At 38.4% G+C, this 258,706-nt stretch overlaps 1 long non-coding RNA gene across 3 annotated transcripts; it reads right to left on the reverse strand.

The window, feature by feature from the left end:
- Positions 1-13,350: 13,350 nt before the first annotated feature.
- Positions 13,351-215,098, reverse strand: LOC139073358 (uncharacterized). Of its 3 annotated transcripts, XR_011522011.1 has the most exons (5): positions 213,594-214,175; positions 148,889-148,984; positions 41,102-41,244; positions 22,821-22,958; positions 13,351-16,027 (listed from the first exon to the last, which is right to left on the reverse strand). It is a non-coding gene; the product is annotated as an uncharacterized lncRNA (long non-coding RNA). The 3 variants fall into 3 exon arrangements; XR_011522010.1 differs by lacking the exon at positions 148,889-148,984 and having other exon boundaries at positions 213,594-214,133; XR_011522009.1 differs by lacking the exons at positions 41,102-41,244; positions 148,889-148,984 and having other exon boundaries at positions 213,594-215,098.
- Positions 215,099-258,706: the final 43,608 nt, after the last annotated feature.

Here is a 258,706-nt window from a genome sequence, read left to right on the forward strand (position 1 = left end):
AAATTTTTAAGACTCTCCAGGCAGGACTCTAATTAGACTTATTTGCCAATCAACTACAGCCAGGAAGGATGGGGTCATGGGGACAGGGCCCAGGATGGCCTCTCGAAGCCCCCTTCCTTGTATGGGCACTGTTCTCAGAGAGGGAACACCACAACAAGCTGGGTAGACATTCCACATAGTGTGTACCACAAAATAGAACTTTCATGGCGTAACTGTACTTTTTAAAAAAGGTCTTAGTGTTTACTCTTTCTGTAGCAAATTTTCCAAGATGGCAAAATCCATAACTGGAATAGTTACCATACTTAGGTGCTTTTTTGTAACCAGCTAAAGCATTTAATCATCTACTTTTAAGCAGAAATCATTTGCCTAAAACATAAATTAATTCAAGTAATGAGATATGCAAAACAGAGGAGAAAAGCGTAGATATTTATAAGGTTCACTTTTAAAATTGGCAAAAATAATGAATCTTTATGTCTGCAGTGATAAAGTTGGACTCCTCTCCTCTTAGTATCTCCATCTTCTGTTAGATTGCTTGCAGATCCACTGAAATTAGATGTCAGTGTAAATTATGGTGCAGGCTGACTTACTAGCCAAGGCTATGAAGGGTAGACGCATAAAAACAAGGTGCTATTGAGTGTAATTGCTTCTGATCTTAAAATTCGTAAGTGACAAAATTGATGCTGATGTGATATTTGCATCAGGTAGTCCCTTTAATTGACACTGACTCACTTGGAGACCTTTTTTTTCTGAGTGGTTTTATTTTTTTTCTTCCTAATTCTTAAGTTCCTGAACAGGAAAGTCAGCAACTTATAACTTGGATAGATCAGAGACGGAATGACAATATGTGACCGCAGATAGAAAAAAAACGGAGATCTCCAAACTCCTTCTACGGCCTGTGGCCCTGGAAAGTCTGAAGTGAGAAAATGAATCTGTGCAAAGAGCACTTGGAGATAATCCTTGAGAAGGAGTGAGCACTCTCTTGAACCTTGCTAAATTAAGAAGAAAGACCCATTTGCAAACATTTCCATTTTTGTCTACTTCAATAAGGAGAACGATGAAAAAGCACGACGCACAGGGCTCCCCGATGAAGGAGATGCATGGCTCTGTCTGCTCATTTAAATACTTAACAAGCCACAGGGAAAAAAGAAGACATCCCATTCCACTGCCCATAACATATGTCAGTAAGTCATAAAAATAAATCATACCGAGGACGGCTTGTGAACATCGCTCGGCCTCCTGCGAGACATTAGCGCTTGTTCTTGAGCCAAAAAAGCAAACAGTCCAACTGTCTATCTAATATTTGTTCTTCCCCTGCCATGAGAAACAGTTTCCAGAAAACAGAGAGGACAATTAGTTCGTTCTTCCCCTGCCTTTATGGCAAAGTTATAATGTTCCCTCCAAGTAATAACTTTGTTATCTTATAGAACTTCTTTGAATTAAAGGAGGATATGTCAGTAATATTTTTAGGTTTAGCAAAACTCTAACTTCGGAAGGAAACGATAAGACACTGCCTTTATACTTTGTACGTATCAAATTAATAAATATTGCCTAAGAGGAAGCTCTCTGGAATGTAATATTAAGTAGTAGGCCATTTGTTGGATGAAAACATAGTGAATGAGGGTTTTTTTCTGCTCTGTCATGGTTAAATTTGACTAAAACTGCAGAGCAATGTGTTTTCAAATAGTTCCTAAAATCTGTCTAACTGGCTACTTGGGGAAATATTTGTTTAGACTGGAGTTTAGTCCCAGAGGCAGAAAATGAGTCCTTTGTGAGAAATTGGAAACTTTGAAGCAGGGGTTTTGCTCCTGAATCTTCCAGAGGCTGTGGCTCAACTGCAAGGAATTTTGTGCCTGTTCCCACCCAAAATATGAGAAGTGCCTGCTCATCGATGTTGCACAGAATATATTTCTCTGGTTCTCTCCAGTCTGATGAAGGATAAGAGGGGCAGAAAGGAGATAGCCAGGGGTAAAATCAAGTTACATTAGGGGCCAGCCCAGTGGCATAGTGGTTAAGTTCTCGCAGCTCACTTTGCGCAGCCCGGGGTTCATGGTTCAGATTCTGGGTGCAGACCTACACACCCCTCATCAAGCAATGCTGCGGCAGCGTCCCACATACTAAATAGAGCAAGAGTGGCACAGATATTAGCTCAGGGCCAATCTTCCTCACACACAAAAAAAAGAAAAAGAAATCAAGTTACACTAAAACAATACGATATTGTTTGGCTCTAGGACTCAGGCATTACTGTCTGCCAAGTAGCCCTCTAACCTCCATCTCACTCCACCCCACCCCCAATTATTGCTAGCACTCCTGAGGAAAGGTCCCATATATTTGGAAATAAGCCCTCTGGACCACCAAGGGGCGTTTGACCTTTCCTCCTCCCCTGCTCCCACTCTCTTGAGAATATGTTTAAGGTCTGTGTAGCCCCGTCTGCTGCCTAAGGTTTCTGACACGGAAGGCACTGAACAGCGTCCGAGCCCCACAAGGGACTAAGCCAACAACTTGACAGAATCTCTGAGGCATTGCTTTGCCCCGAGCCTTGTCTCAACTGCTGCTACCTCATGTAACTGCCATAGACAATGAGGGCTCTGAGTTCTGTGCAGGGGTGATGCTTTGTGCAACTTCCAGAGGTACCAGCAGCATCTCTTAAAGATGGTAGTGACTTTAGTGCTTGTTCTGCTGGGCCTAGAAACTGGCTGCTACTGTGGCCTGGTCATGCCAATATGGGACTGCATCACTTCCAGGAGGCTGGACTATTAATGTGCTGCAGCCATGCTGTGTTCTCAGGAGTGCCTGAATACACAGAACCGTGCTGGGTCTGCCCACCAGTGCAATGACGTCCTCTACCCCTACGTTGGTGCTGTGTTATGTCTCTACCAAAACAGAGTTGTTTCGTGTTTCCAATATTTTACTTGCCGAGAAGTGGTCAGGGAAGGCACAGAGCTAACATCTCATTACCCCTCACCACCAACCCCCGAGCATTGTTATTACAGCAAGCTCTGAGACACTGACACTCCACTGAGAAACAGGTTTTTCCGTTGAAAGTCCTTTATCCGCCATAGGACAAATGCAGGCTGACTCCTTTTGGTTCCTGTGCCAGAATACCATATCGGAAACCCCATGGGAAATGTAGCTTAGGCTTCATCCACAGACCTGAAGAAAATGCTCCATGATCCACTTTAAATTCAGTATTTTAAAATTTAAAAAAAAAGAATCCATATCCTCTTACTGTACACGTGCAGAAAAACACAAACAATGAAGGGCTCATAAGAAACTAACTAAAAAGAAAAAAACCTAGTTAAACAAAAAGGAAATCTGAAGAACAAAGTTTCAACGCAGGAAGAATGGAATCCTGGGCTTCTTCAAACAAGTGTGTATAAACCAACAATATCCTCATAATCTCTCTCTATTACACACTATCACTCTCTCTATTACACACACACAAACATTTGGCTAAATTCACCCAAAACCATTTCTAAGCATGCCTGATATTTATTTCCGTGTTTTTTTCTTTTCCATTCAAGCCATTCCTTTTTTGTACTTCCAACAACAAGAAAAATCAACTACGGCTGTTTCTCATTTCCCACCCTCTCCCTTTTCCCATTCAAAATAACACCTTTTACTTCATTCGTCTGCTTGTAAGGTACAGATACTCTATTAAACGATCAGGAAGTAAAAGATAAAATGCTTCAAAGTAAGCTTCAAAGCGCTAAAAACATCACAACAAAGAAATGAAAATGTTAAACATCAAAGAATTCCATATGGTCACTAAAACTGAGGAAAGGGGCTGATTATATTGACATCTTTTGGGAGGGGAGGAGGCCTGGCAATGTGAAAATTGTTCTGCTTCAGGAATAACTGAAAATTAAGTAATTATGTTTTGAAAGACAGAGTTGTAAATAGGATGTGTTGTTCGCATTTGCTTCTTCGGGCTAGCTGGTTTTTTCCCATCATATATATACATAACTAAAGTCTTAAGAGCTTGTGCACACCTCCACTTGCTTTCTCTAAAAATGCCTGCCTCCATCTTAGTCATTTAAGTCAGGCATGCGTTTTGCCACACAGGATGGTTGAAGCACGAGTGAAAGACTGGGCATTCAGTGACCTGAGATGGGTGCCCTCTTTCTGCAGGGTATAATACAGTTTCTTCAAACTGATAATTGTTGCCAGAAGGAATCACACTAAAAACATAATCTTGCTCCAAAATTCTCTCGGTAAAAGCCTATAATTTGTGCAACCTGATGTATCCAACTGTCAGGAACAGATATATTAGCCTCACCTGCTCCTGTCACAGAGGACACTGGCCTATTCCATCGTTTTTGTCTCTTGCTTTAATGATTAGGACGATTTCCATCATCTCCTTCCACTCTTTGCTTCAAACATCCTACTGCTGTCATTTATCTAAAAGCTGAATACTAACAAAGAAATGTGATTCATGCTGAATTTGAGTTTCCTTTGGGATTTTGACCACCACAACTGAATCTTTCTGTCTTTCTCCCCTCCCTGTTTTCAATCTTACCACCTCGGTTATATTAAATTTTCCAGCAGAGCTTAGTGATCACAGTTATAAAACTGATACCAAAAGATAAATAGGCAGACAAAGCATTCCCAGGAGATCCCATGGCAGAGGACCCCCAAGCTCAATGCCAGTTTAATTCCAGTTGGAACAGTTGGAACAGTGGCCCCACTTTGGAAATTAGGAACAAGTCCATGGGGTCAAATCCACTCCCAGTTACCAACCAGTGACTAAACTAACATTTTTCATGGAGCAATTTATTGTCTGTCATGGACCTTTGCCAAAGGCCAGACTAAAAAGACCAAAAAAAAAAGGAAAACCTGAAAACATTCCCAGTGTTGTTTATATTCAAGTCGGTTTAGCCATCAGCAATGGATGTAATGTTGCAGAGGAGCCGAGGAATACAGCTTCGAGAAGGGGAAGAGGAAAGAAAGGAGAAAGGCAGGTAAAGAAAGAAAAATTGCCCATTTAACCAGCACACTGGTTGTGCCACCGCGTGAAGAAGGAAGGAAGTCAGAGAAGTCCACGACAAAAAGGAAAGAAAAAAAGAGAAGAGATTCCTTGAGACAGGACTGAAAATAAAACTAAACCTAATAAAATCAGTATTTCAAGAGAATCAACCTGAGTTACTTAATTCTTTTAGAAGTTTTAATTCAATGTAAAAGCTACAATTCCATGTTCACAAATATGTTCTAGTGTATTTTTCTTTCGTTTACAGCTGCAAAAATTTTAGATCACTTACTCACTATCACATTCAATCCTTTCATAACCTTAGGAAGCAAGCAAGATAAATTTCTAATGAAAATTGACAATAAAAACGTATATTTGTTAAGTATCTGTTACAAAATATGACACAAAAGTGGCTCAACAAACACATTATTACACTGAACTTCAATAAAACTTTTCTATATTTAAGATTTAAAACACTATTGACGGCCGTGCTTTTTCTGGCAGCAAACGTAACTGGAAACGTTCGGTGACAAAATCAGCTGTAGAGAAGACTGAGTCTCCTCCTTGAAGAGATTAATTCTCCTCACATGGAAATACCTACAATATCTAAATGTCACTCAATGGTATATAAGCTTCAGTGGCCCATAAAAATATCACTTTCCTATGAAGGAAAAACAGGATTAAGATCAAAGAATAAAGGCCATATTTTTAGAACTTAGAGATAAATTATTTAAAAATATGTGAGTTGAATAAGCCAAGTGAAAAAAAGAAAGTTACTCATCTATTCTTGGCTTGGAATATGTATATGTTGTATTGTGCACTATATATTTGCTATTACATTTTTAAATATCAACTCAATTTCTACACTTTTAGCTATTTAGAATTTAATGACAATTAGATACTTTGATATAATCTCATTTTGTTGCTGATTCCCTAGGCTAGCGACCACATTTCTAAGAAGTAAAGTTAGGGCTTTAATAAATAATCTTTGGACTTCTGGTAAATGAATGAAGTAAAAAGGAATTTCAATTATGTAAGACATTCTCTGATAATGTGATCATAGATCATGAAGAAGTACAGCACTGCCTGACGAAAAGCAAAGCTTCTGAAGTCAGACCGGGTTCAGGTTCTCTGTGTGCCACTCACTAACTGCGTGGCAGGACCAAGTCAGGTCTCCTCTCTGAGACTGGTTTCCCTCATCTGTAAAACTGGAATAATAATTCCTACTTTGCAGGATATTTTAAGGATAAGGGATAATATGCCAAGTGGCCAACACTATGCCTGGCACTGAGGTAGATTCTTAAAGGATAAGAAAGAATATCCCTGATTATCACCATCGTCTTTTAAGATTATGTTCTACAAAAGTAAAGCCAAATTCTGATTGCTTGACTTGGTTGGTTAAATGCGAAATTAAACAGAAGGATGTTGCTTTTATTAACTCTTAGAAGAACAAAGCAATGTTTGGAACATTGTCATCACCACATCATCAATTCAGAACCATTAAAAATCAGCATTTTTCAGCACTTCAAACACAGGGGTAACACCCCCCAAATCTGTTTAATAGAGAAAGCCTCAAATAAGTCATAAAACTTAATAAGTCTCAAGATGCACCAGTTAATATTGCCATATGCTGGGCAAAAAGTAGACTTCATTAAATCTAGGAATTGTGAATTGTTTAGCTATATCCTCAGAGTTTTGTACACTTTCCATCACATAGGAGGTGCTCAATAACAGTGTCTTGTTGAATTAACTAGGAGCAGGAATTCAAAACTACAGAATATCAGAAATATGTACGTCACTGGTTTAATAACTTCGTGTTAAACAATGATTTTATTTTTAGTATTTCATGGATTCAACAATCAACAAATATTTGCTGAAAGCCTGCTATGTGTAAGGCACTGCCCCAGGCACTGGGGATACAGAAGTGAACAAGAAAGACAAGGTCTTATATGAGACAACGACAGAGAAATAACACAGTGTCTAATACATAGTAAGCTCCCCGGAAATGAGAGAGCAGAGGAAGTCACAAAACAGGCATGGAGAGGACCATGGCAGCCTCTCTCTCTGTCTCTCTCTCTATATATATATGGCAGATATATACACATGGCACGTGTATAAATGGCGCACACACACCTAGAAATCTTTAATGTCTAACTCTATTACCCAGAAATTCACATGAAAAACATGAACATTTGTCAAAGTATCTTTTGTTGTATTTTTTCCTCAAACAATTGGCTATTCATAAAATAGCCTTTCAAATTAATTTTAAAAAAAGTAGTTGCTGCCATCAAAGAATCTCCAAGAATCTTCAAACTTTCTGTAAATTGACAGCATTCTGCTCAAGCTGTTTATTCTCACAGAAGCGAGTCTTCGACGTTGACAACATGTTCGTGGACAAAGCAATAGTTTGCTAAAAAAAACCATTACTTTTGTTTTACTCAAGACCGAGGTAAGCCTGATTTGGAAAGAACAAAGCTTCAGTTTCCAAAAACGTTGCCAGGTCACTGCAAGACAGGCTCCTCCCCACTGCATGACCTCCAGAGGCTCCCCACGCAGCTGCTGAAAGATACAGATCTCTGCCACTCGTCTGTCCTGTCTTGGGTCGTTGAGGATAAGGCAAAGCTACTCTGTTGAAATATCACGAGCCAAGACAATGAACACACACTCCCCTCCCATGAGCATGCCTTGGGAAGCAATGCAAAGTTAAGTGTGTGAGCTCAGGAGGCATCAGACTTCAAGACTCCAAGACTGGGCATCAACTTTATATTGATAACAATATTAATAGCTACCATTTATTGTGTGCTTCTAAGTGCCAGACATTGTACCAAGTGCTTTATATTCATTATCTTACTGACATACTAGACAGAATGCCAGTGTATACCAATGACTGGATCTGCTTCACCGCTTAGCAGCTTGTCAGGGAAAACATTTGTTCTTGCCGTTTCCTTCCACCTGGAGGGATTTAATTAGCTTTATCCTCCGCGCTTCTCTCCATTGCCTCACTCAACCCTGGGAATGGATGGCATATCTGGTTGGTGAATTCAGTAGGGGAAAGTGAGATTTCAAGGCCAAACTCTTGCTCTTTTTCACTTTCAGGAAGGGCCCGCCAACAGAGAGCACATCTTCTCTGCTCCATCATGCCCTACCTCTTACAGAACACCACCCCCATTTAGAGAGGCCTGCTTAGGCTAGCAAGGCTATGCCTGAGGTTTGTTCTTAGCAAGTTCTACTGCCCACAGAAATAAGCCACATTCCAATATGTTAGTCATAAACGTGGTGGGGTTTTGATTTTCCAATAGCTGACATCTTGGCTTCCTTTTCAACTGGTTCAGAATTTGAGAAAGGAGAATCAGTGACACCTCAGAAGACATTCTCTGAAGTTATATAACCTTTCAGTGCCTTAATTTTCTTGTCTGTAAAATGAGAATAATAGTACGTATCTCATAGACTCATTGTGACAAATAATGAGATAATACCTATAGAGTACATAAAAGGCACATATGGTAAGCACATAATAAATATTAGCAATTATAATTACTGATATTGTTGTCATTATTATTTTTATTATTTGACTAAATGGTCTGCCAGATCTATTCCTCTTCTGATAATCTACAGATTTCTGTTAATATCACAGTTACTTTATGTTTAAGCAGGTCACTTTCTAAGACTCAAAAATAATAATAATAGTATCCGGATCACAGAGGGTACATGAGAATTATATATAAGAAAATACATGTTTTGTGCTTAGCACAGTGTCTGGTATATAAGTGCTCAATAAATTATTAGTATTATTACTATTGGTATTATTTTATTTTTATTATAGATCATCTCATTCTTCTCCCTCTCATTGCTGCTGTGTCTATTGTGTAACAGTATTTAATTAATCTGGTTTCTCATAAGTTACACGTGTATTTTTTCTTATACTGATATGGTTATTATTTTCATTTAAATCCCCAAAATTTACTCTCCATTTGCCTAATTTTATTTTTTTGAGAAAGATTAGCCCTGAGCTAACATCTACTGCCAATCTTCCTCTTTTTGCTGAGGAAGTCTGGCCCTGAGCTAACATCTGTGCCCATCTTCCTCTATTTTATATGTAGGACACCTGCCACAGCATGGCTTGACAAGCGGTGCATAGGTCTGCACCTGGGATCCGAACCGGCGAACCCCAGGCCACCGAAGCAGAATGTGTGAACTTAACCGCCGCACCATGGGACCAGCCCCACCATATGTCTAATTTTAATAAAGCATAGCATTGCCCTTTTTTTCAGTAAAGAAATGTAGAATGTTTGCTTCAAAGAAAAGAAGACAATAACGAATTACATATACTTTACATTGACAGCATAGCTTCACATGCCAAGCAGATACTTTCTATTAGATTATGGCCACCAACACCCAACAGATAATAAAGAAAGAAAGAAAAAATATGTATGGACATCAAGTACGTAAAAGACAAAGTAATTCAGAAAGCCAAGTTTCCTCTCTCATTTCATCAGAATAATTTGTCTGAGGTCTTGACATTTTAAGCCTTTTTAAAGACATTTAAGCCTTTTCTAGCTTTCTAGTTTTGACTCAGTGCGAAAGGCAGCACAGCTTTTTATTTCTTGCTGATAAATAAAAAGGATGATGAATATTTTTGACACTCAGTATAGTCATTATGAGATATAGCACATACACAAATATACAGAAAAGGAAAGCATGTTCTCTTTGAATTGAATCAAACCAAAGGACATGTATATGTAGCAATTCTGTAGAAAGTACACTAAATCTTCAAAACACAGAAGAGGAGATAAATATCCTATCAATTCTGACTGAAAAAAGTTTGAACTCAAGCTAAAGGTTTTATTACGATTTCAACACTATAAACTCATGTTGGTCTTCAACGATACATGTTCAAATGGAAATCATAATCATCCAAGTTGACTTTTCCACTTTAAAAGAACAAAAATTTTAGGTAAATTGGAAAAACGTTATATTTTCAGTGTAAAAATATTTCCATGGCTAATCACAAACTAATCACAGTTTCCATTACTATGAATACTTTGTGAGGGTTTGCTTCAAAGAAGAGTTATTTTAAATATAGACTATTAACACATTTAACAAACTCAAACTCTGTGACAATATATATGTGAGGAATTCCCTCATCAGTGACTGGTAAATTGTGCCAGACTGTAATCACAGGATTAATTCATGTAATTCATGTAATTCATGCTATTCTAACGATAAGAAAGTCTTTCGAGACAAAGTAAAAAGTAACATAACACAAAACTTAATACCTCCATGTTCAGTCATTTTGAAAATAGATTGGTTAGCCACGTCACCTTTATGTGTTTACTCTTCCCAGTCATTGCTGTTCCCTCAAAGAAAACAACAGACACATCTCTATCAGTCTACAGACATAACTTTAGTTAAGAGACCCTTTTTGTAGACCAGAGGAAAACTATTTGGAAGTAAGCCAGGAATTTTTTCTTTTCCCTCAAATTGATTCTATCCATGAAATGATATGACAAAAGAAATTTTCTCCATATTAATTTAAAGAATAACCAATATTCCCTAAATATCTGGCTGGGATTTTTCTTTAATGTTACAAAATAATTCTAAAGTTTATCTGGGAGAATAAATAGATCATAAATATAGCTAAGAGATTTTACAATTTGAGTAATAATGACACACACGGCTTAACAGACATCAAATCTCTTACAGAGCTACAATAATTAAGACCATTAGATACAAGAGCAAAAAGGAGAATGATAATACAACATATTATATATTCCTCAAAACATATTATAGTATGTAAAAAGTTAAATACACAGTAAGTTAAACAGCAAAAATCAGTAAGAATATTGATATTTTTGTTTCGATAAATAAAGGAAGAAACGTTTAGATACCAGTCACAAAATAAATTGCACATGACAGAAATTCAACCACATAAAACTGAGCCAGCAAAAAAAATAAAAAGGAAACAAGGAGCAAAATGGATGTAAAGTTTTCTATGCCAGCTTCCACCCCTGGCTATGACAGAGTGATCAGTCTCAGACATGCTCTCCTACCATAAAGCGCTTAAAACTTGGCAAAATAGATGAGGTAAAGGTTTCTAGGCATTGGACAACAAGTAATACAAACCTACGATTCTGGAAGAACGGGAACATATGGTCTGAGCCTCATAGTCGCCTCTGCTTTCCGCCTCGGGGCAGAATATGGAGGTGGAGTGAAGGCAGAAGGCAGCAGATCCTTTGAGAGAAGGAAGCAGAGATGACAGTTTGCAGATTCTGAAGAAGATATGATTCACAGGGCACATTACCAGAAGGGTAGTAGGTAGGCAAAGATGTCTCCCAAAATTCTGTTCAGGGTTCTTCAGAGATCCTTAGCTGAGGGCTGAGCTATAAAGGCCAGGGGCTCTGCAAAGCCTACACGTTGTGTGGGACTGAGAGCTGAGTGGGTACACCAGAGGCTACACGATCCTGGTAGTTATGGGAGGTCTGGCCCAGCCAGGTTGGAGAGGCCTTCCTGAGAAATCACAAATTCCTTGAGACTCCAGAAAGGCCATTTCTTGGAATAAGAATCATTTATAGAAAAAGGGAAATGTCACAGGATTTAGGACAAAACCAAACAACCCACTCTAACAAAGAAAAACTAAAATCTGACCAAATAGAAGGGATTCAACAGAGATTTCACTCCAAGCCAGAAGAAAATTGGGTACTCTTTAAAGGAAGACAACATAATTCCAGCTTCCCACAACTATCACCAAAAATGTCTAGCATATGATCCAAATTGACTAGATCTGCAGAGAAGCAGGAAAATGTGATCCCTAATCAAGGAAAACAAAAACACTCAATGGAGACAAAAAGAAGGAAGCCAAGATTGCCCAGGCGTTAGAATTAGCAACGAAGACTTTAAAACAACTCTTATTAATGTGTTCAAATATGTAAGATTGGCATAAAAAGTGAATAGATAAATAATCTCAAAAAAAATTTTTAAAGAACTAAATAAAAATTCTAGAACTGTAAAATACAATCTCTGAAATGAAAAATGCAATGGATGGGCCAAAAATTAGGTTGAAGGTTGTACAATAAGTGCTAGTGACCATGAAGAGTGATCTATAGAAATTACTCAATCTAAAAAAGAGAAGGAAAAATAGTGAAAAAAATAAAGAGCATAAGTGACCTGTTCATTATGCATCCTAACTCATATACCCAATTTTGACAGGTATGTGGTGATATTCATGGTTTTAATTTGTGTTTCTCTAATGGCTAATTATGGTGAAATCTTTTCATGTGGTTTTTTGGTATCTATATGTCATCTTTGATCACTTCATGTCTTTCACCTATTTTTTAATTAGATTGGTGTTTCACTGTTGACTATTGCGAGTTCTTGATATAGTCTAGATACTAGTCCTTTGTCAGATATGTGATTTGCAGACATTTTCTCCTAGTATACAGGTTGTCTTTTTATCATCTTACCAGAATCTTTTGCAGATCATAATATTTTTCATTGTGATGAAGCTCAATTTACCAATTTTGCCTTTTATGAATTGTTCTTTTAGCGTCAAGTCTAAGAACTCTTTGCTTGCCCCCAAATACTCATTTTCTCCTATGTTGTCTCTAAAAGTTTTATAACTTTACATTTTACATTTAAGCCCATGATCCATTTGAGATAATATTTGTATAAGGTGTGAGACTTAGGTCAGCTTTCACTTTTCTGCCTGTGGATATCCAATTGCTCCAGCAGCGTGTGTTCAAATGGCTATCTTTTCTTCATTGAATTGGTTAAGCATCTACATCAAACGGAAGTTGGGTATTTTTTGTGGATTGATTTCTGAGTTCTCTATTCTTTTCTCTTGATCTATCCCTTACCAATGTCACAGAGTCTTGATTACTATAACTACATAATGAGTCTTGAAGTCAGGCAGGGATTTTGATAAGAATTGCATTGAACCGGTACATCAATTTGGGAAGAATTGACTTCGTTACTATGTCGAGTCTTCCAATCAATCGATGAACAGTTTTCTTTCTATTTATTTAGGTCTTCCTTGATTTCCTACATCAGCATTTCATAATTTTCAGCATCTACGTCTTGTACATATTTTGCTAGATTAACACCTATTTCATTTTCTGTGGCATTTTGATGAAATAGAGCTATCATTGTTTAAAAATTTTCTGTCTTGATCAGCTGCCCTTTTCCTGGTCTTTCAGCTAGAGAGTGAGGTTTTGTTGTTTTTATTGTCTGTGCCCATGGGACTTTCTGGGTTTCTCATTTCTTCAGTTCCAAGTGTTGAACATATGTGGCCAAAATAAAATGCCTATGGACATCACCACAGTGTCATTCCTTGGCCTTGAGGTCCCTGGTTGGTATGCCTTCTTTTCTCCTCCTTTCGGAATCTTCTTGTATTTGTTTTTTTATTAAATGTTCAGGGTTGTTAGTTGTACTTAGTGGGAGGACTAGGGCAAATGGTATCAAGTCCATCTTCTCAGAAATGGAGTTCTCCAAAAATAATCTTTTAAAATGAGAGCAAAATTAGATGACACGCTACCCGATATCAGGACTTACTATAAAACTATAGTAATCAAGATGGTGTGGTATTGACAGAAAGGTATATAATGTATCAATGGAACAAATTAGGGAGTCTAGAAATAGACCCACACATACACCAAAAAATTGACTTTTGACAAAGACATCATGGGAATTCAGTGGAGAAAGAAAACTTTTTAACAATGGTGATGGAACACCCAGATACACACACGAAATATAATGAAACCTGATCCCTGCCTCAGGGCTTGCACAAGATTAATTTAAGATGGATCACAGATCTAAATGTGAAAGGTAAAACTAAAAAGCTTGTAGAAGAAAACATAAGAGAAAATTTTAATCACGTTGTGGAAGACAAAGATTTCCTTGAGACAGAAATAGCATAAATCCTTAAAGAAAAAAATAAATTGAACTTAATAAAAATTAAGAACTCCTCCTTTTCAAAAGTCACAATTAGGAAAATGAAAGGCAAGCCAGAGACAAAGAGATGCCGTTCACAAAACATATATCTGACAAATGACTCGAGTTCAGAATATTTTAATGTTTCCCATAAATTAAGAATAAACAACCCAATAAAAAGTGTGCAGGATATTTAAACATACACCTAACAAAACAAGGTAACTGGCGAATAACACATGAAAAGGTATTTAATGCCATTACACACCATGGAAATGCAAATTAATACTACAGTCGGAAGCCATTTTTCCTGCACTAGAATGACTATCATGGGGGAAAGAAAAGAAATCTAGTGTTCCAGGGTTGAGGCAAACAGAGCATTATATCTATCTCTTGAAAAGTCGTAAGTTATGAAAAATTCTGCTACAACAGAAACCCGTTTAATGTTGCCTAACCCACCTTAGCCCAAACTCAATTGACACAAAGAACACACAATAGGAAATAGTAGTATATTACATAAATATTAAGTTATTTTACAAAATTTTTTAATATGGAAAATGTGTTATAAAATACACACAAAATTGGAATTTAAAAGGCATCAGATAAAAATGTAAATAGAACTTCTAACATTTCTGTTCCAAGCCCCAGATTATTAATTTTCATATGCCCTGGAGTTTCCCCATTTCTCCATGGAAACCATGGCTTTCCTGAAAAATGACCATTTAAAGTATGTAACCCCCACCACCACCATCAGTATAATGTAAACTTCATGAGAAAGGGCCATTGTCTATCTTATTTACAGCTGTATCTCTAATGCCTAGAAAAGTTCTTAGCTAATATTAAATACATTGTTGAACAAATGAGTGAACTTATGTATGAAAGATTAAATGAATGAACGAATGAGTTGCTAATATAATAGAGGTTTTGTTATTTCATAGGAAAGGTATATAACGGGACAGTGAAATCTGCTTTGGGGAGATGTTTCTGGGCTAAGATTGAATAGTAAACAACCAGTAAATAGACAAAGGAGAAAACAGGTAGCTTCGAGGAAGGGGGAGCAGCCTGGGAGAGATTTGGAGTAATTGTGAGTTAAAGAGAAATCAATGTGAATAGAGAATGGGCTACTTGGTGAGGTCAGCAATAGCGAAATTGAAAGGACAAAGTTTAGATGAGAAAAGATCATACGTGCCATGATAAGGAGTTGAGATTTTTCAATTTAGAAAAATTCTCTTGGCAGCAAGGTCTAAAGTGAGAAACAAAACTGGAGGCAGGAAGGCCAATAATTTCACTGAACCATGTGAGAAATAAACGGAGAATGACTTAAGGCATTGGCTGTATGAATAGAAAGGAGGAGGTGCTTACAGATAGAATAAGGCAAAAATGAGGGACTTTCATCACATGTTGAATATAAAAGATTAAGAAAGGAAAGAAAATGTTATGTCCTAAAAATCTCAGTAGACGTTGGTGTTATACAATAAGAAGGGAATAATAACTACCACAAGTGAACATATGAATCTTGGCCTCTATTCCTTGAGTGCCTGTCACAGAAGCAAGTATGAGGCACGAGGACTGCCTCTTCCTCTTCTCATGCCCAGCTTGGACATCAAGACCAATCACAAATCCCTTTCCTGATAAGCTGGGACAGTGCTTCATAATCCTTCCCAGCAGAGCACTCCAATAATCACATCCATCAGAGTCAACCCGCCTTAGTCCATTATATTTCCAACACCCAAATGAAATCTTTGCATATATAACCTTTAGTAATCCTTGCAACATGGTTTATAAGTACTATTGGGTTCATTTTCAAATGATGAAACTGACGTTTAGTGTAGTAAGTATAGAAGCAAAGTATAACCTCAGGTCTCTCAGACTCTATTGCTTACACACACACACTCCTCCCCTTAAAATCCACTCTGTACAGTCGCACACCTGCTCTTGGAAAGCAGCAGGTGACAGTCTATATAATGAAGCTTTCCCAATATCTAGTACCTCTGGGACATCCGGTAAAGATTTCTCGTGGGCAGTTTCACACATATGGCTGTGGTTCAGGAATACTACAGGAACTCCAAAGGTAGACTTGAGAGTCATGAGCATGCAGGTGGTAGTTGAAGTTATAGGTCAGATGTGATCACCAAGGGTCAGCTATAGAGAGAGAAGACAGGACAGGAGAGCAGAAGAAAGCAGAGTGAGGAGTATGATGTGCACATGACCATTTAACTGGAGTTCAAGGACTTGTCTGGGAGCTTCTGGGAAGAGAGGCTCTTTTCCACTGAGTTTGGACCAGACGTCGGCATGTGGAGCCTGGGCTTGAGGCCACTGCCCTGGAAAGCAGGCCCAAGATATGAAGAGATCCAGTGCTGCATCCAGACCTACCCCTGGATTTTTCAAGTATGTGAGCCCATAACTTTTGCTTTTTTATCTAAGTCAACGAGAGTGGGGATTTCTGATACTTACGCCTGAAGATCCTGACCCTTTCTCACCAAGATGTTGAAAGTATCAGATGATAAAACCAATGAGAAAGAAACTATATGAATTTCTGTCATATGGGTTTTCCATCATCTTTAGTTAACACTTCTTCAATGACCCTTCAAGTTGTGAATTGCAGGCTTTCTGCCCACTGTAACACCATCTTAAACTGGCTATGCAAGAACCATTTGGGTACTATTTTTCTTTCCTATACAGATCATGTCCTGTGCAGCTGGAGGATGTTGAAGATTATCTTATGTTATCAGACCATAAACAGCTTGAGGGAAGGGCCCACAGTTTAAGCATTTTATTCATGTTATCACAGACTGAGTGTATTACTGACAGTATCCAGCACATTGCAGGAGCACCATACATGCTTGTAGAGTGAACATGACATCAGAAGTTGTTCCTTATGTGCTGCACACATTGTCTGTTTAAGATTAGATTTCCAGGCCCCAAAGGAAAGCCCTGATACTTTTGCAGACAGACTTCCTAGTGCTTCACATGGCTTGGACTGATGCCAATGTTTTCATACATTATACTTAGATTGTTTGACATAACTGCATAAATAAGCCATTATAGAAGCTAGAATTGAGGATTTGAAACATCCCTCAGATCTCAATGTCTTAAATGAAACTGTGATTCATCTTGCTTGGAAAGAAAGGGAAATTTTTTCTGAAAAATTTGTTTCACTATCCGTGATAGATGCCGTGGAGTTTCAATTTTCCAATCTCACCAAGCCTGGTGATTTCCTTTTGCTCTTTTACGTTGCTGCCAATATGTGTGCTAAAGTCTTTTATGATATACTGCTTGCCAGGTGCAGCTGAGTTAATTTTGTAAAAATTTCAGAATTGTTCTTTCTCTCATTGGCATTCATTATAATGAACACCTACAATCTGTGTTAATTTTCAGTTCCCTAGGTAGAATTTTTCACTGTTATAAGGTGAACCTAATTCCATAGGTGGCCATTAAACACCTGTGCTTAAATCATAGGCTCCTTCCCTCTTCCCTCTCCCAAATAAATTCTGGATTAGTGTTACCTTCTGAATATCCTGAATTTTATGTGATATCTAACCTCATGATCTCAACAGTTACTAACCAAACAAGCAGCCTTTGGCATTAAGATTGAATGAAGCTGAGTGATAAGTAACAATGTCAACAGATTTCTTTCTTTTGGGCGACACAAAACTAAATGCATCCATGCTCACTAAGACGTACTGTTTGATCAGGAAGAAGGCAAAAAGCACTCTAATCTTTCATCACAATGCCCTTCAGAAACATCAGCGTGTGTGAATGCATATGCTGTTATCTTTTGAAACTAATAAAAATCAGTCAGTGAGGAAATGTAGTAACATCCATTAAAGGCAGAGCTGTGCACAGTCTGTGATGCTCCATGAGCAGAGATGCACCCGGAGGAAAAACTTACCAGGTGGAACCCATGGACTATAGAATCTGCTTCACGAAAGCTGAAAAAACCAGTTTTTGGACAATGTGACATTTCATAGAACACATTCAAGTTAGTACTCTCATGAGAGGAAAAGCCCATAAACCAAAAGTTGCAAGCAGAGCGTGACTGTGCAAAGAAGAGGGAATAGTAAACTTCATTCTATGGGATGCAGTAATGTCTCTTCCAACACGAAATTATAGGTCATATCGCTAAATGAACATCAATACAAGGGAGAGAGAAATTTTATTAGATTAAGAAAATGGAAATGACTTTGTACTTTTCCCAATAAAATATGAATTATTAAAAATCCTATGAATTTATTAATGTCTTTATCTGAATTTCAGATACTAAGAAAATTCAGAAGCAATATTTTAAAATTAAATTTCACACTTTCCTGGAAAATTCACTTGGTGCAAATGAAGTCTGGGTCTGTATCTTCTTGTGTGGGTTTCCTACGCTGACTAGCACACAATGGGCTGCATGTAGTAAATGTTACATACAGATGCAATGATAATTGATTGATTAAAAGACCCATTCCAAATGTCAACTCTGCCATGAAGTCCTCCCTCATTCCACTTTCTTCACTTCAAAGATTCTATAGCACAACCCTGGCTTCTCTCATTGGTCATGTTCTAGAACTGTGCTTGGACCAAGATTCTACCTTCTTCATCTTTGCATTAGCACAACTACACGCCAGAGGTACAGACTCAGTACATGAAGGCAGAAATCACTGAATAAAAAACCATAATCCTCACCTATTTATATTTAAATTTTAATTTCCATTTTCTCATAAGTTGATACTCCCAATGCTTCTGAAAGTTATCTCTGGAAGAGGGAAATAGGAGGAAAAGGAACATACTAAAGAGAACACTAGAGGAAGGCTCTACCGCAGGCATCATTGCTAACCACTACCCAGCAGTATTATTTTACAGATAAATAAACTGAGGGCCAGAAAATTTAAGTAGCTTATCCCAAGCTACTCAACAGCAGCTCCAGAATGGGACCCAGTGCTCTGACTGCTATGTGGGGGCACTTTTCACTCTACTCTGCTGATGCTGAAAAATGTCAATCTTATTAGGACTTGGAATGTGTATTTTCTTTTATTTATTTTGTATCATTTGCTTGCCACCCGTATTTGATTCCTTGGTATGTGACCGTTTCCCAAACTCTATACACAGAGCAACACATACACTGGAAACAGAAAAAAGTAAAACAAGAAAAGAATGAAAAAATGAGTGACATGGAAATGAATGCTGTTTTGTAAGTAAGTTCTTCTTGGTATTCCTTTAAAATGTTCTCTTATTTTTAAGCTTTTCACAAGACTGTATACACCTTGTCTCTCCAACTAGTGGAAAACGGGGGCAATGTCATATACTCGTTTCTATCACTGTATCAGCTGGCACTAACATGTCTCCAGGACTGTTCTAGGCACTGAGGGTCATAAATGAATTTCATAGAAGGCGAATTAATCACATATTGAATACATTAGCTAAGGGGGGAATTAAAAATAAGTAAACTTCAACTTTGAGGAAATTACTTATATTTTGGCCATCAGAAAAATCGGAAAACTAAAAAAAAGGAAACAATGAATTTCAGTATTTATGAAAGTTTTATGCCTTTGAGCTTAATTTACCCTTCTTCTTTAAAAAAAAAATGAATTACATATATTAAAGAGTAGGAGATGAAACACTGTAAACTTTCTCAGTGCCAAGGGCCTCTGGAGATTTTAATCCTGCTACGCGGAGGCATAAAAGAACAATGGTCAAGAAGACCACACAAGACATTACATGAATGTGCTGTGAATAACGTCTGGCACAAAGCAGTCTTTCAATACATGTTAACCATTATGAGAGACCAAGGGTGAACAAGACAAGCACAATCTTAGACCTCACAGAGCTCAAATGTTTCTGCATGTTTAACTAATTTTAACTTGGAAATTCAAGGTTAAATCAAATGTAGTATTACTCTTTACTTTATGTTTAAAACTAAAAGGCATAGAAAGGAAATAAATAAGAAAAACAAGGTAGGTGGATTATAATTTCATTTAAAAAGAAAAGAAACATATTTGGCATTATCATTTTCTGATCTCTGAGTAAATTTCCACTTTTTAAAAAATAGATTCAAAACTTTAACAACCTCTAAATTTCATCTAGGGGGAAAAATCAATCTTCTCACCAATGCAAAGCATAATATATTTTAAAATGTGAAATTCTTGCAATTATATACACCTAAGTTTTACCACACAGACACAAACACAATCACAAACACACACACACGGGAATATGTAGATGATTCTGACTCAAGCTGTTTCTGTAAGATGTTGAAACAGTTAGTGATTTTGGTATGTTCATTGGCAAATATATAGTGAAGAAAGAGACTTATTTACTATAAAAGACTTTTAATTATAGAAACTGCTTTAAATTATAGAAAGTGTAGAAATTCCTTGTAAGCATTTGCTATCATAATTGGTTTTTTTCAAAATTGCATTCAACTTTCTTAAAACTTGTTATGGGCTAAGATAACGAAGAAATATGGGAAAATTGCACAGGTTTGGTGGTGCTCTGTGTGATTTTCTCTCTTTTCTTTATAAGACAGTTCTGCAATAACCAAAAGTGAGCAAATAAAAATGCCCCATGTGTCTTAACTCAGTTTGCAAATTCACTTTTTGAAAAACCAGAATTTGTAGCCAACTTTTTCTAAATCAGATCACTCATCTTTCAAAGCAAACCACTTCTCTAAACAATTTAAACCTAGCAATTTTGCCACTTTCACTGTCAGCAAATGCTTCTACAGAAATGCTGTGAACGTTTGTTGGGTGTGGGATTTTTTTTCCTTAAGTTTATGAAGTTGTTTAAACGACAAAGTATTCCAATTTATGCGTGAGTGTCCCATAGGGTTTAGCGTGTATAACCACAGCCAGAGATGTCCCTATTTAGTATTCTAAACCGCAACTTCCTCTTCCAGCACAAATGGACACGTTTTCCTCCCACATGAATGAATTTATAGGGTAGCAGTGTGGCCACTCCAGGTGGTGTGGTTGTCTGCAGATCACCACCCTCGGAGAATGCCTCCACCTCTCAGAGGGGATGATCACCAGATCTGTCATGCCTCCTGCTTCCGTACACGCTGATGGCAGCCACCAGAAACATTTGTGAAGCTTGAGCAGCATACAGAATTTACGTGCATTGCCCATTTGTTAATTACAAAAGCCACTAACACTGTTGGCAAGGCTGTGTACACTTCTATACTGTCATCATAATTACAAAGTTTTAGTATGAGGTTTTGTGCTGTGACACCATCGATCAAAGTCCATTTCCTGACATGTGTAGCAGGGGCAATATGTTTCACATAGGTCGTTTCTGTACTTGTATTACTTACTGTATTAGAGTCCTGTCATATAGCACTATTGCACACACTTTACCAAGCCTGCTGCAGCTGCCTGGGCTGCGTCCACTTTTATACCCTCTCAAGCATGCGCAAAATAGGGCGATGGGGTGCAGAAGAGAATATTTTTTAGCAATTCTATTTTATTGACCAACAGGTACAAATCTAAATTTGGTTCCCTGGATAGAGTTTAAATATTAACACCTCAATCTTCTAAACCTCTTCATTCATTTAGAACACATGCCTGACATAACCAGCCTTCAGAAGACCAAAATAGTTTGTGCATTTCCTTTCATGATTTACTTCACAACAAAAAAAACCTCTGGGCAATATAAATTGTTTACTTTTTAAGAGAGATGCAATGTCTATTGTTCACTGCTCCTCAAAACATGCTTTGGGCAGGAGACAGTCCTCGTGGAAGCAGAAAAACGTCTTTAAAAAAGAAAGGACAGAAAGATGAAACGATTTCTTTTCTGCATTTAATTCCATATTGAATTTGGACAAGTATTTCAAAGTCAGAATGGGGGTTGAAACGGAAACTGATAAAAGGATAAAATAAGTTGGTTAGAATTTAACAAAAATTAGAGTACCCTTAAGTGATGCTAAAGAAAGCAATGTGTATTTTGCACATGAAGCATAACAAGGAGAGTTTTCTCTAATTGCAAGGAGAAAGAAATCCCAACTATTGCCAAATTTAATTTCTTTCCCAGAATTTAACTAGCTGTGTGAGATTTGACATGCTACATCAGTGCATTAGGAAAATCAGCTACAATTACTGTCAAATGCACAATGTTCTGCTCTAAAACGCTTTTGAATTAGACCTATTTCAAAATATAGCAAGGAAACTGACCTGGCACATATTTATATCATGGGATATGTTGTTTGAAAAAAATCTTTTGCTATCATAGTCTTCATATTTGGAAAGCTGAGGAATTGAATGTGTAAATTCATTCATTTCTAATCAGCTTCAACACAAAGGGAAATCCCAAAATTAGCAGAAAAGAGGCAGAGACAACAGGAATAACTTTAACGTGTACTTTCACCTTTTGTAAGATGGTTAAATTTATTATAGTTGTTATCCAACAGAAATGCAATAGAATATTGTCCTTTTAAGTGTTTTTAATATTAATTTTAACATAAGCTAATGGTGCATATATGTGTATAAATAGATTCAAAATTATCTATAAAAGAGGATAGACAGATTAGATAGATAGAGATGATAGATGATAGATAGATAGACAGACAGACAGACAGACTAACTATGTTTCTCAAGGCAAAAAGGCCCACAACATAATTGCAAATGACGGAATATGAGATCAAGTCAGCAGGCCAACTATTTATGTCGATGCATAAACTGTAGTTAAGTTTACACAGCATTTTATTCTAAAACTAAGTCAAATTTTCACTGATGTGTGTTCTTTTTCTAAGGTCTAACTGAAGCTATATAACTTTATTACATATATTCCCACTCTATTAACCCAAATTTTCTATCTTTAATTAAAAATTTCTAAAGATACTTGTTACTTCCTTGGGAAATAGGCCAGAGGTCCATTCTCTAACTACAATGTTTCATCTGTCAGGAGGAGAAGTGTGGAAAGATATAATCACTAAAAATATTATAACTAGAAATTAGAATACCTGTTATTCATCTTAATAGAATCACCAGCTCATAGATGACTTTCAGGTCCATTATCGTGGCATCTGAAGAGTTCATGATTCCGGAGAGGAAGCCAAATCGTAAAAATATGCATCCTAGAGAGTGCTTGACAGTACGACCTTTGTGAAATAACGGGAGAAAGAATTATAATCACTTTTGCAGAATGTCATGGCTCAAAAGAAAGATGTGACAGTGGGATAGATTGCTCCAGAGACTTGGAAGGTGACGTTAACTCTCTCACATGCATATCAGTTCATCAGAGAGCAAAAGGTATTCCTATCTGAAAGTAGCTGCACAGATCTTTGTGTAAATTAATGGTTTTAAACCATTTTCAGTGGTCTCCATCACATCATAACAATTTGCATTAATTAGGACCTTTATTTGTAGACTGGTCAGAGAACCTAAGGAATAAACAGACACACATACACACACACACATATCCCACACACCCAGAACTATCTACCTTCTATAGACACAACTCTCTGAGCCAAGTGCTACTGCCATAAACATATCTTACTTACACTTCATTTTAAGTCAGTATGTTTATGTTAATTTATGAGGACTTAGAGGACCAGAATCCCTTCTATATATGCCTGTCGGTAAAGCATCAACATAACGTCACAAATGTTAGGTATTTTGTAAGTGAATTTTTATGGTGGTGGTGATGGTGGTTCTTTTAAGATCTTCCCTAACCCACTCAGTTTGGTTGAGCTGCTCCTTCTCTGTGCTCCCACAATGGCCAGTGAATATATGAGTCACTGCTCTTACAAAAGTCTTTTATATTAATGTATCTGCCTCTTTTTCTGGATTCGGACCTCCTTGAAGACACAAATTATGTCTTACTCATTTCTGGATATCCAACATCTAGTGTGTAGCCACCATTTGTACTTAATGCATGTGGTTAATTGGTTGTTCACTCCATCGGCCCCTCCACGATGTTGCCTCCCATAATGCCCATCTACCTTCAGCCTTTACAAAGTGAAGTTAAGATGAATACACTTAAATGCTTGGCTTTTGTCAATCATTCTTTGTATTAGAAATATAACTTCAAATAGGGCTCTCTTGCAAGGCCAGGAGCAGTTGAAAGAAGCAATGGAAGGAGAAAGTCTTTGGATCACTCTCAAGGCATTAACTGTGTGGCTAAACCAGGAAGCTAGCACACGATTCAGAAAGGCCACACTTCAAATGTAAGCTCCTCAGCCAGCCACTATGACACACACAGAGTTACAGTGTCAAGCTCATTCTTCTTCTACCTCCTATTTTCCTTATCTTGAACTTTGGTCCATCTTCTGATCCCCTTATATTGATGGAATAGTAGGGCTGACGGTTACATCTGTATTTCAGATTCACTGCAGCTTTCTCCAGAGAACACAGATAAGGACCACTGGTAAGAGGAGAAGGAATAGCCACATATAATTTTGTACAGTCACTCACAAGGTTAGTGGCCTTGTTGCCTCTTTTCATTAAGGATCTTGGAAGAAAGGATTGTGGAGTAGATAGGAGTCTTATTTATAGTAAGGTACACAAATGTGCCCTGCATACACGGCTGAAGTTCTTCATTCTCCACCTGATTGGAATATAAAAATTATAGCCTCATAGAGTAAGACTAATTTTTTTGTCTTTATAATTTCCGGTACTCCTAATACACTACCTTATCTGCCATGTATCCTGAGTCCTGAATGTCTGTGCCAATAAACACTTCCAGATGTATTTATCATTACCTCACATCCCGCTGAGGCAGACACAGCAGTGTTGTTTGGAGTTTCGAAAACTTGGCATAGAAGTCTAAAAGGACGTCTCCCAGTTTAGGTGACCCCCATTTTTATGCTACCTAACTGCAAACCATAAAATACGTGGATGCTTGGAACGGAAAGTTTCTTTACCTAGATTGGCTTCAGGGGCTCCAGAAATGCACTGAAGTTTGTACAAAACCCTGCCCCTATGTGTAGTTCTCTTTTTTCTGGCTAAAAATCCTCATCAGATTTTGAAAAGGAACTATGCCCAAAAAGTTCAGAACCAAGAGAACCGATACATCATAAAGGAGATTTTTCATTCATTCCTCTAGTCAAATATTTTCTAAGCGTTGCTGTCGTAAAAATATCTCTCCTATGCCAAGGGGAATACATGGCAAATGTGACAGCTAAGACTCCCCCAGAGGTTTACAGCCTAGTAGGAAGAAAAGGAACATACAAAAATGGCCACAAACAAGGCAATAAATAGTTTTTATGTGAGTGGTCCAAAGGCCCTGTGAAATTTCAGAAAAGGGACATCCCTTTTGTTTGGGCACTTAAAGTGCAAAGTGGCAGTCAAGCCCAGCCTTGGTGCTATATAAGATTTCTATGGACATGGATAGGAGCGAGGAAGAGGGAGATGCATGGCATTCACACCCTAAGAAAGAAATAATCAAAGCAGGAAGGTGAGACAGAAATAACTTTGAACGTTGAAAAGACGTTGGAAGAAATTAATTTGACTCCAGCTTTTGTGGCATGGCAGTAGAAAATAAGTTTGGAAATATTGTGGTAGATTTGAAAATGAGGGAAAAAAATTGGACTATAATACACAAAACAAAAGAAGTCACGTAAAGTTCTCAGGGCCAGAAAGTTCATTATCAAAGCAATATTTTAGGAAGAATAACCCTGAGTAAGTACGCGTACTGTATTGTTGAGGGGAGGAAGGTAGGTCTGGAGGAAAGATGACCAGTTCAAGATTGGGGTAATACCCATATAAACTACCACTGCTAATAGCATTGACAGAAGGGATGGATAAGGGCGAGTTTGTGACCAAGAAATCAAAGGACTGCATGATTGATTGGGTCTCTAACCATAAAGTGGGGATAACAATGAATAGCTACGTCACAGTTTAAGTATTTAAATGAGATAATTCATGTAAAAACTTAGAACACTTTCGGATATATAGTAATAGTAGAATAAGCATTAATTATCATTGTTATTCAATATATGAAAGATAGGGAGAAATCAAATTCTACTGAAATTGGAGCCCAGTTATCTGATATACTTGTAAGAGCATTAAAAAAATAGGAGGGTTAAAAGGAGGAGGAGATTTAGGCAAAGACAGGGATATATATGTGCAGACCATAAGATTGGCTACAGAAATATAGGGTTGAGGTGGAAACAATCAGCTGACAAATAAAAGCAAGGCACTGCATGATAGGTTCTGGGAGAGAGCCCAGATTCCAGAATCATCCAGCCAACAATCACAAACTATGGGAGTGGGTGGGATTTCTAAAGAGTGAGAGCGGGAAGTGAAGAGATACAATGAAAGGTTCAGGACCTTTCCGAGTACCAGAGTTTAGCAGACAAAAGGAGGAGGAGCCTGCAGACAGATAAAAAGAGAACTCAGAGAGAAAGGAAAAGAACCAGAAAAATGCTGCTCTCAGAAGGCCACAGAAATGGAATTCATTCGATCAAAGGTTAAGGTCCAAGCCTTCCAGGCAAATGAAGGAAAAAATCAATGAATATGATGATGCAGAGATGACTTAACATAATGCTTCTTCAGGATACGGGCATACAGGGCACCCCCAGAAGAAAGTGGAGGTCAGATTGGATCTGCAGGTGGTGTAAGGACTAGAAAATGTGAAGCCAAGTTTGAAATGAGACAGTGCTCAGGGGCAAAACAGAAAGTCATACAGACAGACCAGCCGGGACAGCAAGCCCAAGAGGGTCGTCAAAGGCAGAATCCAAAGAGATATTGTGTAGAAAAACTGAAGCGAAATGGAAGCAGTGCTGTTAGTGGTTTGATCACTTGTAACTAGAGTCAGACTGGATGCCTTATACTTGAGCTCTGCAGCCTCGAGGAAGTTCCATGCATCTGTGGGTCTAACGCTCATCGTGGGGAAAATAATAAGACCCACTGCAGTGTTATTGTGATGAGATAAACGAGATAAAGGAGATAATGATGGAAAGCGGCAAGTGCAATGACAGGCACATTATAAATGCTCAAAAACTGTTAGCAATTATTATTAACAATGGATAAGAGGTTCTCTGACAGGCTAGACACCGTAATTGCAGGTGCATTTTAGTAGAAACCCAAAGCTAAGACCAGGAGAGTCCACCTAGGGAATTAGATTCACCAGCCTGTTTGAGAAAGACCTTGCATATCAGTGTGACATGTAGCCATTGTTCTTTAGGAAATGGAAGGCCATTTATGTTGTTTTATCAATATAGCAACATGATTAAAATATACTTAAGAGTTAATCTTGAAGTTGTTTTCAGGAGGGTTTGGACAGAAGAACATCTTGTAAAATTCATTTCCCATTGCTAATTTTTAAAAAAGAGAGCAGTTTGGTTGTTTTAGTTGTCTGACATTTGCCCCTGAGTATTCACTCCCCATGGACAATCCCTCTGTTGTTATGTGTCATTGTGACCCCTTCCACTGGGTATATATCGAAGGGTTTTAAAAAATTATTTATCTTCATCTATATCTTCATTTGTTCTTTATCTTTTTCTATTTATTATTTATCTTAAACTCTACTAAGGGTTAAGATTTAAAATGGCTAAATTGTTGAATCATAGAAAAATGAGAGAATAACTGTACATGTTGCAATTGTCTCAGACACATCCGCTTTAACTCCATCATACTTAAAGCCAGTTTACTGTGCATAAACTGTTAGAACAGGACACATATAAAACATTAATGGTTTCCAGAAATGACAAGTATATTCTGCAAGTGAAAACTCAGTCTGTGACCCCCCTTTCCCTTCCCTGTGTGTCTAGAGGCTCACCACATGCCAGGAATACAGCAAGCAAGTCTCACATTTGCTAAAAAATAATTGCTATTCTTCTCTGTCTGTTCAGGCATGATGTTCTGAAATAAAGTACAACGCACAGCAGCTTCAATTAACAAATACAACTACAATATTCTTCAATTCTATGTAGATTCATTTTACCCCAAGGATATTAGAACACATCACAAAGTTGAATATTATTCCTATAACATCTGTCATCAAAACCAAAATCATATAGTTAGATCCACATGAATCAGAGCAAACGCGCCATCCCGCAGCAAGAGTCAAACATCGCCCTATGCTACAGCCTTCAAAATATTGAGATAATTGATGGCTAGTCTTCTTTTCTTGTCTCATCACCAAGGTTTCACTTCAGAACAATACCACATGATGAGTCCACTTTTTTGATGCTAACATGTGAATATTGTTTTCATAATTTAGTATGCAGCGTGCTGGTCTGAATCGACATATTTGTAAGGGATTCCATCACGTCAAACAGAGAAGGGAAAATCTGACAGCAGGCATTTGTCAGATATGGGCAAATCTCTGTTGGATCCTGCCTTCACTGCACAGTCCCTGAAGCATGTAAAACTTATTCCACTTTTATAAAGCCAGGCAGGCATGAACTGAGGGTGGAATTTCAAGCAGAAATTCATGACTTAGTAAAAATGTGTATAATTTCCCCATATAAAAGAGAAATGGAAGGCACACCAAGAAAACATTGTTCCTGTGCAAGGTGATTAAAAATTCAAGAGCCCTTTTTGAAGTCAAAACCTCACAGAGCTCATCAAATTTGTTTAAAGGTAGACATCTTCAATAAGGAAAATTGCACACGAGAATTAAGTGGCGGCATTTTGGAGGTGCTGTGGTTCTTCTGTTTGTCTGCATTTAATACAGGAAAAAAACACTAAAACAGAGTGGAAACAGGTAGATTTACTTGGTAGATTAGCAAATACGTGTGCTTTTCAAAGAAGGGCAATAGTTGCAACAATTTTATATGGAAATGCTGTCTTTAGAGACAAAGTCTTGGTTTTTTTATACCCCAAATTCAATGGCTGGATAACTAGATCTTCTGTGTTTTTGAAGTCACATTTCTTAATAAGCTGTTACTGGGACCCTGGAAAAATACTGATGTATTTATAACTGAACCTAGTGGAGAAAAATTTCAAACAAAGGAAATAAGATCAAATTACAATGGGATGAAGGCTCTTCATGATTTCACTAAAGAAAGTGGCTCACGTTAAGTATGATTTTAACTAGCTCAATAATTGAGTTACTTGTCAGTTCATACAATTTCATTGCTCTGAAATTGTGCTGTGTGGTTAAGAGCAAGGGCTGCGGAGTCAGTCTGCCTGGGCTCAAATCCCAGCTTTACCCCCTAGTAACTGTGCATGTCACTTATCAACCTGAGTCATGATTTCTTCATTTGTAAAATGCAGTCAATAACAGTGCCTACATCACATGGTTCTGATGAGGATTAAGTGACTTAATACATAAGGAAGGCTGGGTACATGGGAAGCATTACGTAACTTCAAATATAATACACCCTCAGTAAAACCCATATACTTGAAGGTTCTTGTCACCATCTCTGTCTCTCCTTTATCCATCTGTCTTTCCTGTGATTCTACATTCATTCCTACTCTTTTGATCAGACCTTATCTCCATTATCATAACCAGTTCTGTATTTTTAGAGAGCCACCCCTAATGGTGACTCATCTTGGAGCAAAGTGAGAGAAATAATTATTTTTATCCTAATATATCCTAAAGAAATGTCTTATAATTATGTATTTTTGCTTTCTCAGGTTAGTGTGTGGGAAAATATTTCATGAAACTGATACTGTGTATCATATTGATAAAGAACACCACTCTGGAGCAGACCATTGGAGACGGAGAGATGAATCGCAGCCCTTGTTCTCAAAATATTTATGATATAATGGGAAAGGCAGACTAGCAAACCATTTCCACCCAAGCTGATTTGTGCCTATGATGTGGGGGAATTCTGAGTGGCAGCACCCATCAAAGACTGAGGCAGGGTTGGGGGAGGAAAAACTTCTTAGAGGAGCAAGAGAAAAACAGAATGATGACTTTCAAAGAAGGATGAACTTAGGGATAAGAAAAGTGGAGGAGGATGGGGACTTTGCAGAGAAAACTTAGAGATGTGACATAAGGACATTGGAGAACTGTGAGTTTTCTGGAATGGCTGAAACTTGGGTATCTGGGAGCATTAAAACTCAAAACTACTAGAGAGGAAAAGCCATAATAAGAGAAACAGGAGCGAAAGGATACTAGAGGAATAAGGTTCTCAAATAAATGAACGTAACTCAAAAATGAAATTACCCTTTCCCTAAGTCCATGGAAGGAAGGGTATTGGAGATTAATCTGGATGTAGCAACACTGGATGCATGTTTCAATGCAAGGTGACACACAGACAGTTCCTGCCTGATGATCTCTATTTTCTTGGTGAAGAAGGAATTGATGAGACCATCTATGAGAATAGGAGTGGGGATGGCAGACTGGGGATTGAAGAGAAAAGTGAGAGTTTGACACAGCTGTGGAGGAGAATGAAGGAGAGAGCTTCCTTGGTACATAAGAAGGATCAACTGGTAGTATTAGAGCCTAGAAGTAGTTGGAGAATATTTTTATGTGATGTGCACGTGGTGAAGTGATGTTTTTTCTGGTAGTATTCTATAGCCAAGATGCTTGAACCAGATGAAGTAGATGTTTGGCTTTCTCCAGTTTTAGGGTTTTTCTAGGTACAAGTAAGAGAAGCTGAAAGGGCCAATAAAGGAGGTAAGACAAGAGCAATTTATGTCATAAATAACGTGAGAATAATAAATAATCCAAGTGATTAAAAATATAAGTAAAGCCAAGAAAAGATGATTGAAAGAAAAAATGGTGTAGGTGTCAGGAGGAACAGTCAGGAGAAGAAAATAAAGAAATACTTCTGAATGCCTGCTATTTTCTTTTCTTTTCTTTTCTTTTTTTTATTGTGGTAAGAACACTTAACTTGAGAGGTACCCTTTTAACAAATTTGTAAGTGCACAATACACTATCGTTAACTATAGTACAATGTTGTACAACAGATCTCTACAACTTATTCATCTTGTATGACTGAAACTTTATTCCCATTGAATAGCATGTCATTTTCCTTTTTTTTAAATTGAGGTATAATCGGCATACAACATTATATTAGTTTCAGGTGTACAACATAATGATTTGATATTTGTGTATATTGCAAAATTATCACCACAATAAGTCTAGTTAACATCTATCACCATACATAGTTACAGAATTTTTTTTCCTTGTGGTGAGAACTTTTAAGATTTACTTTCTTAACAACTTCCAGTAAGCAATACAGTATTACTAGCAATAGTCACCATGCTGTACATTACATCCCCATGGCTTATTTATTTTATAACTGGAAGTTGGTACATTTTGACCACCTTCTCTGTTTCACCCGCCCTCCACTCCCCAGCCTCTGGCAACCACCAATCTGTTCTCTGTATCTATAAGCTTGTTTTTTTTTTTTTTTTTTTTTTTTTTTTTAAAGATTTTATTTTTTTCCTTTTTCTCCCCAAAGCCCCCCGGTAGATAGTTGTGTATTCTTCGTTGTGGGTTCCTCTAGTTGTGGCATGTGGGACGCTGCCTCAGCGTGGTCTGACGAGCAGAGCCATGTCCGCACCCAGGATTCGAACCGACGAAACACTGGGCTGCCTGCAGCGGAGCGCGCGAACTTAACCACTCGGCCACGGGGCCAGCCCCTATAAGCTTGTTTTTTTATTTTTTCAGGTTCCACATATAGTGAGATCATACTGCATTTGTCACTCTCTGACTGACTTAATTTCACTTAGCATAATGTCTTCAATATCCATCCATGTTATCACAAATGGCAAGATTTCATTCTTTCTTATGGTTGAGTAATATTCCATTGTATATATATATATATACATATATACCACATTTTCTTTATCCATTCATCCATCCATGGACACTTGGGTTGCCTCTATATCTTGGCTATTGTAAATAATGCTGCAGTCAACACGGGGATGCATATGTCTTTTTGAGTTAGTGTTTTCATTTTCTTCAGTTAAATACTGAGAAGTGAAATTGCCGGATCATCTGGCAGATCTATTTTTTATTTTTTGAGGAACCTCCATATTGTTTTCCATAGCAGCTGCATCAATTTACATTCCCACCAACAGTGCACAAGGGTTCCCTTTTCTCCACATCCTTGCCAGCATTTGTTATCTCTTGTCTTTTTGATAATAGCCATTCTAACAGGCATGGGGCTATATCTCATTGTGGTTTTTATTTGCATTTCCCTGATGATTAGTAACGTTGAGCATCTTTTCATGTGTCTGTTGCCCATCTGTATGTCTTCCTTGGAAAAATGTCTATTCAGATCTTCTGCCCATTTTTTAATCAGTTTATTTCTCTTTTTGCTACTGAGTTGTATGAGCTCTTTAAATCCATTTTCTTTTAAAAGCAAAAAGATGGCAGAAAATTCAGTAATTTGCCAATCACTTGATCATCTCAACTTTGGCTAATGGTAGAAGTTTCTATCAAGGCTAATAAAAACATTTAAGTAAGGTGGCCATAAACTAAGAGTGAAGGGAGCTGCTATTAGTAATTACAGCAGTATAATAGTCATAAACCCAAAGTGCTAGGTGGTTAGAGGGGTAGGGTCACTCTACTCTTAGTGGCTTACAAAAAGCATTTTGAGGGGCAAGGGCAGGAGGACGTAATAGAGGGTCAGAAAGACAAGATAGAAAACTCCAGCATAACTTTAGCCTACTTCACAAGTTTGTTTCCAACCAATTCTATGAGCAATTGTCCCTCATTGCAATAACTTTTAACAAGTTAATATCTCTTGTGAATAAAAATATTTCACAATTACGTGAAAATTAAGTTTCTTAATTAGCCCTATTTTATACCTTCGTTAGGTATAGAATAGGTCGAACCAATTTGGATTCTTTGTTTTCAAGAAAAAGAAACAGACTCCACTTATCTTAAGAAAATTCTAAAAGGGTAAAAGACTGTTTCTCCTGTTTCAAGAAGGGGACGGGACGTATCAGGTTGCAGCTCCTGGGGCTTCTGTGGCAGGAATTCAGGGATATGTTACCATTAGTTGGTTTCCACCACCTTCCATCCTTTCTTACCATTCTGGAGCTCAATTCCTGTGTGAGCGAGATTCTGGTCATCTCAATTTGGATCAGCCATCTCCTGCTGTGGTCATGGGAGTGGGATCATGCATTGAAAGCCTACCAGAGCGAATGCTGAGCAAATGAACCCCTGAGGTCCATTACATATGATTTAAATAGTCCTTGTTAAATGAGTAACTCCTGTAAATGGAATGCTAATTTGAATTCCCATCCTACAACCACTGGCCAATACTATGTCTCTGATTCAACTTCTTGTGCTCCAAACCTCAAAATGGCTACACTTCAGTCAGGACCTCTTTAGTAGACAAGAATTTCATCAAAATACCACTAATACATTTGGAGATTTCTACTGTTAGCAACCAAAGAAGCCAGGATCAGAAAATCTTCATGTGCAACACAGGTGCTCTGGAAAGTATATTTCCAAATGATCTTTCAGATTGACATACTCCTCTTCGGATAAAAGATCCAACAGTTTTTAATGTCACCTAAATGAACTACAACTACCAGATGAATACAAGAAAGAAATGCTCGTGGCAGGAGCCAATGGGAGAACTTGATTCACCAGTTTTACATGAGTAAAACTCATCAGCTATTCATTGTTACAGTTAATATACAAATGCCTACTCTATTCCTGTGGTCAGTTGGAGATGACAGTCAAACACATCTTTTTCAATGCCTGAGAAGACCACTCAAGCTGTTCCTATACCATAAAGATTTCCATAAATCCATTTTTACTCTAAAATGATGATGTCTTGCCAGTAATTAAAAGTAAAATCTTCAAAATATGAAATTGCACCTCCACTTTAGTTATTAAATACATTTGAAACTCAATTATCCATAGCATCAATTTGTAATCAGCCATTTGCATCTTTAACAAATTAAGATAAGGTCTCTGCACCATTTATTTCAAAGTATGTGTATACACCTAATTCTTCTTGACTTATGACTTGCTTCTTGTAATATACTTTTACATGGAAAAGAAAAAGAATTCATACTCAGAGCATAAGTCAGTTGGAGGCCTGTTCAGGAAAGTGAAATAGTTTTAAAATGTACAATGCCCAGAAGCAGGGTTAAATAAGATTGGGCTGTGTGCTGGGAGATGTTAGTGTTATGACCCGAGGATTTCAGACTCCAGAGAAATACCCAGGTCCAATTTCTAGCTGGCTAAAGAGCAACATTAGCATTGATTGTAGCACTGGCCGCAAGCCTTCAGTCTTGCCTTGTGGCTAAAACTGGGTCCTTGGTGGTAACACCAACTATAAAGCAAAAAAAGAAATGCAGAAATAATACAGAATGTTGATTTAACCTTTTGAACAACTAAAAACACATCAAAGGCTTGAACATTTGTTTAGATGTGGAGCTTGAATAATTTTTAGAGCCTGCAAATCTGTCCTAAAAAAATGTCTTATAAGAACAGTATTTCTTATGTGATTTCTGGTGCTCAATTTACTGTTGTTCTAAAAATCACCAGAGTAGCTATCTTCCAGTAACAGGTTTTTCTGTTTGATAAAATAAGAAAATTGAGAAAAGCAAATTGGAAAAAAAAGAAAAAACAGGGTGAGGAAATTTTAGAACTCTGATAATTTTCAGTTAAAGACAATTTTGTGTTTGCAATTCAAACTTGAACACACGCATCCCTTAATATCCAAAATAATTCCCTTTGACTGACTGTCCTTTTTTTCTCTCATCTGTTCTCTTCTTCCTTCTCCCATCATCCTTTAAATGAAAACATCATTGTATAAAAGCATTCTCAGTTTCCCTTCTGTCCTTATACTCTGAGGTAGTACAGGCTTTTTCTCTGGAATGTTTTTCTCTAGACAACTAAGCAGTGTATAAAGCAAAGAGTTAGAGTTTTTCAACACCATAAAGAAAATAACTAAAATGCAGAGATCCAGAGATACCTGCAAGACACTTAACAAAGACCCAAAAGAACTGGGTTCAAATTCCTCGTTCATTACGTCCCATGTGTGTGACCTTGGCCAAGTCATTTTTCCTCTCTATTTCTCAGTGCTCTCATTTGTAGAAATGTGATCATAATATCTTCAAAAGTTTTGTTTGTTTGAGTGGAGTTGAATTTAAAAATGTATTGCTGGGGCTGGCCCCGTGGCCGAGTGGTTAAGTTCGCACGCTCCGCTGTAGGCGGCCCAGTGTTTTGTCGGTTCGAATCCTGGGCGCGGACATGGCACTGCTCGTCAGACCACGCTGAGGCAGCGTCCCACATGCCACAACTAGAGGAACCCACAACGAAGAATACACAACTATGTACCGGGGGGCTTTGGGGAGAAAAAGGAAAAAATAAAATCTTAAAAAAAAAAAATACTTTTATAAAAAAAAAATGTATTGCTAAGTATTATATAAAATTTCAGTGCTATAAAAATGGCAACTATAATTGGATTAGAATAATTATAATCAAAACCCCAGGGAAGCCCTATGAGTGGGCTAGACCAAAGCTAAGGCAAGTCAGAGGTGACATGGCAAGCTTTCACAGTCATGATCATCAAATATGCTGAGTGACAGTACACATATAAGATGCTGTACTTGAGATCTCTAGTTTAGTCCTTTGTGCAGTCAACATTTATGTGCCAGATATACTTCTAAACGCTGAATAAACAAGAGATATGGATGCAGCCCATCGAGCCAGGGTCTTAATATATAGTGGAAGAGTTCAATAGGTAACCTGACAACTACTGAACAGTTCAGTGGTGCTGTTATGGATGTCTGGACAAGCACAACAAGGACACCAAAGAGCGCCCCAAACTCAGTCTGGGGGAGAAGAGGCAGATCACAGAGACTCGTCGGGAGAGACAGCTCCTAGCTTGCCAGAAGGAGGGGTGGACCAAGCGGTCAAGCAAAATCCAAGAGGCGGTAAGAGTGCAGGGCATAGCTGGACACCTGCAAGTTTCAGCACTGCTGGAGACCAGAAAAGATGGGAAAAGCCAAAATCCTGTACTACCTCAGGGTATAAAGGTTAGCAGAAGTCAAATCAGAAAGGGTATTTTGTGTCATATTAAGACTTCAAGATGTCATTCTTGGAAGCAATAGGGAATTGTTAAGGAATTCTAAGCAAGGGAGAGGCATAACAAGATTTGCTTTTTGAAAAGATGTGGCAATAATGTAGAACACTAGAGGAAGGTATGCTAGATAAAGATTTAATGCAATCATCAAACGAAGAGACACAAGAAACTGATTCAGGGAACGTGGTGTTTGGGTTGGGAAAAAAGAGAAATTGGAGAGAGATTTATGAGCAAGGAGCATCCCAATCTGGCAAGGATTCAACATGGTAGAAGGGCAAGAAGAAAGATTCAAGAGTGATTCCCACAGAGCTGCTTTACCAACTTAATTGGTGGTGGCACCATCCATGGACCACGAAATGCAGGAGGAAGAATAGGATTGTTAGAGGGAGGGGTGGTTGAAGTAGGGATCCTAGTGAAGAGAGGCAGGAGATGATGAGGTTCAGTTTGGAATATCTTCAAGTTGCATTGGACATCTGAGCACAAATGACTATAAGGCAAGTCTGGAGCTCAGAAGGAAGATCTGGATTCAAGATACAGATTCAGAAGTCTCTATAAAAATAGTAGAAGAAATAGTAACAGATAGAGTAGCACAGTAGAGTGAGAAAGGGAAATGGGTTAGAGACACTGGATATAGTAAATCAGATAAAAGTAGAGGAAAGAAAGATGGTTATTGCTAGCAAGACAAAGTCTGAGATAATCTAAAGATCATATATTTATTGTACATTACATTCTTCTCAATTCAATGAAAATTTATATTAATAAGTTTGAACCAAGTTATAGAGGCCTCAATAAAATTATACTATCAGTAGCCAAAAAAATAGTCCAAAGCCTAGCAAGATGTATAGAAAGAATACTAGAATGAGACCCTCAGGCCCCTATAAATTAGAACTATCTCTGCTTCTAGCCATATAATCTTGGACTAGTTTCCTAAACTTCCTGAGTTTTAAGTTCTCAATATTCAAAGTAAAGAAATTCAACTTGACCATTGAAGTTTGCTTTCAGCTGCAACAGTCTGTGATTCCACTACACCATGCTCTGCTTTCTCAGTAATTCACAATCCCTTGCCCCATCAACCATATAGTCATCCAATGCTATGTTTGTTCATTCATTCTTTAAACAAATATTTACTGAGCACCTATTATGTGATAAGCACTCTTCAAAGTGCACAGGATAGAGCAATGAACAAAACAGCAGAGGCATGCTTGGCGTCCTCAAAGCGTCTCAAGAGATCTGCTGTGGCTTGGGCAGGTGGAGAATGCTGGAGATTGGAGAGGTTGCATAAGTAGTAGGAAGTCAGGAACCCCCTTGAAGATGTCAAATAGGTGGCAGTTAAATACGTGAGTATGGACTAGATATATACATGTGGTTGCTGTTATGTACTGAAGGTTGATGTCTCCCCAAAATTCAAATGCTGAGGCCCTAACTTCCAATGTGAAGGTATTTGGAGATGGGGTCTTCCGGAGGTAATCAGGTTTAGATGAGGTCATGATTAGGAGCCACTGGTATGAGATTAGTGTCCTTACAAGAGTAATAAGAGAGATCAGAGCTTGCTCTCTCAGCCATGTGAGCACACAGCAAGAAGGCCGCCATCTCAAGCCAAGAAGAGGGCTTTCACCAAGAAACAAATATGCAAGCACCTTGATCTTGGGTTTCTCAGCCTCTATGACTGTGAGAAATAAATACCTGTTGTTCAAGCCACCCAGTCTATGGTATTTCCTTATAGCAGCCCAGGCAGACTAAGAGAGGAAGCATCAATCTGAATAAGGCACTAAGGGAGTGAGCATTGCTAGTAAAGACAAGAGGTCCAAGGACACAGCCTGAAGTGCTCTCACCAAGGTTGAGGAGAAAGTGACCCAGCATAGGAGATTGAGTAGGAGCAGTCATTCAGGACAGAGGAGGGCAGGAGAGAGCTGAATCCCAAAAATCTAGTGCTGAGAGTGTTTCAAGGAGGAAGGATGATCAATCGTGGAAAGTGCAGCTGGTAGACTGCATTAATGAGAATGCTACTTAGCAGTTAGCAGTAACCTTGACATGAGCTCTTTCAGGGGTGTGGTGTGGACAGAAACCTTATCTAAACACAAAAGAAATGAAATGGAGGCAGTGAGAGGAGACAGTGCTTTCTAGGAGTAAGGGTTTTGCTATTAATGGGGACAGAGATATGATTCAGTGGCTTGAGGAGAATGTGGAGAAAAAGGTCTTTCTTAATGGAAGATATTATATTTGTATTGATAAAGCTTCATACAGAGAGTAATATTGATGATACAAAGAGATAAATCATCTTTGGGGTAGAACCCTTGACACAAGGGGATGATCCAGTGCTCAAAATAGGTTAGAGCCTCAGACAGTCCATTGGTTACATAAAAAAGGAAATGCACAGTATATGGATACGGGCAATTTGGCATATTTTGTGAGGGGTATGTGGAAGTTTTCTTCTATGCTTCTATTTTCTCAGTGAAATAAAAAACTCATCAGCTGAGAGTGAAAGATAGTGGGGATATTAGAGGTTAAGAAAAGAAGTATAAAATCCTTTATTCAGTGAATTGCTGGGGAAAGGTGGTAGGATCCTTGAGCAAAACTAAAAACGTCCCTGAGATTTGCGGCCATAAACTGAATCCAATCATTATGGTTGTGTGTTTTTCTTCAGCTCTGTCCAGCTGCTTGGAGGCAGCCTTGGGGTAGGGTGAGATTAGGTACATATTGAGCACCCACTATATTAAAGGCCCAGGATTAGGGATAAAAAGTAAGTAGGACATCAAGGAATTCACAGTCTTTTGGAAACTGGAGTAAAATACATAATCAAAAAAAAAAGGCATTACAAAATACAGAATAATGATTAGAGAACATACAGAGAGAGGTGACTACATTCATGGCAGGGCAGCGTCAAAGAAGGCTGCCTGGAGAAGGCTGCCATAACCTCTCTCTCTAATTCGTGCACCAGGTGATTGCTCACCTTCTTGGGCTTTGTAACTAACTGAGAGAATGATTTGGTCATAGTAGTGACTTGTCGCAATGGCTATAATCCCAATTCAATCCACAAAGGTTGCCAACTGAGTGAACTCCTCTCTCTCCCAGTCCTAGACTACGTGCTTGTGGACATCCTGAGATAAAAGGAAGTGAAGCAACATGAATCTACTGATGTTTCTTCTTTTACACTGACCATCAGCAAATGAGAGGGAGAAATACCAGGTCTGCCACTTCCCAGATATGGTATATCCTGTTTAGGTATAAAAAATTAAGTAAATACCTTTTTCTTTGTTCCCTTTTTCAGCTCTACTGAGGTTTCGACTAAGAACCTCAATCTGGGATGGTCAGTGACAACTGCACACATCCCAGATTGCAGCCTACTGCACTCAGAGTGGGCAGGCACATCCATCTTAGTGGATTGCCACATCATTATAGTATGAGGAGTTTTTGATGTCCTGTGCTACCTCATTTTGAGTTTGTGAATTCCTCTATCAAAAACCTTGATGCTATTGATTTCCTCCCAAGGAAGTACAAATATTATGTTTTAGTGACCTAGATTCCTCAAGGAACCAGGATATTTGCTTCCCATCATATCTCCTTGACATTAGCTGATGTTCAATGACTCGTTTTTTCATTTCTCTCATACTCTTACCTGTGTTTGTATTGCAAGAATTTGTTTTTCAGATGGCAAAGACTATTTTTAAAACATTATTTAAACTTGAGTGTACCAACTTACGTCATTTTATTTCTCATCATTATGATCCCTTCGAAAGTAACATACAAAATGTGTATTGAAAGATGAAAAAATATTTTCCTAGCAAAAAATTGAGAATGGAATTTTCAGGCCAGAAGAGAAGCATATACAGAAGCAGTAGAGTAAGAGACGAGTAAATCCCACAAGAAAAGACACCATTCTCCACAAGATATGTGCAGCAAGAAAGGAGGGCTCTAGCCCCAGCTCCAGAGGAGGCGGTGTTTTCTGACTAGCCCAATCCAGTCATGATGATTTCCTTTTCCTTGCCAGTGATTAACTAGGCATGAACATGTGAAACAATTCTGGCCAATGACACATGAGGAGAACTCTGGAGGGGGAGGCCGTGCTATTGGTTTTCTTACTCATACGAAGAGACATACTGTCTCTCTTCTTTTGCTGGCCATAGTCATGTTTTCATATTTCCATGGAACTGTCACAGCTATCTTGCAAATAGAAGGGGCGCTAACCAAAAACAAGTCAATATGCTGAGGAAAGGAGAGTGAAAATTTGACAAGAATGTGAGTTCCAAATGATGTCATCATTGAATGGCTGAATCAACCAACCCAGAAGCTGCTCTCTCGGGACTTCTTTTTCTGTGATTTATTAAACCTAATTTTTAGAAGGGGAGGGAAGGAAAGAGGGAGGCAGCGGAGTAGGGAAGGAAGGAAGGAGAAGGAATAACTAAAATAACTATAGAATTTTGAAACTTTAAAAAACATTTTTAAGTGACAGGCAAGAGTGAGCTTTTAACAACAATCGTTAATATGTTTTTCTTATTCAGGTTATCCATTTCTCCTTGAATTAGTTTGTTCATATTTTTCCTAAAGATTTTTACATTTCTTCTGAGTTTTGAAATATATAGGCATAAAGTTTCTTAATGGACATTCTTATGATTATTGAATCTCTACTTACATCTTATAGTTGGGCTTATCCCCTTTTCTGCAGACAATATTTGGGCCTGTGCTGTTTATCTTTTTATATCAAATTTGACAGATGTTTATTTATTTCATTGTTCTTTTAAGGAAACTCTTTAATTTTGTTAATTATTTTTATTTTGTGGTCTTTTGTCTATTTCATTAACTTCTGTTTCCATCTCTTTAATTTGCTTCCATCTAAATTATTCCGTTTCTCTTTTTTTCATTTTATCCTGATTTTGACAATGACTTTATATTTTCAAATATTTATGTTGTCCTAATATAGAAATTTAGAATATCAATTGCTCCCTAGGATCCACATTAACTGTATCTTCTAAGTTTTGATACACAGTGCTTTAATATTTATTCCGTTCTAAATATTTTCTGATTTCTAATTAATTTCCTCTTTAACCCACAAATTGTTTGTAAGTATAATCTCCCCTTAAATCATCATGCAGGATAGGCAGGAAGAAAAGATTTTAAAATTTTTCCAATTTCTAAAATATGATTACACTGTGGTTGAGAATGTTGTTTTCATGATGTTGAGATTTTTTAAATTGGTTGTTTCCACTATAGCCTTCCACAAGTAAATTTTTTAAAATAATCTGTGTGTACTTGAAATAGTGTTCATTTCCTGTGTTGGCTACAAGCTTGTATAGATATTTAATCAATTGAGCTTTCAATGGGTTATTTAAATTTCCAATTCTTACTCTCTGCAGTTCTACTGGCTGTTTGTTCTGTGCTTCAGGAAGAAGTATATCAAACCTCTTTCTATGTTTGTAGGTGTGCCAGTCTCTCTTTGTTGATCTTCTTTACGTCTTTCTTTCAATCCTTTGTGGTTAGGAGCTTTGACCTGGGGAGATTAAAACATGAATCAGGAGTTCATGGACCAGCAGGAGAGACCAATGGGGATGCTTAGAACAGTGAAACCCAAGGCCTCATGCAAGTGATATAAGAGAAAGAAACAAAGTTCTATAAGTCTGACAAGAAATGGGCCCATTTATTTTTATGAATCATCTCTATCTAATTTTTAAACACCTCTGAAGGATGTGAACTCTCTTCTTTTAAATCTGTAAAATATTTTCAGGGGAAGCTGTGGAGAGAGAATCTTAGACTCCCTTTATTTGTGTTTCCTTTCCTCCCTTCCCTTACTAGCTCTGTCTCTTCATGGTCAAAGACTTCCTCTGTCTCTCTAACACTCCCTTTCAGATTAGCTTCTCATTTTCTCTATTGCCCTTTCTATCTTTTCCCTTAAATATTTCCATTTTTATTTTCTCTTTTCTGTCTCTGTTAATTGATCAGAAAGTGAAACTCTAGGATTCTTATTTGTTTCATTTATTGAATAATGCTATGTTTATGCTATTAAAAATAATATTCATTCCATTCAAACATACATAAATTTTTGAAGAAAAAAAGAAGTGTCAGGTTTTTCTCCTTAACTTCTAAGATAATCATTATAATGTTTTTTACATTTATAGTTTTACAATGGATTTTCCCCGCTTTGGTTCAGCAACTAATGGTGGTTGGTTTTTTTTTTTATTCTTTTTACAACCTCATATTCCTATTCCACCCATTTTTTAATGAGCAGCAGAATTTGCAATATCATCTCCTTTTACTAAAAGATTCTGTGAAATACGTATGATTTTTTGACCTTTGAGATTATGTTGTAATTGTAGAATAGTTAAAGGAGAGCATGTGTGGCTAAGTTTTTTCAAAGATTATAAAAAGTGTTTTCAATGACAACAGAAGATTGCGTCTGGAAAGGCAACTGGCCTAATTGGTGCAAGACCAGGCTGCTAAAATGCAACACTTAATTATCACAGAGCCACGATACAAAAGAAGGTTATCACTGAAATGTAAAATAGCATATTAAATTCAAATAGTATGAGCATCTCCGAGGTTGCCTTGTCTTTGTAGTAGCATGGCAATGATGGATGCTTTGTTAAAGCTATAAATAACTTTGGCATTTACAGCTTTATCAAAGAGTAATTATGACATAAATAAAAAGGAATATACCTGCCTCTAGAATTTCCATACTCTTCTTATGGAATTTTCAAGTTATATTGAGCATACATACACATTCACACACATACATATTGTCATTTTTTTCCCCACGATCAAGAGATTACATGAAAAGACTATAGTTGGACATCATAGTAATCCCTACAAGGCTGCTTAAGGGATAGTTTATACATTTTGTGCAGTTTTCTGTCAAGGTGATTTCTATGGTAACCTCTATTTACATTCATTCAAATGATGGTAAAATCTGACACATCCCATTAAATATTGATAGCAATGTTTCATCCCCTCTATCCACTCTTAAGCCCACTTGGGAATTCTCCATTTTATCTACTGACTGAAACCATTCTCCTATGTTATCAAGGCATCAAGCTTTTTACTGTTAAAATGTTAATTAGATTTTTATAACCATTTTTATAGTTCTGCTCTTCATCTCGATTGCTACAAACATATTTATTTACAATTCCATAATGTTCTCATTAATATGCTATGGAAATCTGCCACAGTGCACAGAAGTTAGCTTAATAACAAGCTGCAGAAATATATCCTTAAAGACATCTGTGAAACATCTGTAGAATTATAATGATGCAAAATAACTTTTCAGCAAATGAGATAATAAGCAGATAATACTTAAGGTCAGCATTTTTTATGACCATAGCCTGACTGCTAGTATGACTATTTCACGCATTTAATAGCACCGATACCACTACCTATTAATGGTTATTTGCTAAATTCCATGCCCATTAAAAGTGATACACATATAGCCCAGGAAATCCTGATGTCTAAAGTAATAGACACAATCATAGCATTTATTTGTAAACATTTTCCTCCAAGACATGACATGGAGTGTTACCCCTGTCTTGCTCATCCTTGGACTATCCACTTAAACATTTATTTCTCATTTCACAGAAAACATAGATGCTAAATGGCTTGCTTATATTCATATAACAGATAGGAAATGACAATGGAATTTCAAGTTACATCCGAACAGATATCCAACTGAATGTAATATGCCATCTTCTAAGAGTTTCTAGTGGAAATAGCCCTGAGTTTGTAGTGAGAAGATTATTTGTGTTACCTTGGGCAAGTCATTTATTTTATCAGAATATCACTACTTTTTTATTTGGAAATGGGAATAAAAGTAACCACCTCAAAGTGTCCAGTAAGGAATACATATTATTTTATGAACCTAATTTCCCCAAAGCCTAGAAAAGATCATAGTAAGCACGATTAAACAACATGTGGCTGAATGAATGTAGGTGGATGGATATATATGACCTCCTCCACACCAGCCCTATCGGATTAGGGCCCCACCTTATCTTTATCACCTCCTCACAAGCCCTTTCTCCAATATAGTCACATTGGGGCTTAAGGCCTCAATATATGAATTTGAGGGGATGCAAACATTCCGTCCATAACATCCAAAGTACTCACATAAAGACAGACATATAGACCAATGGAACAGAATAGAGAACTCAAAAATAAACCCACATGCATACAGTCAAGTGACCTCCAACAAGAGTGCCAAGTCTACACAATGGGGAAAGGAAAGGCTTTTCAATTAATTTTGGGAAAACTAGATATCCACATGCAAAAGAATGAAGTTGTACCCTTACCTTCCACTATATACAAAAATTAACTCAAAATGAATTAAAGGCAAAACATAAGACCTGAAACTGTAAAACTCCTAGAAGAAAACATAGGAGAAAACTTTATGACATAGAACTTTGCAATATTTTCTTGGATATGACCCCTAAAGCACAGGCAACAAAAAGCAAAAGTTGATAAAAGGGACTACATAAAACTTAAAAACTTATATGCAGCAAAAGAAACAATCAACAGAGTGAAAAGCAACCTATGGAATGGGAGAAAATATTTGCAAGCCATATCACTGCCCATGGGTCCTGTCCCCATGCCTACAGCTCTCACTGCCCATGGGTCCTGTCCCCGTGCTGCAGCTCTTCACTGGCCATGGGTCCTGTCCCCATGCCTACAGCTCTTCACTGCCCATGGGTCCTGTCCCCATGCTATTCTCTGAATAAAGGAGCACTACTACCAGACCTTAAGAGTCCAAGAAATCTTTCTTTCCACTCCTCGGCTTTCCGAGCCCACATCAATACTAGCAGCATTTCAAGAATTCAACAGTCACATACCTGTGACTGGTTGACTACTCTTATGGACAGCACAGATGTAGAATACTTTTGTCATCGCAGAAAGTTTTGTTGGTCTAAAGTAAAAAGCACATGGCACATATTATATGTATAACACGTATGTAAACACCATGCAAATTTATACTAATTACTTTATGTAATTACATTTAGTTCTTTGGTTCTCCTATTTTTTACATGCCACATTTCTCATGTTTAAATAGTATATTATATCTATTTATTCAGCTCATTTCAGGACTGTTTAATTTATCCATGATTGTGAACAGAAACAGGGATTAAGTCAAACTGTTGAGATATGGCAAATCAATTGACAGCATTTCTTTTGTTCTTTAAAAACTGAAAGGTAAAAAGTCTCTAGACGTGGTGATAATAGGAAATGAGGATAGCTCAGGGAGTTTTCAACACTTAGTTCCTTCACAAGAATTTTAAGATAGGCAACATAGCTATATCACCCACCAAGCTTCGAGAGACAATTTGACCCCATAAAAGGGTGGGAAAATCTTGGCTCTCCAGAATCTTGCCAAGAGGACAAGATAGAAACCAGGTATCTTGGGACCCTGCAGTCTGAATCGAAGTTGCTAAAATTAGGTTGGGAACTCACATACCTTCTTAGCAGCTCCAGATAGTCCTGGGAATAAGACAATTAATATTCCCTTCCTTCCATGTTCTGACCTTTCTTCACATACTTCTTCCTCTACTCAAGGGGATGATGCTTATATGGACAAGGACTCAATGGACCCATCAGGAGCATGTGATGGGGCCAACAGGGCAGTGCTTCTGTTTTCATATTCCACTTTTAATTTCTCCATTCTTCTATCTTAATCAGAGATTAAATTTCCAGTTACATAATATAGTATTTGATTTTCCTAGCTGATGAGTAGAATGCTATTGGAGTATTTACAGATAAACTCCATGCTCACTTCATGCAGTTCAGGCAGCATTTCTTTTATCAAAAGATATTGGTTCATTTTCAGTTCCCTTCTACTACAAAGGCTTCTGAATATTCCCTGAGGAGCTTGTCTGTCATCATTGGAAAGAAGAGAAAGAATAGAGATTATGCCAAAAGGAGTAAAATAGCATTACTTACATAATTCACCTTTATGTCATGTAACCACACTAGCACAAAAGAAGATACAGAGAACAAAGACCCGGATGACACTTCCACTAGTTGGTGAGAATTTAATCTCAGATTTCCGTAAAAGCCTTTTATCTTCTCCCACCCCTACCTTTTTTCCCCTAACTGACCCAATTTAATGCTACACAATCAGGTTAACTCAGCTGGAGATCCAGAAGGCAGAAAAACAGATTACTGTTCTTTCAAAAGGAGAGAGAAAGCCAGGAACCTAAGAGCTAAAGTTGAAAACTTGGGAGAAATGATTTTAAAGGTAGGGGAAAAAAATAAAGAATGCTAGAAATAAATTAAAGTCAGAATACTCATTTTTCTTTTGGGATCAAAGAAAAAAACATTTCTGTTATATTTTTTGTGGTATCTACATGCACAGCACTTGAATTAATTACAAGTTACCCTTGCCACATTAATAATAGCTAACATAAATTGAGGGCTTAGTATTTGCCAGCACCATATTTAGCATTTTCAATAAATTAAGGAACTAAATCCGCACGAAAATCCCTTATCCCCACCCTTCCTTGTAGAAATTAGAAAACTGAGTGTAAGCAACATGCCCACAGCTAGAGGACTTAGGATCACCAGCCCAGACTACTCAATTTCTCAGCCTATGCCCTTAACAGCTTTACCATCCTTCTTCCCATTGCTACAAACCATTGTTTTCAAAAAATCATCCATGGACCATGTCCATCAGAATTACTTAGAACTGTTGTTAAAAATAGCTTCCTGATACCCATCCCAGGCCAACCGAATCAGAACTCTTAGGAATGGGAACCAGAAATCCACATTATTACAAACTCTCCAAGTGTTTCTGAAACACTCATAAGTATATATTTAAAAGTTTAGAGCTCTTAACAGACAGTATTTAGTAGATTCAAAAGCAGAGGCACCTGGTTAAAAGCCAGGATACCTGGGTTCAAATCTCCCCTCTGCCATTCACTAGTTGTGTGACTTGAACAAGTTACTTACTCTCTCTGTGGCTCAGTTTCCACAGAGGCATTATCTAATGGGTTTAAGAGGCACCTGTCTCTTTACAGTGATAGTATTATTCAATGAATTCATTTTTCACATTTATAGGAGAAGCCAAAGGATGAATGTTCTAAAGGATACAGACAATACTAAAATAATTAATGTTACACTTTGGATGTACTACATTTGAATACTAATTTGATATTCTATTAACTTAGTCAAACAAACAATAACCAAAACAACAAATGGTGCCACATTGTGAAAAACTTGATTTTGAAAATGCAAGGAAATTATCTGGTTTCTTTTCCTTGATTCTATCTGAAACATATTTCTTCCCCTGTCTTACCGCTCAGCTATTTCTCATAAAATACAATATGCTGGTATACTCTCCTCTCTCACACTGACACTCTTTAACTCTATCCCATTTCTGCTATAGAACTTCTGGGGAGATTGAGATGAAAGGTAGAGGAAGAGAAGGGAAAAAAGAGACAGATAAGAATTCAAAAGAAATATTTGGGTAGCAAATTACTTCAATGTATACAAAGAAGATCAAGTTTAAAGAGTCTATTAAACCAATGCTTATCTGAAATAGGTTTAGCTATAATACAATGGAAGGTAAGATTTGCCGCAAAATACGGATAATCAGCCCAGAGATAGGGTGGAATTTTGATTGTCAAATAACTCTGAATCTGATCCTTCTTAGTACTAGAAAACTCAGCCCGTTTGAGGCCCTGAATTGTGAAGGTTGTTGGGGGAAAAAAGCAAAGAGGATATTCAGTGCTTGAAAAATAATATTTACTATAAAATGCTAAAGAAGTATTTTCCCCAAATAACTTTTATCCTTGAAAAGAAAAGTCAAGTGTGGGCCGAAATTCAGTAGATGCACAAAGACCACACCTGGACACTTTCAAGAATCTTCCGATTGTCCGACAATACTATGTAGCTCTTCAATAGAGCTGCTCATTTCATAATAATCAAAAGAAAACAGCAAAGTCTTATAAGGATAGGAGGCCAAGCAATGAGCTCCGCTTCTGTATCTGCTAAATGAATCCCTCCACACAAGAGTCTTGCAAAGAGCTTAACTCAAATTCCTGCTTCATCGGAATGATGTGTCATTACTACGATGTTAAATTCCACAAGAACAGGAACCTCTTCTATTTTATTTACTCTTATATCCCCATCTTCCAGGGCAGCGGCTGGTGCAGAAAAGGAATTCAATAATTGTTAAATTGCTTGTTAAGTTGCTGAATTAATACCGTAGGTAGGTCATGGACTTCTGCAGTTGTCCTTAAATAGTCAAAGTTGCAAATGCTAACTCTTTAGGTGTCAGTATAAATAAATAACGTCTCCTCCTTTAACCAACTTCACACCTGCAAGCTTGTGAGGGAAATTAGAAATGATTAAGATTGAATTTATCACTTTCTCCAAAGAAGACATACAAGTAGCCAAGAGATATGCGTAAGGGTGATCGACAGCACTAATCATCAGGGAAATGAAAATCACCTCACACCTGTTAGGATGGCCACTATCCAAAAAAAAAAAAAACAAGTGTTGGCAAGGAGGTGGAGAAAAGGAAACCCTGGCATGCTGTTGAAGAGGATGTAAGTAGGTACAGCCGTTATGGAAAACAGTATGAAGGTTCCTCAAAAAGTTAAAAACAGAACTACTATATGATCCAGCAATTCTACTTCTGGGTATTGATACAAAGGAACTGCAAACAGGATCTCGAAGAGATATTTCCACTCTCATATCCATTGCAGCATTATTAACAATAACCAAGATATGGAAACAACCTAAATGCCCATTGACAGATGAATGGATAAAGAAAATGTGGTATATACTCACAATGGAATATTATTCAGCCTTAAAAAAAGAAAAAGAAAAAGAGATCTTGCCATTTGTGACAACATGGATGGACCTGGAGGATTTATGCTAAGTGAAATAAGTCAGAGACAGAAAGACAAATATTACATGATCTCACTTACATGTGGAATCTAAAATAGTCAAACTCATAGAAGCAGAGAGTAGAATGGTGGTTGCCAGGGGCTGGGAGGAAGGGGAAATGGATGGGTGATGGCCAAAGGGTACAAATTTTCAGTTATGCAAGCTAAATTAGATCTACTACAGAGCATAGTGCCTATAGCTAAGGATATTATATTATATTCTTAAAATTTGCTAAGAGGGTAGATCTTATGTTAAGTGTTCATACCACAAGTACATACACAGACACACACACAAATCATCATCATCATCATCATCATCATCATCATCATCATTATCAATGGGGCAGCAGGAATATTTGGGAGATAATGGATATGTCTATAGCCTTGATGGTGATGATGGTTTTATGGGTGTATACTTATCCCCAAACTCATCAAGTTATATACACTAAATATGTACAGCTTTTTATGTGTCGGTCATACTTCAATAAAGTCATTTTAAAAAAATGATTTTAATTAGTTTGATCACAAGTAAACATCCAAGTCTGTACTTCAATGTGCTAAGGAAGTAACTCAAAATTTCTCAAAACAGGAAAAAGACAGCTGTGGCTTTGCAATCAGTGGGCAAGCGGCAATCATTTGGGACCCCATTGCCTTTGGGGATAGTTCATTGCTCTCTGACTGTCTCCTTGCCCATCTGCAAACATTCTAAGTTTCCCTTTGAGCTATGTGACTAAGGCCTGTATGTCACTTTATTTTCTCTCATTTTGCCCACCCTGATTTTTTCTCAGCCCTTGGTTAATTTTTAACTCACTCTGAACAGGAAGGTCATCAAACAAGTGACCAAAGGAGCCTGAGGAATTGTACCCTTCAGACCCCTTCAGCCAGAGGTCCCTAAGACAAGATAAGCGATCCTTTGCAAGGAGCAACCTGAAATTGCAGACGTGCCTCTGGACCAGTTTCACCTCAGGACTGGATGTGACACTTCGCAGAGCACGTCTGTTTTATTATGCAGAAGCCACTTTCCCCTCCATTTACTCAGCGCTCCATCTAAACGGAATCACAAAACCAAACCGCATTGGGCCATCAGGAAGCGCTACATTTTTCCAGCGGAACATTAACAGTCTCAGGGAGCACATCTTTAACAAAGCACTATTATTATTTGCCTAAATTGCACGCTGATAATAAAGCACTTTGCGTCTGTGCTGAAAGATTTCATTTACGGTTTATTTATACCCGTGGACAGATAGAACCACTGTGTAGCATCCTTGTCAGACGGCTCAGGAATATAAATGAGAGCTGGTGGGGAAAGGGGAGCCTGCCTGAGCGTTCTTCCCTGGCCAGGGGCGCTGCTGACTTCTCCTCCTGGCGCTGAGCAAGAGCACAGCCTAAATCAATCAAGGAAGGGCCGCGAGGCATGGTGCGGAGCTAAACCTTATATTCTGATTTAATCCAAACAAAGTAATGCCAAAGCAAAGCTGAACCTGTGGAATTAGGAGACCACACGGTTTATGTGAGGCTGAAGCGCTGGGTTAGTCTCTTGAAAATTCCCTCCTGAAAGAGAACAAAGTAGAGGAAAGGGGGCTGGTCTTTACAACTACAGCAGGTACCTGTGCTCCACACCAAAAGCCCTCGGCTCCCTGAGGTCAGTTTCTAAACGATATTGTGGCTAAACTATGACTCCTGAGTTTGCCTATAGACATGTCTGATGGATATGTGAGAGGATTCAATGCTTGCAAATTTTTTTAAGAATAAAAAGCCACAGCAATCTAGGTTTTGTTAAAAACTACAAGCTGTTCTGTTTGGCCATTGGAGCACCTCCTGCTCAGGGTTTATCATCGCTGCTGAACAGGTACACAGACTGCAGCTGAATGAAGGCGAGTCTGAAGCTCGACCATTCACGACTGTGTTAGAAAGCTTTGCGATAGGACCCGGCCAGGAGCCGTTATCTTTATTGTGCAGAATGACTGAGTTCGACTTCTGGATCACTGGGTTTGGGTGATACTTTTGCAAAGAAGCAAACGGTGCTATTGGAAGTCCCAGCAGCTTAGGTGTTAGATTTGAAACAATAGAGGGGTTGGGGAAAGAGATGCTTGTCAAGTGATGCAGATAATGGAGAAAGGTAAGGCTAGATCATAAATCAGCTTGCAGCTACCACCTATGGCTTTGAAAGGGCACCATTGTTTCTTACTGTATCACCAGCTCATTAATAGGAGTCGGCAGTCATTACAGATGGTACAAGAGAGAGCTAAATTTACATTTTAAGTAGTTCATCGTGGATTCCTCAGCATTCCGATTTCAAGTGCATGCCTTTCTAAAACACTTCAAGGGCACAGTTCAGGTTCATGTCGATACATTAAAGTTTTCCTTCTGTCTATAAAAAGGATGCTTGTTAAAAGTTGTGATTTCAGTACAATTGCTCAAGCTGTTTCACTAAGTGAACCTGTGACCCTTTGTCTGAAAGTGGAGATGGGAACATTTCCAACACGAATGATTATTCCCACTGACATTTGATGAAGTTAATGGACACAATTTACATGAAGGGCTGTATCTGAGAGTTCTCAGTAGGGGTGGCTGTGAATATTAAATTTGTAATGCAAAACCATAAGAATCAATTAAATTTATTATCACCATAAATAAAATTATATTAATAAAATCCTCTTATTTTGAAAATTTTATGGCTACCAGGATGGTTGGATGACTTTTCAAGGTCCACATCTTTCTACTCTTGATTGTCACGAATAACTGCACTGCCAGCAGGGTAAAAGGAGGACAGGTTCGGGGAAGAGTTTGTTGATAAACCAGAACAGGGCCTGTGGTTGCACAGTTGTAATTACGGTAGAGGTAGTTAGATCTGGTCTGTTAATAAATTCTTTCCTAAAAAAGCAAGTTCCAATAATAAACTTCTTGGCACATGGCAGAGCAGAATGATTGTGGAATAGCTAGTGGTTCTCTGCGGGAGGAACCAGTTCAACAGGTCCTCTCCTTTTCCAAAAACAGATTTATCCCACCATCTGTAAGACACTCAGTGGACTTCCCCATGGAGCAGAATGTATAGCTGAGAAAAATACGCCGTAAGAGTGACATTCAGGAGCCTTGATTAGGACGATACTAGAGGATTTTTAAATACATTTATTTTTCTCGTTATTAAAGTAACATTATTTTAAAGCAGTACATTATTCAGGATTGTGAAAATAGGAAAAATCCATATGAAACTAACACACAGCCACTGTTAACCTTTTGGTGCTTGCTTTAGAGGACTTTTTCCTACTTATCTTAGAATTATCTCTAACAGTTGTTTATTCTTTCAGGAACATTGAGGAAATGATGTATGCTATAGTACTCCATTTTTAATGGAAAATGTGGAGGATGGAACAATAGGTTTGTTTTAATAAACAACATCAAAGGATTTTGGGGTGTTTGGAGAATTCTTCATGTGTGTAACCAATATGTGTTAATCGCTATGATCACAAGATTAATGAATGCTAGATGATTATTTAGAGGTCATTAACTGCAAGCCCTGCATGAGGGAGAATTCTGCAAATATTTTCAACTAGGATCTGGAATCTTACCAGAGTCTATTTTTTTCCACACCCCTGAAAACATATACTTGCTTATTAGCCCAACATCAAAGTCTCCGTTTCTGCACCATTTGCAAAAGAAAAGCTGCCTATTCCTCTCTCGTGCTCTCCCTGTTTGCTGATGTTGGTATACTCCTACCCACACTGTTTCTGTTCTGTCTCCACATCCATTCGTTTAAACCACTGTGTACTGAAAGCTCAGTCAAGCCCTGTGCTAGGCACCAAGACTATCAACCTCAATAAGAATCAACAACTCCTTGCCTTTCCCTACATTTCAGAAGAGCTTCCAATTTGAATACGGTTGAAGAAACAAGATCTTAGGCTAGTTTTAAGGACTTCTTCATTTGATTTCAGGACTTTTTCTCAATTTTAATTGACTTGGTACATTGCTGAGGAGATGTGAAAAGCAAGTAACTCACACCTATAATCACAGTGTCCTTAGGATTTGAAAAAGTAATTTGAACTCTGAGATACTTGTGTGACCTGTAGGACACCCAGAAAGGAACTCGCCCTATTGCGGTTTGGTTTTGTGATGGAGGCTACTTATCTAGTCAGCTCTCTTGGAAGTCAAAGCTGATGGCATTCCCATTTGGGACCACCTAGACCAAACATCTATGTCAACACCTGGAGGAATGCTTCTACTTAAGACATTGCAAAGGAAACAGAGGGACTGATTTAGATTAGTTGGATCCATATGTAATGAAAGTTCTGCCTAATTAACTGTAAAATTGACTTCAGCTTTAAAATAAATATGTGACTGTAAAGTCCAACATCTCTTCTCTTGGGGGTCAAGGCCTTCCCGGCCACTTGGATGCTTCAGATGAGTAAAGTATTGGTTAACAATTTATTTATATTCTTAGTCCAATAAAAGAACTAAGGAGAAAATTAAATTCATGCCTAGGGACTTCTTAAACCCCATTCCCAAATATAAAGGAATATAGTATATACACTTATATGAAAGAATATGTGTATATATACTCGGCCCAGTAAAAAATCCTTGACAAAATAGCAATACTCTAAATTTTTTTTTCAGAAATTGGCAAGCCTCTTCAAAGTGATGGGAAAGACATTAATATTTGGTGAGGAATTCTACATAGTAGGGATAGTTAACGTGACCTTTATAAGGCTTACAGAGTTTAAAGCATTTTTCTGAAGTCACATGGCTGGTAATGGGTCCAAGTGAGTTTCAAAACCAGGTCTGGGGCCAGCCCAGGGGCACAGCGGTTATGTTCGCACGTTCCGCTTCTCGGAAGCCCGGGGTTCGCCGGTTCAGATCCCAGGTGCTGACATGGCACCACTTGTCAAGCCATGCTGTGGCAGGTGTCCCACGTATAAAGTAGAGGAAGATGGGCACGGATGTTAGCTCAGGGTCAGTCTTCCTCAGCAAAAAGAGGAGGATTGGCAGCAGATGTTATCTCATGGCTAATCTTCCTCAAAAAAAATAAAAAATAAATTAAAAAAAAAAAAAACAGGTCTGCATGACACTGAAATCCTTGCTCTTTCTACACATCAAACCGCCTTAGAAAAGGCAGTTCCCTGGCCTGAATCCCACACCATTCCCATCCTATGAAGATCTTTTTTTCTTCATTCACATCACAAACTTTTATTTAGCGCCTGTCACCCAAATGTTGTGATAAGTGTTGAAACCATTGTTTAACAATAATTGTAGGTAATTATCTTTATGGTGACCATTATTCAAAATTAAGATTTTAATAGTATTTTTATTTATGAAATATTCTGTCGTAATGAATTACATTAGCTAATTTAATAGACAATCTTATCATCCAGATTTAGCATGCAGAAATATCGTGCCACATCAATTTTCTCTTATTCGTTAAGAACTAGAATCTTGCGGCTCCCCCAACTTACATCCCTTTTCCTTCCTCTTTCCTTAGAGTTAGCCACTACCTAGAAGTTGGTGTGTATGATTTGCATGCAGCATGTTTTTATACCTTTATTACATATGTATCTCTAAAGGTCCAGTTTTTTCTGTTCTTCGTAGTATAGACCTATGGAGGTCTAAGCCTTTCTAACCCTCTAACCCTTCATGCAAAACATTGGTCACCAGCTCCATTTTTGTGATGGAATAATGAGTGTCTGTTTAGCTGGTTCTACAGACACCATTGTCTCTCTATAGTGAGCACTGTGAAATCAGAGATTGCTATGAGACTGGATTTATACACTTGGTGCCTAGGGAGTAGGGAGAAAAGATTATAGAAGACTAACAGGCCCCTGGTTTGTTTTTTATGTTTTGTGATGCCATTGACTGAGACAGAATTGCTAAAATAGGACAGGTTTTGAGGGAGAGGAACCAGGCTTTGGTGACAAAGAGACTTGTAGATAGAAATAGTTGAATTGTGAAATATATTACAGAAGAGAAGTGTACAGTGTATCTGTGTATGTGTGTGTGTAAGAACCATAGATTTAATTCATATTCATATTACAACCTGAATGAACATATAAAATGCAGTTTCCTTATTTAGTCTAAATTTCAATAGGCCTTATTCACAAGTCCTATTTACTAAGCGGAGAGTGTGGGAGTAACTAAATGGCACCTCTGGTTTCGAGTTTTCTGATCACTAAACACTCCTTTAAAATTAATTCTCTAGGCTCTCTTATTTCCAGCTACCTCTCCCATAACCCCTTCACTATGTATCATGGGTGTGGGAGTGGAGTGTTCACCTGACTTCATGGCAGGAGAGTGAAGGGAGTCCTCAGATCCATATGGTATTCTCTGGACCTTAGTGGTCCTGATAGCAAAAGACCAGTTGGCTGTCCTCTGAAGTACAGTTGGTTAAGTTATGCACATTTATACCTTCTGTTGACATCTGTAATTTATAGAATCCATTTCTTGTCTGGTCCCTCTCTTGCTTTAGTCACAGCCTGACGGCCCCCTCTCTGCTGGCATCGTCTCTCCTTGTTACTTTATAGCTGTAGATGCCTTGGAGTCATGTTACTGTTCTCCACTTGGCCCTTCATGTCCAGAGTCATCCACTTCCAGTCTCTGCTATGAACCTACAACAGCATGCCCCAGGGCAGGTCCCAGCTCCAAACTCAGAGTCTGCACCAAGGTAGCTTTAGCAGAGCAAAGAAGTCTCTTCTCCCACTTGATCATGGGGCTCTGCCTGCCTATATTGAGACCACTAACATGTTGGTGAAGGGCCACCTTACGTAGCAGTCTTCTCCTAAAGTTTCCAACAGGGATGGGGTAAGCCTGTCTGCCCTGGTTGATCTCTTTCATTCGAGACCTGGGTGGGGAAACTAGAATACACATATGACAATCTTGCTTACTTCCTCTCTTTTGCTTTTCTTTGCTTAACAAGCTCTGAGGAGCAGAAGACATATTTTAAAAAAAAAAAAAGAGTCCTGTCTATTATCCTCCTTCCCGGCTCAGCCTCCTGCCTAAGCCTTAGGAATAGATGAGGTATGTTTGCAATACCAGAGGGAAAACTCAATGATTTGAATCCTTTAGGTTTAACCATTTATGTATTTAATGGAGAACTAAAGAAATTTAGCAAATCTACCCTTTCTACCTATATCTTGGCTTTTAAATCCATTTGCATGCAAATACATCAAGTACCAGCCCCCTTTTTCCAATGGGCCACAGGAAAATAAGCTGCCACTCCATTCACAACTGGAAGTGTTTGAAAAAGATTGCTATATAAGAATGACTCTCCCTCATTATCAAAATGGCTTTGGCATCATCAGAATGGCAGAGCAAAGTTCATGACTGAATGGTGAAAATCAAAATGCCTTCGTTCAGTGTTGCAAAATAATATCTTTACTCCATGCAGATTTGGAATCCTGACTGAATAAGCAACAACTGATGGAATCTCTAAGAAAAGAGAGATGCAAGAGTTTAGAGGCAGAGAAAACCAAATAGTGAGGAACATCAACATTTGAGCCACAAATGGTAGAAGAGAGGCCAAATAAAAAGCAAAAGCTTTAGGGAAAAGAAAGAAGGAAAAGAATGAGAAGTGAATGATACCATGGAAAGTTTCTAAAAGTCAGCAGTGCTACATGCTACACAAGGTCACGTAAGGTAATAAAATCAGTCCACTGCGTCTGAAAATTAAGTGGTCACTGGCAGGTTTAGCAAGAATGGTTCTGATGAAGTTGTGGGGTCAGAAAATATTTAATAGGGCTAAGGAATCAAAGAGAAGTGAAAAAGTTAAAGTAAATTACTTTCAAGAAAATTAGTTGTTATGCGAAGAATAAATGTAGTATAAGAGAATGTAAGCACAGTCTCAGAAAGGATACTTTTAAGAAGGAAATTGTGTCTGTCAGGATAGGTTAGGTACTACTGCAGTAATAAACAATCTCAAAACTTTGAAGCTATATTTCCTCTGCATGTGACATGCCCAATGCATGTCATCAAGGGCCTGCTATGTCCATCAGAGTCATTCGGGAGCCCAGAAGAGAAGAGGACTTATCACTTGTACTCTTCGGAGCTTCCAGCCATCAGTGAAGCTCATCACTTGTCATTAGCCAAAGCAAGTCACACGACCATATTTAACTTCAAGGAGAAGAGAGAAATGTAACCATATAGGGTGAATGGATAGAAAATAGCATTCTTTGTGAATAGACTTATTGGCTACTGTGGGCAAGAGTGACTTGCCCACACCAAAGCAAGTTAGTCAGCAGAGAGGGAGAAGGAGAGGTTGAAAACAGACCAGAAGCAGAGAATTATTGAAAGAACATGGTCCTAGAGAGAAGAGGGAGAGGAGAATGTAGAGCGTGAGTTGATGGGAGAGCTTGTGTGGAAGGGCTACTTGTTCTTAGAGACAGGCAGGAAGGAAGTGAGGATGGTCATGGATGAAGATGGGTCTGTCCAGTTCATTTTTGGTAGCATCTGGTTTTTTACGTGAATTAGGAGGCAACATCAATGACTGGGTATGAGAATGTCAGGGTTAGAGTGAGAGCAGAGAAATTTGATGCAAGTTTAGAATTATTACTCTAGCAAATGGGAGACGAAGCTGCTCAAGAACTGCATGAGTAATTTCTGGTTCACAGCGTGAGTTCACATGTTTTCAGTAGGAATGTTTAAATTGCACCAATTTGAATGGTTGTCTAATTTTCTCCAGCAGTGAGAGGAAAGGAAGGTGATCTGAGATGGGTGGATCATTCAGTGTTTGGCACTTTGCAGGCCATGTGCAACAGACGGTTGAGAGAATGAGGATGTTAAGGGCATTGGCAAAAGAAGCTGAGGGCAAAAAACAGGAAAGTAGCTTGTCAACTTGGAGGAAGAAGTGTTGACCAAGTTCTTTTTCCTAATGAAAATTATGACTTGTTAGACTCCCTGATAAAGCAAATCCCTTGGAAATATAATGGCAGCTGTTTATAGGAGTCCAATTAAATCAAGTAAGATTTGCGTGGTCTCCATGGTAAACTTCTCAGAAGAGATTTCTAACAGAACTACTCTGTCACTGGGAGTTACTGCTATGCAGGTGGCTAATAAATCTACCCCTTTTGATGAACACATGAATGTGTCATGGGAGCCTAATATATTTTATCCAGCAAGAAAAGATGGATTCTAGTAAACTTGGTTTGCAATTCTGAAGACATAAATCACCTTAAGAACGATCATTAGGACTAAAGACATCAACATAATAGAAAGCCTGGAACCACTTAAGGAAAACTTTTATTAGAACGAAGGAAGAAATATAAATTCAGAATTTATCTTTTTAGAATATACTTCTTTGAGATAAATACTAAACTGGGGGACATTACCTTTAGGAATATTTACTTCCCTAGTTTAAAATTTCCAGATAGAGCTAGCTATTGAAAAGCTATCAAATCTAGCATGCTGACATCCCACTGCTTTACATTTACATATCCAAGAATGTGAGGATTATTTCTGTCGGGAAAGTTGGAAAGCTGAAATGACTTTATGCTCTTCTTCCCATCATTTTTTTTTCCTTGGGTCACAGGTTATTTTCTTTGCTGCTTCAATTCCGAACTCAACTTGAATTGGACACACTTTTTATTATCTTGTATCTCTTAAATTAGGAGAAGCAGTATTATCTGGTGATAAAAATAGACCAGAAAAGGCATTATATAAAAAGGCCAGGTTGGTCTGATTCTGAAAACGTCAACCAAAAATGTAACCTGTGCTTTAGTTATTAGCAGTAAAGACTGGATCAAGTCCAGAAGAAGATAGTTTTAATCAATTGTTTTTAGGAGGAGAGTCTATAACCTACTGGCTCAAAAATCTTTGAACACTAAGTCTTGTAGAGATATAGCAGACTTGCCAAAATTGCATTACCGCTTCAAACCATCACAAATTACACTGCACTTTAAGTTTTATTACCAAGTAAGACAGCACACAAATTCATTTCCATGTCTGTTACCAATTTAAATGAATGGCTGGCTCCTGCCAGCTCAGGAAGACACCAGAGGAAATGTTGCACAGATCATCGGTGCATGGAATAAATGATAGAAGGCCCCTTGGTCATTTAATTTCACAGCAAAATTTATATTTTAAGTAGGCTTTAAAAATATAATGTGAATTATGCTCTATGAGGGTAATAACTCAAAAAAGCAACCATATTAAATGCCTACTATGTACTCAGAACCATTCTAGAAATGTGGATGATACAGAATTAAAAGATAAAAGCTCTCTTCTCAGAACTTCCTCCGTGATTAGCCAAAGTAAACTAACATACGGGAAGATACTTAAGACTCTACGTAATTAGGGTTAAATTGCTAGGTGCGTCCAATGCTGTGAGAAGTCAAAGAAATGGAAGATTGGTAGAAAACTAGAATAGTCATAGGAGACAAGTTCTTGAAGCTCTGAAAGAGAAAAGAAAAATGAATGTCCCAAGCAAAGAAACAATACGGACAACAGCAAGAAGTTAGGAATTGGGTTTGCAAATGTATGGGAGTCATGGGATTCATTTGACTAAAGGAGGTTTGATTAATGGAGGACTGTTGGAGGTGTTGAACATGGCCAAAGCAGGGAAGAACTTAAAAACCCAGCAGAGGCACTAAATATTGAGCAGTGAGCAGTTGTAGTGTATTATTGTTGTTTCTTCCCCCAAGTCAGACCCCAAACAGTCCTGTTAACGTGGAGGGGTCATATATTCATTTGTGATCTACGTAGGCTAGGAGTACTATTTTCCAGATTGAGTTGGGTTAGAAATAAAACCATTCTGGAGGCTAAAAAGCAGCTCAAAAGAGAATGACTGGGAAATGGCCAAAAGAATTGGAAAGTAGTCCCAAAGTCCCTCGGGAAAGAGGAGGGATAAGACCAAGACAGAAGCTAAAATGTGGACGAGAGCAAAGGGAGGAAGACATTAACTTTTAAAAAAGATAAAATTAATGGTCATAGGATAAAGGCTAAAAGGATTAGGAAGCTTGTGAAATAAGAAATGAAGTCTATAAACTGATAAAAACCAAAAAGGGAAACACAGAGAAAGTGGAAGAGAAAATAAAATCAACTTTAGGGAGAAGGCAAAGGAATAAAGTGTGGAAATAATAAGAGAAGGAAAAAACAGCAGGAGCCTAAGGCAAATATATCATGAAGTGACAAGGAGAAATGACAGCAGGTGAAAGGGAAGAGGCTGTGAAAAAAAGAGAGAGGGGGTGAAAAGTAGATAAACGTGCTGAGAGAATATTAAGACATCATGGGTAAATATACTGGAGAAGATAGGGTGGGGGGAGAAGACAGAAAAATAACATCTGGGAAACAGAAGACATTCAACATTGCTTTTCCTGCCGTCTCCTTCCCCTGAACCAGCACTGCCAGTCGCAAAGCTCAAGTGAACGCCACCAGTACGACAGACTCCTGCCTAGCTCCCGCCCTCCTCCAGACTTCCTAGGGGTGTTAGATAATGTTAAGGCTTCACATTTAGACTCCAGAACCTCCCTTACAAGAGCTTGCCACTCAGTATTTTTTATTCATTTTTAACTTTCTATGAGCTTTCCCACAGTCCAACTCCTAAAATTTCTCTCCCCACAAGCCCTCAAAACTACCCCTTCTGCGGATCCTCTGACCTCCCCGTGCCTGTTTCCTCCACTTCTCTTCTCATGACTGTGAGATCTCACTGCATCTTCACTCAGTTTCTCAATTTCTTCTCTTACCCAGCCTTCTTTTGAGAAAAAGAAAGAGAGGACAGAAAGGAGACAAAGTAAGAAAAAAGGAAAGAAAGATTTCCCATTCTCTCTCGAAGGTTACTCCTTCCACGCACGCTCCCTTGCACCTCCTCACAGACCTTGTTTGATCTAGTACCCTGCCTCCCTAAATGTTCAAATTTTCTTTAGGTCTCTCTCCCACAAACTTCAGTCTTACTCAAAGTCTCTTTGCTTCAAAACATTTTGCTCTTCAAAACTTGGTTATCTGGCTTCTGCCTCCATAACAGTATGAACACTATTATCCATCGTGAACAAAAACTCAGAGGACTGCACCTCCTTCCTGAAACTCTCCCCTCTCTCTTCTACATCAGGATTCCTAGCTGCAAGCATTGAAAGTTAACTCTGGAGAATAAAGTAAAAAAGGGGTTTATTAAAAGGTTAGTGAGTGGCTGACAGAATCTTTGGAAGGGCTCAAAAATCAGGCTTGTGGGCAGAGCTTCCAGAAATAGGGCCCCAGACTAGCCTTTAAGAACAGCCTAAGACTGCTGCTCCTGCCATTGCCTCTACTGAGCAGTGTGCACTCCAGTTTAGATTCCTGCCAAGAACTCAACTCTCCTATGAGGACATTACTGCCAATGCCAACGCCATTTCTGACAAGAGACAAAGTCTTGCAGCCACTGCTGTCTGCAAAACCCCACTGTCTTTTTTCCCTCCTTTGCCACAAAAATGGATGCACACAAACTTCTTCCTCCATATTGCTCACTTCAGAACTGAAATCTCACACATGTGCAACTGATGAGCAGAGCCCAATGGTACTCAGTGCATATTAGTGTGTGAAAGAAGGAAAAATACAAATAATGGGAGATATAAATTAGAATCACAATCATTAACCCTTGACCAAAGAGTAAGTTACTCTGTCTTTGTCTCCATTTGAATTACAGACACACCCAGGGACCAACATGTCTGTGGCTCCATTACTGCTGTGCACTTCCAGGATGAGCAAAGAAAATTCTATCAGCTATCAACTGGCACACATCGATTAGAATTTTTTTTTTAAACTGATGCCCAAGTCAGCTTGCTCCATGCTACACCCATATGTTACCCCAGATGTTGTGCCTGTTTCGTTTGAGAGGCTATTATGCCTGCGTCATCTTTGCTTCTAGAACATCTACGCCTACACAGTAATAATTCCTGCAGTCAGAGACATTTGAAAAGTTCTATAACTGTGAAAGGATGGTTTTTAAAATTTTCATAAGTCATATCCATTCATGGCTGATGTTTTCCTTAAGAAACTTTCTACATTAGCATCAAACCAATGCAATAAAAACTCATTAATCCAAGCCCCACTCATTTTAAACTCAGTCCCCACTGATGACTCCTTGTTTCTGCTTCTGTTTCTTTCCTTTCACCTAGAATGCCTTTTTCATTCAACTCTTTTACGTCTATCAACTCCTTCCAAACTGAATTCAAGATTACCTACCTCAAAAGCCTTCTTCCATTAAATGCACCTGATTCGGATCTCTCCAGGGTGCTGCACCCTATCAGAACTTATGAACTCTGTTCTTCACTTTTGCAGTTGTGAAAAAGATAATTTTATTGGTTTTATGTCAATTTCCATGTATATATTCTCTTCCCAGCTAAGGGGATAGCTCCCAGGGAGAAGGGGCCACATCTTCTGCTTCCTGTATGTACCCCCCATCTCAGAGCCTACCTCTGAACTACCCCTGAAGTAGGTGTCTAGGGCATTCCCCCAGAGGAAAGGGATAGACTCAGGGTAAAGGCAGAAAGTACAAAATGTAATCCATTCACTTGATAATCATTTCAAACCTTAATCTCACCAACAGAAGTCTGCCATGAGGAGCTACCAATATCTCACAATGTCATCTTTAAAGATGATGAGAAATGATGGAGCCACATAGGCAGCAGGCAACAGCTGAATTATTTAAACAGAAAGAAACTGTGTGGAGGGATTTTGGCACCGAATCTCTGTTGTGATCTATGACAGGAAACGTACTGCACATCTTGATGAACTGTCATAACCCAAGTTACTAAGAGAATAAGATACAGAATATTTCATCCCACAAACACAAAGAAATAATGTGTTCACTTTGTGGGGCTGAAATTTTAAAAGAGCTAAGGATTTTGTAAATTATCTGTTTGGCAACTTTTCATTATATATAATTTGTAACTTCTTTTCAAAACAAACTGTAAAAATGACATTTTTAAGAGGCAATATGAAATTTGAACTCTGAGAAGATATTTGATGATTTTAAGAGCTTTTTGTGAATTTGGAGGACTGTAATAATGGTATTACAGCTGTATTTGAGTAAGAGTTCTTATCTTTTAGAAATATATACTGAAATACTTATGAATGAAATAATATCTGTGATTTATTTCAAGATCATAAAACAATACTTTACATACATTAGTTTAATTATCACAACACCTTGTAAAGTAGATGCTGTTCTGCTCATTTTACAGATGAGGAAATTTCCGCCTAATGTCACATAGTTAATAATTGACAAAGTCAGAATCCAAACTGAGAACTATTTGATACCAAATACCATGTTCATAAGCACAAAAACATGCTGCCTGTCTTAACACAACCCAAAAATAAGATATTCCTTTGTTGCAAAAGGAAATTTTTATTAAACAATCCACAGTTACAATTTGATGTCATGGCCCTTGCATTAAAGGCTATTCAAGGAAATGGAATTTATTTAAGAAGACAAAATATTCAGAAAATATACCAATCATCTGTGACTAATAAGATATTGCAAAAGGGAAAAAAGTTTATATTTATATCATTCATTGCTAGTCATATCATATTATATGAAAGATTTCTGGCTAGGGTTCATCATCTCACTATTTCCCAGAACCATTCAGCTGGTGAATATACACTGCTTAGAAAAATGGTTAAAAAATCAATTTAATTAAGCAAATATTTATTTAATAACTTTTACATTTCCAGCCCTGTATGTGAATCTAAAAGTCTAGTATATGAGTTAGATATTGCCTTTTCCTACCTCTCATACCTCCTAAAGAGCTTAGTTACTTAGAAAGGCTATAAAAATGACCAGAAAACAAAGTGTAATAAGTGCTGTGAGAAAAGAGCAAATTTCTATTGGAGTTCAAAAGATAGAGATTACTTTGAGTTGGGAGAATGACAAAAGTTTCATGGACAAGATAATATTAGATATTAATAAGACCTCAGCATTGTATTAGTCAGGGTATAGACTGAGCTTCTATAACATAGAGCTCTCAAAATACAGGAGCTTAAACAAAATTGTTTATTTCTCCCTCCTAAGAGTCCATAGGTGAGGGTCCATGACTAACAGGGCAACTCCATCACCTTCATTCATGGATTCATGGTTGCTCCAGTCTTTGTCATTTTTCAGCCAGTGGGAAGGAGGAAGAAGAAGTCCACAGTAAAAAATTCTTTTCAAGTGGTAACCTTAAAGTTGTACTATCACTTCCACTCACATCCCATTGCCCAGAACTCAGTCACATGGCTGCCTCTAGCTGCAAGGGAGGCTAGGAAAAGTAGTCTCTCATTCTGTGCAACCACGTGCCCAGCAAAAACACAGTTGTTGAGAAAAGGAAAAAGTAGAGAATCAACACTGAGTGCTCTCAGTAGCCCCCTGGCCAACCAAGTATCCATGTTCACCATTCTTCTTACATATAGAATGCACTCACCCCCTGCTCAAAGGAGGCAACCCAAAGCCCATTCTGACATTGCAGGCAGATCAGAGTCAGGATCTTGGAGGACATGCTGTCCTTCTTGTAATATCTAGATATGGCTCCACAAAACCCAGTGACCTATGAAACAATTAACAGGTTATCTGCTCCTCAACAGGTAATAAGCAAATGGAAAGCAGAAATAGGATCACCACAATAGTCACTCCCACCTGGGAAGAGGAAGAATGTAGGGAATCACCAATCATGGCAACCATCAAATCCTCCTGGACAGGAACCACAAATACTCTCAGCAACAGCAGTGGAGCAGGTTCCTTGATTAGTTCATCTCAGTGCCCTTGTTTGCTCTTTAGGAGTAACTTGGTCATTTTCAAAGGGCTTTGCCCTCTGGGAGACAGGGTGTCAAAGATTTTTCTTAATAGGGCCATAAAACAACTTTTTGTGGTCTACATATGATATCTGTTGCATATTTTTCTTTTCTGTTATTGTTGGTGTTTTCTATTTTACAATTCCTTATAAATGTAAAACAGGTGGAAATGTAAACTGGTACAGCCATTATGGAAAACAGTATGGCATTTCCTCAAAAAATTAAAAATACAACTACCACATGATCCAGCAATTCCACTTCTGGGTATTTATACAAAGGAAATCAAATGACTATCTCAAAGTGGTATCAGCACTCCCATGTTTATTGCAGCATTATTCACAATAGCCAAGATATGAAAACAAACTAGGTGTCCATCAATGGGTGAATGGATAAAGAAAATGTGATTGAGAAAACACACACACACACACACACACACACTGGAATATTATTCAGCCTTTAAAAAGAAGAAAATCCTGCCATTTGTAGCAACATGGATGAATCTGGAGAGCATTATGCTGAGTGAAATAAGTCAGACATACCAAGACAAATACTGTCTGGTATCACTTATATGCAGAATCTTTAAAAAAAGAGTCAAACTCATAGAAACAGAGAGTAGAATGGTGGTTGCCAGAGGCTGTTGGGGTGGGGAGAATGAATGAGGAGATGTTGGTCAAAGGATAGAAGCTTTCAGTTACAAGATGAATAAGTTCTAAGGATCTAATATCCATCACGGTGACTATAGTTAATAATTCTGTATTGTATACCTGAAATCTGCTAAGAGAACAGATCTTAAGCCTTCTCATGCAAAAAAAGGTAATTATGTTGTGAAGTGATAGATAGTAAATTACCTTGACTGTGGTAATCATTTCACAGTGTATACATACATGAAATCATCATGTTGTACATTTTAAATATATTACAATTTGATTTATCAATTATACTTCAATAGAGCTGGAAAAATAAATTTGATTTAAAAAATAAAACTAAAAAAAAGAAAGCAGGACATGTAAAAAGTAATATTCTGTAAAACACAATTTAATTTTTTATTAAATAAATAAATAATAAAAATGTAAAACAATTCTTAGCTCCTAGGCCATAGAAAATAGGTTATAGACTGAATTTAGCCTGAGCGTTGCAGTTGGCCAACCTCTGCTCTAGGAATTTTTGTTGGTCCATTTCCATCCATGTCTCCATCTGAATAGGGTGTTGGAGCATAAGCTCTGCTTGGGAGCCAGCCGCACAGCTCCTGCTGGTGTAGTTTAGGAAAGCCATGAGTCACGTTAGGTATTGAAACATTAAAGCATGTCCAGGCCCATCACTGGTTGCTTTGGCAACACAATTTCCCCGCAAATGTACTAGCTTTCTTATCTATTTGCCTCCAGTCAGTTCTATGTAAAAGTAACCACAGCCAGAGCTCTCTTCTGGTTATGAGTTTTCAGCTTGCCACTCTCCTCTGTTAGCCACTGGCTTCTGTGTTCATCTTCCTCAACTTCATGACAGCTGCCTCACTGTCATCTGACACGACATGCTGGGTGCACTCTTAACCTGATCTTCAGTGCTCGAAATCCCTGGGCAACGGTCTGCTTTCTTGCTGTTTGGTGGACAGAAGAAGTTGGTTTGTTCAGTCTCATGAGGCCCAAAACGGAGCTCCAACTCATTTTAGATTGTGGGCCATAGGCAAAGAGAGCCTCCCTTAGCAAACTTCTCTACCTCCCATGTCTACTTGCAAACTGGCCAATCCCTGCCTGAACTTGGCTTTCTCATGCAGTAATTTTTAAAAGGACCAAGGGAAGATTTTCAGTATAGGAGAAAGGTGTCCCATACTAGAAGACAAAGAAAACAGTCTTGAAGACTAAAGAAATGGGAAATGTAGATAAAGGAAGAGTTAATTAATGGATAAATTTGAAACAAAGGAAAAAGGAAACAAGATTAAGAGATTGGAGAGAAAGACTTGCCCATGAAAGAGGAAGAACATGTGTTAAGAAGAGATGAAAGTGAAGACAGATAGAGATCAAGCTCTTCAGGTAAACAGGAGGAAAGCTGAAAGAGCTCATATCAAATGGTCTCAATGATCTTATCAGAAGAAGCAAGGTCTTCCATTAAAAATAAGGAAGTGTGTCTGAGCAAGGGTCTGAAAGGAGTGGAGAAGAATGGAAACACTTGGTATAGGGATTTCCGTCAGAAATGATTCTCCAATTTCAATGTGCACACAAATCACCTTGGGTTCTTGTTAAAATGCAGATTGTGATTCAGTACTGGGCCTAACCTTCTACATTTCTATCAAGCTCCCTGGGAAAGCTGATAACCACACTTTGGTTAGCAAGGCCAAAGGAAACCTGTTAGCAATGAGCAAAAGAATTGTGGCATGGGAGTAGGGGTCCAGAGTTGGAGTAGTCACACAAATATATAGTAATCTCCCCACTACATGATAAACATCAAGAGTGCAGAAACTATTTGCTGCTATGTTCTGGCATCTGACACCATGATCAGCACATAGAAGGAACTGAATAAATATGTACTGGATGAACGAAAGAATAAGGAGTTCTCTCTCAGGGAAAGTGGGCAATGGCAATTAACCAGTGTTGGAGAATCAAAGGCAGAAACGACAGAAGAACAGAGGAAGGGAGGGATGTAAGAGTGAATGCATGGGAAATGGCTGCCCATGGAGTCCAGGTAGAGAGGAGAGGCAAGTGATGGCAATATAGGGAATCAACTGGGAGAAGTGAAAGAAGATGAAGCATTACAATAAAAGTAAAATGCTGAGTGAGGGGAAATGAAATAGACAAATATTTAGAAGATAGAATTTGTAGTCAGAAAGAGCTATATTTCTACATAAAAAGACCTTGACAACAAAGAAGTTTCAATTGAAGGCAATGTTACAGTTTCACTGAAAGATAGCTTACCATGAACGGATGAGATTGAGGAAAGTTTTAATAAATCTACTTATTTCACCATGTCAAAAAGTACATGAAGTTTCAGCATAGCAGTCAGTATCTTTAGTAACTAAACTCTTAGCCACAAATAATTGTTTCCACTCAACATAATTACAATGCAGAAATAGAATAATCTTATACCACCAGTATAAGCATTGAGTTGACTTAACTTGGGTAATATGTTCCCAGGTATAAACAAAACCAATATCTACTTAGGTAATAAGGACTTGTATAGAAAAAGATCTAATCATATTTCATGTCATCTTGAGGCAAATTTATATAGCGCCATTAAAAATCTTCAAGGTTAAAAATCAGAATGCATAATGAAAATGCTAAGATGAAGAATGGCTTATTGGCAAGAGCATTATGACAACGTGTCCTGTAAGAAAGGTCTATGTGGGGCAAATATTGAAAGAATTTAGATTTTCAAAATAATTTTTGATGGCCAAAAAAAACCATTTTGCATCCCAAACTGGTCTAAAAATTATTGATCTTTCCAAGAAGTTAGTTTAAATCATCTTCTAAATGTTATTGAAAGGATTCAAGATAGAAATAATCCCTATAACTGAGTATATGGAAAAAGGTCTCTCTATATAGATGTGTGTGTGCACATGCCCACAGGCAAGCACGGCAGACATGCACCTGCTCCTTATCCTTGCACAGAAACACTGATAAAAAAACATACAACCTCAAGGCCTTCTGAGGTTGGGAAGGGAGAGAGAAGGAAAGAGAAGTAAATGTCCAGTCAATGCTGGGAAATCCAGTGTTTCCCATCTGTTCTATCATTTCATTTCTACATTTCATTCCCATAATTTAAGTGTGCAGCAATTATTATCCTCATTTTGAATACATGGAAACTGACGCTCAGAGAAATCAAATGACTTCCCAGGTCACACAGCGACCAACATACGCAGCCAGTCTGTCTCATCCTTTCAAGGTTCTTTCTGCTCTGCCACATTGCCTCCCTATGGGATTGTAATTATTCTCACCCATTCCATAAATATGCATACCTTTATTCAGACTAAAGGCACTGGAAATATAAATGTCTGCATTTGAATAACACATTCTCTGCTAATAACACATGGTTCACGCCCAAGGTCTTGTATGTAAATAATGACAGCACTGAGTGGAGAGGGCAGGTGGAAAGTGCTGTGGGAGCATGTGGGAGGAGTGCCCAGCTCCAGGCAGATGGGTTCCGGAAGCCTCCAGACAATATCAGGTATTTAAGTATACTTATAAAGAATTAGTTCACCTTGTGGGCAGTAGGAGGAAAAGACTGACAGGCAGAGGTAGCAGGCTGGGTCCATGTTCTGGAAGATGCACACAGTTGAGATAGGAAAGAGGGCCAGGAGACAATGAATATGTTGTGAGCACAAGGTGATTGCCAATATCCACTTCCCCGGGCCTGAAGTGTCCCAGGGTACATCTATTTCCCTAGATATGCCACCCATGAAGTTTTTTGACTTCTGGAATCTTTTACACAATAATGTGTATTATTCCAATGCTTGATTTTCAGAATTCACAACAGGATTCAGCACTGAGAGCTCTTGTTTCACAAGGTTTCTTGGTGGATGGCAAATTATGGTATCTCGTTAAACAGTATCTGAACCCAGTAACTCAGGAGAAACTGGCCATCTATTCCTCAACTTTTGGATTTCTGAAAGATCATAGAAATCTCACAACTGTAATGAAATATAAAATAAAACTGATATTTTATAACAGAAAAATTTAAAACTCAGGTATAAAACTAAGAAATAAAATTGGACACAAAATTTTAAGAAATGGTACATGATCTCCAGGAGTTTAGTTGTAAACTACAATGTACCTAGTGTACTTTGTTTCAAAAAGGTTTCTAAATTCTTTAAAACATGGGAGATGTAAAAATATTGCCTTTTTAAGATAATCCCTCTCTCAATTGTCTCTATTAATCTTTCAAATAAAAATTATCTTGCTCTAATTTGAAGTACTTTCATTTTTAGTGACTTTGAACATCTTTTTCATCTGTTTACTAATCACTGAATTCCCTCTTTTGTGGGATTTCATTTTCTGCCCTTTACCAATTTCAGCTTGGGAGTATTAATACATTTCTTATCAGTTTTTATTACCTATCTGTACTTAAATTGTATAATGTCTTTCTCAGATCATTTGGGGATATTTTGTGATATGTCTTTTCATTTTGCCATTGAAACTTTTTTGTAGGGTTTGGGGGATGGTGTAACAGGGAGGAATTAAGCAAGAAAAGGGAAAGTTGATATTAGCCTACCTAAGACCAACTAATTCATTTCACATCAGTTTAAACACTATGACTTTAGAGGCATCTTTTTCCCCCCTCCTTTTCTTGATTGAGGTAGAATATACATACAGTGAGGTACACAAACATTAAGTGAATTTTTAGATATGCACACATCATGTAGCCACCACTTGGATCAAGACACAGACCATTTCCAGCATCCCAGAAGGTTCGCCTGTGCCTCCTCCCAGTCCATTCCTTCTCCCAAAGAAAGGCACTATTCTGACCTCAACATCATAGTTTAGTTTTGCCATTATAAGGAAAACTTTAATAAGACCTCCTTTCAAAGTATAAACAGATTAATAAAAACTTTCAAGGCACGTAGTCCTCTTATCATTTTAAAATTAATTGGGGTATGTTAATAGATAATCACTTGTGGTCTAGTGGTTGAGATTCGGTGCTCTCACCACCCATGGCCCAGGTTCATTTCTCAGTCAGGGAACCACACCACCCACCTGTCTGTTATCATACTGTGGCGGCTGCGTGTTGCTGTGATGCTGAAAGCTGTGCTACTGGGAATTCAGATACCAAGAGTCACCCATGGTGGACAGGTGCTTCTAGACTAAGAATAGGAAGAAGGACTGGCCACCCACTTCCAAAAGAATTGGCCATGAAAACCCTATGAAGAGCAGCAGAGCATCATCTGACGTAGCACCAGAAGGTGAGAGGGTAGCGCGAAAACACTGGCAGGGTTCCACTCTACTGTACATAGGGTCGCAAGGAGTCAGAATCAGTTCAATGGCACTAAAAACAAAAAACAGATATCATAATAAAGTTTTTAAATAACCTGAAAACCTATATCTTGTTAACAAGTGGAAATTATGGAATGGCAAAGTTTTTATCTCATATGTCAAGATGAATATTTCTAAATACAAATCTTCTAAAACACTTACCTGTGAACAATACAGAATATCAGAATCACGTGTTATACACAAATCTAATCTTAAGATAATAATTGCTATCTGTTATTCCTATGACTCTTTTTTCTAATTGAATTCAAATTTCCCTTTTTATATTAAACTCTTACTCCTGTTATGGATGAGATGTGATTTTTCTGTTTCAGATAAAAAAATTATAAAGCAAATAATTGACTAAACCAAAGTTAAAACCAGGTTTTTTTTCCCCCAAATAGAAGTACTGTAACATATCCAAGAAAACAGTGGTTTTCATATACTAATCCATTACTCCTAAGAGTCCAGAAATAGATAAAAACTAAGGTTTTTCCCACCAGTTACTAAGAATCTTATATACTAAATCTCCATTTAGAAAATGTGTTTGTTCTTTGTTTGTTTCTCACCTCAATGGGGCTAACTTCCTTTGATAACATGTTTGGGGAAATAGAGGATACACATGTTGGGAGCGAGCATTATGTCCTAATATTTCAATTTGTAGCTATTAGCACTTAAAAATATTTAAACTTCATCTAACTTTCCCTTTTTTTCATTTTAGAATATTCTAGCAAGCAAGTGGCCCAGAAGGCCAAGTCCAATGCAGAGAATGAGAGAGAAAGAGAAAGCACAAAAGCAAGCAAATGAGCCAGTGCATTTACCAGAGGCCCAAACTGGCAGGAAATGAGGGTTCTGGAAGAGTGCATACTCGCCTGATCCTGAGAACAAACAAAAAACAACACATAGAATAAAACGTAGCGAGGCATAGAAAGGCATCTGACTACAAGGAGTTAGCTGTAAAAAATACCTATTGCTTTTTTATCTTACTGATTATTTCTAAAAAGCGTATTTCTCTAAACTCTTTAAAATGTGTGGAATATAAATGACATTGTCTTGTTCACATTAAAACGTAGACAATCCTGGTACTATGAGAGTTTCGATCTAAGGGTTAGCAGAAGGAGGTAGCAACTACGAATATGCTTTCTAGTCCAAGCCAGCCTCGGACCAGGGTGCTACATTCTTCCTGGCAGGGTGGAGAGAGAGGCAGGCCCAGCGAGTAGACAGGCTCCAGCCCAGGATGGCAGCACCTCCAGGAGACAGACGACCCCTGTGAGACACACCAACACTCTCAATGCTCCCCTAAAAAAATTGTCTACTGGTTTTCACCAGATTTAAGTTAGACTGTCAACTAAGCAGAGTAAACACAATAAAAATAATCTACAGATCTGAATAACTTGTAAAAGTTAGAGCCAGTAGAAAATCTAGGAAAAAGAGACCTGCCTTGGGCATAAGGAGACATTGCATCCTCAACAAGGTAATGATTTCCTACAGCACGATAGCTACTGATCTTTGCCTTTTATTATCTTTGCAAATATTGTTTTTACATAGTTTGCAATTTTAGTCAATCCACACGAGCTTCATTTTTATCAATGTCATCCTTTAGACACTCTAGACATTGTGGAAAACATTCTATGTTCCAGGGTCCACAAGGACTCTGGAAGACGTGATCGTTCCTCCACCCCAGCAAGGAGCCAGAGTTCCTCCCAGCCCTGTAAGATGCGGTCCAGATGTGGGAGTCCCTCAGATATCAACCCAGATGCAGGGAGGGAGGGATTTTGAATTCTCTTAGAGGAGACTTGAGAATTTAACCTAACATAACCTAATTTAAGTTGTGAGAATTAATTTTTGGAACAAGAGGGATATATACATATAAAATAACTTTTATTGGGCAGTTTTATTGCTTTGTGGAATGAATGCATTCCAGGAAGTTTGGCTCAAAAGAGATAACAGAACACAGTGGGAAATGCATGGAATTTAGTTTCCACTTTCTCCACTTCAGGGGTAAATAAATTAACCTCTCTGAGGCTTAACGTCTTCATTTGTGAGTGGAGGTACATATTTCTGTCACAAAGGAACGTTATCAGAATAAAATGAAGCTTACTTATATACGTAATGATGATGTATAAATTGAAAAGCATTGAATGGTAGTTATTGTTCTTATTTCTAAAAAGCACATCCCCTTCTTCATATTTTCCCTGCTGTGTCATGGGCATCTGAGCCATTCCCTTTTCTTCTGTAGCTCTTGTCTGGTTTCTGGATATCCTCTCAGTCATGGCCGACTTTTACTTCCACACTCTCCCCGCGGAGCTCAGGAATTTATTCTGTTCATGGTTTTCCCAACTGCATATGAGCAGAGCATATAACTTTGCTCCTGCTGCTTCTCCTTGGCTCCGAGGTTTGTACTATCTCCTAAAGTTGTGTTGCACATCACATTTCCCTAAAATAATCATCTAAAATATTGTGCACTGCCCCATAATCTCCTTAACTCCCAGCCTGCAAATTGTACCTTATTTTGTCATCTCTATAAGTTCTTTCCTACTTTTGGATTTACTCAGAATGAACACTGCTGCAACTTCGAAGAAGATAAATCCCTTTACCAGAATTTGAGAAAAGTTATACATAAAGAAACAGAGGCAAAGTTGCAGAATCCTCCTGCCACCCTCCCCCTCATCATCAGCATCATTCCAACCCTGCAAAGACCCCTAACCCATCAGCGGATGTAAATGAACTGAAAGCCAAAAATCAAAAACCCAGCTGTTAGATCTGAGAAGGAATTTAGAAATCATCAGCTCTACCTTCTTCAACTGGAAGATAAGGGAACAGGCCCCAGGTTGGGCAGGATACCACTGAGGGTCCTGAATGATGCCTATTTTCACTCTGTGCTCTGACCCAGATGCAGCAAGCTCCCTAGTTGCATGAAGCTTCTCCTACCTGCAAGTATCAAATGAGACCAGGCCAAATATTCCATTTTTTTAAAGCCATCATGCCTATTTTTGACATGGAATGGAAAAATAAATGTTTGACGAGAGGAGGAAAGTACCTCTGTGTGCTGTCTTGCAGTCCCCAAAACACATCACATCATGATTTCATTTGATCCTCACACCTTCCAAATGGAGGGAAGAGCAGAGCATGTGTCACGTCCACTTTCAAATGAGGAACCTGGAGCTGCAAGATTTTCTCAGGGTCAAACAGGCAGTAAATAGAAGATGAATTTAAATCTGATGGTAAAGTTCATGCCCTCCATCATTTAATTTCTTTTTAAAAAGTTTTTAAGTTACTATCCAATATTTTATAATAGAGTGGAGATTAACGACACAGGTTTTAAAGGTAAGCAACCAAAGTCTGATTCAGCCTTTACCATATTATTAACTGTGTGACCTCATGAAGTTATGTAATCATTGCTTTACACTTTGGTTTACTATCTATAATGGAAATAATAACTTAGATCTCTCACCAAGAACATGAGGAGGCAGCCCTGTGGCATACTGGTTGAGTTTGCCACGCTCCATTTTGGCGGCCCAGGTTCACAGGTTTGGGTCCTGTGTGTGGACCTACACCACTCATTGGCCATGCTGTGGTGGCGATCCACATAAAAGTGGAGGAAGATTGGCACAGATGTTAGATCAGGGCTAATCTTCCTCAGCAAAAAAAAAAAAGAATGTGAGAACTAAGTAACAAACTACACGTAAAGTCCTTAGCACAGTGCCTAGCATGAACTAAGTCATGAATTGTAGATGTTATTATTCATATAAAATATATATGTATAAATTATATAAAAATACTCAGTCGAGGGGCCGGCTCCATGGCCGAGTGGTTAAGTTCGCACGCTCCACTGCGGCAGCCCAGGGTTCAGATCCTGGGCACGGACATGGCACCGCTTGTCAGGCCACTTTGAGGCGGCGTCCCACATCCCACAACTAGAAGGACATGCAACTAAGATATACAACTGTGTACCAGGGGGGTTTGGGGAGATAAAGCAGAAAAATAAAAAAAAAGATTGGCAACAGTTGTTAGCCCAGGTGCCAATCTTTAAAAAAAAAAAAATACTCAGTCGATAAGTATTTCTATTTATATATTTATATAAAAATACTTAGGGGGCTGGCCCGGTGGCTTAGTGGTTAAGTTCATGCGCTCTGCTTCGGTGGCCCAGGGTTCACAGGTTCAGATCCCAGGCATGGACCCAGCTCTGCTTGTCAAGCCACACTGTGGCAGCATCTCATATAAACTAGAGGAAGATTGGCACACATGTTAGCTCATCTTCCTCACAAAAAAAAAGGGGGGGTAAACCTTCAATCAAAAAAGAATTAACCTAAATGCATCTCTTTATATGGGTATAGTACAGGTAAACGCATGCCACATTTTCCTTAAAAACATGTCGAGTCCTTACAAAGATATTTCAGGGACCAAAATTTCTACAGCCTTGCTACTCAAAAGGCGGACGTAGGGCTCAGCAGCATCAGCATTACTGGGAGCTCATTAGAAATACACAATCTCAAGTCCCACCTCAGCTTGATGAATCACATGTGCGTTTGAACAGGAATCCCAGGGGACTTGAATGCACATAAAAGTTGAGAAGAGCTGGTCTACAGCAGATGCTGGAGAGCTGAGTGAAGCTGTGGTGCACAGACACTGAGATCAGTCAACTTCAGAGCAAAAGGCGTGCATTTCATCAGCAACAGCCTCTGACATCATTCCCTTCAAACCTGGGAAGTCCTCCTTAGCTAGGATACTTTTTATGGTGCTTGGTCTTATTGATCTATCATTGATTTGTTACTCTTCCTCAACCCCACCATTCCACCCCCAACGCAGAAAAATACATTTATATATACTTATCAGATCTACACAGTCTGAAAGTGAAAGTTAAACCTTTTTTTCATATCTCTCCTTTTTCCTTCCCTACCCCAGCTCAGCCCAAAAGGGCAGCAGCTGCTGAGAGTAAATGTGGAGGCTTCTAAAATTAAATCAGGAAAAAAATTTATATTTATTACTGAGGTTGGAAGGGAAGTGACATTTTTAAAGGTTAAATTGGGTAAATTAATTGAAAACAAAACAAGTAAAAATCAATCCTCCTTGCTGAGAGTAAAAACAGGCTATTTTCCAGTTGTTTGATTTTTGTGTGTCCTTCTGTGGCTCTCCCCAGTTACAAGATCCCTTTGTGACTTATGGAGACAGGGACTTCATTCTTCTTTAATTCCCTCCAGCTCCATGACATGGGCAGAGCTCTAACGGTTAGAATAGACTGGAACAGTGAGAAGAAGAGTTAACTCAGGCAACCACCACACTTGAGCCAAAAGGACTTCAATATGGAGGACTTCGGACTAAGCAGCAAGCCTTCCAAAGCAAGAAAAGCCCATTTCTCGGCAACAATGAGAATGTTGTTATGAAAAAGGGATTTAAACATTTACAGGGTAGAATCATTCCTGGATTTCACTCGTGGGCTTTGGAAGCATAACTATCATGTTCGATACCCGGCTCCGCCATGTTCCAGGTGTGTGACCGTGAGCAAGTTCTTCCCTCCCTGAACTTCAATTTCCTCTACTTCGGAAATGGAGCTAATACTCATCCACTAGACCGATGCGAGGCTAACCTGAACTAAGATATGTGTAAAACACGTGGCTGTGTGCTACCGTTTAGCAGAAGCTTAATAACTCTAAGTACCTTTTACTACATGACATTTTATCCAGGGACAAAGATTTGATTATCACTAAACATGCTAGAAGAAAAGGTTTTGCTTGTAGATGCGGATTTCAGGGGACTGATGTCTGATTTCTGTGCACTGTGGTTAAAGCCAGAGGGAGAGGTCAGGAGTCAGTCAGCAGAGCTTCCTTATTCCAACACCCTCCTGGGGGAAAAATGGTTCTCTACCTCTGATCACTTCACCTGAGAGGCTCCTCTGATTAAATTATATACAAAGTTGCTCTATTTTCCTGAAATTTTGCTACAATAATTAGTTATCGTAAAAATACACAATCTTATGGGAAGGTGATACAAAATAGAAAATTCTACTACCACAATATACAATAATAATTTCCCTCTATTCGTTTCCCCAGCAGTAGCCAATGTGTCAGAGACCACGTGCAGCTCCACTACCACAAATGGCTGAGAAGTTTGAGCTGTTACACTTCCGATGTGAGGTGATAAAAGGCACAGATTTTCTTTTTTTTACTCCTGACCAAAAAGAGTTAAATTCCATTTGGGTAGTAGACACAAACATGTTTATCTTTTTGTCTCAAACACACATGCACACACATTCATGCACACACACACACACACACAATAGAGTCCTGGAACAATGAGAGCGATATCTATATGCAAAAAATAAATCTCAGTCCATACTTCACATTTTATATAAAATATTAATTCAAAATATATCCTAGATCTAAATAGAAAATGTGTAACTACAGAGCATTTAGAAGAAAACATAGAAGAAACTCTTTGTGACAATGAGTTAGGCAAAGATTCCTTAGATTTGGCCCCAAAAGCATGAAGCAAAAGAGAAAATACAATAGCTTGAACTTTATAAAAATTTTAAATACTTTTCTCTGCAAAAGACACTGTTGAGAAACAAAAGGCTTGAACTGGGAGAAAATATTCGCAAATTGCATACCTGACAAGAGACTTCTACCCAGAATATGTTAAACTCTCAGAACTCAAGAATAAGAAAATAAATTTTAAAACTGAGAACACCAAGTGCTAACGAAGAGGGAACATAACTGGAACTCTGGTGAGAATGCGAATGGTACAGACACTTTGGAAAAGACCTTGGTTGTTTCTTATAAAGTTAAACATACACTCATAGGCATTTTTCTAAGAGAAAGATAATTTGTATTCACATACATTGAGGTTCCATCTGTGTAACATTCTAGAAAAGGCAAAACTTAGGTATAAAGAACAGATCCATGGTTTCCAGTGTTTGTGGGAGAAGAAAGGAAATGACTACAGATCCTTGGCAAGGAGAAATTTTGAGAAGTGATGAAACTGTTCTTTATTTTGATTGTAATGATAAAGAGATGATTTTATGCATTTGCTCAAAGTCATTGAACTATGTACCACAAAGAGTAAATTTTATCATATGTAATTGAAAAATTGATTTAAAAGAAAAACATAAGCACCGAAGAGGAAGAAATAAAATTCTTATTCTTACAAGTTGTATGATCACATACATAAAATACCCAATAGACTCTGCAGAAAAAATATTAGAAATAATGAGTTTAACAAGTTAGATAGATAGAAGATCCATACACAAAAGTCTGTTGCATTTGTCTACACCAAGAGATGTTACTGCTAGAAAATGTAAATTTACAAACAGACTTGAATAGAGAAAATTAGTTTATGAAAAGGCATTAAATATGGAAAAATAAATATAAGGGAGATTATTCAAAATAATCTGTGTGGACCTGATTCAAACAATTGAAAGGCCTTTAGAGCAAAGCCAAGACTTTCCTGAAGAAGAAGAAATTCCATCTGTGGACAGCAGCTTCAGTGTGTCCCAAGGGTTCCTGTGTGCCCATCCTCACAGCCCGCCCTATGGATGTGGACTTGCCTATAGCCAGCCCCACAATGGTCTAAGTCTATTCTTTGCAATAAATCTCTCAAAAGATATTTCCTGCTGGTTCTGTTTCTCTGATTGAATCCTGACTGGTACAAAGAAGGCTGAATTTTACAAAGCATCAATTTTCCCCAAAGTTATTTTCGAATTGAGTACAGTGTTAATCAAATTCCAATCTTTTTTCAAGTTACTTGAAAAACTGATCCTAAAAATTTTACAGAGGAACGAAAGCTCCAGAATTGCCAAGATACTCCTGAGGAGTAGCAAAATGGGAGCTTTGCCCTACACGATATCAGCACTTATTATAAAGGACAATGACAACAATGTGGTATTGGAATAGGGAATTTCAAAAGAAAATTTGACCCAATGGAACAGAAGAGAGAGCCCGGAAACAGACTGGTAGAAACAGACTCCTAGATGCATGGAAATGTGATTTATGAACTCTTGAGAAGAATGAGCTACTTCGCAGAACCCTAACAGTGAATCTTAGAAGTAGGACACTGAGTGAAAATAGCAAGTCACAGACAAATGTATATAGTATTATACTATTTTTATAAAACTCAGAGCAAGAAAACTAAATAATTCTTTAGAGATATATACATATTCATAAAAACTTTTTTAAATAGCAAAGAAATGATATACACACAACTCATGAGACTAGTTACCTCTGAACAGGAAATAAGACAGTTGGAATAAGAAGGGAACAAAAATATAGATTCAATGGTATTGATAACTCCTTTGTTAAAAGTTGGGTGGTGATAGTGGAGATATCCAAAATGCTTACCAAGTGGTAGGACATAATTCCAAATCAATTAGAATAGAAACAGCTAGAAGTGACCTGAACAGCCCCAAGGGTGCACACCCATTGACCATTAGCCCTAGTGTGTGTGTTCACAGTTCACTATGCTTCCTAATGTACATAACTGTTACATATTTTTATAGATCTTAGATAGTATACAATAAAAATTATGATGACCACCAGGTACATGAAAAGGTGCTCAAAAATCACTAATCATCAGGGAAATTCAAATCAAAACCACAATGAGATATCACCTCACACCTGTTAGAATGGCTATCATCAAGAAGACAAGAGATAAATGTTGGCAAAGATATGGAGAAAAGTGGAAATGTAAATTGGTACCACTATGGAAAAGAGTATGGACATCCCTCAGCAAATTAAAAATAGACCTACCCTATGATCCAGCAATTCCTCTTCTGGGTATATATCCCAAGGAAGTGAAAACAGGATATCGAAGAGATATCTGCACTCCTGTGTTCACTGCAGACTTATTCTCAATAGCCAAGATATGGAAACAACTTAAGTGTCTATAACAGATGAATGGATAAAGAAAATGTGACAGAGCTACATATATATATATATACACACACACACACACACACACATATACAATGGAATACTATTCAGCCATGGGAAAGAAGGAAATCCTGCCGTTTGAGACAACACGGATAGAACTTGAGGGCAGTATATGAAGTGAAATGTCAGAGAAAGACAAGTACTGTATGATATCACTTATATATGGAATCTAAAAAAGCAGAGCTGTAGAAACAGAGTTGAATGGTAGTTACTGGAAGCAGGGGGTGGGGAGGGCAGGGGCTGTAGGTGGAGGAAATGAGGAAATGTTAGTCACAGAGTATAAACTTCCAGTTAGAGGATGAATAAGTTCTGGAGATCTAATACACAGCATTGTGATTATAGTTTATAACACTATATTTATTCTATACTTGAAAGTTGCTATGAAAGTAGATCTTAAATGTTCTCACCCCAAAAAGAAATGGTAATTATATGACACAATGGAGGTGTTAGCTAATGTTACAATGGTACACATACTGCAATCTATGTGTATCAAATTAACAGGTTGTACACCTTAAACTTTCATAATTGTGTATGGCAATTCTATCTCAATAAAGCTGAAAAAAATTATAAGTAGATAAATATATTAGTAAATGCACAGAGGAAAACTTTAAAAATCATTAAAATATGACGTTATAGTGGATTCTAAGTGCATCAAAAAATTCAAGGAAACGGTTTCTCTTTATCCACTGCCAGAAAACTTTTGTCATCATTGTTTGCAAACTTGCATGGCAATTAAAAATAATTTCTTCTCCCTAAAATAGAACAGAATAGAACAGAAATAATCTCCTATGTGATCCATATAACATACTAAAATTTCAAACTTCAGTATTTTTGGAAGTTCAGGATTCTGTGATTGAGTATGTGATCAAACAAGAAAAGAAAATGTATATTCATTCCCAAAATTGTGGGAATGGATAAAATATACTAAATGGGTATTTCCAGGACCTGTCAGAGTTTTGAATAAAAATGACCTCCTGCAATTAATTTTCCCATCATCTCCCTAACCCCCACGACCTACACCCAAAGGAACAAGAATAAGGATAGTCCCGTCAGATTGTAACCATGCCTCTCTTTTCATCACTGTATTCCTAGCACCTTGAACAGCGATTTATTTATAGTAAGTCTAACAATAAATATTTTTACGTTAATAAACAAATAGAAGAGGGGCCGGCCCAGTGGCGCAGCGGTTAAGTTTGCACGTTTCGCTTGTTGGTGGTCTGGGGTTCACCAGTTTGGATCCCGGGTGCTGACATGGCACCGCTTGGCAAAAGCCATGCTGTGGTAGGCGTCCCCGTATAAAGTAGAGGAAGATGGGCATGGATGTTAACTCAGGGCCAGTCTTCCTCAGCAAAAAGAGGAGGATTGGCAGTAGTTAGCTCAGGGCTAATCTTCCTCAAAAAAAAAGAAAAAAAAAATAGAAGAATACATGAAAGACTGTCCCCATAGCAGCTCTTCACAAATAAAAATACTAAGCTTAGTGAGGACAGCCACAAAGTTAGCAAAGAGCTGACATGTGGATAAATCTCTAATTTCCCTGTTGCTCCTTCCTGCCTCTCCTGCATGGGTCAGACAACAAACTCATCTCTAATTCCATTACAGAATAGATTGAAGACCAAGTCTAAATGAGGGGGATAGGCAATAAGTACTGAGTTTGCACCATAAGCAGAGTCACTGTGACTATTGACCATGAGTTACAAAAGAGCCAGAACCTCTAGATTTGCCTCTGACCTCTAGACCTTCCAGAATATCATAATTTCACTTTACTAAAAATCAGTTCTGTTCTTTGACCTCTAAAATGCATTTTGTTAAACCCATAATGTCTAATATAATTTTGAGATATTCAAATTCACCAAAACATAACCCCCTTGCCCAACTATATCCACACTCTTTAGTTGGATTTAATGGATATCCACAAAAGAAGTCCAAAGGCATAGCATATAATGATACCTTAAAGACAAAATTTTAAGATAAAACACGCCAATGTCAGTCAAAAGAGATTAAAAATCATCCTTAAGGTTCCTGATGACTATCCTTACTGATAAAGACGGCAAAGATCTACTAAGCAGTAGGATGTTTATAGAGAATGAATCCTCATAGCTTCAAAAGGTAAAAATAATGCAAGAGATAGGCGGCAAAGTGGATGAAAGGGAGTAAGAGGAAGAAAATATGGACATTGCAAAGAAGCATTATTACAGTGTGATCTTGGAATTGTGAGGGAAAAAGAATGATTAGAAATATATTCTGAACCTGAATCTAATTCAGACACATGTAATACCAATGAATTAAATGTATACATTTTAAATTTTAAAAACTTTTCCATGTATACTACTTTATCTTTATAGTGACTCTTTTCTGTTCCTACTCTACAAAGAGGAAACTTTAGGTATTGGAAATTTAGCCAAGCTCTCCCAGAAAACTAAAGAATGTGTCAGGAGCAGAACCCAAACGTTCAGCTTGATATTTCTTCCACTCTAGACCATTCTGACTCTTTCTAAAGAGACCCAGAAATTGAATAAAAATGATCCCAAATCAATCACTTCAAAAAATAACCATTGAATAGTCATTTAATCAGTAATTTGTACATGACCTCATCTCATCTATTTAACGGGTTTTTTTTTTTTTTTTACTGAATCAAATGATGGCTATTATTGTACCACCAGAGAATACAAAGCAGCCAAGTGATTCAGTCAATTGAAGTGAATTAAATAAAAAATAGCAATTCTTGGGGCTGGCCCAGTGGCACAGTAGTTAAGTTCACACATTCTGCTTTGGCAGCCCAGGGTTTGCCAGTTTAGATCCTGGGTGCAGACCTACAAACCACTTGTCAAGTCATGCTGTCGCAGGCGTCCCACATATAAAGTAGAAGAAGACAAGCAAGGACATTAGCTCAGGGCCAGTCTTCCTCAGCAAAATGAGGAGGATTGGTGGAAGATGTTAGCTCAGGACTAATCTTCCTTAAAAAAACAAAAAAGCAATTCTTTAAGTTGTTTAGTAGTAAAAGATTTCAGACTACTTAATCTCATTAAAAAGAAAAGAACATCAGGGCCAGCCCCATGGCCTAGTGATTAAGTTTGGCACACTCCACTTCGGCCACCCAGGTTTGGTTCCTAGGTGCAGACCTACACAACTCATCAGTGCCCACGCTGTGGTGGTTACCCACACACAAAACAGAGAAAGATTGGCATAGATGTTGGCTCAGGGTGAATCTTGTCAGCAAAAAAAAAAACATCTTGTAGATATTTTAAAAATATGACTGCTCTGATCCCTTAACATTTTAAAATATTTTAAAAATTATTCCACAGGGCCAGCCCCATGGCCGAGTGGTTAAGTTCACGTGCTCCGCTTCAGCAGCCCAGGGTTTCACCAGTTTGGACCCCGGGTGCAGACATGGCACCACTCATCAGGCCATGCTGAGGTGTTGGCCCACCTAGCACAACCAGAGGCATTCATATCTAGAATATACAACTATGTACTGGGGGGCTTTGGGGAGAAGAAGAAAGAAAGAAAAAAAAAAGATTGGCAATAGATGCTAGCTCAGTTGCCAATCTTTAAAAGAAAATTAAAAAAATAGAAATTATTCCCGAATCCATTCACTCTATCTTCTCATAATAATGACCTTTCATTTTTATCCCTTTTAATATAACATACTTAATGCCCTAGGTGGCCTATAGTATCAATTAAGGATATGGTGTATGTTGTGGGAAGAACAATTCTCTCCCTCATGTATATAAAATTAAAGTTGTTTGTTAGTCACTTTAAATGAAAAAACGTAGAAGGCTGTTTTATTCTTTTTTTTTTTAATTCAATCAAGGAAAAAATTCTATAAATGAAGAAAAAACAAGGAAGGTCATTCTGGTCATATAACAGATGGGAAGGCTGAAGAGGGAATGCATCCTAGAATGATGTTTGACATTATTAACATAAATAGAAATTGAACCCACTCAAAAACTTTAAACATAGTCCATTATATCTCTTAGCCTTGATTTGAATTGTAAAAAGTAACATTAAAATTAGCACACACTGATAAGTGACATTTAATTTTGCATTTTATTTTCAAACTTTCAAGGTTTCCAGACTGTCATGAGAACAATTCATTCTACATTTCAGCCGGGGGTAGACGCCACGGGGCTTACTGGACCAGAGGAAATCACTCGGATTTCATCGCTTTGCATTTATGAATGATTTGGACCTCCTCTTTTTTCAGTGTGGGGTGGGGGAGCTTATTAATCATTTTCTAAAACGCTAATGGACAGAAAAGCACATTTCCAGCTGGCGAAAAATGGCAGCGGCAGCAGAATGTAGAGCATCCTTGACACGATTATGGAACACAGCCAGGGCTGGGAGCCATGCAGGAAAGAACGTACCTTCAATGACTTTGTCGATCAGTACGGTTAAAAGGTCGATGTGTATCAATAAAGAAAATCTAAAACTCATTTTTCTTTGCTCTGATGACAGCCTTCAGACTGTTTGATTAAGATTATCACTAATAACACCGGAACTTTTCACCCTTGAGCAATCTCAATGGATCAAATGCTGAACACCCATGATGAGCCATTGCTTGCAAATTTCATCAGAATCTTTTTCCAAGGTTTGTAACTACGAAACTTCACTTTTATTCAAACATTATCAAAGAAGCCTTGAAAAAATAAGATCAAAGTTGTCTTTTCATTTTATGTAAGAAAGCCCAGAAGGATTTAGCAGAAAGAACACCAGCCTAGATGAGGAGATCTGGCTTTTAGTCTTCACCCTAGGATAATCAGGGTGGGTAACCATCATCAACTAAATTAACCTATCTAAGACTAACATGTAAAATGAAGTTGACATGATATTTAAGGTCATTTCCAATTCTGTAATACTGGGGCCAAGATTTAAACTTCAGTATCACTAAACATTTATATTTGTTGACTGCACAATGTGTTGATCTCCAAAGAAACAAGTACAAAATTTTCGGAAAGAACTATGTCTCTGTCAGGTGGAAACCAATACAAACATTTTGCACTCCTGCCATCCCTCTTTGTTCCCTTGTCTTTACCCATTCTCTCCCCACCATGCCTCTCACCAAATTGTTCTCTTGTGTCTCCGCTCTTTCCAAATCTTGCTTATTTTGCAAACCCAAGCAAATCTTCATAGTCCCCAGGAAGCCCCCTCCAGCAAATCACACTGATATCCCTTCTCTTAAATTCAATTGTTCTTACAATCAATAACACACAGCTATATTTTGCTACTTTTAACTATTTAATGCCTGTTGTATTGGTCTTTAATTACATTGCAAACTCCTTCTATAACAGGGACTGCTAAGACTTTTCTGGATCCCATATAATACATGGCAAAGTACCTGTGTGTTAGGCTTCCATAAAGGTGCTATTGACTAATGAGTAGTCCAGCTTATGGATGTCAGAAACAATTACCATACATTTACCTCATAAAAATGTTATATCACTTAACAATTTCAATTCCCTTGACCATGTTCCAACCTTAACAATGAAATTCTTTTAAAAACTTTATCTTCTTTGCATAACTTTAAAAGCACAAGAAACAAGATGTAGCATCATATCCTAATAACTGTCTGGCTAATGTTGAGAATCTTTTTTCTGGTCTATCTTTTTCACATCTACTCTTAACATGACCTAGGAATATGCTGGCAATTTTCTTTCTGACAACAGCACCACAATGATGATTATAATTTGTACTTATATTCACAAATCTATTTAATTTTTTTGACTTAATAATCAGGTCAATCTAAAAGGAGTCAAACACATTTATATATCTCAATGTGTTTTTTTGTCAGCTATGACACCCAATTTGTTTTTTATAATGGTCATTCCTAGACAGGCATCCTGTATTTTTATTATGTATTTTTTTCCTTGAGTCTATTACCTTCTTCTTTTTTTTTTTAAGCAAATGTCCTTCAGTCTTTGTAGGGACATTTTTCCAATATCAACATCATTCGAAATGCTATTTCTTTCCTTCTTTCTTAACAAATCTTATTACAATCTCTTAGCCTGTTATCATTCACTTCATAACTGATGACTGATATGAGGGTTAAAAACTCTGCAACTGGCTTCAAGGAAATTTCTATATGAATATACCCAAATCTCAACTCCACTTGAGGAGTGATTTCTTTCAGGTTAAATTTCTTCTCCATGTAAGAATCTCATTCTCATCAATTTTGTATTTTGAACCTTCTTCTCCAAAAAGAGGAAAAAGCCTAATATGTTATATTTGTGATATATTTTCATAGTACTTTGCACAACAACTTCTCCATATTTCCTATTTAAATAGAAAGAATTGTCTGATCCATCACTTACATGCATCACATACACAAATAACACTTTAGTGAACTCAAAGCTATCCATCAAACTAGTAATTTATCACACTCTAGGCCAAGAAGAAGTGTGTCTGTCTGTTTTGTATTGAGTTGACATATATGGTCAAAGCTTAAAGAGTCTTTTTTCCCTTTCTTGTTCTACTTTTTAATTTTTAATAATTACATATGAAATAGAAGCTTATTTTCACAAAGGGAATGGACTCAGTGAAGCTACTTTGTATTATTACAATATGGTTCTCCATTTAAGGCTGTACCCACTTTTACATTATTTGTACATTTACTTTTCCTCTTCTATTCTCAGTCTTAGTTGTTATAATCTTTCCAAGCAAATGGAAGTGATTCGAGTATTATTTACGGTTTACATTCACAAGTGGGTCTCCAAATTCCGCTTGCATATCCTATAATGCATATCCATTCACACTTTTCTTGCAAGAAAGCTAACATCATCTACACAGAATTTCTCTGCTCCCAGCATAGGACATTTTTCCACCTAATGACAAAAGAAACTAATTTATCCTACTAGTTACAAATCCATCGAACGCAATGTCCTGACAACTATTAGCAGGATACAGGTATGATTATGGGAAAACAAATCATTTGCCAAAAACTGCTTATGAAGTAGCAGGGACTTTTTTCATTCAACAGTTATTCATTTAACAGATGTGCTATGAAATGTAAACTCTCTAATTATTCCAAAGACTTTTTTTTAATGTTTTGAAGGATTTAAAAATATTGTGTATATTATTTACATATAGTTCTCCTTCTGATAATTCCTCTACTTTAGACTCACAGACTAAAGCCCTCACTAACAATGTCTTAAAGAAGGTAAATTCAATCAGTCTAGAGATACTTAGCAGCATTTAGAAAAAGCTACAACGCAACTGGCAACTTTCTGACTATAGGTTTATATGAACCAAATTCAGCATTTTCCCAGAAGAAACTAAAAGTATAACAAAATACTGTACATACACTGGTTGAGTGACTGGCATAGGATAGCCTTCATGCCTATTTCTTCAGAAAAATTGTTAATCTTCATGTAGTCTACCTACACTAAAATTAGAGCATTATCATATTTGACTAATTATGCAAAATATACATTTTAAAAGGTTATAAATGCACATAAAATAGGAAAAATAAGCAGAAGTATAACTTCTTTCCCTGTGTGCCTTTTAAAGAACCTTGAACTAGACCATCTGTATGTACTGCACAATGAAACTCGACAGGCAGCCACAGAGCCTCTCCTCCATAGGTATGAAATGAGAAACTCAGAGAGCTATTGAACATTGCATTTTCTCAGTGGAACAGCACACACACATTTAGCACAAGGGCTTTTGCCACTGAGACACTGGGGAAATTCAGAGTGTTTGATGGCTTCCACTTCACACCCCACAGCACTGTGCTATGCAGGCTGCCACACTCAGCTTGGAGTGGTCCCTAAAACAAGGGGAAGCACTGTTAAAAACCAGCAAAATGATAATGAGTGGAGCTGAGTTGCTTCATTCTCACACAGACACGAAAGGACAAACACAACCCATCACTTTGAGATGCTTCTTTACATACTGTCTGTTCTTTGCTCCAAGTCTCCAAAACTAGAGGGAGAAACACAAAAACTATCCAAATATGTAATGTTAGTTGTGAATATGTTTGCTTTCCCATTGGTTGTCTTATAGCATTGAATATTTCTGTTGGCAGTTATCTTAAACATTCCCATTATTCCAGGTCACCATTTATTTTATCTGTTTATTTTAGCAAGAGCAATTTCAGGTCTACACAACAGCATGCTCAGCATTTTGGTTCTAAGTTATTTATGAACCAAAGTGCAAACCTGGTGGCTTAAGGCTGGACGTTCTGCACACTTGCAACTGTGCCTCATGAGAGCTATCATACTTCTGACATGATCTTATATTTGCCACTGGTCTCAGACTCTAAACAACAGGAGGTAAAAACCCAAGAAGCAGAAAAGAGAGACACATGCAAGAGAGACAACTTGGAAGTCATCTTGTTCCATCTTCACCTTGGGAGTTAATTGTAAAGAAACATTTTTCTAAAGGGTGCCATGAGTAGGCTTGTAACCTACACCAACAAATTACACAGTAGAGTATTTTGCAAGCATTGTTTAGAAATAACTGTTCAGCATAGCAGCCATAATCATTAGCACATCATCTGACACTTATAAAAATGCATTGCCGCAACATTTCTCTAGGTAGCAAATGTTCTCAAAAATGTTTCACACAGAAACCCAGCTATTCCACAACTAAAAGAAGAAAGCAATCCTAAATGAAAGAAAAAAGTCAAAGGTCACTGTAAACTCAAGTTCAATCAATATAATTAATATGTCTCTGTCTTGTTTGACACAACTCTGTTTTCTGTGGTACCTGGACTTTTTGCTCTGAAATTTCCATTATCCTTTATTACGTAGTATGTGTTTACACTTCTACATGTAACAATAACAAAACCCAAAGTCATATAATCCGTATGATTTCTATGGTCCGTTTTCTAACACCATTTGAATAACAGTCCAAATATGGACACTTTTGTGTGTATGTTTGTGTTTATGTATTTGAGGGTCTACCCAAAATTTCTAAGCCCTAGCTGGCTGGAGCATGCTGTTTATGGGTCTGAATAACAATATCAAGATCATAGATCTGAACTCCAGGTAACCCACTTAGCTTGGAGCTTCTTCACAGCTACAGGATGTGTAACAAATGCTAGTTACTGATTAGATTATGCAAAACAGAGACTGCAAGCATATAAACTGCTCTCAGTAGTGGAAGAAGTATATGTGCTATCCATGGTGTGTTTGTGGTAAAGTGGTAAAAACCAGGCTTGCTATATTTCATAATATCTGCAATTTTATGCCTCTAAACACTGTCTTTGCAGCACTAAAAACCAACCATAAATTACTGAGATGCTCATCAAAGGAAGCATTCAAGTCTTAGCCTAAATTACTGTCGGTAAGGCTATTTTTGCCCTGTGTGGTGGGTAAAACTAAGTCACTTCTATGGTGCTGTCATCTGCTTCGAGTCTAGGGTTCTAGTGATTTCGTATTTTATACATATGTTTACATATTGATCAAATATTTATTATAACAGGCATCAATGTGATCAGGAAAAGTATAATGTGCTGTAAATTATTTATTGTACTTCAAGGACATTTTTTGGGAACCAAAGAAAGAATATTAAAAAAAAGAGTTACAGAATAAATCATTTTTTGTTTAGCTTTATATACTTTTAAAATCAGACTCACATACATTCTGCTATCTCTGAATTGCTCATGCCAATCTGTTTGGTCTCACTTATTTCTTTGCGTATTGGGAGTCAGAACTACAAGCTTCAGAAGTCAGTTCAGATGGTTATCTGCAATATCTCTTTGTAGTGCTCTTCAAGGTCAAATCCATTACAGCACATGTTCAGACTGACTTTGCACACTTAACTCCACTGGGCTTTCAGTGACACACTCAGTGTTTCACTTGAGAACCTGTTATCCATAGATACAGAGGATGTTAAAAATGATACACAGAAAAAGAAAGAAAGAAAAAAATCTAGTTCATGCCTACACAGTACATTTATGGCTGACTAATCTACAACTCCTAAAATCACCTAATAAAGACCATGCCACCGTTTTTAAAGATTAAAATCTTTTTTACCTCTAAATGGTGCTATTCTATTCCCAGGTCACCTGGGCTCCAGTCAGAGAGGCATGAAGTGTTGCCTCAAAAGACTTCCTGAGAAAGACAACAACATAATCTTGACATGGCATAATTTGCCACTCACTGAGGGGATGTGTGACAGTAGATAAAGTTCACCAAACATGGGCAACTGATTCAGAAATAGAAAACATAGAGCAATTTTCTTTTCCCATAAGGAATACAATACACTGAGCACTGTAGCTGTGCCCTCCAGGTTCCATTGACTTGGATTCTTCTTGGAGGATTTCTTCTTATTTTAAAAATACAACTTAAGGGTGACATCAGCATCATGGTAGAGTGAGTGCTTCCCTTAGACTCTCCCTTCTAAGATACAACAAAAAGAACATTCATATACCAAGAGAGGACATTCACACAACACAAAAGATGTCTGAGAGACCCACACAGCCATACTTCTGAAGGAGGAGGTGCTGGACACCAGGAAGTGGGAGGATGTAAGGGGATCTCCTCTCCCTCCAAAAAGGCAGTGACCCCAGGACTGCATGTGGCTCCGAGTGGAAAGGGAATAGGGACAGCCCACCACGGGAACGCCTTCACTCTCCAAGTTCCCTCACGGCCCAAGGGAAAGCCCCACACAGAAGCTAAGCTATTGTGGGGGTGTCTTCATCAAGCCAGCACCCCAGGAGAGCAGATAGTGAGGGCAGAGCAAGAAGCTTCCAGGATCACGCAGGCAAAAGAAAACACCCCTCCCATCACCCAGTGCTCCAGCTTAGCCCATCAGCCAGAATGCCCATGGAAATGACAGAAAAGCAGCAGCTGTGAGCAGATGAGTTGCGGATCACAGCGGGTTCAGAATCCACAGCTCTTGACACCCACCCAGTGGCAGCAGGTGGAAGCTGTGACCAATGCTATTACTATGCGAGGCACAAATCCATGCCATCAAACAATATGAAAAAATATTTTAATACTCCAGACCAAAAGGAAAATGACAAGTACCCAGAAAGAAACCCTGAAGGCACAGAAACGTATAATCTAAATGACAGACAATTCAAAATAGCTATCGTAAAAGAACACAACGAGTTATAAGAAAATACAGTTTGACAGTTCAATAAAATCAGAAACTTCTCCACAAAAGAGATTGCAACTATAAAGAAAAAATCAGAAATGTTAGAGATGAAAAACGCAGTGGATGAGAGAAAGAAAAATCTGGAATCCCTGAAAAACAGAGCTGATTTATGGAGGACAGAATTAGCAGCTTGGAGGACAGAAATATAGAAATGCTTCAGATGGAGGAGGAGAGAGAATTAACACTAAAAAAAAATGAAAAAATTCTCCAAGAAATATCTGACTCAATTAGGAAATACAGCATAAGGATTACGGGCATTCCAGAGAGAGAAGAGAAGCAGAATGGAGCAGAAAGCTTGTTCAAAGAAATAATAGCTGAGAACTTCCCAAACCTGGGAGAGGAGCTGGAAATACAAGTGAAAGAACCTAATAGATCTCCTAATTATATCAACATAAAAAGACCTTCTCCAAGGCACACAGTAGTGAAGCTGGCAAAAGTCAATTACAAAGAAAAAATATTAAGGGCAGCAGGCAGAAGAAAATAACTTACAAAGAAACGCCCATCAGGCTTTCAGCAGATTTCTCGAGAGAAACCTTACAGGATAGAAGAGAGTGGAATGATATATTCAAAATTCTGAAAGACAGAAACTTTCAGCCAAGAATACCCCATCCAGTGAAAATATCCTTCAGATGTGATGGAGAAATAAAAACTTTCCCAGATAAACAAAAGCCAAGGGAGTTCATCACCACACGACCTCTCCTACAAGAAATGTTCAAGACCCCCATACCCGATTAAAAAAAAAAGAAAGGGGTTACAAAGCCTTGAGCAAGGAGATAAATAGGTAGACAAAATTAGAAAATTGTCTCTATCAGAACAGTTTGCCAATAATTATAACATTAAAGATAAAGGGAAGGAAAATATCAAAAATAAATATAATCTTGTCATTTTAACCACAAACTCACAACACAAGATGGAATAAGTTGTGACATTAACAACTTAGAAGGGGAAGAGGAGAGGGATGGAAGTGGCTTAGTCTAAGGAAATAAGAGGATATCAGAAAATGGATGATCGCACCTACAAGATTTTTTATACAAACCTCACAGTAACCACTAAACAAATAATTAGAACAGATACACAAATGATAAATAAAGAGAAAACTAAGAAAATCATCATAGAGAACTATCAAAATGAATTGGTAGTCTGAAATACACAGGACAAGAAACAAGGGAAAGGCAGAAGAACCAGAAAATGAGTGATAAAATGGCAGCATTAAGCCCTCATAGATCAGTAGTCATTCGGAATGTAAATAGATTGAATTCTCTAATCAAAAGACAGAGTGGAAAGACAGACTAAAAAGACAAGACCCAACAATATGCTGCCTCCAGGAAACACATCTCAGCTCTAAAGACAAACACAGGCTCAGAGTGAAGGGATGGAAGACAATACCCCAAGTCAACAGCAAACAAAAGAAAGCAGGTGTTGCCACTTATATCAGACAGTGTAGACTTCAAGACAAAATAGTTAATGAGAGACAAAGAGGGGTAGTATATAATGATAAAAGGGACACTCCACCAAGAAGACATAACAGTTATAAATATATATGCACCCAACACAAGAGCACCAAAGTACATAAAGAACTATTAACAAACCTAAAAGGATATATTAACAACAATACAATAATAGCAGGGGACCTTAAACCCCACTTACATCAATGGATAGATCATCCAGACAGAAAGTCAACATGGAAATAGTGGATTTAAATGAAAACCTAGACCATACAGATATATGATAGGGCTTGATAGATATATAGAGAACGTTCCATCCAAAAACAGCAGAATGCACATTCTTCTTCTTCTTAAGTGTACATGGAACATTCTCAAAACTAGACCACACGTTGGGAAACAAGGCAAGCCTCAATAAATTTAAGAAGATTGAAATCATATTGAGCATCTTTTCTGACCATAATGCTATGAAACTAGAAATTAACTACAGGAAAAAGCCGGGAAAGTGACAAATATGTGGAAACTAAACAATCTGTGACTGAACAACCAATGGATCATTGAAGACATTAAAAGAGAAATCAAAAAATATCTGGAGACAAATGAGAATGAAAATACACCATGCCAATCCATATGGGATGCAGCAAAAACGGCCCTAACAGGGAAATTCATAGGCATACAGGCCCACCTTAACAAATAAGAAAAATCTCAAATAAGCAATCTTAAACTACACCTAACAGAACTAGAAAAAGAAGAACAAACAAAGCCCAAAGTCAGAAGAAGGAGGGAAATAAGAAAAATTAGAGCAGAAATAAATGAAACTGAAACAAAAAAAAAAACAAAAGAAAGGATCAATGAAACACAGAGCTGGTTCTTTGAGAAGATAAATAAAATTGACTAACCCACAGCCAGACTCACTAAGAAAAAAGAGAAGAGCCTCAAATAAATAAAATAGAAATGAAAGAGGAGAAATTACAACAGATACCACAGAAATACAAAGGATTATAAGAAAATACTATGAAAAACTATATGCCGACAAATTGGACAATCTAGAAGAAACGGATAAATTCTTAGACTCATACAGCCTCCCAAAACTGAACCAAGAAGAAACATAAAATCTGAATAGACCAAATGCAAGTAAAGAGATTGAAACAGTAATCAAACACTTCCAAAAAATAAAAGTCCAGGACCAGATTCTCTAGGCTTCTCAGGAGAATTCCACCAAACATTCAAAGAAGATTTAATATCTATCCTTCTCAAACTATTCCAAAAAATTGAGGAAGATGGAACACTTCCTAACACATTCTATGAGGCCAACGTCACTCTGACACCAAAGCCAGACAAGGACAACACCAAGAAGGAAAATTACAGGCCAATATTGCTGATGAACATAGATGCAAAAATCCTCAACAAAATATTGGCAGACCGAATACAGCAATACATTAAAAAGATCATACACCATGATCAAGTGGGATTTATTCCAGGGACACAGGGATGGTTCAACATCCACAAATCAATCAATGTGATACATCACACATTAACAAAATGAGGAATAAAAGCCACATGATCATCTCAACAGATGCAGAGAAAACATTTGACAAGATCCAACATCCATTTATGATTAAAACCCTCAATAAAATGAGTATAGAAGGAAAGTATCTCAACATAATAAAGGCCATATATGACAAACCCACAGCAAACATCATACTCAATGGGGAAAGAATGAAAGCCATCCCTCTGAGAACAAGAATGAGACAAGTGTTCCCACTCTTGCCACTCTTATTCAACATAGTCTTGGAGGTTTTGGCCAGAGCAATTAGGCAATAAAAAGTAGTAAAAGGAGTCCAAATAGGTAATGAAGAAGTGAAATTCTGGCTGTTTGCTGATGACATGATTTTATATATAGAAAACCCTAAAGGATCCATTGGAAATCTATTAGAAATAATCAACAACTACAGAAAAGTTGCAGCTTACAAAATCAACTTACAGAAATCAGTTGCATCTCTATACTCTAATACTGAATTAACAGAAAGAGAATTCAAGAATACAATCCCATTTACAACTGCAACAAAAAGAATAAAATATCTAGGAATAAATTTAACCAAGGAGGCAAAAGACCTATACAATGAAAATTACAAGACATTATTGAAAGAAATCGATGATGAAATAAAGAAATGGAAAGATATTCCATGCACATGGATTGGAAGAATAAATATAGTTAAAATGTCAATACTACCTAAAGCAATCTACAGATTCATTGCAATCCCAATGACATTCTTTGTGGAAATAGAGCAAAGAATTTTAAAATTCATATGGGCATTACAAGACTCTGAATAGCTAAAGCAATCCTGAGAAAAAATAACAAAGCTGGAGGCATCACAATCCGACTTCAAAACATACTACAAAGCTATAGTAATCAAAACAGCATGGTACTGGTGCAAAAACAGACACACAAATCAGTGGAACAGGATTGAAAGCCCAGAAATAAAACCACACATCTATGGACAGCTAATCTTTGACAAAGGAGCTATTACATACAATGGAGAAAGGAAAGTCTCTTTAATAAGTGGCTTGGGAAAACTGGACAGCCACATGCAAAAGAATGAAAGTAAACAGTATTTTTCGCCATACACAAAAATTAACTTAAAATGGATCAAAGACTTGAAGGTAAGAAGTGAAACCGTAAAACTCCTAGAAGAAAATATAGGCAGTACGCTCTTTGACGTTGGTCTTAGAATGATCTTTTCAAATACCATGTCTATTTAGACAAGGGAAACAAAGAAAAAAAAAAAAACAAGTGGGACTTCATCAGACTAAAAAGCTTCTACAAGGCAAAGGAAACCAGGATCAAAATGAAAAGACAACCCAGCAACTGGGAGAAAATATTTACAAATCATATATCCAACAAGGGGTTAATCTCCAAATATATAAGGAACTCATACAACTCAACAACAACAAAACTATCTAATCAAATAATGGGCAGAGGAGGAGCTGGCCCGGTGGTGTAGGTGTTAAGTTCATGTGCTCTGCCTCAGCGTCCCAGGGTTCACGGGTTCAGATCCTGGGGTGGACCTATGCACCACCCATCAAGCCATGCTAAGATGGCATCCCACGTACAAAATAGAAGAAGATTGACATAGATGCTAGCTCAGCAACAATTGTCCTCACCAAAAGAAATTTTAAAAGGGGTTGAGGATATGAACAGACAGTTTTCCAAAGATATATAGATGGCCAATAGGCACATGAAAAGATGTTCAACATCACTAATCATCAGGGAAATGCAAACCAAAACTACACTAAGATATCACCTTACCCCTGTTAGAATGGCTATAATCACCAAGACAAAAAATAGCAAATGTTGGATAGGATGTGGAGCAAAGGGAACCTTCATCCACTGCTGGTGGGAATACAAACTGGGGCAGCCACGATAGAAAATAGTATGGAGATTTCTGAAAAATTAAAAATAGAAATACCATATAAACTAGCTATCTCACTACTGGGTATTTATCCAAAAAACTTAAACAACAATTCAAAGAGACTTATGCACCCCTATGTTCATTGCAGCATTATTCACAATAGCCAAGATGTGGAAGCAACCCAAGTGCCCATTGACTGATGATTGGATAAAGAAAATGTGGTATATATATATACACTGGAATACTACTCAGCCATAAAAAAGACAAAATCGTCCCATTTGCAACAACATGGATGGACCTTGAGGGTATTATGTCAAGCAGAATAAGCCAGACAGAGAAAGACAAACACTGTATGATTTCACTCATACATGGAAGACAAACTAACACACAAAGAGAACAATTTAGTGGTTACCAGAGGGGAAGGGGGTTGGGGGTGGGCACAGGGAGTGAAGGGGCACATATATATGGTGACTGACAAATAATAATGCACAACTTAAATTTCACAATGTTATAAACTATTATGATCTCAATTAAAAAAATACACCTGATATGATTTTCTGAACTGACAGTTAAGGCAGAGGAGCTCAGGAGATAATAATATAAAAATAGATGGAGTTTATTTGCTGTTCCTTTCATTGTCTTTCATTGCTTCTTAGGAAACTCCAAAAATTATTATATGAGCAACAAAGGGAAAAAGTAGTTAAATCATTGCCACCATAAGTGACACTGCAGGAGCAGATGACATTTTGTGCTTTTATTATTAAAATGTCCATCGAAGAAAAGAGTAAGAGGGTAAAGCACATGTAACATCAATGGTGTTTATGTAAAACAGCAGTGTTTAGGAGCTGAGCTTTTCCTTAGGAGAGAGAGAGACAGCCTCCAGCCAGCCTGCAAATGTCTGAAATGGCCTCAAAAGCAACTGGACCATTGCTCCCACCACTTGCTCCTCTTCACCCCAACAACCTCACAACACAGATGCCAACAGTAAGCAACTACCTCTCAGGTCCTCTCAACAGCTCTACTCACCCAAATTTGTGAGGAGGGCAGGGGCGGGCAGATGTAGCTGATACGTTTTATGCATGCTTCCTCTGCTAGATCCTCCACAGAGAGTTTTTAAATGTCCAGCTCTTAACTTCAGAGAAGTCAAACTCTAAAAGCAGAAGACAAGTTGCCCTGGTCTCCCTAAGAACTAGTTGTGGTAACTCACTTTATTAATTTCTGCATTCACCTGCTGAAGCTCAGAATTTTAATACCTCTTTTGAGCTTTTATCTCTTCTGACCTCCTCTTGGTCCACGCTCCATCCTAAAATACTCTCTCCCAAACTTGTTCTTTCCTTTCTATTCCTAGCATCCATTTCTCCCTTTCAAACCACTCTTGTACAGGCCCTTATCACCTAATAATTAGTTGACTTCTAAAGCCTTCAAAGGTTGTTTCACTACTTACCAGATGTTTAGGTCAACACCTGTGAATGCTCTGAGAATTTCCCCTATTTGCAAGCTAACAAGTTAGTCTGCACAGTTTCATAGAAGCTGGAAGAAGACACCAAACTCCCAGGACAGAGATGAGTAAATTAAATAAATAAATAATTAATGTAATTACAAATAAATAAATTTAATTAAAAACAAGTTATTCAGAGCAATAGCACTAAGTAGCCAAAGTGTCACCATTCACTCCACTCCCCTGAGCCTCAGTTCCCACAGGGTAATGTGAAAGGATCAAGTGACTCCTACACATGCATGCCAGGAGAGGAGCCCTGAGCTTAGGGAACCCAAATGTTTTATAATGGGCAGTAAGCTCGCTCAAGCTTTGCTCTTGAAGGAGACATTGTTTTCATTGCGCCAGACAATAAGTAAATCTGCCCTTTGCTCTGGAAGGAGACACTAGCTCTCTTTCAAAGTTGTTATCTATGTAAATTTGCATGAAAATTTAGTCCAGAGCAGAGGTAGCCAGTGGCCCCGCTCTAAAGATATACAGAGATGCAAGAGACCCATGCAGAATTGTCTCCCAACACATTAGCATTGGAAAGACTACTTAACTTCCCTAAATTTAAGTTGCCTCATCTGCAAAATGTGAATAATAATACCTACCTCAATGGACTATTGTGAAGATTAAATTAAACAATGCACATTAAAAAACATTTTAGCTCATCGCCTGTCTCAAAGTACACAGAAAACAAACTTAATTATTGCTGTAGTATTCAACGTCTGTCCTTCCCTACCCAGTCGGAACCAAAATTGACTTCTCATTTATTTTTCATCCATACAATACATGTAGGTTTGGTCCGAATGGTCTGTTCACTTCCTACTAAAGAGGATAGTGTATTCCCATCTTTACAACTTTGCACATCTTCCCCCTGTCTGAAATCTCCCCCATTTCTCACCATAATCCCAACCACCTTTCATGGCCAGCTGAATCTCTGCCAATTCTTCAAAATTCCCCAACTCATCGCAGGCCCCAGAGAACTTGCCTTCTAGCAACTCATTGTATTTGCATATACCCCTCAATAAATGCCAGATTTCTTTCACCTTATTATATTTACACACTGATGGATTTAATTTCTCCCAGCTGGTCTCTCACTTGACTTCTTTTTAATATTTCTACATGGGCTTTCTTGCTTCTCAAGTAAAAGTCAATTATGTGTACAAAATAAATTATGTGATAATATATTACGTGATACAATTGTCAGCAAGAACCCTTTTTTTCCCAAGGCGATTAAGGAAAGCTTTTTTTTTAATTTATCAACTAAGTTTTATACATGCCATTCTCTCAGTAGTCCCTCTAAATTTTTTTAATCTTGAAAATAACCATTCCATGTGGGTAAAGGACCTGTGCTTATAACTTTAGCTAACTCCTTGAGCAAAACTAAAGTTAAGTAGGAACTGGAAGTTAATACATTCCTTCTGGGCAAGTGGCCTAAGTTGAAGTGAATTGAGAGTTCAGTGCAGGTGTCTACCTGTCACCAGAAATGGCCATCATCCCTGATGTTCTGGGCTACAAAACCTTGGTAAAGGGAACAGGATGAATTAAGCTGTTATTTGAAATGGCACGAGTCGCTCCTGTTGACAATGCCATAGAGAATACAGTTTAGATCCTGGGGTAAGTCCCCAGGGAAACTTGTGCCTCAGGTCCAGAGCAGTTTGCTTGTCGCTCTGGCCACTTCCACGAAAACTCATTATAATTCCAAGCCTAGAGGCAGGGCGGGCAGCGTGGCTGCAAGAGAGAGCTAGGGGCAGCAGCTACGTGTCAGCACAGGGCTGTGTGGGAGCTCTTGACTGACATCTCAGAGGAAAACCCAATCTTAATTTGAGCCCATTTCCAAGGTTTAATTTTAAGAAAAACTCTTTTATAATACAGCATAGCACATCCTATCAACACATTAACTGCATCAGTTAGGAGCCTGATGCTTCCAGGAAGGCAAAGGAAAGCTCTAGAGAGAAGCACTGCCCAATAGAATGCCCTGTGATGATGGAAATGCCCTATGTTAATGCTTTCCAATATGATAGCCACTAGCCACACACGGCTGTCGTGTTTTGAAAGTGGCTAGCGTGTCTCAAAAATAAATCCCTTTATTTTATTTAATTAAGTAGCCACATATGACTAGTGGCTCCTGTATTGAATAGCATAGCTTTAGAACCTACCATGCAGCCGCCCTTACTTTCATGAACATTGTCTCACTTAGCCCTCAAACTAACCCTGCATGTTTATTTTCATCAATGAGGAAAGAGACAGCTATTCCCAATCATTAGCACCAAAGTATATAACTAACAAGTCGCAGAGCCAGAATTTAATCTGATTTTTATGACTGCAAAGTTTACTTTTCTCTTTTTTTCATTTGCACCACCTTGCCTTTTCAGGATCAAGTCCAAATTCCCTAACTCGGCATGAAAGTACTTTTACAATCTCATCCTAATCTAAGCCTCCAGCCTCACCTGCATCACCATCCCCTCCTCTCCCTCTGCTTTGGGAATACTTTTGCTGTCTAAATCCTAATGCATTTTCCTAACTCCTTGCCTTTCAATTCGTGGCACCCACAGGCTGAAAGACCCTCCCTCTACTTCCTGTCTCCCTCAGTGCCTGGTGAGCTCCTGTATTATATTCTGATTTTCTGTTTACATGTCCATTTCCTTGTCTAGAACATGAGCTGAAGGAAGAATGCCACACCCACCTTGTGCTCCCAGATGTAGCACAGTACCTAGTAAATACTCCAGAAGTATTTACTGACACATAAATAAAGAGGAAAATGAAGATATGAAAGAATGAAATTCATTGCACATTCATAGAGCCTGATAGTGCATGGCCCTCCTTTGGCAGTGAGAATTGTCTGAACAATGAGTATACTAAGAAGGCAAGATCTCTTCCTGAGTATGTCAAAGGCCTACTTTCACATTTTGTGAGGAGGCAATGTATACGTGACCATGGTTGGCAGTGAACACCACCACTGCTCACAACGGGTTAAAGAAAAGCAGGACCACAGGCTACTGAGGACCAGCTGCTCCTGAGTGGCTGGCATTTGACATCCGAGCCCAAGGTGATTGGATAATGCACAGGCTGCCTAAATTCAGGCCTTAGGCATGCTTTCCCAGCCCTTAGACTAGCATGTGCTAAACCACTGGGGAGGAGTACTCGACCTGTAGTGGGCACTAAGTTGGGTGCAAGGTTGTTTCATTCATCCATGGGGAAATGTGGCCAGCACCACCACTTCCCAAAATGGAAGTTCACCTTAACAGGACCAAGTGTGTGTTCTTCTGAAAGAAGACCCCGGAACCGGCTCCTGATTTAGCTTCTGTGAGTATCTCATGTGGGTTGATTTATGAACAGGTTTTTTCGTGGGGAACAGGCAACCTTCTTCAAAGCTCTCCCTTCTCACCACCACACACGCACCCAGTCAAACATGTAGACATAACAAGACACCCTTGAGCTGGCACCATGATACAAAAGCCCTGCCTTTCCCAAGAATTGATGGGTTTGGGGAATTGACCAAATTTTTATATTCTCTTTGCGGTAGCTCAAATTCTCTTCGAGAATGTGGGCCACCTCTGAAAGTCTTGGAACAGCTCCAGATCAATGGCTCTCTACCTTGACTGGACATTAAGATCACCTGGGAGCTTCTAAAATATACTCTTGTCTGAGCCCCACTCTCAGAACTTCCAGTACAACTGTTCTGTGGTGAGGCGGAGGCACTGACAGTTTATAAAAGCTCCCCTAGGATTCTAGCGTGCATCTGTGGTTGACATCCAGACCACGCCTCTGAGATCAGTAGCTTAACCACCAGAGGTTCCCTAGAGAGGAGGATGGTGTCAGCTTCAGCATTGCAGCTGACTTTTTGGAAGCAACCATTAGAGGGAGGTAACAAAACTGCACAAAATGAAAAGAACAAGGGGCTTTAGCAGAAAAACATTAGCTTATACCCGAGAAGTATATGGGACATTCCTGTACCAACTTCTTTGCCCCAGAAGGTATCTGCAATCTGTGTTCCTTTTACAATATTGTGCAATCCCTGCTCCTGTGATTTGTTTGTTGTCATAATTCAATTCAACAAACAATCATGGAGCATTTATAATATGCATTCATTCCTCTGGTCCAGATACAGAGAAAAATGAGATTAAAAAATAACATTTATGGGGCCAGCCCGGTGGCATAGCAGTTAAGTTTGTACGTTCCACTTCGGTGGCCTGGGGGTCACTGGTTCGGATCTTGGGTACGGACCTACGCACTGCTTGTCAAGCCACTCTGTGGCAGGTGCCCCACATATAAAGTAGAGGAAAATGGGCACAGTTGTTAGCTCAGGGCCAGTCTTCCTCAGCAAAATAGAAGAGGATTGGTAGCAGATGTTAGCTCGGGGCTAATCTTCCTCCAAAATTTAAAAAAATAATATTTAGAACCTGAGAGTCTAGCAAGGGAAAAAGACATAAATAGTCTAACAGGATGTGTTACTTTAATTAGATATAAGTACAAATGTGCGATGGGAGTTCCAAGCATAAAGGAGGGAGTGAATTAGATGAACTCTGTCACTCAGAGTAATAGTCAACGGCCTTACAACAGTCTACCTCACGCTTGATCAGGCATCAGTTACCTCTCCAATCATTTCCTACTACCCCCCATTGTTTATCCAGTGTCCTGCCTCAGTGTCTCCTCACTGTTACTGAAAAACTCCAGGCGTGCTCCCAACCTCGAGCCTTTGCTCAGGCAGTACCTATCCTGGAATGCTCTTCTCCTAAGAGCCACATAGTAACTCCTACATGAACTTCAAGTCTTTTCCCAAATGCTGTCATCTCTGTGAGGCCTACCCTGCTGACCCTATTTAAATCTGAGACCCAAACACACCTAGCCCCCATCCCTAGCGCTTCAACCCTGTTTACCCTGCTTCACTGTTTTCATTGCATGTGTCACATTCTAGCATAATACACAATTTACTTATTACACTTATAATTAATTGTTTGACTTCCTGCACCAGAATATAAACTCCACAATTGCACAGATTGTTTTGCCCATCAATAAATCTCAAGTGCCTAAACAGTGCTTGGCATGTGCTAGGCACTCAACAAATTATGTTGAAATAATCAATGAGGAACTTAGCAAAACTTTCCCCTAACAGTAGTTGGCTTCTTTTTTCTTTTACTAGAATTGAATTTGCTATTCTATAGCCACTGTGCTTCTGGGTTGGGACAGTTAATAATAGCCCACTGGACCTATGGTGGAGAGACTTTTCCCCCTAACTTCTGTGTGAGCACTGTCAATCATCCATCATTCAGTCCATCCATCAACAAACATTTATTCAGCAACTATTTTATGCTGCATGCTAGGATCTGTGAGCATTCAAAGTTCTGACCTCAAAGGACTTAACTCCTGGTAAAAGAGATGAGGTTGTAGGGGAGAAAGAAATACTCCTCTACTCTTTTAGGTTCTTCTGGCTGATCTAAGAATTAAATTGACATGAGACTGAATAACAGAAGAAAATCAAACAAATTTAATAATATATACATAGGAGAAACCCAGGAAAACTGAGTAACTCACCAAAATGGCCAAAGACACCACCTTAAATATCATCCTCAGCTAAAGGCAAAGGAGGATGTTGGTGTGGGGGACTGGCATTGGCCACCCCAAGATATGTCTCTTTGGCATGAGGATTATTTGGGGCTGGTTACTTTTAATAAACTGTAGATGGGAAGGAGGCTCTGAGGAGTGGAACTTGCTTGCCCTTTGTTAGGAGACATTTACATTGTAAAGGAAATCTCCATCTGTAAAGGTGTCTCCCTCTCTGTACCAGGAAGAAGGGGGGATGACCTTATCTCTAGAAACTCCTATCAATACAGAATGCAAGGACTTATATCTGCATTTGTTTATTGTGTTTGTCTGGTAACCTCCTGTAACTGACTCCCCTCACCCCCAACATCCTCCTTTGTCTTTAGCTGAATATGATATTTAAGGTGGGGTCTTCAGCCATTTTGGCAAGCTGCTCAGCTTGCCTGAGCCTCTCCCATGTATATATGTTAAAAAGCTTTGTTTAATTTTCTCCTGCTATTCTGTCTCATGTGAATTTAATTCATTCTCCAGCCAGAAGAACCCACATTGGGTAGAGGAAATGTCTTCCTCCCCTACATTGGCCATAGTGGTTTGGGACTTCAAAGGGGAGGAAGGCAATTCACATGGGAGATGGAAACGTAAATGTTTGGTAAACTAATGTTTGCCATACCTTGCAAAGACAACATGACATGGGGAGGACTTTGATCAAATGGGCCTTGCTGGGTTCCTCCCTGTCTACACCTAGTTCATATTATACTGTAGTTATCTAATGTGATAGCTCCTTCCTGCAACAGGGCTTCTTTCTTACATTCTTTTAGGTAGTTAGGGGCAGGGTCAAAGTTTCTTCCTGAGCCTTTTGTTCTTAGAAATAATCAGGCCAAAGAGACACACTTTGGGGTGGCAAATTCTAACTCCCTCAAGGTCAATACACAAATTAGTGCAGTAAGAGGCAGGATGTGCTGAGCCAGGAGAAGAGTACAGAGAGTCGTGTGACTTTGGAGTCCTTAGAAGGTGCTTGAAATATGACACCCAGGACAGAAACTCTAGCCATTCTAGCCGTGGGCAGCTTAGACACAGGATGACACTAATCAGTTCATTTACCAAAGATGGGGTTTCTAATTTTGGCCTCTAATAACCCGCTCCCCTTCGTGAGATGCCCGCCAAGGGAGCTGGGAGCTGTCATTAAGTTTTCTAAGCACACTTGAACTGACTTTTCTGATAACCTTTACCTACCAAATCAGGCATGAAAACCACTGAACAATGGTTAAGACACTTTTTATTTTCTTTTTTTTTCCTGACTTTAACCCATTTGATTACTTGTTCTAAGCCACACACAGTAAAGTAAGTTTCAGAAGAGGACTCCGGAGCAGAGCTCAACAACAGCTTAGCAACTGGGCTCCTCTTTCAAAGCTCGTGTATGTCCTCCCCGTAAATGTAAAATAGCTTGGCTCAAAATGCACTGTTGGTTCCACATGGAGGTGAGCGAATGATGTGTTCCTAGGAATAGAAGCCCTCAGACAAACAGTGTTAATCGGTCTCACCACAGAGCATTTGGTGACAATAACACAGTTAATTTTAAAGAAGGGGAAATTAAATAGTGGTTGCAATAGTCCTAGCCATTCTTAATTATTATGGTGGCAAATTATGAACAATTTCCTGTCACTTTCCCTTCTAAAGCAATTATTGATGTTTGCCTTATGGCTGAACTGTGCTGAAAAACTCTCTAAGCAGGAGGCTGTCTGACTCAATGCTTTGTGGGCTCATATTCAGAAAGCCATTTGGCCTGCAAAGTTGCCGGATTATCTGTAAACACAGTGAAAGGAGACAGTGATTGCATGAAGCAGAGGGAATGCTCCTGAATGCCAATAAGGCAGATGTCATGACAGGAACACAAAGCCAACATTCCACATGACCTTTTAGATAGCAACCAATTTACTTTGGTACCATCTCAAACAGAAAATTACGGTGTAATTCCTCATGTCAATACATAATTTATTTTGTAATAAATAACTACCCGCATATTTATGGCGCGCCTCTCCCCTCATTTTTATGATGCTCTCAGGCACTCTCTCTCCAGCACACACTGCCACCTAATCATTGCAAAGCTTTGTTTTTAAGGCTGTTCTCTTCAGTAGCTTGGTGATAACAGAGGAAAACATTATAGGATTAAAAGCTACTTTCCATCTCTATAAAGAAACCTAAATTATTTATTTTCTTATTTTCAAATTACCTAACATCAGGTTGAAGGATTCATGAGACCAAGTTAAAAAAATCAACGAGCTGCAGCATCAAGCCCTAACTAAAGCATATTTCTTAATACAGAAAAGCCTGTGCCTTTAAAGCGGCATTAAAATCAGGCAGTGAATCAACAAAGAAGGAGAATTCTGTCTTGCCCTGGGCTCCCACGCCTTTAAATGCATCTGCTTCTTTGTGGGAGGTCTGGGGACAAGAGCTGCCTCCCAAAGTCACCTCCTTCTCTGTCTTTACAATGCAAATGGAGTGAGTTCCTGAGAAGCTCTGCCCTTTCCCCTCCAGGTCAGCACTTTGAATCTCCCCCAGGCTGCCATTGACAGCAGACTCTCCCCAGCTGACAGCTGGTCGCTGACCTAGCCGAAAGCAGTTGGTGGTCTTCTCTGAGCCTTGAGCCACAGATCACCTCATCCTGCTGGCCGAGCTATAACAGCGCACAGTTAACGCTCTCCTTCCGTGGCCTCTGTCAAGGACGAATGAGGCAGCGCGGAGTGGGCAGTGGCCCACAGGCACTGCCACCACCCCCTCTCACTGATGAGTCTGAATCACATTCCTGGATAACTGAAGAGTGGCTAAGGTGCAGCATCCTTAACAAATTCCAAAAGAATGGAAAATGAGGGCAATTCACAAAATAGAAAATAAGTAACAGAGTATATGCTGCTTTGAAACAGACTGCTTTTGTATTTTTGGCTTCTACATATCTGTTTTTAGACCATTTTGGTACTAAAGATTATGAACATTTGTTTACAATGTGGGGTCCCGACTAACTTCTGTAGCTTAATAACACAAAGAAGTGGAAAAGTTAATATGAGACAACACAATCACTCCTTTGCAAATGAGCCACCATGCCACACAATATACACACACACGTACACACACATTCCAAACCAAACGGAACAAACACATTCCTTTGGCTTCACAGGAGAGGCAATAACCCACAATGTGGAGAAAATAAGGGCTCCAATTCAAATACAACATATTGAGAAGCAGAAATCGATACTCAGAGGAGGTTTTACATAGCACTCATATTATTTTTAATGAGTTGCTGTATAGAACTACCACAAGTGACTGGAGTCCAGGATTCTTTGAGGGCTAATTGGCTTCATTCTTCCAGCATGCCAACAGAGTACTTTCTGCTCTGTTTGGAAAGCATAAGCTTGGACCTAGATCAATGAATCGATAAGAATACATTGGCCATCTAATGGGTGCCCAGCAGAAAGACCACTGCTGCATGTTTAGAGGAAATATTTTCTGACCACATGGTCATCCCTATGTCAAAAATGCCTTGTCCAAATAGATACTGAAAACATATTTCTGATATAATCTTCAGGATTCTCAATTTACCCAAGGTAAAAAGTCTGAGTCTTTGTGATTATTTTGTCAAAATAACAACCAATCATGACATTTACTTCTTTGAAATTAAAGCTTTCTAAAGCCCCTGTCAAATTATATGAACAAAATACATCTATGCATCTTTTCTTGCAGGATTTTATAAGGAATAAGATTTAGATGATACAGCACTTAACAGTATGTGCTGTTGTTTAAAGAAATAAGTAAATTTAGCATTAGAGAATACTAAGATAAAACCAAATCCTTAAAAATCAAAGGTTTCATATTATTATCACTCGTTGGATTGAAGGAAAGGCTACAGGCTTTCTTATAGTCTTAATATTTGAAGAGTTATTTTTAGAAGAATTATGGCTGACTATTCTTCATCACTATTGAACTTAGATTTAGATAGAAGTGGCTTATGCTAACACAAGAGGAATTCAAATAACAGCAATCTGTATGTATGTGACCTCAAAGATCACACTTGGTTCAATTGCTGAATAGATACAACTGAAGAATCTGTGGCCCAGAAAGGCTAGGACTAGCACAAAATTATGCTACTAAAACAAACAACAAACATTTATTATCTCATAGTTTCTGTGCGTGAGGAATAGGGTCACAGCTTGTCTGGGAACCTCTGGCTCAAGTTCTCTCATGAGGTTGCAGTCTAGCCAAGCTACCAGCCAGGGTTGCAATTTCACTTGAAAACTCAAGTGGGCAAGGGAGGTTGGAAGAGAGATTAGTGATAAACTTCCAAATTCACTCATGTGGTTGTTGGGAGACCTTGATTCCTTGCCACATGGGCTGCTGTCTCATAAAATGGGAGTTGGCTTGCCCCACAGGAAGTGATCCAAGAGAGAGCAAAGATTTCCCAAGGTGGGAGCCACAGTCTTTTTATAACCTAATATTGGAAGTGATATTCCTCCACTTGTGCTGTGTGCTTTTCATTAGAAGCAAGTCACTAGGTCCAGCCCACACTCAAGGGGAAAGGATTACACAAAGGCATGAATAAGAGAAAGTGAAGATTGTTGAGGACCATCTTAGAAGCTGCCTTTCACACCTACAACCATAATCCCTGTTTCATTTTAAACCCATTGTTCTTTCCACTGCCCTGTGCAATGGATAAGTTCCTGGCATTAAAAGTTACCAAACATTGGACAGGGTATTTTAGATTAGAGAATCTCCATCTCAGATTATCTTTTACAATAAGACATTCTGTCACCTAGTTGAGAAGGTTCAATTTTAATTTCTCTGGTAGATAAGAAGTACAGTGTATATGGTGTGGTATAGACTGGAGTTTGAGTAGCTATCCATCTGAGTAATTAACTAGATGAGGCAATTGATTTTGTTTTCTAGGTCTAGTTTCCTCATCACTAAAAGTTGGAAATGGGACTAAGTTTCTAAGTTCATTTCAAACCACAGCAAGTAATATGTCTCCGATTCTGTTACAGCTTTAAAACAAGGACTCTCATATCTGGTCGTCTTGAGGATTGATCTAAAGTAATCATTAAATTAAATGACTATCCCCAAGATTTGACATAGAGGCAAAATGTGTTGTGTACCAAAATATTGCTCTCTCTGGCTTGAATTTCTTCATTAGATACTGTTTTCTATTTGTTATTAAAAGCTTCTGCTAAAATGTAAATGTGTTATTTGGAATAACAAATTAAACTATAACCCCAAATTAATATTTAACTGAATTTGTTTCTCTTGTTAACACTCATATCACCTGATAAGGATCCAGAGAATGGGCTAAAGAAACAAGTAAGTTTTAATGAAAATGAATTTTTTTCCAAAAAGGTTTTGGGGTTTAGAAAGACTCAGATGAACCTGTGTATTAGGGAGTGGGGAGTGGCCAATATCTTTAACAATAGAACATACAGACAGGCACATGGAATGATGAAGACAAATTTAGAGGAAATAAAATGATCGATATAGGCAGACTTCTGAGGATACTACATCCTTTTAATCCCTCTAAGTGGAAGCTCTTTATTTTAAACACTCCCCCATATTCATAAACTCTCATTACCAAAAATCCTTCCTTCTCTCAGCCTCAGATACCATTCTCACAGTGACCCCTTGGATGGTGTCCTTACCTTTCCAGCTGCAGACCATCAACTCATTCTCCCCGCTGCTTCCTCTCTAGCCTTACAATCCCTCCCATCTACACTTCCATCCTTCTTCATGTGAAACCCTGACTAATACTCAAAAGTACTCCCTTGCACTTCTTTGTACTTCCCTCAACTCATCTCTCTCTTCACCATCACACTCACCAAAAAAAACCCCGAAAACCCAACTCTGAACCAACCAAACTGTCTAACTCCTCCATACCTACACCTGTGCAGCTGAATGATACTAGAGAAAACAAAAATTGGACATGTTGGCTTCACTATAAATTCATGATGACCAAAATGAACCATCAACCCTGCCAAGCCAGCCAGCTTGCTGTATCATTGGACGCTCCAAATCTACTTTTAGTATCAGGAACTTTGAATATGCAGGGCTCTCTGCCTAGAATTCACCCATCATTCACAACTTCTTTTCACCCTTCAAGTTTCAGTTTGAACATAATCATCTGAGAGAGGGTTTCTGTTACCCTGTGTATACACCACTTCCATCTCTCTATTCAGTTAAAACCTTTCACACTATCTGCTTATTTCCCTCATCATATTTACATCACAATTAGTAATTATATATTTCCTTGTTATCTACTTATCATTTGTCTTCCACTCTAGACTGTAAGCTCCTTGGGGACCTAGGACTATGATTTGTCAACCACTTATATCATGCACACCAGCTAGGACATAGTAAGTGTTCAATAACTACTTGTTGAATGAATGAAGGAATTAACATACAGTCTTTATGTTTTTGGCCAGGAGTGGCCCTATCTATATTTCTTCAGCATTCTTAAAGCTTCTCTCTTTCCATTTGTTTCTTTACTCAATCAGTTTCCTTTAAACACAGAGATTTCTAATGGAAACGCTGGCACAGACTTTACTTCAGCAGCATAAATGGCATCAGTAGCTGACATGGACCCTGCTGTTGCCACTGGCAACAATTAAATTAGCTATATAAAACCAACACAAGAGCTGCAGCATACATTCATTAAAATAACCATTCAGTCTTTCAGCAAACATAATACTGACCTGCGTGACTGTGCTTTTAGTATATGAGCAAGTGCTGAGCATTGTCCTGCCCAAGACAAAGCATTTACACAGCTCCTGACTTCTGTTTCAATTGTTGCTTAAAAGGGTTGCCTAATTAATTGATTTTATTGAATCTCTACCAGGCACATTTGTTCCTTGGGAAGCTAATGAAAAAAGCAGAGAAGCAACTTTCATAAAATACAAGAAAAGGGTTGTGGAGGTCCTGTTTTATGCTACATATCATTGTAAATAAAAGTGTAGTTGGCATGGTTATTGACTGTTTAATGCCAAGAGATAGACATGAGCACATTTGTAGATCTTTGTGCTCACAGAAAGGCATTTTATCTGAACCAGCAGACTATTCTCACCCCCTTACATCTGTATGTGCTCTCACTCTCTCCTGACCACACTGGCAGCATACACCTTGTAAAAGCAAAGAGCCAGTATAGTAAGTGCACTTCTAGAAAAGTAGATGAGTTTACAGAATAAAGCAACCAGCATTGATATAATCCTCCACAGCTAATGAAAGCTGCCTAATACTTTACCTCATCTGATGCTTACAAAAAAATCCTTATGTACACATTATTAGGCCTATTTTGCAGATGACAAATTGAGTCTCAAGGAGTGATGACCCACTCGATATTACACAGCTAGGAAGCCCAAGTCAACACTCTCTGAGGTCAAAATCTGCAGTACGGTTAAGTTACCCAGGCAAGAAAGTAAATAGGCCTGAATTAAACTAATAGACATAGAAATGGAAACAAAGACAAAGGGACAGACTTGAGAGGGATTTACAGAATTGCAGGAATTGTGACTGATATGAGGTAGGGTAAGGGAAAAGTGGTTTCTGACCCATGTAGACAGATAGAGTGCAATGCCATTCCCCAGAATAAAGAGGAAGGAAGGGCATATTTAGGTGCGTGGGGAGTAGAGAAGAGAGGGAGAGAGATAAAGTGACACATTTAGGTTGGAACAGTTGAACATGGGATGCCTCTGGTATGTGGTACGTGCAAGCAGAGTTAGATATAGGAGTCTAGCTCACAGGAAATGTGTCAAGAAGAAGGTCAACAATGTAAACTGCTGTCAAGGAGTGAAAGAAGATTTGGATTGAGAAGTTTTCATTGGAATTTGCAACTAAGAGATTACTGGTCACCTTGAAGAAAGAAGTTTCACTAACTTAGAGGTGCAATCCAGATTGTTGTAAAATAAAGAGGTGGGTACCAGGAGGGCAGACTAACTGCCCAAGAATTTTGGCTATAAAGAGAAAACATACTGAATGTGTAACATATAGAAGAAATATAGGGTTAAAATAATGGTGATTTGTTTTTCATCTTTTTATTACAAAATAAATTGACACCCAAAGAAGCTGTAAAAATAGTACAAAGTATCCCCATATACTGTTCACCTAGATTCTCCAAATGTTAACAACTTATTACATTTGCTTTATTGTGTATGTGTATTTAAGTTTTCTGAACCATATGAGAGTAAGTTGTAGACATGTCGCCCCTTTAATGCTAATATTCTAAATATTTCAGTATGTGTTTACTCAAAAAACAGTAACATTCTATTACACCACAGTACAATTATCAAAATCAGGATATTAACACTAATACAGTTCTGACGAGAGTGACATCAGCAAAACGATGGCGTATGAATTTCTAGTGTTAGTTTTCCTCCAGAAACACCAATTTGAACAATTATTCATGCACAAAAATAGCTTCAAAATAGCCAAGAATTCCATGTGAGGGAATGCAGCACCTGAGTGAAGCACAGAAATAAGAAAAGATGTTTATCGATGAGGGTATGAAATATAGACTCTCACTACTCCATCACCTTCCCCAAAGCCCAGGCAGGCAGTGCAGAGAGAGGTATCCTTCCTGTAGGAGGAGAATGAAGTGAGCACTCAACTCCAGCCTGGACCTCAGAGCCACCATACCCAGCACCAACCAGATTCCTGCAGAAACCTTGCAGGCCAGGAGACAGTGGGGTGATATACTCAAAGTGTTAAAAGAAAAAACTGCCAAACAAGACTACTGTTCCTGGAAAGTTGTCTTTCAGGAATGAAGGAGAGACAAAGACCGTCCCAAACAAACAAAAGCTGAGGGAGTTCATCACTACTAGACCTGCCTTACAAGAAGTGCTGACAGGAGTTCTTCAAGCTGAAATGAAAGGATGCTAAGTAGTAAAATGAAAACAATGAAAATATAAAACATACTAATGAAGGTAAGTATATAGTCAAATTTAGAGTACTCTAATACTGCAAAATAGTGGTGTGTTAATCACTTAATTCTAGTATAAAAGTTTAAAGGACAAGGGTCTTAAAAATAACTATAGCCACAATAATTTGTTAATGGATACACAATATAAAAAGAAGTAAATCATGACATCAAAACCATAAAATATGGGGAGGGGGAGTAAAAGGGTAGAGTTTTTGTATGTAATCAAAGTTAAGTTGTTATCAGCTTAAAATACACAGTTAAATCTACAAGATGTTTCATGTGAGCTTCATAGTAACCAAAAGGCAAAAACCTACAGTAGATACACTAAAGATAAAGAGAAGGGAATCAGAGCATACCACTACAAAAAATCATCAACTCACAAAGAAAGACAGCAAAAGAGGGAGAAAGGAACAAGGGGACTGAAAAACAGCCAGATAACAATAAGATGGCATTACCAATCAATAATTACTTTAAATGTAAATGGATTAAATTCTCCAATCAAAAAGCATAGAGTGGCTAAAGGAATTAAAAAATAATACGCAACTATACCCTGCCTACAAGAGACTCACTTCAGCTTTAAGGACACACATAGGCTCAAAGTGATGGGATAGAAAAAGGTATTACATGCAAGTGGAAATCAACAGAGAGCAGGAGTAGCTACACTTACATCAGAGAAAATAGGCTTTAAGTCAGAAGCTGTAAGGATAGACAAAGAAAGTCACTACATAATGATGAAGAGGTCAATTCATCAAGAGAATATAATAATTGTAAGTATACCAAAAGTTGGAGCACCTAAATATATTAAATAATTATTAACAGATATGCAGACAAAAATAAACAGTAATGCAATAATATTAGGGGATTTCAATACCCCACTTTCAACAATGGATAGATCATCCAGATAGAGACTCAATAAGGAAATAATGGACTTAAACTACACTTTACACTAACAGACATATACAGAATATTCCATCCAACAGCAGCAGAATACACAGTATTCTCAAGTGCACACAAAACATTCTCCAGGATAGATCATATGTTAGTTCACAAACTAAGTCTTAACAAATTTAAGAAGATTGAAATTATACCTCATTTCTTTTCTGACCAGAATGGTACAAAACTAGAAATCAATATTAGGAGAAAAACTGGAAAATTCACAAATATGCGGAAATTAAATAACACACTACTGAACAAACACACGGCCAAATAAGAAATGAAAAGGGAAATCAAAAAATATCTTCAAACAAAAATGGAAATACAATATACCAAAATTTAAAGGGATGCAGCAAAAGCAGTTTTAAGAGGAAAGTTCATAGTGATAAATGCCTACATTGAGAAAAAGACCACAAATAAACAACCTAACTTTACACCTCAAGGAACTAGAAAAACTAAGCTCAAAGTTAGTAGAAGTAAGGAAATACAAATCAGAGCAGAAATAAATGAAATAGAGACTAAAAAGACAATAAAACAGATTAATGAAACTAAAAGCTGGTTATTTGAAAAGGTAAAATAGACAAGCCTCTAGCTAGAATTACCAAGGAAATAGGTAAAAAAAAAAAAATTACCAAGGAAAAAAATGGATACCATATGAAGATAAAGGATCACAAAAGATTACTCCAAACAATTATATGCCAACAAATTGAACAACTTAGAAGAAATAGATAGATTTTTAGAAACATACAACCTATCAAGACTGAATCATAAAGAAACAGAAAATTTGAACTGGCCAATAACAAGTAAAGAGATTGAATCAGTAATCAAAAACCTCCCAACAAAGAAAAGCCTAAGAGTAGATGCAAGATTTCACTGGTGAATTCCACCAAGCATTTAAAGAAGAATTAACACAAATCCTTTTCAAAATCTTGCAGAAAATTAAACAGGAAGAAACACTCCCAAACTCATTTTATGAGATGAGCATTATCCTGATACCAAAGCCAGATAAGGACACTACAAGAAAACTACAGGCGAATATCCCTAATGAATATAGATGCAAAAAATCTTAGCAAAATTCTAGCAGATTGAATTCAGCAATACATTAAAAGGATCATACGCCATGATCAAGTGGGATTTATTCCAGGAATGCAAGATTGGTTCAACATATGCAAATCGATAAGCATGATATACCACATTAACAGAATGATCAAATTCATATGATCATCTCAATAGATGCAGAAGAAAACATTTGCCAAAATTCAACATCCATTCATGATAAAAACTCGCAACAGATTGGGTGTAGAAGGAACGTACCTCAACATAATAAAGGCAAAATATCAAAAGCCCACAGCTAACATCATACTCAACTGTGAAAGGTTGAAAGATTTCCCACTAAGATCAGGAAGAAAACAAGGATGCCCACTCTCACCACTCCTTTCAATATAGTACTGGAAGTCCCAGACAGAGCAAGTAGGCAATAAAAAGAAATTAAAAACATCCAAATCAGAAAGAGTGTAAAATTGTCTCTGCTTGCAGATGATATGATCTTATATACAGAAAACCCTAAAGATTTCACAAAAAAACTATTAGAACTAATTAATTAGTTTAGTAAAGTTGCAGGATACAACATCAACACACAAGAATTATTTGCTATACGCTAACAATGAACTATCTGAAAAAGAAATAAAGAAAACAATCCCATTTACAACAGCATCAAAAATAATAAAATATTTAGAAACAAATTTAACCAAGGAGGTAAAAGATCTCTACACCAAAACTATAAAGCACTGATGAAAGAAATTGACAAGGACACAAATAAATGGAAAGATATCCCTTGTCCATGATCAGAAGAATTAGTATTATTAAAATGTCCATATTGCCCAAAGCCATTTATAAATTCAATGTAATCCCTATCAAAATTTCAATGGCATTTTTTCACAGAAATAGAAAAAACAATCCTAAAACTTGTATATAATCACAAAAGACCCCGCTTAGCTAAAGCAATCTTAAGAAAGAAGAACAAAACTGGAGGCATCACACTTCCTGATTTCAAACTACAGTCCAAAGCCATAGTAATCAAAATAGTACGGTACCAGCATTAAAAAAGACACTTAGACCAAAGGAACAGAATCAAGAGGCGGAAATGAACCCATGCATATTCAGTCAACTAAAATTTGACAAGGGATCCAAGAATTCTCAATGAGGAAAGGTTAGTCTCTTCAATAAATGGTGTTGGGAAAACTGGATAGTCCCATGCAAATGAATGAAATTGGATCCCTATCTTATACCACTCCCATAAATTAACTCAAAATAGATTAAAGACTTAAATGTAAGACCTGACATTATAAAACTGATAGACTAAAACATGGAGAATCATAAAAGCTCCTTTAACAGGTCTTGGCAATAATCTTTTTAATATGACACTTAAAACACAAGTTACAAGAGCAAAAAAAAGCAGTTAGGACTATATCAAACTAAAAAGCTTCTGCACAGAAAAGAAACCATCCAAAAAATCAAAAGGCAACCTATGAAATGGGAGAAAATATTTGCAAACCATATATATATCAAGGGGTTAATATCCTAAGTATATATGGAACTCATACAACTCAATAGCAAAAACACAAATAATCCAATTTTTTAAATGGGCAAAGGACTTGAATAGACATTTCTCAAAAGAAGGCAGAAATTGCCAAAATGCACATGAAGATATGCTCAATGTCACCAATCACCAGGGAAATGTAAATCAAAATCACAATGAGATATCACTTCACACCTGTTAGAATGGCCATCATCAAAAAACAAGCGATGACAAGTGCTGGTGAGGATGTGGAACAAAGGGAACTCTTGTACTCTGTTGGTGGGAATCCAAATTGGTACGGCATTACAGAAAACAGTATGGAGGTTCCTCAAAAAATTAAAAATAGAACTACCATATGATTCCAGCATCCCATTTCTGGGCATATATCCAAAGAAAATGAAATCACAGTCTTAAAGAGATATCTGCACTTCCATGTTCATTGCAGCACTATTCACAATAGCCAAGACACGGAAACAACTTAAGTATCCATCAACAGAAAAATGGATAAGGAAAATGTGGTGTATATATACAAATAATGGAATATTATTCAGCCTTTAAAAAGAAGGAAAGCCTGGGGCTGGCCCCGTGGCCGAGTGGTTAAGTCTGTGCGCTCCGCTGCAGGCGGCCCAGTGTTTCGTTGGTTCGAATCCTGGGCGCGGACATGGCACTGCTCATCAAACCACGCTGAGGCAGCATCCCACATGCTACAACTAGAAGGACCCACAACGAAGAATATACAACTATGTACTGGGGGGCTTTGGGGAGAAAAAGGAAAAAATAAAATCTTTAAAAAAAAAAAAAAAAAGAAGGAAAGCCTGTCATTTGGGGCAGCAACGGATGAACTTGAAGGGCCTTATGTTAACTGAAATAAGAGAGACAGAGAAAGACAAATACTCTGTTTTCACTTTCACGTGGACTCTAAAAAAGCTGAACTCATGGAAACAGAGCGTAGAATGGTGATTGTTGACAGAAGCTGGGGGTAGAGGGAAGGGGGGTGGAAAGCGAGAGATGTTGATGAAAGGGTCCAAATTTCCAGCTATAAGATTAATAAATTCTGGGGATATAATGTATAGCATGGTGACTATAAATAACAATACTACATTATACACTTGAAAGTTAAGAGAGTAAATCTTAAACATTATCACCACACACAAACAAAAAAAGAATCATAATTATATGAGGGGATGGAGGTGTTGACTAAACTTACTGTGCTAATCATTGCACAACATATACATGTATCAAATCATCATACTTTATACCTTAAACTTACATATATGTCAGTAATATCTCACTAAAGCTTGGGGAAAGAAACACTGATACAATATTACTATCTAATCAACAGACCTCATGCAAATTTTTTCCCAGTTGCCCACTAATGACCATTAAGCAAAATTTTAAGAAATTTTACTCGACTCTAATCTAGAATCACACAGTGCTTTTACTTAGTTGTCATGTCTTTTTATTCTCCTTTAATCTGGAAGCTCCACGTTATTTCTCTTTCATGACTTCGACATTTTTGAAGACTAGAGACCATTTATTTTTGTATATGATCCCTTAATTTAGATTTGACTACGGTTGTCTCATGATTAGATTCACATTATGCATTTTTTAACAGAAAGACCACAAAAATGAGGTTGTCCCCTTCTCATTGCACCCTATTAGGAAGTGCAGACGTCTATTTGTCCCATTTCTGGAAATGTTAACTGTGATCATTTAATTAAGGTGGTGTCTGCCAGTTTTCTCCTCTGTAAAGTTACTAATGATCTCTTTCTAATTAATAAGAATCTTGTGGGAAAATTCTTTGAGACTATGTAAATACCCTGTCACTCCTAAAAACATTCACCTGCTAATTTTTGCACACAGAGATGATCCTTACCTGAAACAATTAATATATTGCCTACCAAATTGCGATTTTCTAATTCACTTTTGTCTTCTATTTGTTGGCATGTAAGAAAGAGCTTTTTCTCCACTATACATTCATTTTTTTCATGTATTTATTTAAATCAGTTTGGACTGATGGATCTCTTATTTTATTCTACAGGTTACTCTCATTATTTATTTTGATGCTCAAATTGATCCAGATTTGACCAGTGGGAGCCAAGAGAAAGAACTGTTTCCTAAGGTATCTAGTAGGGAGGAAGGCTTGATAAGAGAGGTGAGCGAGTACACCACTGATGGGCTGAGGTGCTGAAGAGAACAAAAGGAAATAGTATGAAGAACAAAAGTGGAAGGATAGTTTCAGGCAGGAGAAGACATAGCTCATCCACTGAACTCGTAGAAAAGAACTCATAGAAAAGAAGGAAAGAAAGAAAACAGATGAGTGATGGCAGTAGTCAAGAAGTTGAGAAGTTTGAGATAACCTCTACATTCTTGGAGAAGTAGGAGGTGAAATGTTTGCTAAGAGTGAAGAGGCTGTGGGAGGACATGATGCCAAATGAGAGTAGTGACAGTGTTACGGGGAATGGAGAGACAGATTACTAGCAACACATAAGGGAATCGCTGGTCCTTGCAGAGGTATTATTGTCCTTACTGTCCCTGACCTGTCGAGTTATCTAGATTTGTTAGATCTGTTTCCTGTACCTCTGCCTCCCACCTCCATACTGTGCAACAGCCAAGTTGTAAAAACAACTGCATTGATACACTGTTGAAATATTTTAGGTCAGTGAAACAGAAGTATGGAGGGGTAAGTAAGACAGTAAAGTTTTAAAAATAACGTACTTAAGCAATGGGATCACGTCATCTGCTACGGCTGGAGAAAGAAGTAAAAACAAAAGAAGCTGATAATGAAAAATATTGAGGGGTCAGGGTCCTGGGAGTTCAAAGAAATTTGAGAAGAGAGAGAGGAGGAATGGAAGTGACATGGTTGAATGATGGACGTTGGGTTCAAAAAATGGGATACTGGAGTTTAAAATAGAGGTGTTGCATGGCAATGTCTTCCCATTTAGTACAAAGCATGTCAAGTCTCACACTTGGTCCAAACAAGAAAAGAAGACGTAACACTTCACTGACTCAGAGGCAGCATCTATCAAACCTCCATCATTCAGAACTCAGTCAATATCCAGAAGGCGAGCAAAAAATGCTTGGAAAGTAGATGAGAATTTATGCACCAACCTCTTCCCCTTCACCAGATCTCAGCTCCTGCCTCCCAAACAGAGGAACAGCTCCCCCATGGCTGTAATATGTCTTAGACACGTTGTCTCACTCCTCTTCTCAGTCTCTGGTTTCCAATTATAATCCACATAAGAGAAAAAATAGAAAAATACTGCAAAGCAAAGCAAAGAAGCCAAAAAGTCCACCAGCAGAGCATGGCCTAGTGAAAAGGCAAAGATTCCTCATTGTGCAGTAATGCCTAAAAGATAATCTTACTAAAGCAAGGATGTTAGAACTTGTCTCCATTCTGTTGGTCCTGAGCTATCTAGAAATGGTTAAGCCATACTGGGTGGACTCAGGTCAGCAAATCTTGAAAATAAGCACTACATTTTAAAAGTTTTCCATATTAAAGTGTAAAACAGAAATGGTCTTTGCTTGAAAGATACATTTCAGTTATTTGCAGTACTAGTCACTTCTGGGGAATACTGTGACTCTCCTTGAGACCAAATACAAGGACAGAGTTCAACGTAATGTTTATTGGACATGGTCCGCCATACGGGCACTGAGCCAGGTCCTTAATGTGTTTTATTTCTTGTAAGTCTTGTAGCAGCACGATGAGTGCTATAGTTTTCCCAATTTCATGGCTGAGAAACTGCAGCTTTGAAGGGGTTAATCTGCTTGAAAATGGAAAATTCAGGATTCGAACCCAAGCTCTTATTCTAAAGGCTGCTTCCTCAATGACTACATTACTGTGACAAACTCTCTGGTCTGTATCCATCATAGGGAAATTCCAAAATCGACAACAACGTGCACATTTTTCTGTTAATATTTTTCACCCCAAATATATTAATAAGGTTAGTGTACACAAATTCAGCCTAAATATTTTACTCAGGGGAAACTGTATATGCAAGTTGACTAAAAAATATGATATTGTTTACAGTCCATATATTTTTGAAGTTGCAAATTTTCTATTTTATAATTCTTCAGGAAAACTGTATTAATAGATGATAAATCATAATCATCAGTGATATGAAAGTTATTAGATCAACAGACCTATTTCCTTGGCAAGAACAAGATTAAGTCCTTGACGCATTGATTCAAAGTTTGATTTTAGGCAAAGATACAGAATCAAAAATGATGTAAAGAGGATTTTTGCTATGTCTTTTGGAAAACAACCTACCAAAGCCTTTGTAAAAAATGGAATGGAAGCAAAATCATAATTCACTGTAGTTTAATTTTTTATATTTCTTCATATTAATTAAGAGATAAGAAACCATAAATGATTTGGACTCAAAGAGACAGTTACTGGTCAGTTTTTATGCTATATCCATGTTCTGTTTACCAGAAAACCATTTCTGTCCTGCTCTCCTTCACAGAATCTTAAAGCCCAGTAAAATGCAGAGCCACAGAAACTCCTGTGCCGAAACCAGATTATTCAGCATCTACCCTGAAGTTCTAGTTCACTCCATTTTTGCATTGCGATATTGCTAATATTCTAGTCCTGACTTCTGTAATGATCAATCTCAATTTTCCAAGCTAGAGCACAGCGTAGTTTTCAACGATGGAGAAACATCAACGAACCAAGAAAACTCATTTCTTGTGTGTGCCAAATGTCACAGAGTACCAGATGGGTTACTAGATTATCAGATGAGAGGGAGAGAGGGAGAGAACGAGGGAGAAAGAGAGAGAAGTGACAATGGATGTCACACTATCCACATCCAAAAGTCCTTTTAAGGAAGCTGCTTGATACAGTAAAAAACCTCCTTGGCTGAAACAAAGGTTTCATTCCCCTGATGCTAGAACAATCCCTCAGTTCAGAAATGTCAACAATTGGGGACTGCTTAAGTATACAAAAATGGTAGTTGTGTTTGTCACACCTAAACTGATTATTCTGGTATTAAATGAATACAACCATTCGTATTACATAGAATTTTATATTCGATTTTCATCTACAAGGCATTTCAGAGATGTGTTGTGGGAATATGCATGTAGGCACTACGTATTTTAATAGATGATCATGATACCATTTAAAGCTAATTTTCTAAGCCTCAGATTTTATCTTAGAATTTTTAAGAAAATTGTAATGACTGATGAAATCTCAAGACCATAGAACCGTTTACTTGTTTGTCTACAGGAAGCTGTGTTAGAGCAGCACCTAGTGGCTCCTGGGACTTCTCAAATCAACTCTCTAGGATCAGGAAGGAGCAGTTTAAAAAAAAAAAAAAAAAAAAGCTTTCTTTTAAGAAATATTAAGATGTAGATATTTAAGATAATGTACACGTGCTGCTGCTTTGTGCCTGTTTAAAGTTGTGTGTAATTTCTGCTTGGTACAAGTTGGACTCAAAACACTGACTTCTATTAATCTGGTGATTCCATCGTATGGTTAAAAAGAGTCTGCTTGGTTGCAATAACCAAAGAAGGCATCGATATTTTGCACAGACATTATTCTATAACTAAAAATGACTCCGTGAAAAGCCTTTGGTAAAGAGAGGCTAACTAAAGATTTCGAATAACATATGTAACTGCCACAGAAAAATTTTGGAAGGTTTCTTTTAAATAGTTAGAAACCCTGAGGTTAATTTGAACCAAAATGCTATTCTATGAGGATCTTTGGAAATTATGGGGCTTGTTTTTTGTTTTGTTTGCAGGAGGATTCAGAAACAAGCCTTATAATTCTGTGAAAATCTGTTACTCCTCAGAATTTGCTGGTGATCTGAAAATTCCTTTTTGTCAGGTATAATATTGAAATCCTTTCACCTCTTCCAATAATACAATCACAAATGGGGAAATTCTACTGAAATCATTTGCAGTGTCTGTGGAGGTCTGCAAGACCACAATCTTCAAATTGATTAAAGAAATGTTGACATTTAGACCATTCCCTGGTCATGCTATAATCATTGTCAGCAGCCTGAATTTGTGAGGTTTTTATTTTATGCTCTTGTCAAAATCTCTGTCACAAAAACGAGACCGAAAAAGTTTAATGCTTTATGTGCTCACCAAAGGATGATAATAACCCTGGTGCCTCTGACCTCCTCAGTGTTTCAGAATTTAGTGGCCGGTTAGTTCTCCTCATTCTTTTTGCAGCCTCAGCAGCCTGAGAAGCCAAATCATCAACCAATCGAAATGCAGAGTATAAAAATTGTTCCAAGCGGTCTCTCCTGCTGGAAACCAGGCATCCAGCACATCTCTGATCTCTCCACAGTCAGGATGGTCAAGTTGGGCACATAATTTAAACCTTTCCTGATGACACTTTAAATATCATGGAGAGAAAACAACACGAGCACTTCTGTCAAAAACGTTAAAATGTTTCATGGGCTTTGCAATCAAGATATCTGATGTTAAAACCAGAGGTTTTTTAAAACAAGTACAGTCACAAATTGTGTGTCACTAAATTCACTACAAGGCCTTACCACGTGAGACCCAGCCAAAAGTGGCGTCCATCTCTCTTTGATTATCTCACAGTTGTTTTATTCAACTATTGCTTACCTAAAATATCAATGCCAGAAGCATGGAATTAGAATTTGGACAAACAGAGCAATTGTTTAGAGACTCAGCTTTATTTTAGCATTTGCTGGAGGGCACTGCCCACATCATTAAGGAATTCTTATTGGAATGTTTTATACTTCTATACTTCTGTCACTAATTGCCCCCAAGAACTCAAAGGAGGTTTTGGAAGCATTTGGCGGTTTCTCCAAATTGTTTTTTCTATTTTTGTTGAGAGATGCAATCACCAACCACCACGAACTAGTGCAAACCACATTGCAAGAGCGACACCTGCGAAGATGAGCCAAAAAGTGCCCACGAGATGAACTTTGCCTCATTTTAATGCTAAGGTCTCCACCCCAGGAGGAGCTTAGGCTTATTACCATAACCAGCGATGTATGTGAAAGCACGTTTTCCAACTGAGCCTGCGCAAGTGAATACCCACCTCTCCCTTTTGAATATTCATTCCCCATCCAAAATAAAAGGCCCCTGCTTTCCTGTGCTCCGAGAGCCACAGCTTTGGGAAATGACTCTCTGTGGGCTCATTATTTGCGGCAAATAAACTGTGTGTGACAACTACTTCTGGTGAAGGCTCTGATTTCAACTCACCAAGAAGCAGACCCACTTTAGCTGTTAACTCTTCCCCACAACATTATCCTGTTCTCTATAAATACAGAAAAGGGAAGTTTCTTTACCAAGGCCATTCTCCCACCCTAGACTGTGGGTCGACGCCCTTTGCTGCCTACCTAAATCTATCTCATTCACTGACTCAGGGGCATCCTTTAAACACTAAAATAGCCCCATTTCCAGGCTAAGAACAGGTGAGTATATTCTGCATTAGTCCACAAAAAAGTCAATGAAAAACAGTTTCAGAAAGTATAATGAAAAAACTGAAAATTTTCCACAAATTCTTTTAAGTAAGATGAGTCATTATTTTAACTACATAAAGACAAAAATCAGGATTTTGTTTTCACAGTTGATTACACTACAGGTGTCATTTGTCCTGCAGCTGCCTATTTGCCTTCTACTTTCTGTCTAAGACACACTTGCTCTTATACCAATATATTTTTGGATGTAATTAGGTGTGACTCAAATATGAAAGCATTTTGATTGCACTATAAGTCTAAATGGTAAATAATGTGAGTTTCCATCCTACTTGCTATAGCCTGGAAATAGTACCTTTTACCCTAGCATTTTCATCGATGCATACCTCAGCATATAATTTGTGAGTTTAAAAAACAGTGTCAATACAAGTGTAATGTTAATATCCTTATGCTACACAAACTACTTAAAATCAGTGTCAATACTTGATTACACTACAAGATGATGTTCTAAGATTAATTCCTTAGACTCTGGAACAATACGCATTTATTGAGAGAAGTAAGCCTGTTTAAGAGTTCCAAATGGGTTTAGTGTTCTGCGCTTCCAGAAGCTGTAGTGAAATAGCCAAAAGAAACACCAAATGGTCCTAAAAAATGTCTATTGAATGCACACTCTTCAGGCAATGCTTTCTAAAATGTAGAATTTCATCAGTTCTGAATTGAAAAGATTGATCTGCTTGTCATGTTGAATAGACTCTAAAAGTAGTTTAAGCAACAATTGACCCTGAGCACAGTACCAGTGAGTCTTCTGGGCATCGGGCTGAAGGCAGCTCCAGATTTCTAAGATAACTGAAATTGTCTCTGTTGTGAAAAACAGCAAAGCAGCTCACAACAGACTGAAATGCTCAAGAGGATTTTCATAATTATGGCTAAGAGAAATGAGATTTACTGGAAGCTGCATTTACATCAGTATGGCTGTTTCTTTCCTCACAATTCCTTATGCTTAAACAAAAATCAATTCCATCCACTTTTCATAATTCTATTTGCTTCCTTTTTTATCCTCTGAATACCAGCCCCTAATTTAAGCCATATCACAAAAGGCAACCATAAAATTTTTTTATTAGTGATTAATCTATTTCCACTACTGACTTGTAATTTTTCTCAGATATTTCATACTCCATTCATCAAAAAGACATAGGTATGTGCTAGAATTCACAGGCTTTAGCCACTGACAAAATGTAGAGGTGAGATTCAAAGGAGGACAATAGGTAAAACAATAATGAGCAAAAATGCATTCTCTAAATAAAGAAGAATGCTCCATCCACATGAGCTATGCAAGAGATGGGAGCTGAATACTAAATGCATGGTCCTGATGTCCATAAATGCTAAGAACACAAACAACACATTGTTATATTCCTGTATGTTAATAACCTCACATTCCTCTTTGTCTGGGCAGTTTCCTTATTCTGTTCTTTCAGCTTCTTGTGACAGTACTTACTTGTTCTCCAGTTGGGCAACTTGGGTGAATAAAGGCAGAGAAGGAACGATGCAGCCATTTTGTAGCTGACACAACGTGTTGCTGATCTGCTGACTCACCTGGTTGGTGTAAAGAAACATCTGGGCCTGCAATTGATTACCTTCCCTGGATCCTCCTTCAGGTTCTTTGCCTCCTAGGCCAGGTGTCTGGGTTTAACACTACGACAAAGGGCCCCAGCTTCTGCAGGACATATTCATCACTAAGGTCAGAGGCAACAAGAGCAAACAGGGTTTGAGTTCATCCTTGTGGGGTTCCAGCTTGCATTTGTAGGTTCCAGCCTGCTCACGATCTTCCCTTCCTCACCGCCCGCCCTCTGGACTTCAAGCCCCAGCATCAGATGCAGAGGCAACCACCTTACAGAGACTAACCAGCCCCCAAATTTCATAAGCCAGTTCCTTGTAACAAAAACAAAAACAAATTCTTAAAAATATATATACACATACAGAGTTTTGATATATAATATATATGTATATATATTGTACACATACATACAGATATATATATTCTGCTTCTGTGGTTCAACCCTGAGTGATACGGAGTTTGGTTTAAAAAAAAGAAAGTGTTTGAAAAACCTTGTCCAGATTATTAATAAGTATTTGTTGTTGAATGTCTTAGTGACATTTAACTCCTGGAATCATTTCTTCTGCAGACTGAATAGGGTTCCCAAGGTCTTCAAGACTGGCTCTTCTCGCATTAGCTGAGATCCCGGGAGTCATGTTAGAGTCATGATCTAAGAACCGGAGCGCTAATGTTTGAAAATATGTGATTTTTAAAAGGAAAAGAGGCTTTGGAGAATGCCCAAACACAAAATGCAAATTACACCTACAAGGACAGTGACTGATCAGGACTGAATGGTGGGCCACCCTAGATCAGTATAAGGAAGAAAAATGCAGTTGACCCAGTTGACTGAGTCTTCTATACTGATTCTTTCAGTGCCTTATATAGTAAGTAGGTTGTAAATATTAAGAAGATGAGGCAAACATGGCCATCTAGTAAAAAGTTACAAAAACATACAAGGAGATAAACTATATTTTCCACACACTGCTCTGGATATGAATAATTGTTATTTTTCCTTCAGAGCATAGCCGATTGGGTCATTTTTATAAGCATCAGTTAGGGATGTTGACTTGATTTCTACCAAAAGGCAATAACTTTCCACTAAATTACAATGATGTTTCAGATCTTACCAGCCACAACCATAGTCCTTTCCACACCTGTCCTTTTTCTAGGAGTTTATAATTTCGTGGTGATACTTCTGGTATTCTGCTTCTTAAACTAAGTAGCAACTGTTCTTCAATTGTTTTGTAATTTATTTTCAAAAACTAAATTTTCCAATTTTTAATTTTAAATAAGTTAAACAGAAAACAATTTTATGCAGTATGGCTCCAGCCTAGATAAAATCTGTGTAAACAATATTTTGAGAATTTTACTGTTCTGATTACACCATGCCATGAACTAAATTGAGACAGGCATATTTCAGAGAAAAAAATGCCTTCCTCCCCAAATTTAATTTTCCCTTTTTTGTTTGGAAGACATCTTATTGCATCATAGAAAAAATTCATCTTAGAATGCGTCTAATTCTTAGGTATGCAGCTAACTGTCTTCTCAAAGATCCTTCCATCTTATTCCTTATTAGATTATTATTCTATCACAAACTCTTCTGGTCATACACTACAAAATGACTTTCCTCCAATCCACAATGCTGCTGTTATTCTGATTAAAAAGAAAATACAAGGAATTAAAGTTTATTTTGACTCTAATGCACTAACAATCAATCAAGCTTGTCTCCTTTTTGACCATTTTTATTAGAATTTTATACCAACATGGCTACACTGAACCTGAGTTTATTTTATATTCCATTTTCTCCATTAGTCAATTACATTGTAAATATATCTTTCTGACATCTCTGTAATAAAGAATGCTCTACCTGGGGATGTAGTTTATCCGAATTCAAACTAGCCCATTGTTCGGTCTTCCATTGCTTGGCACAGCCTCTGCATTATTAAATTACAGTATCTTTTTTCTAACCTACTTAGCTTCTATGCTGCAAAGGTTCAGATTGTTCTTTTTAAGAAAAAGAAATTATTGTTCAATGTCAGCCAACAACAAAAGTAAAAATACAGAAGTCTATTAAAAGGAAAAAGAAAGAAGTAGTGATGTTATTAAAGATAAAGAGGAAATGTGAGTCATTATCTAGTCATTTTGATATAAGAGCATTGGGATCCAAATATCATAAAATAGGAAACACAGCAAGCATTTGTCTTCAACATTCTCAAGTTCCTTACCTCATACTTTATTTTTAATAATAGTGAAGAAACAATCTGCTGTCTTAAAAATCTAAGTTAGAAGAAGTCAACTTTTCTATTCATGTTTTAATGCCTATCTCCACCTGAGGGGGCAAAAAGTATGGATCTTCTCTTATTAAAAAATGGAATCTTTTTCTTGAGGATGGAGAGTGCCACATCTTCATTGTTTCTGAGCCAAGTAGGCTTTAGGTAAAATCCACCCAGAAGTCTGACCAGGAGATTGAATTCTGGGAATTTACAAGCCTGCCCCACAGAGGTGGTCTAAATGAACCTCTCTCTTAAATTTGAGAGGCAGCGCCTTCACTGATTTTGGACACCACAGCCTTAGGGTCATTGTGGACCCTTTTATTAACGTGTTCTGGGGGGCCAGCCCAGTGGCCAAGTGGTTAAGTTCACATGCTCCGCTTTGGCAGCCCAGGGTTTCACCAGTTCGGATCGTGGGCGCAGACCTAGCACTGCTCATCAAGCTATGTTGAGGCAGTGTCGCACATAGAAGAACTAGAAGGACCTACAACTAGAATATACAACTATGTACTGAGGGGCTTTGAGGAGAAGAAGGAAAAAAAGAAAAAGAAGATTGGCAACAGATTTAGCTCAGGGACAATCTTTGAAAAAAAAAAAGGTCTTCTATGTACTTGATTAAATTAGCACATTTATTCTAAAAAAAAAAAAAAAAACAAATCCCAACTCTGAGAAATAAAACCAAAACAATATCAAATAATAATATCTTGCACACTAGGCAATTTGAAGACTACAGTAATATAGAAGACATAGTCATTGCCTTCACATGAACTTTAAGGAAACAGGATATATATGTTTTCCAACTTTGGCTCTACCAGCAATTGAAAACATAGTAGATTTTATTTCTGCAGTTGTTGCAAGAATAAAGAAAAGATAATTACTATAGAAGAGCCAAATAGCAATGTGGAAAATAAACAGTGAAGAAATTCAAAGATTGGAGAAAACAAATTGGTTTTGGATAATTAAGAAAGGCTTAATAGCAGCGAAGCTTGAATTGAATCTACGAATGTGTGAGAATAGTAGACAGGGATGAGCAGAATTTTCTAGGAAGATTAAAAGACATAGGAAAAGGCATGGTGATAGGGAGCCCCAAAATTTCAATGGTATAAAACCATCACATTTATTTTCTGCTCATGGTTCAGTGGAGAAATTTGTGGTTGGTGTATTTCTCTGACACATGATTCAGGTATCTAGGGTCATTCCATCTCAGAGTCCCACTGTCCCCCAAGGCCACAGAGTCTTGCCATCCCTCCAACAGAAGGAAAGAGAGAGTTTGGGGGAGATACACCCACTTCTCAAGCACCTTGACCTGAAACAGACACACACCATTTCTGTCCAAACTCCATCGGTAAGTACGAGATAATGGACATACCTGGATTTAAGCAGATAATGGAAAATGTAGCTCTTGCCTGGGCTGTCACTTTTCAGTGACAACTGTAGGCTTTAAAGGAGGACCGTGCATTTTGATGGACTGCTGTCTAACTCTGTCACACCAAGCCTGGCAAGAAGGTACAGAAGGTGAAGTGTTCATCTTTTGCAGTCACCCAAACATGAGAGTTTCTTAAAGGTGCTACCACAAGCCGGAATGTACAGAGCTGGGGAAGATTCTCAGCCAGAGAATGAAATAATCAAAGCAATATTTAAAAAAGGAAAACGGGCAGCAGTATCCAACAGGATTGCAAGTAGAATAAATATTTTCCAGAACAGACCAGAAAGCTGGCAGAGGGTACAGAAAACCCTTGTAAGAATTTGAGATATATTCCGAAGTAAGAAACAAAGTTGGTGCATGATTAGAATAGGGGTTGGACGATGAAAAGGAGGCAGACAAAGGAGAGAGGGAAGTGAAAGAAAATGCTGAACATTAAAGCTCATGTGATAGTACCCCTAAGGACAGGGAGGAAATAATTTTACAGAGGAGACGAGTCCAGGAACATGTTCAAATTATCCATGGGAGCATCTTCATGGAGCTGTCTAGCTGGTGGTCACACGGGGCAAGATGAAGATAAGGATCAGGAGAAGAGGCCTCGTTTCCTGACCCTCACCACTGTTCAATTTTTCCTAGGCTACTAGAGCATCCACAAGAGGCAAATGAACTATTCCGTGACATGGCAAATCTATTCTTTTTTGCCTGTCTACACAATCGATACCAATCGCTACAGCCAAATTGATCTGGCCGCAACTCGCATCAATTCTTAGAAGACTGAAAGGAATGGATCGGCGTGCCATAGGCTAGCCATTTCATATCCTCAAACATTCCCCATTCTGCCTCAAGAGTTATTAGGCCAAGGGAAGAGGAATTCAAGGTCCCCACCCTGTTCATTTTTTCAGGCTCTAATATCACATTTGTTTTTCAGGTTCCACAGCTACCTAAGTAATTTTGACGCAAAAATTAAGAATCAATTTGTTTCCATTTTTTTTTCAAAGTCAAACCAATAATATTTGAGCGCCTTCTACACACAGGCAAAGCTCCATCTTGGATAAAGTAAAGTTTGTTAAATGGAGGATACTCTGATAAGAAGGGAAGAGACGCATAGCCACACACAATTACTCTGCAACTCTGTTCAAGCCCCTTCCAGTCCTATTAGAGAGAAGAAAGTAATGTAATGAGTATGTCCTCATTAGGTACCACTCTAGTGTAGTTGTTATAAGCATTATTTCTCCATTTTAAAGGAGCTTAGTAACTTATCCAAAGTGATATGCCTACTAAGTGACAGAGGTGGCAATTAGAGCTTTGGTGTGACCCAAAGCTGAGGGTGTTTTGACACTACAAAGCCTTTCCTGGGGATCTAATTAGGCCCATTAAAGCAGCCAGGTAAAGAGCCAATTCCTGCTGCTATATGACCAAAATCCACAAACCAGCATCCCGCACTCTTTTAGTTCTGACAGAGAGAATCAATTCAATAGTTAAGAACAACAAACGTCTCCCTTGAACATGAAATCATACTAAGGTGGAATTGAATGATTATTTTGAACCCTGAGTATAGTGAAGGAGAAGAAAGTAAACTCTAGTTTATTCCTGGTTCCTCAGTTATGACTGTGAAGCAGCCTTGAATCTGACAAATGTAGTCAGGTGTGTCCTTAAAACAACAGAAAAATATACAGCCATCTATGTAAGAAAGCAAATATGCTATGAGATCCAGATCAGTCTGTGACCCATAAGGACATTTCTTTATGCTCCTCCACAGACAAGCAGGACCCAGCAAGCACAGCAGACCCCAGCAGGGTGGTGTCTGAAGCCTGGACAGGATACTGCAATATCTCCAAGATTTTCTCCAGTAGGTGTGGTCTGTGTCCTCCAAATGCAATCACTTGAGGCAAGTGCCACGGCAGGGCTAGCTAGGCAGTTTGGAATCTGACTGCCCGTCCAAACAGGGTTAGGCAAAGAGGGTCCAGATCTAAAGTCAATGTAGACAGAGATTAAGGAAAAGCTGAAGCAAGACGGGGTATGAAGCAGAGCCAAAGGGCAACAAAGGCTATGTTGTTTTTATCTAGTGTCATAGTGGAGCCAGAGAGGATTTTAAAAGCTGGCCATGGAGCAAAAACATATTTTACCTTGCGAGCTGAAATAACTACAGGCTGTGAAAGATCAAGGAAAATAAAAAGAATATTGTTATTGCAAGGGCATCACAGAGAGAAGCATCATCTCAGGATCACCCCTGAAACAAATAATAGAATGAGCTCGATCGGCTTCTCTTTAAGCCTTTGCTGTGCTCCCTCCCCCAGCACACACTCCAGATCAAGTAGCCAATCATTTCTTTTCTAAAACTCACTAGAATGTGTGCCCTTTCTTTGTATTACATTTCCTCAACACCATAAAATAAACTGTACTATAGAGTGTTTTAATTTCCTATCGTCTTTGGAAAATCATGCTAATAAGACATTTAGTGAAAAGAGTGGTTGCCCAGTAAGAGGCAATAATCTTTTATAAGTGCCGCTGTGAATACTATGAACAAATATGTTGACCTTGAAAATTCTAGTCTTACCGTGAGTGAAAGAACAATGACACAAATATTCATTTAGATGAATGCTTACCATGCTTGGCCTTATCATTTTGAGCTACCCACATTTCAATTTTCCTAGTTATGCTCAGAAACTATGGTTTGTGATGGAAAGCAAGAGGATACTGTTGCCATGGTAGCAAAAACATTTTTTTCTCCCTCAAAAATAGTATGTCAGAGACCACTGGAAAAAACATAATGCTAACTGCCCTCGCAGAGAAAATTAAGTTTAAACACCAGTTCTTACAATTTTATTAAGTGCTGTTTATATATTTTTCCATCTTAATGCACAAGGATGCCTTTACAATAGACTTACGAGTCAAAGTACAGGTTACTTTTCTCTGCTTTGAGCCAGTTGTCTGACATGAAGAATACATCACGTAAAGTCCATGAATGAATGAAAGAGTCCAGATTTACAATTGTATAAAATGATATTCGAAATAAGTTTTTAAAAAGCTGCCTTAGCTTAATATAGCTAATAAAAAAATGACAAACAAGCAACTACAACAAAAACAACGACTGTTATCCTTTTGAATTCCTCTGCCTGTCATTCAAATGAGCTATTACCCTTTTCAAGACTGGCTGAATAACTCAAACTAATGTACCAACCTGTGCCGCTCACATTCCCTAATGTGTTTCATTTTGGTGATATTACTTTTGCAGCTACTACACTGGCTTCCTGCAAAAGAAAATCCCTAAAATTCTCCTGCATTCAATGAGCTGTTGACATTTTTTAATAAGAGAACACAACACTAATGCTGCTGTCTTAATTCTGCGAATTACTTTCCCGCCAAATTCCATGGAGCACCGAATGTCACACACAAGCAATCCATTAGAATCACAGTCACCTCTCCAGCTGTTGTTATAGCTCATGCATTTCCCATCCTCAGCGTACTTTCTCTTTTATGTACTAAGATGAATGTCAGTGGCACGTCCTTAGAGGAGCGGGTGATCTTTTTACTGCATATTTGAAAACATGTTCTTACTTCTTGTTTCTGCTCCATGACAGAAATTCTAACTCAGGAGTGTTCGTTTTTCACACAGTTGCCCTTGAGAAAATCAGCCCAAGATGTGTTCTAATGTAATTATCCCTTGTAAATTATCATATGTAAATGTACTTATTTAAGGTATCCCTGTGTTATTTATTCCTCCTACAGTGTTCATTTTGTCAATGTATTTATTGAGATTTATTTAGACACTAATCCATTCCCAGTCTTTATCCCAATGCTAGTTTATTCTGTGAGACATATGCCCCAAATAAATATCTTCTGCTGAACAAAGAATGAACAAGCTGGTTGCTGTATTTCAGGGACCAATTATATTACTCTTTCCTGGGAGAAATCAAAAGCACACTCATTATAGCTCAGTTTGGCTGTGGGGAGACTTTCTGCCTGGTCAATGTTTTTCTTCAGTGCCAACATAGTGCATCACTGTCTTTTCCTGTGTGATTATAATCAAGTGTGTTTAGAAGTATGGAGAAACCAAGATGCTCTTTGGAGAATAGACTTATTAGGTTTACCCCAAACTCCTATACCCCTATAGGCAGCCCCCTCAGCAAAAAAATAAAGCAATATTTGGTTCTCTGAGGAATAGTCACAGTAAAAGGACGTCTGTGTACTTGAGCTAAGCTGGAACTAGATGCAATGAGGTGAAATCAAGGGTGGCAGCTTCCTGTAGCAGGGAGCTCTCCCAAGATGATACCATCAGGACTTCCTAGGAGTAGTATAGAGTGTATGTCTAAAGACCGCTGTGTCTTTTGAAAGTCATTTTCTGACTTCCTCCATCTTTATGATGTATAAATTCATTGTTGGAAATTGTACTTTGGAGTGTGATTTAAAGACTGTGCTTCAGCCAGGGCCTAAAAGTGGTGTAGGCTCCAAGCCCATTCCATCTTTGGCTTCATCTGTGAACGCTGTCAATAGACATGCCAAAAATGACGCAAATGGTTAGAAGCAATAGGTTAGAAACAAGATCCTTCTTCTGTTAGCCTCTACCCAGTACTCATTGATTATTTTTAATGTCTGATAGAGAATACATTAGACTAAACTAGCTACCAGTGGCTAAGATACATTAAATAGGAAGAACTATTTCTGCAGGAATTCAAGGGGATGAAAATAAATTATGAAGAATGAAAAGTGCCCAGAAAATCAGCCATACAATGTGTTCTGAAACCAAAAGAGTATTATCACAAAGACCAACTTGGCAGAACTCACCATAACCAAACTATACCTACTTCTATATTAAACTATGACAGTGGTGAATCAATTTAGCTTTGACAATAACCATTTTCTCAAGGGCTCATAGGGTGTTAGAAATTCATGTCATGAACAAACTAGATGGGACTGAAGCAGGACTCGGGGCTAAGAAGATTCATGTATCCAACCAGGTGCCTCTTTCCACAATGCCTTCACACACTTCATCTCATTGTTAGCTTTCAGTGAAATACGAAGATGATATGACACGAGTTAATCAGTTAACAGTCATGTAGAGAACAGCCAGTACATCAACAGGTGAAAGGGTGGCCATCTGTAACCAGCTCTCTTATAGAGAGCTAGTAATAACATTAATTTTCCTGGGCTGAACTGGGTACCTGTGGGTCTCATCCCCTCCTCAACTACTTGCGACAGGAGTTATCAAATACCTCTGCTCTCCTTTTCTTGTCTTCTCTTCTAGTTGCTTTTTCTTTGCCTAACTTTGCCTCTCCTCAAGAAAAATATCATATTTTCTTTCTTCCTTTGTCTACCTACATTTTTACTTGACTTCCCAGAAAATTATTTTTTTATCCCAACCCCATTTACTTACCTCCTAGGTACTCCTCAGATTTCTGAAATTGGCTTCTTCCTGTCTCCCAGTACTTCACAGAAACTGCTATCAATGTATCAATATCCAAATCCAATGACCTCTTTTTGAATGTCTTACTGGACCTTTACGTAGACTCTTATATTTCTTTTCTGGAAACTCTACTCTTTATTTTCTACGATATTCCAAACTTTGTCCTCCTACTTCTCTTAATATGTCTTTTCCATTTCGTTTCCAGGTAATTATTTCTCTGCCAATTCCTTAAATATTGGTTTTCCATGGGTACCACCCTTGGCCCTCTTTTCTCCTCACTTTACAACATTTCCTAATGTAGTATCATCTGCTCCCGTGGCTTCAATCATTACTGATGACTTTCAGGTCAGTAAGTCTATCTACAGCCTGAGTTTCTAACATATATATATAAATTGCCGTATCTGTGGCAATAGCCACAAGAATGTCATGCAGATACTTTGAACTTAGTACATCCCAACTAAACTCATTATTTTCCTACCCAAACTTGCATACTATATCTTGTAATTATCATCTATCCAGCTGCCAAAGCTAGAACTCTCAGAGTAATCCTTGACTCCTTCCTCCTTCAATTTATACATTCAATTAATCACCAGTTACAAAATCTGAGAGTAGGCATTTAGAAACTTACATAGCAATTTGACATTGCTGTAGCATCCAGCATTTTATTTTTCAAGTAATTCATTTTATCATATTTTTTTATATGGTGATCTACCTAGGTTACAAATTTTAAAAAATGAAAGAAAGAAACTGGCACTTCAGCATAGATCATTTGAAAAACACTGATGTAAACCATTTAGACTATCCTAACCTGATGTCCTTGAGAATGCCAATGGAAACAATGGGCAGTCTCTTCAGAAAATAATTTACATATACACTACAGTATAAAATTATGCGTATAATATAAATGGTTCATAGATTCTCTAAAACCCATTTATAGCTCCTCTAGAGTTTTAGGGGTTCCAAATTCAGAATCCTAAATCCAACTTGACAAAGTCTGGAACTGCCTTGTCAATAGCCTCCTCTGTTTACGTATTGTGATAAAGCTTCCAGATGAGCATTAAAATCCTGGAACTCATAGCAAGAATTCAGGACACATATAATTACTGAGCTCAGAACCAAAGACTGGGCCTATTGAGCAAGTGCTGCCAAGAGCTTACGTGATTTGTAATAGTTTCTTCAGGTGGAATAGAACAGTGATTAACAGAAAGTTGTGCCATAACCTAACTACTCCTTCTATGGATTATAAAGTTTTTAGGCCCAGACCCACAATTTATAGGAGAAGAGCTGGCACAGGGATGTGACGGTCTATAACGCTAGGGAACTAGAGAATTAGTCTCTGTAAACAGAAGTCATAGACTAGGGTCCATCCCATTGTGTAGCATATAAAACATTTGGCTGTTTGTCTTTATATACCTGACCTCACTTCAAATGGACTGTTATCATTAGTCCTCCAAAACTCAGTTTAGCACAGAGTACAAAGCCATATTTTCAGGAAGTGTCTGCAGAACACATATATTGTCAGTTTAGGGCAGATCTCTATGACTCGATGACAGCTGTATGGAAAGGTAGTTTTGATAACCTCTGCCTCGGCCGAACCACTGGATGTTTATCCTTTCACTCTACATAGTATACCCCCTGAATAAACTTGTAGTTTAAAAAGGCTCATATAGGTGGTTAACTCTCCCAATTAAATGTCTAGTCCACATTTCTCTCTTAGACTCCAAAATTAAACCCAAGTAACCAAAGGACCTGAAAATGTAGAATGAAAGACATTGCAGAGAAATGGAGTCCAACAGTCAGAGAAGAATGTAAACAGTCCTGACAAGAAGGACTTAGGGTGATTTATTAGAGGTGTCACTAGAGCTCCGTAATTTGCTAAACACAGGTTGAACTTCACAGAGTCAAGGTAAATACAAACAAAGCCTTAAATTGTCGATATTTTTATAACAGTCCACAATAGTCAGGGTAACACATAAACCCAAACATCGCAGCAGCTCAATGCAAGAGAAGTTACTTTCTTACCCACAGTCCAATACAGATGTTCCTGGTCAGTGAGCAGCTTTTCTCCGTGTAGTGACTTAGGGACCAGGATCTTTCCACAAGCACAGAGGTGCATACATGAGAGGTCCCCTGGGTGAGGACTGGAAATAGCCCACATCACTTGCATCCATGGCCACCTCTAACTGCAAAGGAGTCTGGGAAATGCAGTCTGGCTCTGAACCCAGACCCTAAAGAGTTAGTCAAGCTCTTCCATACCCGTTGTCAAAATGTGAAACCTAATTCAGATTTGTTCTGCTGATCTGAAAGATGCGAGCAATTTTCCAGGGATTAAATCAAGAAATATCTCTGGAAAGCATACAAATATCATTAGAATATGCAGGGATGCAGCTTCACTCGACTGACTCTAGACATTTCACCCAAAAATGTTGCCATGTGTATGTGGACCACATCTCCCAATGGGACAACTGAGAATATGCTCTTAGCTGTCCTCCTTCGTATTTTACACCTGGCATGATATTTAGCTGCAGAATTTCTCTCTTTTACCAAATTCTAGCAATGCTGCTAGATATACCACTAGTAAATCAAAGTGAAAAACTATAATCCCCAACAATTAAGCCCTGAGGTCACTACAACTATCTCTTTTCTGCTGTCCAAGACTTACAGACCCTGCCAGCTTAATAGAGATGCTGTTTGCTCTGGCTCTTGTGCTCTTCATCATCAATCGACATTTAATGCCTCAACAAGGTCCTAAGCTGATTACCGCAGTCTTATCTTGTAGTGTCAGGATATCTGTTTACTTCAGCTGAACAAAATTCTGAGACTCCTCTGATGGACCAGGGCCAGGTCTGCTGTAGCCCCAAAGATGCATTAGGAAACAGGACAGGAAAGTACATCACTGTGGCACAGCCAGGATTGCTTTATCTGGTGGTGGGTAGACCCTAGCACACTAACGGACACCTCTACCAGCCTAACAGTATAAAAACAGTAAGTACAGTGCTCTGGCCTTCTCTGACCTAGAAGATTTCTCTTTCCATGAGGACTCGATTGAACACTGAATTGTGGACTCACCTCCGAAAGGAAATGAGACATCTGGGACCTGAGTGCACTCATTCACTTATATCCTTATCTCATATATCCTTTGCACATTTGCTGCTTCCCCAAAAATCGAAGCAGAAACCATTTAAACTAAGTTCACTTTATCATTCTCACCAACCTTTCAACCCAGCCCAAACTTTTTGGGTTGGCTATAGCTCAGATCTCTGATATACTTAGCTCTAACTTCTCTCACAATCTTCTTACTCCTGTCACCACCAATCTGCTAGATTTTTCCACTGCGATGTCCCACAACACGTCACACTCAACTTCACAACTTCTGCCCCATGTTACTCCCTATCAGAACTTAATTTAATGATGCTATCGTGTTTCTAGTTACCTGGTCTTAGAATAAGAATCATGTTTTACTCTTCCCTATCCTTGGTCCCCTTACATTCTAGCGGCCACTAAGCTATATTAACCTTTTCCCCAGAATGCTAAATTGCAAACAGCTGAATTACCCCTGATTAATTTAAGTAGAATCAGAGTTCATTCAGTGATGCTGAGTATCTCATAGAATGCCCAGAAAAGCCAATGCATGAGACCAGAGAATGAGGAACAGTTCCCCAAACTGTGCTGTAGCACCTTTTAGCACAATGTGACTGCCACCACCTCAGGGTGCAGTAACAACAGCTCGCATCACAGACACCAAAATGCTGGGCCCTGGATGCTACTTGCAAGAACTGTGGCTTCTGCCTGATGTCTCTGGGAAATGGGCACAAACCACTCCACTACTGCTACTACTGCCACCACCACCCTTACCAGAACGGAGTCTGCACCATCCTCATCTCTTCATACCACTAATGTTCAGTTTCCTGTCTTGGGTGTGTGGATCTGATTGGTGGAGCTCAGGTTTCATGTCTGAGCCACCTCTGTAGAGCATTGGTCACATGTATGTCATTCACAGCCATTGCAATTCTGAATAACCCAGAATCTGGTACCGGGAAGTGAGAATTATGAACTTAGCTCACTGAGGACTGAGAAGCGGCTGACTTTTAAATGCACTGGTGAGACATCTGCTCACACTAGTCACCTGCTGGATGCAGAATGCAGAGCAGGCAGCACCCAAGGTAGTGTTAGAAGACACGGAGGGAAATTCTCCATAAAGTTGTCATCTACTGACTCCTTGCTATTTTCAGCCACGTCCTAAAAGAGAGCAATGAACCAGAGCAGAGCTACTGGTCTGCAAACAGAGATGGAAGGAAATACCACTTTGCTCAAGGAGGGGCTTTCTGCCTGAAGCCTGCAATCAAGTTTCATTGAGTCTCACAGTGCCGAGTCCCGCATGTTGGAAAAAGCCAAGTCTACCACACCTTGAACTGTAAGTATTATAAGCGATGGCTGGGAAGGGCAGGTCTTAGCAATAGACAGGTCTGTGGCCCCACAGCTTTCTCAAGCATTACAAAAGATGGAATAACCGAAAGTGAGAAGGACACTGGCTCCTTGATTGCATTGTTGAGGTTCTATGCCGCCTTGCACTCCAGGCTTCCAAGCTTCTTACTGCATAAGGTAAATAAGCCCTTATTTGGCTAAGGGTGCCCTTTTATAGTTGATAAACCAACTGATAAGGGCCAATAACAATGACAAATGTACATAAACCATCTTATGAACTATTCCTCACAGACTGCATTCCATTCTACTCCAGGTGCTTTGCCCTGGACTCCTGATCTCTCCAATAGGCTTAGGACTAACCCGTCAATTCCCCTGCCCTCTCCTCCAGCCCACAAACCACACTGTGTTTCTAGCTGTAGCACATCCTCAGCCTCCTAGCGCGATGCCTGGCACACAGTAGTTAATCTACACACGTTCGTTGCAGATGGGACGTGAATAAGTGCAAATCGCACTGGCCAAAGAATTGGAAGATTATGCATCAACCCCCATCTGGCAAGTTCAACTGCATGAACTTAAACAACTCTGGTACTATTTCTGGAATTAGGGTTTTTCAGTCTGGAAGAATAATCTATTTTTTGCCTAGTGATAGGAGGTATGTGTGAAAGTCCTTTCAAAATTATAAAACATTATAAAGAGTATTATTTCGGTTATCCTTGTAAAATATTGCATAGAGCACCAAATTATGCTGACACATAAAATAACAGTAATTTAGAAAACATTACCAACTATATAACTCCACTAACAGGCAGACTATTTGGAAAGAATATTGAAAGATATTAGAAATGTAATCACCATTTAATTTTCAATGTTAGGACATGACCAGAAGATAGTAGTTCAGGAGGCAGAAATAACTATCTGCTACTTATTGTGTCATAACATAATATTTACTCTATAATTACATGTCAATATTTACTTGGTGATTACACAGCTTTTCACATGGTTGCTTGAACCCAATAAAATAAGCAAAAAGCAGTTATCTTGATATTCCCAGGTGATAGATTGGACAAAGATAAACTTTCTTGAAGGTCTTCCTTATTGGCTGATTTAACCTGGAAAATTGCTTTTATTTGGAGACCTTAAGTAGTTTTTTGTGGCATAAGCTTTCATCTGTGAACTTCAAATTTCAAAATCAATTCCCAGGAGAAAGGGGCTACCCTTTTATCTGAAATCCCCTTCTACCTGCCTGTACTCCCAATATGTAGGGCAGTATTTTTCAAGACAAATAATATTGCTTGCATTTTTGAACTTGTCACATAATGTGATTGAAGATAAAGACCAAAGTATTTGAGGCTGCCTCCAAATCCCAAATCCTAAATTCTGAGAAGACTACTAATCTACATTTGTGGTTCCCTAAAACTATCTGTCTTACAGATTGTGGGGGAAAAAAATGCTTTAAAATCTTCTGTTTCTATTTTTCTACTTTGCATTGTAAAACATCGCTTGTAGATTCACTGGAGGCTTATTAAGATATGTTGGGACCAACATTTACTTTCAGATGATGAAAGGGTCTTCTCAGTTAGAAAACCAAGTTGTTCAGAAAAGCACCTCAGGATCCAAAATATTTCCAATCTGAAATGTTCCACCATTCCTGACTTATGGCAGATTTATCTTTTTGCAGGTACAGTGAAATTTACCAGTCTAGTATTTAAGAAGCCATCTGCTCAACTTAAGTACTTAAAGAATTTTAGAACTGAGGCAACTCAATTTGGATAAACAAAACAATCTATTAGAAGAAAAGGAGTTCAGCCAAGAAGGGAAAAGAATATTATAAAGCTTCTATGCACATGAAAACCCAGCTTCCAGGCTCGGTAGACTTGAATATGGAGGGGGAAAAAAGATTTAATTGCTGGAGTTTAATTTGGAATACTACCGGATATTGCTATACTTAATATATCTTCATATTTCATGATCACCCTAATTGCTTCTGTTTATGATATGGGCAGGATAAAACAATTAAATATTGGTTGAGAAATACAACCTAATGGAACGTATGATGCCATTTTTATTGTTGAAATAAAATAACATATACACCACTCACGGCTAATAATAGCATTTCCTTCATATTAAAAAAAAAAGAGCAAATTAGTATTGGTTTCAGAGCTATTTCTATGTTTCAATGAAACTTCTTGAAGATACATGCTTTAAAAGGCTGAAAAGTTATTCCTAAAGCAATCCCTTATCACAATAGAGCAGAATTATAGATACATGGCAGCAATGTACAACTTGAATCTCTCCAGTCCTTTGTTACTTATACTCCACATATTTCCAAAAGGGACATGAGGCCCAATAAGAAAAGCCGTGTGTGTGTGTGTGTGTGTGTGTGTGTGTGTGTGTGTGTGCACAGGCACGCACATACATGCGCACGTGTGTAGTGGAGGAGGAAAGAAGGAAGATGTTGGAAGATCGTATGTAGTTGTGCCTGGGAACCAAACAGGGAAACAATTATTTCTTTTGCAGAAAGGTGAAAAAAGGAAGCATAATGACTTTCAGAGCTTTTATTTTATTAGCTTTTAAAACACACAAGTTTGCTGTCAGAAGAATCAATAAGATTACGGGTCAATTCCCTAGCACAAACTCTGGCACAAAGTAGACTCAATATATATTAGTAGATTCACTCACTCATTCAACAAGTACTTATTTGGTACCTACTGGGGACCAAGTACTGTTCTGCTAAATGGGAATCTGAACAAAAATTTGTCACTTGAAATTTTTAGGGAAGAAAAAAGAAACTGTTAATTCTTAGACCTCAAATACAGATTTACAAAAGACCCAAAGGCTTCTAAGTGTTTTTCATGCCCGTCTTTGATAAAAGTCAAAGACTTAATGTTCAGTTTTGATTCTGTGAGGCATTTCTATGCAGAGCTAACATATTACAGCACAGATGTGGAGGTTTCTACAGCTCTCACTTGACCAAGTATTAGAATTGAATCTGTTCTGATGGAATGACATTTAGCATGAAGCCACTGAAGAGAATTCTCAAGATCCACATTCCTGGACTTTTCTTGAAGTTCAGGTACTTTGAATTGTTGATTAAAATATCAATTCACTTTAGGTAAAAGGAAACAGAAATAGAGGTGTGATTTGCAGCCCTCCTTAGGAGAAATCTCTTTCCCACCTAGTTATGAGGCACCTAAAGCCTGAAATTCTACTATAAGAGATTTATTGTGTTGGGATAAAAATGACATTCATCAAGCATCCTTTGTGATACTTCTAGTGCTTCCTCTACATGGTTTATTTGTCTCTCTTTAATAGATATGAACATCTTTTGCTTCCTACTCCATAACTCTAGCACCTAACACAGTGCCAAGCATATAGAAAGTACTCAAATGTTTATATAGTGAATGAATAAATATGCAGCTCCCAAGGGTACAACTCTTTACCAAATGACAAGGGTCTGCCCAGAGATTGCCAGCACAGAATGAATATGATTTAGCCTGACACATCGTGTCCTAATGGACAGCTATGAACGTCCCTGCCAACAGCACCAAACAGCCTTCAGGAAGGAGCATTAGATCTGTTCAGGCGCTCAAACAAATTTGTCATTAAAGTCCTAGGGTCTGACAATACAAAGCATGACAAATATCACCTTTTCCTGGAGAAGTGGAGGGCAGGTACCATCAATCATCCTCTTCCACTATAAAACAATCATCATACGACTTGCCGCGAACTTTCATGGGCCCGAGGAAGTTTAGCTACCAAATGCACCCTGACCACTAAATCAATTGAAAGAGTTTGTTCAGATGCCTTCATCTCAGACAAGACTAAGAAAGAAAGAGCTGAAGAGTCTAAAGCTCGTTGTCCATCTCCTTGTTTAGCGAAAATTAGGGCATCTAATTAAAAGGGAAGTTTTTCCTCTACATCCTAAAACCAACTTAAAATAATTTATTATTCAACCACATTTAACCAAAAAAAATTTGTGTGCCTACTAGGTGCCACAGAGATGAAACAGCTAAGAGTCTCCATTTTAAACGACCTAATATTATAAAAGAGATATTTTCCACTGTTGTGACAATTCAGTAAAACAAAAGTATGAGAACTTCTAGCCTCATAGAGAAAATAAAACAAAAATAAGACAGTTAAATGAGGTAAAAATATAATGTGTCATAAGAGAAGTATCAACCAAATATTCTATCAATTATATCTCTTTAGGATACTTCCTGACATTTTTAAAAGACATTTAAGGAGAGAGGTAAGAAATATTATTTTTCTTAAAAAGAAGTAACACACACCAATGGTAAAGGCTTAAAACAAAAGACAGTCCTGCCCTTGCTGCCCCACTGCCTGGTCTCACACCACAGGGCAGAAATTTTCAATTCTCCAGGTCACATTATAATACTGACCTCCCTATTTCTAAATAATAACGTTAAACTGTGTCCTGGTTTACCAATTTTAGAGAACATCCAGTAATTCCTTTTGTGGTAAATGAGGATTGAGCCCTTTACCCCACTATAACATTTTCCTTTCCAAATTTTCCCAGCATAGTCATTTCATAACATTTTGTTAAGTCAGTCATCAGTGTTCATTGCTGAACATTCTTAGATAGATGTATTGTTATTATATTTCCTTTCTTGTACAACTTTGTGTTCTTTCTAAACCATAAAATTGCCTTGTTTTTCATTTACTTAGTTTTCAATGTCTCTCTCTCTAATCCTTCCCAAATATTCCAGCTTATCTGTGAAAATGCTGCTTATTTGTTTTCCATATGGTTCTTTGTATAGTTCATTTGGTCTTTCATATTAGATTGCATACCCATTCTATCCTTCTCTCTCACCCTCTACTCAAATATTACCTTCCTGGACTCCTCCATCTTCCTGCTCCAGTAGGCTGTGGTTACTCTCAAGGACTGCTGTACAGCTGTCCTAAGACTTTCCTTGGCATATTTCCATGCTTTTCCACAGTTTTCCGGATCTCATGTCTTCTTTTTGGCTGTATGCTCTCATTTTGGTGAAGAACATCCTCCAGTAGCTTTCTGAGACAGGGTGCCTCAGAGGCACAGTTTCGGAATGCTGGTACACATGAGAATATCTTCTTCATTCTACCCTCACAAATAATGGATAGTTCGCTTCCACATAGCATTCAAGGTTGGAAATCATTTTTCCTTGTAATTTTGGTGGCATTCTCCCATTGCCTTCTAGCTTTCAGTGAGTAGGTAAGATGTCAAAGGCCACTCTAAGCCAAAACACACCTTTTCACTGCAAAACTCCACGCTACGGTTGTTCAAACCACTACTTCTATTTTTTCACCTTCTCTCCTCAACTCATTCCAATTGGACTTCCTCTGTCACCACTCCATTAAATCAGATGATTTATAATTATAATGATCAGAAAGACCCTTCCCTGGCCAAATCCAGTAATCAATTCTCTGTCCTCATTTTAATTAAGCTCTCAGTGGCATTTGACATTGTCGAATGCTCCAGCCTCCTCGGAACACTTTCTTCCCTGGACTTCTACAGCAAAGCTATCCCATGTTTACCTCCTACCTTACCCCACCTCCTTCTCAATCTCCTTTGCCAGCCCCTCCTCCTCCTTTGACTTCTAATCATTGAATTAACCTGAAGTTTGGTCCTCAGCCTTCCTTTATTCTTTCTCCTCAGGTGATCAACCTCACTTCCATGGCTGAGAAACAACCTCCATATGTTGATTGCTCTGATCTCTCTCATGAGCTCAAAACTCATATATTCAGCACCCCCACTTGAGAGTCTAAAGAGCATCTCAAATTTAACATGTCTGAAAGAGAACTCTTGGTTTTCCGCCCCATGCCTCCTCTCCACCAGCCTTTCCCATCTCATTGAATGGCAACTCCATCCACCCAAATAAATACTCAGGCTCCAAACCTAAGGGTTGACTTTGACTTTGACTTCTCTCTCCCTTGCACTCCATATCTAATAAATTAGTAAGTCCTGATCGTTCTATTCACAAACTATATCCTAAATCTCTAGTCAAAGTTACCATCTCTCACCTGGATAATCTCACAGCCTCCAATATTTTGGGGCTGTCTTGCCCTTTGGCTTCAGGATAGGATTGGTCAAGGGCAAGCACTAGAAAAGACTGGAGGGCAGCCCTCCGGAGGTCCTCAGCTTCAAGCTGTGGAAACCCTACATCCTCACATTGTCCTTCCAGGCCTAGAGTGGTAACAGCTTCTTACTGTTGCTAATTTTGGGTTTCCTCCACATCCTGTTAAATTCCCTGTATTGGAAAGTGTTAGACTTCTTTCCATTTTCCAGGCTGGATTCCAGCTAAAACTGATTCTCTTTACTTATTATTTGCTTTCCACCACTAAAATGTAACCTACATGAAAGCAGAAAATTTGGTGCCAGGAAAACAGTCCAGCCTCTATTGGGTACTCAATAAATATATTTTAAATGAAGGAAGTATTGAAGCAATTATTCATAGGAATCAGTCATTTGAATTACACACAATTAAAAACATCAAAACTATGGTAAAACTTGGAATTTTATAAGACTCATCAGAATTTTTTAAAGTTTTATAGAGGATCCAGAATAACTAGGATAAAGTCATCAAAACCAAAGTAAGAAATCAAATTAAAAATAAAAACAGGCAAAAGGCTCAAATGACCTGAATATAAAGAAATTAATTTCTGAAGGTCATTTCATCCCATGAATTTGGGTACTAGCTTCAAGTTATTTTTTAAAGTTTATTTTATCTATAAAATACATGCTTTCATTAAATGCATCATTACTTTTATGATCCTTGTAATCAATCTCTTTTTTCCCCTTCTAAACATGAGAAACAAATCAGACAGACACAAACATTTATATTGATGAGCTTTAAAGAATACGTGGGAGATGGCTTAAGGGGAAAGGAATTAAAGATAGCTTTACGATAAAATCTACATTCAGGGCAGAACTTAAATGACTAAAGATTCTGAGAGTATTTCACAGCTCAGAAAATACTCAATCCAGAGTAAAATGGACCCAGAACAGGGCTTATATAAAATAAGAACAGATGAGTAATTAAGGCCTACTTTAAGACACCAAACTCTTTTCACAAAGAAAATTGTGATCAGGGAGCTTTTCTTTCTCTTTAAGTATAGCGATTTTTTAAAGCAGTAAAACAAAGATTGCAATTCAAAGCCCAGCTGGTTGCACCTGCCTCATATGTTGCTTTTGTTTGACACACACACAGAGGTGTTTATTTCATTTTGTTCGGTTTTTTAATTTGAATTTTTCACCAATATTTAAAAATAAGGCAATTTCACGTAAACATTTGGAATTCTGATATCTCTCAAAAATTCCTGCAGGGCCGTGATCAGCTCTGCCTGAGCAGTGGATGCCCCTTAGGCAGGCACAGACTCTCCAGGTAGCCCATCCCTTCTTCTCGGGCCTTATCTTCACCCACCTTCTCTAATTTAAATCTCCTGCTTGGCTCGCTAAGGGTTTGCATTCATGCACACTGCAGGAAAATACCTCATTTCACTTTCTGCTAATTTGAAATGGTTAGTGTTTGCAAGCTCAGGTTGAGGAGTCAGGTGAATATAGGAATTTTCCAGCTCCAGTTACCTCTTTCCTCAAACATAAGGCCTCCTCTGGCCACCTCGGCATGTGCGCAGGGGAACACGGCTGCAGCTCCGTGCCTCAGGCAGCAGTGTAAACCCTTACTTTACACCACCAACATGCATGCCCTGGATTATTGGGGTTTTAGCTCCCTGTTTACTGTAAGGAAGCACCTTAGCTTCTGCAGGGCACTAGCCAATTAGCTTCTAGGGAAGAATTGTTTTATCAATGGTATGGATTTCATCCAATTTTCAAAGCAAATATTGAAATATTAAGTGGTTCTAACTCTCTTTATCTCATACTAACTGCCTTTAAAAAAGAAGATCATGTGATTTTTCTCATATTCTGAAATTTCTGTTTCTGCTAGGAAACATTCACTAATTCCAGTCTTCATGAGGACAAATGCTTGACATTTGAAACAAATCTTCAAAGCTGAAGACTAATTCTCATAACAGCCCCATTTATTTTTGCACTAATTGGTAGATAGTTGACTCTAAAAACTGGCTTTAAAACCACATAGAAATTGAATGTTTTTAATGATTTAAGACATTAAAGCACGTAATTTACAATCCTAACAAGAGCTTTTGTCTCTTGTGGTCCCACTTTTACCTTCCTTGGTTCTACAGTTTTATAATGATAAGCATTATAAAAAGGCAGCTAAAGAGACACTTCCTGAATCCATATTTGGGTGCATGAAGGCAAAGATGCTGCCAATTAAAAATGCAGTAGAGCTCACTATTGTTGATTTATGGCTGTGGAGGACATAACTTTTTCTCATTTTGGTTATTTAATTTGGATAACAACCCAGTTCCTATGTGAAATAACTTGATTTTCCCCATTGATATGCAATTCTTCTAACACCATCATTTGGCATACTGACTGACGATTGGATAAATTTGCTCAACTTTTACTGTGAATCATTTAAATTACTCCTTTGCATAAAGATTTAAATTTGCTTTGGAGCAGCCATTAGAGAATTATTTTAAGCATTGTTTTGTTTTCTTTTTCATGATATGTCTCACTTTCTGCCTTGGATTTTTTTCCGTCTGAAGGTTATTACTATTAATTGTCCTTCCCCTTTCACTGTACTAGAGTGCAACAAAAGACACCTTCCAAACTGAAGAGATGGAGGTTAGAGAAAGGGGAGAGGGTACAAATGGAACTCTCCCATCTACTTTCCCTGCAAACCTGAGCTATAATTTCTCTACCCCTGTGAAACCATCTCCCTCCAGGACCTGTACCGCCCTGTCATCTAGGTTTTGGTTGAACAGGCAGGATCAAGAATCAATTGAACTGTTTATAAAATTATAGCTCCAACAATACCCAAAGCCTAGAAATCCATATGCCAGGCACCAGAGGAAAGCATGACAGTCTGTTTCTAATTTACCAAGAGGAACTTGGGTCACAGTACTAGACCAGAAGGGGGAGAAGGCAAGGCCCACCCTCAGGAAGATCTAGAAAACCACCCTGCCAGATGCTCAGTAGATATATAGCTACAGCGGAAACCCTTCTCTGGATCCTGTCTGCCAGAAAGTCCTCACCAGGAGTCACTTCTTTTGGTTCAACAACAGTAGCACATGCATTATCTCCAGGACACTGCTACAGACAATCATATATTCCCTGGAAGGATAAGAAGAATGGCATCCTGGTAACTGCCTATGAATGGATCGGATGTTAAAGGGCTGTGCTGTCCAATACGGTGGCCACTGGCACATACGGTTATTAAGTACTTAAAATGGGGCTGGCCCAAATTGAGATGTCCTATAAGTGTAAAAAACACTTAGTACAAGAAAAATCTCATTAATAATATTTATATTGATAACATAGAAATCATATTTTGGATATATTGGGTTTAATAAAATACATTAAAATTCATTTCACTTATTTCTTTTTACTCTTTGAGTATGGCCTTTTTAAACACAAAAAAATCTTTAATTACATAATGTGGCATGCATTATATTTCTATTGGACAGTGTTATAATCAAATATGAGTAAACTATTGCCTTATTATGATGGCTGATTTTATGTGTCAACTTGACTGGGCTAAGGGAGGCTCAGATAGCTGGTAAAACATTGTTCCTGGATGTGTCTGTGAAGGTGTTTCTGGAAGAAATTAGCATTTGATTCAATAGACTGAGTAAAGTAGATCCATCCTCACCAATGCCGGTGGGCATCCTCCAATCCATTGGCGGCCCAAATGGAGCAAAAGAGGTGAAGGAAGAGTGAATTCTCTCTCTCTCTTCTGGAGTTGGGATGTCCATCTTTTCCTGCCCTTGGACACTGGAGCCCCTGGTTCTCAGGCCTTTGGCCTTAAATTGAATTATACGACTGGCTTCTGGTTCTCCAGCTTGCAGATGGCAGATTGTGGGACTTCTCAGCCTCCATAACCACATGAGCCAGTTATTAGACAAATTTCCCCTATACTTACATCTATTTGGTTCTGCTTCTCTGGAGAACCCTAACACTCTAATAATATGTAGAATCTCAGCCTGAGAGAAGATATTTTATAAGAGGAGAAGGGTGGAGAAGTGAGCTTGAGATGGTATGAGAGCAAGGAAAGGGGAGGTCCAGGGCCAAGGGCAGTCTGGATATGCCCGCTCAAAGATACATGTCCCTGTGCAACGAGAGCAGAGGTAGGGGAAGGGGGACAAACAGGAACTAAACAACCATTTTGCCGGCTTCCTCATTTTGCCTAAGACTGGACTGTAGGGCATGGGAGTAGCTACCAACTACACGTTCCAATGTGGTGTAATTAGAAATCCACATGGTCACTAAAAGCTCTACTTAAATGGGGTTATCAAGTAAGAGTGTATTTTTTTCCCCATTTCTGCCTGCTGCTTATATGATTTAGGTTGTGATATATTAGTTTCAGTCAGGATAAAGTGTGAAAACAAACTACTCTAAAATCTCAGTGGCTTGAAATAGCAAAAGTTTCTTTCTTCCTCTACCTGTCCTGCGGGTACAAGCAGCTGTGTTCCATCATGTCTTTACTCCTTCTGTCTGGGACTTTGCCAATCAAGCATGATGGCAAAGGGAGGAGAGGCATGGAGAACCCCAGGCTGGCTCTTAACTCTTCTGCTCAGAAGTGACACATGACACTTCTACTGACATTTTGTTGGCCAAAGCAAGTCACATGACTCTAACTGAGTTCAATAGGGCAGGGATGTATAATCCTCCTGTAGAAACAGTTGTGAGGAATAGAAATGCAACTACTGACAAATAGTAATACTACTGTCCACAATACTTAAGCAGCGGAGTCTTATGGAAAGATTGCTGTCTTGGAAAGTTCGGACATGCCCCTCTGTAGCAGACATCTTGTTGCCTCCCTAGTAAGGTACATTCTCTAAGAACTGCATCCTCCCTGATGTTCATATCTTCCATCTTCCCTTCAGATGACTGGACCAGGAATAGGCCCAGAGGCAAAGCTCAGACAGTGGTGAGTTCTTGAATTCTGGTGTAGAGTTTGGGTAGAGGTGACCATTTTAGTCCATATGCAACACAGAGAAAAGCTGGCAAGTGAAGCAGATGTAGGAAGAGATGCAGATATGAGACCATTAGAGAGACAGAAGGAGAAATGAGGTGTGGCCACCTTGGTCCCTGAGGGTGTTCACTTACCAGCCCCAGGTCCAGATACCTTAAAGCCTCTCTTTGCTTCATTACTCAGAGATGCCCCTTACCGTACACTTTCTATGGCCCACTTCATTTGATCTACTGTCTTTTTGGGTAGATTATAGCAACACAGCATCATGGTTACATACAGACTTTAGAACCAGACTGAGTGGGTTAGAAATTTGACTCTGAACAATTATGTGTAACTTTGGGCAAATCACCTTGTCTGGGTCTCCTCTACAAAATAGGGATAATATCCATAAGTAATCTCATTGAGTGTCCTGAGGATTAAATGAGTTAATATCTATCAAAGCAGTAATATAAAAATGTCAGCCATTATTATCATATTATTATTATACTCAAGAAGTTCAGAATCCTTTTTCTGAGACGTAGTTTCGTGATTATCAGCACCTACCTCATACAATGTCTCTTTTAGGAAAGTTAATTTTGATAAAGTTCTCTGAGGTCTGCAAATGATTAGGTTATGAGGGGCCCTCATTTTTCCAAATTGACTATCTACACATGATCCACATTCACCAGATACTGAATCTTACCTCAAATGTTCTCAGCACTGGTACATCTGGACAAAGGAAGAGGGGAGATATCCGCCAACAGAGTTTGGACAAAGTGTTCACAGGTTCAGCTGGCAGCTGAAAGAAGATTTAGATAAGCATTCCAAACTCAGAGAAGCATCCTTATTGATTAGCATTTTTCTAAATTAGCACTCTTGAGATTTGCCAATCATCCCTAAGAATTATTTGATTTTTCTGCCTTTTTAGAAAGGCCCCTACGTTGAAGTTATTCCAGGCATCCATATGCTCAAAACATATGGAAAAGAGAAAAAAGGAATGTTTTCCAAAAAGATTCTTAAATTTTATATCTAAACAAAATATTTTCTTGTTATAGGATGTTTTTCAATGTTTTCTCCTCTTGACTGAAGGAAAAATTAATTTATGGAATTTTTACTCTAGTGATATTAGTGGTGAAGATGTTGATTTTTACTATTAATTATAGAGGAAAAAACCCAATATTTCCTTCTTGGACATATGGACTTAAATACTAAGTCTCTGTCTTTGGAGAACTTAGGTTCTAAACAGAAAAATAGGACAGTGAAGAAATGTTTTAAGTAAGAATAACTAGTCATAGGTAATGCTACAGAGTTAGAGAAATTTCCCCCTAAGACTTTTACTTCTTCAGTTTGCTTTCTCCATCCCCAATTAATGCTTTCAAAAATCCTTTTCTCTTTTCCCCATTCCCCTTTCCAAAGTCTCAGAGATCTTCCTGGCCCAACTCTGTATGTATGACAGAAATGAAGGCTGACAAACTTCCTCCGAGAAGAAGGTCTAGAACCCTTATCCAAGAGAAACATTTTGGGAAAAGGTGTGTCAGGTAGAACCGTGAATACAAGCAGAGCCTTCTGGATACCTGCCCTCCCTCTCCAACTCTGTAATCATCCAATCTGTCTCCAGATGATGCTGACTCTATGAACACAAACACTCCAACAGGCAGTCATGGTTCCATCAGACCATGTTCATAAGGGCGCCCAACTACGAGCTCAATCACATTGCTAGAAAATAATGTGAGCGTTTATGAGTTTGGATTGAATAGTGTTTTAAAGTCAAAGACCTAAAGGACATCACCCCAAGAGTTGCTATACGTAATCATTTCAAGAAACCCTGGAATTTAAGTCTGCTTAGATAAGTTTGGAGGAATTCTATCATTTCTATTGAAAAACTTTATTCTATGCAGGATATAAAACCGCTGACTTCTGCTTTTGCCTAAATCTGAAGAAGTACCTATAATTGTCATAATGGGAGATGCTCATTCTGCCCTCAGGTAACTTGGGACTTAAATATGAGTATCTTTGCTACCCAATTGTACCCTTCCAAATGAGTTCATTTATTTATTTGTTGAGCAATTTCTTCAACATCCAAACATCTTGAAATGAAAAGCAGAAATGAAGACAGAATTTGAGTAGCATTCACAGCAAGTGGATAATTTAGGTTCATACATAAAACAGTCAAATGAACTTTTATACAGCTGAACCTGTGCACATTACAGGTCTCCTTAGAGTGGACACTTCTCAAATAGTGGACATTCATGGAGAACATTCTCTTTTTTTGCACGTACAAATGGAACCAAACAGTTTCAAATCCATTTAAGGGGCCCAATGTTACGGTAACGTATGCCTAAGCTACATAAGCCAAATGCTTCTGAAAAGAAATTCTGTGTTATTGGCATTATGAAAACCTGAATGATCCTAGAGTTACTTTCATAATTCTTTTACTGGCCAAAAACACCTTAAATATAAGGAAATCAATCAAGGAGAATATTCTAAACAAAACATTTTAGGTGCTACACAACCAGCAGAAAAGAGCAGTGAGGCAAAAAGAACTGATAAAGAAGAAGCAGCGGCAAGAGAAGAGCCTGGTTGGTCCAAGGGATACACTGAACCTCATATTACTTAGAAATTCGCCTGTTCTCTTTTGAATTCCAAGAACAGCAATAGTTAAGAGGTCTACTAGTGGTCTAGTTGAAAGGGCAAAACAGCCCTGACGCAATCCCAGATCATTAACTCTCACTAAGGAAAATCTCTCTGTCTCTCTCTTTCTCGCTCTCTCTCTGTCTCTCTCTCACTAAAGCTTCACAGAGGAAACAGATAAACATACACCCACATACATACTATGTCTATCAGGAAAGAAATCTTCTCTCCTTCCTGTTTTTTTTCTTGCTGCACACCCTTAGTAGTATCACTTGCTTAGTTGTTTTAAGAAAGCTTTCATGCATTTTGTAAACGAAGGTCATATAACAGAAAGACTGGTATAATCACTCTTGAATCTGAAAAGGGTAAAATTCTAGGCCATTTTCCCACAGGACTGGTGTTTCTTAGGCATCGCTTCTCAGTTATTCAATTAAACCAGAAGTCAGACAGGCACCCCCTGCAGCACTTCGTCTCTCCTCCTCCTGCATCCCAGGAAGGCTGGATGTGCCAAGTTTCTGAGCAATTGATTCAGAACCAATTTGTGGCAAACAAATGCTTTCCCGCTACTCAGAGTGGAAAGATCTCTCCATGCACTTTTGTCTAGACAGTCTCGACTACAGGAATGTAATGTGTTTGCAGCCCTCCAGTGATTTATTAAATGCCAAATCCATACAGCACAGGCACTATAGCTTAAGAAATGGAAAAATAGCTTACCCAGTGGACTTGTAATGACTTATTAAGATTATGTTGGCAGCAAGACTTATACAGTATCAATAAATAATAGCAATCTATCAAATAACTTTGGCTGAAATGGTAATGTTTAGAAATATCCCATTAAGGTGGGTGAAATGCATCCACTGGGGACTAGTAGCATAGAAAATATTCCTGTCTGGTGACGTGACAGAATCTCAGGGCTACTACAGCAATTCTGCTCGGAATGTCAGATGCCCTTAAAAAATAAGAGTAAATTTAAACTCTCCTCTAAACTCAGTTTCAAAAAAGAAAGGTGCAGACCAAAATCTGCCCAAGAAAAAACAGTGGCTTTTTACTACGGCAAACTCAGTACATTTTCATTTTTATCTCACAAATAAAAAATCAGATGCTTATCAGTATTCATATTTTTTTATATTTTCCTTTGATAATCTTATTAAAAATAGACTATCATGAATTCCCTAACCAAATGTTAAATGTCGACAGACATTTACAAGAATTATGAGAGAAGAAGAAAAAGGAAGATGGAAAAAAAATGTCTCAGGCTGAAAAGGAAAATCTTGTTTGATAATAAAAATATCTTTTGACAGATGTTTCCTAAATAAAATTTTCCCATACCATTAGAGTCAAGATATTATGTCGCTAGATATTTATCAGTTAAGCTCAGCTATACAGCAATGAGAAATTTTTTGTTTCTTTGCAAACCATAAGATATACCTTAAAAAGGCATCATATATTTGAAACTGATCATTACAGTACTTTCACAATACAGATTATGCACGAAGGTATTAACTATTACTATTCTCTAATTTATAACGCTATGAAAAGTACTATTACTAAGAAAATAGATTTTTATTCACTTTCTTTGGGAAATGTTATTCAGAAATAATCTAAAAATCCATTAATCTTTAGGAAAAAAATATGTTCTCTTTTATCAACTTGGTGCAGCTAAAGCAATTTTCTCAAAAATAATGTACGATTGATTTTCTCAAATTGTTCTTTTTAATATTTAAACATTCATTATACCCAAAAATTATAATGAGATATTTGACAGCTATAAGATGTATACTTTATTTCTCTGAAGTTCTTCAGATTTTTCTCACAGAAGAAAAAGAGCAAGTTGTTGCAAGTCTTTCCATATTGTCATTTCCGGAAGCCTCTTCTCCATCACAGCCACACCTCTTGTGAGCCCCCATAACTGGAAGAATTGGCCCCAACTGCTTTTAGTGAGGGTGTACTGGTTGGCAGGCACTGGCACTTTGAAAATTGTTATTTTAATTGCTATTCCTAAAAGAAACCATTTAAGAGGTAACACTCAATGAAGTTAAGTAGTTTTCTAAGTTCGCACTGATCATCAGAGGACCCAAAAATCTATCTAGCTTTCAGCCCTCCTTTTCCACAAAATTAAATTTCACCAAATTCAGAGCTTTGAAAACAGGAAAATTGTGTTGATGCAGGTATTTTAAATATAGGTGGTCATAACTCGTAGTTGGCTGTCTTTCTCTGCTTTTGACAAAAGCTACTAGGCAACAACCATTTTAATTTAACTTTTAGAACTTTAGATTTTAAATTTCAATTGGGTTTAAATTTCAAATGAGAGGTGATGTGTACTGTGGCAAGAAAAAACTGTACCTTGTGTTCCAAAATATTTTGGGCTTTTATAGAAATGATTTCAGAACCATACTTTTAAAGTCTTCTGCATGGTGTTAAATAGTAAGAAAAACATGTAATTTGATAATTTTGAGGTAACAGTAGAAAAGTTGACATTCCTGGTGGAGACTGGTTCTGAATGTTATTTGTTCGTTGACTAAATTTGAACTTTTTTCCCTAAATTTGTCTGGAGGCTGGATATCCTCTAAGAGCCCAGAACAACTGAACATAGATCCATGCAGGGGCAAACACGTGGTTGCAAAATTTCAGAAAACCTGGGACAAAAAAGAAGCATATTTCAAGTCAACGTTTAGCTCTCAGCAGCAACATTCCCAGAAAGTCATAAAACAATGCTTTCAAAATAATTCCCAGCATAGAATCCTATTCTTAAAGGACAACAGGTGTGAGTGTAGAACGAACTCATTTCCACATGTGTAAATTCTCAATCCATCTACCTTCCAGGCAATCTTTCTCACAGAGTTCCCACAAAAATGAGAGAGTAAATAAGAGAGAGGAAGACAAGGGGCCCCCAAAACAGAAGATGCATCGCAGGAGAGCAGCAGGAGGGGTCCCAAGGACAAAGAGGAAGCCCAGTGTGCCAGCCGTGCAGCAGGTCCAGGGAACAATGTCCTGAGACTAGAGCAGAACAGAAGACTCCAGGAGAAATTTCTTCAAGAATTAAAAATTAATTGAATATATTGAGACAAGAATTACACAGCAAACGTAAAACCAATTTTCAATCCAAGGAAACAAACAAAAAATGGAACAGAAAATGAATGATATTCTATGTGCTCTGTAGCTCAGCTTTGATTAGTATTGTATACTCCTCAGAATGTAAACATTAAAAAGTGATGGAGCCAAAATGAAATATGTAATTTAATTCAAAGCTTGGGGCAGGAAGTATCCATGCATGTGGTTAGGGGTTAGGGTTACAAGATTTAGAAAATAAAAATACAGGACGCCCAGTTAAATTTGGATTTCAGATTTTTTGTGTACTTATGTCTCAAATATTGTATGGATGGGGTGGATGGGATGAAAAACAGCTATATCTTCATCTTCTATTAGTCAAAACTAAAAAATCAGTACATAGTATTATAAGCCAAATAAGTAAGTACCAAAATATTTGAAAGCACTCACCTGTGGAAAGCAAGAAATTATGAGACTAAAGGTGACTGGTGCTTTTTTCACACCAAGCATTTCTTTGAACAATTTTATTCTTTCTTTACACACAGAATTTGATTAAACTACAAACTAAATTGTTTAAATAGATATGAAGCAAACAGGAGGAAATGTTAACTTTTTTCGTGAGGAAGATTGGCCCTGAGCTAACATCTGTGCCAATCTTCCTCTATTTTGTACGTGGGACACCTCCACAGCATGGCTTGATGAGCAGCGTTCAGTCCATGCCCAGGATCCAAACCTGCAAACACCTGCTGCCAAAGTGGAGCACAAGAACTTAACCACTACGCCACCGGGCCAGCCCCAAAAATGCTATAATTTGAAAAAGGAGGGTACATAGGCATATGTTATATTATTCTTAATCCTTTTTTGCTTGGAAGGAATCAGAGGTATCCAAGGAAATTTCAACAAATATTTAAAGGATATGGTCTCCACATTATTGGACTATTTGAGACCACAATGTGGAAACTATGGAGGAGTTTGGAGTCACGTCTTTTTATTAACACATTCACTGAAAAAATATTTATTGTGCACCTATTATGTTGGGGAAGCAAACTAAGTTACAGAAAAATCTATTTACTAATCACAAAATAATAACAGAAGAAAGACCAAGTCAGCAACCAATCATCAAAATTTCAGTCAACTGAAGGCAGTTGCCAAACAGGAAGTCACTCCTTCTGTCCTCAGAGACCGTTCAGGCTTATCCAGTCTTGAGTTGGGGACTGGCACGAGAACTCCCTGAGGGCAGGGATCCACGGTCAGGAATCTTTGAGAAATCCTTCCTAGTCAAACAGAGTGTCTAGAACAACCTGAGGAGGAGGTCAGGAGATATTTGTCAAAGGAGTAAATAAAATGAATCAATGAATAAACGCCTGGGATTAAACAATATTTTATAAGCTCTCTCAGTAATAAAAGGCTTTACTGAAAGGGGGAAAAATAGGGTTAGACCAAGGGGCTACTGAATTAATCTTTTTTTGTGTAATTGCCACTTAAATGATACAGGGGTGATGGTAGCGAGAACGACAAGAAATAGGAGATCCAGAAGACAGTCTGAAGGAACAAACCACAGGACTTGGTAGGATGCGGGAAAGGAAGACGGAGGACTCAAAGACGTAATTCAGAAGTCAGCCCAGGAGCCTGGACGACAGGAGGTCCCAGTCAGAGAAACAGCAATGTAGAAGAGCCAGCTTTGGAGGAAGTTGAGAATCCAGTTTTGTGCATACTAATTTATCTACCACACCTGTGGCCCAGTGACAGTCCTGCCTGTGGCATCTCAAATTGTTTTAAATGTAAATTTGAAAAGCAGACAGGCAGTTCCTGTTTTTTGTCGCCTGAAATATCATCGATTTGATTTCTTGAAAGTCTCTTTCACACAACTCCATGTCACCTTCTGCCTCCTTCATCAGCTCATTTAGCAGGCAGCCCTCCTTGAGGGGTTGGGAAGATCAGTCGAGCCCAGCCCCATCCTTGGGAAATCAGTTCGGCTCTCCTAGGCAGGAGTGCCATCTAGTGGTCAGAGAATGTCACTTCAGTCTAGACTGTACACAGGGATAAAGAGGGTGGAGGCCACTGAAGAGGGGGTGACATTCTGCTTTCAGCTCCAATTTCCAGGTGTGCCGTGGCAAAAACCTGAGCTTCTCATTGTCTAAATATGACTTAATGAGAGCATACTCAGTCACAGTACTAAGAAATGAAGGCCAATGTCTGTTTTTTAAAGTATTCTTAACAAATGATACCCATGTGGTCTAATGGGGAGAACAGTGAAGTCAGTATAGCTCTATTTTGGTTTTCATATTTGGTGAAGAAACAGTATTTGTAGCCATAAATACAATTTGGCTACTTTCATATCCCTAAGACAGAGGTTTACAAATGTCTGACTTGTAAATGTCTCACCCTTTCCTTCACTGCCTCAAAGTCGCTCCTTCCTTTGCTCTTCTGCATAGCCCCGATTCACTCTGAAAAAACATTAAGCTGGCTTTGACGCCCACCGCCCAAAGTCATCTCTTTTTCTCAGAATGGCCAGAACATTTTGTCAAACCTTTGCAGCTATTTATATGCACGTCTTATCTCCCTGGCTAGGCTGTAAGCTTCCTGAAGCAGAATCCATTTCTGACTTATGCATTAAAAGTTCCAAACAGCTGATTACCAAACAGTGTTTCTAACATCAGGGAGTCAAAGCATCCTTTCCGAATCCCAGGCAAACAGTGGACTTCCTGGCCAGAAATGATGTGATCGGCACATACACGCAGAATTTTGCTCATACACTGAGGGATTTCAGTGGTCCCTAGAAGCCCATTAACAAGCTGGTCCAGTTCAGAAATCCTGATCTAAGATGAACTTCTGGAACACAGCCTCTTCATAAGTTGGAGCATCCTGCAAGGGCAAAATAGGCACATGCAGAGATACAGAGTAAAGCTTGTAAAAACTGACTTCCCCTGCATTGTCAAATATCCACCAGAAAAATAGATCTGCTTCTGTTTATTGAGATCAGTAAAGGGCACAGCTGAAATTTCTCAAACGTGGGAGAATGAATGAAATGCAGAAATGGTCGTCCAAGAGTCCAGACATGACCAAGACCCCTTATTTTGCCAGGAACCTGAGGAGGACTTGCCCACCACCCCCAACCCCAGCTTTAGGGGCACCCTGGCATCCTAGGTTTTTGACCTAAGTGTAAAAAGAAAATCTTTCCCTGTGTACTTAGCACTATTAGAATTTTTTTGTAGTTAACACTTTCTCTCACAGACACATACTCTTAAGTGGGAAAAACATCCAAAACACAATAATAGATTTCTTATCCTAAATCTGCCCATGGGTTGGTTTGGATGGCAAATCTGGGATCTTTCGTTTCCACCTTAACCTTCCTCCAAACCCCCTTCTCCATCTAAGAGCTTTGATGACCTGTTCCCAGCTTTGGACCTTTCCTTCCTTCCAAGAAAAGAACTAGACCAGAGAGTTCAGTGTTATCTTGACTGCAAGCACAGGAGATGGCTGTGGATTGACAGGTCCCTGCCCAGGGAGGTGAGGAAAGCTATTCTGGCACTTCACCAAGTCCACATGAGCACGTCGATAGCCACAGACCCCGTGCTCCCTACTCTGTGTGGGGCTTCCTCCCGGGCTGGTGAAAATAGAAGTGTCTTCTCTCCACAGGAAATCTTGATCTTCCACAGTGATTTTCAATAAGGCATTTAAAATACATACCTGTTTTCACAGCACGGTCCAAGCACAAACATTTCATCAGAAGTTAGGCACATAAAGTTTGAAGAGTTTGCAGCAAGAACAAATTAGCTACAAACTTTACCCAGCAGTTCTTGCATGTGGAGGAGAGAGCAGATACTGAGGAAACGTGGAATGCAGAGCCCCATGCCTCAGTGTAGTTCTGAAATAACTGAAGCCTGTTACCCGAGAGATGATTCGACCTTGGGCAAGTATGGTGCAAAGGGACCTCAATTTCCACAACTGATGAGGGGGCTGGACCAGATCACTGTTAGCGCTGATGCTGTCAGGTAAATGATCATCTCAGAAACAGGTAAAGAAAAGATCTGAAGATTATTAAGGTGGCCGAGAGTCAGTGGCCAGTTGATGAGGGCAGGACAGGTCAGACATGAACCAGTAAACCATAGCAAACTGAGGCACTCCCAATGTCACCTTGAGCAGGGATGATAGCCAAGATCATCTCTGGCCAGCGTGACACTGGCACGAACATCCTGGAACAATGTCCAACCCAGCCTAGCAGCCACAGGCCCATGTGAGGAACTGAATCATACCGCCAAAGTTCAATCCGGAAAGGAATGCGCAGCAAGAGCCCTCAAAGAAGACGAGGTATAAGAAATGCAGATTCTTCCACCTTGATAGAACTACAGGACCGTGTATGGAGTCCTTAAGACAGAGAGTCTCAACTCGGGACTACTGACACTTTGAGTTGGAAAATTCTTTGTTGAGGGGGCTGTCCAGTGCATTTTAGGATATTTAGCAGCATCCCTGGCCTCTACGCACTAGATGCCAGTTGCACTCCCCCCACCGTCAGTTGTGACAACCAAAAATGTTTCCCAACATTGCCAAATGTCCCTGGAGGCAAAATTGCCCCTGCTGAAAACCACTACTTTCAGAACACTTTTCACGGCCACAGGATCAACTGAAACAACTCTGATTTTTCCTGACATCTTTATATCTTTCCCTATGCTCCCTCCTGAACTTGATCACAGGGGCAGCTCCCTGTTCTCTTAACCTTGATCTCAATTTGCTCTCTGCCTGATGCTTTGGCCTTGGCATTTCAAACCATCCTTTGCCTCCAGCTTCACCTTTATACAGGATTTAATGCTCTGTAGGCAAGCTCTAAAACAACAGCTTCAGACCCTTCCTTGCCTTCCCCCAAAGCCCCACAGGGGAGATCTAGACATTCCTTCTCTGGTGCACAGCACTGTCTCCTGAGACCCCCAGCGGTCCAGAGCCCAGAGCCCCTCCCCACAACTGGGAATCTGACAAGAGCCACTTTAAGGGATAAAGCTGTTCTCTCCTTATTTGGGGGGGATCTCAGAGGCTAAGAAAATTGTTTTTGCCTTTCCTATACCATCTGTTAAGGAGATGGGGCAATAAGGCAGACCCTCCCCTCTCGCCTGGGCAAGGTGCTAGAGCAAGCCCCCAGGGAGAGGACACAAGAGTTCCCCTCCACTCCCAAACACCCAAAGGCCCAACTCGCCTCATCCTCTCTGCTCAACGGGCCTCTGTCCAGCTCTAAATCTGAAGTTTTCCTGTTTGTGGGTTGACTTTGCCAATCACACCCTCAGAAACCTCTCTGGGCCACAGGGACAAGGTCCCTGACCTCAAAGGAGTTCCAACTATACAGCATTTTGTTCTTTTTAAGAATTTTGACCAGTGATGCAAGTTTTAAATAACTTCAAAGAGTTTTTTCCTTTTTTTTTCTTTTTTGCTAAGGCAGATTAGCCCTGAGCTAACATTTGTTGCCAATCTTCCTCACTTTATATGTGGGTCACCACCACAGCATGGCTGATGAGTGGTATATGTCCACACCCCAGAACTGACGCCACAAACTTAACCAACATGCCACAGGGTCAGCCCCTCAAAAGGCCTTTCTAATGAGGCATTTTTTCTAATGTTTCAAGTAAACATATTCCACATTACCAAATTTCAGCCAGACCATGATTTACTTAGCCAGATTCTTGAAGACAAGCTTTCTTAATCTCACTTCTTAACCCCCACTCCACTGAAAAGATTCTCTCCCACCTTCTCCCAACTGTGCCATTGGTTGTGAGATACTGAGAAAGTTACTTAACTTCTTTTGCTTCAGTTTCTAGATCAATTGAAAAGATGCTAATAATTTTTGCTTCCTTTCCAGATAGATCTTCAGGTGTTAATAAGGTAGCATATTGAAAATGCAATCAATTCTACCAAAATGCCCAATAAAATTCCTAAAAAATATTTTCCGCCTCTGGCTGCCTAACAAACAAGGCCTTCAATTCAATAATGCATTATATTTTATTCCATACAAAAAATATACAGGATGTAATACTGTAGCGGAACTTTAATAGAACAACCCTCTTCTTAGCAACCAGAGGTGTCAACAATGAAAAAGACTCTCAAATGTGTGAGGAGGTCTCCATCAGTGAAGCTATTCAAGAAGAGAGTAGATGTCAACTGTTGGTATGGTATGGCCAGGATTCTGGTGTGGGGTAGAATGTGGAAGTAACTGAACTCTGAAGTGTCCTTTCTGGGTTTACGATTCTAATAGGACTTCTCTTTGGCCACCAATGATGTTTGTCATAATCTAGGATGGACAATTCATTTACAATGGAAGGCTTTTCCCTAAATGGGATATTTTTATTATTATGTTAAGATATCCTCTTTATCAGTGGAAGTGAGAGTCTTGGAACTGATTTTTTGCCCTACACGTAGAAGGCTAAAGAAAAGGCTAGTGTTAATATTTAAATAAAGGGAATAAGTCTTCTGTACTTTGAATCCTTTCCAAGAACAAGTGTTAGAGATTTTTTTGTTCCATGGTCATCACTGTCCTTCTGGGAGCCAAGGAACTCATTCTCTGTGTCAGGATTATTCTGAGACCCCATCGACGTTAATAAAGAGGTGTCTACAAGGGCAGCTCGCCTAGAGCTCAGTGAATCTCAGGGCACCAGAGAACATCAATTCCGTCTCAGGATTTTCAATTTTCAAGATCCTTTTTTTTTCCCAACAAAATCTCGAGCAAATCAAAAGACTTGGCTTTCAAAAGTATTATTTCTGATATAAATCTCCTCTTTGCATCTCTGCAGTAAATCTATTTCTCCTCAGGGCAATGGGAATACCCACAACAGAATAAAGGAAGGGTCATGTACAAGAAAGCACAAAGATTAAGCTTGCAAGATATCTGGCTACGTGTAATTACCTTGTATAAGACAATTCTCAAAATGGTGGGCGATTTTCATTCATGGAGCTGTTTGGTACTTTAGGGGTGGCACAAGCGTGTCTTTAAATAACTTTGTGAAAAGACTCAGCAAAGAGAAAGAGCGAACTGATGTAATATCCACCGTTAGTACGAGTGGCTCCTCTTAACAATGTAGGTCAGGTCGGAAACACCAGAACAGCAGCAGGTGGCTGACTTCCAAGTGTTAGAAATTATTGGTGCATTTTCTAAAAGCATGAACTATATTTTGAAAATAAAAGAGCTACTTCCATAATTAATAAGATGTTTATTCAGTTACAGGCAGTCTTTCACCAGACCTTTAAGTACTAGACTTATTTTTCATTTTATTATCAGACTACAGAGAGAATAGTGGTAAGCTGATAAAATGCTCTGTGGGATTTAGTATTCTTTTATCTGTCCTTCCCTGGCCTTCAATTTACTCAAAAATTTTTTGTCTCTCAATAGTTTAATTACATGTGAAAAGATTGCAATAACACACTTGTGTTATAGCATATTAGAATTAAATGAGGGGAAAAACTTTTCATTATGTGGTTTTATTGTTATTCATTTGTTCATTCATTTGACAATAGTGACTCAAGCTGCTGTGTGTTCTCTTAAGCTCCAAATATTTTATATGCCAGAGCTCCATCCAAGAAGCTACACAATTAAAAGAAAAGAGTAGCTTGTTTTTCTAATACTATATAGAGATAGTAGAATTTCAACAGGTTCTATTTTCATCCACTATGAAGCTGTCTTCTATAAAAGCTACACTTTTGTTTGTGAATGAACCAATTCCTGCCTTTCCAGTACCCAATCTAACATCTATGTTAACAAACATCGAAATTAAAAGAAAATCGTTGTTCAGATGAATCTATTACATATGCAGTTAACCATTATAAATGAAAACAAAGCTCAACCTAACCAATGGTTTAAGAAATTATTCTCAGTTTATTAAAACACACATACACCAGTTAAATTCAGGGAAGAGTTTAACTAAAAATATAATGCATTTCAAGCAACCGTTTTCCTCACCATAAACTGAAACCTTATCCTGAGTAAGATTATAAGAGGAACTAAGTCTTAAAGGCAGAACATCAGAAAGTTCCTTTGATACTGGAAATAGTCCATCCTTTTCTGAAATAGTTTTGCCCTTATGACTCTGCTCCCAAGGTAGGCTTTTCTGGCGTAAGTAAATTTAGCTTTATTTCTGGAACAAGTAGTCTTTCTTCATAAGTGTCACACTGAGCTGGGCTGATTTAGCTTTCTGTCTTCTTTATACCAGCCTTAGCAAGTTTCAAAATATATGACCATTCAAAGCAAGTTGTATTGCAAGCTTTCTCATTTGTTTTCACTTATCAGAAAGTTAGAAGAACTACGTGTGAAGCCAGAGTTCTTCAGGCAAGACCAAGCCAAGGTCAGAACTCACTGGGTAACGGCTGTCTTTTACAAAGAACATGTACAAATTTCCAATCAAGGATTTAGGCCAGAACTCATAAATTGGGAAATTTTCACTAAAACTGAAAACAGATGAACCTCAAAGCTCTCTGAGCAAGGACTTAAGGGGATAAAAACCACATAGACCCCAAGTGTCCAAATCACTGAATTCCTCGAAGATTTTAAATATGCTATTTTCGCAAGGAGACTCCAATTTATTCTGGCAATATCTACTCATAAAGAAAATAGGTTAATATTAAGGTCACTACAAAGCAAATGCTTTTATTTCATGAGTACTTTAAGTTTTTCTTCCTGACATGATTGTTACATATCGCTGTGTCTAGATCTTTGTCTGCCTTTGTATATCTGTGTGATGCCAAGTTCTTTTTCACAAAGGCTCTGGCTGATGTTGCTCATGACAGTCTGTGGTAGAGATTTATTCCTTGACCTTATACTTTGGAAAGGACAGCCTGAAATACTCAAGAAATTGTGGACTTTAGTAGATTATACCATGAGTTATTTCTCTTCCCCAGAGGAAGTATTACCAACCGAAAGCAGAGGCCAAAAGAGGGTCCCTCCTAATTGCCAATATGCTTGCAGAAGGGCCATTTGAGCAGGATGCTGGTTTAGAATTCAATTTGAGGCTAAGATGGTGGTCAGGTTACAGAGATTGTCCTTTGGCAACTTTTCATTCATTTTTGAAAACTCGTGATACATCAGAAGAGACTGAATCTAAAAAGGCATCAAACAATGGGTGCCAAATATCAAAGTATATCTTGTTTGATTTTTTAAAATATCACAAGCAAAGGAAATCAAAAAAATTTTTTTCCAAATTATATTCAAAGGGAAATTTTAGACCTATTTCACATTTAAAATGTTTTGACATTCTGATTACATGTTTATATATGTATATAAATGTGTGTGTGTGTGTGTATATCTCCTGTTATTTACATACAACATGATTGGATTAAAGAAAAGAGGTCACACTTAGCACTGGCTAATTGACTAAGGCTAATAAGAATTGTATTTATTTTTAATTATTTGCCTATGGACTGCTTCGTGATGATTTTTTAACATCAACATAAAAATTGCACCATTTAATTTTTCTGGTGCTGTGTCTCCTATAACATTAATCCAACAACCAGTTATTAAGCACCATGTACTGGCTAACAGTCCAGGTCCTGGAGGCACTGGGCTTTGCAAAGTAGGGATCTTCCAACTTGCTGGCAAACGTAATCAGTGCTTGGGGTTAAAATGGATAATCCAAACTGTAAATTCAACCCTAAATCAGTATGACGTTATGTCATTCTACTCCCATTCCTTCACTTTCCACAATGCTCTACGTTTTCATGCTGTGAAGAGGACATCACAAGGGAAACTCGTCAACCACTCCTTTGCACTGAGTGCCCATCAGCTCTCTTCACACTGCTCTAGATGCCCTCATCCACCTGGAGCAAAATGCAGCTTTCACTGCTCCCTAACCTGCTGAAAATATCCAAAACTGTCTCTGTGTCAGTCCCTCTCTGAGCTTCAGACCCACACATCCAATGGCCTCCTGCTGCTCTACAGAAAGCTCACCCTACATGGTCTAAAACTGGACTGACTGTTTGCCAACACACCTCGTTCCTCTCCAAAAGAGCTCAGCTCGTTGAATAGTGACACCAGCAGCACAGCTGTCTCCAGAATGGTGTCATCCTCCATACCGTTCTTCTCTCTCTCTCCCTTTCTCTCTCTCTCTCCTGATCTCTGTCTCACACACACACACACACACACACACACACACACTCACACACTCAGTTACCATGTCATCAGTTCTAATGAGGAGAGCTTTAATTGTAAACAGAGGAGCTGTTATTCTGGATTCATCATTTGAGTGGTGGGAGTCTAGAGTCAAAGCAGTTGGGGTTAATGTCTTTCTTTAATTCTATGATACCATCAAATCTAAGAGCCATGTCCAATGTCCATTCCATTTCAGCCATTTTTTCTCCTCCATCCAGCTTTCTCTCTTTTACTTGCTCATCCCCACCAATAGCTACAGCATCAGCACCACTAAATTTCTGTTATTGCGAACCCTACGCATCTTAGTTATTCCTTTTTTTGTTGACTTCCAACCCATGCCTTTAAGATTTCACATTACTGAGCCAGCCTTGGTGGCCTAGCAGTTGAGGTTCAGCGCACTCTGCTTCTGCCACCTGGGTTCAGTTCCCGGGCACAGAACCACACAATTCGTCTGTCAGTAGCCATGCTGTGGTGGCGGCTCACATAGAAGAACTTACAATTATACACAATGATGTACTGGGGCTCTGCGGGGAGAGTGAAGAAGGAAGGAAGGAAGGAAGAAAGAAGGAGGAAGATTGACAGCAGATGGGCAAAAGCTATTAGGGCAAAATTCCCCTGAAAAAAAAAAAATGATTGCACATTCCACTCAAATGGAATTTCCCCAAACAAAGACCTTATAGTGGGTTTCCCTCACTATTAGGAATTCTTATCAGTTCTGGCCAGAAAATAAGTGTTTAGATCTCACTGTAAATGAATGGTGGAGACTGGCAGATACGTGTGATTGAGCAGTGCCAGAGAAAGTGACTGTCACCAGTGAAGGCAGAGTCCAGGGGGACTGAATCCTACCAGGTGTCAAGAAAACAGAACAGGAACTTTCAAAACTTCAGTAAATGTTGTAATATTCAAAAAAAAAAAAAAAGGAGAGAGAGAGAATGTGAAGCAAACTGGAGAAGAAAGACAGCTTGCAGAACAAGAGGGGTGCAGGAGAATCCAACTGTATTCCTAGGGCAGGTGCAGTGGTACAACCAGAAAGACCATCTGCCTCTTCCTTGACCAAGTCCTCCACTTGATCCAAAAGGTGAAATAAATTGGAAAATTTTGTGTTATGAACACAACTATAAAATTTTATGTTGTAGACACAGCTGAAGTATGTCTTTAAGTCAGATGAGAGAGAGAAAGAAATAAGTAATTGGGGGGTGGGGGGGGGCCAGGAAGATATATTTAAAGTGTTTACATTACAAACTATATTTATCTACACAATTAGACCAAGAACAACCTTGATGTCCATCTTTTCCTTTCAGTTCTATCTTCTGTGAGCTCCTTTTAAACATCCTTGGGTTTCTTCATTCTCTTCATGATCTCATTCACAATATAAGAATAATAAGGGCTTAGTGTAGTTACAAGAATAATGGAATGTTTTCCAGCGTTTTAATGTTACACACAATGGTAACCCAATGCAGCTCTATTGCTCTCATTGGAAACAAGTTTTCAAATATGGATATGTATATCATTGTACCAACCATCTTATTTTTGCCATCCTTGGCTTTCATAGTAAAAGGAGTATAACACTTTATTTTTTTCAACTTTAAAATAAACATTTTTTTTCCCCTGGTAATCTTCTTAAAAATGTAAGTCAATATATTCTTACAGAAGGAATAACAGCTATGACTCAGGGCCATGGAAGAAGCTTCCCGTAATAAATTACAATGATTAGTGTGACTAGACAAAGTGCTTCAGCTCCTGTAGCAAATTCTTCCTGGCTCCTTTCATTAATCAGCCTGGTTACCTGGCTTTATCATTAGTGCCAGGCCTTTCAACTTGGTGCCTGAACCAATTAATACGTAATTTAAATCAGAAACATGTTTACAATTCTATCAGAGTACTCTGTAGTGACGGGGGTATGAGAACATCATCCTGCATTAATTCCATAAGTTTGTTTGTAACAGTAATTGATTATTGCTGACAATAATAAGCTTCCTGAAGCAAAAGCTACCTTTTTTCTTATTCAATATTCCTTTCTGCATGCAACAGATAGTATTATCTGCCAAGTTTAATGACAAGTATCTGTGGGATGAAAAATATCTTACTAAACTCACATCCACACTTCCTGAAAGATGATTCTTGAGGTTTTCAATCTATCACATCAACCTCTCAATTTTGGTGGTAAAGGAGAATAAAACTTGCAAAGATCCCAAAACTTACAAAGATCCCAAAGTAAGAAGTTAAACTAGATGAACTTTTATTAACAGCTTATTCACTGATTTCATGACAGGAGAGGCGAATGAAAATACCTCCACTCATCATTTTTCCCCATGACCCACAGGTAGATGTGTCTAGAAGATCATCCACATAGACTCCAAGGATAAGCCATCTGCCAGGAATGAAAGTGAAAACAAAGGACTTTGTTAAAATGTGTCAGGCACTGTCAACTGCTGATAACAAAATCTTTGATCATCCTTATTCTGGTTCTCATTGTAACCAAATGGCCACTAACAACTATTTAGAACCACACAGCCATATGAACATGGTTGCCTCAGACTGAGTATTACACTTCAATATATGTGACCATCTTCTCTTACAACAAAATCTTCACTTGATTCTTCCTGCCACCAGAAAATTCTTTCAGGCATTACTTGTCGTTGCCCAAGAGCCATATACATCCCAACTCCCAATACATGCACACACGCACAAACACACACACACACACACACACACACACACACAGAGGTCTTCTTTGTGAAGAATCCTGGTTTTGTTCACTTTCTGTCTGTGTGCCTTGGGAGAGCTTAGCTCCTTTCCAGCCCTGGAGGGTGATCGTGAGCCGGGTAAAGCTTAATTAATATAAACTAGTCATGATAATGGTCATATGATACAATTCTAGAAAAAGTGACATGAAAAGAATATGCTGGGAGACTTCTGGGAAAATTTTTCCTTACTTTAAAAATAAGATATATCAGAGAAAACAAATTCTTCTTTCTGCCTTTGGAGTTATGCTGGGAGCTACTGCAGGCATCTTGAAACAATGAGGGACAAGTCTGAGAACAAGTACCAACACATTGAGGATGACAGAGCAGAAAGATGGAAAAATCTGGATTCTCGATGACATTATTGAGCTGTTCAGTTGTCTGACCTTGGAACCACTTTACCACTTCCACTTATGTGCAATAATAAATATATTTATTCGTTAAGTCATTTTGTTATAACAAATGTTTATTTGCAGTTGAAAGTATCTCATCTGATACAACAGTCAAGGTTCTTTGTTCAGTATATTTCCAGAAAAAACTGAGCTATACAAATGGAAATAAAAATAAATCAAAGTACAAATTGAACCAAACAATAAGACCAGTCTCACACCCTTACTTTTTAGCTAAATGTAGTAATTCTAATTGTCCATGTAATTTTATGTCAAGACACTAAAATCCTCTCCTGTGCCTACATAGTAAGTAACTACCAGAATTCACTCCCAGTACACAGTACAACATGGAGATTAAGACCTCAGGCTGTAGATTCAGGTACACAGCGATTTGGTCCCAGATCTGCCGCTCCCTAGCTATGTAAATTTGGTGAGCAACATGACCTCCCTAAGCCTCAGTTCTGTCACCAGCAGAGTGGGAATAATGATAGTGCTTACCTCTCTGCATTAATGTTGACGTGATGAACTAATTCATGGACCCAACTCAGCACTTAGCATATAATAATGATTCTATAAATGTTGGCCTCCAACAAAGACAGTAATTATGCAAACACACACCAATACTACAAAGAAATAAGAGTTTAGGTCTTCAGCAGATTAAAAATATCAACCTACAAAGCACAACTATGTAATTTTATACTGGTAATGCTATCTAGAAGTACGAAAAACCAAAGAAACTCCAGGAGGACTTATGAAAAAATTTAAATCTCAGTTTTCCTCTCAAGAGAGTAAGATCAGACTTAGTTAAACAAGGATTGTTCAGATAAGGGTACGCTAGCTTTATTGACAGGTAATGTGCTCCATCATAGAAAAAATAACATTGTATCGTATCTAAAACCTATTGTGTTAGATAATTTAGTACATACGGAAAAAAGGCAAACTCTGCAGCTTTAAATATAGGAATCAAAGGGGTTGAGTATTAGAAATACTCAGAGGTCCGGGGCTGGCCCCGTGGCCGAGTGGTTAAGTTCGCGCGCTCCGCTGCAGGCGGCTCAGTGTTTCGTCGGTTCGAATCCTGGGCGCGGACATGGCACTGCTCGTCAGACCACGCTGAGGCAGCGTCCCACATGCCACAACTAGAAGAACTCACAACGAAGAATACACAACTATGTACCGGGGGGCTTTGGGGAGAAAAAGGAAAAAATAAAATCTTTAAAAAAAAAAAAAAAGAAAGAAATACTCAGAGGTTCAAAGGAGGGCTTTCTTTTTAACTCTGGCAGTAACCTTTGGCTGCCTATTAGAACAAAGGTGAAAATTATGATGACATAAACTAATTTTGAAGACAAAAGGAGAAGAAGAAGAAATACACTTCTAATAATCAAGGCAATATACTTGACAAAAGCTACTCAACTGTAGAGTGGGGGGAGGGGGAAGCAGTCTTTTCAATCGTTAAAAACTCTGCACAATGATTATGGGTTGTTGACAATAGATATGTACATGTTAGCTGATATCTAAGCAGAAAAAAGCAATTCACAAGTTTTTTAATTGGAATTTGATTTAGACAGATTGTTAAGACTATTTGTTTACTTTTAAGAACAATTTGCTCTGATAATACTTTAAATAATTCAAAAATATTTATTGAACACCTATGAGATGCCAAGCAATGGACTAGGCATCCAGGCACCATGGATGAATGAAACATGACCCTATCTCAGTGCATCACAGTCCACCGAGGAGGACAGCCAGTGTGTGCTCTAACACAGATACGGCCACAGTGCTGTAGAAGATAATTATGGCAATGAAGTTTGAAGACTTAAAGATTATTTCATTTTCACCGATAATGATGCCTACAATTAAGACTAAAATAATTGTTCTAACTAATGATTATATCAGCAAACAGAAATGAACACTAACGGATGAACTAAGCAATTAGCTCCTGGGCCATTAACTAGCATCCAAGGTCTGTGTACATGCCTCCTTCATCAAACCCCCAAGGCTGGTTCCACGCATCTATTTAATTCTCCCAGGGACTAATTTGGTGTCTTACTTGCAAGAGGCACTCAGTGTCCCTTGAATGAATTCCACATAATATTCTAAAAGCTCATTTGCTTCTTTATCTAGGTGGTAAACAGCAGCCCTGCCATCACAGTACCCCCTCCCTTAATAAGTAACAACATTGTTATGTAACTCATTGACTCTGAATTTCTTCGTTTTTAAAATATGATGACTCCACTAACCTCCTAGGGTGGTTGTGAAGATGAAATAAGATGACACACATGAATTTTGCTGGCAAATAGTGAGCATCAATAAATGTTATTGCCTTTTTCCCTTTCTTCACTCCTCTCTCCTCCTCCATTCTATAGAAGCAAACGTGACAAAGATTTTTTTTCAGGTAATATATACAAAGGACAATTAACAATAACTAAGTACTTTTGAGCCAGCTTTGATTACTTTTAATATTTTTACATCAAACATATTAAATGTAGGTAGAATTATTTTATATCTTATATGTACTTTATTAAATTACGGATTGCAAATTACTTTATAAATAAGGCAAAACTATTTTGTTGAAGGAAATTATTGTACATGCAAATAGTACTAACATTCTGCTAAAAGAATAAATATTTTTTATAGGACTTAAGCTAGTTTTTCCATGACCCTGAACCCAAGGATGAATATTAATGACAGAAACTCTTTTTTTTTTCTTATTTTTTTTTTTAAAGATTTTATTTTTTCCTTTTTCTCCCCAAAGCCCCCCGGTACATAGTTGTGTATTCTTCGTTGTGGGTTCCTCTAGTTGTGGCATGTGGGACGCTGCCTCAGCGTGGTCTGACGAGCAGTGCCATGTCCGCGCCCAGGATTCGAACTGACGAAACACTGGGCCGCCTGCAGCAGAGCGCGCGAACTTAACCACTCGGCCACGGGGCCAGCCCCTGACAGAAACTCTTTTTAAGGGATTGACATGCCTCTATGACTAAGGAATTCTGAGTTAGAAGCCATTTTATCCCAGTCATAGAAAACAGATGCAGGCTGAGGGCCTAAGAGAAATGAGTGTTTGCCTACACCTGGCAAGTCGCCTGTTTGGGGTCTATTTCAGTTGACAGCGTTTGGACTCAGTGTCAGCACGCAATACCTGCTCTGCGAAGCTCACTGCAAACTCCCAGGGAGAGTTAACCGTAATCATATCAATGACTTCACAGAGGGGGAAAAACACGCTGGATGAGTGCTCTTGGTCAATACTAGGCTTTGAGATCCATGAACATTTTCTTACGTAATTCTCACGCAAATTTATAAAGTAGGCACTAATTGCCTCATTTACGGAGTAGAAAACTGAGGCTTTGAGGTTAAGTAACTTTCTCAAGGTTGCAAACCTGAGTCTGTCTGATGGCAAAGGCTGTATTTCTAACCAAATCTCATTTTCCCCCCGTGTTTATCTTCTAGGGTTTTCTAGAACTATACCACTGTATTGTCTGTCAGCAAACTGCTTATTACCCACATACCCAGAGTAACGGAACTTGCGCCTGAATGTATATTGGCTACATCACCATACACACTGCTGAAGTCCATTGACGCTTTTTGTGGCAAGACTTTCTAGATGGAAGAAATGCTGCATTGATTTACGATCTAGTAAGCTCCTCACTGTCGAGCACTGCGTTGAGTAGCTGCTCTAGAATTTGGCCCATCACTCTTCCTTCCTCCCTGTCTTGGCACTTGTCTTCTATAACTGTTTACTGTCTGTCTCTGCAGCTAGGCTATGCACTCCTTGTGCACAGGGATTTGAGCTTATGCACTGTGTTCCCTTGGTATCAGTACCATTCAGTTGGAATTGGCATGTGGGATGAAACCTACTTACCATCCTCACCATGAGGCTTTCCCAAGGGCTTTGTCCAAAGAGCAGACAGTGAGTGAGTACAATGGGATTAACAGACACCAGCACTTTGGAGAGTCCCACAGCTACACACCCTCAGGGGTCTTTGGCACGTGGCCCCAAGAAAAGTGTTTAAAGTTAAGAATGCTTCCTCTGGATGCCACTGAAAGTCACAAGGCAGCAGCTCACAAGGAAATACTTAACCAGGTAGCATTCAGGTTCTGCACCCACCTTCCCTGAAGTCTCTAGGGGAAAAGCACCAAGTATTCTAGGGAGGAACTTTTCTTTTTTAACCAGAGCTAATAACATTTTCTCAACTGACCAACCAATTGCCTGGTCCTTATACATTAGCCCTCTGTAACATGTGTGCATGTGTGTGTATGTGTGCATGTGGCCAGCATATGACCCACGCTGCCCCAACAGTTGAATTTCACCAGCAGCTGCTGAACATGCTGATCCACTCTGCAGCTGCTCCCCTTGAGGATCCTGGGACCACTCAGTTAATTCCAACACAACAAACATGAATTGCTTGCCTTCTTTTGGCCAGGAACGCTGCTAGGAACTGAGAAATCTATGACAATAATGTGTGGTTCCTGCTGTTTGGGACATTTCTGTCTAGTGGATGAATAGGTCATTTTAACATAACATGAAAACTGCTGCAAGAAAATTATGCACAGAGGCAAGGAGAAAGCCACCTGTAAGACATGAGGTCTAAGTGGAGTTCTGAAGCATAAGTGAGAGTGAGTCACACAAAGAAGAAGGACAGGGAATTCCAGAAGAATTCCAGGAGCGAGAAGAGCATGAGCAAAGCCACAGTCACTAAAGAGCATGGAGGGTGCAAAAGAACAAGACTTTCATATTGATAGAACGCAAGATAGGGGATGGTGAGACATGAAACTGGAGACTCCTAGGCAGGAGCAGAGAGAAATGGGCTTTATCAACCTAAGGAGGTCAGGCTTTAATTCATCCTGACGATGAAGACCAGCCTTTGGAACATATTTAAGCAAGAGAGGGGCAAGGTCATATTTGCATTTTCAGTAGGCCACCCTGGCAGCCAGAAGACCATTAGGAGGCTATAAAGCAATCACAGAGACGGATGTTAAGCAGAAATTGAGGTTGGACAGAGGGCAGAATCAAGAGATATTTAGGAGGACCAAGAAGGATCTAGTGACTCTTTGGAGGAGGGGTGAGCAAGATCACAATGTCCAAATGGCCCACAGTCATGTCATTGACTGAAGAGAGCACTCGGGGTGGTGGGGGGTGGGATATATAAGATATATATATAAGATATTTTACATGAAAATCCAAATTTATGACCCCTCTTGAAAAACTTGGAGATCTGGCAACATTGAGCCCACATTCCACTGCAGCACAAGTTGTCGATCTGAGCAGCCCCCGTGCTCTTTCTTGGCCTTGACTGTCCTCTGCCCTTTGCTAAGATCAGGATCAGATACTACTTTTCACATACTTGTACTGCTGTTTGTCTCAGAGCAGAAGAGGAAAGTGAAATATTTGTTGCATTGATATTACTGTAAGACATTAGAATTAATACACTTACATTATCTCCTCGGTTCCTAAAGCATGTACATTTGCAATTCCTGTTTTAGACTTTTGCTTAAGAAAATAAATGCTTAGAATAATGCATTCCATTTTTTTAATGAACTAACACTACCTCCCTGTCTGTCGCCTCTGAGTGTCACTATGTACAATTACCAGTTGCTATTCTCATAGGGTTAGTGGATGTTTGGGGATGGACAGGCATAAGTGACTTCCTGAAAGTGTGTACAGCTGGAACTTGAAACCTACCAAAGCCCTTTATTCATATATATTTACTACCTTTATCAAACTATTTGGGGGTTACTCTAAATATACAGATAAGATATTTTCGTCAAATAATGCAAATTCAAATACCAAACTTTATCCTACAGAATGTAACAACAGATGAAAAAAACACAACATGAGCTAGTGATTGATATCAATGGCAACATATTTAGATTTTGGAATATCTGATGTATTCAATATTTTCTTTCCATTTCACCTTGGAAAAATGGAAGCGTGAATGTAATTTGATGAAATTTATTTTTATGTTTAACTAGGGGAGTAATCTCACAGCTCAAGCCCAACAGTGTACCATTAGAATCTCATTATCTACTACTTGAGACAAAAGAATATCTGGACACAATATAATCCACGTTGTTTTAAAACCCCATTTTAGTCAAACAGACCAACATGCATTTTCACTTTCATTATTTTCTCTTTACTTCATCCCCAGAGTGGTATAAATGATATGTGAAGGGGATCGAAAGACAATCCACAGGAATGGAAAGGCAAAAGGGACAGACATTCTGCCACTTCTTGCCATGGCTGTCTAAAATTCCAGTTTCCAAACCTGGCAGTGGTGAAATGACTCAAGTAGTTCTCAAAAAACAAGCAGGCTTTTCCCGTTATAGCAAAATTTTAATCAAGCTCTCTCTTCAATGGAGACATCCTGGAATGTTTTGACCTCACTTTTTCTCTTCATATTAATACAGTGTAGCAATTTATAACACTTTTCCATAGTTGTCAACATAGGAAGGAATATATCTGCAAAGCTTTTTAAAGATAAATTTGTGGTGTTTAAATTACACATTTAATTTTTTTCCCAATAAGACAGAAAATCAAAGGGTAATCTTGTTATTTGCCATGTTTGGGATGAAGTTATTGAAAGAAAACAGGTTATGATTTATAAATAAGACGAATATATAATACATACATAATACATAATCCATATAAGATTAACTTCTCGAACTTTCTCCAAGAAATTCCTAGAACATTGCCACGTGATCATACCTAGCATTTCCAGTCATGTAAGAGATGCTGGACAAGATCTCCTATATGTTGCTACACTGAAATGTCTAATTAATAGAAAATAGTATACAGCACATACACCCAACAGTTAGAGGATAGATCATATAGAGAGATCCAGAAATAATTAAAGAATTTAGCCCGAAAATTCATTCAACTCACCTACAAATGCTCATGCTTTTATAGCTTCTTTCAAGTAAGGCTCACAGGGTACAATTGCCCTTCACTCCAAGATCAACTCTCCACCTTTTCCAGATACACAATTTTATTCCTGCTTTCTGCCCCCCAACACTTCTGGTTGCTTTGGGATTGGTTCACTTCTCCTTTCTAGGAAACCACTAGCCCCACCATAGCTATTGATAGTTGAGTCTCCTCTCCTCCTGAGATAAACTACCCATCAAAGGATTGGTAAGGTCCTGGTTCCTATGGTTAAGGCGGAAGGACCCTAGCCTCTCCTTCAGTCAGTTGCCTTCTTTATTTCTCCTACAAATTTTTTTTTACTGTCCTGTCCAAACTCACTTTCTGTCCCCACCTGAACAGCCTCTGTGCATCTCTGTCTTCCAACATCTATACATTCTAAACAGTCCATTCCTCTTCCATAATTTATTGCACACAAATATAATGGGAGACCATTTCAGGAGATGATAAACATCCTCAACACTAAACAGAGATGTCAAAACATCTTTGACAACCTAGGTACCTCCTTCACTATCAGTTTGAATTGAAAAAGAAAATTCAAATAATGCTGAAATAAAAGATAGCTTGAATGCCCCTGCTGAGGTCTCAGAACATTGATTTCAACATTCACTATTAACTTCAATTAGACTAACCTGTGACTTTCTTAAAAAATCACTGATCCCAAATCTCTATTAGCACAATCAGCTTCATCCTTGCTTCAGTTTCTTGTGCATAGAAGGAAAACACTTTTAATGGCATTTGACAGAGATGCTGTAAGCCATGCATGTCACTGCAGATGGGGTAGTGACAATGAGAAGACAACAACCACGCATTAGCGAATCAATTGGAGTTGTCCAAAGAATGAAGAATCGTATCACAATATAAGAAATAGATGTTGTGATTCATCTGGAATTCTTCCCAAGAAAACAGCTTCCTATTCCCACACTAGTCTCTACTTTTCTGTGAGAAGGAATAATGAAATATAAATTATGTTATACAGTTACCCATTCTAATAAAACTAAGAGGCATCTGATGCATTTTAGAACACTTTGGAGCGCTTAGTCTGTTGTGCCTTTCCTTCTAAAACATATTGGCAATCGTGATGCTAGCAATCTTGTCACTCAAATTCATAATAATAAGGAAGCAAATACCTTAAAAGATAAATTGTCACTGCATTAGCCATCACATTTACATGTCTGTTCAATCCAGTAATTGCCATAAAAGCCAATCCTATTTTTAAAGGCCAAAATGTAAAGTAATTAAATTGTCAACTGTTTTGAAATAAGCAGCTTCATTTTAACGCAAATTTTTTTAAAAAATCCACTCTACACCATCCAGTCTTGAATGACAGCCTGTTAACAAGGCAGAGGAGGAACAGGTGAGTGTTTAGTTCAAAGATTTCTGTAACTGCAATGAGCATCCTGCCAACCAGATTGGGCAACCACAAGGAATGGCATCTGAGAAAAGAATCTAAAGCTGCCCGTGTGTGATTCAACTGCCCTGGCTTATTTTGGGAAGGAAAAACTCCTGCTTTATTTTTCCTTAACTCAAAAATGAGATCCTGCCTTTGAAAAGAACTGAATTTATAAACTAGGACAGGCTAGTTCAACTGCAACAATAACTCTTCCAACTCGCCGCAAATTCAAAGTAAGCCTACTTATTCACCTTAAATTCCACGGATTTCATAACTTTCTTTCTGGCCGTCTTTGAAATAAGAGAAAATAAAAGATCATGAAACTCATTCTCTTCTCAATTCTAAAATTCATTCCCTGACTTGAGGCTGAATACGGGCTTGTAGAATTCTGCAGTGGCTCAGCGGCCACATGGAGATGCCCTGTGGACAGGCAAACCCTTCCTCACACTCACCTGGCTCTGCCCTAAGGAGTTACAGAGACCGAATGAGACTGTTTTCTCCTGAAATCCCTTCGCCAGCGTTTCCTTCCACCGTTGAGTTCATATTCAAATAACACTTAAGAGGACCACATAAACCAGTTGAGACTTACATTGATGCCAAAGACAATAGTCAAACAAATATCACACCAAGAGAATAAGAAAACAAGCCACAGACTGGGAGAAAGTATTTGCACAAGAGACGTCTGATAAAGGACTATTATTCAAAATACTCAAAGAATTCTTAAAACTTAACAAAAAGAAAACAACCCAATTAAAAAGTGGGCCAAAGACCTTAATAGACACCTTATCAAAGAAGGTGTCAGATGGCAAATAAGCATATGAAAAGATGCTCCATATTATACATCATCAGGGAAATGGAAATTTAAAAAACAATGAGATACCAGTACACACTAATTAGAATGGCGAAGATCCAGAACACTGACAAGACTAAATGCTGATGAGGGTGTGGAGCAACAGAAATTCTCACTCATTGCTGGTGGGAATGTAAAATGGTACAGCCACTTCGGAAGAGAGATTGGCAGTTTCTCACAAAACTAAACAGACTTTTACCATACAATACAGCAGTCGCACTCCCTGGTATTCTCCCAAATGAATTGAAAACCTACATCCACACAAAAACCCGCACATGGATGTTTATAGAAACTTTATCTATAATTGCCAAAACTTGGAAGCAATCTAATATGCCCTTCAGCAGGCGAATGGATAAACAAAGTACAGTACATCCAGACAATGGAATATTATTCAGCACTAAAAATAAATGAGCTATCAAGCCATGAAAAGACATGGAGTGGGGCCCAGCCCCATGGCATAATGGTTAAGTTCTGTGCACTCCATTCCAGCAGCCGGGGTTCAAGGATACAGATCCTGGGTGTGGACCTACACCACTCATCAGCCATGCCATGGTGGCAACCCACATATGAAGTGGAGGAGGACTGGCATGGTGTTAGCTCAGGGCTAATCTTCCTCAAGCAAAAAAACAAGAGGAATATCAGCAACAGATGTTAGCTCAGGGCTGATCTTCCTCAGCAAAAAAATAAATAAATAAAAAGACATGGAGAAATGTTAAATGTATATTACTAAGAGAAAGAAGCCAATCTGAAAAGCCTGTATACTGTATCATTCAAACTATATGACATTCTGGAAAAGGCACAACTATGACAGTCAACAGATCACTGGTTGCCAGGACCTGCAAGGGGTGGGGAGGGGGAGGAAGGGAAGAATAGGAAGAACACAGAAGATTTTTAAGGCCAAGAAAATACTCCGTAGGATACTGTAATTATGGGTATATGTCACTATACATTTGTCCAAACTCATAGAATGTACAACAGCAGAAGTGAATCCTAATGTAAACTATGGGCTTTGAGTGATTATGATGTGTCAATGTAGGTTCATCAGCTGTAACACACATACCACTCTCTTGGTGGATGTTGATATTGGGGGAGGCTATGCATGTTTAGGGACAGGGGGTATGTTGGAAATCTCTGTACCTTCCTCTCAATTTTGCATCTAAAACAGCTCCCCCAAAAACCAGTCTTTTAAAAACTCATACTAAAGTAAAGAAAATCTGCAACTCTATTTTTGAGGCTATTATTGCTGTGAATAATTATAGCATAGAAAATATCTATCTAACAGTCTGTTTTGATCGTTTTCCTCCCTGCATTAAATTATTTAAATGAACATTGTCTCTGGCATAATTTTTTCAACTTTGACTCAAAGAGCAATGCAGTTGACAGCTCTTAACTTTGGTATGCCATCACTGCACAATCGAGACCTTAGATGGCCAAGATACCTTCTGTTTACTTATTTTCTTTATTGTGATCATTCTGCTACTCTGGAGGAAATTGTCACCTTCCGTTGTATTAGCACAGTAATAACCTTTTCTTGCATCTCAAGTGAAGGTAAGTCACGATAAATAATGTCAACCTTAATTTTCTGGTATTTTACACTAAATCACAGGGAAACCAAGTGTAAAATGCTTTGCCTCACTTTCTTCCATTCTCATTAATAGGCACAAAAATTTTGAGAGCTAGTGAAAATTTTCCAACCATCTGGGGGCCACCCCTTCAATTTTACAGAAATAGTAACTGAGGCACGACGAGAACAAAAGACTTGTCCTAAGTTGCTCATGTCTTTAGTGACACAAGCCAGCAGAGATCCTAACTCCAAGCTGCTAGAGAAGAGCCGTTACCTCCCACCACTCTTATTCACTTGGCTTATGATCTACTGGGATGAATGACCTTATGGTTGAAGGAAGCCCAGAGTGTAACTAGTAACTTTAGATCCTCAAAACCTTCAGTGTTGAAAGAGACACTAAAGAATCCATGTAGGAGGAGGCCATCAGTCCAGCCCAAGGACTGATGCCAAACAGACCTGTATTCCAGTGCAAGAAGGCTCTAACCATGTGCCATCTCTTTACTCCAGGACACTTTGCTCACTCCAAGGAACCTTAGTGGCAAGTGAGTGATGGAAAACTCACTCAAGGTGATTAACAAATGAAAGGGGAATTTATTGGCTTTTGCACCTGAAAAGACCAAGGTTATGTTCAGGCATGGTTGAAACTAGGGGTTAAAATAATGTCATCAGGTACTTCTCTTTATTCCTCCCACTAGAGTACAGCTAAAAACCCTGGTCATTGTATATTAAACAAAAATAAGATGACTCTGAAAGAGGAAAGGAGAAGGCAGATTGGCTAAGGATCTTGAGACCCAGGGAATGACACAGTGGTGAATTCCCTGGGTTTTCTTTTTGCTTTGTATATTTCAGACTTGGAACTGGAAAAGTCAGAAACTCAGAAACACCAATGGTGCAGACAAAAAGAGTTCCCCCAGAAAACTGCCCTCAGCCAAAGGACCAGGAAAAGAAAGCCTAGCAAGGTAGTTTAGACAACAGCAGCCCTACTCCAGCCAAAGAGCACGGCAAAAATGGCAACCCCACCCACAGCCCTGTCAGCAAGACTAAATGGGGTGTCTCGCCTTCTACCATTACCAGACTGTAATGACGTCCCCAACACCCCCAACTGGGAGGTGACACTTCGGTGGTGTCAGAGAAAGCTGAGTAGGGAGCTGGGATTTTCATCCCCAGTGGGCAGTAACAAGGTACTTCCCCCATGATGTCAAAGGGGGCCACATGGGGAGCCTGGACTTCCATCCCTACCTAATGGTAAGGAGGTGACTCTCCAGCAGGAGTAAAGCCCTATCTCACAGTGTCAATGGAGGCCAAGTGGATAGAAGTAATGAGGCACCCCTCCTCCTCCCAGCTAGGGCGATGTCAGTGTTGGTCTCTGTGGAATCTGAACTCCCATACCCACCTGACAGTAACAAGGAACCCCTAATTCCTCCCCCTCCCCAGCGTGTCAAGGAAAACCAAAGGGAGAACCTACACTTCCACCTCACCTGGCAGTAATGGACAAGCGACCCCTTCCCCCACTGGCACAATGCCCAAGGAGGCCTTCTAAAATACTTCTAAAATAATAGGAATTAAAAAAGATCTAGAGTCTTATAACATAATACCCCAATGTCCAGGATGCAATAAAAAATCACTCATTATACCAAAAACCAGGAAAACCTCAACTGGAATGAGAAAAGACAATCAACAGATGCCAACACTTAAATGGCACAGGTGGGGGACTGGCCCTGTGGCTGAGTGGTTAAGTTCGCACACTCTGCTTTGGTAGCCCAGGGTTTCACCGTTTCAGATTCTGGGTGTGGACGTGGCACCACTCATCAAGCCATGCTGACGCGGCATCCCACATAGCAGAACTAAAAGCACCTACAACTAGATATACAACTACGTACTGGGGGACTTTGGGGAGAAGAAGAAAAAAAGAAGAAGATTAGCAACAGATGTTAGCTCAGGTACTAATCTTTCTTTAAAAATAAATAAATAAATAAATGGCACAGGTGTTGGAATTCTTTCACAAGGATTTTGAAATAACCATCATAAAAATGTTTCAATGAGCAATTACAAACACACTTGAAACAAATAAAAAAATAGAAACTCTCAGTGAAGAAATAAAAATTATCAACAAAGAAATAGGATATATAGGGGCCGGCCCCGTGGCAGAGTGGTTAAGTTCGCGCGCTCCGCTGCAGGCGGCCCAGTGTTTCGTCAGTTCGAATCCTGGGCGCGGACATGGCACCATTCATTGAGCCACGCTGAGGCGGCATCCCACATACCACAACTAGAAGGACCCACAACTAAGAATATACAACTATGTACCGGGGGGCTTTGGGGAGAAAAAGGAAACAAATAAAATCTTTAAAAAAAAGAAATAGGATATATAAAGAAGAACCAAATAGAAATTTTAGAGCTGAAAAATACAGTAACCAAAGTGAAAAAGCTCAATGGATAGGCTCAACAACAGAATGGAAATAACAGAGAAAAGAATAAGTGAACTTGAAGATGAAACAATAGACATTACTCATTCTAAACAATAGAGAGAAAATAGACTGAAAAATATGAGCAGAACCTCCGGGGACTCTGGGATTATAGCAAAAAAATCTAGTATTCGTGTCATTGGAGTTCCAGAAGGAGAGGAGAAAGAGATCCCCATGATCAGATTAGACCTCTGATCTGGGATTGCCTCTTCATCTGTCTTTCTGTTTTCCAGACTCTAAACTCTAAGAGAACACAGATTCAGATTTCCATCTCTGCATTCCCAGTCCCCTCTACAGTGCTGTGTACATGGTGAGCAATAAATCTTTCTGTGTTTTCCTACGTTTTATGTACAATATTTATGAGGCTCAAAATCAAGATTCAAATTTTGAAAATGTTTACTTTATTTTTACAGATAAAGTCAGAGTAGCAATTTCTTTTGAAAATACACCCACAACCAAATAAACTTTTGAAAAGTGGAAAAACTGTTTTGTTCCCATGAAAATCTTTTACCTGAATCGAATTTAATATTAAGAATGATACCTCCAAATGAATACTTCAATTGCCGAGCTCTGAGGGTCTCCTGAACTTTTTAATACACAGTGATGTCATTAAAACAGAGTACGAGGTTATGAAAGCATTTTTATGAAGAAATGGGCTCTTCATTCAATTTCTCATTTAGAGTGAAGTAATAAAAGTCAATTCATATTCTGAATTTTTGGAGACACAGTGGAAAATCTATGAAGTAATTTCATGTTTTATGGATTCAGGAAACTATAGTTCAAAAATACATCATTTATTATCTTTACTTTTCTGCACTTGCTTTATTAAGCATCTAGACCAGAGAATACTAAAAATTCCCAAACAGAACTAAGTTCAGTGTAAGATATTTTGAAGAGAAATACGAAACAAGTTCTACCAAGTTGATCCTTTTGCCTTTTGGAAGGGGTCCATGTTAAGATTTGAGTGTACCCAACAGAAGACGTGACGACCACTTTTCCTGAGAGCTCAGAAGCCTTAGTAAATTGACTGTGATCTGACCTCAGCTTTATCAGATCTATGGAACTGACAGATTCATCCAAATGACTCATGCTTCTCAAACTCATAAGTAAATTATACCACCTACTTACAGGTATTCAGAGGAGACATGTCTTTCAATTTCCGAATGCTCCTGTCTTCTGCCTAACATTCTGTTCCTGGTGTCAGCAAAACTGAGAGAGAAAACAGTTTTAAAAATTGCATGTCTGTGCATAGAATCACAATACTGTGATTCTGCTAAATATGTTCCATTTTCCCCTTTGCCCTCCTGATATAAGCTAGACCTCTATGGATTATATCATTGTATCCTGGACCTCTGACTTCCGGTTCGAAACCCCTAGCAGGAAATCAGAGGGAGGGAGGGAAGGAGCAGATTGAGGTTAGGGTATTTATTGCCCTTCTCCCTCTCCTGAGGTTGCCTCTTTCTAATGAGGACCCTCAACAGAAGGTCACTGCATCTCTCAAGCAACCAGATCCACATAACTCTCTCCTTCCAGGTTCTGACAAACTCTTCCTCCCTCTATCCTGCAAACTTAGGGGAGGTGAAAATTTCACTGCTAACCCTGGGCACTTGCACCATCTCTTGAAATTCCCTGACATGATACTCACACCTTCATAATAGTCTCTTAGAAAACACAGCCTCCTAGAATCATCCAGATTTGAGTGGGCTCTCTTTTTTCTGTTGGGACCCTGACTGACAGACACAACAAAAGAAGATGGCTAATCTCAAAAGACTTAAAACCATTCTAAGACTTCAGAAATGATCACAGCCCCATAACACAGCACCTCTCTCATAGGTGTGCCCACCCTGTTCTCTGTCCCTCTGTCTCTGCCCCTCTTTAGGATATTGCTGAACAGACACTGCCAACTTCTGGCTCTCAGGATCTCCCTTTTCTGTGAGCTTTGCCGACCTTCCTCTCTCAACCTAGAGTTGTTCACAACGTCTTCCTCCAGAAAGGGTGCAATCATTACCTCTCTGACACTGAATTATAATCATGTTCCCCAGGCTTTCTTCTCTGACATTTCCTATGTTATCATATGGAATGTGAGGTGTTTTGAAACTCTTCAGTCAAACAATTAAACTTCTTGGTTTACTATGATAGGCAACTAATTATTCTAAATTTTTTTTCATTTTATAGTTTAACATTAAAATATTAATCTTAATTTCCTTATTTTAAAATTTAAAGGAAGGATACTGTTACCTCATATACTACAAACAAGAACTTAAAACCTGAAAATTTCATATTCTAATTAAAATCCAATGAAATAAATCTTTTCCTAATGGAGAAAAGATTAAAGCCAAAAAGAATATCGAGGGGCCACCCCAGCGGTGTAACAGTCAAGTTCACACGTTCCGCTTCAGCAGCCCAGGGTTCACTGGTTGGGATCCTGGGTGCGGACCTATGCACCGCTTGGCAAGCCATGCATTTAGAATTCATATAGTTGAGTTTTTCCTACAAAGATATAATCCCTTGTTAAGAAAGTAACACACATATTTCTAATTATAAATCATATAATTCAGATCAAGGGCCAAATGAAATACTGAATTCTAACTACAAATCAAGAACTCAACCCCTTAGTAAATTCTGCTTATTTAATATTTACTTTTCTTCATACAGTGAGAAGGACCATTCTTTTTTCATCCTGAGACTTTTCTGGGTTATAACTGAAAGCTTTTCTTGCAGAGCTTCAGAGGAACCAGGCCCTCGATGTTTCCCAGTAAATCATGACTTCAAGATGCTCCTCAGTTTCCTTCAACCTTGACTTTCCTCCAAGAATGCTGAGCCTTTTTCTGGTCTGTCCCTTGTACCTGCTTAGTTCTAAACTTCCTCTTTAACATGTAGAAACATAACAGCCAAATATTAATTAGCAATCTAGCAATTAAGTGACTTAAATATGCAGAATTGATCTTACACATTTAGCCTGACTCATTTATATACCATAATTGCAAAATAAGTTAATAATCTGCAAAAACAAAAATAGAAAAGCTTATGTCCGTAAGTCATTTTTCAATACTAGAAATATTTACCGCTTCAACAAAATGGAACAGGTATTTCTATTTCTTTTCTTTTTTTTTTTTTTTTAGCCACAGCAAGATATTAGTGACATTTAGGGGAAAAATGATCCCTACTGAACAAGGCAGTTTTCTTACCATACAGTTTACAACATTAAGATTTATTTTTGCTTGAGGCGGACTTAAGATTAAAGAGATGATGTCGCTAACGCCACACAGGCTCATAAAACACTAAACCATTACTATGACCTTAATATGGAACTTAGGATTCAAGACATCAATATTGCTTTATAATAGTCTCATATCCACTTAAAATTCAGTTGTAGTTTGTCATAGTTCTATTTCCCATTTTCATCTAAACTACCTTGAACTTTTGGTTGCACAAAATAATTTTTTATTTCTTTACTAACTGTGTACTTTAAAAAAATTCACAGGATCCAAAGGTGAAAGACAATAAAGTATGTAAAATATCAAAAACCATTCACTTCATTTTCTAGTTTGCGATCTTGTTCACTGCCTTTGCAGTGAGTGAAGGGCCTGCTCTGTGCACATATATCAGACAATTTGATAACATGAGGATATCATGGAAAATTACTTTCTAATTTTTTAATTATATTATTTTTTCTCAAAGTTTCCTAACTGCACATGTTACCTATCTATCCAAAAATCACAGCTCTGCCATAACTTGTGCAGTCTGAGGATAATTTCTAAACCACTCAAAGGTTCAGTTTCTCCTCTGAAAAATGGGTCTTTGTAATGACTAAGTAAATGAAATAACATATGCAAAACGCTTAACATATAGTTTGGCTCACTTTTACTCTCCTCATTCCATTCTACATGGGGATCTCTAGACACTGAGCCAAGATTGAATGATAAAGACTTAAAACACTATAATGGGAAAAAGAATATTGTCACATCTACTTTGTACCAGTATAAACATCACAAAAGAAACTATCGTTTTATCCTTCATAGATGAAGACATTTTGCGTATTCCTATGCATTAACATATAGAGAGAATTGTTTTCCATATTAATGATATTTTATTAATCTGAAAAAATTTTGTGTGCTTGGGCAAGTTATTTACTATCTCTAGAACTCAATAACTTATCTATAAAATGAGTGAGGTTGAACTAGATCATCTCTAAAATGTGTTTCTATTCAAAGTTATAGTCAGATTATCTAAGTTTCTGAACAAGCTATGAGGGAGAGAGCCTGTAGTCCTGGATATAAACCATTTAGAGTATTCCTGAATTTTAGTTAAGGGGAAGGATGCTGTGACAGAGACCCTAAAATAAAATGGCTTAAATAAGACTCAAGTTCCCTTCCCTGTCAGGTAACTGTCCAGCCGCTCTAGGCTGCAAGGCAGCTTTCTCTCTGAGATCATTCGAGAGCGCTGGCTATTTGTTCCTCCACCATCCTCTAGGCTGGTGCTTCCGAGGGGAATTGCTTCTTAGCATTTCTTGGAGAATATGTACATTTCTCCAAATCCTGAATTCCAAGAAAAGTCAGTTGAGAAGTCAGGAAAATAGGAAAAAGTACCATAATTTCCCACAAGAATTAAAACTTTTCAACCTACAGAATCATTGGTTTGAAGGACCTCAAAGGAAAGTGGTCGCTGTTGGTCAGTCTTGTTGGTAGTTGCTGTCTTGCTCTAAGTGTGTGTTCCTGGCCCTGTCTGAGGCTGGTGGTGAGTCATTCCCACAAATAAAGTAAATATTAATTAGTTTATATACATATTACACTTTATACAAATCTTATGAACTGTCTTACAAGAGCTAACAAGTTTAGGAAGTGAAATAAGTCCTTCAATTGGCAATTTCAACACATGATTTAGCATAGAGCTGTTATCCTTGTTGGGAGATCTGAATGTTACACTATTCAAATACCACTCAAATAATGTTTGCTGGCATTTTCCAGTGTTTGAATATTCCCCATAGGCTAAAGTTCTCCGAAAATATACTAACACAAGAAACGCAAAGAGAAGAAGACATGAATGTTGGTGTGGAATATGCCAACAGTAAGTCAGAAACTGATCTAAAATCTGAATTGAAAAGGAATTTGATTTCAAAGAAAACCAAAATCAGGGCAAGCAAACCAAATATTTTCATCACCAAAAAAAAGAAATGAGCTTATATGAAGAAACGTGTACCCTAACAACCAACTTGAAGATACTTTTGGACGCACTTTTAACAATCCAAGCAATGTCAACATAAAACGAAAGAAAATTTTTTACTGCTGCATTATTTGTAACAAAACAAAGAGCATGACTATCAGATAGGTCAATTATTGCTTTGCGTGTTTTAAAATATCATTGTGAGAATGACAGTTTTCAAATATTAAATATTTGTGGTTCTCTATTTTATTTTTTAAATGATTATCATTTTGAGTTTATATTGTGTTAATGTTCTGGTAATGCTTTCTGTTTTCAAATGTCAATATCAGGTAAAGTTACTTCTACATGTTACTGAAGTATATAATCTTGCCACAATATATTGGTTCATAGTAATAATAAATAATGTATTTATCAATATATCTTTTTTAACAGAAAATCTCTGAAACTTTAGTATAATCCTGTTACAGAAAAAATATTCATTATTATGGTCACTTATATTTAAAAACACAAAGTGTAATAAAAAATACAGAATAACCTGAGATTTACGGAATTCTGGAGAATTTCTAGGAAATTGACTTCTCATCCTGAATCCCAAAGATTAATCTCCACAGGAAATTTGAAAACATTATCCATTATCTTCATTTGCAAATTGAAGGTGGGAAACAGCTACATCCAGATTCCAACTTGCATGAATGACAAAGAGTGGAAACCAGGGAAAAGCAATTCCTTTTTAAACAAGTGGGACAGAAACCACTTTAATCACCATTAGGTGAGAATTTATTCTGTGGCCACTCCCAGCCCCAAGGAGAGCTGGGAAATGTCTCCAGCTAGGCTGCTGTGAGCCCAAGAGAGCAGGGAGCAGATTTGTGGACATACAGTAGTCTGCCATACACCCAAATGTTTTCTGTTTAGATCCTTTATCATGTTTTCAAAAGTCAAGGTAAGTGCTAGAATATTATATTTTTATATATACAGTAGGACAGACATTGTTTTCTTTTTTCTTTGATTATACTTAATTAGGGGAGAGAAGGTATTTCAAGAGTGACATGATGCATATTTAAAAATACATGGAATATTTAAGGACAATCCAGAATCAAGACCATAACTGTAACAGCCATAATGAGAAATAGTGTAAATATGGATGTGAAGATGAAAATAACAAAGATTGAGGGAATGTGAGGCAATATTAAGAGATTAAAGATATCCCTCCAGTGTAATGAAAAGGATAAAAGGCTGTTGTATCTTTTCCCTCGTCCAGAAATTTTTAACTATTTTTAGATAAAATTTTGTGTTTAAAATGTGTAGCACGCTCAGATAGATACAAATTGTGTTCAGTCATTATCAACCTCAGGGTGCCACTGTAGACACCAGAATCTTTACCTGAAAAATCAAGTAGGGGTCAAGACAGATGTCTACCTCTTACCTTTCCTGTAGGAACTCTGACCATGTCGACAGCCAAAAGCCTTGTAGAGGAAGGTTAAAGCCAGAGTAAGAAACAAGAATTATATTCACCCATATCTTATTTTACCTAAGTACTAGATAACAACAACAAAAAGAAAAAGAAAGAAAAACTTTGTAGAGTGTATCTGATATCAATTTCCTGCTCATCTTAGCCAAAGAACTGGTGAAAAGCATTCTTTAAGTATGGTTGCAAGAAAAATCTCTGTACAAATTGGGAATGAATGGACTTCTTCTGTCTTTGTCTTTGCCAATCCTCCTCTGTGTGTCATGCACTGTGTTTGTCCCTTGCTGGTCTAGGCTGACATTGACTTCTCTGTGTGCATTGCAAGTTACCTTGAAGGCCAGGTCTCTGCCACAGCATTGCTAAGAATCAGAGAGCTCATTCAGATGCTGCCTGCTTCACTTTTTCACCCAGGGATGGCCCGGGATGACCATAATGACATGCCACCTGACCCTGTCCTAGGTTCTCTATATACTCGGCTACTGGCAGAAGGTTTTCTTAATTAGAGTTAAAGCAAAGTGCCGCTATAGGACAGAAAAACGATAATAGTGATACTTGCTAGGGTTTACTAATAAATATCCTCCTTTGTGATCTGTCTCGAAGTTCCTGCAGTAACTCTGTCTTCAAAGCATTCTTTAGTGATAGCATTTTACCAACAGCACCATCCAATATAAAAAGACATTAAGCCAGTGCCTACACAAAATATTACTTGAAATCCTTGCTCAACGTTTTTTGTTTTTGCGTCTCTGTACACATATAGCACGCAGCTTCTCTATACACGTATAGCACGCAGCTGAGAAAGCAGCCTAAAGTAATGACAGTGAATGCCTGCATGTGTACAGTACTTCCTGTAGCTATATAGATGTTAATTCCCTTTACCCAGCCCTGCTTCAGTGGGCCAGCCACTCTTGTCAATAAGCATCATTCAGTGGTTGCTTGATTCAGAAGCAAGTGCTAAAGCCTTAATGGGGAGCAGTCCCGACATTTGAAACACCTCAAAACTAATCCCTTACCATGTCTTCAAAATTCAGTGAAAATATTGTACATATTTTCTGATGTTGATGATTTCCCCACACTTTCCTCCCTTTGGAGGCTGCTGCGGAGACCCCACCCTGAGACTGACTGCCCAGCCTCGGGCTGCATGTTGAATCTATCCCTCTGTGAATGGAATGCAGGATTGGGGCATGCTGACCCCATTTGACAGTCCTCACATAACACTTGTAGCTACTAAATTTTACATTGATTCATTATTTCAAGGAAAAATGATTAATCTAAGCATTGCATTATTCCCAACCAATTTAAAGGCAGCAGTAAAACAGTGTAGAGCAGGAGACACCAAGACAGGAAATGAGGAAACCTCAGTTGCTTTCTGAGAGCTGTCTCCAGGTGACATTTGGCCAGTCATTTAACCTCTCCAGACTGCTATTTTTTCATCCATTACATGAAGGGCTCAGACTAGAGGATGACTCAGCTGCCATTGTACGATTCCAGACAGAAAGAACCTTTAGAAAACAAATCAAGTGAAACGACAGCTATGATGGAAGGCAATCTATCCTCGTACTGAGAGTGTGAATCTGAAGTTGGAGAAGTTTCAGGACCCAGCTGGAGAGACTCTCTCGTCTTCAACTCACAGATTGGTAGGGAGGATTCAATCGATGATTTATGTCAAGCACTTAGCGCCATGCATGGTACATGTAACTAAATCAATGATAACAGTTATTCATATTTTTCATTTATAGCATGCAGTTTCGAATCTGAACAGTATACCAGATTCTTATATGCTAATGTTATCATAATTTAAGAGGTGTTGACATGTCCCACAGTTTATCCAAATCCTAGGGGAGGGAGAGGAGAGGAGAGGTCCAAAGACTGAGGCCTAGAGTATTGCTTTAAACAGCAGCTGAGAGGATTGGAAATGATGTATACAAAGCCCTCATATATAGACACTCATTAAATGCTGGCTCTTAGTCCATTGGTGGATACTGGAAAATGTTAAATAATCAAAAGCCCATTGTCTTGGTTCACTGTAAATAATTATATTTACAATGCATACCCTACCGTGCTCTAAGATTTTCGTTCTGGGTTTAGAGTTTATACTCAGTCACTTGGCTAAAAAGAAATTCAATATTAAAAAGGGATAATACAAAACTATCAGAGGGCAAAATAGTACATTGCCAAAAAACAGTTATATTTGATTCCTTTGTTCAAATCATCCCCCAGAGAAACCTAATTCACATACTTTTGGATTTATGCATGAATTGAAAACTTGCTAAGGAAAGTAGAAGTGAAAAAATATCTTAAAGAGAAGTTAGAGCAAAGATTTATTAAGATTGGAAAAAAAGTAAAGAAACAGTTATATTTTTCATTACAAATTTTGAAAGATAGCCAATTTCTGTTTCCTGGATTTAATACTTGTGGTTTCCCCAACACAGCCATTTCACATTTGTTGTGGAAGCAATTTTTTCAGCTTCTGGTAATATACCAGGATTGAAATAATAAGCTAACTTTGCAATACAGGTTAATGTTGTCCTAACATATAAGAAACATACTTTCTAGGATGATAATCAAGCTCTCTTCTCACTTTTAAAAATCAGTTCCAAATATTACCTATAAAGCAATCCCCTGCTGTAATGATTTTACATATCTAAAGCTCTCCTTTGATTGTATTACCTTCAAAATCAAAATTAAATTTCTTGCCTAGATGGTCAACATCATCTATCATAATGCTTCTAGAAATTCCTCTTTCATTGCTTCCCCTACATAAGGTCCCACTAAGATTCAGCCTTCTTTCCCACTTCCCTCTTCCACTTCCACTCTCCAGGAATTTCCTCCTCCTTACACTCTTCCTTTCTGCTCTATATATCTGAATGTGGGGTGTCTATTCATCTCAAAAATTGCTTCCTTCCAAATCTTTGTACTTCTCATCTTTCATCTAATACAAAAATTTCCAAGCTCCATACTTGCCTTTTGTAAAGATATTTCATGAAAAATAATCTTTTCCAAAAACTTTCTTAAGTGTACTCCCATAGTTCACCATGATTTTTCTTTTTAACAGAGCATAAGTGGATGGTTTTTAAGTTAAAACTGTGCTTATATCTGTATTATGAGTAATGCCTACCTCACTCTAGTATTGAGTCAAAATACATAACCACCCCTAATAGCAATCAGTCAATAAATATTTCTTGAACTAGGCCCTGTTTTAGGCACTGGTGATCCAGCAGTAGACGAAAGCTTCTGCTCTCTTGGAATTTACATTCTAATGAAGAGAAAGAGACAAACACATAAGCAATAACATCAAAAGCAACAACAGAAAGGACCATTTTAGAGAGTGATGTGTACTGTATGTGCTTCACAAACGCTTGTAAAAATGGTTTTGACCATTACCATTTCCCTAAGATTCTTGAAATATTCTGAAAAAAAATCCCGAATGTGCTGATTCCAGATACTTTACACACAGTACATTCAGACATGTTACCGAATACCGTAACCAGCTGCAAATTCGTATTCAATTATAGAATTTGGGTAGCAACACAAATCCTATGAAGGATATGGAGCGTGATGCTATTTCACTGCCACCTGGTTAATTAATTAATTAATATTAATTCCGGTTTTTTTTCTTTTGCCCTGCACTCAACCAAGATCCACGTTTTCTCTTGCTTGAAACCTAAAAGTTAACAGTGACGCCTCAGCCACTGTCATTGACCTTGAGTTGCAGCCAAGTCAAGTGAAGCCTCACATGCCGTCAGAGATGACATTTTAGGAGGGTCTACCACGGAGGATCCTCAGAACTTCTGTAATTACCTTCATTCCTTGGCTTTGATCTCTGTCAAAAGGAAACTAAAGCTTGAGAGAAGAGCGCCCCCTATGGGTTTACATTCATTTTCTTGGACTATTGTACTTTGGTGGAAAAATTTGAGAACTATTTCAGGAATATCAACAACACTACAAATAAAAGAAGTATTTCTTTTTTGAAGATTGGCACCTGAGCCAACAACTCTTGCCAATCTTCTTCATTTTTTTTTTTCTGCTTTTTCTCCCAAAATCCTCCCAGTACGTAGTTGCATATTTTAGTTGTGGGTCCTTCTAGTTGTGGCCTGTGGGATGCCGCCTCAGCATGGCCTGACAAGCGGTGCCATGTCCACGCCCAGGATCCGAACCGGCGAAACCCTGGGTCGCCGAAGCAGAGTGCACGAACTTTTCTACTCAGCCACGGAGCCGGCCCCAAAAGAAGTATATTCTTTTAAAAACCTTAAATGTAAACTTAAGCCTTATAGATCTTATGTAAGTAATTTTATGTGAAGAGGTTTTTACTAGATATATATAAGAAAAAGCTCAGTATTTAAAAGTAATAGAGCTTTGCATTTTCTCCACTACAAAATGAAAGAAGGGATATGGTACAGATATAAAAAAGATAACTCAGCAGTTAAAATTTGCCAATTATATAATAATTGAATAAAATGTTGTCTTCCATTAATAGTCAAATAAACTAAATTCAACAAAAAAGTCATTTTCATCAAATTTATATAACATTAATGAAAACAAAGGCAATAAACATTTTAAATTAAATATTTAGAGCTTCTAGTTCCTATTCTACCTATCTTAATTAATTTCCTAAGATTCCAGAAAGAAATTCATTTCTAAAAGACCAACATTCCAGCAGGGTCCTCTGGCAAAATTTAATTTTAATTATGATTCATAATTATTAATAAAATTATTTATTTTTTTAAGAGAGCAGATAGAGTCTTCTAATCTAGGCAAAACCATTTGTGCCTTAGGGATCTATAATTTATTTCCTCTCAGCAAGATAATTAACCTATAAGGATGCCCTTATTTTCCTTAAAACCACAGGAAATTACCGTATTTTTTTTCAGTAGTAAATGCATGTCCCACGTGAGGATTTTACACAGCACATTTTTTTTAAAGATTTTTTATTTTCCCTTCTTCTCCCCAGAGCCCCCCAGTACACAGTTGTATATTTTAGTTGTGGGTCCTTCTAGTTGTGGCATGTGGGACACTACCTCAGCATGGCCTGATGAGCAGTGCTAGGTCCATGCCCAGGTCCGAACCACCAAAAACCCTGGGCCGCTGAAGCAGAGCACTCGAACTTAAGCACTCGGCCACGGGGCTGGCCCCTAGACAGTACATTTTGGTGTGAGACTCCACCCCACCTTTTTTGGGTTTTATGTCAGTTATATCATTACACCCTGCAGCAATCATGTGAAATAGTTATTACACCCAATTTTAAGATAAGAAAACTGAAGAACGAGGTCAGGTGACATACCCAAGGTCACAAAGTTTTCAAATAGGCATAGGACCTCAATTTCTTGCCTCAGCCCCGGGTTCTTTCCACTCTGATTCTGAGAAAATCTTAGGTGGTATCAGCTGAGGTGGAGAAGGCAGCCATGGAAATGATATAAAGCAGGGAAATAACATCAGTACACGAGAAGAAGGAAAATGAATGAGGATTCTTCAGAGAATTTCCAGTGGTCAACCCAAGTCACAGTCAATAGCCAAGACCCACATAGAAGCCTATGGTCACAGGCCAAGGAAGAGATCAAAGGCCAGAAGCTTCACCATCTGGGACTCTTGCTGCAATCAGCAGGCCCCCTGGTCAAGAGCAAAGTCACAGGGCATGGTCTGTTTGGGGGAAGTTAGAGAAGCGCTAGAACAAAGGGGTTTCTATCTGCCTCCTACGGGTAGGCCATGGGGAAACCTAATGGGGGCAATATACCCCCAACAGGAGATTTATACTCTTCTGCCTCCATGAAGTACAATTTCTCAGGTTTTTTATTCCCTTATTCATGTTATTTTTAATATAAGAGAGAAGTTGAAAAGTACCAATCGCTTTCTTTTTTGACACACTTTAAGACATCAATTTAAGAAAGGTACAGTTTTGTCAGCTAGTTCAACTTGAAAAGATATGTACGAGAATAACGTTTAACACAAAGTCACTTTTGTCAAAATTTTAAAATATTTGAAAACAATATTATTTTCCAGAAATTTGATAGTCATAAGATTTTAAGAAAAGTTCTGACCACAGAATCCTTAGGAACAATTACCGCTAAATGGAAAAAACACTAAATTGTTTTGAATAGGTCTTTCTATTTTTCCTTTCTTTTTTTTACTTGTATGTTTATTTTTTATTATAGAAAGTTTATGAAAAACATACACCGAAGAGGAAAGAATACTGTAATGAACTTCCACGTAGGCACCACTCTCCTGCACCAATTATTAACTCCTGGTTTTATGTATGACACACTCAGCGCTCCAAACTCCACATTATTAACATTTATTTATAAATATCGCAGTCTAAACTTCTAAAAATTTTTTCCTCAATATTATTATCACCTTAAAAATCCACAGTAATTATTTAATATTCTGAAATATTTGGTTGCTCTTCAAATACTGAAGGGAGGCGCTCATAAGCTAGAACTGTGCTCACAACGAATGCAGAGTGTTGAGCAAAATTTCCCTTTAGAAATACAAGATAAAATAATTTAATTTTCTAGCAGTGGTTGAGTTGCCTTAACAAGGTGAGGAAAGTGAGGTTTAGAGAGGTTCCATGATTTGCCCAAAGTTATATTACAAGTCAGTGGTGGGACAGAGGTTTGAACCTGGACTGTCTGGCTTTTGTGCCTATATATTTAACCATTAGGTAAAAATACCCTGCCAGGCCCTTGCTAACTGTCGGCCCCAGACTCTCAGTGATAGAAAAAGTGAGCAATTCTCTGGCTAATTAGTAAGTCTTCTCAGGCTGTTTCTTCTCATGCAATCCCGTGAATCAATTTAACTGTCATGAGTGGTGACCAACAACATGCTTATGCACAGACCTGGAATAAGGTTTGCTTCCAGGACAGGAACCATCAGGAGCACAGGCTTTGTAATCGTACTAGACTGGTTTGAATCTTATGATTCAATAATATGATACATTTCACTGTAAGATTTTTGGCTCCCAGTATTCCTTTTCTTAACTCTATCTCCTCCTCTCCGGAAACCATATTCTTAAAAGCCAAAGCTTTCAATTTGCATAAGCCAAGTATTTGGGATTCAAAAGTTAAGGCCAAAGGAAGCCACAAATACTAGATTCTAGCAAGAATGGGTGGAGAGCCAAGTTACTCTGTGCTTAGGGGGTGTGGGTCCCCAGGTAAATATTTTTTGCAGTGCCTCTGCCTATATAAAAGTTTCATTTAAAAATATACTATAAAATTCATAGACCCATGTAAGGTCTAGTGATTTATCAATGAAGATTTACAATAATGGATAGAGAAGAGGGACTTTTGTATTTGTTTATTGTCTAATCAATATATGTAAAGATTCTTCTTCCTGTGTTTGACATGAAAGTTTGACAAAGTTAGCCTGCCAGCATTATCCTGGCAGCTCCATCAAAAAAATGCCATGCCAGCCAGCAGGAGCCATCTGACCACCAGGCTGCCCTTCAAGGACCAGCCCAGTCATGGGACCAACTTCATAGGCTGGAGTTCTAGAGTTCCCTAGCTGAACCCACATACAACAGAGAAGATCAAAGAGTGCCCCACAAATGGAAAATGGGGCTAGAGCACACATGGGTTCCAGTCTAGCTCCATGGTGCCCATCCAGATGGCATTGAGGAGGCTGGCTGGGCCCAGACACCAGAGGGGAACATAGAAACTTAGTAGAATGTACCCAAATCATGGTGGGCCAACTGAGGCACAGATGCTGGAGCAGGCGCCCTACTTGGCCCATCTAAGGGCAGTACTGGCAAAGTGTCATCGAGTCTGGAGGAAGGCAAGAAACAAAAGAGGCTTGACCAGAGAATGAGGTCACTTGGGGCCCAAAACTCTGCAGACTCCTATCCTAATTAGCCCTTTCTCACATGGGATGGTGATTCTGTGGAGGTGAAATCATCTATACTTGACAAGAACTGAAGAAAACCAATTCGGGATCTTCTCCCAAAGATGACACACACCAAATTGCATCAGATATAAGACCTTAAGCAATTACTTCACTACTCTGAATTTCAATGTCCTCATCTATAAAATAGAGATTATAATATCTGCCTCCAAGAATTGCTACAAGGATTTAATGAGCTAATATAGGATACATGTCTTGCTTATATGCGGCACTGAATAAATGCTAAAAGTTATTATAAATTTTTTCTTATTATTATTTAAAACCACAAATTGGGCACTAAAAATAAGAAGCAGCAAAAGAAATAGAAGAAAAGCAATTTCTCCAATACCCAAGAATTTGTCATTTAACTGGAGCAATAACAACTTGTAGATATGGGAAACCATTAAAAACCACTTAAGTATGAATCTATTAAGAAGGGTGAATGGAAATGCATTAAAGAGGCAGTTTTGGTAATTCTTTCCTATTGTAGTGATTGTCAGAAGCAACCTAGAAAACATGTCAGCACACTGAAGACTGTTTCATACGTTGCAAATAAACATAGCGAGAACCTTCTAACACTGATGGTTTGAAAATAAAGCCTTACTGGTTTTTAAACTTGACAAAGGAAAGCAAGTGAATTTCCTAACTCGATCAGGATACAAATATATCCGCACTAAGTTTATAAAAGGTTGGAGCCCCAGGCAAAAATGATGACAAGACAACTAACAGAGATGTGAATATCAGCTAAATCAGTTGCTTGGCACCATGAAGACTGTTAAGCTCTTTCAGGCTATAAACACACATAGATATTTGGGCTACCTTAAATGGAGGATTACAGCTTGCAAGTAAGGAAGATAATGCCCACACAGCCAGCAGTTCACTGTTCACACAGTTCACACATTTCACACAGATTAGTATGCCTGTAAGCACACAGTAGTAGATATGACAACCCAACAGGAGCTCCGGTAGTCATTCCCTCCTAAGGGGCATCCGTCAGTGCTACTCAAGTGCTCTACACAGTGGTGTGCTGGTAAATGTTTAACAACAGGTTCTATATGAGGAGCCTTGATCTGAAGCTTTTGTCAGTTTCTTTTGTGTAAAAATTCCCTTCAAGGCCAACTTCAAGCTACCAGTGTGCCATCACTGAATACAGAGATGAGGGAGACAAGCTCTGTGGGCTTTTGGGGAACCACTGCCAGTAACTCAAAAACTCTGACTCAGCTTCTCAACTCACCTACTCAACAGACTAACTTCTTGCTGCCATACTCTCCTCTCTCTACTCCCTACTTTCTTCGTACAGCTTTATCTTTGTGAACCTTCTCGCCACCAGCTGTATGTCTCATCGTTCAAACTCTCTAAGAAAGGGGGTCTCATTGAATTAGCCATTCCCCAACTAGTAGGGTGAGCTCCACATGGTTAGAGTTCTCTGGCCAGGCTACCTCCATCTCTAATCCAATCAGCTATGATTGTGTCAGCGGCTGATGCCTGCTACCAAGAGGAGTTTGTCCTGGAAGGTGCAAGAACTTTTTAGAAGGGAGTGGTCTAATATGGCAAGCAGCTTGAATGGGCTATCCAGTACTTTGCAACATAAGCAATGAAGCACCTGATTTGTGTTTGTGTTAGACCAATTGCTTTGCTATCATTTGGAAACCCCTTCAATCAGACTCCATCTCTGATGGCTTGCCCAGTTTCACACTGATCAGCATCACTCTACAGGTGGAGGTGGTGCGATGAGCTGCCAAGAGCTCTGAATGGGAGATAGAACTGGACCTAGCTCCAGCCAACAATTACTTCCTGTTTTTCTGTGACCTTGGACAATCTCACTTAAACTTTCTGAATCTAAGTTTCCTCATTTATAAATGAGAAAATTGCTCCTGCCCTACCAAATTTTAGAGGATGTTTTACTGGAGTAAAAAGGAAGAGAAGGAGGAGAAAAAGAACTGTCCTCATAAAAGGGAATTTAAATTTTTTGTAAGCAAAGTTAACCTTTTTTCAAACATGTGGGTCTTAAGTGTGAAATTGGAGCTACTCTGCTTGTAAGAGATGGCAGCAAGGAGAAGGGGCTGGGGCCCAAACTGTGTGGCCTCCTTCCTGGGTGCTCTGCCCTCCCCTTACCCATGAAACCCTGGAGGGCCTCAGAATGCCACTGGAAAACAACTCGCCTGTACTAAGGTAAGAAATTTTGATGTCCATAACTTTTCCTTTTTTGTTGACTTGGAACCAAAAAAGGTATTTCCACACAAAAACGTTTGGTAATCCTAAGAAACAAAAAAGTATCTCTGAAAAATTTTATTGTGAGAAAAATAAATTCAGAAGTATTTTAAGAAGTAAGTTTAGAGGCTACTGGAATCATGATTTTTAATCTCCTACTGGAAGCTAAGTCATGAAGGGCCCCTACTTCTACAAAAGATAGAATAAAATGTGGTATTGTTGCTGAAAGGAGGACTGGAGAAATAAGTTCATTTTATCCTAATCCTCTTTCCTATTTTCCTCCTATATTTCTATTTACTGTGCCTCACACGCAATCTGATCTGAATTAGAATGAACAGAAAAAAGCCACATATGCAAAAGTGCTTATATTATTGTTATTAGTAGTAATTTTATTATATATTAGCCTCCAAAACCATTTGATTGACCTTATTGATGAAAGGAGGCTTTAAATGTTTAAAAAACATTTGAGTTGTTAGTTTTCTGTACGTCAAAATGTCAGTTTCAAATCTTTCTATTTCTATAGAGGGTACAAGTCTGATCAAAGTGAAGGTTGGGGAAAGAGGCAAACATAATAACGATAACAACAATCAATAAAAGTACTTTCACACTGTAACCTTTTAGTCATTTAAAATCAGATGAAAGTAGATCAACAATGTCCCGTTATCAATAATTTCTATAGTCAAAAGAGGAGGTCACAGATAATTTGATCATCTACCAGCCTATGTCAGATAGTCATTGTATCAGTCAGGGTCCCAAAAGGAAACAGAATTATTAGGAAAAATTTCAGGAAGGAGTATTCACAAAAATACTAATTACAAAATTAGTTTAGTAGGTAGGGTATGAGGGAACTGCCAGGGATAATGCAGAAAGCCAGAACTAGCAGCAGGAGAGCTGTCAGCACACCCAGGCCTGAAGTGATGAGGGAAGAATGAGATTTCAAGTCTCCAGGAGGAGAAAGAATTGCATAGAGCAGTGCTGTTCAATAGTAATAGAATGAGACCCACAAGTGTAATTTAATTTTTCTAGTAGTCACATTTTTAAAAATTAGACAAGTGAAAATAATTTTAATAATCCATTTTATTTAATCCAATATGTCATTTCAACATTTAATCAATAGAAAAATTATTAATGAAGTATTTTACATTTTTTTATAAGTCTTCAAAATCCAGTGTATATTTTGTACAGACAGTACATCTCAATTTGGACTTGCCACATTTCAAGTGCTCGATAGCCACATGCGGTTAGTGGCTACTGTGCTGGATCACACAGGTACCGAACACAGACTGCCTTGATCTCCTGCTGGGATGGGGGTGAGAGAAGGAGGGACACTGGCCAAACTTAGCCAGAAGCCAGAGGCAGAAGAGTGCATTGATACAGTCCACATAGGTCAGGAAGTCTGAATGGAATACAATTTTCATTATCTCTAACCATCATATTGACTGATATTCCCAAGATCAGAAATGTACCAGCATGGATGTAGAGAGGTTTGTTAATTGACTACATGAAGTATTGTGTTAATTGCACCTATCTCATATGACAAGCACTCCTGCAAGTGCTAGGAATGAGGAGATAGGGATGTGAATATGCCAACCAGGCAAAATACCATGAAACTAATTAGTTGGGATGATCTGAGCAAGAATATGCTGATACCAGAATTCACTCAAAATATTAAGCATCCTCCATGGATGGATGGGCCAGGCACTGTGCCTAGTTAATGATGCTCTTCAATATTAAACTAAAAGGAAAATACTTTAGCCAATTAAAATATGTTGTCTAAAAAAAATGTAAAATAAAGGAGAAAGCCCAAAAAGGTTATTTGCTAAGCAAAGTTCTTATTTTATTAAATCAGATCAGTGCTGTGGTCATATGAAATATTTATTAGCCTCTAATTTACAAAAAAGCTATCACTTTAGCATTGAAGGTAGTACATAGGTAAATGGAAAGGATGGACTTGGGTTCAAAATATCTGAATCTCCTCTACTAATAATACACTGTGTAGAGCTGAAGATAGTTTCTGTGAGTCTCTGTCCCCTCATCTATAAATTGAAAGTATAGGAATCCATATTCCCATATATATTATATATCCAAGACATCCATGTGTTCAATAATTTCATAAGCATCTACAATGTGCCAGATACCATGCTAGGTACTGGGTATACCCAAATGAGCAAGATATGGTCTCTGTCCTGAGTTTAGCAGGAAATACAGACATATTAACCCTAAGTCTGCTCATAAGCCTGGGTCACTTGCTAAACATTCTTACTTATTTTATTAGTCTGCCTATAGATTCCTTTCAATTTTCTTGTCTTTAATCTCGGTTTTATCTTTTTCTTTTTCATCTTTATACCTCTAATTGCTTTGTCTTGTCTTACTTCATTGTCTAAGACCTTCAGTATGAGCTGAATAGAAGTAATGATAGCAGAATTCTTTCTCTTGATCCCAACCTAGATAGAAATAATTCTAAAATCTCACTATTAAGTATGCCTATTGTAGGTATTTGATACGTATGATTTATCAGGTTAAGGTAGTTCCTTTTGATTCCTAGTTTGCTAAAAATTTTTGAATTTTGCCAAATGCTATTTCTGCAGCTATCGTTAAGAACTGTGAAGGACGTGAAATTTTACCCTGCTTGCAGGTTAAGTGAGCCTGCCACAATTTCATGGATGCTGGCAGAAGATGTAAGACTCCAGGGCCAGAGTCAAACGAAATTTTTACCCATGGCACAGCAAGCAGCATGAATATCAGCATATTCGTGTCAAGTCCCCTTGCCCCCAAGTCCCATGGGAAAAACCCAGAAGGGTCCACGTGGATGCCTACCCAGGCAGTAGGTTGCCTTACAAGAGAGCAATCCTGAGCTTAGGGAACCCAAATCTTAAGATGCCTGCCCACTGCTCTGGAAGGAGACATTATTTTTATTATACTGGAGAGTAAGCATGCCTGCCATTTGTTCCAGAGAGAAACACTATCTCTATTTCCCAAGGCTGTTTACTATACAAACACTTAAAAGATAGTCCAGAACAAAAGCGTCTCTGCTTGCAAGACATGCAAACAGGGGAATTGCGTCCCAGCTGTTCTTCTACTGTGGTGCATGATAACATCAACACCTTTTCTAGAGTTGAAAATCCTGCATTCCTTGGATAAATTCTACTTTATCATGGTGCAATTTTTATACATTTCTGGATAGCGATTTTCTAGTTTTTTATTTTTGTGTTTTGCATCTATGATTTAAAAAGAATTGTATCTATAATTTACATTTCTTTTATTGTCTTTGTCCAGTTTGCTTTCAAAGATATACTAGCCTTATGAAAATGAGTTAGGTAAATTTTTCCCTTCTTCTAGTCTCTGAATGGGTGTATATAAAATAAGAATTTCTACTATCTGAAGATTAGGTAAAATTAGCCAAGAAAACCATCTGGACTTTGTGTCTTTGAGGAAAAGGGAACTGGATTATTAATTCCATTTCTTTAGTAGTTATCCACTTAATTCTTCTTATGTTAATTTTGGTAATATATTTTTTCTCAAAATTTATCCATTTCCTTTAATTTTTCAGACATATCTGCATAAAGTTGTCCATAGCATAATTTTTTAAATCTTCACTCTATTTGTACTTATATCCTCTCTTTAATGTGGATATATTATATATGGATTTCTTATATATTTTCTCTCAAAAAAATCCCAAATGTTTCTGTCTTTTTTCTTTTTTTTTTGATCTGTCTTACTAGGAGTTTTTCTATTGAATTAATTCTTTCAAATTACTAGTTTTGGATTATAACGATTTTCTCTGTGTTTTTTACTTCACTAATTTTTCTCTCATTTTTATTATTTCTTTTTTCTAGTTCTTATATTCATTTATTCTTCTAGTTTCTGGAACATGACATGAATCATTTATTTGCAGAATTTATTCTTTTTAGTAAAGTTACCTCTAAACACTGCTTTAGCCACATCCCACAAGTTTTGATATATAGTAGTTTTATTTTTGCACAGTTTTTGCATTGTGTTCTTTTGCTTAGCCCATAAGTTATTTAGAAATACATTCTAATATTTCCAAATACACGGAAATTTTTCAACCAGCTTTTTCATTGATTTGTAGTCAGAGAACTAAAAAAAATATATATTCTCCATTATTGGTTCTTGGGGATGATATAGACATAGAAATAGATACAGAGGCGCACACAGTACACAGAGAGAGTTAGAAATAGATATATAGAGATTATTAACTTTACTTTTCAATGCTTCCACAACCTTACTTGTTTTTACATTCTTGATCTATCAGTTCCATTATGACTGAGGATTTGTTGGTTATTCCTTTTAGTTCTTGCTTTATATATTTTGAGAGTGTTTTGTTATATACACATATATATATAGATTGTTGTGACATCTTGTAAGATTATTTCTTTTTAGAATTATTTGGTAGTGTTTCTCTTTACCCCATTTTTTTTTTTTTTTACTTCAAATTCTGTTTCATTTGAGGACCTGAGCTTTCTTTAATTTGTATTTGCACATTACCTTTCAACATCATTTTGTCTTTAGTATTTCTCTTGGATGCAGAGTAAAGCTGATAAGTTATACAACCAAACTGATAATCCAACTTCTAACAGATGAGTTTAATCAACATACATTTATTGTGATAATGGCATTACTTGTGTATTTGGACTTATTTCCACTACCTGAATTTTTTCTTTTTGCTTTCTTTTTACCATAGTGTTTCATAGTCTTTTCTCCACCGACTTGCTTCCTGTTGGATTGATTATTTTTATACCCACAATTTTTTCCTTCTCTTAATTTAAAAGCTGTAGATTGCCTTGCTATTATTTTGGTGATTCACATTAGCATATTAAGATTCAAACTTAGCCAAAAAAATTTCTAACAAGATCTTGAATTACATAGTACTTCTATCCTATCCATAATTAAAGCAATGAGTCAGCACACTGGGAACCCTTGAACAGCTCCATATCTTGTTACTTTTATCTCTACTTTTATAGAGAGCTTCTCTTTTAACTCTTTTAAACAAAGAAGGCATTTTTTGTATTCAATAGTTAAATTTGCCAACATATTTCATTAATTTCTGTGTTCATTCTTGTTTCCCATGCTCCACATCTTCCCTCTGTGTTCACTTTTTTCTTGCCAAAGAAAAATTCTTTTATTGAATGTGAATGAGAAATTCTTACTCTCTCTGTGTCTCAAATCCTCTTTATTTTGCCCTCATTCTTGCAGGATTTTTGTGTACACACTTCTAAGTTTACTTACATCTTCTCTCAGCACTTCTGGGATGCTACTCCACCCTCTCTGGCATCAATTGTCACAGAGTAAAAGGTAGCTGTTTGCCTAATTATTGTTAATTGGTAGATAATTTGTGTATTTTGGCTGATAACTTTTAAGATTTCCCCTTACTCTTAATGAACTGATTCCATGATAGCGTGTCTAAAAGTGAATTTATTTGGATTTATATAGTTTAATACTCAGAGTGTGTGATAATATTAATTCTGGAGATTTTATTAACAATTATATTTCATATAGTGATTATCTAATATTTCTTCCATTCTCTCCCTGTCTTTTTTTGTAACTTGTATTAGATAAATATAGGAGCCTCTCAATTAATCTTTCATGTTTCTTAACTGCGCTTCCATCTTTTTTCTTTGTCCGTCTATATTGAATGATGGATGAGCACGTCAGTACTGTCTTCAAGTTTACTATTCTCTTTTTGACTGTGTCCCTTCTAGAGTCTGTCCAATATATTGCATTTTGATTTCATTGACTACATTTTTATTTCTAAAACATTTCATTGGATCATTTTCACATTTAACAGTACATTATTTTTTTTCCTCACTGGTTTTGCCTTATACTTTTCTGTTCTTTTAATAATCATTTCAAAGTTTTCTCAGGCTTCTCTAAAATTAATTAATCCGAGCATGAGTTCATGTTCTGATCATCTACTCATTTGTTTTCTATTCATTTTTATTTTGCTGTCTTCCTTAGCATCAGATTTTTTTTCACGAGTTTTAGAAATTTGGCCCATAGGCTACATTTTAGTGGAATATCTTTTTTTACTTTATTTCCCTTTCTTCCTTCTATGCTTATTCCCACATGTTTAATGGATTGAACTGCAATAGCGTCCACCAAACCGATACAGAACTAATTCTTCCGATGACAGTGACTGCCATGTGTGGTATCAGTAGATAGCGCCCGTCCTTCAGAGCACTTCTTATGAGGTCCAAATCTAGATTAGGTGCTAGTTTAATGCTCTTCCTCTTGGATACTATAATACAACTGCTATTTATTCTTGATTTCTCCCCCGAACAAGACTGTATACTCTGTGAAGGTAAGGACCCTGGCCATCTGATTCACTGTTATGGAATCCAGCACCAAGAGCAATGCCTGGAACAAAATAACATTCATTATAAATATAAACAGTTGCTGAATGAAATAAACAAATGTTTGCATCACTGAATAATGTGTCTGATGGTATTGCCATCAGACCATTTTCTCAGGACCCATGTGGTTAATTTTGGAGCTCTATGGGTCATGACTTTCCTACATGGCAGATGCTTACTCCTGAATAGTGACTTAGTAAGCACTTGACTTCTAGTTCAATCATTACTTCTTTCTGAGTTATTTTCACATTGGGTGGATCTGATGAGCCAGCAGCTATGAAACCTGGCGGGAGAAGAGGGTAATATCTCCTACTCTGCATTTTGTTCCATTGGTGTAATTACTATGAAGATTGTAGATTAAATTTGCTCCTAGCTATTATAATTCCCTCTTTGAAACCAAAAGATGAGGGATTTCATTCCACACAAATATCTTTTCACATCTTTCTGAACAGAAACCAACTAAAATTAGCTCCAAGTCATTCCAGGGCTGTTAAAATGGAAGTGCCTTCAATATACTCACTTCCTGTCAATACTACCTGACAATCTTAGAATAATTTAAGGCTTCTCACAAGTGGCTGTTGGGAAGCACTTGTTTCACTGTACCTCTATAGGTACTGAGATCATATGCTGAAGATCATATTGAGATAGGTTGTAAAAACATGGGACAATGTCCCTTGACGTTTACAAAGTATTCCAATTTTACTTACATATATTGTTTGGTTTTCAAGATCCCAGGTAATTACTATACTGACAAATAAATACATACACGTTTCCTTTTCACCCAAAGGAAAGCTGTTGTTGTTTTGTTTTGTTTCCTGTCAAGTTTAGTAGTAATTTTTGTCCCAATGTTTATACTAAGATTGTTTTTTAAAGAAAGCTTAATTTTTATCAAATACGCTTTTTTAATGGAGTCATCATTTAAATTTTTTAAATCCTTTAGAATAGGTATAGAAACACTATCATTAATAGGCCCTAAAATCTATATGCTTTCAAGATACCACTGAAAAAAATTCACCCTATTTCTGCTTTTCTTTATACAATGAGGAAAATATGGATTTTTTTTCTCTGAGGTATTCGATTACTTCTCTAAATTTATCATATTTCTGGCCTCTTAATTATGCACAGAAAGTTCACAACAATTGTTTCTTCCAAATATTACAGCCATCTTTACAGTATATCCTTCATTGCAGGTAAAAAATACTTAGTATATAACTTGTCTTCTCAAACTCTCTGAAAGCTTCAGGTAAATTAAGGTTTGAGACCATAAGTTATATCCTAAGCTGGTCTCTACCTGCATTGAAGGATGTACTGTAAAAATAGGTGGATGGATGGATAGATAGATAGACAGACAGAGAGATAGGTAAAGAGAGAGATCCCATGGTTCCAATTTCTGTATGAGTTTTTTTTTTTGCCAATTGTACAATTTTCATTACAAAAGGCAGTTAGAGTCCTCACTGGGTTACAGAGTAGATTGGAGAAAACTACAGTCAGGGAAAGAAAGTCAGTATACTTACTAACTTCTCTCAGAAGCTGCTCATTTAAGCAGGTGTACATGGGGAGTCATTAAAGTTCACATATTCAGTACAATCACATAAAAAGTTATAATGACAACATGAATAACGTTTACAGCAACCACAGACTATGAAAACATACAAAATTCTTGAAAGTTGTAAATTTAGACCTGAAGACTATCAGAAATAAAGTATATTTAAGTATATAATATTATTGATTAAAGTATATTTAATGCTAAAATGTTGAAGGAAGTGAAAAAGGAAGAGTCAGATATGAAAAAAACATAAATTCATGTCTCATAATGATAGCAACAACAGACCGGCTACAAACTACATGAGGAATTTGTGTCAATTCTTAGAGACTCCTAAGTGTGATTCTATGATGATAAATACATCATTATAACTAAAAGTAATTCGTTTCTACACAAACTATTGAATGCCTACTATGTGCACAGTGAAAAAGACAGTATTATTTGCCTAAGGAAATTCAGACTAATGGGAAATAAAGACAAATTCCAAGGGTAGATACATTTTTATGAATAAATCCTCAATTCTGCACATTAATAAAAGACACGTGCTTCCATAGTTTATAATAACAAACAAGTGATCTTTGTATGTTAATAAATAAAAGCTTCCATTCCAATTAGGCACTAATGTAAAACAGTCACTCACTTCCCATCGGCCATTAAATTTGCCAGTGTGTATAGGAAGAGGAAAATTAACTGTTGAGTGCCACAAATTGGATATTATGTTTTGCAAAATAAGTGATATGAAATGCTTATAAAATTTTTTGGTGAGAAAAAATGGCCAGGTTATGCGCCTTCATTTACTCCAGATTAACACAACAAAAATTAACTGCTTCATAATTGATGAATTATAGATGATGAAGTATATTTAAGTATATAATATTATTGATTAAAGTATATTTAATGCTAAAATGTTGAAGGAAATGAAAAAGGAAGAGTCAGATATGAAAAAAACATAAATTCATGTCTCATAATGATAGCAACAACAGACCGGCTACAAACTACGTGAGGAATTTGTGTCAATTCTTAGAGACTCCTAAGAATCTTCTTTGCCCGGTATTATCCCATCCCAAGCAGTTCTCCCAAATTATGTCTCCCATGTTTCAAAAATTTAAACAATGAATCATCACTCACTCCAAAAAAGGTCACATAAGATAGTAATATTAATGACTCCCACTATCCTCTTATGCAGGAAACATTAGCTAACACTCCCAAAATAGAATGGATGTGTACCATGGTCTTCCCTCAAAGGAAGTCTATACCAGATAGCAAGAGAGAAGACTGAAGTAGGCAAAAGCATTGTTTGCCCAGATGCCCATTGCCACGCCAGAGAAAGGCTTAGCAGAGCTTCTCTGCCCTCTTAGTAATTCACAGCAACTAGTCTGCCTTCTTCATAGGCAAACTTCCCCACGGACTCTCTAGCTCAGTCGAAATGGCTTGATTTACTTTCTGCTGATTTACATTATATGTGCCTGGCACAAGGAACCTTCATCTTGCATCTAAAGCTTAAAAGAGTCCAACCCCCACCATCTAATCCAACCACCATATGCACAATCTCAAATATTCCCCAAGAAGATAGCAACCTAATGTCAAGTTTAGCAACTACATCCAAAGACAAATTTGCCAGGTCATTTCAGAAACTGCCTGCCAGTCTTAGAAACCTTTTCTCCTCTACATCTCTTGTGAAATTATCCACACCTATTGATTGTCAATCTGCAACCTATAGACTAAACGGTCACCTAACCACCATCACTTGCAATTGTGAAAGAACATTAATGAGCTGGCCACAGCAACTTCTATTAGAAAAGGGAAAAAGAAAAGGCAGGAAATGGCCAGAATGGGCAGGAATGGGGAGGTGGTGATTTTTTAGTTTCCAAATACCTATGCAGTGAAAAAGGAAAAGAAATTGAAGGGGAGAGGAAGTTCCCTCTTTCATCTCTGCAATTGAACACAAGGCTGGGGCTAGAACTTGGGTCTTTCCTCTTCTGTACCCTGCTCTGTGCTCCTCCTGCCTTCAGCCAGCACCTCACAGGACCATGGCCTGCTGGGATAAGCCAAGTTTCCTTTCCAATGGAATGGAGCCCTCAGTGGGTCATTTAAGGTTGCAGTACTTTTTTGTTTGTTTTTCACAAACACAGAAAGCACTGTTTCTCCTTGCTAAGATTAAATAAACTGGCCAACAACACAGTCCTTATCACTATATAGTTCCCTAAGGGCACAAGGAGCCCCTGAATATCCAGGTAGCCATCCCAGGGTGAAGTTTAGTGAGATCGTTATAAAATTCTGATGGGGCTTACAGTGTGCACCCTGAGCTGGCTGGTCCAGGATGTGTAAGAGGAAAACCTTCTTATCCTCTGGTCTAGATTCATACAACTAATTAGATATAGAAAAATACTTGTCCCCTTATAAACAAGTCCTGCCAATGATACCTCTTCACTCTCTCTCTCAAATCCATCCCCTCCTCCCACCTCCACTGCCACAACTTTCGTTCAGCTCTCCATCACTTCTCGCCAGAGCTATCATAACAGCCTCAACTATGCACTTATAGCACAGCCCTGTGAGTGGTGTTTTACCTGTATTTCTATGATGCAATATTTTATGTTTCATGAGGACAGTCATCATGTCTTACCTGATTTTTCTACCAGCATGTTATAAACTGCTTAGCACATTAGTCAAAAAATTTTTGTAGAATGAATGCATCTCTCTGCTTTTCTCCCTCTGACCAGCCTCTCCCCTCTCATCTACTCTCCACAATGCTCCCAAAATAATCTTCTTAAAATATAAATCTGATCATGTAGGTGCCTGGCTAAAAAAAGCTTTCAGGACAACATTCAAGTGATCATGCCTACCACTTGTCTTGTCTCTGCCACTCTCCCTCCCTGAGGGAAATATCATTTGCTCCATTCTTACCAGAGCAGTTCTCTATGCACCATGCTTTCTCACACACACCTCCAAGCCTTCATTCAAGTAGTTCTCTTCCCACGATGCGCTCACTACCTTGATTCCTTGAATTAACGTCTTCATCCTTCAGAATTCAGATCAAGGTCAATCTCTCCAGGAAGGATGCCCTCACTCTTCAGTCTGGACTAGATGCTTCTCTAAGCTTTCAAAACATCCCAGGCATACTTTAGCCCAGCATTTATCACACTGAATGGAAATTTTCTATGGATGTATACACCTCCCCACTTAGACTGAAAACTCTTTGAAGGCTTAGGTATATCTTATTCATGCTTGAATTTCCATTGCCTGGTACAGTATTTGGATATATCAGTTGTGCAATAAATTGACAAATAAATATAGGAATGACTGAATCATGCTTTGCATGTTTCAAATCCCTTGTTACTTTTGATTCTCACTTTAGTCTCATGAAATTAAATGTACAGATACCAGAGTCCCTATTATGCTGAAAAGAAGACAGAAAGCGTATCTTCCACAAGATTATACCACTGGTTAATCAAGAATCTAAGTTTCAAATCCACTCCTTCTGGCTTCAAATGCAGTGCTTGTAATGTCAATATTCAAGGATATCTTAGCACCTCATCAGCACAGAAATTTAGCCATCTCATGGACCAAAATTGTCTGAAACTCGCTCCATTCTCTATGAAGTACTTGACGATGAACCTCAGCCTACCTGAATTACTATGAATTTCTTCTTCACTCATGCCTAGTCAGCCTTATGTTGGTCCGTCTGTAAGTGGTTTGCTCAGATGGTTACAGCACAATGCCGAGGAGAACAGTATTATAAGGTTAGGACACGTCTATGAAGCTAGGTTGGCTTGACTCATCCAACACTATGCACACCTTCTTAACTCACACCAACTTCCTAGCAAGCAAAGAATCCTTGGCCGAGAGACTGGTTGAGATGATGTGAAGTGATCCTGGCAGATCCAGAATTTTGTTGAAATTTGTTCACTGAACCCTGCATTCTAAAGCAAATAAGAAAATGAAGCAATTCTAAAAGCCAATTATTCTGTAGTTCCAGGAAGAGAGTGTCTTACCAAAGCAAAAGAAAAAGAGAGGGAGAGAGAGTGACAGAGAATGTCCTCCACATTTTGAAAATATTTGCTCGTTGAACTTCTAACATCTGTTTATTACTGTTGCAAAGAAAATTAATAATAGCATCATGCCTTGAAGTCCTCAACACTGCCTATCAACACCACTTTTTTCTGTCTTTCTTTGCTTAACTTTTTATAAACTGGTGGGAGTTTAGATACTGCATTTACTGACTGATTCAAAGAAAATTCTAGAACGTTTTCAAAATAAAAACTATAGCAATGATACCTCCTATTTACAGATCATCTAGTCAGTACTGGGCACTGTGGTAGGGTCTAACCACATGTTGACTCATCTACAAAAACCACACAGTATTATTTACCGCCTTTTACAGATAGGACAACTAACATGCGAGAGGTTACGGGGCTTTCCCAATATCCCAAGTCTGCTAAAGAAAAGAACTCGACTTTGAACAAGTGCGTCTAATTCCAAAGACCATGCGTTATGCACTGCTTCACTAAGACGCATAGTAAGTGCTCAATAAATATTTCTGTGTAAATGAGCCAGCTGTGGCCGAACTTGTTTTTGCCTTAACATGTTGAAGCTGCTCATAAAAATTAAGCTTACTGACACCAGATCCAACTGTCTAAAATATTTTGTTAAGGAATGTACTTCAGGGTTTAATCACATTACTTTCACCTCAGTGGCCAGTGCAACCCTGAATGTTTAATTATGTTACTAGTTTTATACCTAATCAATCTTTTTCATTAAAATCCAGTGAAGCAGACAACTGAGATAATTACTGCAGAATCATCTTAATTAAAAATTTTAGCTTCTAATTAAGAGCCATTGTTTATCTCATGAGGAAACAGTTAGGATTCATGACAGGGTTGCCCTGTTCATTAATTTTTTAGCCTTTTTTGAGGTTGGACATAGAATACGATACTCCTACCTATGTGAGCATTTGTGTTTACATGTGCACATATGCTTGAATATATTTAGGAGTGTTCTAATTGTATCAGAGAAAAAAATTAATAAAAAGCATGAAATCTGATGGAAACTCTCTCAGTGAAACGCTTGATCCAGTATTATGTCTCAGCTAATTACAAAATGTTCAAAAGTGAATTATTTATACCTCAATTGCTAGTTGAATACATAATTGTATTCACAACTGAACAAAAGCTGCCTTAAAACTTTTTCTCACAAGTTATGAATTTAAACAAAGACTGCTGAACAGCCACTGAAGTCTGGACAACATAAAGAAATAATTATTACTTCCCTAGCCTCCCATTTCAGGAACATTTCTTTTCACCATGAGAATCATGCATACAGGACTCAGAAGTAAGTCACAGTCTCCTTGGAGTGCAGGAGACTCCATCCATTCAGATGGTAAATACAGCCATGATGCATCGTCCCTCAGGAAACTCAGTTTCATTATTCACTGCAGTTGCACTGCAGCCTCCAAGTGTACGTGTGTTGTCGTATAATTCATAACCAAACATCGGCAAATGCTTTAAGTCACTATCCTTTACCTTGACAGTAAGAGACCATTCCTTATATCTCCCAATCGTAGTGCTTGAATCCATTACTCTATTAAACTCGATCACAGACTTAAAGGAAATGAAAAAGTAGCCAATGGGTAGTGTGAGACCGAAGAGCCGATCATGTCCCTAAAGAAAACCGAGATGAAAGTAACATGTCTGACTGGCTGTTTCTGCGTATGTATGTTAGAAAACCTGGAAGAAGGGTGGGGCCAGTGGTGGGGGAGGGAGAAGGGAGTAAGAATACTGGAAAGATAAAATTAATCATTGGAATTGGCTTAAGGATAATTTAAATGTTATGCATATAAACCACACTGAAAAGTTTCTATGGGGAAATATTTGGAAGCCAAATGGCTTCCATCAGTTATGACAATGACCAGTATGGCCCCTCACAAAATCACAGTTGATGCAGGCAGTTCAAATATTTTGAGTTTAAGGGGGAAAATCCCACTCAATTTTTCCATGCTAACAGCTGACATGAAAGGTATGGGGGGCGGGGGGGGGGGCAACAAATAAAATTCAATTCATCATCTGTAACAGAAGTTTTAAACCATCCTCTGAAGAAGGAAGATATAGGAATTTGGGGAAGTGACAACCTGTCCCCACCCCAACAACAAAGTGCTTTCTTTCTCTCCCTACAATTTCCATTGCCCTCCACCCCAAAAACAGAGGACACTATAGCTTTCTAATGAAGCCAGCAAATGTTTGCTTTGCACTTACTCTTGGATGATGGACACAGGATGATCTTTAAGTGTTCAGCGTCTTTCTAAAGGACTTCAAAGAATCCTTTTAAATTGGAAAGTGGACTAGAGTTGGGGGATAAAAATTAAACATTTCCTTGAGTACATCTTGAAAGTAATTGCTGCTCTCGGCATGAAAAAAAAAAGACGGAGGTAGAAGAGAGTTATATAGCCTAGGGTGTCTTGAGTTTTTTTCCCCAAAGTTACTAAACACGCCTGATTATACCAGGCTCCCTTTCTGTGAAGCATCATTCCTCAGACATAAAACAAACAACAAGTATAGGTGTTAATATGCCTACAAGTCAGACTTCCAAATGAACACCAGCACTCTAATTTTCACACAAATTCAAAGGTACGTTTTCTTCTGGGAACAATTTGTACATAGTTCCAGATGTTTTCCCTTCTAGAAAATAGCAAACTCTGTTTAGCATCCATTTTGCCGGTGTAAGTGATGGGTACTTTAAATCCCGTCTGCTGCATTGTGGCTCACTGTTATTATAGCCAGTGCCTCAAATGGACCTGTACTGTATATTGATGCTGAAAGAATCCGTTCAGTTAAGTTATTGACTGGCAGCAGATGAGCTGATAAGGAGAGCATCATTATTTTGCAAATGGTCAATGCAGGGTGCTGTAAAATGAAAATATAACCAAGGGATGCTGCGCAGAAGTAACACATTTTATGGCAAAGGGGCTGATGAATAACGTGTCTCTGGAGGCCATGCACGCATCTCTCCCTGAACCAACTGTGACACACAGGACAATGTTATGCTGCTAGAAGTGTCCGGCCACCAGGGATAATTGGCTTATAAATTCCTTTGGCAGCAGAATACTGATGGCTTGATAAATAGATTGTTAAAATAAAGGAGCACAAGGAGCATAAACGGAAAGACTCTCAGATAGGTGTTGATGCTTCTAATTCCTAACTCAGCTCCTATGGAAGGATAAGCATAACTATCATTAGAGCCACCGTTTCTTGAGTACTTACTATGTTCCAGGCACTGGGCCTACTTACTGTGGTGGTTCATTTTATGTGTCAACTTGACTGGATCACAGGGTGCCTAGATATTTGCCTAAACATTCCATCTGGGTGTGTCTGTGAGGGTGTTTCCGGGTGAAATTAGCATTTGAATGAGTGGACTCAGTAAAGCAGATGGCCCTCCCCAATGTGGGTGGGCATCACTCAATCCACTGAGGGCCTGAATAGAACAAAAAGGTGGAAGAAGGAAGAATTCGGCCCTTCCTGCCTTGTTGCTTGAGCTGGAACATCTATCTTCTCCTGCTCTCAATGTTCCTAGTTCTCAGGCCTTCAGACCTCTAGCTTTCCTGGATCTCCAGCTTGTAGGTGGCATATCACAGGACTTCTCAGACTCCATAATTGCGTGAGTCAATCCCTTATAATAAATCTCCTTCTAGATATATCCTATTGGTTCCATCTTTCTAGAAAACTCTGACTAATACAAATACATTCCCTTAGTTAATCTATGAGGAATACTCCTATGAGGAAGATATTATTATTCCCATTTTATAGACAAAGGAACTGAGCCTTAGAGCAGAGAAGTAACTTGCCCAAATTAGCACATGGCCAAAATAAAGAATTAAAATTAGTACTGCTTGATTCCAAAACCCATGCTTTAACCACTTTGCTCCATTGAGTCTGGTATTCAGAATATCTTGGAATATAAGAATTCCAGTTTTCTTAGAAGGCAAGGAATTGCAATTGCCAAAACAGATGCTTTTAAAAAAAAAAAACTATTAAAAAGAAAAACAGGAGGAACTTAATTCCATTTTTTAAAATCACCCAGCAGCAAAAAAAAGAAAAAAAACCTATTCATAGAATAAGTCTCACTAATACAAGCTGAAATACAAAGCAAAATAAGTTTTGTGAATTTCACATTATAATTGTAGCATCATTAACGTTACAAGTATGAGTGAACTCATGTCTTTCAAAGCAGTCCCCGTACATATATAGGTAATGTAAAAACACCACAAAGCACATCTAATGGAAACACAAACTGAGTTATTAAAATTTCTCTTTGTTTATAGATATTATATTTATACACTTGCACCCTCAATTGTAAAATGATTTATTTAAAAGGGAGAGGAGACCTTCAACCAATAAGGTCTAAGTCTCATGTTCACAAAATGGTGAAACTATTCTAGAGAACTGGCCATTTGTAAGAATTATGTAACTTCTTTTTATTCACCAGATAGAAGATGGATGGATAGAGGAAAATTGAAAGGAATTTTCACTTACAAGCAAACATCAACATTTTAGATCCTTAAAAATTACCTATTCCTAATTCTCCAACACACAATTTAAGCCCCTCCAGGGCAAAGTAGACTATATTTAGCTTAATAGTTTCCTCTTGCTGCTGTAATAAATGACCACATTACAACATCACAGATTTATTACCTTATGGGTCTGGAGATCTGAAGTCCAAAATGGGTTTTATGGGCTAAATTCAAGGTGTTGGCAGAGCTGCATCTCTTCTGCAGTTTCCAGGGGAGAATCCGTTTCCTCGTCTTCGCCAGTTTATAGAGGCTGCCTGCATTCCTTGCCTTGCAGGCCCGTCCTCCATCTTTAAAGAACATCACTTCCACCTCTGCTTCCACCGTCACATCTCCTTCTCTGCCTCTGACCTTCTCACCTTCTTCTTATAAAAACCCTTATGATTACATTGGACCCGCCTGTATAAATCCAAGATACTCTTCCCATCTCAAGATCCTTAACTTAACCACATCTCCAGAGCTCCTTTTGCCATGTAAGGTAACATATTCATAGATTCTGGGGATCAGAATGTGGATATCTCTGGAGCACCATTACTCTGTCTACTACAAACTCTCTGTAAGACAACCACTGTAGTTTGCTGGGGGAAGGAGGGGAGCCAGGATCTTCCCTTACTAAGGAGATGACATTACTAACCATAAAAGTGGCCAAAGAAAGCTAGACCTCAAGGATCATCCCCAGAACTTCTCTTATATATTCACTGCATTTGGTGATCTCATCCAGTTTCACAGTCTTAAACACCACGTATATGCCAAGGATTCCAAAAATATCTCTCCTGATCAAACTCTATATCCAACTGCCTACTCAACACACCCACTTGGATGCCTCGTAGGCACCTCTGACTCAACATGTCTAAAATTGAGCTCCTGACTCCCCCTCACCCAAACCCTAAAATTGGGCTCCTGACTCTTCCTTACCCAAACCTGCTTCTCTCACAGTCTTCTCTAACCCCTTTAATAGCAAATATCTCCTTCTAATTCTTAGGCCGAAAATCTCGGAATTATCCTTGACTCCTTTCTTACTTTCTCAACCTACATCCAATCCATGAGCAAATCCTGTCAGCATTCCATTCAAAATGTATCTAGAATTCCGTATCTTCTCATCTCCTCCACTGCTATCGCCCTGATCCAAGCCGCCATCATCCGTCTTCTGGGTTTCTGCAGTAGCCTGCTACCTGGTCATCTTCCTTTCACCCTTTCCCCTTATAGCATATTCTCAACATAGCAGCCAGCATAGTCTTGATAAAACCTAAGAGTAGTGGATGCTATGGGGCACAACCCCGAACCCCCCTGCAGGGTTGAAGCACTCGGTACTCCAGCAGCTGGGAGCATTGGCTGCCAAAGGCTTTTACTTGAGTCCCTTCTTGGAATTGTCCTAATCCAATGGAAGCCACCTTGCTGAAGTTTAGGCCCTTCTCAAGGTATAAACAATGACTGATCAATGTGGGGGTACAAAAGCTCCACTCTTTTTCCTCACAACTCCGAAGGGCCATGCCAGTTCCAAGACTCCCTGTGGATCATCTGAGGCCTCGGTTGCAACTGTGTTGCTTTTCAGCTTCTCTTTCTGCCCACTCCTGCTCCCCAAGTCTCAGAGAAGTGTTGTTCTGAGATCAGTCTACTGCACACGACTGTACAGCTCAGAGCCTGTTTCTAGGAGAAAACTTAAGATGCTAAATCAGATTATGTCACTCCTCTGGTCAAAACCCTCCAATTACTCTCCATTTCATACAAAAGTCAATGTCCTCACAATGGCCTAAAGGTCCTAAGTGAAATGGCCCCTGTTGCCTCATCTCCTACTACTCTTGTCCCCACCACACTGGCCAAGCACATGCCCAGCACATTCCTTCCATTGGCTGTTCTTCCCTGAGGTATCCACACAGTTCACTCACTCACCTCCACTTTGCTCAAATGTCACTTCCCCAAAGAAGCCTTTCCTGACCTTTCTTTGGCACTAGAATTCCTCTGCACTCCCATACTCCATACCTTACTTTGTTTTTCTCCATAGCACTTACCCTGTCTAACATATGCTACAATACACTGTTTACCATGTGTATTGTCTTTCTCATCTCACTATAAGCATTTTGTGTGTGTGTCTCTTTCATTTAATGTTGTATCCTCCATGCTTCAAACAGTGCCTGGTTCATAATGGGTCCTCAAAATACTTGTTGAATGAATGAATGAGTGCTGACTGTGTGTCAGGCACCTCCCTGGGCATATTTGCATATAGCATCTCATTTAATACTTACAACAACCCTGAGAATGAAGCATTATGAAATCCATTTCTCAAGTGAGCAAACAGAGACTCAGATAATCACACCAGAATATCACGGACATAAGAAGTAATAGAGCCCAGATGTGAACCCCTGTTGGTCCAAACTTAAAGCCATACTCTTTCCACTATACTAGGTATTTGGGTACAGAAATTGAGCACATAAGGGTGACTGACTTGCTCAGACAGCCTGCAGCTACCCACTCTCTTCCCAAACAAATCTAATCTCAACCTAAAAGATAATTCTAAAACAGAGGTAGAGAGATTGAGACAGAAATCATGAGCATGCATTTTATAAAATGCCCATGTGTTCACTGTACTGTAGACACTCTATACAACATTTAAAATTTCTAGCTTTGTAGTAATTGCTGATGTATATGCCCACAAGGAACTAATTAACATGCAGGTAACTGTTTGCACACACAAACCTTTCCGAAGCTAACTACATTGTTAGTAGTATTTGGACCAGTAGGGGGCAGGCAAGGGGTGTGTCTGTTGATAGAAAACAAAAGTCTGGGTTTTATATCTGAGTTAATGAAAAAAAATAACTCACTCTCTGTCTTCCACTTAACAAAAGAAAGCTTTATAAAGGAAGTAGGATTATAAGAGCTTTCTGAACTCCAGAGAGGAGGAAGTTTGGCAAGTTGACGCTATGGTCTTATTCAGCGTTCAACACCCATTAACTTCAGAGAAAGCTTCTAGCCCAGATCAGCTGGGCAGGATGCAATGCAAATGGGAAATGAGCCTGACCCCACCACAAAAACCTTTAGCTCCACACACATGTGGGTCTGATGGAATCCACTGACATAAAAGGAAGGTGAGAAAGCTCTAAATTGGCTTTTACCATCTAAGGATGTTCACACACAAAGCGTGCATTGTACCCACTAATGAAAGACATGTGCTAGAGTGGTTACACATTGCAACTGAATGAAAACTAATGACATGAAACAGCCACAGTGCCTCTAGACTGACCCCTGTAAAACCTCAGGCCTGACTTGTAACAGGCAGAGCTAAACCAATTTATCACTGAATTATGCATCATTTAATAAAGACTGGTGTGACTCAACCTGCCACGAATGCTAAAAGCTTGAGGAAATGGCCTCCAAGTCCTCTCTTCCTTTTTCCAAGCTCATCTTTAACCCTTCAGTAACTGATGGACCAGTTGAAGTAAAAATTTAAACTTTATAAACTATACTAAATAACCTTAGGGTAGTCTAACCTTGTGGTTCCTGGGGTCACTTACTTGAAAATTACTACTCTGGCACAGTTAACTCCGGTTTCTGCAATTCAGTGGAGTGTGAATTAAGTGAAAAGGGAGGCGTTCTCTTTTTGAACCACCAATGGCATCTTGAAACTGTAGTTCAAAGTATGTTTCCATATGCAAAAGCAAGTGTTGATTTCACTAGCTTCTTTTACTGAGTCATTACCAAAACATATTTTAATTTAAATAAAAATGAATCCTATAGGCTTTTTGGCTCTGCCCATAGTTTTACATATTCAAGGAAAAAAAAAGTCCTGCTAACTTCATCATTGTCATAGAAACAGAAAAATTAACACATTATAGGAAGATGTTTCAACAGGAGTCAATCGTGCAGGGTTGAGAATAGGGACATCCACCTCAATTTATAGACCACTAGAGATAAATGATTTAGCAAAAATTCAGCTGAAGTCAAGGAAATCATAGCAATTTCTACCATCAGTCAAATACAAAAGCTTTTTAGTAATAGCCAAAGAACATAGTTAGATATGCTCTAGAAAGTTAAGAAACTTCCCAAAATCTTTCCTTATTTTATTTCTCTTTTCAGGATACAACCATTTTTTATGAGAAAAAATTTGTTCTGCTGTAGAAACGTTTAGGTCCCTTGAAATTTTATAAAGCTTTTTTTTTTCTTGACACTGCAGCAAGGATCATGTTTCTCTTTAACTGAACAAAAAAGTGGATGAAGCCAAAATGCATTTACTATTAAGTCCAGCAACCACAGCTTATGTCGAAGAGCACAGCACTTGTGATGCTCCTTCATCTGGGAAGACACTCTATTAAAAATCTTCCTATTGTGCTTTTGCATTTCATTCCTTCTTTTTCTTCCACCACGGTCACGAAAGCATCAAGAGTCTCCGAAATTTTGGATAAAGGATATCGAAAGGAACATTCACAGCCCAGAAAAGTGTCACTAATCATTAAAGGTTTGTCACCATCTTTTTATTAACCTTTATTTTTTTTTGAACTACTTTATTATTCAAGAAGTTTTAGACTCGGAAAAATATCTGGGATGAGAGACAAAGATTGATCTAAGCACTTTACGTGTATTAACTCAATTTGTACTCAACAATGACATAATGATAAAGATCCCATTATTACCCACATCTTACAGCTGGAGAAACCAAGGCACAAGGAGATGACAGAATTTACCCAAGGTCAATAGCTATAAGTGGTGGAGACCAAATTCAATTCAAGGCAGTCATACTCCAGAACCCATGTATTTCTTCATGCCATACTGTCTCCAGAAAGGAAAACCTGAAGCTTTTATTTTAACAATAAACCAAGAAGAAATTCTTCAGTCTCTGTGCACTCTATGATGGTCCCAAAAGGTGAGATTATACATTTCAGTGCATTTCTCTCAAGTGAAATAATGTGGATCCTAAATTCATTTCAGAATTTTGTACAAAATATGAAGTATTCTTTTTCTAGGGTAAAGGTGGTTTATGTCTATTAAGAAGACAAAAAATATCATAATGAGAAGAGCCAGGATAAGAAGTTCAATCTTTCAGCTTCATTATTTTCAGGGTTTAGTATCATGGTTCAAAATTACCACATCAGAGAGTCTCAAAGCAGATGGACCCAGAGCAGGTTTTGACTATCTCCATCCCAATCATATTTGGGAAGTAAGCAAGATACAAATTAGAAGGAAACCAGAAAAGAAAAACAAGGCATGTTCTTTTGCAAAAATTGAGTGAAACCCAAGCTAATCATTTTAAAATTCAAATGTCTACCTTCAAAACAAACAGCAAAAAGGAAACAGAAAATAAATCTGGCAGCAATATGCATCCTTTCTCTCTACTCGGTCCTACTCCATATGATTCATCCCAACTTTTCCCCTCCCATTTCTGGATGCTTGACCACCCAGCAGCTTTGATTTCCATTTGCCATTATTTGAAAGGACTTTACACATCTTTTAGACATTTTGATTGTCTAAATGGAAAATTTGAAATCACTATCTCCAGAGACTCATGAGAAATCTGAAGGAAAAAAAGTCTAAAATCAACTTCTAAAAATGAGTATTTATAGGAAATTCTAGAGTGGAATAACTAGTCAAGTCTACCAAAAAGTTGAAGTTGATTACCCTTTATAGTAAATATTATTTTCTTTGAACTTTTTGCCCTCTATTATTACAAAGAATGAAAACAAATGCACGTGCATGCGTGTCCACACATGCGCACACACACTTTTCTCTTTTGAAAGGATTTGGCTTTGGCAGAAAAGAGTAAGAATCCTACTGAAGGCCTTGGATCATGGGGGAAGTAGGTAGGTGACACCCTCTCTCTGCTTCTCTTTGGCGTCTGCAGATGACCCAGAAGCAACATTCGCGAGAACAATCTCTCTCCAAGGTGCTGGAGGCCGGCAGCGGTCTGTTCTCTATTTTACCTTCCTCAGATCAAGCATGGCGCTCTGCACTTTGCAGGAGATTGATTACTGTTGACTGGTTTATATTGTCTGGCAGACTTAGAGGGAAATTTGAAAGTTAATGAACAATTTAATTCTCCAGAGGATGTCTGAATCATCTGGAGAATTTTGGTAGTATAGACATGACAGCCTTTGAATACAACCGTGATAAAAGTAATTTCAAATAACATTAGAGGTAGTTTAGAGCCGTTTCTTATCACCCAAATTGCTTTAGAACAAATCTTGACAATGATCAGCAATGATACATTATAGGTGGCATGCCAATAGAAGCCAAAATATGAGACATCAATCGTGAGCTAATGTTTCTCTGATAGGTGTGATTTAAAGATAGACCATTATGGCCTTCCACTACCCATAAAGAACCATTTTATAAAATATTATTATTATTATTTAATTATGAGTGTGGCAGTAAGCTCCAGGTTTTTATGTATGCCCTGAAGTTATCATTAAAATATTTCAGATATTGTAAAAGCATGTACCTGCGTAAGCACTAATAATAATAATACCATGGCAGAGCAGAGCAGAAAGTTAAAAAAAAATAGATAAAGCCGAACTGTGCGTGGGGGCTTCTGGTAATTGGAAGAGTCAATGGCTATATGATTCAAGAAAATAGTCTCCCTCGAGAAGGAGACTCATCGTCCTGCATTTATACAGCAGCTAACCAACACTAAGCAGACTTTCCTTTGCATATTATTGGTGCCAGCCCGATGAGGCAGAAAATTGCATCGTGTCATTTAATTTCCCAATCTTTGTTTTTATTGTATTAATCTTTTGGCTTTGCTTCACTTTATAATTTGAAGGCTCAGCAAGAAGCAAACCAAATGGAAATTCAGCTTACTTTCATGTCTAGCAGAATGTGTTTGGTGCAGTTTCCAAAAGTTTAATTCTACGTAATACTGTCCATGAATAATAATAGGCTGCTTCTGCATGCAGACTTATTACTGTTTATTAAGGGTTGCCTTAAAGTTTCTGGGAAATGTGCCCAAAAGCCAGTCACCAAAACATGATTAACAAATTGGTTACAGAAGGAGAACAGATAAATTTTTAAAACAGAAGTATATCATCCTGTCAAGAAATAAGAACTAAAACCCTCAAGAACTGGTTTAACTTCAAGTGAGCTTGTCTTTCTTTCTTTATTTATTTATCTGCCTTCCTTTCTTCTTTCTTTTCAGTTGTTCCAATAAAGAAAAGGAAATAAACATGAAACAATGTAGAAGATTCAGATTGTAATGAGTAGACAAGAAGTTAGTATATTGGGATATAAATAAGTAACATTAACAGTTTTTAGGGGCATGGCAGTGCAGCACAGAGCTTTCAATTGTTTGGACTTTGGGATCAGACCAACTTCGCTTCACATCCTGCCATCTCTACTTTCCAGCGATGTGTTTTTGGTGAGTTATTTAACCTCTCTGAGCTTCCCTGTCTCACCTGTAAAAGAGAGAATCTGTAAGGAGTGTCTGGCAGGATTGTTAGGAGTAAATGTGAAATGCATGTAAATACCCAGCCCTGTGCCTGGCACCTACACCCTCAACAAGGGGCACGGGACATTGCTGTGCGAGCTATTCACTGTTGTTGCCACTGTCATCAAGATGTACTCAACGATAAGTAAATGAAGGAGTATAAAAATCAGCCGAGTCCCTTACCTCTGCCACAGTACTCTGGTGTCACAAAGATTGAATTTGAGAATGCTGGGCTTTGGACATGTTTTCTTTTCCTCCTGACTTGTGTATTTGTAATGATTGCAAGCTTGGACTATATAACTGACCTCAAGACTGGAATATACGTACTACATAACTTTTTCATTGCTACTAATGTTACATCAACATATCCACTTCACCAAAGATATTGAACTGTTAATTCTTCTATGTTGGTGGGTCCATCTAAAACATGGTTTATAATGAGGCATAAATAACAAAGAAATACCCAAGAACCAAGGAGGAATGTGTGAAATCACATCTAGAGTAAACAGCAGGGTCACCTAGTTTCTTGGATCTCACAATCACTAAGACTCTCTTCAAGGCAACATTTTCAGATGTCCAGGAGGTCTTACAAACATAGGTAAAAAGAAAAGAAATGTAGAGAGAAATTCACTATACTTCCTCAAAGGAAAATAAGGTTCAGCTGAAACTCCCTTTCTGGTTAAAATTGTCTAGTTCTTCACTGATAACCACTTCCTTTGATAGATCTTGATTCATGACCACCAATTCCTTGGATAGCTCTCAACTCACGTGACACCCTGGCATTGTGGAATAAGTAAGGGAGGTATTATTGACTCCATTTTAAAGACAAGAAAAACTGAGGGTAGGGAAGGTTATATGACACGTCCAAAGCTATATAACTATTAAGTGGCAGATTTGATGCTTGAATCGAGGTCATTTTAACTCAAAATCCAGTGTTCACACCTTCACGTTGGCACTCAACACTTAGCAACTTAAAACTCCTGCCATCTCCATTCACAGGAAAATACAGTGACTCAAGAAACAGCCTTAGTATCCATAGAAATGGACCAGGAAAGTCTATTTTTTTAAGAACATTAACTTTGACTTAATTGTTTGTGTTTAAAGAATATTTCACTCTGAGACATGATATGGGTAGAATTTTGCTGTGCTTACATTTGTTAACTTTCCTTAAAAAAAATTGCAGCATCATAATTTTCTTTTTAGTGTAAAAGATAGGAAACTCTTTCTTTTCATTTTCCTCAGGTTCCTATCATGCTGTTTGTGCCAACCAACCCATTACAACCCATTACATGTAGAAATGGCATTCCTCCCTCATCTGAGCTCCCCAGGCATCCACAGGTAGCAACTGAAAGTCCCGAGGCTTCCTGTGACTTAGACTTCACTTTTCCAAGAGTCCCTGGAAACAATGTCAAACTACAAGAATTTGCACTCCTAGTGAGCTCAAAATATCTAAGTTTGTTACTATACATCCTTCTCAGAGTGAGTCATCACTGTTATAAAATGAATTGGTCTTATATAAATGTCAATTCTAGGTTATATTTGTCAAGAAACTCAATCTGTTTCTAATACCTTGTTTGAAATCAGAGGATGGATGAGCTTCTGTCACACGGTATGACATGGTATAAATTTATCGAGCCTATTTTTTGCCCAACAGTCGAGGTGCCTTAGCGAGTTAATTACCAGCACTTTGTGCTAACTGACAAGTAACTTCTTAGCTCCATGAATGCTATCCCAAATAGTTAATCATGAAGCTAATACAGATAAGGTGGAAGTATGCATGAATCATCAGGACAAGCAAATTATACAGCAAATCATAAAAAAAAAGATCATTACGAGCTCCATAGCTAATGTTTAAGGTTGTTCTTTAATGCTGTTGCCAATTGCCTTTTCATATTCTTTCCCCAAGATTTTTTAATTGTTAAGGTATCATTTTATTAGCTCAATTCATTTCCTATTAGTCTTGGAATTTAACAAGGCTTCATGGGAAAGCAAGTCTGGAAGAGATCTTATTAACTTTCCCTCAGGATAATAAGTTCCATATGGAACAAAGAAGGAAATCCAACTCCCAAAAGACAGAAGTCATTAGAGTCAATGGAGGGTTAACGTGATTTTTAATAGGAGGCCCATTACAATTCTCAGGACCCATAAACTTGGTACCACACTGGGCATCTATTTAAATATAATCAGAGTGGTTCCTTTATTATCCTCCTCTAAAGAAAAAGTAATGTCTTTCTCCCTATAGTCTCAGATTTTTCTCAGGGAATTATATAAGGCCTGTTATCCCTTTTCTTGTAAACAAACAAGACAATCATGCTTGTTTCTCACTAGTTAAAAAAAAAAACTTCATTCAGTTGCTCATTAAAAAATGAATTTGAATTTGGAATTAAGATACGTGCCTCTAGTGTGAAAAGTGGTAACATAAAATTGACATTTTATATAATTTTATATCAGGTATACATGCATGTAATACATTAAAATATATTTTCCACTATATGTATTGCTGAATATCCATACTTCATCTTAGCCCCCTGAAAAGCTCCAAATCTAGAAAGAAAAAAATAACATAATTCAAATAATTCAGGAAACTAAGAATGACCTCCAATTTCCATTACTGAAATTGCATGAGAAAACAAAGATCGTCATTTGGAAGGGCCTTTGGAGGGTAAAAGTATAGGGAAAGAAAAGTTGTATCAGGGATGATAGGACAAATGCTAGTTTGGGATTCAGAAGACCTGGGCTTGAACCCCAGCTCTGTCTCTAACAAGGAGAGTGACTTTGGCCAAATCATTTCACTTCTAAGATCTTTCATTTTCTTGCCTGTAAAATGAGATGCTAGACGTGATCAGGGACAGCAAATAGATTTCACCTGCCGTCCCATTAATAGTAAACTAGTGGTGGCAGCCTGGAGGACAGTGCTTCAATTCTCAGAATGAATCCAGGCTCAGCAGGAAAGAGTGTTGTGTTCAATTAGTAATGTCTGCCATGGAAGGGGAAGGAGGGGAGCATGTGTAGCACAAATTTACCATTAAATTACCATTAGACTAAATGATTCCTAAAGTTCTCTTTCAACTCTAGCATTCTGTGATTCTATTAACTATAACATAGAAGAGTATTTTTTTTCTTTTCCAGGATTTTTACTTGTCACAAATGATTAATTGCCCATCTCAACTCATAGCAAAATAATCCAATCCATTAACTTTGGATATATTGAACAGGATGCTTCCCAACTTGATGTAAGAGAGACTCAAAGTAAAGAAAATACATAAGGGAAGTTGGACACAGTAGGTCTGAAGACACCAAATGAGTCAGAGAAGTTTCTAGATAGAAAAGATCACCATTACTCCTACTTGCCTACCCTCACAGACTAACAGGCAAACACCTAATTAACTCTGTAGAACAAGAAAATTATTAAAGTTGGTGAAGATTTCCCTGGAAATGCTCCATTTTCCCCCAGTCCAATAACACAGCAATATTCATTGCTTATAATGAAGTATGAAGACTGGATAATGCAGATTAAATTATCACCAACTTCAAGGTTTTACCAATAAGCTGATTTGCAAGACAACAACATTTCATATCATGTGCTGTAATATTATTTATCAATGTTTAATAAGCACTTCATAAGTTTGGCAAGCAAATGAGAAATGGATTACTATAGAGAGGTGATGAAATATTTATAATGCACAATAGCTACCATTGCACTGTAGCTATTCAAGAAATCTTAATAGTAAATTGAATGGAAATATAATACTGTAATGGATGTGGAAGTGTTCAATCGGCCATTTGTAATGAAATATGGAAGTGTTTAAAGAGAGTAAATACATTTGCAATGGTTTTTGATTAGCTATACTATATATGATTCAACCATCCATTATGAACAGTGCGTGAATATTATGATGGTTTATAACATTTATAATAAAGTGGCAATCTTGAAGAAATTTTTTAGGAATCCTCACATGTATTACTAACTTTCAAGAATTCAATCTGCATCATTACTTTGGAAAAAAAATTCTTTTACTCACATACTTTCCTAAAATTTTTAAATTGTGTTTCCTTAGTAAGTGGACCTTATTTGTGATTAGTGGTACTGTTTTTTATTTTTTATAAACCATAAATTTGACATCTCTTTTCTGCTCATATAAGAGTTTCTATCTATGGCAAATGGGACCCAAAAAAACAAAGAATGGTATTCATACTGGGTGTACAGAGCATGAGAAAGCTCTGGCCCACTCCTGCAGCCTCATACCTCACCCCTCCATTCTGGCTCTCCAAGCTTCAGCTGCACCTGCCTTCTTTAAAGGCCTCAAAATAAATCCATCTAGTTGTTGTCTCAGGCACTTCACGTGCATTTCCTTGGCCTGAAACACCTCTCCTGCTCAACCAGCCCTGCTCCGCTCCACCAGCCCCACTCTCTTTAGAGCTCAGCTCACCATCACTTCCCACAGGCCAGCTCTCCTGCCACAGGCTCTCACAGCACTCTCTACTTCTTTAAGCACTTGCCACAATCGTAACTAAATAATTAACAGTGTCTCTAAATTGTCTCCCATCTAAGTCTTCTACTAGAATGTAAACTCCATGAGGGAAGAGACTAATTATGTCCCAATTATCTCCAACTTGGGACAGTGTCTTGCATATAACAATGCTCAAAGAATAAATTAATAGACATATAAACAAAAAGCCCACTCACATTGTATCAGTTACCAATAAGAGAAGAACAAGGTAAAGCCCAAAATTACTTCATTAAATCTGAATTTGGTTTGACAGAGGCCAACTTGTACAGCATAATCAGAATATTATTCACAAGTTCGACTGTTTGATTTTTAGGTTTGCAAAGTGTTCCTGCTAGCAAACTGTAACTTGGAACGCGTGACGTTTTCACCTAACTCAACCATTTGCTAATCATCCTGCTCTCCACTCTGCTATTGATACGAGAGCCTGGCTCAAGATCTGGCCTCGTTTCTCTATCCGTGTCTCTATCAATAACTAGAATTTCACTCTCTAAAGGTAAGTACTCCTAATACAAAAGAAATATTCTTGTACATCTTATCTCTGCTTTATACTGGGCAAAGTAACAAAAAAAAAACAGCACAACAAGAATAATAGGACCATATCGGTCAGGGATCTCCAGGGAAACAGGACCAACAGATCAATATATCTATCTATTTACCTACCTAGAGCGAGAGAGACAGAGAGAGACTGAGTGATTGATTGATTTTAAGGAATTGGTTCATTTATTTTGAAGAGGTCAGTTGGCCCCTCAGTTGAGGGGGTTGGCCAGTCTGAAATTCACAGGGCAGCCTGGCAGGCTGGAAACTCAGGCAGGATTTCTACATTACAGTCTCGAGACAAAATCTCCCCTTCTCCAGAAAACCTCAATTTTTGCTCTTAATGCTTTCAACTGATTGGATGTAGCCCACTCCTATTATTGAGAGTAATCTCCCTTACTTAAAGTCAACTGATTATAAGTGAAAATCACATGTAAATCTACAAAATACCTTCTGAGCAACACCTAGACTAGGGTTTGACCGAACAACTGGTAGCTCTAGGAATCGACTACATGACTTGCTTGGGCAAACTGGACATAAGCTAATTCTAACATGAATTCTTCAGTGTGATTTTTGCAGTTTGATTTAGCTCAGTTGGCTTGTTCCCCACTGTCATGAGAATGGATTTCATCCATATAGGGGCTTCTCCATTATTTTAGACCCCAAAATTAAGATAGTGTGTGGTGGTGCAGACCAAAATCTAACCACCAATGTGGATCAGAGCTGAAGCATGAAGCAAAGCCACTGTTATTGACCCACAACCGTTGTAACATGAGGAAAAATAAACCTTCCTCAGGAACCACTGAGATTTGAGGATTGTTTGTTACACGGAAAAATTATTAGCAAAAGCTGACTAATACAAGACACTGTTGTGCAGCCTGCCACATTTTGACAGTATATGGCACTGTATCCCATCCATTTACAGTACCAAGGGTAAACACACATTCACTGTAGTGCGACTGATTCTTACCTAGATAGTTACACAGCGTGGTCTCTGTCATAGAGATTTTATATTTTACAAAACATCATATAAGTATAGCTACTTAAAATTTATTTAGGACAATATGTTTCAGACAATCTTCTGAGCGCAGCCTATACAAAGGTGAATGTGACATAGTTTCTCCCTTTGGAAGCCAATAGACTAGTGGGGAAAGCTGTACCTGTCAATGTACAGAATAATGGGAGTTTGACATTAAATTCTACCTCCAAAATTCTGGCTATGCCTCTCTGCTAACCAAAGCCTTCCTCCCATCCTCAAGACTGGACTTGTGACTACTACATCCTTCTATTGGCTCCTGAGAAAGATCCATTCCCTTAAAACCAACACCCACATACCCATTCATTCACCTAAAAAGAAAAATGGCTTTGTTAAGAGAATACAACTGAATGAGTGTAGTATAATCATTACTTAGAATCCCATCTTTCCTCCTAGTCTTTAAGTCCTTTATGAAATTCAAGTCTAAATGGCTCTTCCAACATTCAAAGTTGTCTATCAGCCATCCCAGTCAACCTCTACAGCCTTATCTCCTACCACAACCAACATGAGCATTCCACTCCGGTCAAGTTCCTCACTGCTGCCCTACTGTGCTGACTGTGCTGCTCATAAAGAAGCTTTTGTCTCTCAGCTTCACACTCACCCTTCTCAACTTGGGCTCCTGATGCTGGAACTGAGCTGTGCAAATCACACTTCTGTTTTGCCAGCTGAGCCCTGGCAATAAGAGGCACTGGGGGAAAGGACTGGGAAAGGAAAAGGATCTTCTCCTTCCTGTCAGCTCTCTGCTTCTGTCAGCATCAGGAAGAGTCCTTTTCCCCGGAAGGGGCAGTTCGTTGGTTCTAGCTGCAGTAGCAATTCTACTTTGCTTTTTTTTCAGACTCCCGGAGCCAATCTTAGCACATCCCCTCAGAGATACCAGCACCAGTCCCTCTTCTTAGGATCACTCCTCCAAACTTCCAAATTCTAATAATCTCAGCTTCTTCTCTTTGTTCCTCCAACCCTAGAGATGATGGCTGCTCCCTGAAGCTACTGCCTCTATGACACCTCTTCATCCCCTTTTGCCTTTTCAATTCTCTAACACACGGTTAATAATTCTTTCTAGTAAATCCTCCCTGCTAAATAAGTGGTATGGTTTCTGTCACCTGACTGGATCCCAACTGACACCCTAATATAGCGTACTTACTCTTAACTGTTGATTTGGTTTTCATTTTGCTCTTATCCTATGTTTTCCTCTCAAGCCAAATGAATGGTTGCCCCTCCTCTCATCCTCTAGGCTTTGACTCTAGTCATGTATCCTTGCTGAAGACTTTTGCCCCAACCGCTCTCTCCCTCTGAACTCCAACTGTATCACTGTCACAAGAAGATACATTATCTATGGGATGCAACAAGGAGAACTGGAAAGAGACCTTCACTAGGGCTCAGAAAGCCTGGTTCAAGAACCAGCTCTGCTACCCACTAATCCTGTGAATGTGGGTCTCTCTGGGATTCAGATCTCTCACCTAGAAAAAGAGAGAGTTGGATTAACTACCTCTCAACCCCCTTACAACTCCACTCTTTCAGAACTCTGTATTCTAAGTTTCTCATTGGTAAATCCTGTCTTTCCAAGAAGATTATAATTCCCTCACAGCCAAAAGCTTTGCCTGAAACTGCTTTTAGTATGCCCCCTATCTTTAGCATGCCTGGCACAGTTTTGCAGGCTGAGCACACAGTGAGGGCTCTCTAAATCCTTTTTAACTAAAATCTCAGAATTACATTAAAAATCTATGTGAACCAGAGATTGCAAATTGGTAGTCTGGGAACCAAATTCTGCCCACAAACATGATTTGTGTGGCTCACGGTGAATTTTTGTTAACTAGTTGCCATGATTTCTAAACTGGGAAATTTTATATACAAATCCAAAATGTATCCTTCTGATTTCACAGATGAGAAAATCTGCAATGAGGAGGTAAAGGAAATTGTCCAATGTCAAGGACTCTATCACAAGTAAAATGATCACTCAAATATGAATGCCTCTTTTGATTTTTGAGTTCCTGAACCTCCTTGCTTCTGTAAATTGATACCATGACATGGGGGTGGGGGAAAGAGTGCTATAACAAAGGAAAGTTTCAATCTTAAACTATATTCACCTTTTTCATTTGCCAAATCCTCTCATTTATCATCGACGTACAGCAGGTTTTAATACTCGACATGATAAGACTGCCCTAAAACTTTTTCAATGCAATGTTATTTTCAAGTAATTATAAATGATCGACATTTCATTTCATTTGTATTGGCATTCATAATTCACAGAATTCACTGTGATTGATTTTGAAGAAAACTGATACCAAAGTAGTTGCTCTCTGTAATGTAAAATTAATAGCAGATGCATGTCTGAGGGAAATTTTTTCCTGCTGTTTTCCTAGTTATCAAAACTCTTGGACTCTATTCTGTGTTTCTATCCCACATGCTATGCTGTCCCCCTTACTAATTTAATTCACTGCAGCATTTAAAAGTGGTGGTTATGCTCTCTTAAAACTCTCTCTTTTGTTGCTTTCTGCTTTAATGTAATAACAGCGGGCTCATTTACTGAGCACTTACTGTGTGCCACAGCAGATTAAGCGCTTGATAAATGCTATCTTGATTAATACATGAGAGCAGCTTTGAAAGTAACATTATCCCCATTTTACAGAGAAAAACAAATGAGGCTCAGAGACGATAGATTGCTATCAATGACACTGCTTGTGTCTGGTGGCACCAGTGTTCCTGACATGATACCATCGCTCTCGGTGTTCTTCCTTCCTGTTTCCTCCACTTCTTAGCCTCCTTCACATGCCCTCTTCTTCTGCTGGACTCCAATATGTTGGTATTTCCCAGGCTTCTATCTTCATCCATGTCATCGACAAATATAATATGCCAACTGTACATGTCCATCCTAGACCTCTCTCCTAACTCAAGTCAGTACCCAGTTGTAGTTAAAAGTAGGATTTGGAGCCCAATGACACTGGCTCCACCCCTTCCTGACTATATGATCTTAGACGAGGTACCTAATCTTTCCAGGCTTCATTTTCTCATCTAGAAATACAATAATAGAGCTCCTCCAAGGGTTAGATGAGATATTGCACTTAAGGCAACCGGTACTTAATACATATTCAATAAATATTAGCTCTTATTTATATTATTATTATTTCAGACTGCCTGCGTCAACCCAACATAAGTATCCCAATCGCCCTTCAAACTCAACCTGTCTACAACAGAGACTTCCTTTCCTCTCACAAGCCTGCTCCTCCTCTGCGTTCTCTCGTTCACGGTGAACGGCACTGCCACTCTTCACCGATTCGCTCGAATTAGAAATCTAGGTACCTCCAGCTCCTAATAGATGCTCTCTCCAGGGGTTAGAAGAAAAATTGCCCCAGTTTTTTAGCTAACCTCTAGAATCTATCCTCCATACTTGTACAAGAGGCATCTCTTTCTAAATTTCAAACCTGTTCACGTCTGCCCACCTCTTTTAAACTTCCTCAGTGGATCACCATGATCTTCAGAATGAGGTCCAAATGTCTCCGCAGAGCACACACAACCCTCCAATATCCAGGCTCACCTCCCACCCTCTCCATTCCCCAAGGTCCAAAGTTACAACTGCTGCCCTAAACAGAAACTAGGCTTTTGTGCCTTGGTATGCCGGCAAATGCAAATACAGTTTCCAGAAGTCAGAAGTGCCCTCCTGGCTAACTCTGTCCTGCCCTTTTAAACGCTCTACTCAGCCCCTTCTTTCCACATCTTCCATAGCTCCTGAAGTCTGTGGAGCCCCCTGGGCGGCCCTCACCGCCTGCCCTTGTCTCTCCCTCAGCCCCTTCACAGAGGACCCTCACTGCTGGCCTGCTGCTCCGTCTCACGCACCAGGCTCAAAGATTCCCGAGCTGAATCTACCAACTCTGCAACCCAGCATCAGGGACCGCACCCGAGAGGCACTCAACCAGTGGAACTGCTGGGAAGCCAAGTTGGTTCTAAGACGAAAAATAGGCATGTTGATAGCATGATTACAAATCTGTTTGTACAAACACAAAATTCTAGTGCCGCAGACAACTTTGCAAGTCGAATCTAAACCTTCTAATTTGCATATGAGAACAAGAGAATGGAGGAAGATTGAGTGACTTATTCAAGTTCATACAGCTGTTCGCACAGACTGGGCTCATCCTAGAATACCAGTTTGGGAAAGATAAGTGAAATGAACCTAAGACTCAAACTAGAACACAATCACCCTCTCAGGTTGCACAAATAATTTATTTATTTACTTATAATCTGTCATGACATACAAAGGGTTTTGGACCCTTTGGAGAAATACTTAAAAAGAAGTCTGGAGAAATACTTTAAAGGAAATAAGACTTTCATTTTCTTACAGCCAATGAAGGGATCCTACAATGTTGGAAGATGGAGATTGTGAAGTCAGGCACGAGAGTGAAAGCCAAAAGGAGAAAGGCTAAAATCCCTAGTGAGATTAGTATTTAATGCCCTGCTATAAGATCAGGTGCATTTTCTGAGAGTGTATTACAAATTTGCCAGCCAACTACTTGCTAGCCAACACAAACAGGTACATAGAATCTATTCTTAAATTCTTAAATCACAGTGTAAGATAAAGACAAACCAGTGGTTCCAGAGAAACATTCTTTTTCTTTTTCTTTTTCTTTTTTTTTTTTTTTTTTTTTTTGCTGAGGAAGATTTGCCCTGAGCTAACATCTGTGCCAATCCTCCTCCATTTTTCTGTGTGTGGGACACATCCACAGCATGGCTGGTGAGTGGAGTAGGTCCAGGCCCAGGACCCAAACCCAAACCTGCAAACCTTGGGCTACCAAAGCAAAGCACGTAGAACTTTAATCACTGAGCCATGGGGCCTGGCCCAGAGAAACATTCTTGATGCTGAAGTCTAAAAGGAATTTCTCCCACGGGTCTTGGTGAAGAAAAAAAAAATGTGAAATGATGTCTTTAAAATAACCCTGAATTGGGACCAGCCTGGTGGCTTAGTGGTTAAGTTCCTGCACTCTGCTTTGGAAGCCCAGCGTTCACAGGTTCAGATCCCAGGCACAGACCTAGCACCACTCATCAAGCCATGGTGTCTCAGCATCCCACATAAAATGGAGGAAAATTGGCACAGATGTTAGCTCAGCAACAATCTTCCTCAAGCAAAAAGAGGAAGACTGGCAACTGATGTTAACTCAGGGCCAATCTTCCTCACACACAAAAAAATAATAATAATCCTGAGTTTCATCGTGTCACTTTGTATAATATTATTCAATGAAGGCCCAAAACCTAAAACATTGCAGTTCAGGAAAATTGGGGGGATTGGGTGGAGGGCAAAATGATATGGGCAATACATACATTTCTCTACACAAAACAAGGTCCGCACTCCATGAGGGCAAGCAGGCCCCATTTTGTTCATTGTTGTGTTCCTTAGCACACTGTCTACCCTAGCAGAGAGGCTCGATGGCTCAAATGTTCAACCAAAAACCAAATGAGCAAGTCTGCATAAACAGTTCCTACCTCAGTCATTCAAGTGAGAAGAGTGAAATGTGAGAAGTTCCCACTTTTCAAGGCAGAAGCAGGTTATTGACTGGAATCCCAGCAGACACCAGTTCCAAGCCCTACATTGGTATGCAAAGAATTTGAACAACAGTTTCAGAAGAAACATTTCAAGTTTGCAGTTAATACTAAATTGGAAGAGACAGCAAATAATGAGAAACAAAGCAGGCAGATAAAAGGGTTTTAGATATTTCAAGTACCTACCCAGCTAATAAATGCAAATGAAGTTCAGTGCAGATAAGCACAGAATTATGAGTCTGGAAGCAAAGAAGAAAAAGGAGGACTATCTGCTTAATGGAAATGAGCTGCACGGTGCTGACCAGGAATGAGATCTGGGGAATTACTGCAGGAGAAATCCCTCAAGCTTTCAACCCACTTTGCTGCAACGGAAAAGAAACATGATGATGAGCTGTATTAAACCGCAATACACGACAATCAAGTCACGCTCCACATTGGGTGAAAATGAAACCAAAGCAAGGAAAGAATAAGATTTTTTTTTTAATTTAAACTGTCATTCTGTTCAAGGCAAGACCATCCTCAGTAATTTTTTTTTTTCTCGACCTTAAGCAATTGTCTCCTACAGATTTATTGGAATGTGTTCTCTTTTGATTTGCATGTATTCTCTGTCATTTTCCATGCTGACCTACAATTATTTAAGGTTCCCAGAGTACAGTCATCACATCTGATAGCAGGAGCCATCACCGTAAAAATCAGAAGACACTTGGATTACGAAGGTCGAGTGGCTCTTTCTGCCAAAGCCTCACATTTTCTTTTCCTGTTGGTCAGAAAAAGAGTCACAGATTCATAGCTTTCAAAGCTAGAAGCTTAGAAGCTTTTAAAGCTTTTCAGCACACCTTTACGAGCCTCCTAGCTACAGCAACTATTACTGTACCGTGTTACAGCTGAACTTCTCAGACTCAGAGGTCCAGTAATGTCAGCAGACCACGGTACAGTCCACTCTGGAACAATTTGCATCAAACAAACTCAACATACAGTTGAAGGGGACAGGTGTGACGGAAGGAGCAGCTAAAGGCTTCCCTGGCCAAAAATAGCTTTCCCTCTTCCTGCTTTGGTTCCTGAAATCCCACATTCGTTCGTTCAACAAATATTTCTTGAGTCCCTACTATGGGCTAGGTACTGTTCTGAGCATTGATAATACTACAGTAAACAAAAGAGACAATATCCTTGCCCTCACTGAGCTTAAATTCTGGTAAGAGGAAAGAGACAACAGACAAATAAACACAGAAATGAGGTGGACACTCTCAAGTGGTGGGAAGTACTAGTAAGGTGAAGAACTGGATGATGTGGAGAAACACAGGAGAGGAGTGTAGGCACTGTTTGAGGAGGATGGTCAAGAAAGACCGTTCGAAGGAGGTGACATTTAAGGACTTGAAGAATGAGGAGCCCATAGGGAAATTTCACAACAAAATACAATTATGAGCTGGATAGGTTAAGGCATTAAAAAAATAATCATTTACTAGAATCTCATTCCGAATTAACTTCTCAGATGTTTTTCATCCAATCACCTTGTAGAAGAGCATTTAAGAAAAAAAGAACAGAAGATAGATTATATTTAATATGGGGGAAGGACACAGTGAGTTAGGAACCCAGGATTCAGCCTAATGGGGAGGTCCTTGACCTTGGTGAAGGAGAAAACAAGGGAAAATGTTTCCTGAAAGGGATAGAAAGATTCCAGACACAGTTATCAGAGCATGCTCCAAGAGATGTAGCCACGTTCTCCCCAGTAAGAACTTTACTTCAGAGATGGCATTTTCTCCACCTAATCACGACTAATACATAGACAACTCATATAACTAATAGTGGTTCAATTTTCCTTTGAAATAGGACAAGCTGCAGTATCCTATGGTGGCAGCCTCTCAGATGACCCTCAACGACTCCGCCCCCTGGTGCTCATGCCCTTATGTAATTCTTCCTCCTGAGTGCAGGTTGGACCTAGACACCCACTTCTGTAAATAGAATGCAGAAAAAGTGAAAAGATGTCACTTCCCAGATTAAGTTACAAAGAGACCATGGCTTCCATCTTGCTCGCCCTCTCTCACTCACTCACTCACTCTGATAGAAGTCAGATCCCATGCTGTGAGCTGCCTTGTGGAGAGGCCCAGGGGGCAAGAAACTGAGGGAAGATTGACTCCTGCCCACAGCCGCATGAGTGAGTTGGGAAGCAGATCCTCTCCCAGCTGAGTCTTCAAATGAGACTGCATTCTCAGCCAGCACTTCAGGTGCAGCCTTGTGAGAGAAACAGAGGCAGAGGCTTCCAGCTAAGCCATGTCTGGACTCCTGACACGCAGAAATGATGAGATAATAGATGTTCATTGTTTTAGGGTGCTAAGTTTTCCAGTAGTGTTACACAGCAATAGGCAACTAATATATACACCAAGACAATACTTTCAAATTGTGCGCTGCTTCCCTTTGACATTTTCTACTTTCACCCAACCCTGTCTCCCCAAAGCCTCCTTGAGCATCTTCTGAAAGTTGGGACTGGGATGAGGCTGCATGCAAAGGTGAAAAGTTAAACGGCAATAATAATAGTTGGCCATTAAATTCCATTTCATTCTTAATATAACCCCATAACAATATCACATGGAATATTAACAAACCCGAGCAAAGCGTCTGTTGTCTAATTTTAAATATTTGCTCAACCAGTCAGGATTTGATGATTTTCTTTCCCCGGTTAGTTTGGGGCATCGCTAAGCTCAGGTAAACAAGGGATACCATCTGCACCTAAAGAAGAGAAGCACATCCCCAGCCCCCTACAACTGGGGATATAACAGCAAATCTCTCCTTTAGCAACTCTATCCTGGTAGCCCCCTGAAGTTCCCAGCTTGACTCCACCACTCACAGAATCAAATAAAATGCAATAAACTCCTAACTACAACAGCAAAGAAAATTAAATCAATTAAGATCATTAAGAGTTTGTAATCCAAATTGAATTACTTTTGGATTAAACACCATCATTTCTCTAAGATAAACTCAAGTTTATTTAGGTGAGCCAAAGAGGAGCTTTTACTATATCTAAATGAATAATACACTCCCTGCTTACTTTGAAAACCTAAAGAATTTCTCCAGAACATTATACAAGGTTGCTCCTCTAATCCTACAATAAATACAATACTAATCAAAAGAGACAGCCCCAATATAGCACTGCCACTGGCTATTAGCAACAAGGCACTCCACAGTAGGTCTTCTTGACCACAGCAACCACAGTGGATATCAGACTCTGCAAATTCAAAGGCAGTTCTGGACTACGAAGAATTTCCAATGCAAAGACAAAAACGACCTTTAAAAGACCTTGGAAAGCATTCCTCCCTTGCCCCTTGGCCTCACCATGAGGGGAACCGGTCCAACAGGGATAATCCAAAGGAAAGCCTACGAGATCTCCTCTACTTCCACCTCTTTGTTTTAATCTTTCTACCACACTACCTACATAAAAATCAATACATATGCCAACGTTTTATCATCAACAGTTCTTTTCAATAGGCTTCTGTTCCGGGAATAGCCATAGATTCAAGGCCAAACTCTCTATTGCTCTGTGGTAGCACCACTGAATGCCAAGTAGAAATACCCAAATTAGAATTTGGCTCTAACAACACTAATCCTCCCTGCCACCATTTAAAATTTACCTTTGTAAATGGAACTTGATGGGAAGCAATGGGAAGACATCCTTTTCCTGTAAACCTCTCCTTGGGATATCTCATCTACAAAGGAAGAAATCTAATTTCAATTTTAAGGTTTCGTTTCCAGATTCAATAAAAGCTCAGGCACATACTTTTTAATCTACGCCCCTTACATTTACACTCATAACCCTCCCTTTCACCTTCATGAAAATCCTTTCCAGCATTCACATTTTAAATTTCCCTTTTCTTGAAAATCACAACATATCTCCTAGGGTTAAAGTCTGGAAAGTATTTCAAATACATATATATATATGAATTTAAATTTCACTTTAATATCGACATTGCTAGATAGTATTTGCTTTGTTGAGAAAAGATAAAAGCAAAGCCTCAAATCCTATGGGGAGACCCAGAGACTATACCTTCTCCAACTCTCTAGTGTATTGAGTCATTAAAAGCTTTTTAAAGTTAGAAATTCTGTAGGAGTGCAAACTGGTACAGCCACTATGGAAAACAGCTTGGAGTTTCCTCAGAAAATTAAGAATAGATCTACCATATGATCCAGCTATTCCACTGCTGGGTATTTATGCAAAGAACTTGAAAACACAAATGCATAAAGATACACACACCTCTATGTTCATTGCAGCATTATTCACAATAGCCAAGACTTGGAAGCAACCTAGGTACCCATCAAGGGACGAATGAATAAAGAAGATGTGGTATATACACAATGGTATACTACTCAGCCATAAGAAATGATGAAATCTGGCCAATTGTGACAACATGGATGTATCTTGAGGGTATTATGCTAAGTGAAATAAGTCAGAGGGAGAAAGTCAACTACTCACGTATGATCTCACTCACAAGTAGAAGATAACAACAAGAAAAAAACGCATAGCAACAGAGATCGGATTAGTGGTTACCAGAGGGGAAGGGGGGAGGGAGGAGGGTGAAAGGGGTGATTAGGCACATGTGTGTGGTGATGGACTGTAATTAGTTTTTGGGTGGTAAAGATGATGTAATCTACACAGAATTCAAAAGATATAACGATGTACACCTGAAAGTTATATAATGTTATAAACCAATGTTACTGCAATTAAAAAATAATTTTTTAATAAAAAATGAAATTTATGAATTGTTACAAAATAAGGTTAGAAATTCATTTTTCCTTTTTTGTTTGAATGCTGCACATAATTGCTTTCTGTTCCGTTGAGCCTGGTGCTCAGGCATTTATGAAAACAAAACTTTTGAAAAGTCACTGAGCCAAGCTATCAGGCCTCCGCCAAGCCCCAGGAGCACAAAACAGCAAAGCAGCACAAAGACAATGGTCTTTTATTCTTTTTTTTAAAGATCTTTTTTTTTTTTTCCTTTTTCTTCCCAAAGCCCCCCAGTACATAGTTGTGTATTTTTAGTTGTGGGTCCTTCTAGTTGTGACAATGGTCTATTTAAGTGTATTAATGCTGCTAAAGTCATCGAATACAATGAAAAAATGGGAAGGTTGATGTAACATCTTTTTATGGAGAAAACAAAATTAATTACGATCTTTTCCCACACATGTTTGTATTTAACTTTTCATTATCAGATTGTTAGTTGTGCTTTTTCTGCCCTCTTTAAAAATAAAAATTATTCTAGCTTTCATCAAAACTGGAAGTATTTTCCATAATGTGCCAAATTCATTATGCTTACAGAAAAAAGCTTGTGAGCCAGTCACTGAATTTAAAGATTGCAGCATGAAAGGAAAGGTTGTTACAGAAATTTCCTTATATTAGCACTCCTGACTTTTAAGAAAAGCAAAACTACATTCCTTTGAAAGAACTATCCACACAAATAATACACTATTCATTAGACCAAATAATGAATATACTGGTCAGAACAATCAATTCTGTACACCAAAATTAAGATTATGAATGTTTTAATGTTTTCATCTTATAAAATTATTTAATATTCTTCATTAACTTTTCCTGGGAAGATGCCAAAAATATATCTACATTAGACGGTCCAATCCCTTCCAGGCATAATTTTATTAAGCTTTTTTAGTAAAATGATTCTGTACTCTATAAATAAAAATGATTTAAAACTCTATCCTTCACGGAAGGGAAAACTTGTGAAATCCAAATAATGTCTGTAGTTTAATAGTACTGGACCAAACTTAATTTCTTAGTTGGACAAATGTACCATGGTTACGTAAGATGCTACCATTAGAGGAAGCAGGGTGAAGGACATACAGAGATTCTCTTTATCTCTGCAAGTCTTCTGTAAATTTAAAAATAAAAGTTTCTTTTTAAAAAAATTATCCTTTGAATTTCAATTTAAAATAGGCAACAGGAGAAGAAAAACTTCTAACATTTTATTTGGAACCCATCCATAAACATGCAATTAAGAGAGAACATGTGTTCTCAATTGACTTCTGACATTAAGCTTACTTTATAGTTCTGGAGACCACACTAAGGCAAAGGACTTATAACTCCAACATGAACACAATGTATTTGTAATCTCACTCCGACCACAGCCTTTCAAAGTCTCTGTAAATCAACTATTTTTAATCACAGAAAAGTAGAGGAAGCAGTTATTTCTAAAACAAAATTCTCCAAACCAGTAAAGCATTTTTAAAAGCACATACATATTATGAAAAATCTGTAGTCACGGGACAAAGCAGAATATAAAATGTAGCTGTCTATGTTCATTATTTACATGGAAATATTAGATACAGAACTAATATCTACCTTGACTCATGAGAATTTTGAAGGCTTTGAAACTGGCAGAGATGTTATGTAACCCCTTAATAAATAGTGAAATCCCATTATACTGGAGTATAATGGTGTCTACATGTCTGCCCAATGAAGAAAACCATTGTCAGCTCAAACCCAATGCGGAAATTACTCTTCCTAGCAAAAAGCCTAAGGAACACATAACCCCCTTCTCCACTTCACCACAGATGTAAACAAGAGAATGACTCAGATGGAAATAAAAAATGCATAACTGGGAAAATAGGCAGAAAACTGATAATCAAATCATAACGAGTACAGACATTTTGCAGTATATCAGAGGAAGCAACCCACAGAAGCAAGACAGATGATGGAGGCACAAGAGACCAAACTTTACTTAGAGTAACTGCAAATAGAATGAAAATTCTCTGCAATTAATAAAAAGAGTTCTGATAACAGGAGGGTTCTGATTCCGCCACAAATGAATGAGACAAGACAGAATAGCACAGAGAGAAGAGAGCGTGGAGAACCCGAACAACTAACAACAGGAGAGATGGGAACCAGACCAGAGCAGAAACAGTTCCCATGGTGATTAGAGATACAAAATTACAAGTCATCAATTCCTAGTCAGGAGGGGCCAGAAATGAATAGCTGAGCACCCCGGTATACCATTTGGTATTTTTGCTTAATATAATTGCACTTAAACCAATAATATAATAAAGTACATGTAACTTGCATTCCACAGGACGGGTTTAATCATTCTCAACACCTTTATTGTCTTAAACCTAAGTTAAAGAAACTCTCCAGGTCTTCACAATCCTGCCTGGTCACTGGGCGGAGTGACCACACTGACAATGGGGTTCACTCTGTGCCTGGAGGGGCCCAGGAGGGCAGGGGGTAACAGGCTGACCGGCCACCCACCCTCCAATGCAGAATGCTAGTCTACCAAGCCCTCTTTCTGGGTGCTACAAACTAAACGTCATTCACTTGGTATGTTTTACATTTTACATTTAAAATGAAGTAGCAATTGCCACCTGGCTCATAGGAGCATAAAGTAATGTTCATTTTTTTAAAAAGAACTTTCTAAGATTTATCCATGTTAAGGACTGCTTGTTTATTATTACGCTTAATAACATAGAATATATGTTACAGATGTTATTTTGTATAAATATTTCATAATTTAATAAAGGACTCTGCTGAAAGTTCTAAAACAACATTTATATACATATTTGTGTGTATATATGTACATATGTATATATACACATATATATACACAAACAAAACATATATATTAGGCTTTATATTTGCTCTTCCAAAACTGTTTTTCAGAAAATGTTTCATTTTCACTCTGGTTTTCCGAAGAGGCAGCTAAAACTGCTGCATATTATTTTAGTTTTAAATACTCACATGTAAAAATCACAAAGCTCTCTGCGGTATCACACGCTGAGTCAGTGAAAGAATAAGGAACAACTTTCAAAACATTACAGTAATTCCACAGTTCAAAAAACTGTATACTTTATTAAGATTTCAACATAAATTAAATAATTTAATATTAGTAAAGATAATTATTTTCTAAATCCATTAAATCATAAATGTACCACATTTATAGACCACAGGCCATTACACAGGCCCCCAGAAGTTCTGAGCGTGCACCGAAAAAAATGAAAATTTGTATCACTTTCTTCTCACTTTGATGACTTGAGGTCAATTGTAAGCTTCTAAAAACAATCTAGGCTTCACTTGAATCAGCTTCAAATGAGAGGTCAGCAATGAAACAAGCAAGTGTTTTTAGCTGGAAGTCTGGTTTCAATGAAGAAGTATAAAAACACTCAAATCTTTAATTCCTTGAAGCATTTTTTAAAACCAAATGATTTAATAAAGGCATTTGGCCTGATTTCCTAAAAGGAATGTAGGTGCTAAGAAAATCAAACCGTAATGGAACTGGGGGATATTTTAGTGAAATGTAAATCATTAGACTATTCCAGACTAAAACTCACACTTGCCCAAAATATCTCCACATCTTCACAGTCCCCAGGAGGGCAGCCCTTACCAGAAAGAGGAAGTGGAAGAACGAAAGAGGTCCAAGCAGTGGACTCATGAACTTTCTGAGCACTCTTCACTGTTCCTCAACAAATACTCACTGAATGCCTCAGATGTGCTTGGCATTGAGCTACAAAGAAACCGTGATGAGCCCAACGATATAGCACCCTCCCTCCTGGAGTTGACACCTAGAAGGAGGGGCAGTCAACAAACCAAATATTTGAGTTACCCTTCTGATAATGTCTAGGAAGAAGAATTTGAGAAGGCAGAGCCAGCCTAGACAGGAGGCTCAAATACATTTAGGAGACGGGGCAAGAAAGGAAGGAACATCCATCTCCTTAAAAAAACCAACAATAACAATAACAAAAACAGTGTTAGAAAGTACTTCTGTGTTAGAAAGTATTTCACATGCATTATCCCATTTAACTTTCACAGCCCTGTAGGGGATGCGGAGAGCAGGTTTTATTATCCCAATTATTCAGACTAGGAAACTGAGGATCAGAGAGTAAAGGGACTCACTTAAGGTGCCACCACCTAGGTCATTGACCCTTCTGTGGATAGTCTCCACTCTGGTGAACCCATGGGGTTCATACTCGAGTCCTCACTACACGATGGGAAGAATTTGCTGGGCTGCCTGAACAACAAGGGTGCATTCCCAGGAGACTTTCCCCGAATCAGGACTTTCCTCCTTCAATAACCTGGAAAGTACAAATGAAGCATCTCTTCCCTCAGGGGTCCAAACAGGAAATAAATACCCCACTCACAGTCCTACAGACTTAAGCAAAGCAAAAAAAACATCTCTTCCAAATGTACTTTGTCAAAAAGAGACCAGGTAAAATTATTTCAAAATATGATAATATTTCATAATAAAATAAAAAGTTGAGAGAGAGAGAGAGTAGGGCAACTAGCACATTTGCTCTCTTTTGTTGAATATTTTCTTCAAGGAAAATTAACCAAAGTCATCGGGACAAAACAGCTTCCCGTATCTACCGCCACATATCGAAAGGAGAACTTCTCTTTCTCTCACTTCTTCCTCCAAAACTGCAGCCTTGGATAAGACTGGCAGGTAACTGAATAACCTTTGGGTTTTTCTTTTCTTCTCATAAAACTGTCGTGCTGCACACATCTCAGCAATGTGTCTGTCTTCTCTCTACCGAAAGCAGCTCTATAAAATCGAAATACAATGTAAAAGATGACCTCAAGCGAGGCTCTGTGGTTTGGCTATAAAAGAGGTGGCGGTGCACGGGCATGCAGTTCCACCCCCAGCCCGTGGTTCCGGCTGCTGGAGAGCTTTGCAGGACTGCAATGCAGTCGAGGGTCTCAGTAAATGAAAGGAGGCGGGAGAGGGAGACAGCGAGGCTGCAATTTCCTGTGTGCACCAAGCCTGAGCATTTTCTATTTCAACTGAATATGAAGAATCATGGCCTTGTTTTAAGGCTGTAAGAAAAAGAGGACAGTTTAAAACCAAACGGCTGCTCTCTGCCATGGCAGTTCTATTGGCAGGCTGTAATTTGTCAGGGATAGATAATGGAAAGGCAGTTATGTTTGTATAATCCACGGGCTGTTTATCAGCTAGGGAAAGCCCAAAGATACAGGTAGCAGCAAATCTTTCAGTCTGGGTGAAAAAAAAAATTCAACTCTGTAAAAGAAAAAACAAAGAAATTCCCACCACTTTAATATAAAATACAGTTCCATTTCATAGTTTTATAGGTAATTCTGAAGCAAAGGGAAGAGGTTAATGGAGGAAAAGAAAGAATCCGGGGACAATAGGCATGTTTCAAATCACATATGGAACATGAATGTGCACTTCTCAAAAAGAGAGATTTCCATTCATGTGCTGACATATCTCCAGCCCGTAATTTGGAGGCAAATACCACAAATGACAGCTCTGAACAAATCACTCCTTTGATGCTAGGATTGCACCAGAAACCTTCTTTTAGGGGAAAAAGGTATTGTAATAAAGGCAGGCAATAATTTGTTACATTTTGGGTTTGTTTCCTTGTTATTCTTGGCTTTTCTGGAAGAATAAAGTCCTCAGGAAAACCTCACCCTTATCTGAAAATACTACACAAGCATTTGCTAGTTTCGCAATGAGAAATAACGTACACAGATACAAACATGATAGGCTCCTTAAGAAGCATGTAAAGCAAACTCTGAAAATTGCTTCTTTATTCACAGATATCGATATTTACTTCTGAGTTTCCATTTTCTAGGCTGCATGTTTTACTCGGCAATATGATCTTGCCTCATCTTTTCAATGTCAGTATGTCAGCCTTCAGTTGAATCAACAACGATGAATATTGAGCTTATTTAGTAATAAACAGAAGGTACATGCATAGACTACAAAAACACCATGTAAATGCATCTCAGAATACAGTGGCACTAAAATTCCATTTCAGCATATCTTGCAACCACACTGCATAACACTAAAGAGACTGGAGAGAAATGACATTTCAGACCAGGGTTTCCCTGTGTGGTTTCCATCCTGATCAGTGTCTGCAGCGTTTAAGGGAAGAGAGGAAAACACATAAATCATAAGCTTTTTCTCCTGCTTAAACATCCCTTACTGGTATTTTGTTCTCTGTACTCTCAAGTGAGCTTCAAAAGTGAATCCAGCCATCAGCATCCAGCCACGTGAACAGCAGACCATTCTAGCTTTTTATCTTCTGATTCTTTGGGGGAACACTCGCTCCCTGGACTCACATGGTCCAATTTTACCAAGCTCCTAAAGGTACTGAGGTGCTTCTCCTTCACAGGATCCTTGCAGGATTCAGTGCAGCAACCCCCAAAAAGAACATCATGCAGCACCTCACACATAGCAAGTACTCATTAAATCATGCGTTATTTTTGGTATTATCATAATTAGGCATTTTCTAGGGACTTTCTCTAGACCAGAATTTCTCATTCAATATGTTGTTACACACCCAGAGGCAACAAAGGAAACTGTATGCTTTTTAGAGGACCTGCATTCAAATTTTGGCTTTACCACTTAACAAGCTCATGACCTTGGGTAAGTTACTTTAATTCACTGAGCTTCAGTTCACTCATGTGTACAGTGGAGATGGTAATTTAGTTCAAAGGTTTGGTGTCAGGATTAAATAATAAAACTCCTCACCCCAAGAGGCAGAATAGCAGACAGGTATTGAGCATGGAAACTCGGTACAAATGCTGCTGCTGCCAACCACTACGTAACCGTGAGCATTCTTTATCTCTATGTCTCAGTTTCCACATCTGTAAAATGGGCATAATGATAGTGAATATGCCTAATACGGCGGTTGGAGGATTGAATGAGTTATAAATAACCTCCAGAAGAGCGTCTGGAAGGCAGCAAGTGTTAGTTATGATGATAGTTGCTATTTCTTCCTTTAGTAATGAGATATTTATTGAGCAACTGCTGTATATGTCACTGTGCTAGTCACTGAGGATACAAAAACAGACATGATCCTGCACTCAAGAAATTAGTCTGACAGGGAGGTAAACATTAATCCAATAATCACATAGATAAATGTGTACTTACAAACTGAGATATGTGCTTTGAAGAAGGGAACAGTTTTATGAAAGCGTAATTAAACAGGGCAGTCTTCACTGAGGAAGAGGCATTTCAGCGGAGGGCTGAAGGATGAGAAGTTAACTCGCCAAAGAGGACTGGGGAGATCAATCTAGGGACAAGGAGCTGTAGGTGCAAAGGCCTTGTGGGGAGGGAGCACGTTGGACCAGAGGAAATGATGGGAGACTGGAGAAAGGGGGAGCACAGTAGGAGTTGAAGCTGGCAAGGTACACAGGTGTCACACCATGCAGGGCTTAGGAGGCAGGGTGAGGATTTGAGATTTTATCATAAGAGGTTAGGAAACTTTGCAGGAATCTAAGCATTGGAAGCCAAGGGGTGTTGGCAGTGACATAACCCGATTTGCACCTTGAGAAGATCTTCTGGACTGATATGATTTGGATATAGGCTTAAGTATACTCAGCAGTCCAGTTAGGAGGTTGGTGGATGGGACTAGATCTGGTGGTGGAGACAGAATCAAATGGAAAAATTTGAGAGAATTTGGTTTTTGGTCTCTTAGAGTGCACTATAACAGTTAATTCCCTTTCCTTTGCCTGTCATTGCCTAGCACAAGTTTTCTATACCTAAACCAAGGACACAGCTAGACAGACATGTGTTATCATGTCACAGAGTGGGATGTGACCTAAAGATGGTCTGGGTCAGAAAGAAAGCGTAGAATGACAGGAGCGAGCTGAGGCTAGCACTCCTGAGGGCAAGTTTTTTCACATGGGCTCCCCAGACCAACCCCAGCCCAGCCAGAGCAGAGAGCCACCCTGTCACCCAGGAGTTCTGGGGGCTCATGGAATGCTAGATATGGGACAAGGCCACAAGTGCTTTCTACTCCCACCGCTGCCTCTTTGCTAACTGGAGAAAGAAATCAGCCCTGATTTACCTACAATCCACTCCTAGATGAACGTGAGTGATCAGCTGAAACAGCATCCAACAATCTTTTATGTGAAATATACCTACTTTTTGTCAAAAACACTGCATAACCTAACTTGTGGACCTTATCTGGTAGGGCTTCTTCTCAGTCATAGAGAATAGATCAAGTGTCAGTTTCTGTCCCTGTCATTGCTGGCATGCCCCTGTGGAACACTGCTTCTAAGCCTGACTCTCTGTAATAAGGTTGGTTTTCTTTTAAGGTGATGCTGGCTGGTAGCAATCATCTATTACTTTACACTGACTTTTAGAAACACAGATTTTCACTCAACAAGAAGCAAAAATATATCAAGAATGTGCTACATCCCATGCCTATGTCAGGTGCAGGGGACATTGGACATCCCCAATGTCAAGGGTCAGCAGTCCAGTGGGGACAGTTATAAACCGATTAATTACAACACAATATGCAAGTGCTAAAATGAGGGCATGAATAAAGTGTGGAAATTCAGAGCTGGATATAATTAATTTCTGTCTGGGATGGTACATAAAATCTCCATGGAATTTGTGGCAAAACACAATAAAAATTAGATAGGCTTTAGATTAACAACTTCCTTCTGGCATTTTGTGCTTACCCTTTAACCTCACTGCAATTGCCTCGTAGTTCCTGCACTATATTATTAATGGAAATGTTTCCCCTCATTATCCAGCAACTTTGTTACAAAGATAATTCTGTTCTGGAAGATGCTTGAGAACTTCTTGAGTTGATAAAAGAATTAACCTTTTAGACTAAGGCAGCCGCTTACTGCTGGGCACAACTCTCAGCGATTCTGATTACTTGGGAAATATAGAGAAGGTGTTTTGCATGTGTATGTAGTACAGCCTAGCAAATAACTATTCATAAGAGTAAAATGTTATTACAGTTAAGGGATTAAAGAACGATAATCCTCATAATCATTCTTCTAAAACAGTCAAATCTCAATTTTTGGAGCTCCAAAAGAATAGAAATGTTAAAAAGTCTTTGGGGCCCAAGGCCAACACTACAGGAACAGAAGAGGCAGCCATCTGCATATGATGACTTGAGGATTGTGGAAGAACTATCTGCCCAAAAAATATCTTCCTCAATGACTAGGCTACTTGGTTATTAGTGGGAATATGAAAATGATGCACTGTTATATTCTCCAACTGAGAAAGAAATGAATCAAATTTAAGAACACAAGAATTGGGGGATTTGCGGTATAAACACGTTGATGACTCATTCTCTGGGTTCTTCGGAAAGATGTCCTTCTTTCATCTAATCACTCTCCATAACCTACAGAACAGAATCCAGCAGGTTTACTCAAGCATTCAAGGCCCTCTGCGATCTAGTGCCAACCTACGTCTGCCAACGTGTATCCCACCTTCCCCCATAACAAGCCCTTTACTCCAACCAGACTAGCATAATCATGGTCCTCAGTGCCTGCCTTTCTCCTTCCCTCCAAGTGGAGACTGGGGCAGGCAGTTCTGCTGGAGGTAGCTACAGAGTCAGCTCCCTTACTTGAGGGATGTCTCAGCACCATTCAGTGAGTTCCAAAGTCCCAAATTATATTATCGGTAATCACATTAGCAACGGAACCAAAGAGTAATCTCAGAAACAAACATCTAGAAATAGACACCCGACACTGGGTAAAGAGCTAAGATCTTCCTGGGAGATCTAGATTCTGTGCCCTCAAAGGCATTACAATGGATCAGGCTTTACTCTGAAAATGGCATGTTAACCAACCAGCTGGTTAACAGAGTCTTTGTTACCAAATGAAAGATAAGGGCATAATGAGAACAATAATAATAGCTGACAGTATCGAGCACGTGCAGTATATCAGGCACCATTCTAAATGCTTCACAGGTATTGATTCACTTAATCCTCACAGGAGCCCTCCGAGGTAGGTAATGTTTATTATGCCCACATTTTAGGTGAGAAAAATGAGGTCAAAGGTTAAGTAACTTGCTCAAATTCACACAATGCCCAAGTAGTAGAAACAGAATTTGACCTCAGGCTATATAATTCTAGAATCTATGCTCTTAACTCGAGAGCCAGGTAAGGAAATGTCAGACTATAGGTAGAACTATATATATAAAGTGGATCTTAATACTTCAGGGTTTCTGGGATAAAATATTTACTGATTAAAAGTCAAGAAAAGGGATATGCTTATTATTTTCTGTAATCACTGAATTATTTCCTTTATCCTACAAAAATTCAAAGAATAAAGAGCCTCCCTACCAAATATATCTTCAGATACAGGAAAGACGAGCAATGCCTTGTCCCAAATTACAGTAAAGTTTAAAGCATTGGATCAAAATTTTCTCCAAAAGTCCAAATGAAAGATGCACAGCCTGACCTATGAGGTTTACTGTGAATTTACCCCATTTGGCAAATGTCTTAATCTGAAGCAAGTTAATTATTTTTTAGGAGAATTTTCATTGAAAAAAATATTTAATCTTATTTCACTTTTTATAATTCCCTTAATAGTTCTAAACATGTCATAATAATTGATTTATAAAGTAAATATTTTACTTGCTTGTTTCTAAGCTGCACAATGGAATAATATGCATCTATTAAAAATTAGCTTTATGAATAGTTTTTTTTTTTTTTTTTTTTTTTTTTTTTAAAGATTTTTTTTTAATTTTTTTCCTTTTTCTCCCCAAAGCCCCCCGGTACATAGTTGTGTATTCTTCGTTGTCGGTTCTTCTAGTTGTGGCATGTGGGACGCTGCCTCAGCGTGGTCTGATGAGCAGTGCCATGTCCGCGCCCAGGATTCGAACCAACGAAACACTGGGCCGCCTGCAGCGGAGCGCGCGAACTTAACCACTCGGCCACGGGGCCAGCCCCTATGAATAGTTTTTAGTAAGGATAAAAAGTCTTAAACTATACTGTTAAGTGAAAAGTGATGCAAAATTTTGTATTTAGTATGAATACATAGCTGGGAATATATATTCATAGGAAATAAGCTAGCATAAAATGTTAATGTTAATAAAATGGTTTTCTTTGGGTTGTGGTATGTTGGGATTTTTTTCTTTATGCTCTTATGTATCTTTATTTTTCTAGAATAAACATCTTTACATTTCTATTGAAAGAAAGCAAAACTTTAAAGTAAATATGAGCAAGAAAGTCGTTAGCAATCCAAGTTCTGTTTCTACACCAGCTCTTTCAAGGAATATTTTACCGTCTAGTTAAGATAATTCTCTTTGAACCACACACCAGATGTATGTTTACCTTTATGAGACCTTTCAGCATTTTATAGACAACCACTAATCCAGAACAATAAAGAAAATCAGGCATTCTTTCTCTGGGGGGGAAAGTTTTTTTTCGTTAATTTAGAAGAAATATAATGGGCTTTGGACTGTGTTTGAATCCTGGTTCAAATACTTTAGCAAATCAGTTAAGCTCTCTGAGCCTTAGTTTTCCCACATGTAAAAAAAGTGCTGTTAGAATTAAATTCAGCAGCATGAGTCAGGTGGCTCGCTAAGATGACTGCAGCCCCAGCCGCCATCTGACTACACTGAAACGCTAGCTTCCTTTTCTCTCTCTTGGCCTTTAAACCTGGTACAGCATCCACAATTGCAAGGAAACACAAGTGAATTTCACAAAAGAACTGCATTATATTCACCTAAAATATCATTGGCTCCAAACTGAAGGATAGAGAAAATTCAATTCTAACGTGTTTATTGTTCTTGTCAATATAGAATGATTCTAGTTCTTAATGAGCATTCAACTTTCTGAAGGAGAATGAAAAATGATGTCACTTGATTTTTAACACATTTTTCATAAAATAACTTGTGTTAAATTTATCTACCTTGCTTCTTTTCTTTCTGTCTGTGTGACTTTCCTTCTTTCTGTCTGTCTTTCTTGTTTACATTATTTTGGACATATGGAGCACGCAATAGTTACTTTATTAAACACCCAAAATGCTAAGTATTTTCTCATAGCTGGATAATATATCAGGTACAATTCGATCTATACTGCTAAAATATGTTGTAATCCACATATGTCAGGAAATATACAAGGGGAAGATTTTCTTCTATTTAGTGTAAATGATTAATAGAATGGGTTAGAACTCTCACGTGATGTTCATACCGAGCATTTTCTCCCTGCAAACACTTACAACCTGTCTCATCTCCTGACCTTCAAAGTTTCCTTAATAGCAATTCTAGTTCTTCATAATATAGTTATTTTAACCAGGTTTTGCAGAACATATAGTCCTTCTTACCTAGTATCAGTGACAGGACAAATATAAAATATGATTAGATGAACACAGTTAAGATTTTTGTCATAAGTATGCAATTTCTTTTTTTTCTGCTTTTTCTCCCCAAATTCCCCCAGTACGTAGTTGCATACTTTAGTTGTGGGTCCTTCTACTTGTGGCATGTGGGACACCACCTCAGCATAGCCTGACGAGCAGTGCCATGTCCGAGCCCAGGATTCGAACTGGGGAAACCCTGGGCCGCGAACTTAACCACTCAGCCACGGGGCCGGCGCAGTATGTAATTTCCATAAGCATTCATTATTCTTATATTTGTGGAGTTGGTAACTCTTCTCTCTCTCTTGCTACTTGCCACTTATTTTTTCAGAACTTCTATTAAATAATACCCATTCTGGGAAGGCTTTTCTGAACACTCCCCAATCCCACTCCTCCCCCCAACTCACCCCCTCAGATGAGATTGGGGCCTCTGATTATATTCTCTCATCATCCTCTAGATTTTTACTTTATATTGCTATCACAACAGTAACTACATTATTACTGGTATAATCCTCTGCTTAATGTCTATCTGAATAAACTATAACTTCCATGGGACAAAGATACACTCATCTTGTTCATCTTTGTCCTCCTGTGGTATCTGACCTATACAAAATGCTCAATAAGTAATTATTGAATAAATGAATGAATGAAGCCTTAACTTGTTGCCAGTAGAAATATCCAGGCTTATGCTTTCTGGTCTGAGTAAAACAGCCTGAACTGCAAGGGCCCATTTACAATCAAACTCTATTCACTGTATAGTTTAGTAAAATATGCCAAGGAACCATTTTTCAGCTCCCAGTAAATATCTACACCAAAATAAGCAAAATTTGGCTGCCATTAACACAAGGTATTTGTGTTACCAAAGAATATTTACAACTGCAGAGTTGACAGCAAAAGATGCTTTCTAAATCCAGATATGTATAGGCTACTGCTTTATCAAGTATTTTTTTTTCTTGAAGATTTACTATGAGAATTGGTGGAATTTCACACACAACAGGGGCTATTTCTGAGGGTTATCAAAAAGTTCATATCCAATGAAGAGAGAGTACACCATGGGGTATGAACAAAATTAAAATGAGAAGAATTTAAGTTAGAGTGCTTAGAAGGAATATAAAGTAGAAATTCCTCTCGTGCACTAGGGTCAGACCCTCAAAGTTGCCCTAAACCCCATAACAATAAACAAGCCCAGAAAGCCAACCAGATCAGTTTTATGGGGCACGGTGAGTTTTTTGCGCTGAGAGAGCGTTCACTGTGGAGTAGCCTCTAGGATTAATCATTGCTTTAACAACAGGGTAACTCAGGTTACTCTACCAGCCTTCTGAAGTCATGATAAACAGCTTCATTCTGGGACAGGAACCAGGCATGGTGTCAACTGGGCAGCTTAAACTCCAGCCATGAGTTAAAAAGGAAATAATGGGAACACAAGAGTGAAAAGGGGAGTTTCAAACCCTCGTTCTAGCAGACACCAAAGAATTAAAAAAAAGGAACACCAAAGGTTTAAGACAATAATACAGACTTTTTCCTAACTTTGTCCAACAAATATTATAGACTTTTCTATGCCAGGCACTGAGCACGATTTCAGTGACTAAGACAGGTACAGTGCATGCCTTCACCGAATTTGCAAAAGGTCTTCTGCAAAACAAAATATCAGCACTAGTTTCTAAAGGGTATTGGTAAATGTTCTTTACTGATTTACCATTAATGAAATGCTATAAATGACATGTCTGTGTGCCTGTCACTTGGAAAGCTTTCCAAGAGTTGAACTAGACTTTGTGATCACAAATGACTACAATACAAGTGGCAAATGAGTGACCCAAATGATAAAGGCTATGAGAGTCCAAAAAGGAGGGCACGCAGGTTGGCAGGATGGGGAGGTTCCTGTGTGAGAGGTGGAACGTGAGCTGAACTTTGAAAGAATGGAGACCTGGAGAAGAGGGAAGAGGACCTTGAGGACATGAGGACAGGCACAAAGAAGACGTGGCAGCAGGAGTGCTGACGGCATCCAAGGAGGAGTCAGTAGGTGGGTCTGACTGAAGCAGAGGGTACCAGTAAGGAAGCAATGAATGATGGAGTTGCAAAGGTAGGCAGGCTCCTTAAATGCCTTATACCTTATACTGTAAATCCTAAGCATTCAGAAGAGAAGGCTGAAGAAATCCTCACATTAGAAAGACTAATCTGGTAGTAGTTACTAAAATCTTGTTTGAAAAATGGTGCCAGCTGGCTTAATTAGAATCACCTGCAGCACTTTATGAATAACACAAATCCTAGGTCCCTTATTCCTAGAAATTTAGAGTACATCTAAGAGAATGGATATATATATTATATGCATATATATTATATGTATATATATATATTATATGTCCATTATATGTAATATATATATTTTTTTTTAACTCATGGCTTCAGCGATTTCCTATGTGATCCTGAGGCACAGCCAGGTTTGGGAAGCATTGCTATAGAAGATGAAAGGAAAGCCTCTGACTGCGTTGGCTTAGGGAAAGTGACAAGGGCCAGGCCTAGGGAGAGTTTGGACAGGCCTGACCTAAAAGACAGGCTGACTATTCAGTCTAACTCAAAACTATAAGGTCTAATTGACATCTGGAAATATTTGTAGGAAATTTTGACCCCTAAGAGTACATTACTCTCACGTTGCTGTGCTCAATGTTTAGAATAAAAGGTTTATTATGCAAGGACTCTAAATGAATCCAAAAACTATATCTGCACATCTTGACTCCATCTGTTCTCTCCTACCCCTATCCCATGAGGAGAAGGCAGAGAACTTACTCCCTGCTCTAGCCCAACCCCTGCAATGGCATTCGCACAGACTAGGTGAGCAATCATTTTTTCTAATGAATGCACAAATGAGTGAAATAAAACAGTCTTTTCAATCACTGGAAAAAGCAGCTAACATTCACAGATCTTTGGGAATCATGTCTAAAATACCCATTCTCCAAGTGAAAACTGGAAAAATTCAATTACATCCACCAGAGATATTGAATGCTTTTGTATACTCTGGAGGGTTCCAAAATAGGCGAGAGACCTGGGAGAAACTTCAAAGAAAACGAGAGGTGAGGCACAGAGGCAGCAGGAGCAGCAAAATCCTCACAGTGGGCTCATTTCAGCCTGATTAGAAAGCAGCTGCCATCTGTGGACATCACGCCTTTCTGAGGATTTTTTACCTCCTAAAGTCTGCAAGAGACTTTCTGGGTCATGAAGGAATTCCTTCTCTTCCCATTTAAGAGTTCTAGAAATCTGAGAGACCATCTTTAAACGCAGAGTTTAGCATTTTAGAGTTGGCAGACTTTCCATATTTATTTTTCTGAAAATGAACAAGGCTGTGATGTTTATATAATCAATTATAATTCCTTTAATCCAGATTTTTAAAAATCATCTTAATTTGGCATAATTAGTTGAAATAACCATGTTGTTAAGTAACCTGCCTAGTTCCTTCATTAATGACCTTTAAGAACATCAGCCTGACTTTAAAAGAGGGAAATTGAGGCCAGAGAGTTGATGCCACGCCTGAGGTCTCAATAGTTAATCTGTTTCAGAGCCACCACTACAACCGAGGTCTTTGCGTTCAAGAGTAAATTCTAGAGTATGATGCTGCCTCTTTTAAAACAAAGAAATCCTAGGATCTAATGTATTTTAAGCCTAGTGCTTTTTATTACACAAGCGTTTTTTCTTCAGCAATCCAATAAGAAGCAATCCAATAAGAAACCAGTTTTAAACTTTTGTGAATAAGATTCCTAACTTTAAATAATTTCACTTTACCAAATAAGAGAAATTAAATTGTTCTTGAGACAGATTAGGAGGGGAAAGCATAAAAGATAAAAATAAAGTATCCTTCGTTTCCCCAACACAAGTTTTTACTAGACTATTGGTAGGGGTACCTCTGCCCCCACAGGTAGGAGTATTTTTATTACTGGCATTGTTTAAAATCGCTGGAGCATGATAACAATAGAAAGCAGACCCACCTGGTTTTGTTATGGGTTCTACCGCCTCTCCAGATAATGCACCCCCTGACTGACTGTACCCGAGGCCACCAGCTCCCACCGCTGCCCTGCCTAGGCCACTGCAGAGGGCCAAGTGGGAGGTGTGCTTAGAAATAACCCAACGACACAAATCACTGCCACAAATATTATCACCAGGGGTAGAAATAATATTGGAGAAACATTGGACAACATTTAAGATCTTAGTAAAGGGTATAAAAATGGGTAGCAATGAACTAAAAGCAGTTCAAAGTGTATGTAGGTGACTAGTCGGATGAGAGGACTCTGAGTATAGTGCATGGAAGTTCCACAGACTGAATGGAAGGCTGTTCTGAGGCAGCTCTTCAACCTCCTCAGACGAAAGGAACTGCCTCTCAGTGTCTTCATTAGGATCAGGCCCTGGTTTGCCTTCCTCATTCACCCATTGATGTGTTTAATCATTAATTGACAGGTTACTGTAAAAAAAGAAAAACAGTGAATGTAAACACTGCAGAATAAATTCTATGAAGCTGTCAGAACAGCTCCAAGTGTGACATGAAGGAAGGGTCCCCACGCACCTCACCCAGCCTCTTCCATTCCTGACTTTGGGCTGTTCAGGATGCTGTCTGGATCACGCATTCCTTCCAAAGCCCATCCAGTGCGGTAGGGAAAACATTTTAGACTCGTGGGTAGGGGTCCCATGACCTGGCCTACTAGGCAGGAGTCACTTTCTTCACTCATAATTCAGGTTCTAACCCTCATCTGAGATATACAATGACCTTCACAAATAGGAAAACTGACTTTGGGCAATACATTTCTCCATCCCACAGTAAAGGATTCCGCCATCCAGGGTTTCAAGGTCAAAACACTAAGGTCAATGCTAAGTATTATATCCTCCTCTCCAAGAGTCTGCATGCACTTTAGTCATATCATAGGCTCTAAGAAGTCACATGTGGAAGAAACGTGTTTAACTTTATTTTACCAGGTGTTTCTGCAAAATCAGTAGAGCACAGAACCCTTTTTCCATAGAGCACATATTAGTATGTCTATCTGTGGATCAGCATTCTGCATTCAGAACCAAGCGGAGTTAAGGAATTCAACCTTCCTCCTAAGCATATTTTCTGAAACACAACAGTCCTATGCAAAAGCACGTACTTACAATTGGTTGTATGACTAAAGGAATGACTTGAATTAAAGAATTCCAAAATATAGAGACCAGGCTAAATGATGGCCAAACATGAAAGTAGAAACCCTTTGTTGCATTACTGGCGTTCATGTATATGTTAAATTTAATAATAGTAGAACAATGTTGAATATTTTATTGATTGTATGTGCTCCACATGTACATGGATATACAAAGCCCATAAGCATTCAATTGTTTACCTCAACTTTCCCCCGCCAAGAATTCTCTTTCTTTTTCCAATTACGAAGTATCAAAAGGTTAAAAAACAAGTTCTACTCTTTTTTTATTCTCAATTTAAGTCAACGATGGTTTTCTATTGTATTTGGATTAAGAGTATCTCCACTGTACGAAAACAGCCACACATTTCTTCATATATATGCAATCATTTAACAGGAAGTTTTAAAGCTTTGAAAATGCATGAGTATCAATTTAATTAATGTGCTATTTAACACATTTCTAACCACCTGTTATTCTGACACTACATTTAGCAGATGTTATCTTCAAGGCCAATTATATTTTTTCATCTGAGAAGGGTGTGGGAGGTGATAGATTATTGTTGCCATGTAAGAGGAATACTTCACATTCATTATTATCAATTTACAGCCTATTTTTTCGGGCACTTCTAATTTTTTTTGTCATATTCTTTCCTTTACCCTTTACAACAACCTCCATTAGTGGACTTTCTCTCCTTGGGGGCTGTTAGTCACAAGATGCTCTGAATCAGATGTCATTAGCTGATAATGACATTCATCTTCTTTCAGAATTAGAAAAATCACCAAATAATGATTAAAGACAGAGGGTTTTAAAATATCCTAACCATATATCTCAATTCATTATTGATTTAAGTGATTAATTTTTTCATGATGAAACAGCATCCTGACCAATCAAATAGAATGTTTACAAGGTGCATTAATCATAGTTTACAGTTCTTTTATAGGTATGATAGATAGTGAACGTTTTGTGAATCAATAAACTGGCAAAAAAGTATTCAGGATGAGAAATATGGAAGCAGACCCACAATTTTTGTATGTTTTTAAAATTCCAGCAGTCTCTTAATTACAAACTCCATTTTGGGTTATATTTAAGGGTTTCTTTTATCGGTTCGTTTTTATCATTATGGAGCAACAGAAAATAAGTTCAAAACATGGAGCTATTTCTGTACTTTAATACTATGTCAAACTGCAAATAATGGCTAGCAGTGTGATTTATCCAGAGAAACAATATTTTAAGTAAAAACGTATAAAATGATCTGTATGTTTCATTTCCTTGGAGAAGAATCAAGATTTAAAGATTAACCCTAAAGTATGGTTGAAAGAAGCGGATGAAGATTTTGCTAAGCACAACAAGGATGTGACAATAAAGATTTCCTCTCACAATTCTGAATTATCACAGTATTTCTTTCTGTTGTTTCTTACTCTTTAGACTAATACACATGTTCATACCATTAACTTAAGGACAACTGATTGATTTTTTATTTAATTTTACGTAATTTTGTTTGTTGTCACTTTTATCTTGTCTACTTTAGTTCCATTTTTTATCCTTCTTGTTGGATCACAATAATTGCATACATTCAGTTTCAGAGGACAGTCCAGACTCTCAGCTTAGCCCTGTTTCCAGCACGAGGAAATTGCCTACGTTGCTCCAATGGCTGCTCCTTCCCTGGAGCAAGTTTTCCAAAGGCAGAATTTTGAGCAGCAGTCCTTTCATCTTGACATGTACTGGAATGGAGCTTCCCAATATGCAGAGCTGGAAAGGGGCTCTCAAGGCAAGCACAGGATCACATCATTTGTTTTCCCGCAGCCCCTGGACAGAGTGGCTACAAAGAGGATAATTATGTGGGATTGAATATCAGGACAAAAGGTGATATATGACCAGTCTCATATTTGTGACACATGTAGCTCCTGAGCCCTCGGAGGACGGGCTGATCCGCCACGTGGGCAAGGTGGGAAACGCTGTCCACTGCCTGTCCACAGACAGTACCCAAGGACTGACCCCTAGACAGTGTGCTTGATCACAGGAAGTAGACTCTTGAAAATTTATCTGAATTCAAAATGTTACTTCTCTGAGTTTTGCATTTATTTGATTTCTTCTGAGAGTTTTAACCAAGAGATGCTTCAGTTTACTCAGAAAATAGCCCAGTGCTTGAGAATGAAGAATCTGAAAATTTTCTGATGCCCCCAATGACATCCCAAATATGGGATTCATTTATGAAAGCATCCTTTTGTGGTACAAGATTAATATTAGAGAAGGGAGCTTGAAAACACTATTTTATGACATGAGCTTTTCACTGTGTTTTATTCAACAGACACTTATCCAGGACCTACTATGTGACAGGTATTTGCCTTACACTGAGCACTGAGAAAAAAAGGATAAAGTAGTCCTTGCTCTGAAGGAGCCTAGAGGGTAGTGGGGGAAGCTGACAAGAAAACAAATACTTTGGAATAGAAGCAATAGTGCCTTGACTCAAAAACAGATAAAGAACTGTAAATGTGTAAGGTCTGAGCACCTATTCCACCTGAGGAAGTCCGAGCAGACCCCAGAGACAAAGTGAATTTGAACTGAGTGTTGAAGAATTCGTAAAAGTTTTCCAGAAGAAGGGGAAATGTGTTCCAAGAAGGAGGAAGAGTGTATGCAAAAGCACAGTCACGCAAGAATTTGGTATATTCTAGGAACGATAAAAAGGTCCCTATAGTGTAGGGCGTTTGAGGATTAAAACACTGGCAGGAGATGAAAGTGAAGAAGACAGATGCAAAGCCCCTTACAGAAAACATATGTCGTCTGCCTGGACTGCTGCGTCTTTTGTGGAAGTGCTTCCCTACTCTTCCTAGTTGGGGAGGCTGACAACACTCTGCTTTGGGCCTCAACTGTGGACAAGTGAGCCAGGCCTGGCCAGTTGGAGTGCTCTAAACACTGGACTGAATGACAGGTTGAAGGATAGATGCATGATCCAAACTGGGCCAATCAGAATTCTCATCAGAGCTCTCAGCAGGTTCAGCTTCCTGTATGTGACCTATTCAGTCACAAAGGCCCTGTGCTCAGAAGGGTCCTGTGCTTGGTTCAAGGCTCTGCTGTTGTCATTTTGAAATTCTTAATAATTTTATCTTTGAACTTGTGTTTTGTAAGTGAAGTCCAATGGGACAATGGGGCATGCACGTGAGCAGAGGAAATACACTCTCCATCTGCAGGATAGCATTTACGATGCCCCAGGAGCACAGCATTCCAGTGGACCCATAATGTGTGGCAGTTCTGTGAGGTTCAACATGAGTACAAGGTCCTAAGTATGTCACACTTAAAACTGAATAAATAAGGGTGCTGACAGCTCCCCCGCATTTGAACAAGAACTGGTTTCCAATGCAGAGAGAAGGCAATGGCATTTTAAGAAACAAGACCAAATAACTTCATCACATCCTTTCTTATTTGTGTTACTTCCCTTTACTAGACAAACTCACTGAAAATGACGACATGGAGGGAAAGGAAAGATAGGGCAACCCAAACTTCCTTTTCTTTCAGTTCTTCCTTACCCATCAGTAAGCTGAAGAGCATTGGTAGAATGTGAGTGTATCGACAAGGAAATAAAAACAGTTTGGTTCGTTTCGTACATTTCCCCAGGTCTAGTAAGAATGAAATACATATGCATGTATGAAATATAAATTGTGCAATTTTGGTGCTTTCATGTATGAGTGAAATGCTCTTTTATTTGCATTGAAAACTGGCATTGCACAGTATAAAGATAAATGGTAAGATTCATGCTCAAAATTTAAAATTTTAGTTTTTCCTTACCTAGAAAGACATTAGATAAGAAATTTTAAAAATCATGACAAGTCAAAAGAGAAAATACAGAAGAAAGGAAAACACTCTATATTTTAATACCTTTAATGACACTTTTTTCCTGATTTTTGAACACCAGGCCCCACAAATTATGTAGCCAGCCCTGGCTATCAGGAAAGATGCTTATTTTCTTCTGAGATTCTGAGTTAGAAGGGCAACGCAAGCTGGAGTTGCCTTTGACTATCTT

Source organism: Equus przewalskii, chromosome 9 (assembly GCF_037783145.1).
Source record: "Equus przewalskii isolate Varuska chromosome 9, EquPr2, whole genome shotgun sequence".
Taxonomy (NCBI): domain Eukaryota; kingdom Metazoa; phylum Chordata; class Mammalia; order Perissodactyla; family Equidae; genus Equus; species Equus przewalskii.